This window comes from Bemisia tabaci, chromosome 7 (genome assembly GCF_918797505.1).
Source record: "Bemisia tabaci chromosome 7, PGI_BMITA_v3".
Lineage (NCBI taxonomy): Eukaryota > Metazoa > Arthropoda > Insecta > Hemiptera > Aleyrodidae > Bemisia > Bemisia tabaci.
In genome coordinates, this window is record NC_092799.1 from 39,752,148 (window position 1) to 40,034,562 (window position 282,415).

At 37.9% G+C, this 282,415-nt stretch overlaps 11 protein-coding genes and 1 long non-coding RNA gene across 27 annotated transcripts in view; 8 read left to right on the top strand and 4 right to left on the bottom strand.

The window, feature by feature from the left end:
* Nucleotides 1–103,580, top strand: part of LOC109032971 (small ribosomal subunit protein eS1) — a 248,432-nt gene extending 144,852 nt beyond the window's left edge. Inside the window, exons 2-7 of the mRNA XM_072302642.1 lie at nucleotides 95,056–95,131; nucleotides 96,695–96,798; nucleotides 97,563–97,759; nucleotides 98,228–98,353; nucleotides 100,242–100,403; nucleotides 103,387–103,580. Coding sequence (XP_072158743.1) covers nucleotides 95,070–95,131; nucleotides 96,695–96,798; nucleotides 97,563–97,759; nucleotides 98,228–98,353; nucleotides 100,242–100,403; nucleotides 103,387–103,533 — 798 coding nt within the window. The 5' untranslated portion in view covers nucleotides 95,056–95,069 and the 3' untranslated portion in view covers nucleotides 103,534–103,580. The remainder of the gene's footprint in view (nucleotides 1–95,055; nucleotides 95,132–96,694; nucleotides 96,799–97,562; nucleotides 97,760–98,227; nucleotides 98,354–100,241; nucleotides 100,404–103,386) is intronic.
* On the top strand, nucleotides 48,275–52,198 carry LOC109032309 (uncharacterized). Its single transcript, XM_019044379.2, has 2 exons — nucleotides 48,275–48,725; nucleotides 51,862–52,198. The coding sequence occupies exons 1-2, from the start codon at nucleotides 48,351–48,353 to the stop codon at nucleotides 52,096–52,098; spliced, it is 612 nt and encodes a 203-aa protein (XP_018899924.2). The 5' UTR covers nucleotides 48,275–48,350; the 3' UTR covers nucleotides 52,099–52,198.
* Nucleotides 55,123–94,084, top strand: GAPcenA (GTPase activating protein and centrosome-associated). 2 transcript variants are annotated; one of them, XM_019045331.2, is made up of 19 exons: nucleotides 55,123–55,303; nucleotides 56,915–57,008; nucleotides 57,760–58,009; nucleotides 58,709–58,910; nucleotides 59,897–60,080; nucleotides 60,516–60,689; nucleotides 62,042–62,239; nucleotides 63,913–64,179; nucleotides 65,333–65,495; nucleotides 66,181–66,422; nucleotides 67,394–67,582; nucleotides 68,797–68,922; nucleotides 69,652–69,837; nucleotides 72,086–72,260; nucleotides 86,499–86,605; nucleotides 87,501–87,584; nucleotides 88,424–88,483; nucleotides 89,099–89,299; nucleotides 90,007–94,084. In XM_019045331.2, exons 2-19 carry the CDS (start codon nucleotides 56,931–56,933, stop codon nucleotides 90,160–90,162), a joined length of 3,042 nt encoding a protein of 1,013 aa, XP_018900876.2. In that variant the 5' UTR covers nucleotides 55,123–55,303; nucleotides 56,915–56,930; the 3' UTR covers nucleotides 90,163–94,084. The 2 variants fall into 2 exon arrangements, with proteins under 2 accessions (XP_018900876.2, XP_018900877.2); XM_019045332.2 differs by lacking the exons at nucleotides 86,499–86,605; nucleotides 87,501–87,584; nucleotides 88,424–88,483; nucleotides 89,099–89,299; nucleotides 90,007–94,084 and adding an exon at nucleotides 77,481–82,653.
* LOC140225092 (uncharacterized) lies at nucleotides 80,205–86,482 on the bottom strand. 6 transcript variants are annotated; one of them, XR_011900262.1, is made up of 4 exons: nucleotides 86,293–86,482; nucleotides 84,887–84,918; nucleotides 82,820–82,946; nucleotides 80,205–81,479 (listed from the first exon to the last, which is right to left on the bottom strand). It is a non-coding gene; the product is annotated as an uncharacterized lncRNA (long non-coding RNA). The 6 variants fall into 6 exon arrangements; XR_011900259.1 differs by having other exon boundaries at nucleotides 84,887–84,972; XR_011900261.1 differs by lacking the exon at nucleotides 86,293–86,482 and adding an exon at nucleotides 85,884–86,286.
* Nucleotides 103,581–106,080: 2,500 nt separating the features above from the next.
* On the top strand, nucleotides 106,081–116,201 carry Hen1 (Hen1 methyltransferase). Its single transcript, XM_072302670.1, has 6 exons — nucleotides 106,081–106,631; nucleotides 107,981–108,228; nucleotides 109,005–109,187; nucleotides 109,992–110,145; nucleotides 110,561–110,772; nucleotides 112,348–116,201. The coding sequence occupies exons 1-6, from the start codon at nucleotides 106,371–106,373 to the stop codon at nucleotides 114,143–114,145; spliced, it is 2,856 nt and encodes a 951-aa protein (XP_072158771.1). The 5' UTR covers nucleotides 106,081–106,370; the 3' UTR covers nucleotides 114,146–116,201.
* A 1,600-nt stretch (nucleotides 116,202–117,801) lies between these two features.
* LOC109032993 (uncharacterized) lies at nucleotides 117,802–134,847 on the top strand. Its single transcript, XM_019045374.2, has 7 exons — nucleotides 117,802–117,952; nucleotides 120,378–120,496; nucleotides 122,896–123,335; nucleotides 124,156–124,240; nucleotides 126,090–127,175; nucleotides 128,856–128,937; nucleotides 130,264–134,847. Exons 2-7 carry the CDS (start codon nucleotides 120,394–120,396, stop codon nucleotides 130,277–130,279), a joined length of 1,812 nt encoding a protein of 603 aa, XP_018900919.2. The 5' UTR covers nucleotides 117,802–117,952; nucleotides 120,378–120,393; the 3' UTR covers nucleotides 130,280–134,847.
* A 1,040-nt stretch (nucleotides 134,848–135,887) lies between these two features.
* On the top strand, nucleotides 135,888–188,805 carry LOC109032968 (uncharacterized). Of its 5 annotated transcripts, none has more exons than XM_072302587.1 (29): nucleotides 135,888–136,063; nucleotides 139,095–139,590; nucleotides 140,492–140,911; nucleotides 142,196–142,443; nucleotides 144,620–144,794; nucleotides 146,019–146,174; nucleotides 147,878–148,274; nucleotides 148,846–149,221; nucleotides 150,004–150,124; nucleotides 151,113–151,447; nucleotides 153,070–153,337; nucleotides 153,954–154,173; nucleotides 158,392–158,824; nucleotides 160,210–160,613; nucleotides 164,339–164,612; nucleotides 165,201–165,634; nucleotides 166,463–166,634; nucleotides 167,093–167,334; nucleotides 167,968–168,100; nucleotides 171,293–171,386; nucleotides 172,511–172,664; nucleotides 173,121–173,392; nucleotides 175,128–175,343; nucleotides 177,465–177,560; nucleotides 179,037–179,150; nucleotides 179,820–179,990; nucleotides 181,286–182,020; nucleotides 185,727–185,961; nucleotides 187,480–188,805. In XM_072302587.1, the coding sequence occupies exons 2-29, from the start codon at nucleotides 139,150–139,152 to the stop codon at nucleotides 187,620–187,622; spliced, it is 7,479 nt and encodes a 2,492-aa protein (XP_072158688.1). In that variant the 5' UTR covers nucleotides 135,888–136,063; nucleotides 139,095–139,149; the 3' UTR covers nucleotides 187,623–188,805. The 5 variants fall into 5 exon arrangements, with proteins under 5 accessions (XP_072158688.1, XP_072158690.1, XP_072158692.1 ...); XM_072302589.1 differs by having other exon boundaries at nucleotides 177,480–177,560; XM_072302591.1 differs by lacking the exon at nucleotides 185,727–185,961.
* Nucleotides 188,806–191,373: 2,568 nt separating this feature from the next.
* Nucleotides 191,374–215,192, top strand: LOC109032986 (Mediator complex subunit 25). Of its 3 annotated transcripts, none has more exons than XM_019045366.2 (17): nucleotides 191,374–191,686; nucleotides 194,091–194,133; nucleotides 195,387–195,511; nucleotides 196,076–196,301; nucleotides 196,656–196,801; nucleotides 197,685–197,892; nucleotides 199,852–200,194; nucleotides 200,813–201,009; nucleotides 202,365–202,498; nucleotides 202,875–203,037; nucleotides 204,117–204,305; nucleotides 205,696–205,846; nucleotides 206,959–207,107; nucleotides 207,866–208,015; nucleotides 210,026–210,115; nucleotides 211,792–212,019; nucleotides 212,952–215,192. In XM_019045366.2, the coding sequence occupies exons 1-17, from the start codon at nucleotides 191,568–191,570 to the stop codon at nucleotides 213,117–213,119; spliced, it is 2,829 nt and encodes a 942-aa protein (XP_018900911.2). In that variant the 5' UTR covers nucleotides 191,374–191,567; the 3' UTR covers nucleotides 213,120–215,192. The 3 variants fall into 3 exon arrangements, with proteins under 3 accessions (XP_018900911.2, XP_018900910.2, XP_018900912.2); XM_019045365.2 differs by having other exon boundaries at nucleotides 191,375–191,686; nucleotides 212,949–215,192; XM_019045367.2 differs by lacking the exon at nucleotides 210,026–210,115 and having other exon boundaries at nucleotides 191,375–191,686; nucleotides 212,949–215,192.
* Nucleotides 215,193–216,311: 1,119 nt separating this feature from the next.
* Nucleotides 216,312–220,263, bottom strand: LOC109032988 (uncharacterized). The gene is made up of 2 exons (XM_019045369.2): nucleotides 219,870–220,263; nucleotides 216,312–219,064 (listed from the first exon to the last, which is right to left on the bottom strand). The coding sequence occupies exons 1-2, from the start codon at nucleotides 220,036–220,038 to the stop codon at nucleotides 218,607–218,609; spliced, it is 627 nt and encodes a 208-aa protein (XP_018900914.1). The 5' UTR covers nucleotides 220,039–220,263; the 3' UTR covers nucleotides 216,312–218,606.
* A 116-nt stretch (nucleotides 220,264–220,379) lies between these two features.
* caly (ubiquitin carboxyl-terminal hydrolase calypso) lies at nucleotides 220,380–226,474 on the top strand. Its single transcript, XM_019045368.2, has 3 exons — nucleotides 220,380–221,055; nucleotides 222,118–222,275; nucleotides 223,220–226,474. Exons 1-3 carry the CDS (start codon nucleotides 220,547–220,549, stop codon nucleotides 224,401–224,403), a joined length of 1,851 nt encoding a protein of 616 aa, XP_018900913.2. The 5' UTR covers nucleotides 220,380–220,546; the 3' UTR covers nucleotides 224,404–226,474.
* A 408-nt stretch (nucleotides 226,475–226,882) lies between these two features.
* Nucleotides 226,883–239,416, bottom strand: LOC109032998 (juvenile hormone esterase). Of its 4 annotated transcripts, none has more exons than XM_019045389.2 (11): nucleotides 239,154–239,416; nucleotides 236,254–236,424; nucleotides 235,726–235,863; nucleotides 234,652–234,808; nucleotides 233,333–233,524; nucleotides 232,231–232,439; nucleotides 231,086–231,251; nucleotides 229,943–230,127; nucleotides 228,910–229,069; nucleotides 228,494–228,629; nucleotides 226,883–228,060 (listed from the first exon to the last, which is right to left on the bottom strand). In XM_019045389.2, exons 1-11 carry the CDS (start codon nucleotides 239,181–239,183, stop codon nucleotides 227,877–227,879), a joined length of 1,728 nt encoding a protein of 575 aa, XP_018900934.2. In that variant the 5' UTR covers nucleotides 239,184–239,416; the 3' UTR covers nucleotides 226,883–227,876. The 4 variants fall into 4 exon arrangements, with proteins under 4 accessions (XP_018900934.2, XP_018900937.2, XP_018900935.2 ...); XM_019045392.2 differs by having other exon boundaries at nucleotides 239,045–239,415; XM_019045390.2 differs by having other exon boundaries at nucleotides 239,041–239,414.
* On the bottom strand, nucleotides 236,978–239,033 carry Idua (alpha-L-iduronidase). The gene has a single exon (XM_072302490.1). It carries the CDS (start codon nucleotides 238,871–238,873, stop codon nucleotides 236,978–236,980), a length of 1,896 nt encoding a protein of 631 aa, XP_072158591.1. The 5' UTR covers nucleotides 238,874–239,033.
* Nucleotides 239,417–282,415: the final 42,999 nt, after the last annotated feature.

The window sequence follows — 282,415 nt, forward strand, 5'->3', positions numbered from 1 at the left end:
CCGGAATTCATGGAAAATCACTCCTACGGAGCTTACTTGATTACGTTATTCATTTGTAAATCATTCATTCACGAGACGATGTTTTCCTCGACGTAGTGTCTCGCCGTCAACGTCACGCCGTTATTCATAACTAGCGAAATGCCCGTGACTGGAGTCACGGGTCTAGAGGCCGCTAATATATCTACAACCCCGAAAAAATGGTGGTAGGGGAGCAAGACATTCCATACAAAAAAAAAAAAAAAAAATGATAAAATCGATAGAAAAATGAGTTGTGGGGAGAGGGTGATGGAGCTAGAAAAATTAGCTGCGGGTGGGGGGGAGGTAGAATTAATGCTGGCAAAAAAATTAGAACTAACCTAGCAATGATTTATTAAAAAAAGAAAGAAAAAAAATGAAAAAAAAAAAGTTTAAATAAAACATCAGCTGATAGCAAACAAAGGTTACCAAGGAAACCAAGGAATGGAACTTTCATGAAAACAGTTTAGTGGAAAACAGCGTAAGTAGGGCACTTACGTTAAATACCGTTTATAAGTAAATGGTAAATGCGATTTAACCGAAAATTTATACAGTTCTTCATAAGACCAAAATGGACAAAATTGCAAAATTTGAAGAAGCTAACGTAAATCTAACGATAGTTATCGTGAACGAAAGAATTGCTGACATAGGTCGGGTAACTATTATAGGTGGGATCATCATTTCTACAAGAACCATGACCAAGATTGTTTTGTTCTAGATTTTTTACCAGGGGTTACGCCCCCTGACCGCTCAGCAGTCCAACCCTCAAGGCGCTGTGCACTTCACTCATGTGTACTAGTTTTCAACACCATTATGATCGTAGCGAGTAGAAGATGGAGCGCAAACTACGAAAAAGAACGCTGCCGTGCTAAGAAAAAACGCAGTATAAAACTCCAGACGTTGCCCAATTTCCTTTGATAAAACACGAAATTTCCCGGTATTAATTCCGAAATTTGGGACTTCTCAATTTTTCAAACGATCGAAACTTTGCCCGGAACCTTCAAAATTCCGTGAATTTTCAGCTATTTTCGGAATTTCGGGGTTTTCCGTCAGTTTGACCGAGTATTTGATTATTGTATATCAACTGAACACTCCTCGGAACTGAATGGACCACTAGACAAGGTACGAATTTAAGCATTCTGATATATCTTTCTAAACCAGAATTTCACGTGGAGCACGATTCGCACAACGAAAATTACTTAAACCGACTCCTAACGAAGATATTAACGTTTTTATTTCACATTGGTTACGAGGAATTTAAACTGCCCGCTCACAAGAAACTCAAAGCTCTACGTGAATCAAATCGCGCACTACAACGGTTTCAGCAAACTTCTCGGTCGAGCAATGTTCATGTCCCATTATGTGTTGTTCAAACTATGAGCAATTTGCTAAAGCTGAGCCGAAGTGTCAAGATCCAGGTTGCCAAATCTGTATATCGTAAAGCCTGTCATTATAACGTTTAGCGCGCGATGCGAATCACGTAGAGCATTGAGTTTTCATGAGCGGCTGGTTTGAATTCACGCATCAAAAATTATTAAATATCTTCGTAAGGAGTTAATTTTTGTAGTTTTCGTTGTGTGCATCGTGTTTTACATGAAATTTTGGTTAAGAAACATGTATTAGAATGCTGAAATTCGTACCGTATCCAGTGGTTCATTAGGGCGTATTTCGGAATTTTTTCTGGAATTTGTGGAAAATCGGTATTTCTCTCGAGACTTTGGCAATTAATTCCGAGATCCCCGGAATCTTTGGTAAAATAAAATGGCAGCAGTGCTATCGTGCTATGGAAAAACGCCGTATGAACCATCAGGCGTTGCCAAATTTCCTTGGTATAAATCGCGAATTTCCCGGTGAACTTATGAATATTTTCCCTCAACTTTTTAAGACAATTTTGTTCGTAATTTCGTCTAAAGTTCCTGAAAATTTCGAGGAAAAATGTTTATAAAATCACTCAGAAATAAATATTTAATCGGCGGAAATTTGGCAACTCTCGAATGTTCATACGGCGTTCTTCCTCAGCACGGCAGAATGTGTTACGATGGTCCTCTCAGGACGTCGACCGACGATGGTGCTTTGGAAACAAGCAGAGCCTCTCTCTACATTACAGCGAATATTTCTCAATTGGACGTATTTTTGTCAAACGGAACTATGTGCATTAAGAAATGAGCTCTGCGACCCATAAGAATATGTGCGTAACAGGGCTCACGTCAAAGTGCACATAGTTCCGTTTAATAGGAATACGTCCAATTATACTTGATTAATTGAAAATTGTCTAGGCACTGTCTATCTTGATAACAGCTACCGGGGTTTCAGTCGTACGTCCTCGCGTATTTCGATGACACCTAGCATTCACTTCGGGGAGCTCTGATTCCTTGCAGAAAGGGATTCCACCGCGGAATATTTAGGTGAGACGCGCCTCTGTTTGCACGTCAAGCGTGACTAAGTGATACCTGTCATGATTCTATCTCGTAAACAACTCCAAATTCATGGTTGCCGTTTAAGGGTTAATCCGGTGGTTTCAACATTCAGCTGTGAGGCTATGCAGACGGAGTTAATTGCGAAACCTCCATTTTTCATAACTTGGGAGACATGCAACTTATTTGCTCTCGTGAAGGAGGGCATCGCACGGTATTAAATGATTAATCGCTCAGCAGCGAGTTTAAAAGAGAAGGGCCGAGTTTTTAGTGTATTTTCCGAAGAAAATACGCTATCCTTGGTAAAAAATGGCTGTAGAATCTGAGTTCCAAAATACCATAGACCTACAGCCGGCTGTAAGATTTCCAATAGCTTCTATAGCCGGCTGTAAGATTTCCAATAGCTTCTATAGCTGGCTACACAAGTTCTCATAGCCTTTTATAGCCGATGGCGATTTAGTAACAGCCAGGCGATAAAGTGTATGCTAAACGTTACTAATTACGGATGCTAGGACTTAGTGAGTTTTTGGACTACTGCTCTCTTCTTGGGCCGTAGTATCTTGATTTATTTTCCAGGAAAGCTCTGTACTTTTGATGGATGCCTGCCATTCCTGATATATTAGAGCGCCTTCAGTTTCGTATGATACTTTGCAATACCTCTGGTGTGAAATAGTTGCTTCAAGCGCCGTGGCACGCTGCGGCGCGGCAGGCGGGCAGCCAGCGCGAAGCGTGCATTGGCGCCTACAAACCTAACAGGGATACTTCACGCGTTGCGCAATGCGTGAAGTATCCCTGTTAGGTTTGTAGGCGCCAGTGCGTCCCCGCTTCGCTTTGTGTTAGGCTCTAATATTTAATCTGGCGGAGTTAGCGTTCTTCAACTCATGATTTTGAAATGTTTGCACGCTCTGCATGGATTATTCTCATTTTAATTAATGAAAAAAAAAATATATATTAAAGGAAAATATAATTTGTGTTTTGTAAGTATTAAGGTGGTTCCGTATAAAACTTAATGATTCCCAAAGCACACGAATTTCTACACAATTTCTTATAGCCTTTTATAATCGATGGCGAAAAAGCAACAACCAGGCGATAAAGTGTAAAGCCCGGCGATAGGAACTATAGCCCGGCTTCATAATTTTTTATCGCTTTGAATAGCCCGGCCATATGATTTTCTCCGCATTCTACAGTCAGCTATATGATTTTCTGTAGTGTTCTTTAGCCGGCTATAAGAATTTCTATGTTATTTTGAAACACAGCTCTTATCGCCAATTTTTACCAGGGATTGCATTCTCCCTTGATGTCGGACCCAGACCTGAAACCTTGTGAAGAGCACCGATCATGGATCGTAGATCATAAAAATACATGACAGTCAAATTCATGTGTATATGTATATGTATGTATTTCCGCCTTTAAGATGTTTCGATTTTCGAGTAGGTACATTTTTCTTACGTTGCAAGATGTTTTGACCGTTTTTTTTTGTTTTTTTTTCTGGAAAGTAGAGGGTCTCGGTCTCCTCCTTATATAGAATCTTTTTTTTATTTTTCATGAAGTTTCAATTTAAATGAACTGCAGGAGCTCTTTTCGTTAATTTTTGACCAAAAAATGCAAATTTGCCACCAAAATTATTGCCTCTTTAAATTGTTAATAATTTTTTTCGCCACTTCTAAATGCAAAAACTTTTAAACGAAGAAAATAGGATGAAGAAAAGAGGAAGAAGGATAAGAATGACTAAGAAGAAGAAGAAGAATGAATGGAATGACTTGATTAATTATTAAAACTATAATTTATAATTAATAGCGAGGCATCTAGATCCGTTATACGTTACGGGCTTCTCGCTAATACAAATACATTTATTTCGCTGTCTTGATTTTTTTTTTTTTTTTATCTATCGTTTAGTCTTCATTTCAGACCGCTGACAATGCTCCAAATAGAGATATATTAGTTTTATCCATCTATGACTCTCGTAGTTCAAGTTCACAGACTTTTCTTGCCAATCGCGGTTTTCCTTTCCACTGTGACGTTTTAAAAATAAGAACATCATTTTTGAGTCAAGGTTTTCGATGAACGTAGCAAGGAAACGCTAGCACGACTTTTCAGACTGACCTCATGCTCGCCTAACTGTTGTTATATACTGCCGTGCTAAGCAAGAACGCCGTGAATCCATCAAAATTTTCCCTCGTTTTTAGGAACTTAACACTTTATGAAATAAAAACTGTTTTACCCACGAACCTCAAATTTTCAGGATAAGTTCTTGATAGTATTTGTGAAAGAATTCGCTAAAAACATTGTCCCAAGGTATACAAGTGTTTCTGCTACGGTATATTGTTTCCAAAAAATGTAAAATTGCGTTTACGGCGATTTTGCGTTGCACGGCAGTATATTGGGGGGGCATAGTTGACAAACGCGAGGGGAGGAGGACGGGGCGCCTACCGAGTCATTGGCGCGGAATAACCCACATTTGTTTCCGAGTGTAAGCTAAACATTGTATAATGCGGCATTACGGAATACCCTCCTGAAATAGCCGCGAGGGCTAACGAAGCCGGAAGCCTCCCGTCTCAAGCTCGGGGTGAGAGATGAAACATTTTTCCTCGGAGGTCATAAACTAAAGGAAATACATAGACGACTTATCAACCTGTTAAACGTGATGCGGTTTCGTCGATGCCGCTACCCTTTCGCCCCCTCCCCCGCGACCCGCGACCCGCCGCCCACCGCAGCGCCCCGGTCTTTTGTGTTTATAAATTCACTCAGAATCCGCGTCGGTCACGTAGCAAAGGCTGAAGGGAGACGCAGACGTATCTCCGGCCCGACGTTGCCACGCAAGGGCCATTCCGCGAGCTGGCAACACTGTTTTCTCTCCATTTAAATCATTTCAAAAATCGATCTCAGGCGAGGCAAGCCGCTTCATCAAGAATCGACGGTTTCACATACATTTAAAAAGAAGAAAAGCTGCGTTACCAACTTTGGAGAATCTGGATACGAAATCTGCAGGTGTCTTAAATTTTGTGAATTTCATTTTTAAATGATATTACTAGGAGGACTGAGTACCTACAAGTATATCTTTGGTCTTTAAATTGGACAATAGAGAATTTGCAGGTGTCTGTTTGATGAATTTCGTGTTCAGGTGGAAACTACTAAGTGAGCTGAACACGAGCATACCCTCGGTTCATGAATTGAACAATTATTCGAGAAGATATGACAAAATTATCTAATTTGCTAAAATACGTTTGTTTAAATGGGGAATGTCGCCAGATGACGTCACTAGGCGGTGCAATTTCTCATTTTTAAATCTATTTTTATACTTTTTCCCATATCAGAACAAAGTTATAAAAAATACTGTGTAATCAGCTCAGACGAAGCAATAAAAAAATATGTGCATGCAAATGCTCCATTATCGGAGAATATTTGTTTATAATATTTGTGCATACACATACACGGTGTATTGATATTAAGGGTGGTTTAATGAAACCCTTCATGTAGCATCATAGAGAAAACGATAATAATGGATCTCGAGTATTTAACAGAATAACTTCGTAGATTGCGTATTGCAAGGGGTGGCATTGATTTATCACTGCAAAAAATTAAAAACACAAAAGGGAGAATTCTGCAAATTATGAAAATTATAAGGAGGGTTTGTACTCATTTTTATTGTAGAATTTTAAAGATTCTGATTACTCTCAACAATCTAACAATTTTCAGATTGCACATTCGATAAGCCCTGGATAGACGATCAAATTCCGAACCAATTCCGATCAAAGTAGACATGCTGATGACTGGTGGTCACCATCTATCATCAAATTTTGACGGGCCGCATTTTATTGTTCAAAGTAAGATCAGAACGAAGTACCACCATTCATCATTTCCTGCCACAGGAAACATTTCTGCCAAGTTTTCATTTTAAAATGAAGCAAATTAATGAGTTTAAGACTGATGACTCCCGACACTTTGATGCTACTTTGATCGGAATTGGTTCGGGAATTTAATCGTCTATCCAGGGCTGTAAAGGCATCTCTTGATCACACCGTTGCAGCTACGCGTTGCGATGAAGAAAACCAAAGCGCCCGCAATTTTGTGTGTATGCAACACGGACAACCCTTGAGCCTGAATAGTCGCATCCACGCCTTGCAATGAAGATTATCGAAGCGCCTTCAATCTTTTCCTCCTCCAGCAACGAAATATTGATGGTAGATGAGACACGTATCTAAGTTTTGACAATGTTGACGCAGGCCCATACCGAAGTAACTGAAGTTTAATTATACAAAAAATTTCCTTTCCCCCATTTACTAGGAATTTTAAACTAACGCACATAGAAAACGATTATTGTGAGTTCCCTTATTTGAATATAATTTAAAAATGTTCAACATGTCTACCGTATTATACGTAAGTTTTGATCATGAATTTATATATAAAGGCACTTCTTCTATAATCTTGTCAATATTCTGACCTTAAGTTGTAACCCTTTGGAAAATATGTATAATTATGACAAACAAATTATCGAAGCCATTCTTTAAAAGTTAAATAAACGCGAAAAACATTGGACTGAGATCAACGCTTATTTTTCCTTTTTTATCTCATTTATTTGATTTTCTTTGACCTAATATTTAATTCAGTTTACCACTATTTTTCTGTCTTTTTGTAATCAGCCATTAACATTTGAGGTTATTTTTTTGTGTTTTATTCTATTTATTTTTCTGTTACTTTAGGACTATTCTTGTCTTCAAGCTGCAACATGCAGTCACTCCAAGTTCTGCGCATAAAGAGAGTTCCCTAATTTTCTTTCTTTGCATTCCACTCAACGCTGTGAATTAAATAAAAGAAGCAAGAATAAAAATGATTACCTCCTAATGAAGCACAATGACAACTTTCCCTGTGGTTTTCTCAGGGTTGAAGCTTCCGAACCATTTTTTCTAATTTGAAAGTAAAATGAAGGGCCAAGAGCCCAGACCTTTGCAAATCAGTAAATTAAATGGGTAGAAAGTGTTAGAAGAAATAATTACGGTATCTGAAGGATCTGTTAGTTTTTTATTTCTTATTTTCTTCGTTTTCAAAAGTAGAACATCGCATTAGGTTTCGCCCTCCGAACCCTTCTTTTAAGTTGAGTTAAAATATTTTCAGCTGCAGGACAGCTGAAAACGCCACCTCCCCCGGACGTTTCAGCACTGCCAGTGCAAAAGAATTAGGAATTAGCTTTTAATAAAAAATTTTGTTTGAAGTGGGTACCTACATTCTTTTGCTCTCCGAGTAATTTAGAGAATAACTTTTTCGCTTCCTCCTTATCTTGGCCCACCCATCATCTGCCCGCAACGTCGACTTTTTACGCCTCTGGCCCTATCTCTTTGATCTCGTATAGAATTTGTGGCTATGTCGGCGTAAAGGATATTTATGGGGGTTCAAGCATTATTTTAACGTGCGAGCCTGCAAGGCGGTAATAATTGAATGGTCCTTTCACTTACTCGCTATGGACCTGACACTTTCTCCGTCTTTAACTTCTGTTTTTCTTCATTTTGAAATATCTGGGAGTGGCCTATATCGACACGAAGACTTAAATTGACGGTAGAAGGTATAAATAACGCTCACAGCATCGTGTTTCTCACATTTTTTTGGTCAGTCCCTGATTATTTCGTCACCTCCCAGCTAAAGTATCACAAGCGCCATGCGGCATTTACAAATTTCCGACGCCTTTTTATTTCTTTACAGAGAATATGTTCAACGAAACTGTCCGAAAATCTCCCGGAATTTTCTTCCTGCTGCCGATTAAATTCAGTGAAATTTTCAAACAAATTAAACCAACAATTTCTCTGTAAAAAAATAAAACGGCGGCGGAAATTTTGAAACGTCGCATGGCGTTTGTGATACTGTGGCCGGAAGGTAACGATTTCCGGCCCCCCCCCCCCTCGATTTATTCAATCCATTACAACTTTTCGTTTCCGTACCTCCAAAGGAACAGAAAAATCTCTCTTGAAGAAATGGTCTCTCTCTTGAAAATAAGTCTACGTCAATGTAGGTAACGCAACTTTTAAGACTTCAAACCTTTTTATGATCAAGTGCCGTTGAGCATCGATCGTCACTTGCAGGAATGTCGTCCTAGTCTGTGGCATGAGCCTCACAAAAACAGTAAAACTAGATTTTATTTTTTATGCGCACTATCATGACCACCAGCTTCTCAGAGGTAAACAAGTTACCTTGTGAGAGGATTAAAGGATCTGATGCGCAGAAAAGTGAATAACGTCGTTAATTTTTACCGTAAAGTGCGTAATTTCGGCAAATCAGCGTTGCTTGAAGTCATGCTTGAAGCATGAATCAAAAACTCACTAGAAAAAAAAAAAAAAAAAAAAAAAAAAAAAAAAAAAAAAAAAAAAAAAAAAAAACACATTGGATCTAGAGTCCAGACTCTTGAAAACATTGACAAGAAAAAATACTCTTGATTCAATCGGATTTTTGCTTGAATCAAAACGAAACCCGCTTAAATTAAGAGGCTTGGTTCTTGATTTAAGCTAGATTCTGATTGAATCAAGAATATTTTTTCTTGTCGATGTTTTTAAGAGTCTGGACTCTAGATCCAATGTGTTTTTTTCCAGTGGCTTTAAAACTATTCTTGACCCTTGAGCAGATGATTTTTTCGATGGGATGGGGTAAAATATGGAGGCATTGATTCGCTGAATGCATCAATACTCTCGGATTCGGCAACGGTCCAGCAACCCTCGAAAGTGAGGGAGGGCGTAATTCTTTTAAAATTGGACCGCGTTAAACAGAAAGGAACTAAGCCACATCAGCTAATGCCAAATTTAATCGTGCAATTTAATGTTTTACAAGAAAACAGTCGTGCGGATATTCGTGCAAATCTCAGTGGATTTTCTCCATAGTGCGAAGCAAATTCCTCAAAATATTGAAAGGAATCCATACACACGGAAAAAATTGAAAGTAGATTTAGCATTAATCCTGTTAATAAAATGTGCGACAAGTATCAAATGCTGATTTTACATTTAAATAATTGCTAACTAAACATTAAATTTGTTCTTATAACCGTGGACGTGGTTAACGTAGCATTTTTTAAATTATAAAGTCAGCATTTATACTTGTCGCACATTTTTTTAACATTATAAATGCTAAAGCAACAGTCAATTTTTCTCCGTACACACTTCCTATCGTAAAAAATTAAATTGCCCAGTTAAATTTGGCAGTAACTGATGTGGCTTGGTTCCTTTCTGTTAAACGCGGTCCAATTGAGAACGTTTTCTTTCAATTCATGAATGACTCCAAATTGGCTTCAGTATATTGCCTCTAGGTATACTTAAATGTCATTCAAAGAAAAAGAAACCCCGCGCCGTCGATGCCATTCATTTATCAGTGTTTAACGTCTGCTCTGAAAGCATTTTTGTTATAATGATTTATGATGCGTGTGAGAGATATGCAGTATTGAAATTTCTGTTATTTCTCAATCGTATCGGAAATTTTTTTCTTACTTCACAGCTCTCAGTCTTGTACAATCACAATATTACTCACGCACATTGAATGGAGCGATTAACCCCCAGGGGCACATGCCATTATTGGCCAAATTTCCAGGAGATTATCAGCCCATATTTTGTGATCCTGTTAAGCCACTGGCTCTCGCTTTGACGCCAACTCACCGAAAGCCACGTCCATCCCCCGCCGAACAGTGGATCGAGTCAATAGAAGAGTTCGGACATAATTTGGAAACTTTAAACTCTTACAACTCCGTTTATACAAAACTTGGAAGTTCTGTGAGTGGTTCAATTGGTTCCCTCGTGAAATTTCCTGCTAGAAACTCCCCTCGAAATTTGAAGTTTGACGAAATAAACATCAAAATTTTTAGTTTTTGTCAAAAATTTCATGTCCGACCCAGGGCCGAATTTACCTTCTTGCCGCCCATGGGTCGCCTGTATTTTGCCGCCCCATCTCATTCGTTTTGAAATATCCATAGAAACCATCAGGTGAACGTGCCGGAGGAGGAGGGGTACGTAAGACGCGTTTACTCGCGTTTGGCACATTTTTTGTGAAAGCCCTGTCGACACTAGCAAAAGTTCACGGAACTTTGCTCGAAAATTAAGTTCCGTAAACCTATCTCTGTGTGGACGATGCCTTTCATTTATAAGAAAAGAACGAAAAAATTATGAATAAGAATAAACATGAATGTGGTCTAATGATCTTAATTTCCGCCACCGCGCCAATCGCACTGTGTTTGGCGCAATGCGTGAAGTATCCCTACAGTCTTGTAAGCCCCATGCATTTCACGCTGACCGCTGCTGACCAAGTGACCGCACTGTTTTTGACGCAATGCGTGAAGTATTCATGCAGTCTTGTAGGCACTATGAGTTTCACGCCAACCGTTGCTGACCGCACTACGTTTGACGCAATGCGTGAGGTATTCATGGAGCCTTGTATGCGCTAATATGTGTTTCATGCGGACCGGTGCGCCGATAGGGCTTTTCCTTTCCATCTCAAGTTCTCGCCATCATTGCTCTCTGCGCCGTGCCGCTCCAGGCCAAATTGCGTGTTTGGTTTCCCTCTAAACTAGGCTAATGAAAGGCGCTGTCTCTTGTATCACCGAAAGACGAACAAATTAGAAATTTATACTTTAACTCTCAGGATATGAGAGATTTTTTCGCCTTTCCTCATTTGTGATTTTCTTTCTGAATCAGCTTTTTTTTCTTGATACCTAGATTTGAAAAAATTACAACATTTGCCGCCCCCTAAATTTGCCGTCATGGGCCGCGGCCCAAGTGGCCACCCCCTTAATCCGGGCCTGGTCCGACCCCTCTGATTGGCTCTCTCCACTGAGTGCCGAGGCGAAAAGAAGACGCAGAGCTCTCGCTCGCAAATTTGGCAAAAGCATTCTCAGGTGGCAAATGGCGATTGCACTCATGTGGCCCAATTATCAAAAGCTCCCACAATAAATCACAACACCCTCAGCACGAACGTTGCCAGATTGGACGAAGCCTGGACGGATCCGCGGGAATGTCGGGGGTTTATTTTTGAAATCTGGCCCCGGGGGTCGACAAAGGGGAAAGTGGACCGATACTCGAGCCGTTTAAAAGTTTAGATTGATGAGACAACCTGATGAGCACCGTCTACAATTAAATTCAATTACAGCCGCTCAGCTGACGACCTCCGGGCCCACCCACCCTTCCGCTGCCTCGGCTCCAAAAATGGAGTCGTCACGGGGAGGCTGTGGTTTGGTTTCCCGGCAGACTAATATAGCCCACTCCTCAGTCCACACGTGGCTCTAATTGTCAGATTTTTCGTTACTTCTGGGGGCGGCGAATATCTAGCGCCCTCTCCGGCTCCATTAATTTAAGTACCGCAGGTCTTCTCGCGACAATTACATCCCTGCGAATAAAACCTGTATGTTACGGAGTTTGCCAAGCTGCTGAATGTCAGGGGTTTAATTTAATCAAGCGGGCAACAAGCAAGATGTACACGTACAAGGTATACACGTACATTCGAGAATTGCCAAACTCCACCTGATGAAAGGTGGGTATTCCGGAAACTTGAGTATATTTTTGTCGAATTTTTCAATGAATTTAATTCGATATTTTTTCCGTTGTGCCTATTTTTATGGTAAAATTTCTGTAGACATTCTGAAAAATAAATTTTTCATCGGAGAAAATTTGGCAACATTCGAATGCGCAAACTTGTTCTCCCTCAGCAAGGCAAAACACCTGTTTGCTAAAATTTGGAGAGGAAGAACATTAACTTCATTCCATATTTCCTCTTCGGATGGTTTGTGTATTTTTAAGAGTAGAACACCCTCCACTTTTAGAAATTCAAATGTCACGTTAGTACAAACCCTGCGTTTGTATGACATTTGAGTTCTAATATTAATGCAAACCCTATGATACCTATTTTTCTTTTGACAAATTGTGCGCGATCAACCCGGGCACATGACAACCAGTGGCGTGGCGTGCTTCGCGATATATCGATTACTATGCCATTTAAACCTATGGTAAAGAATCGATTATTAAGGTGTTTGCTGCGAACACCCTGTTTATCGATCCTTTTCCATAGGTTTAAATGGCATAGTAATCGATATATTGCAAAGCACGCCACGCCACTGATGACGACCAGCCAAAAAAAAACTGGCTCAATCCAACCTTGCCGGGCCGAGTGCAACTGGCCCGGGCTAAACGCAAAAATCGGTTCCGTGTTTTTGGATCCTAGCAGTATGCAGTTCAGCCCGATGCACGTGCCACACCACAGGTGAGACAGAGGGTTCCTGGAGAACCAAAACGCCTTCACATCCGTACGTATGTAACACGGACATCGTAAGAGCCCGAATAGTTGCATCAGGCGTTATAATGAAATTCGTTTAGCGCCGGCCAAAATCGGAATAAAACTGAAAGGGATTAGTCCCGGGTTCTTGGCGTGGTGGAACTTTCGAGTGATATATCGCATCGATTAATTCAAAACTCGGCAGATTTTGACTTTTTCAAGAAAAGGACGATAGCCCCTGCGCCTGTGTATGGGTACATTGAATCAGGAGTAAAACAAGGGGGAAAACGGGAAACGAGACTAAAATACAACAATAAAAAACCCGAGACGTTTCGTCTCAAAGTCATGAGTCATTTTCAGTGGGAAAATAAATAAAAAATTAAAAATTATCGAAGTAAAAACCCAAGACCTACATGTTCCTACATGACCTAACATGTAGGTCTCAGGTTTTCTCTCTGTTATATTTTAATTTTTTATTTATTTTCCCACTGAAAATGACTCAGTTTTGAGACGAAACGACTTGGTTTTATTGTTGCTGTATTTTAGCCTTGTTTCTTGTTTTCCTCCAGTTACCATAGCCTCGGACTGCTTCGAAAAATATGTACCTATTAAATCATTTGCTAGCCCAAAAAAATGCAAAGTTCAGAGAAATGAAAGTAGGATTCTTCTTGAGCAAAAACGATTCATATTTCGCGCGGGATCCATGCACTCAGAGTAACAGGTGGTCAAAATAGCAACTGAGTGAGCGTGAATTTCGCGCCGGGATTTTTAACAGTGTAAGTATGACTCGGTCGGAGAGGTAGGGCTGCTGAAAAATTCAATCGTTGCTTATGCTGCGACTTCACGCATACGTACATTTTGTGAGGTGAGGTGATTTAAAGTCTGAAATTTCATTTCGCATGACTGCGCGGCAAAGCGGAACCACTCAACGTAAATTATTGCCCCGCGTAGTCGACCTTTTTGCGCCCGGGCTTTTTGCAACCCTTCAGCCCAATTCAGGAACTCGAGGAAAACCTGTGCCATCCACAGATGTGTGTTTGAGGGGTGTGGGATGCTTATGCCATTCGCGAAGTTTCTAAATTAAAGCATCCCTCAACATCCAAAAATGAAACTTTAGCGCGATCATATCCATGAAAATACTTCCTGTACCCTAGGGTAGCGAGAAAGTAAAAGCAAGGTTACTTTTTTGCATTGTGCGTGCACTCTCGTAGGTTAAAAGTTTAGTCAAATCATAGCTAACCAGTATACACGGAAAAAATTAAATTTCTGATTTGACAATTCAATTGCTAAAAAAAGTGACTGGAACGTTTCAACGTAGATTTTACCAAAATATTTCTACTTCAACCACTATTGTAAGCTAATTTAACCACGGGGGTGGTTAAAGTAGCATTTTTGTGTTGTAAAAACTAAATTAAATCATTGCAGTCACCATTTTTAGAAATTGAATTGTTAAATCAGCAATTTACTTTTTTCTGTGATTTTTGTGAAGAATTTGTCGGAAACATTTTGAAGAGATGGACGAAATGAAAATTGAAGAAATGAAAAGAAAGGATGGTTGCATCCACGATCCAAAAAATTATTTCCAGTGAAGATTTTAGTAGTTTCTACATCTAAATTACTATTTGTTTAGCTTCATTGTTATCACACTGGTCATAGGTAAAGTTACTATAACGACTAACTCTACCGCGGACAAAAAAGGCCGATTTGACCGGCTGGGAGCAATTTTTTCCAAGGTTAGTGGATTAGCAGTAGGTCCAAATGCATTGAAAAAAATTGCAAAATTCCAAAAACGATGCCCCAGACGCCTGCATAAGCGGAAAGTTGTTTCTCTCAGGAATGCATCGTAAAATGCGCGATACCAGTATTTCAAATCTGCACCTCCTTCTCTCGCTTTTTTTCCCTGTAGATTAACGTGCATTGCGTTTTTGTTTTTAAACGTACGTACATTTCGACGGTGAAAGTCGGCAATCACATAACTCGTTTGCGGTGTCTGAAAATCTCCGCCTCTACATCATTTTTTTAAAGGAGAGCAAATTGACATTACTTCTTGAAGTTTTTGCAGAATTTTCTTCGCATTGAGAAGAAAAATCATGACAGTTTTAAAGAATTGCCGTTGAGTAGTTTTCCATTTAAAAAATAAAGTATGACAGGAAGTCTGCGACGTCGCAAACCGAGTTATGTGATTGCCGACTTGCACCGTCGATTTTAATTTTTGATCAGTATAATAGGAGCAATTAACTTATATAAGGTCCATTCCCGAAATACTGATTACGCTTCAATTTTCATGAAATTTTGTACTCGCTCATTGAGCATTTTCCATACTTTTCCAATTTTTCCAACCGATGAGAACCCTGTTACTTGATTATGCTATCCTTTTGATTACAGTGCCGACGAAGCATCAACGTTTACAAAATCAGTGGTTAACTCGGAGAGTTTCACCAATAAAATGCTTCGTACTCCACTTCAATCGCTTTGATACTTTACACATTAATAATACACATTATACATGTATCCAGTTTTGTTCGTTTCTTGGTTGAGATTGAGATGTTGAGGTTGAGATGTTGCTCATTAAGGGTTGCAAGTGGAGCAAATGACTGGAGCTGTGGGGCTCGCATCGCAGGTTTATTGGCAAAAAAGAGTGGAAAAATATGAGAATGACAATATGCCAATTGAAAAAAAATCGCTAGGTAACTCAAGGTCCCTCTGGAATTCATAATCAGGTATGCGTGAGTATCAAAGAATACACTTCATGAAACCACCTCCCACATGCAAAATAATGCATTAATTATACTCCGATTTGATGCGCTTTCACAGGAGAGCAATTCTGTTTTAAATGATAACTGTGAAATTTACCTTGAAAAAGCAAATTAGCAATCACTTTAGAAGCTAAAACAAATACTTAACAGCTTAATAGGTCAAATCCAAGTCAAAAAAAGATCAATCCCTGTTCACAAAGCCCCGAAATAGAGAATAGCTGTCACTATTTCATTCTAGAGATTTATGCGTTTCTCGCATGACAAAAACTTACCTTGAATAAATAATCCAGCCAATGAGTACAGTTCCTGGTTGAAGAAAACCTCCAAGATTTGGAATCACACTAGGAGCTGCAATTTTTCACAATTCTTTTTTTATGCTTTATTTTATTTTTTAAAAATTATCGAACTGCAAGCTAATGGATGCAGTGCAGAATTTTTAGATTTTCTACGCAACTGACCCAAAAAAGAATCCGTTTTACGACTGGTTTAAAATACGGTCACTTTTTTAATCGCTTGGAATTCGCACGGAAGGGAATTCACGCCATAATTGTTAGCACTGCAAAGTTTACCAAATATTTTCAAAATAAACTAGAGCATCACGATGCGCTAATTGTTGTAGTTCCAAAATTACTGAATGCAACCGAAGCCGATTTAAATTTTGAGAGATACCCAACGAGTCACACCGATTCAGGGGCCTAAGTCGAAAAGCGTCCGATGAAATTTCGCCGAGTGGAAAATTCCAAAGGCCGAAGAAGGATATTTTTGTCTCGAATCCCTGCGTATTTTCACCACCTGTTGTCAGCGAGGGGAGCCGTGCAGCGGAACTTATAAACAAGAGCAACAGAGGGCAAGCAACAGATATCTGTGCGACAGGGAGCGAGTCGGGAAATTCAGGAAGAGTCGTTTTTCGGAAGGATTCTCATGTTTGCGGCTGCGATCTCATGAGCTTAGACTTGGTAAGTTGACTGGGGGAACGCGGGAGCTTTGCGCCTCTCGGAAGTTTCCCACCGCTTGATTCCGCGCTAGGGGTGTTACCGTATGACCACGCATTTCCACCACCCACTGTCAAGGGTTGTCAGTAGATGCTTCCGACAGGCACTGGCCAGCCCCCTCCCCCGCTCCCACCCCCCCGCGCACCCCTCTACCTCCCTATTTTCGGAATTAATACCCCGTTTCTCGACTTTATTTGTAAATTCCCGTCTGTGCATGAATTAGTTATTTTTCAATCCTCAAAAAGCTCCAATGTTCTCGTCGTTGGAGGTGCTTCAAGGAAAGGCCAGTTGAGCAGGTCACTGAGGGCCGGTTCTGCCATGTCAGGCTAAACTAGATTGCATTTTGTGAAAAGGAACCAAGAGCATTTGGATTTCATTTTGCAAAAAGGAACCACTAGCATTGCAATGTTGCTAAGATTGTGCAACTTCTTTTGTCTTGGAGGAAAAACCCGATTATCCCTTAATAGTTTCTATTTTACTCGCTGAAAACTGTAAATTTAAGACAAATATTACCATCTAAATTTCATAGTTTTTCACAATTTCCGCAATTTTATTGCAAAGAATGAAGTTGCACAATCTTAGCATCATTGCAATGCTAGTAATTCCTTTTTGCGAAATGCAATCCATTTTAATGTCGCTAAGACTGTGCAACTCCTTTTACCTTGCAAATATATATATCGATCATCTAAAAAATTCGTATATTTTCTCTCAATCAACTGTAAAGTCAACACGAAAATTACCTTGGTCGATGCAATTTTTTCCACGATTGCAGTAATTTTATTGCAAATAATGTAAGTTGCACAATCCTAGCATCATTGGAATGCTCTTGGTTCCTTTTTGCAAAATGCAATCCAACCTATCCTCAAGTCTTGGAGGCAAAACTTTTAACGCTACTTTTTCATAGGCGGATGCAGAGACTTCGAACCGAGAGATCGGAAGGAAGGCCCGGGGTGGTTTGCGTCAGAAAATTTGCATAATTTTAAAGCATCTAATATGCATTTTGATTAATTTTCGTCATAAATGGTCACCAAGTGTAAGCGTCCTTCCTTCTTCTTTCCTCCGATTCATCATTTCCTTTTTTCCCTCCTTTTTTTAGTAGGCAAACGGGAGGGGGAGTGCGCCTTTTACGCCTCCCTTGCATCCGCCTATGCTTTTTTGAGGTTTATGAGGATCTTTGTGGTACACTATATCGATGGCGAAACTGCAGAAATGCGTATATCGGTTTGCAGCGTTGTAGACTTCCTGTCATACTTTATTTTTCATATGGAAAACCACTTAACGTCATTTATTGAGCACTTCGGATATTTTTCTTCTCTATGAGAATAATATTCTGTGAAAATTTCAAGCCACGATGTTGGTTCGGTTTCCTTTTAAAAAATAAAATAGAAGCGGAGATTTTCAAACACCTCAACCGATATACGCATTTTTGCAGTTTCACCACCGATATGGTCCGTATGATATTTTCGATTTTTAAGGGTCATTTTGGAACCAAGAGTATCAACCGTCATTTACCTGAATTGATTTCAGTGCTCGCGCAAGCGGGCCGCTTGGAATATACTGCTGATTTTAGTGTGAACTTTTAATAATGATTTCTTATTCACAAATTAATTCCAGACTTTTAAGACATATTCGATGCGGTTTCTGCAAGATTTTGATGATTAGGCAAATCTCTTGGTGCTGCGATTCTCCCCCTATCTCGTGGTCTATAATTGGACTGCATTTTGCAATTGGGACCTATAAATTCTGGCTCATCTGAAAAAAACACGTATGTGCATAGGTAAACTAATGGCACATACGTTGTTCTTAAACCGGGCTAGCATTTATAGTTCCAAATTACAAAATGCAGTCCAATTAATCGTCGAAATTCCGATTTTTCCCATTCGGAGAACAATATCCTTCGCACGAAAACTACCTCTAAGTTCATCAAGGCCCTTTGCTCAACGGTCACGAATATAGAAGAAAACCAAAAGTATGGATGAGTGATCTGGCAACTGGCAGGTCTGCTCTCTCAGAATCGGGAACGTGCGTTCTCATGCGTTCAAAGGCTTGTGCCAGGAGTCAAAGCATTCGCATAGGTTGAGGGGGAGTTGATAGGAGTCCCTGAAACTTAGGTGGATTGCTCGCTCTCATAAGTGTGTGAGATTCTTGGCGAAACCAGGTGGATGCGGTTCGGTATTAAGCACAATCGTTTGCCATATACTTGTAGTCACCCGCACTGAGAAAAAGCCATGACTTATAAACCAATTAGTGGTTCATATGGAACACCACCAATAGTAGTTAAGGCAACGTATAATAATAGCATATCGACGGCGTAAGTCGGCAATCACATAACTCGGTTTGCGACGTCGCAGACTTCCTGTCATACTTCATTTTTTAAACGGAAAACTATTCAACGGCAATTCTTTAAAACTGCCGTGATTTTTCCTCTCTGTGCGAAGAAAATTCTGTAAAAACTTCAAGGAATGGTGTCAATTTGTTCTCCTTTAAAAAAAAATAACATAGAGGCGGAGATTTTCAGACACCGCAAACGAGTTATGTGATTGGCGACTTACACCGTCGATATTGGTCTCAGGCTCTCAGGACATTTTGTCAACGATTTTTTGTCCGCGCACCTTTTTTGTCCAGTAGTTTACGCCCACACGTAAAATAAGTAACAGTGACTTGGTCCAAGCGTTATATTTTAGTCGGTATGTAAAATTATATTGACAATATGGAAATGAGAAATTGAGAGAGAAAGGGGTGTTGTTATGGTTGCTCATTTTCTAAATGAAATGCTATTACTCTCTCCTTTTGAATCATCTTTTTAAATTGTTATTGGTGAATATTTGATTTTATTTCTACCCTTAAAATATTCGATGTACAATATACCTTATATATGTATAGGTACTTTTTTTTATTTTTTTAATTTTTTCTTTACGAAATTATTACTTCATTTTGAAAACATTTATATTTTTGAAACGTGGCAAATATTTGTAAAACCTTTTCCAAGCGGCATTAATCTCAATGAGCCGCAGTTGTGCCGACAGAAACCGCAAAAATGAATAAAAGAGGGGAAAAAACCAAGAGGCACGCAATCTTTAGTTTTATCCCATTTATACATCGATATTTTAGAGTCAAATACGTCAAATTTTGAGCGTTTGGTTGCGCGTACACCTCGCTGCAGCACAATAAAAGCACAAAATGTAAAAGAAAAAATTAAAGTGCTTTGGAAATCATTAAATTTGACACGAAACCACCAATATTTAAAAAACACACATTATATTATTATTCTCCTTTGATAAATTGATACATATTTTTTCCCATCAATTTAAAGTAGATAATCAATGCAGAGTGTGCAAACATTTCAAAATCATGAGTTAAAAAACGCTGACTATGCGAGTATAAATATTGAAGCCTATAGAGCGGAGCGGCGTGCTGCCAGCGCGAGAGGCTCACTGGCGCCTACAAACCTAAGTGGATACTTCACGCATTGCACCATGCTTGAGGTATCCACTTAGGTTTGTAGGCGCCAATGCGCGTTCGCGCTGGCCGCCCGCCCGCCGTGCGGCGGCGCCTGAAGCAACTACATATATTTTTCACAACAGAGGTATTGCACAGTATTATACGAAATTGAACGTATTAAGAATGACAGGCATCCTTTAAAAGCACAGATATTTCCTCGCAAAATAAATCAAGATACTTATCGTACACAGGAAAAATCTAAGAGCCTTTAGCTGAGGCAAATATAGAGGTCCATCCGGTTCAGGAATAACAAGGTGGGAATTTCTTGAAAGATAAGTTTTAGTGAATTTTGTCTCATGGAATTGACGCTCCCCCATTTTTACCAAAACTCTCAACTATATACTACTCTCCGATGGACCAAACAGACAAAACAAAAAAACAAGCAAACCCCCAATCTTCCAAGACATTATACATTTTCATCCAAAAACGTCGTGAGCAATTGTCGTTTGTATTTACATGTGGACCAATTAACTTTGGGTCTCAACTGGCACGTGGACCAAAACTCCCCTGCCGAAATAAAACGCGTGGACGTAAATTACTGGAAAAAGCAGATGCGCGGACAAAAAGTCGTTGACGAAATGTCCTATAACCTCAATATTTACCTTAGTGATGGTATATATACTGCAGTGTGGTTCACAGACCGAGAATCATTAGTTTATTTACGACTATTAGTGTTCTATATGAACCACTAATTGGTTTATAAAGTCATAGATTTTTCTCCGTGTGCAACGTAAACTCAAGTGGCATTTCTCACAGACAAATTGCAATTTCTTAACTTATTGAAAAAATATTTTCATCACATTCTAATAATTTTAACTTTTAAAAAAAGATCAATCCGTCACAATTTTTCGTCATCATTCTGTCATCCTATTTGGGATGAGCAGAGAAAAATTGTATGTTTTATCCATATAGTTTTCCGACGGTTCAGCTTATTTTTCCCAATAGTTTCCACCGCTAATTGCGCAAGGACACTTGATATGCAACGATTCTGTAAATTCCAGTATGATTCTCTGCAGTATGGTTCATGCATTGTCTTCTTTCAGGATAAATAATGCGCATAATAGCAGAATAAGCTACAGCAGACTTGTATAATAGATCAAGTTCTTTCATGTTTTCTCGAAACTTGACTTTTGACGGTTATGTCCTTCAAATAATCCATTCAGGTATAGTCACACATCGTGGAAAGTTGTGATCATTCTCAAAAGTTTGCCTTCAATAAGCTGGTATGGAATAAAAGCGGCTCAGGAATAATAATAATTGCTTGCAGCAGTTAGAATATTTCAGCGGTTTCAGTTCTAGTAGCATCTTAGGTTACGTTGCGCTCATTTTCACTTGTTTACCTGCAATAAGCTAGGCAATAATGTGAGCTGCTCCAAAGCAATGATAGTTGCTGATAACGATTTGAGTTAGTTTTAGTTTCAGTCCAGTAGCGACTTAATTAATCCACGCACGCACGATGTTCTGCGCCCATTTTCACTCGTTCGCCTTCAAAATGCTGGTAGGCAATATGAGCGGCTCAGGAGAAGTAATAGTTGGTCGCAGCAGTTGGAGTACTTCATCGGTTTCTATCTGGCACTTTATGACCTCGGCGCGAAGAATTCACTTTTCCTCCAAAAGGCTAAAATCCACTTCTTGCCGAATATACACCAGACTGATTTGTCGTAATAGCATCAGCACATAGCTCCACTTCTGCAGCCTGATTGTTGAAATTTTGTGTTTCTTCGGGTAGACATAGATGACATAGGTTAAAAGGCGGACCGTGATTGGTCAGCTAATTTTTATCGCTGCTTCATCGTGCCTTCGTCAGGTGGAATGGCCGACATACTGTCGGAAGCTTAAGAGGTGCGCCGTAGCTTGTCGTGAGTTCCACTCGACATAGGCACGACAAAGCAGCAATAAGACATAACCGACCAGTCACGGTCCGCCTATTAACCTAAGTCATCTATGTCCACCCGACAAACACAAAATTTCAACAATCAGGCTGCAATACTATATGTATCAAACACTAAATCGAACTCATATATGGTATCTGCTTTTTTTGAAAAGGAAAGTACTCAGCGTAAAAAGCTCTCTCTCCTCAGAAATTTTCCTGTACCTTTTCACCTCTTTCGTCATGTAATGTTCAAGTGAAAGAAGTTTGCTTTACTGAAAAACCAGACGGTATTAAAATTAGGATTACGATTGATAGATAATATACGACAAATACATCGCAATTTTTAATGCGATAATATCTCGATATATTGCCATCGATGTGATCGCGATAGCCGACCGATAAAATCGCTATTTATCGCGATCACTGCTACTTGGGTTAGTGAGTTTTTGGACTACCGAGCTCTTTTTATGCCGTACTATCTTGATTCATTTTGAGAGGAGAGCTCCGTACTCTTGAAGGATGTATGCTATTCTTCATACGTTGGAGAGCCTTCAATTTCGTATGATACTGTGCAACACCTCTGTTGCGAAATAGTTGCTTGAAGCGCCGCGGGCGAGGGCGACCAGCGCGACACGCTCATTGGCGCCTACAAACCTAACAGGGATACTTCACGCATTGCGAAATGCGTGAAGTATCCCTGTTAGGTTTGTAGGCGCCAATGCGTGTGTCGCGCTGGCATCACGCCGAGCCGCTCCGCTCTAGGCTGTAACAAAGTAAGTTGAAGTTTACTGAAACGAAGCCAGGTTTGAGCCAGCGGCGTGGCATATTTTGCAATCCATCGATTGATCTGCCTTTTAAACTTATGGAAAAGAACCGATCAACGGGGTGTTTGCAACGATCACCTTAATAATAGATTCATTACCCTAGCTTCAATTGGGGAGGTATAGATAATCAATCATTCGCGCCTCACCACTGGTATGAGCGATAGTGATAGGAATATGGTAATTATCAACAGATTCTATGATAGCAAAAACCGTTATCCTAATCGTATTCGCCAAAAGTATGGCAAATGCTCCCAGATGTCTGTTTATCTTTACCCCGCAGTGACACTATGTCATAAAATCACGTTTAAAATGACAGAATTCACCATACTTTCAGCAAAATTTGCCACCCTTTTTTCTATCAGTATAATATGATGCAAAGCTTTAGTTGGGTTGAGTATGGTGAGGTCAAGACAAGCTGGGTTAGGCACAGCAACTCGGAAAAAGGAAATTTTAAATATTTTCCGAGGGATAATCCTCGCATCCAGTGGCTTGGCGTGCTTTGCGATATATCGATTGTTATGCCATTTAAACCTATGGAAAAAGATCGATAAATAGAGTGTTTGCAGCGAACACCCAAATAATCGATTATTTACCATAGGTTTAAATGGTATTACAATCGATACATCGCAATTCACGCCACGGCACTGCTCGCACCCCCTTTTGCAAAGGATGCCCCCTTCCCTTAGGTCGGAAAAATTCGGCACCCCCACGCATGAAGGTCTAGAACCGCCGAAGACAAGGTATGCGCTTGGGCGCGTTCTGAGAGCTCGAACTGCGTGAGTATATACTAGACTTTTAAATTTTTAATTTCTAATTTCATCCTGCTTACCATTATTTTTTAATTTTCCTCACTGCCTCCCCCCCCCCCCCCCGCAGCAACCGAAACGCGTCGTTGAGGAAGAAATCGTACATGACGAGAACGCGCCACGCAAGAATCAAGGAGAACGAACCTGGTTCCCTCGGGGTTGAATCTCTTATCCTACCCGCGAGTGGCCAGATTTGTCGGCGAATGCGTGAGCGCCGCCGGAAAATCCTCGGGAAAGTGAAAAATGTGTCATGAAATGGGGCAACACGGAGAGTGCGTGGGTAGAGGACAGTACCTACGTCCCTTTTTCACGCTTTCTTCGGCGCAATAATTACACAGTGTTTGACCCGATGCTCTATTTCTCTTTTATTGCAGTTATGAATAGATCTGCCCAGTCGCTTCCTACCCATAGCAACACCCTCACAAAATAGGATGCGTGACCCATATAATACATAATTAAGGCCTGGAAAGGACGAAACCTCAGTGTGTACAGACTCCCGGGAGAAAAACCAAATCATCCGTGTATGCGTGCGTATTTTGGTTTGCGGTGGTGCAGAGTTCTTGTCCTACTTTACATTCCTCTTGAAAAACTACTAAATGTCATTTGTTGGAAATGTCAGTGGTTTTTCTGCTCTCTATGAAGAATACTCTATGAAAACTTCAAGTCATAATGTTGGTTCGGTCTTTTTTTCAAAAATAAAATAGGAGCGGGGATTTCGAAACACCGAAACCAAGATACGCATTTTTGCAGTTTCACCGTCACTATGTGATCCAGCTTTGTAGAATAAGCATCGCCGGTCCATTAAATGCCTACTTCTGTGAAAATGTAAATGCTGCAATTTTCCCAAAATTGAACACCATAAAAAGGGTTACTGGAACCCCCCCCCCCCCCCCCCCTCCTGAGCGGGTTTACGACTCCCCATAGCGATTCTGAGTGATAACTGTTAAAGATAATAATTAAGAAACTTGTGATATCATTTAACTATCGTGGTCATTTCAAATACCTAACCACTGTTTCAAAGGAGGAGGATGGCGATTAAATGTTGCAGAGCGCCTAGGCGCGCTGTAAAAGTAACCTGTACGTATTGAGAAACTATCAAGTCGCAGAAGGGTTGCATTCTCGCCTTCTCAAGAAGATTTTTTTCACTTTTTACTTTTTCACCTCTTAGGAATTCCATCTTACTGTCTCCTTTCTTCTCCCTCCTCTCTTCGATTTTTCCTTCTCTTCTTTACATTCAAATTATTTTTGTGCCCATTAGACATTAATCGAGTGTTTTCTTTTTAAAGGACCTATACTTTGAAGGGAAAAATCTAGAGCATAAAAAACTTACTTAATTCCCCCAAAAATTTTCGGTATCGTTTGTCTTTGACGCACATTATCCAATTCCTCACTGGAAAAAAACCACATTGGATCCAGAGTCCAGACTCTTAAAAACATCGACAAGAAAAACTACTCTTGATTCAATCAGGTTCTAGCTTAAATCAAGAACCAAGCCTCTTACTTTAAGCGGATTTCGTTTCGATTCAAGCAAAAATCCGATTGGATCAAGAGTATTTTTTCTTGTCAATGTTTTCAAGAGTCTGGACTCTAGATCCAGTGTGTTTTTTTCCAGTGCTCAAAAGAACCCCCTTAGCCAAAGATGTGAAACTGCGGTCCTTAAATAGTTCAAACTGAACGATTTAAACCTCGAAGTCGGGCCTTTACAAACAAACCTCATTTCAACGTGAACCGAAAAGAAATCGGGGGGAAAACACTTTTTAGCGATGGAACTGAATTTTCATCTTCCCGAGTCGGATTTTCCTCGAAACAAAACAAACGATTCAATCTTGCTGACAGTCTATCGGATTCCTTCGGCTTTATTGTCGTATGTCTCAATCTTGTTTTGACGCCATGAGTTTTCAGTGCATATATGCAGACGGATCATTGGAATAGCGGCTTTGCGTTTGAACAAAGGGTGTTGAAGAATGAAAGAGGTCACGTGGATATACCATAGCAGAAGGAGGAGTAAGGAGTGACAGTTCTTGCAAAATATCGAGAAGGCGACGAAGCGACGACGTAGACATGACTCGCGACACGGTGTCAGCAAATATTATCAAATTTGCAGCGATCAATTAAGCAGTGCGTCAATTTATAGATGGACGTCAACACGGTTCTGCCAAACGGAACTATGTGCATTTCGACATGAGCCCTGAGACCCATAAGAATATATACATGTCAGGGCTCACCGATCCAACCGAGTTCGAAATTTTGTAATCAAGCTGAGTAAATTTTTACGCCCCTGATGTAGGCGTGACGAGGATTTGCTTCGTTTGACGTCATACGTGCTTTTTCATCAATGACGCGAAACTGGGTCCTCCGAACGTAAAAATTGTGGGTGGGCGGCAATCGATGTTGCAGCTCAAATTTTCTGCTGTCTCTTATGTTTGTATGTTTGAGTGGATTATCCCGCAATTGTTGACGCTCCTACCTCTCTGATTCCTATGCTAAAGGTCAAAATGGAACCTTTACACATCCTTATTGACCCTGTAATAAATGGAATTGATAAGTAATTACTTCATCTTCATGTCAGTCGTAAATCTTTACGAGCACCATGATTAATTCTCGAGTGTGTTCCGCATGTTCTTAAAAATTCTCAAGCAATCATCCTTTGTTTTAAATGACAGTTAACTAGTACATTAAAAGGAAAGACAGTAAATTAGACTAATTTTGTAAATATAAGCCATGGTAAGGTCATGCAAGATCCTGCACTAGGTTCCCCCTATTCTTATTTTTATTTTTATCTATGTATTTTTAAGTAGTATACATGTAGTTTGGGTGATGTGTGAGAATGGGTTATGTATAGAAAGGTAAACATGAAAATTAGACGTTAGCTAGTTTGTAAGTTTATTATATTTGTAAAACCAAGATAATTAACACCGCCATAGGTGGTTGTATCACTTTTGAAACTTAAAAAAAAAAAAAATTCATTCCTCGCCCTCACCTACAAACATTTAATTTTTCCCGCTTTTTCACGAATTTCCAAATTTTTCAGTTTTTTAATCCTCTTCATGCCTCTTCAGAATTCAGTCAAGCGCCTTTTTAAATCCTTTGGCGGATAGTCCAATTTTAAAAAGTAATACAATGGTACATTTTTGTAGCTGCACCAAACTTCGATGCAGCTATGGATTTCTAAATATCAACTACGTGAACCACACAGCCCCCCGCCCAAATTTTTGTCACGTCTTTTTATTCATTTTATTGAAAAATAAAAAAGAGGTATACACAATAGGCGATTGTAACTTTAAGAGAAGACGGAAGTGCTTTTATCATAGATATACCGACTTCATACCCAAATCTTCATATTTACAGATGCTCGCCTACATTTTACACGTACGTGCAGATATTAGCATGAAATAGGAAAAATTCTTACACAAAATATCCCAAGCTATCTCTCTCAAAATATATTTTAATAATACAAAATACCTACCTAAAATCCAAAAATATTAATCATAAAATATCTTTAAGGTTTTAGTCTCCTTTTAACGGCTGACGCGACACGAGCTTTTAATTGAACCACAACTACTCCAATCAATCTTTTCCCTGGACAGGATAATCATATCAAAACGTTTTGACCGAATCTGACGTCAAAACTTCCGAGGTTTAATTGTTTAAAAAATGAATATCTTTGATTGGCAATTTATTAGGCGTGTTTTTCGCGAAATTCATGAAGCTCTGCTCCCGATTTTTTGTTTTGTTGCAGTTTTGCAATCCCTTACTCCTATCGTCATATTGAGGTGACATAGGTGATTTTACCTCCCCCATCTCGCTCTAATGAGAGACATTGCTCTACACATTCACGAAATCCATTCGTGGCATTAGACCTTGCGTTTTGTATCATTCCTCCTACTCCTTTTTAATTCAAATCAAAGGTCATATCGTTGAAACGAGATTTCATCGTAATGTCCTCTATAACGAGCTTCTAGCCTGAGGCATGCGATAAGATGCACAAAAGTTTGAATGTTTAAAAACCGAGGAACAAAATGTAGAGATAAAAAAATATCCCCAATGCTTTAGTATTCGCGCCACATTCTCTCTTTGGGGGCATTCTACCCTCCAGTGAGGGTGGACCTGGACGCTCCGTAGGGTTCGTGAAAAATCACAGCAGCGTTGTCAAATTGCTCGAAGAAATCAACCCTCCTCATCACCTCGCTTCCCTTATAATCGGCAACTGGGCAACTAAGTCGGTACTCGACCCGCTTCCTGTACCGATGTCCGGTGAATACTAAAAAGAAATACCTTTGGCTTTCTAATTTTGTTTCCGAGCGGACAAGTGCTTATATTTAGTTCAGTCATGTTATTAAATCTACGGGCGGAAGGATTGGAAATTCAGATTACGTATAAAAATCAAAAATAAATAAAAGCTCCGCTCATCTCTTCGAAAAGTTCTCGTTCAATGGGCGGGATGCGGTTAAGTGACCATACAATGATTCGCAGATCCAAATATTGAAAGTGGCGAAATCGTACCGCCCACATCCAAGATGTCTCGCTGAGAACCTCATTGATGATATCCGAGTGCAGTGCACTCAATGCACTCGGCGCCCACGTGAGTCTATACTTTTTGAAACGGATAGTATGATAGGGTCGTATTCAGAGTCGCTCCCTGAAACAGCTCCTTCCCTCACAAATGCCCCATGTCGACGGTGAAACTTCCTGACCACGTATCTCAGTTTGCGGCATTGCTGATTTCCTGTCATACTTTTATTTTTTAATCGGAAAGTGGCGATGTTGCATGTGTGAGAAATTTGCGATTTGACTGTTAATTCTTATGTAAAAGTTCGTGAGAAACACAATGGTGCCACCGGTTTTCTCTGAAATCAACTCCGAAACTCAAAAAAAGCTCTCAAGTTGAGGCCAAAATGGAGGGGATATCCCACCCTACCCTGAGAGTCCACCTCTACATCAAGACAAACTCTCCATGCAAAGATAGGGAGCAAATACATTAGCTGAAAACACAAACTGAAAACACGGGAACCCTGCTAATGTATTTGCTCCCTATCTTTGCATGGAGAGTTTGTTTTGATGTAGAGGTGGACTCTCAGGGTAGGGTGGGATATCCCCTCCATTTTGGCCTCAACTTGAGAGCTTTGTTTGAGTTTCGGAGTTGATTTCAGAGAAAACCGGTGGCACCATCGTGTTTCTCACGAACTTTTACATAAGAATCAACAGTCAAATTGCAAATTTCTCACACATGCAACATCTCCATTACTCATGCACTGTCAATTTTTGAGAACTTACGAGATTTTTCTTCTCTCAGCGAACAAAACTCTGCGAAAACTATGAGGAATAATGATACTGATTCGTTCTCTTTCATAAAAATAAAATGGAACAAGCGGAGATTTCTATGTATGTATGTATGAGCCGCTTTTACGGCGCGCTTGGGCGCTCTGCGACGCCTATTCTCCACAGGAATCTGTCATGGTAGAGATCCTCCGGAAGCTGGCATCTTTCCATCTCTTCACGGATACCCTCTACCCACCGTTTGGCTGGACGCCCTCTCCGTCGCCTACCTGGAGGGACCCACTCCAACACCTTCTTCGGCAACCTGGTATCAGCCATTCTCTGCACATGCCCATACCATACCAACTGCTTGGTCATGATATCGTGCACAATCGTCCCCTCAACGCCCATTACACGGAAAAAAAAGTCCTGTCATTTTAATCGTCGCGACTGCTGAAGGAACAGCTCTTGGCTGTTAAAAAACGGCACAGCATCCTGGTTGTTAAAATAACATTACCTTTGTCTGTTATTACAACAGGCGCTTTGCTGTCACATTGACAGTAAATGAATGTAACAACGACAGCAAAATCTGCTCAACCTTCATCGAATAGTCTGTTACACTGGCAGCGCAGCTGCTGGGGTAAACGCCGGTTCCCCATCAGATTGACGTTCACGCTGCCTTCGATTTAACAGCGGCCGCTGCTGTCGAAATAGCAGCGTCGCTGTTCTCATGACAGCCAGTTCGTATTTGAATTTAAATCCACGCTGCTGTCGATGTAGCAGCGCTGCTGCTCATGTAAAAGCTAAATCGCTCTTGAATTTTCATTCACACTGCTGTTAATGTAGCAGATACAATGCCACGCAACTGTAAAAAATTATGGTCATACTTACATGTTTAGGTAAATAGCTGATAACTGCTTAACTGGTTTCAAGTAAATGATACAAAAACCGTAGATAATATTCCGGTCAAAGTAACATTTACAGACTAAATCAGTTTCACAATGAGTTAATTTCACAAAAATTTTAACAGTTTAGATGCACAGAAACACTACACAAAGTATACATCTTTGCAGTTCTCGGTGGGGCAGAATTGATCATGGCCTTGAGGTCGTCAACAAATTATGTGAGGCACATTTTAAACCCTTCCTCTCCATCCGTTATTTTCTTTTTTCAAATAACCGAACTTTTCACTCGCAGCCTGGTCAGATACCGCACAGACACTGTATTACACATTGAAACACTTTACGCCATTAAGACAATGTCACGTTGGCATCATGAATAAAAAACAACGTAAGAACCAAACAGCAGATCGTGCTTATGAGTTAAAAACACCGAAAATGTATTATAAAAGGTTTCAAAAAATTCTACCATGATTAAGATTTGCTAAATTATCACTTCATTTCATTTCAAAACAGCCTAAATTTCTTTGAACGAAAGAAAAGGAAAAAATCACACAATGGAATTGGGTCGGAAAGTATAGAGGACAGGGCTAATGGTATAATCTACAGGAAACGGAATCAAAAGAGTGCCTGCATATAAATATGTAAGGCACGCTAAAAATAATAATTTGATGCACTGGACGCAAACCTAATTGAGTTGAGAGTGCGTGTAATGTCAATGGTAAAGTTGAAACCAAAAAGCACAAATATACGGCAGCAGAAATTTCGAATTGAACGGATTCATGATGATGCCTCAAAAAATGGCGTCTGCCCGCAACTGATTACAGTGTGCCCAAATTTGCTTATATCGTAAGAGTTACTTTCCTATGGAGCTACTAATTTTGCAGATCGCGCACTGAGTATCAAAACTAATCACTTTCTTCGCCAAAATTCACTCGCAAACACAATTTGAGCACGATTTCGAAACGCAAGCGCAAGACTTCTCTGACTCAAAACCACTGACTGTTGAGCAAACGAAATCCCTTTAAACAATGACATGGCGGCCTCAGCGAACAGACTGGAATGCGGGAACAACGCCGAAGGAAGAAACAACCGAACGCCAGGCCCGGGCGGTTGGAGTTCTGAGAATTTCCCTGACCGGGCCCTTTGTCAGGAAGGCGCGCAACCCTCGAGAAGGAGGGTGGGCAGTATGGCGGGTAGGGTAGGAGAGGTTTTCTGCGTCACCGCTCGCAGCGGGGCGATCGAGAACTGTATACAACTGCGCATGCGCGCTGCGCCGATCGCGCGGGACTGGCCGGGATGGAATGCTCCGTGCAACGGACAGCATTTTACCGTCAACTCGCTGTTAAATGAGAGGCTGCTATTTCGACACCCTCGCTGTTGCTTTAGCAGATTATTTCTGCAAATTTAACGACCTTCAAAACATTAGACCAACACCTGCACGAGTGTAAATTTAAAATCCAAACGAATGTCAAAATAACGTGTGGACTGTAAAATCAAAAGTCAATGACAGTCATTCCAAAAGCTTCAGGAACTGTTGATTTAATGACTGCGCCTGACGTTAACTCAGCAGTCGTGTGATGATGGAATAACATACAGAATGTTATTTCAAAAGCATCAATAAGATGTTGAGCTAACAGAGTTGCACACTTTTGTTTCAACATACTTAAAATGTTAAACTATCAGTCGCGACAACTAAAAGTACAGAGAAACGTCAAACAAATTTAACATTCAATGCGACTGTTAAAATGACAGGTCTTTTTTTTCCGTGTATCTCTCGGACACGTTCATTCCTGACACGTTCTCTCCTCGAGATTCCAGCCGATCGTCGCCAGAAATCCATCTCGGTCGCCTTGAGCATTTCTTGGGTCCGCTTCTTCAACTGCCACACTTCACTGCCATAGGTGATAATAGGATTGACAACCGAGTTATAAATTCTCTTCTTGTCGTCTTTGGAAATCCTTTGGTCCCGAAGGATCCCATTAAGCATGGCGATGGCTCTCCCTCCTAGAAGATTACGGTCCCGAATGGCCTGATCCAGAGATTCCGGAGATTTCTAAACATCGCAAATTAGATACGTGGCCTAGTACAACTTTCACCGTCGATATGGTTTACGTCGTGATTAAGGGTCTTCTGAGGCGGCCTTTACCGTGGCATTATAAATGAATGTGACAATTTTCACGAATCTTAGGTAAAATCCAACGATATAGGTGTGCACTGGTCGGAAATTGTGTACACCGTGGGCGGTGTGTCTGATACTGAATTCAACTATTGAATCGCGCACCGTGGCGTACGCGCAATGCGTGAAGTATTTCTTCAGTCTTGTAGGCGCTAATGCGTGCCACGTCGACCGCACTCCGTAGTGCTGTGTTTGGCGCAATGCGTGAAGTATTCCCTCAATCTTGTAGGCGCTAATACGCGTTTCTAGCTGATAGCACTGTGCTTGGCGCGATTATTCAAACTCGCAGAATGGAGCATTTCTCAACTTGCTACTTTGGTTTTTTGTGTCGATGAACTGATCACAATAACGAGTCTCCGTGAGATATTGCTAAAACCCCGAATTACAGATTAGTTTGATCTAAGCTACGAATTTAAAGATTCTTCAGTACTAATTTCAATACATTCCCATAACAAATACTTAGTTTAAATTCTGAGCAATATAGCCTAGGACGGGAGGGAAAGGAACAATGTTCGATTGAGAAGCCTGCCAAAACCGTTGTAGTACGAGATTTGACTCACGTAGAGTATTGCATATCTGGTGACCGGGCAATTCAAATTTCCCGTAAACAATGTAAAATAAAAACTTTATTATCTCAGTTAGGAGTTGGTTTCAGTAATTTTCGATACGAGATTCGTGTTTCACGTGAAATTCTTGATAAGAAACATGAATCAGATTGCTTACATTCGTACCTTGTCTAGTGATCCATCATTTTCTTATAATATTTTCTCCTAAAAATAACAAATGGACGTATTTCTATCAAACAAAACTACGTGCATTATGACGTGAGCCCTGTTATACGCATATGCTTATGGGTCTCAGGGCTCATGTCTGAATGTACATAGTTCCGTTTGGCAGAAATACGTCCGAATATCGACGGTAAAACTCCCGAACCACGAGTCCCGATTTCTGGCGTTGCAGATTTCCTGTCATACTTTATCTTTTAAATGGAAAGTTACTTGATGTCAATTTTACAATACTTCCCTGATTTACCTTCTGTGCGAAGAAACTTATGTGAAAACTTCAAGGAATGATGTCAATTTATTCTCCTTGAAAATAAATAAAATGGGAGCGAAGATTTTAAAACACCGCGGACATGTTACGTGGTTTGGTAGTTTCATCAACGTCGATATTGTGTTGCGACTCTTCAACCTTTAAACTCTCTCTCTTATGTATTTCGAGATGAATATTAAAATAAAACCCATGAAATCCGTCGCTGAGAGTGACGTACAATTTTTTCTTATCTGATGCTTTTTTTTCTTTTTTTTTTTTTAAATTCGAGAGACTGGTTTGTCCCTCCTCCTCGTTTTGTGCGACTAGGCAGGTTGGAACGTGGGTTTTGACCCAGTTGGAGAAAACCTTTGGAGCGGTGTAGAGTGAAAAGTCCCCTTAAAGCTGCACGATGTTCGAGCTTTTCATTAGATCCCTCCGAAAGGTATTTTAATCAAAAAAATGTTGTAACCGGCTAAAATACGCGTAAACATGAACAAGCTCATGTCGCTTAGCTCCAGTCTCCTCAGAAAATGGGTATCATTTGCTTTAAAGCATGCTGAAATATCATAGCATGCGTGTATGAAGCATGCTTATATAATATGCCAATTTCTTTCAACCCTCTATGGGCATGGCGTTACAAATTCGTAACAACGTATTTTTGGGGGGTTTTAAAAATCGAATCTTGCCCCACTGGCATGATTTTGCAGAATTTCGTTAGTTTTTCTTTTTTTGAAAACTTGACTCCCTTGAATTTAAAATTTTGAAAACAAATTTGGCACTACATTTTTTATGCAAGCTGCAAAACATATTAGTGTCCCCTCGACTCTGAGATCCAAAATTAATTCATGCCAGGGTTAAAAACGTGATGAAAAGATCAGTAAAATTGCGCGTGTTGACCAATATCTGATCAAAGTCTCTTTGGAAGGAACATTACACCCAAGCTCCCCGTTATTGTGGGTAAGTATAAATTTCAAAATAATTTACTTGCATTTTCCGTTACTCTAATGCGTTCGCATAAGATTGTTTTGTTTTGCAGACAAATGTTTTCATTAAAATGCAGGATCAGGAGCTAGAGAAGAAATTCCTACTGAATAATAGAAATAGCGCTGGAACTTTCATCTTTGGAGTTTCGCGAACTTTTCTCGTTGTACGACACAATGCAGTGTCGACATGGTCTGCCAATATCTAAGTGAAACTTGATGTATAGAAATCTTCTGCGCTCGATCTAAAAACAAATGAGACGCATGTATAATTACGGTATCATTGATTCAACGATTTACAACATTGTAGCGCATCGATGGATAAAAATAAACAATCAGGAGACTCAAGTACCAACGAATTTGTAAACTTCCGTTTCAGCTCTATATTTAAAAAAAAAAAAAAAGTTGCCGATTTTCTTGTACAAAATTTTAAAGAATATTGTTTGATAAGCTAAGAAAAATGGTAAAGTAACTAAACACCACTTCGTTACTCTTAACATCCAGTTTCAATCGCACATACAGTTTTTCCAACTTCAATCGTGTACCTACGTGTTTTTCAAAATTATGAATATTTTTTCTGCGATACCCCTAAATTGAAATAAAGTAACATCACTCTCAAGAATACTCCTCTAAACTCCTTTAGCATTCGAAAGTCCGGTAGGAATGACTTTCCTCTGATTTTTTGGAGAAAGAAGTAGAGTAATTTTGCAGGTAACGTGTAAAAGCATTACTGTAAGCTCTCTGATCCACTAAATTTTCATTTTTTGTCACAGTTCGTTCTACCGTTTCAATGGGCCGATTTTCATGATTTTTGCAGCTATCGGCAGGAGATAATCTCTAGATAGAGATGAGCTCAAGTCTTATTAAGATGAGCCCGTCTTATTTCATTTAACATGAGGGGCCCATTATAGAGCGAGAAGCGCTCCCCTGGGGTTCGGGCCGCGTAACAAGCATGAAGCCGCTAAAACCGCTAAGGTAACTTGTTCCGAAAAGACAATATGACAACAACTGCGACCAAAAACTGAATCGTGTTTGCTTTATTTTTCGTCAATACCTCAAAAGCAATCCTATTGTTTACTCTTTCAAGCATCCTTACCAACTGTCAATGGTTTCTCAGTATTTATTCGATTGTATGAAAGGGCCCAATAAAAAACACTGTGTGTACTCTCGATATTGCAGTTTACAATTTTCAACAATGTTGAAAAATTTACTGTAAAACTCCTGCAGTTGGAGACCTTACGATTGAATGAAACCCATAATTTGTCAGAAAATTTCTCACGCAATATTAAAACAATTTGAGGATCTTAAATTAAGTTATTTTTGGGGAGGCTTTTATCAAAAAAGTGCAAGGTGATCCGAAAAATGTTCCGTCCAAGTTTAAAAAAGTTCACGATAGGATGAAAAAGAATATTTTATAGAATTATCACTCAACGCAGAAATTAGAACATCAAGGGGGTTGTCTACTAATATAACCTCCACAGATTAAGTACATTTCAGTATGTCAAATTCTGACTATTCGCGAGCAAAGGTACTACTGTCTGCGGAAAATAATCTTTAAAGAGAGCAAATTTCGTCAAATTGCATCGAAAAATCAGAATTTGAGTTTCTGGCAGAAAACACTCTCTAATATTCCAAAGAATAAGCTAAGAGTTTCAGTGTAATTTTTGCCATAAATAGACGATAGATATCGTTTAAAATTAAAACAAAGTGACTTGCTTCCTCTGCCAAAGCTGCATACATTGAAGTCGCCTCGGTTCTCTCCATATAACAACGCCTGCATGCAGCTATTCGTCCTTCTGGTTGCATGCTCAAGAATTTGCAGGCACTCTGACCTCCTTAAATTAAAAGCCTGGCCATACAAATTATTGTTATCAAGGGATGTATCTGTAAAATTAAAGTCACTATTGTTTTTCCAGAAAATCTTTCTCTCATTTGTCACATCTTTAAACAAGGAGACGGGATGGATCTAACTGCGTCACGCCCTTGCAGTAGTCTTAATGGCAAGAGTTTCCAAAATTCAAAGTCAAGGCTGTCATAGATGAAATCGGATTTACTGCAGCATTTCGAAAAGTGACCAACTCAGAAGGTCAAACGGTGCAAACAGAAGTTCTTCTCTAATTTTCAAGCGCGTCACAAATATCAAACTAGCATAGCTCCTGTTTACTCGATTTTTTATGATTTTTTAATGCCAAAATTTCAGAAAAATCCCTCTGCATTCGGTAGCACCAAAAATGACAGATTTTTTTGGAGCATTTTTAGTCAACATTCAAGTTTCAAAGAAATAGAGTAGATATAAGCCGTTTCTCCTGAGAGTGTTAAAGTTGAATTTTACTAATAGTGAATACTAAAAAACATACCCAAAAATGGTTTTTAAAGCATACATGTTAAACTTCTAGTATACGAAGTCGTCTTTTCAAAATTCACAAGATTTTCAGAAGTTTCTTAAACAGTCGTTGCTACTAAGGCTGGTTTTGAAAAATCGATACCAATCGCACAATCGATACCTTTCTGTGACGTAGGTGTGGAAAAGTCCATATTCTCGTATAACTCAACGATACTGTGAACGTGCCCTCGGTATGGCGCTCAGTGGCTCGAGTTGAGAAGAGAGGTCGAACAAGAAAGTTTTGATAAAAACGGCAAATTTTAATGTTTATTCCGTCACACTTTAAATTTTGAGGGGTACCTCTACACGGAGAAAAAAACTTCGTGCGTTTACGCGCCCCCGAAGTTTAGGACCCGAAGTTTAGGTCATATGGATCTCTGAAGTTCTCGGATTGATCATCTGAACACTTTAGGTCCAGCTGCTGAGGTTTGGATCACACATCTAAAACTTCAGTTCTTACATCTAAAGTACTTCGGTTCTCACATCCGAAAAACTTCGGTTCTCACATTTGACGTACTTCAGATGTAAGAACTGAAGTTTCAGATGTGTGATCCGATAACCTCGGCAGCTAGACCTAAAGTGTTCAGATGCTCAATCCGAAAACTTCAGCGATCCATATGACCTAAACTTCGGGTCCCACGCACGAGGTTTTTTTCTCTGTGTGGAAGAAAATTTTACAAGGAAACCAGGGGAACCACTTTTACACTGAGAAAAAAACTTCGTGCGTGGGACCCGAAGTTAAGGTCATATGGATCTCTGAAGTTTTCGGATCACGCATCTAAAAACTTGAGGTCCAGTTGCCGAAGTTCGGGTCAGACATCTGAAGTACTTCGATATACATACCGAAGGGTTCGAGTCACACATCTGAAATACTCCGGTGCATACCGAAGTGCCTCGATGTCTAACCCGAACTTCGGCAGCTGGACTTCAAGTTTTTAGATACGTGATCCGAAAACTTCAGAGATCCATATGACCTCAACTTCGGGTCCCACGCACGAAGTTTTTTTTCCCGTGTAAATCCTCCGAGTTTTGTATAAACGGAGCTAAAAGCTTTTAAAGTTTCCAAATTGTGTCCGACCTTCATCATTGACTCGATCCACTGTGTGGCGGGGCTGTGAAAGCGCATTGGTGAGAATAATAACGCTCTGCCCGTGATTAGCGATAACCCCTTGTTCGTGGCGAAATTCGCTTTAATTTGCCAAATTGGATGACAATGTCGGGCACCCTGTTGCGGGCCATTCATCTCTTCTTGACGCGCCCCCGCCCCCGCCCTCCCACAACTCCTTTCCTCCCCTGCTCGCGATGTGTTTACTCTCCAGCGCTTGGCGTGTCACTGTCTTCGCCGCTAGATAAATTCGGGGAGGTGCCCGACTTGACGCTGAGTTGGGCGCGCATGCAACTTGCACGGAGATAAAATCAGAGACGCAAAAATTAATTAGGAAATTTGGGAAATTCCTCGCAACCATTTGCCATCACGTACGTTCGGCGTTGTCGCTACCCACCACTTCGAGGATATTATTGTCCGATCTTCGTCGTGCCACAAGCTTGGCTGCGGGTTGTTTATTGGCGTTGATAGACAAAGCCATCGACCGAGAAGACGAGGGGAAAATGGACGCATCCTATTGGTGGAAATGGATGGTTGCGATGGAGAAAGGAGGTGAGCAACAGACTAACTACAGTGGCGTGGGGTGAATGGTCGATTATCGATATTCCTCGTTTGAAGCTATGGTAAAGTATCGACTATTAAGGCGTTCGCTGCGAACACCCTATTTATCGATCCTCTTCCATAGGTTTAAATGGTAGATCAATCGATATATCGCAAAGTACGCCGAATGATCGATTATCGATATTCCTCGTTTGAGGCTATGGTAAAGTATCGATTATTAAGGTGTTCGCTGCGAACACCCTATTTATCGATCCTCTTCCATAGGTTTAAATGATAGATCAATCGATGTATCGCAAAGCACGCCACGCTACTGACTAACTAACAGCAATCCTCGAGAGATCCTGGGATTCCCTGGTAAAAATTGGCGATAGGAGCTGCGTTTCAAAATACAATATGAGTTCTTATAGCCGACTAAAGAAGGCTATCGAAAATCATATAGCTGGCTGTAGAAAGCGGAGCAAATCATATAGCCGGCCTATACGAAGCTATAAAAAAGTATACAGTCGGGCTATAGTCCCTATCGCCGGGCTTTACACTTTATCGCCATTGACTATAAAAAGCTATAAGAAATTGTGTAGAAATTTGTGTGCTTTGGAAATCATTAAGTTTGATACGGAACTACCTTAATATTTACAAAACACACATTATATTTTCCTTCAAAACATTTTTTTTTTTTTTTTTTTTCATCAATTAGAATGAGAATAGCCCATACAGAGAGTGCAAACATTTCAAAATCATGAGTTGAAAAACGCTGACTCCGCGAGATTAAATATTAGAGCCTAACACAAAGCGGAGCGGCGACGCACTGGCCCCTACAAACCTAACAGGGATACTTCACGCATTGCGCAATGCGTGAAGTATCCCTGTTAGGTTTGTAGGCGCCAATGCGCGTTTCACGCTCTCTGCCCGCCCGCCGCGCCGCAGCGTGCCACGGCGTCTGAAATTCTGAATCAACTATTTCACACCAGAGGTATTGCACAGTATCATAAGAAATTGAAGACGCTCCGACATATTAAGAATGACAGGCATCCTTCAAAAGTACGGAGCTTTCCTCGCAAAATAAATCAAGATACTACGGCACAAAAAGAGAGCGGTAGTCCAAAAACTAACTAAGTCCTAGTATCCGTATTTAGTAACGTTTAGCATAAACTTTATCGTATGACTGTTGCTTAGTCGCCATCGGCTATAAAAAGCTATAAGAAATTGTACAGCCGGCTACAGAAGCTACTGAAAATCTTACAGCCGGCTTTAGGTCTATAGTATTTTGGAACACACATTCTACTGCCAATTTTTACCAGGGTTAGTCCATCATTTTTATTCTAAATCCATCCTATGCACCCAATAGGATCGCTTCATTTTCTCTTTGCCCTCCTCGCCGATCACTTTGATATACTCCTACTAATAAGTCGCTCTTATAGCGACTCTGTGCACTCTGCGACACCCAACCGCCACTGACAGCGATCTTGCCAGAGCTCCTCCGGCAAACCGCGTCTCCTCATTTCCTGCCGAGCCCAGGAAATTCCCTTCAAGGGCCGGAAGGAAGATTGCGAAAATTATAGATGTTTGCCGGTGACAGGAACGTTGAGTAAGATCTACGGGAAAAGTTTGAAAGCGAAGATCGAAGAAGAATGGAAGCTTTGTTTATGAATTTCAGTAATCAGGCCGCAGGTTTGGTCGCACCGATTTAATTCAAGAGTTTCAAAGGGTTTAGTACGAGTATTTGGTGGGGGGGGGGGATTTACAATGAAGGGACATTTCCTTCCTTCCTCCTGGATTTGAAATTTGACCTTTCTGAGCTCAATTTCTGTCCATTTTAGTTAATTTCTGGGCATTATTGGAGATTTTTAGCCCCCCCCCCTTGCAGATTTTGCTAAAAAGATGCCCCTAATTTCTTTTGATATACGGCGAACCGTGCATTTAACAATCAAAGGTTTTCTAAAAATATTTTTATCCGATACCTTTCCCGATGACTCTCTAACCAAATTAGTCATGAAAGGCCTTCGCGGTACTTAATAAAATTATCGCGGATGACGGCGGATGACGTCAACGATCCATTGGTTAGAGTCAGATTAGGTTTTCTCAAAGTCAGCTGATGACCGGAAAACCGTCTTCGTCCAAAATGGGTGAAAAGGAAAATTAGATGGGAAAACAGTCGACCTGCAGGATACAACTTTATCAGCTTAACGGATGTCCATGTTGCATAATAAACAATTGAAGGCGCTTTAGTTTCGTGTACTAATTTGCACGGTGCAGCGATGCAAGTCATCGGAAAAGTACCGTTTTCATGGGGAGGGAACTTTCACAAAGTAGAGAGTGAAATACCTCGTTCTTTTTTGAAGTTTAACTTGAATTTTAGATTGTAAAAATGTACGTGCTGCACATTGGAAAAAAGACGTTTCACGTTTTCGTTTCTCAGTACAAATATGTGATTTTATGAATGAGTCAGAAATATTAGTTCTTCATCACAAAATGTAGTTTAATTGTTGAGGGGTGGATTTTGGTGGATCCGAATGTGCTGAACGGGTTTCCGTGGGATTTTACTCGCAGGTAAAAAGTTTACTTAATTGTCTGTGTCTCTTGTATGCAGCAGATACATTTAAGAGGGTGGCAACAAGTTAGGTAAACTTTTTCATTTCCTTAAAATGACAAAAGACCCCGAGAAACTTCTCAGGAAGCTTACGACTGTCATCCCACGTCATCATACGGAGAACTTTGAACTCGTTTGCTAATTTGACAACTAATAATGAGCGCGGAAAAACTTCTTAACCCTAAATCGTCATACTTTAATTTGCTACGTGAAAATGCGTTGCCTGAGCTAACGAAACGCTGTCTGGTGTTCGTGAATGGAAGAAGTTTTAGACGTAGATGAATAGGTCGATGTTAAAAGCGAGCATGTCTGTCATCTGTTTGAGCCTCTCGATACAGGCTTTCTGATGGAGATCTGGGTTCATCGAGGAATGGACTTGATGGGTTTTAACATTCACCGATTCATATTTTAAGATGTCCTAAAATCGATCTTCTCGATGCAAATGCCTCTCGCAACTTTCCCCCAGTGTTATTTATTAGACGCAGAAGCGGAAAATTCGAATTCCGGAAAGTTTTCTATAAATGAAGGTGTGTGGTTGACTGCTGGAGAAAATATTTCTGATCTCGATGTTCTGCCAGCAGAGGAGACACCTTATTTTTTGCGGAACAATGGAAAACTCTTTTTTCAAAAGTTAACCAACGGAATCTGTGTCGTACGGTGGTGCTTGATTTAAAGTTATTTCTAATAATATTCGGGCCAAATAGTATTGTACATGCATTTTTTCTACGAAAAACCAGCCCACTAATACACCACTGAAAAATTCAATGTTTTCACGGTCATGTCAAATCTGTTATCTTAAAAATGTTCCTCAGTTTTCGCTCTCATGAATGTGCAGGATTTTTTTCTATTCTTGCGGAGGGGCCAGGTGCTCCGACAAGAATCGATTATTTAGCATACCTAGGTTTAAAAGGAGGAATCCGGTGTTGCCAAATTGCTGGATCCGCCTCTGCCAACTGAACCGTATATTAGGCAATTTAGAGTACGCAGTCCTGATGAACTCTATTTTGAGTCTTCATTTAGCCAACATTGGCAAAAAGTAGGTTTAAAATTGTGATCCTCAAACTTCGTATCTCAGAATTTGGTCATCAGCTCCGAGAACACGCATCTAGGTAATACGGTCATTCCTCCTGACAGATGGGAAAATCATTCAAAATGCCGATCGAGTCTTAAAACCAGGCCAGCCTTGATATTTTTCCCCTCTACCTCCAAATGAATCACTAAATACAAAAAGGGCACATGTCCAGAAAACCAAATTGTTCAGGAGACACAAAAAACTGTTTATTGTGTCTCCTGAACAATTTGGTTTTCTGGACATGTGCCCTTTTTGTATTTAGTGATTCAAATATAAGATATGTAGACGATATTTCCGCTCCTAAAAAATCGGGTTTTTCGAGATACGTAATTGGGGACTTTCTCCATCGCAATACTGCCGTGCTAAAGAAGGACGCTGTATGAACATTGTAGAATTGCCAAATTTTCTTCGATAAAATGTTTATTTTTGAGACGAGTTTTGAATATTTTTACTTGAAATTTTCAAAAACTTTAGGTGAAATTGCGAACAAAATTGTATGAAAAATTTAAAGAAAAATATTCATATGTTTACCAGGAACTTCGTGTTTTATCAAAGGATATTTGGCAACGCCTGAAGGTTCATACGGCGTTTTTCCTTAGCACGGCAGAATATATCTCATAGACACTAGTTGCAGCACACAGGCGTAGAATGTGAGTATCTTCCGTGCTTCACTTTTGATATTGCGATGTGCTAAGCGTGATTTGTCGAGGAACAACCATGACTAAAGTATGTCTTCGAATAGAGACGAAGCATTCAAAGCACTATATCTTTTTGGATCCTCGCATTCGGCATTACCACGCGCCGTCACCGGGGTGCGCACCGCAGTCGAAACTCGAAACGGTGTGATTGCCCGGTGAGTTAAAACGCCTTCAATTCCGTGCGTATGCAATAGAGACATCCCTGGAGCTTGAATAGTTGCATCAAGGCGTTTTAATGGAATTCGTTCAGTGTTCATCGCATGCGACAGGAAGGATGATTTGCTTGTTTCTCTGCACCTTGACTTATCTCCAGCGCTGCGCATTGTGGGAATAAAGTGAACTATACTACAAATTTTAATTGGAATTTTATCAATTTTCTGAAAAATGTATTGAGTTTTTAAATGTGTTACGACGTTGCCGGTCCGTTAATTCGCAAAAAATAGTGTTTGTAGAGTTTTGTTTAACTTATTTTGATGATTCATTCTTTGTTTGGATTTTTCTCACTCAGTGCCTCGTATAAAGTGCTTAAGTAAGATGCGTACCTTGTACTATAAGCGACCTAAGAAAGAGGAGGTATACAAATAAAATAATTTGGGTGGCCGATGAAAAAAGAGGAGAAGAGAATGGGGCTTTTTTGTTACCATTATGGAAAAGGGTTCACCCAGCGTTAGAATGCTGCTGAAAATTATTCATTATTCTCAGAAAGGTGACCTACACAGATACTTTTTATTACAAAAATGTAGGGCCCCCTCTTGTCTTTAAGTAAATCGGTGGTTAAACTTCAAAAAGACTATGCTAACGTTATTGCTTTTTTTATATTATTTCCTTATTTATCCATTTTTATTTTTATTTCACTTTACTTTAGTTTTCAAGAACAACATTGCGTAAAATTTTAAGAATACGGGTTTCCCTCACATAATGAATAAGTTAAATATCCAAGTCAAAAAAAAAAAAAAAAAAGGCTTCAACTTGTAGTTTCCTTTCAAGGAGTGTAATATGACGAGAAGTTAATCGAAGGCGTTTACTTTGTTCATCAATTCTTCAGAGCCCTTCAAAATGCCACGATCTTGGCATACATTTCGTGTCAGATGTCCATATTCACACGCTTCTATTTCAAACCCACCCAGTCTTTCTGTGAACCTTGAAAAGTTGCTTGACCTAGCGCAATGGTTGAGAGTTAAAGGAGCACGAGGCGCCATCTCTAGTCTCTCGGGAAGAAGACGTAGGACGCTTTCGGAAATTCTTTTGAATTTCTGGACCCGACGCTTCAGGCAACGGCGGTTCTTGCGAAAACAATGCGCTAAAGTGTTCGGAGACGCCGAAATGCATTAGGGTGTAAAAAAGCAGATGTTGCACCGGGAGGTAATAATTTCCTCGTTTACGCTCAAAGTTCACCAGCATTCTTCCTGCAGCTCCTTTCGTCTTTATTTCCTCTTCATTTGAGAAAGGTCTCGCCACTTTGTTCACGCGTCTGTTTTGTTTTGAAGCTTTTCTCACCTAAATTCTCCTTCCCCGTAAAATAATGAGTGCAAGTTCAAAAGTCAAGGATAACCGGCTAATAACTTGAGGAATGTTTCGTTTCCTCTTAAGTAGCAATGATCGCGATAAGTTGCGGTTGGATCGGAGAATGTATCGCGATTTTATAGACATCGATTTACCGATTTCAACACATGAATTTGCGATAAAATCGCGATTTTATCGACGGCTATCCATCACACTATTTTCGGGGGGAAAATCGTGATAAATTGAGATAAAATTTCGATTTTATCGAACGCGATTTTAAAGAGATAAAATTGCGACGAGATCGAGGATAATTTCTCAGAAGTTGATAATCTGAGCGATTATTTATCATCAAAAAATCGTTTTTGTAAGAACATCGCAACTTAAAATGCGACTGGGGCTTTGCTTAAACTCGTAGTTTTCGCGTGTCACTCCGTGTTAATTCCGCATCAACCTCCTCGCGACTCATCTAATCAGCAAGTGTAGTTAGGTTCAAGGCCTTATTAAGGGGATGACCACATGGGCCGTGGCCCATGGCAGCAAATGTAGGGGGCGGCAAATTTTGCAATTTTTTTAAATGTAGGTATAAAAAAATCGGATTCAGAAAAAAAATTATCAGTGAGAAAAGGGGACAAAATCTCTCTTTCCTGAGAGTATAGTAAATTCTAATTTTGTCGTTTCTCGGTGATACAAGAGACAGCATCTTTAATTAGTCGAGTTAAGAGAGGAACTAAACACGCAACTTGGCCTGGAGCTTAGCCCAGAGAGGAATGATGACGAGGACTTGAGATGAAAAGGACAAGCCCTCGGCGCGGCGGTCGGCATGTAACACATATTAGCGCCTACAAGCCTGCATGAATACTTCACACTTCACCCATTGCGCCAAACACAGTGCGGTCAAGAGCGGTTGGCGTAAAACGCATAGCGCCTACAAGACTGCAGGAATACTTCACGCATTGCGCCAAACACAGTGCGATCAGCGCGGCGCAGCGGCGGAAGTTAAAATTATTATAACACATTTATGTTTGTTCTTTCATAATTTTTTGGTTCATTTTCTTATTAATGGAGGACCTTTTCCACACAGAGATAGGTTTACGGAACTTAACTTTCGCGTAAAGTTCCGTGAAATTTTGCTAGTAGTATTGACAGGGCTTTCACAAAAAATGTATCCAACACGAGTAGGTAAACGCGTCCTATGTACCCCTCTCCCTCTGGCACGTTCACTTGATGGTTTATATTGATGTTTCAAAACGAATGAGAAGGGGGCGGCAAAATACAGGCGGCCCACGGGCGGCAAGTAGGTAAATCCGGCCCTGGTTAGGTTGAGAGGTTTGGGGACAACAAAATTGCAGTTTTTCCATTTCATGAAACACTTTTTTTAAAATTTCAAAATAAATTATATGTACGGTGGGAAGAAAGATCAAACTCACTTTTTAATGCTTAAAAATTGGACTTTATCAGTGAATCTTTCACAACATACGTTTACAGACTGTTTTTAGTTGAAATCATGAATATCTCAGTTTCTTCAAAAATTGCGCTCATGCGCATTGTCCCCACAGCCCATGCGTTCTTTAAGACTTCAATTTTGCTGTACAAAATTTCATAATGAAATGAAAAGGTAGAATTTTGCAAGTGTTTTGTAATGCACTCAAATTTCTCAAAAATTCGTTTGGTTTGTTTCAAAAATGGAGATTAAGGCTGATTTTTTGGTATATTTTGTGCTGAACCATTGCCGGATATGTCAAGACGCAAATGAGGAACATAGTGTTGTGCATAGACGAGTAAAGGAAACCTTTTTTAAAAGCTTCTCTGGAAATTGCATATTTTAAAACAAAAGTAATCTCAAGCAAGATTATAATCATTTAAGAAATAGGAAATAGCTAAAAAGATCTTACATTCAATGGTACAAGAATGAGCTAAGCAGTTGAGCGTTTTAACCAATTTCTATCCCTCGTTGTAAAATGAATTGTGTATTTTCGCAACTTGCAAACCTTGCTCCGTCCCTATCTCTATCTAAAATCTGTTGTCGAAAGCAACTTGATTGTGTCTTCTCTCTTTTAGAGTGCTTTCCAGCTAATACGCCACAAAGACCCACCCATTCTTTGCCATGAATAGCCGAGTTTCTTTTTACAAGGCAAATTCCCGAGACTGTTGATCATGGGTAGTAATGCCAGTTTTTCTTTTTTTTTCTCCACTCTGCAAATTCACTTCATTTTTTATTTGTCCTTTCTTCAATTTTTTGTACTTCTCTTTCAGGGCCGGATTTAGGGGGCGGCAAATTTTGCAATTTTTTTTTTAAATGTAGCCATATAAAGAAAAATTCGATTCAGAAAAAAAATTACAAACGAGAAAAGGTGACCAAATCTCTCATTTCCTGAGAGTATATTTCTAATTTTGTCGTCTTTCTGTGATACAATAGACAGGACCTTTAATTAGTCCAGTTAAGACTAAGAGAGAAACCGAACCTGGGACGGCGCGGCGCAGAGAGCAATGATGACAAGAACTTGAGATGAAAAGGAGAAACTCTCGGCGCGGATGTCGGTATGTAAGAAATATTAGCGCCTACAAGACTGCATGAATACTTCACCCATTGCGTCAAAGACAGCGCGGTCGCTGCGGTCAGAAGCGAGCTGCGTGAAACGCATAGCGCCTACAAGACTGCATGAATACTTCACGCATTGCGTCTTACACAATGCGTGCACACCGTGCAGCAGCGGTCGGCGTGAAATTCATGGCTCATACATGACTGTAGAATACTTCACTTATTGCGCTAAACACAGTGCAGTCAGCGCGGCGCGGCGGCGGAAGTTAAAATTACTAAACTATACATTTGTGTTTGTTCTTTCGTAATTTTTTCGTTTATTTCATACAAATGGAAGGCCTTGTCCGCATAGAGATAGGTTTACGGAACTTAACTTCCGCGCCAAGTTCCGTGAATTTTTGTCGGTAAGGTTGACAGGGCTTTCGCAAAAAATGTGTCCAACAAACGCGTCTTATGCACCCCTCTCCCTCCGGCACGTTCACTTGATGGTTTTTAGTGATGTTTCCAAATGAATGAGTGGGGGGCGGCAAAATACAGGCAGCCCATGGCGGCAAAATACAGGCAGCCCATGGCGGCAAGTAAGGAAATTCGGCCCTGTAGGTGTTAATGACCCAGCTTTGCTAAAATACCTAAAAAATGTATACAACAACAATAACAATTGGTTCAAAAAAAGAATTCTTGCGCGAAATTTTTCGTAGCAATTTATTTTTGAAAACGCACCCGGTAAGCTGCGCTTCTAATGGGCAAGAATCAAGCAACAGCAGAGCGCCTTCAAGTTTTCACATATGCAGCCCGGACATCCATCGAGCCTGAATAGTTGCATCCAAGCCTTGTTACCAGTAGCATTAGTTTCAACGCCCAAAAGAGCTCTGCACTGCTAAGGAAAAACGTCGTATGAGCCCTCTGGCGTTGCCAAACTTAAAACCCAAATTTACTAGGAAAATCCTGAATAATTTTCCTCAATTTTTCAGACGACTTTGTTCGTAATTTAATCTAATTTGTCTGAAAATTTCAAGGAAAAATTGAGAAAAGTTGATCCATGTTCAAGGAGAATTTCAAGGATTTTCTTAAAAAATGGATGTTTTATCTGGGGAAATTCGGTAACTCTTAAGTGTGCATAAGACATTCTTCCCTAGCACGGCAGAGCTCTTGCATGCCTCGAGAGATTTGCCATTTAAGTGCTTTTCCTGAGTAGAATTTTGCAACAAGCTCGGCGATGCCGCTAGTTTCATAAGATAAACTCATCCTGAGCTCCAAACAAGCTCTGAAAGTTGAGGCCACGATGAATGAGATCACCTGGTGTTACTCCCAATGTACAATAGACCCATTCTGCCCTGCTAAGGAAAAATTTCATGTGCACATCAGAGTTACCAAATTTCTCTGGATAAGACATGCATTTTTTATGAAAGTTATGCACATTTTCCCATAAAAATTTTCAGATCTTTTAAATTAAATTGCGGAAAAATTGTCCGAGAATTTTGAAGAAAAATATTTACAATTGGACCACGTTAAGTAGAAAGGAACCAAGCCACATCAGCTACTGCCAAATTTAACCGCAGGCAATTTAATTTTGTTCATGATTACGGTTGTGCATATTTTTGTGCAAATTTCAGTGAATTTTTTTGCATCGTACGTAGCAAATTCCTTAAAATTTTCAAAAAAATCCGCACAAACTTTCTCTCGTAAAAACTTAAACTGCCCAGTAAAAGGCAGTGGCTGATGTGGCTTGGTTCCGTTCTGCATAACGCGGTCCAATTCTCCCAGTGAATTTGGCTTTTATCGAAAGAAATTTGGCAACTCTCGAATGTTCATACGGTTTTTTTCCCAGGACGGCAGCATTCGTCTAAAATCTCCTGTAACTAGCAATCCGAGCGAATAATAAAGCCCGATATCACGAAGAAATCCGCTTGATTTGCAGTAAGAACTGTCCAAAAACATTTCTGAGCTTTGACTGCTAAAATCAAAACATCCAGACGCGAAGAAACATCCAGCGCTGACCCCAGCAAAATTCCGCGCCTCAACTCCAAACAATCTCCACAGAGGTGAAAAAGCTCTGAAAAGTAGCCCCGGTATAAATTAACGGCGACCTGGATCGCGGCTGCAATTTCCTTATCGTTCGACTGTGAGATCCGCGACGCTCCAGCAGAGATGTCTTACGCCGTGTTCGCTGTCTTGGCCTGCGTGGGCATGGCCCTCGCCGAAATCCCGTTGGACTACCCGGAGGCCGACTACAGGACCCCGTATACTTCTTCCTACTCGTACCCTATCAGCACATCGTACTCGTCGTACTCCTACCCGGTTTCGAGCTACTCCTCTTACTCGTCGTACCCTGCTTACAACGACGGACGGATCTACTCTACCAGCTACTACCCGGCCTCATCTTACTCCTACTCGTCCTACTCCATCGGGAAACACGCCGGATCCCACAGCCCTTGCGCCGCCCCGGTCCCGGAGATCAAGCCTGTCACCGTCCAGTCCCAGCACCCAGTCCCGTACACCTTCGGGCTCCCTCTCACCCCTAAGGTAAGACATTTTTATTTATGTGCAATACTCAAAGTTAAAAACACCTGACTCAATGCTGCCGTGCTAAGGAAGAACGCTGTATGAACATTCGAGAGTTGCCAAATTTCCTTCGATAAAATGTCTTTATTTATTTATTAAATTATTTTTGAAAAAAGTTATGAATATTTTTTCTTTAAATTTTCAGAATCTTTAGGTGAAATTGCAAACAATATTATCTGAAAAATTGAAAGGTAAATAGTCATAAGTTTACCAGGAAAGCGTTTTATGAAAGGGAATTTGGCAACGCCTGAAGGCTCATACGGCGTTTTTCCTTAGCACGGCAGAATGGGCCGGTTGCGCTGGTTACAGAATCGTGTTTTGATGCTTGATTCTTGTAGATTAGCTGAAAATAATAACATCCGTCCAAACAGCAACTTTCTACGTTCAATATTAACCGAGATATCGCGCCTTGAAAAACTCGATGTATGACGTCATCCACCGTGGTAATATATACCATGTTATGCACTACCGCGGTGGGTGACGTCAAAAACCCGACTTTTTGAAGGACGATATCTCGGTTAACATTGAACGTAGAAAGTTGCCGTTTGGACGGATCTTTTTATTTTTGGCTAATCTACAAGAATCAAGCAATAAAACATGATTCTGTGACCAGCGCAACTGGTCCATTGGACCGTGTTTAGCAGAGAGGAACCAAAAGCCACGCCAGCTATTGCCAAATTTAACTGGGTAATGTAATTTTTTTACAAAAGAACGCTTGTGCGAATTCCTGTGACAATTTTAAGAAATTTGCAGGATTTTTATAGGATTTTTTTGGACAAATTCATTGAAACTTACACAAAAATCCGCACAGCCGTTTTCATGTAAAAAATTAAATTGTTCAATCAAATTTGGCTATATTTGATGTGGCTCGGTTCCTCTTTGCTTAACTCGGTCCAATTGCTACGTTCTAAATTTTCCACTGTAGTTTCCTTTTTAACATAAATCACCTATTTTTTCCTCTATTTTTATAGTCATCATCTCTAGTGCCAACGCACTTTAAAACAATTTAAAAGAACAAAAATACTCGTGCAGCCAGAAACCCCGCATAATAATGTGTTATTTTTAATATACAATTTACAGAAGGTAAAATTTGAGTTAAAAAGTGTTGATAAGATTCTTAAAATATCTATTTTGGTTTTTAAAGCCCACTATGTTTGAAAAAAATGTTAAAAGACTCTTAAAAATGAATAGTAGCTTTCTTAACTTTTTTACGTAAATTTTACCAGACGCCTATTACCTATATTTTGAAAATATCCAAAAAGGGTCTCCTAAAGCATAATTTGTATCATATTTCTTAATATTTCTTGAAAAGTGATTTTTGAACATTTGATGTTATTGACGAAAACACTGTAATGACCACATGTGTATTGATAATAATCTAGAAAAACACGTAGTTTAATTATTTAAGTTTGAATAGTTCCGCTCCGATCTTACATTCCAAAAGAATTTGAAGTGAAATTTTTAATGGGATTTTCAGATTTGAAATTTAAAAAGGCACAGTTGAATTACATCAAACGTTTTAAAAGGTAAAATTCTGTGGAATAGAGAAAAAATCCGAAATTCTCTTCTTGCATTGCAAATGGGGTCATAAATGAATTTTTAATGAAAGCATTTTCACTTTTTTTTTTAATTTATTCTTTCGAGTACAGCCAGTCTCTAAGTATTACATTAAAAATGTGTAAAGTTACAAAACAGGTTTACTCTCACAGCGTCAGTTCAAACTGTTTAACGTCATGGAGCTCTGTGTCATTTTTCAACTATAAACCCGTTAAATTCAATGTTCCTAAAAATGTCACATAGCGCGTTCATACAATCTACCTTTTTTTCAAAGTGACTTTGTACTTAAAGAGAGCCTCAGAGCATGAACATTTTAAGTGCTATTTTTTTTAAATCACAGAAAAAAAATGTTTTGAGTTGAAAAATTACACGAGACCCTATGGCTTGTAAAAAATTAGAGCTGTTGTTGCGTTGCGAGACTGAAAATTGACAGAAACTTTCGATTTTTTACGAACAACACATAGAGGCTAACTCTACCATAAATAATCAGTAGCTCAATTTTTCATACTTGTCGAGCTCACTTTTGAAGCCGTGGACCATGAAAAGTGACATATGAAATGCTTTTATTAAGAACCTTTAGAAGAATTGTTAAAAATTATTTTTCAGGAAATCCTCTTTGCATAGTTTTTGAAATAACGACATGCGATATGCCACATTGATTGGTCCCATTTTTTCAGCCACTCGTCATTTCTCTCGAATTTTGAGATCGCAATTCTGTTGCCAGGAGGCTAAAGAATTCACTTACCAATTTTGACAACCAAATTCAATGTATTAAAGGCGTGGTTTTTTCAGAGGAAAAATATCGCATTCAAGTGCAGTTTCGATATCAGCGTCGAATGCGATATCTTTCCTCAAAAAAAAAAAAAAAAAAAAAAAAAAAAAAAAAACCACGGCATTAATACGTTGAATTTGTCAAAATTGGTACTTACGTGAATTCTTTGGTCTCCGGGCAATAAAATTGCGATCTCAAAATTCGAGAAGAATGACGAGTAGCTGAAAAAATGGAACGCATCGATGCGATATATCGCATGGCGTTCTGACACAAAATATGACGTTCATCGAATTACCTTAACGAAACTGAAAGCTTTCGCAGTTTCCACATAAAATTCGACCATAGAGTACATAGAGTCGTAATGTAAATGGGAGAGCTGGCGCCATGTTCTGCTCGACGAGACCCGAGCCCGGTGTGCGCCGAGTTCGGGTCACTTTTTCGATACATGTTCGATCCAAAATGGCGGTGTGGAATACGTGGTGATTCCTATCTTCTTTGTTTACATCGGATGGCCGGGTATCCGTGTATCGCAAACAATCGATTATGTACCTATCGAAAAAGTGACCCGGCGTCACACAGGAGTCTCGGAATTCGGGACCTGGAAAATGCTTAAAAGTGGCGCCAGCTCACCCACTTACATTACGACTCTATGTACTATATGAATTCGACTTCCTCCTCTGACTAACTCCGCTGCGAGTCGATGCTACCAGGGTTGATATGACTCTTTCTTATTTTTATCTGACATTTTCGTTTTCATTCACTTTCCAGGTGCTTGAACACCACTCAGCCCCGCAAATGATCAACTACTATGCCCAGCCGTACGTTGTGAAACACCACCAGAGCGCAGTCCTCCACGCCTACACTCAGAAACCTGTGATCGTCGACAACTACGAGCACCCTCAAGTTCATGAGCTTGAAGGGCCCCAAGCCGTCATCGTCGAAGAAGTCTGCCCCCCAGGACACGGCGCTGCCATCTCCCCCGTCTCCGCCCACCCTTGCAAATAATTTCAAATCCTCACCTTTGTGAGTAATTGACCACAAGTGTATAAAGTCGTTGTCTTGTTAATGTTCCTCAGATCTGAATACAACTGTTATTGTTTTCAATTCGACTTACGATTTTTACCTCTTAGAATTACCTCATCCAAACCACCCTCTTTACCCTAGTAGCAGCTATAATTAAACATTTTTTTTAACAACTTCGCAAGTTTTAAAAAGATATATCTTGAAGAAATGTAAAATTATCGATTTAGGAAAACCTTTTTTGAGTATTTTTAAAATAAAATTTACAAGAGCTAAAATTTTAGTACAAGAGTCAAGAAACACCTAAAATATCAATTGCAGTTTTTCAACACTTAAAATGTTTGAAAACAGGTTGAAAAACTCATTGAAAATAAAGGTGGTCATTTTTTAAAGACTTTTTTGAGTTTTCAGTAAGAGTTTTTTACTTTAAAATAGCCAAAAAAAAAAAAATTTAAAACGAAAATTTCGACGGGGTTTTTCAATGAGTCTTTGAAAAATGGTTTTTGAAGGTCATATTGCTACTAAAGGTAGATCCTTTCGTTGGTACGATTCATTCTGGTCTTGGTCGATATTTTTCAAATTTTATTAGATAAATTAGCTTATAAAAAACTCAATTTCAGTCTCCAGGTCAATCAATTTGAGACGTTCCAGGAGAGAAAAACATCCTCTAAAATCTTAAGATAAAGTAATCTCAAGAGATAAGTACTGTTCCCAACTTGCAATCAATTTTAATGAATCATTATCGATGGATATCCAAAAACAGTAATTTTTTGCTTTATCATAAGATTTTAGAAGATGATTTTTGGCACAAACATTATTTCATGATTGAATCCAGAGACTATCAAACTCAAATTTTTCAAACCCTTCTCATGGTTGAAATTTGAAATATATCGATCGGGCCTGCGAAATGCATTCGCGTCACAGATGAAAATCCAGCTTAATCTCAAAATTAAAAAAAAAAGAAAGAAAGAAAAAAACACGATGGTATGTTATATACGAACTTTCCCTATATATAACTCCAAATCTTTAAAAAAATCTTACTAAAGTTTACAATAGAGGGGCCGACATTCTGTGTAATAACTCTATTTCAATCACTCCGAGGTACAAAGATGGAGCTGACAATTAATAAATTTGCAGGATTGCTAGTTTTGAGGCAAATATCAAGTTCCGCAAGGTGATTGTTTTTAGTCAGCAGTCATCAAATTATGTCGATCTAATCAATCCTGGACTAAGTATACATGCAGCCCCGGTAAATTCCAGAAAATTACTCTAATATAATGAATTGAGCAAGTGCTTACGTAACAAACTCATACTATATACATGGCGAAGCATCTAGATCCGCCGTGATTCCATGCAGTCACGAAATTTTCACTAGTAGGTAGAAGTGTAACCGAAGCAGGTATAAAAATATAGCCTACATCAATGTTTATAGCGTTTCTTGTAAAATAATGTTAGCAGTTACGAAATCCGGCGCAGATATGCATGATTTGGAACTAGGGACTGACACCTGGATCGGAGGTACGTGTTTTTGGCATCAGCGATTTAAACTTGTTTCCTCTCCAGTTTAAACCATAATTGAATCAGTGAGTTCGAAAACACACCAACTCGGTAATTCAGAATTGCTCAATTTGCATGAGAGACGGTCAATTTTTATAAAAGTCATTGAAATTAGCGCATCTGTTCCAACTTATACCTTTAAAATGCCTTAAGTGCTTGTATTTCGGCACCAAAAATCTATTTCTTAGACTAATTTCTTTATTTATTGTTCGGTTTCGTGTGTGTCTTGATTCTTTTCATTTTTCCGAGTTGGTGTGTTTTCGTTCTCACTGATTCAATTACAGTCAACGGTGAATACAGCATGAAAAATCAATCGATTGAGTGTTTTAGGAGTTACAAGGTATGATGCGCCTTCACTTTAGCACGTATGCAATTTCTCGTGCCTCGACCGCTCTGGCGCTCTCACCTCGGTAATCAAAGGCAAGATATTCGTCATTTCCCTCCCGAAAGAACGTAACTCCATTTAAATATTGCCAATTTTTTTTCGTAAATTGCATTTTTATCTAAAGAATCTTAGGCATTTTTAACCGAAAATTTCATCGATTTTTTTTCCTTTGAAATCGTGCATAAATCAGATAAATTTTGGACAAAAATTGCGCAGGTACATTCTCATGGCCGGAAATACGGAGGGGTCCCGGCTTCTCCCAAAAAATGTCAAGGACCCATGCTACTGATTAATCTTGTGGTAAAAGGCTTAGGGAATGTAGTGAATATGAGCATAATCCTAATATAATCGATCAAAGATGTCAGAGGAAGAAAATTTCTCGCAAAGAAAGCAGCTTCCTCCCATTAAGGAAGTGAGGTAAAAATAAGTCAGCAAAATTTCTGTCATTTGTAATATTTAATTCCATTTTGTTTTTCATTGAGAATTGCTTAAAATTTCTCTCTGCAGCTAGGGGAGGCCCCCCAGGCCCCCCTTATCCCAAGATCTATATCTTCCTGTGCCCCCCCCCCCCCCACAGAAAATTCCTAGTTCCACCCATATACATTCTTGTAAAATATAGAATTGCTTGAATCGATTTTCAAAGAAACTAAGTAAAGCAAAATTTTCCCCTGATATCTCTACTACTCAACATAGTTGAGATGGAGTTAGGTCTGTGAACATGTTTGCACTGGAGAGGCACACTGATGTACCTTTGAAATTTAAATGCGTTTCTCTAATAACAGGTAAAAAACAATTTTAACGAATCGCTTCAGCAATTATCCGGTGGGAATAAGGTTCTTCCTCACGAAAAAGGTTCAAATCTCCTTTGACGCCGTTCTCTTTTTCTTTCCCATCGTCGTCAGGATATCAGTATCGAAGACTGAGATTAGAAACTGCTAATTTGCCTTCAATAGACAAGATAGGCAAAAGTGGATACTCAGGAGCCGCAATAGTTGTATTCAAATATTTACATCAACACGTGGATAGATACCCAGCATCCTCAGCGAACCATCCTACCAACAGCCAATCAACAAAACAGAAATATCAATCAGCTGTAACGTAATGGCGGACAGGTGGAGCGGTTAATCTAGTGATAAGTGACGTTAACTTTAGTTTGTGACATTTTTTTTAATTCATAAGTTTTAATGCTAACTTATCTTTTCGTTAAATGAGTAGTCCATGGCTATCTTAAAGAAATCACCGGGCTTTGTAAGTGACAATCTCTTGTTTGCTCTTGTTTATTTCAAAGAAGTTATGACTTGCTCTTGATCGCAAGTAACCATTTGCATAATACTAAATTAAATTTATGTTTGGAGCCTCTGCTTAAGTTCTCTTATCTCAGAATCGTTCATGATCCTGATTGAAGTTTACCTATTTTAATAATTCTCAGGCTTAGTCTGAATCAGCTTGAGTTCTTTTCAAGTTCCTAATGACATCTGATTTGTGATAGTCATCACCCAGTCCTATTACACACCCTCTTAACTTGCCTTCGTATCTATTTTTCTAGTCTTTGATTTCCATTTTGAGCATCCCCATGGCTCTAACATTTATGAGCCGTTATTTCTGATCTATGACGGATTGATACTAAGCTTCATCATCTTGTAACGCAATCCCTCCCATTGCAATCATGATAACATGAGTGAACTTAAGAATGTTCTGTCATTTATTTACTTTTGATGTCATTACCAAGGAGGGACTTAGAAAGCCCAGCAAGCTATATGCATTTGTATTACTTTTCCTTACTTTGTTTTATAATTGGAGTCTTAATATTATCACCTTTCCTGAGAACTGTCGGCTGCTAAATTCAATCATCCGTTTGCTTAACCTCCAAACGTAGTTTAAATTAGTTGACAAGTGCCAAGCATCTGCCTTAACGATAGTCTCTTTTGAAAATGGTGCTTTGCCAGTCATTTGAGACAAAGGTCATCGAAGCAGGATGGTTTGTACATAAGATAATGAATTAGGTTTATGTATCTCAGAGGCGTATTTTAGATAATGGTTGCAAATCTGAGAGCAGTTGACATCATCCAAGTGTTCACATATTTCTAGCAAGTCAAACGCCTGATATTCTGAAGTTACTCCAAGATTTCCCGTTATAGTCAGTCTACTAATTTATACAGTCATTCAGGAAGAAATTTTGGATGATGCCATCAGCGGGCTGGTTATCGAAATTTTGTGTTTGTCGGGCTGACATAGGTTAAGTGGCGGATCGTGATTGGTCGGCTATGTCTTATCTCTGCTTTGTCGTGCCTTTGTCAGGTGGAATTCACGACAAGCTGAAGGCACCTCTTTAGTTCCCGACAGTATGTCGTCTATTGCACCTGATAAAGGCATGACTAAGCAGCGATAAGACATAGCCGACCAATCACACTCTGCCGTTTAACCTATGTCCGCCAGACGAACACCAAATTTCAATAATCGGCCCGCAGCTGCGCTGGTGCATACATAATATCTCGCCGTGTGGTACATATTGTCAGTGATGCAATGTGAATAAACCATTTGAAATGGGAATTGCACCTGCTTTTTTTTGCAATGGATTTAATGCTGCTACCAATGAATATCAACTTGAAGTTCCCAATAAAATCAGATGAATTGTCAAAATTTAGAATCCTTTAATGAATGGTTAGGTCATCATTTCATTCAATCGGACATTTCATTCTTGTGACAGACAGAATGACTTAAATATTGACTTGTTTTAATACTGTCAGGCTATATCATTAGTTATTCTTCTCAAACATTGAATGAATTGTCATTCTCTGCCTTTAATTTAGCCTGAAAAAACTGTAACTAATGAACTTGCTCTTTTTTTTCATTATGAAGGCTTCGCAGCAGACTCATGGACGACACTGTTAGTGAATTATCTGGTGAATCAATTCCCTCGGATGATTATGAGTTCATCAATGACCCTCTTCAAGTATGTCACTTTTTGCTCTTTACACTCAACCAGCACTTTGAAGCTAAAATGTTGCATTAATATGTGAAATACCTAGGATATTTTTTCAACACTACCCACTGTAATTTTTTTTCAACATTCAATGCAGTTTTTTTCCTTGAAGAAATTGTAATGCTATTGGAAAGAGAATTTAAATTTTTTAGGGCTGCAGAATTTGGGAAATTCTCTTGAAAAGAGGGTTACAAATTTTGCTCCCCCACTCTCTGTGCCAAAAGAATTATAGGTACCTAGGACAAACAATTTTTGGCCCAAATTTTACTTTAATCCCAATTTCTGAAAAGTTCGGCCAAAATAAGAAAAAATAAGATTATTCGAGATAGGAACTGAAGTATTTTCCCCTCCAAAAAATTAAGAAAGTTAGAAATTAAAAAGAAGAAAAAGGAAAAAGCACTCTGCTTTAAAATGGCCTGCAATATGTGCTTAGCTACAGCAAAACTTATTCTTTGCTGTATTTTTCATGGTTTCCTCTTTCAGGAGATGCACCGTAAATCTTTGTAAGTCTATGAAAATATCTATATAAGGGTGTCAATTGTATTATTAACTGAAATTTAGGCCTTTTAAATTTTTCTTTTACCAATTTTTAATCAATCGTGCTGAAATTAATTTTTAGCAATACCGTGAAGTATCACTTAAATTTATTCATTAATTATAGGCTGCATTTTTACTCACAGCATTCTCAATTGATGTTATGTTCATTCTTTCTGTTTCACAGCGGCAAAATTTGCTGTATCCATTGCCATACTTGAAAATAGCAGACAATGGTGATCTCAACCAGTTAAAAACTTGTTTGAATGAAGTGCTAAATGAAAGTGAAACAATGAGTGACTCTGATCAAAAAGATTGCTCGGAGGGTAGTAAGCTCAAAGAAAATCCAATCTCTCCGAAAGATGATTATATGCCTTCTGATGTGGCGATCAGTGAAATAGCTGATGATGATTATTGGGCAACACTCGCAGAGAGCAGTATGTTTATTTTTTTGTTTTATAACCTTTACTGTATCAATTATGACAATTTGTTTTATTTATGAAAGATCTGAAACCACATAAAACCGAACATAAGGCAAAAGTAGTTTGGATAGATTAAGATAAATAAACTAGCCTAAAATGAAGATAATTGTCTTGCTAATCTGCAAAGGTCGTATTATTTTTTCTGAAACTTCTAGCGCTTTTGATCCAAACTGCATACATTTTTTTTTCAATATTCGAATCTGAAGTATTGGGTATTGAGAAATAAAGTCGCAAACATTAAAGGGTAGATGATATTTTATTTTCCAATCATAACACATTTTTTTTTTCAGAATCATCCAGAACTCAGCACAAATAGACAAAAAAAAAAAAAATCCAACTGTGTAAACTGTGACTTTTTGCCAATTAATCAACAGTGAATAAAGAGCTAGTTGCAAAATCTTTTCCTCTGATTTAAATCACAAGCAACCCAGTATAGCTTAGTTCTTTATGAGATTATAGAGAAATCTTGAAAATCAGTATGCACTGACAATGCAGCATAATAATATTTTGAGCCTTCAGGGACATTTTTTAAGTTATTCCAGGAAATTTTGACCCTGGTGTTGTAGTGATTGAGGTACCCACTGGGGAAAAAATACTTAGTGGTGAATGAGTCCCTTTGTTTTTAACTAACATTAAATATGTTTTTAATCCTAGGTTTTTCAGATAATGGCGGCGACATTATTCAAGACTGTACCATGTTCAATGGCATTACTTACCTGGGTGCAGCTGCAATTAATGCACCCAAAAGCGAGCCAGAAATCTTACGTAATATGGCAATTCTGAATAATGAACAATCAGCTGATACAGCAATTAAAGTGTCTCTGTCAATTCCCAGTTATTCAACTGGAACTGTAGTGTAAGTATCTTCAGTTGTTAGTTTGACCCAGAGTTTCAGAAAATTCCCAATCTTGGACAAAATCCCCAATCCTGGACTTTATCATGACAAACATTTGAGAGTCTTTAAATCAGTCTTAAATCTAAAGTGAAAAATGAAACTGTAAGGAAAATCGTGCTTTTTGAGGAAAGAAACTGAAAATTCGAAGGTTGTTCAATCATTTTTTCTGCGGGAGGACAAGTGTTCTGCCTTCTTCCTAAAATTTTACCCTGGCGGAATAGCCGGATTTTTAAGAGTCAAATTTACTTTTTGCGCACAATATGCTATTTCAACCTGTGTCTTCGGATCTGTTCTTGAATCTCCTTGTTCCGGATCTGTATCGCAAACGGTGTGTTGAAAGTGCTACCGCTGCTTCCTAGTTGCAAATTAGAAAAACTGACAAGGTGTGTCAACTTTTCTAGATGCCACAGAAGCCCAGCCTCTTTGGCCCTTTTCAGGCACATTTGGTGCATGGCTCCCAGCAAAGGCAGAACACAGAGGAGGACGTCATAAATACATGAAAGTTACCTAAAGTTGAGAGTTTGTTAGCAAAGACTGTTGGGAAGGAATATAACGCAACTAACCTAATAATAAAAAAAATTGTAAGCACATTATTTATCAGTGGTAATTTTGCTTTTAATGAAGTTTAAAATTTTTGTCTTACAATCACTCGATGCAATGGCACACTACGTATTGCCTGGCAGTTGTTTATAATTTTGTTAAAAATGCATGAACTTACACAAGAGCAGATTGCAGCCTATTGTTTGGGGGTGCTCAAAAACTGGCCTCTAGGTAGCAGAACCTAGCTATGGTCCGCTCATGTCTAAATTCATAAATTTTAATCTGAATTTAACCTGTCAATTTGGCTGTCAAGGAGTTTAGTGAATAATTCAATCCTTCCCCCCTCCCCCCTGTTATACTTTTAACTTGTTGACTTTATTAATATAATATTTTCTCTTTTTTTTCAGTATATATGATGCAGCAACTAATGTTGTAATGGGTAAATATGAAATCCCTCGGATTTCTTTTTATGCGCGTGGTACAAGCGATACCAAAGAGGCTGCCTGTTTCGCATTCACCTGGTCGCACGGTGATACGTTAGAATCAGCTATTTTCCAGTGCCATGTTTTCAAATGTGATATTCCTGAAGCTGTAAGTATCATGCCACAGTTATGAGGCAATTTCTTGATTAACCTGTCTTACAAAATGACTAAATGAAGTTGAGCAGAACTAATCAGTAGATTTGCTAAAAAAAATCTATTTTTTGTTCAGTAATTTTAACATTATATGCTTTGATAAATCAAATAAAATTCTTCATGAGAAGTTAGTATCTTCAAAATCTTGAGATGTGTGGGGACTGGTCACTAGAAAAGGTATGCGCTTGAATGAAAGGTATTTATAGTTACAAAACATAGGAAAAGAAATGTTTCATTGTGAAGCATGACTAAGGGTTATCAAAATTTGTCAAGACTTTCTTGAAATTTCATAAAAATTAATTCAGAGGTACCGGAAAGTCCTTGATTTTGGTTTGAGCTCTCCTCCAATTGATGCATGTTTTGCTGATGTCACTTTAATTTTCTGTCGTAGGTTGGACAAGTTTCATTATGTTTTGCCAAGGCTTTTGAGAAACCGAAATCTATGACACTATCTTTGAATGGTGATCTGAGTCAAAATGAGCAATATGAATTTGGAAGTAAAGCAAGTAATGTGAAAATGTTCGTTTTTGAAGTATTATTAGAAATCAAGGAAGATGATGGCAAGGTAAGTTCTTAACCATGGATATGATAATGACTGACAAAGAGCCTCAATCTCTGATTTTTGTGTTACGTAAATTACGTGAGTTAAACAGTGTTTTCCTCCAACTGACACTGTGACATCGCGCGCGGTGCATAACCAGTCTCCCATTTGAACCCATATATTGTTTTGGACGCGGCACAGTGCTGTGACCTACGGCCGCCACGCGGCACCGGCCGAATCTCGATATATTCCCTGCAATCAAATGGCAACTGGCGCCGCGCAATATCTCCTGAACCAGTTTGGAGGAAAATATGTCCTTATGGAATATCATGAAACAGAAGGAAAATTTGGCCATATGGAAAATCATGAAACAACTTTTTTGGCTTGTAGCGCCCATGTACTATTAGTCCACTTGTTTTAAGTATAATAGTGCCTCTGAATATCATTGAGCTCATGAAATTTCAATTTCTCTTTTATTTTTCCTAAAGTTGATAAAATACATGGAAACTCAAAATAACTTGTAACCAAATACAATTTGACTGTTAAAGATATGTATATTTATATTATTGAGTTTATTAAAGTGTTGCTTCAATGATTGAAATGAGCTAAATGCATCAAGATCCGTCCACATGTCAGTTTCATCCAATATTATGAAACACATTACAGCATGATGCACATGTTAAGGGGCTTTAAAAGTGTTCGGTGTATAATATCTTCCTGTGCAATCTTCAGAGAGAAATGTCTCCGTTACATTTCAGTATTTTAGAAGATTTTTTTTTTTTTTTGGCTAATCCACAAGATTCATTTATAATCCATTCGTTTACTCTGTGCCTTGCACATGAAGCCCATTGTGGTATCAGAGTAATGCAAGTGTCAAATTTATAATTCTAGCTAAATACTGCTCGGAATTTTTTGCCCATAATCGTAAAGCACCCTTTCAGCCGCTAATTTGTTGTTTTTGACCAAATACCCAATTTTGTGGCGTTTTTCTCTGTGAAAAAATTTGTCATTAGTCAATAATAGGGCACTTTACGAGGTATGAAATCACGCACTTTATTCCATATTTTTTATTCAAATTTTAATGTAGGAATTAAATTGCTCCTTGAAAAGTTCGGAAATCAACTCTTAAAGAAGATAATGTAAGTATTTGTTGGAAACATTAGGTGAATGACACAAAAATACAAATGCTGTCATTTGTGTGGTTATTGCGAAGTGAACATGTCAATTGATCTAGCTTTACCATTGATTTTCTAACTTTCCACGGTATGAAATGCTTCCTATGTAAAATTTTGAAGAGGACGTATACAATATGGTGCTTTCAATTCATAATTTATCCAACAGCAGCTGATCGTTTCCAATCATTTTGTGTATTTCAGGGAGGTTTTGCATTAGTGCCAAGAGAGAAAAGTTACCTAAAATTAAGGAGTAATGTAGCTAAACAAATTTGCCTGACGGTAAAGCAGGTCATGTCAAACGATGCTGATGCCCACTCTCTTCAAGTGGAGCGATGTTTCGGTGTCCTCGTTTCTCCTGGCCGCCATGTCCGTCATAGTGATATGCAGTTACTAGATATTGTGAGTTAATCTTTATTATTTCAATTCCAAATAAATATTGAACCTCTGTGATGGATCATAAGTAATTATGAAGATTTTATTTTATAAAAAATTGTTTTCACCGATTATTTTTTACATGATATAAAATCAGGCAGCTTTAAACCAGGTCAATTTAAATGTTTGACCCATAGTGATTTGAACATTAAAAAAAGAAAATAATAGTATCCGTTCTGCAATCATTTTTTTAACTTGTTAACTGCCATGCCATTCCCCAAGGACCAGCACTTGCAGAAGCCATTCTTAAATCATATTTACTCAGTGGAGAGAGCACTCCATCATTGCATACCTGAAACTCACATTACAGCCGCGTTTAAGTGTTGACGCTACTGCTGCCTCAGAGTGATATCTGTCATATTTGCTAGCTGAAAGGCACACTCTCAACTTGTTGTGAATCTTAAGGCAAATTTTTGCAGTTAAAGAGTTAAAGAATTTTGATTCCTTCATGCATAGAAAATTATGTGACTTAACACACAAGAACCTTGGTTTTTTCCCATTCAGAGGTGCTGATAGGTCTTGTAAACGAAAGTAAGTCACAATCTTAGCCTCCGAATTTCCTCTTTTTGGGAAAATGTCAAATTACAAATCAAGTACAAAAATTTCAAAATTCAGCAAGTTCTTTTCTTACTCTCATTCTTTGTTTAAAGAAAGAAAAAAAACCATATCATAGACAAATGTGCTCATAAACTCCCATATTTCCTCACACCTCATGCAAGGGGACTTGCTTACTTGAGCATTTTATGCACCCCGGGCTTTAAAGTGCTAAATTTGTCTCGGGCCTATATCAAGATTTAGTGTAACTTGATGAATTTTCACCAAAGTATTATTGAGGACCATTAGCCCAATGATCTGTTGCCGATTTTGTATGTTACAATTGTTTAATCATCCAAGTAAGTTAATGAGGGAGAATGGAAATGGAAATTTTTCACAAAAGATACATTTCCGATAGAGTGACATCTAGAGGATTGACTATTTTATGAACAGCTTGTTTCAATGTATGCAAAAATGTCACTGTATGAAACTTCATACCAGGCTCTTTCCTTTGAGAACTGAAGGACTCTCGTGCGTTTCAAACAAAATCTATGCGTAGAATGCCTTATCTGCACACGGCGTTTCCCCGCAATTTGAGCAAGTAGCCTTTACGAAGTCGCAATGAATGATCAATTCAATATTGATCGCTTTAACAAGCAAAGTCCTTGTAGAGCTTTAAGGCCGACTGAGAGAAAAAGAAGAAGTGAAAGCAAATTTTTTAATATTCTGTTGACTCAATTTTTCGTGATCATTTATTTCAGATAAGTGGATAAATTGTTAATTGTCTTCAGTTATTTTGTGCCTTAATTCTATTAACATACTCTATTTTTACTAATTTATCTCCCTGTGCAAACTTCTGGCAGAAACGTGAAAGGTTTGCTTTGTCAAAACGGTAACTGACAAATCACCAACATTTTTTTCTTGTGATTTGATCTTGCGACATTTCTCATGAACGCATTTCAAGGAGACAAAGCCCTTTATAGGAGCAATTTTCATGTTAATGCTCCTTGATATTCTTACCTTGATATTTGGTCTGTGATTCAAAGCTTCCCTTCCATATGACTAAACTTTTCCACTCATCTTTCATGAATTGTTTTGTGTTGCAGTTTTCTATGGGCCTAAGATCAGAAAATGGCTGCAGAAGCTATATTATTTCTGGACACTGGGATCCCACAAACCCTGTATTTGAGTCATTAAATGTTGAAAGTCAAAAAAATTATTTGACAATTGCTGTTGATCTAGTTATGGACTGTATTAGTGAGCCAGTTAGATTCTCGTTGGTTACTCCTGTGAAAATATTCCCACAGAATGAAAAATTCTGGTCTTTTATCTGGCGGCCTGTCATCCAACAGTTTTATTTACACTTACAACAGGTTTGTAATCTTAATTGACGGTCAGTGAATTGAAACAAGTAATTTTAAATTAGTGTTTATTAATAATTCAAGTGTAGATCAGCAACCCAAGAAAATATTTTGAAACCTATAAACCAGAGGTATAGAGGATTTATAGGTTTAATTCACTTTAAATGAAAATGAACATATTAATTGAGATTAGACTTGTAATTGGAAGCAAAATTTTTTTCATTGTCATTACTTGTGGCTTTCATTACCAAGATAGGAGAATTTCCTCAATAGACTTTTAAAGCGGACAAGAGTCCACGCCAAGTAAGTCTCCACAGTCCTAGACTGCGACAGAAGATCCGCCACCTTAATTCTTGTTAAACTGACATCCATCAATTTTCTGTTGCAGTCTAAAAGTGCATAAATATCTTTGGCGTGGACTCAATTTTATTCTAATAATTTTTTTGAAGAAGTTAAATCATTTTAATACCCCCCCCCCCCCACCTGTCAAATTAGACTTTTATTCATTCCTAGTTTGTAAAAAGATAAGAAGATCTTATCAAAATAGATGTAAATGAAACCTACCTCTACTTAGGCACACATAGACAGACCACACAGGAAAATCATAGTTTCCTTTAATATTTTATGGATTGCCAACATGTTTCGTGCAATTTTTACAGTTAGAGGCTAGAAACGATCCTCCATCAGAATGACAGTTTTTCAAATGAATGCTGTGGGAACTTCATACATGAAAAAATTTCATATATTCCTAGTGAAGTTGCGCAATCAACTTTTTTAATTGTAATCAAATTGAAAAATCGATTGCCTACCCTGCACCACAGTATATTGAAAGTATATTCTCCATTTGAATTTCCTGTAACATTGAAAGGGAAGTCGCATTCTTATATTCTTTTTGAAAAAAAGTATATTGGCAATGAGTGTACAGTTTGAGATTGTAGAGCCAGATAATGCTGATTTGAGGGTTATTGCATTATTATAAGACTAGCTCATGATGTCTCGTCGCACACAATTCAATGGAGTGTTTCTGGATTAAGTATTTTAAGTACGCTTTGGCAGTAAATTTCAGTGTTTTACGTTTAGTTTGTACTTTTGTCATTCAGTCTCCAGTATTTAAAACATTACTGCAAGTGAGTAAATTTGAAATATTATCAATTTTCTGTTTTAGGTTCCTAACACTGAAAATCTAGAATATAAGTTAGTATCTATCGAATGCTCTGGAGAGTTGGATAGAAATAGATTAAACTTAACGTTTAACAAGCTTGCTAACTTTATCAGATCACCCAGCCTAAGCTCTGTTGAAGCACTTTCTCCTCGAGATGACTCATCGGGTAAGAAAATTCGGAATTTCTCCTGCGTATAGGCATGTTAAATGCATCTCTACTTCTTTGATGCGTATATTAGAACAGATTTTAAAGATTTTTTGACAACAGAAGGACGCTGTTTAAACATTTGAGAGTTGCCAAATTTTCTCCAATGAAATATTTATTTTTAAGGACGGTTGTAATATTTTCTCTTGAAATTTTCAGTTAATTTAGATCTGGGTGCAAATCAAATTATCTGAAAAATTGACGGAAAATATTCCCAGAAATTCCCGACAATTTTCATTTTATCCAGGGGAAACCAACAACGTTTGAAGGTTCATAAACCTCTGTCATAATTTGAAAAGAAGGCAGGTGGCTTGTCAAGAGATTATCACCTTTGTGCTCTCCTGGCTTTGCCCTAGTAGACAACTACAACAAGAAGTGAAAATTTGCTCAGTGAGAGAACTTTTATCATAGATTACTCTGAAATTTTTACTTTCAAAAGTGAGAAATCTTGCATATATCTCTCTAAATCTTCATTTGGAAGTGAAGGATTGGTAAATCAGTCGTGAGATTTTACATACTAAAAGAATATTGCCCTATGTGTTTCATAAGTGTTTCTTTAGTTCGTTCAAATTATTTTCTCTTTCAATCCCTCTTATTTATTTTTTCCTCTTCTTCATCATCATTTTGTATTTTTATGATGAATCAGATGGAGATGAGCCTTTGTTGAGTGGCACAGGAGAGGTTTCGAAAGACTGCCCTGAAGACGAATTATCTTCTTGGGCTGATGTGTTGGCTAGATGGAGAGCAAACAATGCAAAACCACGACAATTGAACTCGCTAGTCAAACAAGGTATTCCGGAAGCCTTGAGAGGAGAGGTGTGGCAGAGATTAGCACAAAGTGAAAATGATGATGCAACCATGGATACCTACAGAATACTTATCACCCAAGTGAGTGTTTTTTTTTCTACAAAATTTTGAAACGATGATTTGCAGTGTCTTAATGCTTTGGTTGACCTATCAGTTGTCGATCAGTGATGCGGTATTTTCACTAGTGGATGCAGTTAAAACTGTTCAAGGAGTCAGCATCTACGCTATTTAGGGTGTTAACTTGTACAATTGCTGAAATTTTTCTGTCGGCAACAATATCATAATAGCTTCTCTAAACAAGCACTGCTCTTGTGGTGACCCAATTCATTGTGCCATACTTATTGGACTCAATTTTACAAGAGAATATCTGAACGAAAAAGAAAATATTCCTTCAAAATTTAAGGCACATTAATCAGTTGCTACAAAATGATACCAATGGCTTTATGTGGATTTGATTAAAAGAAGCTGGTGTCTATTATTTGAATTATAGTGCAAGTTCCTAGCTTGGCATATCAATTTCACTAAGAGCAGAACCCACACATTGTAAATATTGTCACCTTCCGGCCGAAGCATCACAAGCGTCATTCACGCCTCAATGCTGTATTCCTCGACACCTCAATGTTGTTTTGATGTTCTCTTTAAAATTTTTACAAATACTTCTATGAAAATTTCAGGGATTATTTGATGACGAAAAAAGTATCCAATGAAATTTTAAAGCAATTCTGTTCACTAGTTCTCTGTCAAAACTTTGACAAGTTTGAGAGGTCTGACAACATAGTGCCTGAGCACAAATGATATTTGTAATACTCTTGCGGAAAGGCAGCAATATATCTGAATCATTGCTCTTTTATTCCCCCTTCCTCCTTGGACCCACCTAAATATATCAGTGTCTTTTTACTTTTGTTGTACTTGAGGGTGAAACCTTATTTTACCTGCTCTGGGTAGCTGTAACCATTTCAGACTTAATTTTTCGTTTGATTATGTTTTAATCTAAGTATGCGTTTCCTATGTTAAGCAGTATTTATTTAACTTGTTTTTTTTTTCTTTTTCAGGAAAGCAGTTGCGAAAGTGTAATTCAAAGAGATATCAACCGTACTTTTCCTGCGAATGATTTTTTCAAGGAAGCAGGAGGAATGGGCCAAGACTCCCTGTATAGGATATCTAAAGCATACGCTGTTCATGACTCTGAAGTTGGATACTGCCAGGGACTCAGTTTTCTAGCAGCCACACTCCTTCTTCATGTATGTTTAGTTTCATCTCACGCAGTTTCTTATTTATCCTTCTCTAATCTCCAGTATTTATAATTTTATCAATTTAATATTAAATTCTATTTGAGTATTATTTCCATCTCCTTAAACGAGATGTCAGTCCAAAAAATGAAGCTGCACTATAATGATAGCTTAGAATGAGATACGAACAGAGGTTTAATAGCTGCATTCAGACTCTGCTTCGTCTACTTGCTATGCAGGGAAAGCAAAAACCTCGCGACACCACAGGTCCAGTGCTGGCCAACGGGATGCTGATCAGCACGGCACCAGCAACTGATTGTGAGCTCCTGGAAAAATGCTGAAACCTCTGATCCTAATTCTGTCCAATAAAACTTAAAAGTCCACAATAAATCTAAAATAAGTGTCTTATTAAGAACTTAATACCTTCATCTGAAAGAGCATCTGAGTTTTTCACCATCTTTTCATTTAGTCACTCTTGTATTTATCCCACCCCCCTTTGGACCTTTGAACCTATGATGTCACGTGCTTGACCTCAACATTTGCATTTTAACTCATACCTTGCATACTAATTAATATTTTTTAGTATGATTTGCAGCATTTGTCAAGGTTTTAGCTCCGATACCGATTTCCCTCATTATCTCAACATTATTTTTTGGGTAGAAATCCCCTCCAACTAAATTAGAGAAGCTTCCTGTCAAAGTTTCTAAGTATGCAGATAAAACAGATGTTTCCTATTTGTTAATCAAGTGCAAAAATTATGGAAAATAACTCTATGAAGACGCAATGATGTTTAGTTTTAAGGACCAATAGTTTTGATCAAGATTCATTGATGATTGTAATCAGGGAACCAGAGGCAGGGGCTACCAGCAAAACCGGTAAATGTCAGGAAATTTTAAAGAAACGGAGAAAACCTGAAAACGTTGGAGAAAAATTGTTGGGTCACATTTAATCGCTTTTCAGAATGGGTTTGACAAAATTATGTCTTTTTAACCATCTGGCATATTTTCAAATGTCAAAGAATTTTACAAAAATGTGTCAGGGAAATCAGGGAAATTCATTTTCTAAATTGCTTGAGGAAAAGAGTTACCTCAGTTGAGATGCCAATCAGGTCGAATGTTATTAAGTAACCAATTCCAACCAATAAATTAAGGCCTGGTGTCAATTATGGTGTCAAAATAGGTGTTAATTTTTACTGAAGTGTGTCCTTTCTTTTCTTTTGTTTGCAGATGCCAGAAGAGCAAGCCTTTTGTGTGTTGGTGAAACTTATGTATGATTATGGACTTAGAGACTTGTATAAAGATGGTTTTGAAAATTTGTATTTAAGACTTTACCAACTCAACCGGTTGATAGAAGTAAGTTCTTTTAAGCCTTATCCACTAGGTAGATACTAACGGACAACAATCGCGGGAATAGTTTAGCTGAAACTCGATGCATGTCTAAATATTCTATCAAAATTGTATGTGCAGAGCCCTCAGAAATATAACGCTGCTCAGAAAGCTCGACACGACCATTTTCGAGCACTTTTGCCTGCACTTCTTCCACGTGGCTAAAGTCAGTTGCCGTTAATGGTCGATTCCTGTGCTCCGCATCTTCGACGGACTCCTGACTAGTTTTAAACTGCTTAGACCACTCAAAACACCAAGAACAACTCATACAATGATCTTAGTAAACTTTACTTAGCACACTGAAAGTTTTGGTACAAGGTATACTGAGTTAGGAACAAAATTTAATTAAAATCCTTTGCTCTATCAGTGATCGCATGATTAAAATCACAGAACGCACTTGACTTTCTCGTATTCAAGGTGACATAGAATGAACACTGATCAAAATGAACAAAATCTGTGAATCTAGCGTTCTTCAGTATGTTATCAGCTATCAGGAGAGTCCAAAGAAACTTAATTTAGATGCAAAATGGGCTAGTTATCACCAAAATCCGGTTTCTTATCTAACAGACCTCGTATTATGCTTGAAAATGTTGGTTTTTGCAAGAGGCATTATTGAATATTTGTTTGATTCTAAGTTCAGATGATCTTCAGCGAATTTATTTAATCCTAATGATCTTCTCTTTATCTTCTTTACAGGAGCAGATTCCCGCCTTATGGTCTCATCTGAAAGAAAAAGGAGTGGAGACTCACATGTTTGCATCTCAATGGTTCTTGACATTATACACTGCTAGATTTCCCTTGTATTTTGTATTTAGAGTCATAGATCTTTTTCTCTTTCAAGGTCTCGACACATTATTTCAAATTGCCCTTGCTTTGCTCATGGTAAGTCATGTTCTTTTCTGCTATAGTTTTAAGGAGAACATTTTTTACATGGCTAAAAATTATTAGGTGAAAATGAACTAAAAAACTGAAATTCATTTGCTCTATTTTTCAAAACTTAACTTTACAGTCTCCTGGCTGCCTCTACAGTGGTATGTCAACCTTTATGCTACAGAAATCGATAAGTCACTGAAAACAACAACAACATCTGGAAAACTTAAGTGAGGGGGAAAAAATAAGTGAATTTCAGTGCTCAATCTTATTTTTACCTTTTTAATTTTTTGAAGATTAGCTACCCTTTAGCTTATCTTACTCATCCGTCGTGTATTTGTCAGTAAGAATATTTCTTTGTTCAGCTCCCTTCATTTTCTGCTGGAATTTTTCCAAAGCATTTGCAGCAAGTGCAGAAAATTTGTTGATACCTGCAGAATTCTTCAAACTATATGCCACAAAATACATTTAAAACCCGTGTCTTCAGAAATATGTGCAAACTGCCGGCTTTTCATCAAGATCTGCAATGTAGTCTGCAATCCCTAATAGTGTATTGTTATCGGTAGAACTGATTACCCAGGCTCTTGAGCCTAAAATCGGCGCTTCTTTAACGTCTGGGCATATTTCTATCTTCACATAAGCCCTGTAGAGCATAGAATTTCATAGGGAACAAGGTGCATTAGGGTGCGGCTTATTTCCGTCATGTCTGAAAATCGACGAGGTTCGGGTGGCAATCACTTCTATCTATGAAAATAATAGGCTGTATAAAATTTGAGCCAATTTGAAGCTTTTTTAGATGATGCTCAAAGGGATCAAAACTACGGGCAAAATTACATTGGTTTGAATGGGCGGAAAAACGCCTGATCTGCGAAAATGCGTTTTTTGGATCTAAAATGCGCTTAAATGGAGAAAACCTGACCAGCTCTAAGAGAGGCATCTAGGAGGCCATTCGAAATAAGAAAATCACGGTTTTTACCCATCAGTGGGGAGAGGGGGGTCACGGCGTTGCCGGTTTCAAGGTGCCGCGCCCGCAGCTAAGTGATTGCTTTTGAGACTTTCTGATCGAACTCAAAATAACTGTTTTGAAGTTGAAGAAGCAAATGCATCTCATAACTTGATGAGAAATAATGTATAATAGTTGTTTAAGCCCTTGAGAACTATTCTTGGCCCTTTACAATGTTGCCTTCCTTACTATTTCTCGGGCCTGGAACGAAATTGGTGTACATACATACTTTATCTTGCACTCAAGTGATCCCCCCTACTCTCACCCATGGGTCAAAAGTGTGATATTCTCATTTCGAATGGCCCCCTAGATGCCTCTCAAGAGCTGGACAGGTTTTCTTCATTTAAGCGCATTTTAGAAAGAAAAAACGCATTTTCGCAGATCAGGCGTTTTTCCGCCCATTGAAACCAATGTAATTTTGCCTGTAGTTTTGATCCCTTTGAGCATCATCTAAAAAAGCTTCAAATTGGCTCAAATTTAATACAGCCTATTATTTTCATAGATAGAACCGATTGTCACCGGGACCTTGTTGATTTTCAGACATGACGGAAACAAGCTGCACCCTAAGGGCTTATGTAGAAATAGAGACATGTCTTTACGTTAGAAGAGCGACAAAATGTATGCAAATGCACCAAAAATCTGCACTTTCCGAGAACCTCCACAGAAGACTCATTCATAAGAGTATTTTTCCTTTATAGAGTATCTGTAATTCTGGCCTGACTCTCAGAAGAAAAATTCAGTATATCCTGGTAGAAGTGAACTTGTCTATTGCCTAATCATATGCTATGAAACTTGATAATCTAGATCTCTGAATTTTTTCATCCTCAGTATGCAAATAGCTTTTCAAGAGTTCTGTTATATTTCATGAGATTTGCTGTGGGCACGAAATCAAGAAAATCTACTTTCCAACATATGTAATAAACTCTACCTGTTATGAGATAAATCACACAGCACCATATTAAGTTTTGAACAACTTCAAGTAATTTTCCAATCATTTCCATGCTAATAATGTAGAAATTGTGCGTATGAAAAAGTGAAGTATTGGTCCTATAGTTAACTTGTGTAGCTCACATTAAATTTAATTCATTGAAGCGCGTTTTCTCAGAAATGGTCCTTTTCTCTGCAGATTTAAATCCTCCTCTCCCAAGTAGATTTTTATTCTAACTGATGACTTAAAAACTTTCTTGTTAAAAGAAAGTCCTAAAAATTGTGATTTTGGATTTGATATGAGTTTGTGGACTTTTCTTCTGCTTACAGATGATCAAAAAAGATTTATTAGCTCTTGATTTTGAAAATATTTTGAAATATTTCCGAGTATCATTACCGAAAAAATGCCGAAATGAGGAAACAGCAGGACTTCTAATCAAATATGCCTGTAGCATCAAAGTGAAGAAACTGAAGAAGTATCAACAAGAATTCCTTGCGCTAAAAGGTAGATCTGTCATTTGGTATTGCTAGAATGTTTTGGGTGCTCGGTAGTTTCACTCTCTTTTCCTTCATTTCCCTCATCTCATCCTATAGGTTTTTCTGTTTTGTTGAATTGTAGCGACATATTGGCTATTTTATCTACTTTGTTTTGCTATCTTTTTTAATGTTTTTTATGATTCATTTCTAACCTCTGGTATGTGGTGTTGAACTTGCTAGGTTTTATTGTCTCCATTTCTCAAGGAGTTTTTTTTTTCTTTTGCCTGCATTTTTCTCCCCATAACAGCATAACTTTTTTCTCTCTTTTGGTTTTTTCTTCTAGTCACCGAGTAATCTTAACTTATCCTGTAGTCTTCATAGTCTTTTTGCCTCTACTTTAAGTCATGAAAAGTAGAATCTCAAGTACGGCGTATAAGAGTCATGATGCTTCTTGTAAAAGGGAAAAACATACTCTTCTGAGTTTAATTAAATTTCATTCGTTTAATTTATCATTCTTTGCCAGTGTGCATTCATTTCATAGCTACAGATCTTTAAAAATGTAAATTGTAACCATCTGGATTTATTGGAAAATTAGTTACCTCTCAAAATGACCTACATGGTTTTCCTTGTGATATTCTCTGCTTTCTCTGTCGCATTATATTTGGAAAACCTACTAAGGAAATTTAGTTATGTCTCAAATGATTTGAAAAGAAAATTATTTGACTTTTTACATGAACTGAAGGAGAGTGTGTGATTTATTCACATTAAAGACTTCAAGAAGAAAATCAAAACCAATAATACTAAAATTCTCTTTCCTAAACTATAACCTCATATGATATAATTAAATGTGTTTGAACCCCAAAAAATGATGAAATGATCGTTAAAGACCTTAAGAGCAGTTTTGCAAACTCGTTCTTTGCCTCAAGTTCTCAGAAATTACACTTTTGCTGTTTAAGCTGATCAATAGCTAGAAACAAGATAAAGTAACTTTTCACCGTAGTAAAACACACGAACACCATAGTAAGGTGTGGAAATAATGAATTTGCCACACTTCCCCCCCCTTCTCCTTGCTTCACTCACATTTGCATTGTTTAGCAAAACAGTCATATCTAAATTGCAGTGTTTCAAAATCTCATCATCGGTTATGATTTTTTGGAAGGAAACCAACCAACATTTTTATGGGAAGAACCCTCACAAAGGCAAGAAAAATTGCAGTGGGTTTATTTGTTGGTCTCCTTACAAAAAATTAAAATATGAGATGAAATTTTGGAACACAGCAATGTAGGTGTGACTGTTTTGCTTAACTTTTCCATTTGTAGTGCTTAAAGCCCATGAAACTGTCCTGCTACCGGAAAGCACAATACCTGCAAAGAATAGGCCTTTAGAGAAATTCAGCTTCACAGTAGGCTTCATTGCACGATGTCCTATAAAGTAGTTCCATGTTTACACTCATTTTTCGCACATTAATATTTTCTCAATTTTTGTCATCATTATTTTGTATAATCTTGTTCCCTCAAATGTGCCATGTGAGATTCTAAAATACAACGACAATCAATGGAACAATAGTTTATTTCCCTTGTGTGTCGTGTTCCTTCTTATCAAAGCAGAAAAGTCTAAGATCACTTCTTTTACCACATGAAGAACACCTCTCCTTCTCTACAGAGTAATAATCTAAGAAACAAATTTTTTTTGTCCTAATTTTTCGTTGGATCGGCTTTCGTTTGTTTTTTTGATTACTGTAAATGCTCCTAAATCTATTCACTAAGAGTATTGCAAATGGATCAAACTTAACAGGGAAGAAGTATTAATTATAAGCCTTCGCTAATAATAAGTCGACGGCGTAAGTCCGCAGTCACATTTCTTGTTTGCGATTACTGAAAATCTCTGCCTCTACGTTATTTTTTTAAAAGAGAACAAATTGGCATCATTCCTTGAAGGTGTTGCAGAATTTTCTTTGCACGGAGAAGAAAAATCACGGCAATTTTAAAGAATTGCTGTAAAGTAGTTTTTCGTTTAAAAAATAAAGTATGACAGGAAGTCTGCAACTTCACAAACCGAGTTATGTGATTGCCGACTTACACCGTCGAAGTGTATTTTCATTATCCATATATTTTTTAGGAAACCGAGTACACAATATTACATTGAATACTCCAATTACATGAAACACTGTATGATATTCTTGCACCCGATTTTCATAGGGTGCAGGAATTTTGTCAGATGATCATTCCTGTTGAAATCATTTAGTTAGTTATTTTCTTTTTAAAAAGTTTACAGTTGGTTTTGCGAAAAAAACTGGGTCAAGGTTTATGCAGATTATGGTTTTAGTGCCTACCGCTAATAGAGGTTTAGAAAGTTCTTCTCTGCCATATTTAAGCCATTTGTATCAGATCTGTAGTTGGACACATTTATTTACAACATATACGTCAGGAATGGGCCAGTATCCTCCACTTATTAATTCACTTTCCAAAAGTGTAGCATGAGCTGAGCCTCTAGGAATTTTTTCGGTTTTTTTTTAACCCTAAATGGCAAGGAAACCCCGTCCTGAAAATGCAAGAATGGGACCCCTGTGATACAATGTTTTGGTAGCTCTGATGACGTAGCCAGGTGGAGGAAACGGCATTTGCTGACTTGCTCAACTCAATTTCAAGCATCGTTTTGCTACTTCAACTTGACTGTTTACTTTTGATTGGCTGATTGATGTTGACAAGCTTTTTCACCCCATATGAATGATTTTTTGAACTTTTTGGTTTTTTCACAAAATTTTACGGAAAGAAAATTATCCTGAAACCCAGGAAAAATTCCTTCCACTACCCCATTAATCGTGTATGACAGAGTCCTATTAGAAACAAATCTCAGGTAACCCGTATTAAAGCCATCGAACTAAGCAAAATGTGAATTTGAAAGTTAAACCATTCGTTACCATGTATAAATGAAAACATACAGAAGAGTTACATTATGAGCTTGTCAAGTCAATAGGTTAAAAGAAAAAATGAGAAGTGCCTCGCTATACAAACAATGAGCCTTCTTTATTAAGTCCCAAAGCAAGAAATTCAAAGGCCATTTAGTTTTCTTATTCCAAGTCCAGGTCTTACAAATAATGATAGGTTGTGCAATAAGTCTCAGCATTTCTTTTGAAATCTTAATTGTATTTTACATGCTTGAACATACACTTATTGTGCTTCTTGCACATCTTGTGTGTCCTTAAAAGTTCATACTTGAACTTTTTTTTCATGAACATTTTATCGTTTTAAGATTTTGATCAATTACAATTGACCTACAATTTTCTAGTTTGAGTGTGCTTCTTTAACATAGAAAAATTATTAATAATCTTGTTTTCCATGTTGAAGAGCCTTCTTTATTAAGCCCCAAAGCAAGAAATTCAAAGGCCATTTAGTTTTCTTATTCTGAGTCTGGGTTTTAATGTAATGGATCTTTTTGTTTAAAGCTTCCTAATCGTTCAATGGCGAAGACGTGTATATTTCACTTTCTGTTTATGATGTTGTATTTTCACCTGCATTTTTTGTAATCGCACCCTTCCTATTTTAGACTATCATACCCCTTAATTATCAATGCTCTAAGAGAAACTTGCATGTTAGCTGGGTTCTTGGTGTTTACCTAATTTGTGAAAACAAGGTTTGATGTCAAGTTTATGAATGCTTGTTTTTCAAGATGGGAGGAACAAAAATAAAACAAGAGAAAGTTAATCTTCTGTATCTACTGTCAATTTTGTGTTAGTATTAATAATGTTCGGTAATACTTTTTGCTCCGAGAGACTGGAATTTTTGAGGAGTATAACAGAAAACGTATGAAATGTGACCCTTTTACTGCCCTCTTGAGGAAAGATGTGAAACGAAAGATTCCGATTTCGAAATACAGACCTGACATTGGTATCCAAATTTTTGTCATTTTAACATTATGATATTGAAACCATTTTTAACAGCATTTCGACGGCGTAAGTCTGTGACCACATATCTCGTTTGTGGTGTTTGAAAATCTCCGCCTCTTTATTATTTTTTTAAAGGAAAACAAATTGACATCATTCTCTGAAGTTTTTGCAGAATTTTCTTCGCTTAGAGAAGAAAAATCTTGGCAGTTTTAAAAAATTGCCGTCGAGTAGTTTTCCATCTAAAAAATGAAGTATGACAGGAAGTCTGCCACGTCGCAAACTGAGATGCGTGGTTGCGGACTCACAAAGTTGATTTGCTTTCCTCGTTGCCTCAGGAATTCGTTGAAAACTGCTGTGTTTTTTAAGATGCTACTTCTTCATATGATGGAAATACTCTGACACATCAAACTTTAATTTTTATTTAAAATACCTATGTTTTTATGATTTTTATTTTTTTTTTCCATAATTTGCTCCCTGGAGCAATGAACTCTCACATCCTCATGCAAACCCTAATCAAATTAACATGTTTGATGACACACAATTAACTATCTAAAACCACTGTTGGGACTTACCAATTTTTCAAAACCTTAGTATGTGTTATGTAGTTTCAGAATCTGGGCTGATTTTAAAAGTCTCTAACTTATTTTACTCGATTCTTTATTTTATTTATATCTCTTCTGGGGAGGACGGTAGGAGACTTCTCACCTTATGCTGATTGAGGTATCTAAGGAGAAAAAAAAATCAAGCACAAAACTGCCTCATTCAGATGTAACCAATTAAGTTAAAGCACCTACTGAACGAACAAATCATACTTTGAACTTTAGAAGTACGAAAATATTTTAATGACAAGCTCAAAGACAAATATTAGAAGTAGTTGTGTGCGCTAACTTTCTGTTAAATTTTAAACCTTTTTGATAGCTCCAAACTTTTCAATGTTCTCTATCCAATCTTCTCAAGGAATTGTATGATTTTCATTATAAGAGGTGTATTTTATGTTTAATATCAATGGTTTTTTGCAAGTATGAGTATCAATTCCAACGTTTGAAAACCTCCAATCATGATTTATTTTCCTCAAAGGAAGTTAATGTCAATTTTCCTTGCAATTTTTTGTGATTTTTCTAGGATGAAAGAAGACGATTTCAGTAGAAACTTTTGGCCAGTTTTCTTCTAGTAAAATTAATAATGCATTCAGAGATACACTTTTTTCGATTTTAGCCATCAATATTTTGATCTCATTCTTTCACTTGGAATTTAGAAAGTCATAGTGATTGAAAATGAGATGTCAGACTTTGCTCAAACCTTGTTTTCTCATTGTGTTCCTGTACTTATTTTTCAATTTGTATCGTTATGGTTTTTCTCCAGATGAACCGACAATTAAAAAGAAGCACTTTAAATCTTTTCGAAGGAATATGAGCCAGCTGATGGATAATATGGATGGAACTCTAAATTGGTTGAACATGTTATGAATGTAGCCAGAAGTATTTTTCATAGCTCACAAATACGTATTAAGCGCAACTGAATGTTTTAAAAGTTCAGGGCTTCAGACGTAGATGTCATCTAATTAACTCCCAAAGTATTTTGTACTGTCTCTCTTAATCTGTAGTTACCAGTCGAAAACCTTTAGTTTAACGAGTCACCATTACGTGTAAAATTTCTCTCCCCCCCCCCTCTCATTTTCCTCCTCGTGTGGCTCCCTCTCTCTTTCTTTATCTTCTTCTTTTCATCTCGGGCTGTAAAAATTTTCTCCAAAAGAGCTTTATTCAGAAACAGGAGAAGCTATTGTTCATAGATTTTTTTCAGGGGTGCATGCTTATTTTCTTTAAATTTAGTTGTATCCCTTGTATTGTTAATTCACCAGTGATCCCAATTCTGTAATGGGTCAGTTGTGCTATTTACATATTCATTTTTGACGATTTACACTGATAGATTAGCACAAAATACTAAGATCCGTCCAAATGCGGAGATTCTGCGCTCGGTATAAACGGAGATACCGTTCATCGAAAAACGTGGGGGATTTCGGGATTTCCACTGTGCTGGCGCGTATCATGGTTTCTTCCACCTTACTTTCATTCATGTTGCATGTCGAGCAACTAATGCAAATGTGTGTATCACTGATGAATCCAAGGTGGAAGAAACTGGTATGTAATACCACCATGGCTGATGTCATGTACCGTATTGTTTGAAGAGTGATATCTCCATTAATGTTGGTTGCAAGAAATTAGCGTTGGGACAGATCTTTCTATTTTTGGCTTTTTTATGAGTTTGAACCTTGAACCATTAAAAAACGATTCTATGACTAGCACAACTGACCCATTGAAAACAGAATTGTTCTAATGTTCATTTCAATTTTTTGTGAATTTTTTAAAAAATATTATAAACTGAAGAAAAATCTGAAGGCTAATTAATTAATTACTTAATTAATGCACCCTACATCTTTGATAATAATCAGAAAATTACAGAAAACTTCAACAGGCATTTTGCTTTACCTTTTATCTAAAAATTACGCTTCAAAACTTACTTCAACTTGAAGTAACTTCGAATGTTTTGCTGGATTATTTTTTCCTAATCAGTTGTGAAGCTCATTAGCTTGTTTAGCGGATGTATGGATCAATTAAACACTTGTGAAATATTTCTGAGAGTGACAGAACATACACTGCACATGTTTACTCACGAAATGCATGGTTCTCCGTTAGCACGAAGGAACTTTTTAATGATGAGTCCAGTCGTAATTTTATTTGTCTAAATTTTATCTTTAAGTCCCAGAATATAGAATTACTTTGAATTTGTCTCTAAAGTGATAACAAAATAGATCTTCAACAGACTCGATCTCAAGAACTAAACAAACATCTCAGTAAGCAAAACGCATAGGTCATGAAATTTTCATAGATACTGTCTATATGTCATGATCCTCATGACAATCTAAGTGAAGTTGCATTTCTCAGAGGTGTAAATGGCATGTTCTCAGTCTTATCCTCATTCAATGAAGGGTACACACAATAAAATGCTTGAAAATTTACTTTTAACCAAGTCGTAAATGCTGACAATAAACTTAGTAAAATCTATATCATTTGAATGGTGCCTTCCATCTTATCGATCTTAAGTGAGCGTGTGTAATTTTATATGAGTCAGAAGGTGGATTTCCAAACTTTTTATCATGTACAACTTATTTCTCTATATAAAGGATTTTTTTTCTATTCAAAGTGCAGAGGATCACGATGAACTGTATTATTTTTACTTTATTATCCCAATCCACTGTCGTGGTGCAGCCTGATCAATGCATTCCAGTGGGACGCATCGATCACTCTGCTGAGGTGGTCATTAAGCCGTTAGGTGCATCTTAACATCTAGCTGATCTGCTGAGAACCACATGTAACCCAATTCATGACGTTCCATGCATTTAAATTAGTTCCTTGATCCTGAGGAGAGAGTTCACATTCAACTTTTGTCAGTATTTGAGTTCATATCTTGTCCCCTCGTTCATTGCTCCGGTCATTTATTTTTTGCATGTTTCTTTAAGTTACTTGAGGTGAATTTTGGAAATAAAATCACAGCTCAAAAGAGCATTTCAAATTTAAGTCTATGCACCCACATAATTGACTGCCAAACACCACCACCTGAAATTTCGCTTTTACTGTAGCAGATCGCCCTCCATTTTTCTTGTTGTTAAGTTTTGTGGTGTTAAATTTGACAGAGGCTTCCATGTTGTATTGTTTTCACCCTTTTTCTCCCTTTATGATCTTCATAATATGTGTATTGTATATAATGGGCTAAACATAATTGCCAAAAAGTAAATAGTTATGTCCTTTTTTAAGTCTGAATATAATTACAATCCTGTCACAAAAATGTTTGAATCTAATATGTACGCTTGGGTAGAAAAGTTGTCATTTTGGCATCCTTGGAATTCCTTTATCAGTTTTAAAAATGATTTTCTTAGCACAGTGTAAGAGAAGAGTCAGTGAGTCAGTCAACTGCGTAAGTAATGTAGCAGATTTTCATGGTAATAGTGTCTGGTCTAGAAAGTCAGCATTATACTACAGGAAATTAAATTAAAAAAACATATGTTTCCTTTTACACAGTTCAAACACATTTCTGCTGGTACTATCATCATTTTTATTGCCAAAAAACATTCTTAAATTTGATACTCTCTCAATACTACGTAAAATACATAATTATCTTCGCTGTACTTTGCTTATCAAACTGCTCGGAAAAAAGTTACTTCAATAGAAACTTCAGTTTCTGTAGTTTCTCTCCCGAAAACCATCGCAACTGAAAAAAATCAGTAAAAAAAATGTCTGTAGCACTCTAGTTATCGGGCCATGATCTTGAATTTTCCAAGGGTGTCTAATTAAAGTTTAGCCAAAATATTTTCTTTCTGTTGCACAATTTAAGGGTAAGTCTTTTACACCCTCAATTCTTACACTGTTAACCTCTATGAGCACAGGCAGACAGACTCGAAATTTACGAGGGAGCAGTCACCTGGATTAGAGGGCCCAAGGGGCAACTCTCTGTTCTCAAGCTTTTCTTCAGAAAATGTTGAAAATCTTGCACCTCCTTAATTGTGTTCTAGGCTCTATTATGCCTCTCTTAAAGTTTCATAAGAGGCCCTGAAGAACTAAAAAGATCTCGTCTAGAGTTGCGCTGATATCCCTTCTTTTCGACAAAATTTGTAGGGCAATTTACCTCCTAAGCCAGTCTGTCCCACACTACGAGAACTCAACATTATATATGTATAGCAGATTTTCATCTCTTGCACGAAGGAATACTTATATCTCAATTGCGCTATCTCAGTATTTCTTCTCTACATTTATGTGTTTGTAGGGGAACAGTCACATGAATTTTCCTGAAATTTCCTGTGATTTTACCTTACCCTTGTGAGAGGAGACGTTCAATTTTTCCGACAAATTTATGCTGCATGGTTCTCCCAGGAAAAATTAAAATTTTCATAGGAATTCTAAAACAGCTCGGACGAGATACGTTCCTTCGTTCAAGACACAACGATATGATGACTTTTTGCCTCTGTCATTTCTTTCACTCGAATTTACCAACTTATCTTCATAACTTCTACCTCAAATTAATAAGCCTAAGTTTTTTAAAATTATTTAAGGGTACTTTTTCTTTCCTTTAGTCCATTATGTTTTTCCTAGTATCTTTATCAACTCACCCAGGTGTTAATGAATTCTTACCTCATGTGTAAATATCTATTATCAAGATTGATTTTTTCACATTTCTCCTCTATTATGTCACTAATAAACTGAAACTTCGACGTCTTTCTTTACCATTCACGATGGAACACCACTTCATGTATGCACAGATCTTTCTTTTTTCATAATTTCATGATTTTTTTTTCTTTGAGGATTAGATCTGTAAGAAAAGGTAGATAGGAAATCATGAGACTTTTTTCATGTTTATTATTTTCTTTTCTTAATTATTGTGATAACAATGAGCAATATTTTATTTTGTAAATACCTGTCGGTCCTTGAAACAAAGGACAGTGAATCTCATTTGATTTTTATTTGCATCGCTCAGTTTATGGCTGAGTTAATGTTAGCAGCAAGATGAATCATCTTTTTCAGGATTTTTTGGTTTATAATATCTATTTCGTAATACAGATTTTTAATTCATGAAGCTGCCATTTTCTTCTATAGTTCGTATAGTTGTCTCAAAGTTACTACACCTCTCCTCTCGTGCAATTGCTTTCTCAACCATCAATTACCGTACTTCTTGTATTGTCAGATATCAAATATCAATTAATTTATTGATGGTTGTCGCGTACTTTTGAAATTTTAACCCCTTTCTTACCTAGATTAGCAGAAATAAGTTAGAAAATCACATGCAAAACTGTTATTTTTTTCACTTTTTGTTTCAAAAATTTGTTTCATGAGTAAAATATTTCAATCAAGAACCTATTGAGTATGACTTAACAAGCAATAGTTATATACAGAGTGAGTCAATATTGGCAGCAAAGAGAAAATATTATAAAGAATCTCAATTCCTAACCACTCATCCATTTGATTTTTTTACTATCTTGAGGAAAATAATATCTTTGGAGGATCATTTTGATTTATTCAAGCAAGTAACTTCTCTGCCCAGTTATTCATTAGTTGATATTGTCTTGTAATACAATTTTCCTTTGCTTGTTTTGATAATTTTCTTCAAAATTTGAATAAATTTTATTTTTTGATCCTCATCAATCTCTTTGTTTTTAAATGCTACAAATAATACCCTCTTAAAATCTGTTGTATTCTTGCAAATCTTTGGAGTAATGTCTCTAATTATCTGATATTCATCTACATCATCTGCTCACTTCCAATACTTTTTGACAAAACCCTTACTCTTAACCATTTCATTCATTTGTTTTCCTTTAATTTGAAATTGTAATGAGGAGGGTAAATTATTCCTGTCTTGGTTTGAGAAGGAGAGGAGAAGAGGTGTATTTAAAGAAAACTGATCCACCTGGACGTTCTTTTTCTCTTTCCAAGTTTTTAAGAGCCACTTCATCCTGTATTTTGAAATACATTATTTTATTTCGTTTTCATTGCACAGCCGCATTCATTTCATTATTCAGTTTCTTTTTTTAAATATCTACTGCTGAAGAAAAGGCCTCTTATCTCTATCTAATTTTGTCTTAATTGCAACCTCAATCAATGCTTACATTTTAACTGAACTTTTTAAGAATATCCTGCGGCTTACCATGGGCTTACCTCTAGGTATATTTTTTCCTCCCTCTCCTTTACATCCTCCGGCAAAATAATAGAACTTTTAGTTGATGCCGGGTCACCCAGAGCTCTCCTCTATGTCCATTTAAGTTGAACACCAAAGCTACAATTCCTGAACATGTAACATATATCAGACATTTTGGCACTTAGGCAAACCTTTCAATTCCCACTTTGTTTGTTCTTTTGAGTTCGCTATTTGTAGTTTTGTAGGCTCTCTTTTTCTTTTTCTTCCTTTTTTTCTGAAAAAAGATCCTAGCCTCTATTCTACCAATATTTTCCTTTTCTTTGTTTTACATGATTAGTTTTATGTCATGAAATTTTATTTCCTGGCTAGATTTCTACTCATTGATCTTAACAGAAACATTAGAATGAAAAAACCGAAGAGTTCGAAAGGCATCAGATCGAGAACAGTGTCTGGGTGGTCAGTTCATCGTAATCTTTAATTGGACATATTTATGCTAAAAGGAACTATGTTGCACGCAAACCCTATGCGCATAGTTCCTTTTGGCATAAATACGTCCAATTGACTGTTAACAGAAACGCATCTAGTTATAGCAAGTTTCAATCAAGAAATGGAAGTTTGAAGTTTTATTCCTCTACAAAACCTAGTGTGAAGGACAAAGTTTATGAACTATATTCATGTTCAAAATGTTCTTCCTTGACTTTAAATTTTTGATGAGATAGAGTTTTCAACTAGTTGAATTCTAACTACTTCTGACTTGCTTTTTTCCAAAGTGCGACTCGGTGTGTCTCTTTTAAACATGGTCAAAGTTATGTCTTCATTTTGCCCGAAGAAAATTTCGCTATTACCCACAAACTTTTCATTAATAAAACCGTTATGAAAAATTAAGACGGAATTTTCCTCTGTTGTCTATAAATTTTAGTAGAACGATCCAAGTGTTCCATGACATCTTTCCGTCTCATTGCAGTGTAACTTGAAAATTCTGTGTGAATGGCAGTTTTTGTGACTAGGTAACACTCATTCATCTATGTACATTTTTTTGTATCACAAATTTAAATTTACATTTGAATGTAAGGGTAGATTTGCCATAATTAATGGGTGATCCTTTTCTGCTGCCTATGTCTTAAATAAACTTGCTCAGAGTAGGAAAGTTCAGTCATAGTCAACGAAAGGAGGAAGTATTTTCAGAGAGCACTTGCTGTGTGGATACGTTACACATCCAGTGTTAATAAAGCGTACTCCGAGTGTCTTATCTTAGCTGAAGAAGCAACCTTATGATTGCCAACTCTTATCTCCAATGTAGAAGGGGAGTGATGATAAAATTTTGATGGCTTGGTTATTGCATTACACTGGATGCCACCATTATTTCCTGTTTTAAATGTGCGATGGGTTACTATCAATTTTCTCTCATTTTAACATTTTTGTGCAATGTCCAAGCTTTATCATTGCTATGGTAACACAACTTTCAAACTTACAAATTAACTCTTTCGCTGGTAATGGTCTTCTATTTTTTTTTCTTCCTAAGCCTAAACTCCACCAGTCATTTTTGTTCTTATATCACCAATCCTGTTATCTTTGATGGTACAGATATTATCAGAGTAGTTATTGAAAGAGTAAAAAGCACCCATGCTGTTATTAGGCTGCAAGAGGGGTTGCTGTATTTTAGTTATACCTTTCTCTCTCACGTTAAGTTCAAATTTCCTGAGACATTGTAACCTTATGAGGGCAATATATTTCATCTGAAAATAATTCTCAGGTACTAATTCATGTACTAATTGTCATGTTTATATCCTTATCTCTATGCTGTCATCTTATTTCTTCTTCATCTGTCATTTTTTCCCCAAACTTCTTTCCGTTTTTTGACAGATTACATCCTCTTCTTTTAATCTCTAATGCTCAAGCATCCAATTTTCTGTTCTAACTGAATCATCATTCTGAAATTAATCAATTGATATAATACTCCTTTAATATTTATTTATTCATCTACTCAAGCTTTCCTAGTTCACATCAAGTCTTCTCAAAATCATGTATTTCAATGCTTTTCTGAGTTCAAGTTTTTGACTTTACAAACTGGAAATTAATTTACTTACCCGTCATACTTGGCACACGGCATGAATGTAACCTATAGAAATATTTATAGCAAAGTACTTAAGATTGACATGATACTCCTACTTTGCTGTAAAAACGAATCATTAAAACATGCTTAACCGAACCAAACTTCTCAAAACTATCAGCTAAAATTTGTAGTTGACGCTTTTCCCTAAGACATGAAACCATTGAAACCTCCTCAAGGCATTTCTCTCCTAAAAGTAGGACACGGCAGGAAATTTTGGTCGAGATGCTCTTTAAACCATTAAAAGCATTTTATTTATGACCGACTGTTTGTTTCTAAAGTCTGTCTTCTACAGGGGATCATAACTCAATTCTATTAAAAAATGTTTGCGAATAACTAGAGATCTCCACTACTTCAAACCTAAAACGTTCTTCACTCTCAGTTTGTAATATTAAATGGAGAAATTTTCCAAATTTCTGAGTTTTCAAAAATCCGATTCACCTCTATCTTATTTTTTCCTTTTCATATTCCTCTACTGTAAACGTCTCTTGCCATCCAACTGAATCAAGACAAAGGTCTAAAATTTAAGTTTTTTCAGCTTGTAGGCAGAGTATTGAAATTTTGACTTGAAATAATAATGTTTGAAAAGAATTTGGAGGAATAATGAGTGAAAATAATCGCTAACTAAAAATGATAAAACAGAAATAACGAATTAAAATTATTTTGTCTGCCTAATTCTTTGACATCTTCGGCATTAAATAATAGTATTTGTTACATAGTGAAGCAGCACTCGATTATGAACCCTGTCTGATCTAAAAAGCCATTACTACTAGGAAATAGTGAAACTAGAAAAATGAACCTAAAAGAAAAGTAATGCAGATTTCCCATTGTAGGTATGTATCTCACTTTTGTGGAGCAGGATAGTTACCTATCGTTTTTGCATAAAATTTCTTTGAATTTCTCTTATAGTATTTTCAAAAAGATTTTCTAAACAAATTAATGAATAAAATCGCTAGAAAATAATTCATAATTACTGAATTCTTTTGAAATACTCGAGTTTACCCATATGTTTTAAACAGCCACCATGATTTTCACCATCACAAGGTATTACCACTCTAGTAGATTTGATTGGAACCTATGAACTGGTGCTTTGCACCTTGAGACAAGTTTAGTTAAACACATTTTGAAGGAGTCAATATTATTGCAAACAGGTCTAACGCTTGAGTTATTTGAATCCTCCAATTTTAATCAGAGATTAATTTACAATATCAGAATTTGAAATTTTTAAAATTAGAACTTTTAAAATTATTATGACACAGCTAATCTTTTAACAAGGTGGAGAAATGGTGCTGGGTCCACACCATTTCGCGGGGAAACAAAGCCAAGAAATACCAAAATTTAAAATTAGAGTCAAAAATACATTTTTAGAACTCTAATACGCACCAATACAAAACTGAGGGGGGAGAGTGTTCAGCTCAGGCAGTTTGCAATGGAATATTAAGTTGGAGTCACTCCGAGAGATCTATACTGGTTTGGGCCTTATTAGACCTCATCAGCAGATCACTAATCTAATCTAATCTTTTAATGATGTGTACATTTCTTCTGGCAACTTTCAATAGTCCATTTTTTTTTTTTTTTTTTTTTTACAGAAGCCCAAGATTCGGCGGACAATTATGGAACAGAATTGGATCAACTTCGTTCAAGTCTCTTACGGACAGAAGAAGAGAAATCTCGCCTCGAGTATGAGTTAGTGCAGGTAATTTTTACAAACCCCAGTCTCCTCTTTACCATCCCCCATTCACTTAGTATTAATAATATTTTTGAAAAATATTTTATATTTTAATAATTTTTGTTGAATAAGTGTTGGAATCCAATGTTGTTCATTGTTTTACCCTGAACCCCAAGGTTCCAACCGCGTCATATTTGGATTACATTTCAGAAGAATCCGTACAAATTTGGCTCAGTTCTCAAACAACGTATGTGATACTTGTTTTTTCATACATATAAGTGTTTTTACGTATGAGCCAGAAATTTCAGTCCTTAACTACAAATGTAGTCTATTTCGAGGTCCTCAATTCTCTTTCACTATTTTTTCAAAAAAAATTCTGATGCATTTGTTAAACTAGAAGTAAACACATGTTTTCATGGGTCTCCAAAACTTGAGCACCAACTATTTATTTACAACTTTTGTCACTATGAATTAAAACTCTCGCTTATTTATAGAAACAGAAACAGATTAATAATTCCTTTATTGGTAGTCCAATTCACTTAGTCGTCAGTTAATGCAAAGTGCCTCTATAGTTGGAAATTTTGTGAAAAAGGAAAGTAAATTAAAAAAACCCGAGCACATAAAATAAATTAAAGTAAGTTTTGATGCATTTATTCAAATTTGTATTGTGAGTTTGAACTTTTTAATTTATGATTCTCTTTTCTTTCGTAAGAATTCAGCCTACAGTCAGTTAACTCCTTTTTCCAATTAGTTTCGGTTTTGTTTTTGTTTCTATCCGTTCCTTGGAAATTTTGAAGTACCTATAAAACACTCTGCAGTAATAAAAGCATAGGTAGAGAACTCATTTGCAATTGCTGCAACTCCAAAAGTCTTGATGGTTTACTGCAACCCTAATTTGTTTTTTTTTTTTAATTGATTTTAGATAAAACGAATGTTGCAAAAGGAAGTTGAAAAAGCTGAGAATGATAATAATCGGAATAAAACTATCATTGCAGAATATAAACAGGTAAGTTGCTGTCCACAATTTTGTTTTCTTGTTTCAAGATTTGGTGCTCTTAGTCTCAGAATGGCTCCACATCAATTGAACTATTTTGGTCGTGAAACTAAGAAACTATGCATCTTTGTTGCACTAGGTATCCTCAGGATTGACTAAAAATGACCAAAAAACTCAGAATGACTAGAGACAATCAAGCGCAGGCAGTGGGTAGATGGAGATAACTCTTGAAGCATCTGATTACAGTATGATAGGACACATATTAAAAATCGTAGCAAGTACTGCAGTTTAAACTTACCGGCACATATTTTTACCCCAAAGCGGTGGAAATCGCCCAACCACTCTGCAATCGAATGCTTCAAGGGTTAGCTCCGCCCAGCTGCTACTGCTGCCAAGTGCCTTGGTGGCTGAACCCTTCAAAGACCTGTCAGCAAATCTTTTGCGGGGTTTCTACAGGGGAGGCTCGCATTAGGTTGATGTCTTGGAGAGTGCTTCCATCTATGATTCAGGAAGGAATATCCAATGAGCCTAAACTAATCTTTCGGTTCCCTCCCTGAATCAGAAACCTGTCCCTATCTAGTTTACAATTTTTGAGAGTTAAAGCTGTAGCATAAGCTGGATTCTAACAGCTGTATGCTCTCTTTCCACCAGTTTGGCGTGAGGTTACATGGTGGCAAACTCGAAACTGAAGTATTTGCAGCGATGTTTCTCAGTTCTCCTTAGCGGACTCTAAATTTGCGACTGAAGTAATTTATTGAAGATATTACAGTCCTCTTCAACTTTTTACTTATAGACGGGTGCAGTTTAAAATTTAATGAAATATATTTTGAACCCTATCTTACTGTTCACAGATTTGTCAAAGACTGGATTTGGAGCAGTCAAATGCCAAACAATCATTAAACCAATTAAAGGTAATAAAGCGTCTTTTTCTCGGGATTATCTCAGTCATTGCTTTCCATCGTTGTGAAGGTTTTTTAATATTTTGAACTAAATTAAAGAATTTCTTATCCCTGATTTTTGCAAAACTTGCAATCGATTAAGCAACTTGGATTTTTAAACTATGGTGCATTGTTTAACTGGTTAATCTTTTATCGCCAGGCGCGAATTTGTCCCAACTCAAAGCAATACTGAAACCCTTTATTTCATCTGTTAACATTACTATTTTTTTTAACATTACTTATTTAGAACATATTTGTATTGAATTTCTTATTGATTTTTGAAATAATTAACTTTTTCATTTTATTATACAAGACAGAAATTAATTAGTACTGAAAAATAAAAAATCATCTGAATTAAAATATTAGATAGTGCAACATCAGAGCTAAGAGCATAGAAAATTCTATTTTGAAAAAATACTATGCATCTCCTTTCTTTAACGTTCCTTCAACGGTCAGAAGTTATAGAAGGAAGACAGGTAGATAACAAATTATATGTTACCTTTGTTAGACTCTTTAAATCTTGATTCTGCTCATTGTATTAAAGGTACCAGACAATTTCAAACACAGTTGCTTTTCTCTCGGTTTCAGAGTAAAATTGCCGATTGCACCAGTTGTAGGACCCATGTAAGTGATTCCATGAGTGTTCTCAATGGGTGTGAAAAGGTTGAAAGCATCGAAGTTGACACAACTGAAGCTGAAAAAAACCAACTAGCTCAAAGGATATCGGAACTAGAATTACAGTTAGCTCAAGCAAAACTTGCACAAGTGGAAGCAGAATGCAGAAATCAGGTACCCAAATTTTTGAACTGGCAACTTCAAATAGCCGTAAATCCAATTTGATATGACACTTATGATCCCTAAATGTCATAAGAAGGATTCTCTATGCTACAGTATCAATGTTCCAATTTTGATTTCATGTGGACTTAGGGTTTTCTCCCTGTGGCAGTGACATAAATAGAGTCCATTATTTTTGCACCCTTTCGTTTCCAAAGTAAATATGATTGTCCAATAGAAAACGGACCTTATTCAATATGTAAACATTTGTCAGAGGTGTGATCTCTTCATGTTCTGTGAAAAAATGTTAATTCGAATTTTTGAAAGTAATAACCCTTCAGTATTCTGAAGAATAAGTTGTGAGTGGTTTAATTCATTTCTGTGCCAATACAGGACGCAATGTTGCATTTTAATCCAACCTTCCCAAGCCTCAAAAATTATGAGTTAAAACTTACTTGATTACTTTTCCTCAAAATGATGTGTCATGAACTGCCAGCTGCTTTTGACCATCATAAATCTGGTTATTTAGACTTTTTCGGGTATTTATGGTGCTGAATAGTTCAGCCAAACAGCACCAAAGTCTCTGAAAGCCGAAATCAACATCTCATTTTTGGGTTTTTCAGGACTAATTCTAAGCTGTCCTCTTAGTGGACATTCAAAAATGGTTTCTCAAAAGATGATGAAGAGTTACATCTTATATGCCTTTATTTTTTGTTTCCCAGGATCTTACACATCAGTTAAATACAGCGCTAGCGGAACTTCAAACTGCACAAAACTCTTGGTTACATAAAACGTTTACCTCTATCAAGGAAGTTGCTGCAAATAAAACAGTAATACAAAAAAAAGAGCCAGTACAGTCGGATTCGCTCACCAAGTAATGTTTTTCAACACATGTAATTTAGTTATCTTATGAATCAATTTTCTAATTGTTTGGCTAATCGTATAAGTTTGTCACCTGTGTAATTTTTGCAACATTTTTCGTTTATTCATCCCTCCCCATTTTCCTCAAACTAATGGTCCAAAAGTGATTACAGGTCTATTAACGTTCAAGATCTGAGAGAAACGACTGTATCTTAAGTAACTGAATGTGCTCATCTATGCGGTTAGATTCTATCTTTTCTTCTTTTTATCATACTTGCAAAGTTTTTTAATGCCATACTTTTTACTTATCTCCTAAGTTAAGTGGTAGGTTAACGAGTAATTACTCACTGCAATATATATTTTAGTATAATCTTCATGTCAGTGTATTTTTATGAGAAAAGCCATTATCAAGAGCAGCTCACTCATCAGTTCAGCCTTGTATCCATCAACTTTCCCTGAACTAGATTATTATCCAAGTAATCAGTAGTTATGGAGTTCAACAAATACTTAACCCTTTGCTTTGTAAGTGACTCATAATCTGGATTGGAGCACTGCGCCGCTTTGCTCATACTACCAAAACTAGTAGTTTGGACAGATCTTTCACCTATCCGCAAGATTAGATCATCAAAATACATTTCTGTGACTTCCTGATTGATCTCTCATCAATCATTGATGATGCTCTCGGTCGTTACTATTTTTTGTATTTTATAAAATGATTGTTGTGACAGGTCTTCAATGGATACTTGTTTTTAGAGCTAAGTGTTGAAAGACTTCAAAGTTTCATGTTTCCAAGCTTTTGCTGAAAGTGAACCCTAGCATTTATTGATTCTACTTAACTAAAAGTGTGGCTTATTTCAAGCTGCACGTACTTTATTTAAGATCAAATTTTCAGTCTTTCATCAAGATTCAATTTATCATTCTTTTTTACCTTTGTATGAAAATTATTTTAGGGCCTATGTATTCTGTATAATTCCTCATTTATAATTCATACAGATGTCCAAATTTTATTCCAAATATTTTCTATTTCAAAGCGATCAAAAGTTAATCAGCTACTTTTTCACGGTGTCGAAGAGAAGATAGGAGGGTTTAAAAACATTGTCAACTGAACAAAAGTTAGGGTAAGATAGCCTATGTCAGCGTTGATACGTCATAACAGACAGTATCACTCCCTCCCGATCTCAAATTTTATAGTATTCTTCCTCCTGATTCCTCATTGGAATTATTGTTAGTTTTCTCTCTTTCTACGATGAGCAAAAATATCGATTTTTGGAATTTCTGAAATACTTTGGTCTAAGTTTTATGTGCAGTTGGAGAATGTACAGTTTAGTTCTAAAAATGTATTCCCTGAGGAATGAATGTGCCATTTGCAGCTCGCTGTTTCCTCAAAAATGATTCAACGCTGGAGCCTCACTTGAGATTGCTTTTCTTCAACCGGATTACCAATTTAAATATGAGTTTGTACTATATTCTGGAAACATAATACCTCCTCATACAAATACCGAGTTGCTGTAATGGCAATAGGGATAAAACTTTAATTTTTTTTTTTTTTTAAACTATATGAAGATACTAAATTTTGTATTCTCAAGTCCTTTTAACTCCCCCGTTTCGGAATGCACTAAAACGCGTGTGTCAGTTTTAGGTTTCAAATATTTTATCTCTGGGTTTTACGACAATTAACTGCAGACACTTGACTGCGGACATTTGAACATGCGATAGATAACGCCTGAGCATGTGTTTTCAAAATCCTAAAGACCAAAGTTAATAGACCAAATCATTTTCTTTCACACTTTGAATCTAGGCTTAGGACCGGCCGAAATTTTAACTTTTAATTTAAATTTTAATTGGTTTTCGAAAACTTATCATTTTTGGTGCAAGATCCTCCTCTGCAATAAGTAGGTCGATAGTTCATGCTCAGCCAAATGTCCACTTAAGTGTTATATTATTGGCAGTGCTCGCCCTATTTACAGGGTCAAGGTGTGTCCTTAAGTAGCCATCTGCATGCACTCTGATTGGTCGCCTTATGTATAAGCTGACACACATTCTGATTGGCTGACATGAGAACACATGCTCAGATGGTCATATCTGTTGCATGGTCGTCTGCAGTAAAGTGTCGCCTCTCTGGGTACCTCAATTTCCACATGAGCCCCAAAAGCATGGATTTGTTTACAAAATAGGGTTGTTCACGAGGTAATTGAGATACACCCTTATGTAGAAGGAGCAGCATTATGTTCAATTAGCATAGCCCCAATACACGGAAGTACTTTTTTTTCTGAATAGATACTGAATCCATGTCATGAAAGCAGTGAGTTTTGTAAAGAAATGTTTCATTTAATCTCCTTGTTAATCAAATTTTTTCTAATTTAGAATGAAAGGTCAAAATAGTTTACTAGTCTTTTTTTTTTTGTCTATATGTAGCGTATTTATTTTGGACAATATCCCAAAGTATTATTTAAGGCTACACTTTGTGTGAGATAATAGTATATTTGAATCTTACCCCCAAGCCTAAAATCTTTGAGGTATATCTTTTAAGACACTATATTGATAATTGTAATTATATTACATTGAACGTACCAGAATATCAAATTTGGTCGTTTAGTATCCTGTTGGCTAATTTTTCTCTTTACCAAAGTTGCAATTTTCACAATTTTTTTTTTCACTCTTTTTTTCTACCGTCAGCAGTATTAAATGTTGTATTTTTGAATATTTGACTGCTTGAAAATTGACTATTTCTAATGTTGTCTCTCAATGCAGAAAAAAGCAGAATCGTTTTAAGAGAGGTTGATCTGCACATATGACCTCTTTTGTCCTTCTCTTGAAGGCACAAACATTTTTAGGCCTTAGCAGAGTTCTATTAATGATCCTTGATCATTACAGTTGAATTCATTGTCTGCCCTTTCCGTTTTTTCGCAAGTGTAATTTTTCTAGTCACTAATTTTTGTTTTGTTCATTGTTTAAGGAAATTCAATTTGTTTTTCTTTTTGAGTTATTTTTAGTTGAGGAGATGTCCATTATTTTTTTGTTTTTTCCTCATTCTTTTTCTTCTCTCACAGATTTACTAAGATACTAAAAGAAAGTGCAATTATTATATTATGGGCTTTGGAAAAAAAAATATGTACATACCTTCCTAAGTTAATTTTTGTAGAGTATAACTAACAGTTAAAATAATTTTGGGCAAGAATTTTCTTCTTGCTTCACTTTTTGAACTTATAATATGGTATTCAAAAAAGTACAACTGTAAACTTTATTCTCAGTTTAACAGTTCTTCTTAAGCATTCCATTTTTCTCGGATGAAAAAACTGTGAGCAACCACTCCACCCTTTGCTTTTTGAAGCATCTTTTTTCAGAAGCAAAATTTCATCAGGTAAATGGCAGCACGTTTTTAGAGTTTTATTCTTACCTGTTTAATCTGTACCATTCATGTCTTCAAAATATAGTGGCTAATTGAGAAGTTCAGTCATTCATTTGTAAAATTAAGATAAAATTATTTAGTTCTCTGTGAAGGATCTGTGCTTCAAAATTTTAAATGAAATGGAATGGCCCAGCTGTATTCGGAGTTATTTGACTCCTTAATCGAATCATTCCAATCCCATTGAAATAAATAAATAACACTGGTCGCTACCCTCCCAATAAGTTGTTGTTTTAAGGTAAAGTGCTGAGATGCACACTAAACACAACTGCGCTGATCAGACCATTGATTGTCAACTTAAATTAACACTAGCTACTTAATAATGAACAAAAAGTTTTTTGCTTATACCATTATTCCTTCCTTATAATTAGAGAACCCCATTGTTATTTTTAAATTTCATCCACTCTAGCTTTTCTCTATCATCAACAACTTCTCCCCTGTAACTTCATTTTTCTATCAAATGAAAAGATTTTTGTACATCCTTCTTTTTTCATTATGTGCTAAAATGATAAAATATATATTTACGAACTACAGTGATTTCTTTGTCCTCTAGATCTAAACCTTTTTTTCCCTATTTGAGTCTAACAAAATGAAGCTTAAGGTGGAAACCCAAATCGCCCAGTATGTGCAACAAAAAAAAAAATGATTTGGGGTCAAAGAAATTGATTTTTTAGCTCTCTAACACTTATACTTTTTTTTCCTCCTGTCTACTTTCTTCATAGTTTTTAGCCAAAGTGAGGCAGCTCGCGGTGTAAGTAATGCAGCATAAGCGAAGCTAGTGTTGTAGGGTTTAGGCCATCGCAGGGGGCGGGAGCCCTTTGACTGGATGTGGAGGCCAGTGGAGGCTTGCTTTAGCAGGCTTAGAACAAGTAGTGAAAAAGTTACACTCCACTCAAAGTGCTCCTTTGGAACGGTAGTTTTTTAAGACCTGGGTTGCACTAATGAAATAAATAATATGAAAGATTGGAAATTTCTAAATATTTCATGAGATTTCATGAAGATGTGAAAAATGTGTAACATATTTTCAGGGACTGAGTATGCAACACGCACTTGAGGACAATTTAAAGCCAAAGCCACAATTTTTTTGCACTTTTCGAAAAGTGTTTTTCGTTATTATTTTTCATGATGCTCTGAAATTTCAAGATTTAATTTACCTATCATAAAAAAAATTTTAACCCTGCCTGGGACTAGTCTCACATAGCAGAGCTTCAAATCGCCATAATATTCATAAGGGGATATAATACGGTGTGGTATACCGTTCTTCTACGCTTGACCCTTCCTCGCGTTGAAAAGTTTTTCCTACATGCTCCTACTCAAGTCCATTTCGCGCCAAAACACGCTACTGGTCAACGACAGTCAACGATCTGAGATCCGAGACTTCTATTGGCTAGCTGGAAGAGTTCATTGGTCCTGGGCTTAAGAATGGGGTGCTAGTACCCACTTCAACAGCCTTTCTTTTACATGGAGGTTCGACGACGACGTGCGGTTGTTGTGTTTTTTTAGGAAATAGTAATCATCATGGCGGTCGGCAAAAATAAAGGATTAACAAAAAGTGGAAAGAAGGGTGCGAAGAAGAAGATGTAAGTAATTTAACTGTATCTGTTATTCAACCCGCACCTGATTAATCAACCTGGCTCGCCAAGTTTACATATTGCTTCTGACATCTACCGGGAGGAGATGATGATGGATAAATTTTACCAGCACGCCTATCTGATAGGCGAAGGGACATTCCAGCAGAACCTCCAAGACTCAAGGAAGTGACTGCGATTTCACTAGTTGTGATAAATCACTGTGACTCCTGAGTGGTAGTGCTGGATCGCTACGACTGAGAAGAAATATCTATCATTCTGCCCCTTTTCCTACTGTTTTCTTCGTAAGTTATGTGTGCAAGTAGACAAGACGCAGCCCCAAAGCTGCACTACTGCAATGTGTTGAATAAGTCCACCCATTGTCCTTTAATTACAGCAGTAGATGCACTGCAATTGCGATAAAACAGCAGGAAGTAGGACCATAGATAATGCGACGAGTATCAGAAGCAGAAAGATGTGCTGTTCTCCTGTTTCTTTTTGCCGTCCGGTCCTTACATTGTATGACATTCTTTATTTTCTAGATCACATAATTACAACAGTCTCCACTGTATCACTGCCCCTCAAGATGGTGATTTAGGGAATGTTTGGGAAAGGACGCTTTTAGGTTATGAGCCCTTGATACTTACAGCATTTGTCAGTCATTAAAGCTAAAGCTTCTTGTACCCGTTATCTAGTAAATAGTTGAAAATGACGTTGTATGAGGTCATGCTGCACTGAATCACTGTCGCTCACTTCAACTATAGTTTTCTAGTTGCAGTGAAAGAGCGGAAGCATCGTATAATGAGACAAAAGTCAAGTATTGTTTAGGTCACCACTTATCTGTGGTGCCATCTGACTGTATGTATTACAGTGTTACCGTTCTGCGTAATTGAGGGCTTTTTTTGCGTAATTGGAGGGTCGCTGCGTAGTGGCTGCGTAATGCGTAATGCTGCGTAATTGGAAAAATTCTGCGTAATTCGGCGTAATTCGTGCGTAATTGAAGTTTTTTAAAAATTTCAGTTTCTTATCGCGGTTTTTAGGTTAGGTACGTCATGCCGATCAAGGTAAACGGTCGTAGTAAAGATAGTTTTTTACCTAAAAAGCAATGCTGCAAACTTTGCTACTAAATTCCCACCGTACATAGGAAACAAAAATATTTCAGAATTTCAAAACAAGCGAAAGATTGTTAACAATTTGGCTTAAAATGCGTAATTGCTGCGTAATTTGAAAATTTTTGCGTAATTTATGCGTATTTTGACAATTTTTCCTGCGTAATGGCGTGCGTAATTGGGAAATTTTTCTGCGTAATGTTGCGTAATTTGCCGTCGGGTTGCGTACGCAGAACGGTAACACTGATGTATTAACCTGTTGAGTGGTGGTGGTGCTGATTCTGAGGTAATCAGCGATTGACATTTGTCTCAACACATTTCTGCTCTATTCATTACCATACAGGAATGCAGGTACCTCCTCATATTCTAGATTGCCTCCCAACAAGATCATATTTGCAATAGAATCCCCTTTGCAAATCCTGTCTTCTCTCAAACTATGATTTTCATATTCTCATTTCTTTTTCAGTGTTGATCCCTTCACCCGCAAAGATTGGTACGATGTCAAGGCACCCTCCATGTTCACTACACGCCAAATAGGCAAGACCTTAGTCAACAGGACTGTTGGAACAAGTAAGTGCTTTTCTGGAGGGTTCATTTTCCACCCAACTTTGATGAATCAGTACTGTAGGGTAACATTCCTAAATACCCCTTTTGAGAGATCGTTTTAACCATCTTGAAGCATATAAGGAACCCTGTTCATGAGCTTTTGGAGAACTTTGGCCCTCTGGCTTCTGTCAATAACTTCTGAACCTTTCGAAAATTCATTTTTTAGCTTTTTTAGAATGTTCAGATGTTCCAACTCACATGTCACAGGCTTTCAACAGAAATTTATCATAATTACTCATAAACACTGAAACTTTTCTTTAAGGGAAAAAGTTTAAATTTCAACCTATCCAAGTTTGGGGAAAAATTGAGTATTGAAGCAACTGTGTTCATGGTACTTCCGCAGGTTTGTGAAAAATGTCTTTTTTCCATTATCTCTAAGGTTTTTCAGCCTGTCCCCATTGTTGTCTCAGGCCCTTAGCATGAGGGCCTGAAAATATCAGTTGAAATACCCTGTAAATCTAGAGATGTCTCATAGAAATCTGATACTATTAACCTGTTCCCTGTGTAGCGTCAAATTCATTGAATCATCATACTGCTCATCTCAAATGCATTGACATCAATAGAAATTGAGCAACAGTACCTATACATTGGCATCATGCAATTTTTACTAAACCTCCTGAGATTTTTTTTTTACAGTCATCCCAGTGATACCCATTCAGAATGCTTGCTCTTTATCTCAATACCAAAAAAGGATTGTCAATAACTTTTTCCTTTCTTTGTTTATGTAGAATTGGCTGCTGATGGTCTTAAAGGGCGAGTATTTGAAGTCTCCCTTGCAGATTTACAAAATGACAATGATGCGGAAAGATCTTACAGAAAATTCAAGCTAATTGCAGAAGATGTTCAGGGTAGGAATGTATTAACAAATTTCCATGGGATGGATTTAACCACCGACAAATTGCGTAGCATGGTTAAGAAATGGCAGGTATGTATCAGTGAATCATTTTCCCATTCTCTTTTATAGTAGAAGTGGCTGCTGATGGTCCAAAAGGATGTGTATTTGAAGTTTCTAGCAGATTTGCTAAAAGATCTTGCAGGAAATTGAAGTTGATTGTAGAAAATATTGAGGCTAGGAAATCATTGATAAATTTCCATGGGATGGACTTAATCATTACTGATAGTACTAATCAGTGTCTGAACGTAATCACTATAAATCTGAAGATGTTTTGTGAGCGGTTGCTTTTTGTTCAAACAGACAAAAGCAATTCTTTAGTAAGTACCTTAGAAAAAGTAGTAAGTACTTCACTACTTCCCTTATTCTTGAAGACCTCAGATTGCTAGTTGTATTACAATAGAATATTTTGTTGTTTCTCGTGTAAAGTTTTCTTTGTGTTCCTACTCCCTTTCCCAAGAGAGGTACGTTTATTACAATATCTCTTATCTCTCTTAACAGACTCTCATTGAAGCCAACACAGATGTTAAGACTAAAGATGGATACACTCTTAGAGTTTTCTGTATTGGATTCACTCACAAAGACCAGCTATCCCAAAGGAAAACTTGCTATGCCAAACACACGCAGGTTTGTAGTAAATTATTTATACCTCCAGGTTTAAGAAAGAACAGCATAATCGTAAGCAGGAAGAATGAAAGAAGGCCAGATAATATGGACAACACTAAATCTTGATTTTCTAGAAAAGAGGGGTGAAGGGAAGAAGCTCAGCAAGGCCATTTTCTAACTTAACGCTATAAGTGATGTGTAAATCAACTATCATACTTTGAGCATCTTGAAAGAAAAAGACTTTTAGTTGGCCTGCATTATGAGCTCAATTCAAGATAGATTTAGAGTGATCTGGCTTACCACACTGATTCAGTAATTAATTGTGAAAAAAATTCCCGGCATCTACGAATGCAGTTTACGTAACTAGCTGGTACAAGAACGCCATCAATCAAGTCGATATCAGAGCAGGCAGCAAACAGAGTCCAGCTTGTACTACAGCTGCAGCTCTCAAAAATGAGAAACTAGATAGGCATTTGTCTCTAATTCTGAGAACTGAGAGAGTACCAAGTGGCTGTTACCCGGAGAGCTCTGTCGACAAATTTTCCGCTGGGTTTCTACAAAGGGAGGCTTGCGTCAGGTGTCTCCACCCATGATTAGGAGAGAAATTCTTTGAGATTGATGACGGCCAATGAGCCTGAGACTAGTGTTCTAGTGCTTTCTCTAAATCAGAAACCAGTGCCTATCTAATTTCTCATCCTAAGAGCTGCGTAGTAAAGGCTGGGTCCTGTCAGCTGCATACTTCATTGCCACCTAAATTGATGGCATTCACAGGCTGGCAAGTTTTTTACTTTATTTGCAGATACTGTGATTTTATCTTGTTCATTAGGATTGATTGTTACGCAGTTTGGCTCTCCTCAATTTTTTTAATACAGCTTCTAAATATCTATAGACAGAGCAGAATTGGACAAGTTTTGATGCTGAATCTCGTGTTTCTGGTGAGGAAAACGAGAGTTTGGATGAATAATTCTTTGAAAGTAAACATATCAGATGATTTAGTGTGTCAAGTGTCTTATGATTGCACTAATCATTTCTGAAGAGTGCGATAGTGGTGGCAACAAGTTTGGTCATGAGTGGACTACCTGCATGGCCAAATAAGGGCTGGCAGAGCAAGGAGTTGATTGAAGTTATTTTGGATTTTTTAATTCCATAAAAATCTGTTAGCAAAAAACTGAAGAAAACCAAAATTCAGGGTTGCCACAGTCAGGGAAAATATGGGAATATTAGGGAACATGATGAAAGTGTCAGGTAAAAATCGTCAAGTCACCTTTATTTGTGTTGGTATGCCAGATTGTAATTTTCTACTAAGTCTGCATAGGTTGGGGGTACTGGATTTTTGACTCTAATGAAAAGACGTCACTCTGGAGGCTCGAACCTACTTAATTGGTCGGTGCTTCTCTCATGTTCCCTCGTTTTTCTTTGTAAGTCAATTTAAGTAAGATCAAGATGGCAAAACTTCTTGTGGGTTTGGTGTTCATGTCTATTACATCGTAATAAACCCAGTGTAGATTCCCAGAATCAATGAGATGGTTTCCTTTTTGCTCCGCTAATAATTTTGCCTTCTTGAATGGGCTTGATGCTATAACAACAAATTTTACCATAATAATGTTTCAAATTATGCCTTTTTAACAATCTGGTATATCCTCAATTGTCAGGGAATTACAGCTAAATGCATCAGGGAAATTAATTTCATAAATCCCGTGGAAACCTTGAAAAGTTGATAAATTTTTTCAATTTTGTTGAAAGTAGCCCCCCACAGCTAGAAGGCAGCAAACTTCTGGTTCGGATTTCACAACTCATTATAAAAGAGAAAGCAGCTGTAATGATTTGTTTTTCTACTGAACGCTATCTTCTAGGTCTAAGATTCTTCTGCCTTGACTGTTAAATCTTCATGTCTTGAAATTGTTGACAGGTTTGCCAAATTAGGAAAAAAATGGTTGATCAGATAGCACAAGAAGTAACACCATTTGAATTAAAAGAAGTTGTCAACAAGCTCCTTCCTGATTCCATCGCTAAAGAAATCGAAAAGAAAGTCCAGAGCACTTATCCCCTGCATGATGTATACATCCGGAAGGTAAGTCAGGCACCATGTACACGTAGTAGATTTTCAGTAAGTCAATTTACTGATGAGTTAGAAATTCAGCTGATCACAAGAAGGATTTCTTCTCTAGTCCCATCAATTCCCTCATGTAAACAATGCGAATAACTTCAAGATAAGTTGGAATCCTAGATTTTGGGATATTTTTATTTTCAGATTATTTTTCAGTCCCATTGCATTTTTTTGGTTTTTACAACAAGTTCAATATAAGGATGAAGTTGCTAATAACTCAAATTCTTATGAGGCAGCCGTTTTTCCACTTTTTTTTCACTACTTGGTGAATTGGTCCTACTTAATTTATTAATAGAATATTCACTGAATGCTGAGGAGGAAAGTCGTTATCATCGATCAAATTTGTTCAACTGATGACGTTATCTCTCTTTCGTCTCACATGGTAAACCAGCAGTGGCTCTGTAACCCTCCTTCTCTGCACTGGCGAACATATCATTCATGGTGACATCTTCACTCTCCTTATCTTCTTTTCTTCTCATCCAGTTTTATAATTTGTCATTTCCTATTTTACTCCCAACCTCTTTTATTCCTGACCATGTTCCCTCTTATCCTTCTCAGATCAAATTGAATGATGGTGCAACCATTAAGTCTGCGAAATGTGCTTGTGTGCAAGGTTAAGTACAATGTCACCATATGGCAGCTGTTCTGATGCTCGCACATCACCATATCTCTGTCTTTGACAAAGTGTGTAGCTGAAAAAAACAGAAAGAAGCTTTGGAAGAGGAGGTCATCACCAGCGACGTAATGTTTACCAGCCCAGAAGAACAGTTAAGAGAGAGACTGTATCATCAACTGAAAAACGCCTTCAGTCATCATGTTGCTTGTTGATATTTGTCGCCTGAAGTAACTGCCTTATAGGAACTCCTTAATCTGGAGTTCATTTTGCATTCAGATGAATTTTTGAACTGCCGCAATAAAGTTAAGTTTTTGTAAGAGTGTGTGTAGAGCTAATGATCATTATTGTGAGAAATACAGTTGGTCAGTCAAAAAATCATCTATGGTTGATTGCTAGGCGTTTTCTGTTGACTACCAGTTGTTTTGGTGCAGTGTTACAAGCATTCAGGCCTGGCAGGTATCAGAAAAATTTGTTTAATAATATTTAGCTCCTATGATTTGGGTGGAGGGAGATCTGTTCAGAATAGTGTTGACAACAAAGATGAGGCACGACATTTGTCTGAGGGAGCGTAGAGTGTGGAAGTGACGTCTTGCGGCTTGTTGTTGTACCAAGTTGAAATTTTTGCAGAAGTTTCTTAGCACAGAGAAGGAAAATCAGTGAAGTTTCTGAAAAGTGACTTTGATTAGTTCACTATTTTAAAAACAAAGTACATATGCTAGGAAGTCTGCATTATTGCAAAGTGAGTTACGCAAGAATGATCATTTTACCAAGCAAGGCACCCAATTATTTTCATGTGATCCCCTCATTCCTATCTACTCATGAGGAACCAAGATTTTAAAACTACAGAACCTAAGGCGTTTTTCTCTGCAGCGTCAAGACGCCATGGAAAGCCGCCGATGATTTTGCGTGGGGACGGCACCTTAGCGGCAGAGAGACGCTGCGGGAAACACCGATGGAGCCTTTCAACGCTGCCCTTCCAACCGATTTTCGAATGTGTTTAGTGTTAGGTTCGATCGACAAAAGCCATGAGTCGATGGACAAATTAATGAAATGATCTATAAAATCCGAAGTCGATCGACAAAGCCGTGAGTCGATTGAATCACGTCTATACGTTTTGGTTTTTTGATCGATTCATGTCAATTGAATCGATATTGGTTTTTTTAAAATTAACTGTCGTCCGAATCGGTGTCAATCGTTTCACGTAGATTGATTCACCTTTTTTTTTCTGATCGATTCATATTCATTGAACCGACACTGGTTTTTTAATAATTTGTCCATCGAATCCGTGTTGATTGATTCCTGTTTTCATTTTTCGGTCAATTCTTGTTGATTGAATCCATACCCTTCTGAAAAAAGAGCGTCCGATCATTTTCACGTGGCTGAACATACTGGTCCGATCAACAAAAATTCGAGAAATGGACAGTGGACGCAGCGGAAAAAATCCATGAATTCTGCTCCTTAGGTGCCGTGTTCCTAAATGTACGCATCTTTCTCGCCCTCAACTTGGTAGCAGCGTTTTCTGTAGGCGTCCAGGCGCTCCTTAGGTTCCGTACCTTAAGAGTCATTGGTGTTTATGAATCATTGAATTTTGATTAGCTTGATAACAAGGTTTTTTTTTATTTCTTTTTTGTTTTTTTTTGTTGGGCCATAATATTATAAATTAATATCCATCTCTAATACAAGAGGCTTACCAGGGACTGGAACTGTTGTGCTGTCCTAGATTGGCCGTAAGAGAAGCCTCAGTTTTAATGCTGTACTCTATCTGTTCTATGTTGAGGTGATTCGATGGACGCCATATTTTGTGTCAGAACGGCATGTGATATATCGCATCAATTGGTTCCATTTTTTCAGCTATTCGTCATTTTTCTCCAATTTTGAGATCGCAATTCTGTTGTCAGGAGACTAAAGCTCTCACTCACCAATTTTAACAAAGAAATTCAATGCACGAAAGGCGTGGTTTTTTTTAGAGAGAAAACATCGCATTCGATACTGATGTCGAAACAGCACTCGAATGCGATATTTTCTCTCCAAAAAAACCACGCCTTTATTAAGTTGAATTTCTTTGTTAAAATTGGTAAGTGAGTGCTTTAGTCTCCTAACAACAGAATTGCGATCTCAAGATTGGAGAAAAATGATGAGTAGCTGCAAAAATAGAACCAATGGATGCGATACATCGCATGCCTTTCTGACGCAAAATATGGCGTCCATCGAATCATCTTAATGCCAGCACAGGAAGAATGATCAAAAACACAAGAAAACTGGAAAATACTCTGTGCCCTCATGATTTGATTGCATTCTATGAAAATGTTTAATCCCTCCCTTGTGTTTCAGGTGAAAGTGTTGAAGAAACCTCGTTTCGACTTGACAAAACTTCTTGAACTTCATGGAGAGGGCCAAGGCACTACCATTACGACCGAATCTGGTGAAAAAGTTGACCGACCTGATGACTATGAGCCGCCTGTTCAGGAATCTGTGTAATTTTATCATCTCCAATAATTATTAATAAATTGTTTTTATAATTTTAATTCATTCAGTATTTTCATTTCATTTTTTCAGCCTTAAATCTTCTATATTAATCACTTGTAACAAGCGTCCGTATCTGATATGATTTTAAATCATCAGAAGTTACCTCTTTCTCAGAGTCATTTTCTCGTTAAATTCTTGCGCAGATTTGATAATCAATCGACTAATTGGACGGATTTGTCCCTGAGTCAGCCCAATTATATCAGACGCCACCTGATGTCCTCTCTTGTCCTATTTTTTTACCAGAAAACTTAGAAGCATTCATTCTGACTTGAAAGTTTGATGATACATTCTTCATAATCTGAGGCAAATTCTGAGAACGTTTCAAGGCATTCTGCTGTTCAATTCTCTGTTATGAGGAGCAAAAACGTGAGAGGAAGTCAGGCAATGTGAAATAGACTGCACTTTGCAATCGGGACTTACAATTTCTGGCACAGTTTAGGAACAATGTATAGACCATTAGTTTCCCTATGCACATCAGTGTTTTTACAGATGTGCCAGAAATTGTAGTTCCCAATTGTAAAATTAAGTTCAAATGCTGTTGGGCTCATTCTAGTAAAACCCATTCAACTGATTGTCTCTGGATTTTTTTAAAATTTTCTTAAAAATACCCTGTTACCTACATTTCACTGTACGTACTATGTCAGGCATTCTCATGCAACTTGTGGCCGAAAAACCCTAGAATAATTCAAAAAGCACATCTCTAGCAAATAGTGCAATTAGGAGGACAAAATAATCCTTGATATTCATTGGAGGCATACTGTCAGAGTTATCTCAAAGTGTTTCTCAATCAAAGTCAGCGTACAAATACGTTAGGTATTGCAGTTAGATCTTGATATATATCAGGGCTTCAAATTGAGTCCTTGCATGTAATTTGGTTTTGCTATTTAAGTGCTTTTTCTTCTGTAAAATTTTGCAAGAAACAAGATGGTGCCACTGGCTTTCTCTGAAATCAATCCCTTGCTCAAGAAAAGCACTGTTCAAGCACAAGTTCAGGCCATGGTGGAGGGGACATCCCATGCTGCGTTGAGAGCTTGCCTCTACATACAGTCAAACTTTCCATGCACAGATAGGGCGAAAATTTAGTAGCAGGGTCGCCACCTCGTTTGGGGACTCCAAAGTTGGAACCGCAGCAATTTATCAATCCTGTTAATGTAATTAAAATAATAAAATTTTCTCACGAGCAACGTAATTAAGTGTTATCGGGCAAATGCATCTCAAGCAGGCGGCTCATCATCGGTGCAATTGCAAAGTATTTGCTCCCTATCTGTGCATGAAAAGTTTGACCAGATGTTTTTGATTAAGGAAAATACCCAAAATTTTAACCTCAGGTTCAGTTGGGTTCAAACTGTGATAAGAAAACTGGGGATTTGACAGGATCCCAATATAATTATTAGCACGAATTACAAAAAATACCTCAATTGTTTCACTACACCCACCCATTACCTGGGAAATGGAAATATCCATTTTCTATAAACAGGGTTGGGGGGAGGAACTGTTAAAAAGGATGCATGATAATGAGGAACGTTTTCTTTTCTTTTATTTAAACAAGTAAAAATACGTAAGTTTCTATTTTTTAATTTTAAATTTTATAGCTAAAAATACATGAAAAATTGCACATTCTGTACTCTGGGTCTCCATCATTTCCTGTCTTCTTCGCTCTATCAACTTCGAAAGAAATCACTACAACTGGTTTTTTGTCAAGTTTGAAACTGTTCTCATGGGTGAGAAAATCAAAATCGAGGCTTGAAAGTTTCGCCGATTTCCGTACATTTCATAGTCATTTGGTAAAATTTTAAGCACTTGGGTTGAATCGTTTTCCCTCTGCAAAATCAGGCATGCGCGAACGTAATAACTATACCAGTTAGCACGTAGCATGGGAACTCGAATTCAAATTATGCGCCACATTTTCTGTCAGCCAATGAGAAAAAATTATGATTTTTCTGGCCTAACCTAACTTATTGTTAGATACAGCATTGGAATAAAACACGGCCCCCTAGTCCCTGCAGCTCCAGGGTAGGCAACCTGTTTAGCGGTATGCCATACTTCGAGCTAACGAATATACTGTTTGCCGTGTGTTTGACGGTTTCGCCGTGCTGTGCTAAGTTTGGTTAAAGATTCACTGTATTAAATTTTCTTACGTCTTAAATCGTTAAAAAATGCCGAAAAAACCAAAAAAAAAAGAAAGAAAAAAAAATCAATGCAAATAACTCTGCTCAATTTTCTGAGTCCATTTCAGTCCACTAGTGACTAAAATGAACAATTTTCGCAATTTGCCGTTCATAATCTGCACATTCGAAGTGCAATTTCCCAATTTCCCATGCGCTTCCATTACAGGTGGGCTAAAGTATGGCATACCGCTACACAGGTTGCCTACCCTGGCGCTGCAGGCGACTGGGGGGCCGCTTTCTTTCCTACGGCAAGTATACGGCGTGCGGTATCTGGAGGAGTCCTTAGTAATCTTTGCCTAACTTTTCCAAGCTACCCTCCTTCCTGCTTCCTAGTCCTATCGCTTATCAAAAACGTGCATGTAGTTTGGTGTTATCTCTCGCACACAGTTTAATAAAGAGTACCTGCAGTTTAATATACACCATTCCAGAATATTCGGGACAGAAATATGTGAGGAATTTATTTTTCTTTATCGCTTTCGTTGGATTTTCACGCGACTGGCGACTCTCCTCGTTCGTTAGTAAATTAAAATGAAGTGACACATGCTTTTAGCATTCTCATAGCTCAGCCATTAGACAATTTATTTGAGCTCCTATGAGTGACTCTCGGATCGCCTTTTAAGTATGTTCAACATGTCACTTTACCTACTACACTGTATGCTAAATTTTGTCTTTAAATCTGCGACTGAGTTCATTTTTCGTGATAAGAGAAACCGCAAGAAACGTGGCCGCTATGAAATCGCCAGAAGTGACAAATTCAAAGCTGATTACAGACTAGATGACGACAACGGAATTGTATTCATCCCTCCAGTCTTCATCCAGCGTTATCATGTTGCTTCTGATGTTGTTCGGCAAGAGGTAGCCCTCAGTACCAAACCCTTGAAGGTTCGTATACCTAATCTTTTTTGACTCTGAAGTTCTGCAAGTGAGAAATTTCTCTCTATTCGGAAGAGCTTTACCCATTTCCTTATAAGTAGCATCATGCTTAAACAGGATAGAGAAAGAACGATTGAAAAACACAGAGTTATCATAGTCTGTAGCCCCGATAGATTTCATGTGGATCATCCTGGGAGAGATCAATCAAAAATACAGTTTTTTTAATCATTCGCTGGATGTAAGGAAAAAGGAAGAAGTAATATTGAGCAATGAATTTAGATCTGCTTATACTGCAATTTTTTGCACCATCCAGTCTCAATATTTTGAGAATTTTCCTGTCAATCCTCCTTAATTGCTCTAACTGTGTTTCAATCCTAACTTAGCTCATCTTCTCTAGTGAAAAAGGAATCATTCAAATTATTTATCAATTATTATTTTCTCTTCTGTATTTTTACACCTTTCTTTATCTACATTCCACACTGGTCATTAACCTCAAGAAGGAACAGCATCTCATTCCTCTGTTATCATAAGTTATCACCCGCAGAAAGTGTATCTTATCAGTTATCAAATTCTTTTAATGTCTTATCTTTCAATTAATATCGGCCATCTTTTGATGTTGGTATCGCTGCAGGCTACAGGTAGCAAATAATTGCATAGTGATTTTCCTTATCTGAAAAATCAACTGTCAGATTATTTTCTGATATACCTAGCTTTCACCTAGTTTTCAGCATTTCACTTACTATTTTCATGTGTCATGCATGATGTATGACAATTAGTTTTGCTCTGTATAATAAATTGTAAATCTTCTCAAGCAAATGTCTTAATTTGCCCATTCATCTCTAGATTTCAACTTTACCTTATATCTGACAAGAAGAGTCTACATATTTTTAGAGGTGCACAATAGTATTAATTGTCAAATTTCATGCTGCCTAATCTGAAAATGATCACAGTTTCTTTCCATCGTCTACTAGCTTTTCAAACTTAAGAGGACAGGATTTTTCAGTTTGGATTCTGCAAGGAGATTGAAAGTTTAGCAGGACTTCTAAATGTTAATCTAAAGCCGAAATATTCATTGAAACGTTTGTTAGCACATAATATAAAGCAAATTTACAGGAATCCTTGCAATTTATGAAATTCATCACCTGAATTTTCTCGTACAAGCAACTTCTGATTACGACCGGCACAAAAATGATAAATCAGTCTCGTATTTAAACTTATTTGGCCCATAGATCTCTTGACATAGTATCTGAGTTGCTCATGAGCGAACAAATAAGGTAGAGTGTTTTGCATTTCAATCAATTTTATTTCTTTAAGTGTTATCTAGGTATTTGTTCAATTATTGTATTTTTTTGGAGCAGGTGGTGGATTTTGGCTGTGCAGAGATCAGCTATTTTGAACATTTGAGAAGGATCGATGGTTTGGAGAAAGTCCTGTGTATTGATGTCGATGAAGAAATGCTGCAAAGATATCATAGGAGAGCAAAGCCCTTGAACTACAATCATCTATGTCCGCGTGAAGCTCCTTTTTCTGTAGATATACTCGCTGGTAGTATCGCTGAATGTGATCCAAATTTGTTGGACACGGATGTTGTCATCTGTATTGAGTTGTAAGTTTTTCTTTGATCAATCAGAATTGCAGCAGGCACATAGCCAGGGTAGGCAGGCCCGGCACATCCTATCTCGGGCCCTGGTACTACTTTTGAGGGCCAGGCCTAATGACTGCCACCAACCCCCCCCCCCCCCCCCCCCCCCTCTCACCGCCAGAAAAATCATTTGACTTAATGCCCAGACTAGAGTAGTGGCATGTAATTTGTACAGGGTTATACCTAATATACTTTTATCTAACCAAGTAGTTTACCAAAAAGTTCATAAGCAACACTCCCAAGGGGAGAAAAAAGCTGATCAAAATCCAACCAGTCAAAAGCCAATAGTTGATTTGACATAGCAAGGCCTGAAGCTGTGTTCAGCCAATTAGCAACTGCTTTTTCTCCTGCCTGGCTATGTCATCAGAGCCTGCCAAAAATACTGTTTCGAACTGATCCCATTTTTGGTACTTTCAAAACAAGATTTTTCTGTTACCTAGGGTTTAAAAAAATTCCTAGAAGCTCAGTCCACTCTTTACTTTAAAAAATGAATGCGAAAATGAGTGCCATCCGATTAAAATTTACTTCGAAGAAAGCTCCAAATTTTTAGCATCTTTGGCATGCTTAAAACATTTTAAAGATGTGACTTTTTCAATTATATAATTTTCTTTCTTTAAATAAAATATGAAAAAGGTATAAAATCAATAAAAATTTAGTCCCCGATTTAGCATGACTATTTTTCTTGTTTAATGCCTTATTTATCATTTAATATTCTAATTATGTGACGTTTTATGTTTCAGGATAGAGCATCTGTGGCCTCATGAGCTTAATGCTGTTCCATGGACTATTTTTGGTTACACTCAACCGAAAGTTGCTGTCTTTACAACTCCAAATGTTGAATTTAATGTCATGTTTAAAGGTTTAAAAGGTTTTCGACATGATGATCATAAGTTTGAGTGGACACGGGAGGAATTTGAAGACTGGTATGGCAATGTCCTCTTTTTTACATTGTTTTTGTCTTTGCCCTGCACATTTTTTTTTTTAAAAACCAAGTTCCGTGATCACACCACCATCTCAGTTCAAAAAAGGATGGGGAAAAAAAAAATCAGTCATGACTATCCTATTCCAAAAAAGGAAAGGAAAAAAGTAAATTAAAAAAAGAGGCGGTTGCATTTCAAGCATCTTGGATCTCATCCATGATTTAGGGGGGCACTGACACTTTTCATCAGATATTATCTTGAAAATGGTCTAGTTAATGGCAAAAAGTTATTCTATGTAAATTGTTTGAAATTATATTTCGAGTTGAATTAAGCAACCCAAAAAAAAAAAAAAAAAAACATGGATGTTATGGTCCATTTTACGCACCTTGAACTTCAAATTTTGCATGACTATCAACGCTACACTGTGCCCATCTACTGCAGGTAGTAAGCAAATCATAAATTGCAACCACCTCCTTTTTTTATTTATGTTCCCATTCAAGTTCATACTGTATGCAACGTTTCTGGACCATTCTCTGCATTTGTCAATTTATTTCTCTCGCACAGCTCTCCCTACAGACAAAATTCATTACTTGTGATTGCAACTGATTGTAACTTCCAGCTGCAGAGGTTATCTCTATCAGCAGACCATGAAAACTTTTAAATTATGGTGGAGGGAAAAGTACAACAGATTTTTTTGCACTAAGGAGATGTTTACAGAGGACTAACTAATGTATTATCAAAACCTTTAAATTATTGAGTCTCAAATTAGCAAAATTCCACCATAGCACTCAATGAATTTTGTTTCAGGGCCGAAAATATTGTCTTGAGATTTCCAAATTATGAAGTGCGCTTTAGCGGCATAGGTCCTGGTCCCGTAGGAACGGAACATCTAGGATGTGTTTCCCAAATGGCTGTTTTTACTCGAAAGGGATCAGTTAATGAAGAAACTGTTTCTTCCATCGTAAGTATTCATAATTTATCATGAATGAATTGTTCAAGATTTTATCTTCTGAATACATAAGTCACATTTGAAAATGAAGTTGAAATGAAATCGGTAGTTCTTTCCAGCCTCTTGTTTCTTGTTAAATATATGTTTTTAATCTTAACCACGTGTACATTTACCTGCTTGGGGAGTGGAGTTTGTTTTGGGTAATGAAATGCATGTCAAGTAATTTTAACCCATTGAAACACAGTCTAACGTCACTTCGGGATAATATCAAGAGAAAACTAGATACTTATACATTTTTGCTGGAATAACTGTACAAATGGGTGATGGAAACGCGCTATTCATTTGAAGCATTCCAGTTAGGAAGGATGCAGTCTCATATTATTTCTTTAGCTTCTGCCTGTAAATTGATTTTACTTTTTATTTCTAGGACACTAAAACCTGTTACAAGAAGATTGAATCTTATGAATATCCATTTTTTATCGACACTCGAACGGAAGCTGAGAAAATCCGTGATGAGGTGGCCCATCATAGAATAAGACTTGCATACTTGGAACCCTATGTAGATCAAGATATTCCAAAAATTGAACTGTCCACACTTCTAAAATTTGTTGATCGTTGTCAGAGCATTGAAGAGTTGAAGTAAGTATTCTCATTCTTTGTGTAAATTTTCAATTTCAATTTTGAACAGAAAGAAACAAGATTCATTGAGGGGGAAAACACACAATCTCTACTACTGGAGTAAATCTAGGTCTGTTATACAACTACTCAGTTTAGAAAAGTATCCAACAGTAAAACCATGCTAAGTCGTTTAGGATTGTAACCATGAAAGTTTTTCTGACTTCAATGGGTTCCTTCTTTTTCTTCTTTGCATTCTCAAATTCAGCACTCTGTTTTGGCAACATCACTGCTTCTAAGTACAATATGTTTTTGAAAAACCCCAATAGCTTCTGAAGTAAGAAAATAGCCATTGAATTCAATTCAGCATTTAAGAAGATGCCATTTCCAAAAATGGAGTGTCAGAAATAGTCATCGGAACTGCAACAGTGTGTGAGTTGATTGGGAGGTGCATGCATGTGAGTAACTGCTAAGACTACAAGAGAAAAGAGTAACTGGCATGTGCAGTCTGCATAGTATTCAAAGAGGAAGGGGCCGGTGCCAGCTAAGCCTAGCCCAGATAATTAAGCTTTTCATCGAAATGTTTCAAACTACACTATTTTGAACTGATTTAAGCTGAGCTAAATCTGATTCGTCAATTTAGTTTTACAACAGTTCAATCAATGCTCCAAGGTCTAAATTGGGCCGCAGGTATAGTTCTCTCCTTACACATGGCTTTCATGGCTTACTTGCCGACAGAGTGAGCCTGATACAAACTTTTCCTAGAGGAAAATTATGAGTTGTCTCTATCAGTGAATGTCTCAAAAATCAAGGTGAGCGCATTGGCAAAGTTTGAAATACACTCCTAACTTTACAATCTGCTTAAGAAATTTGCGTTTTTTTTAGCTTCCCGCTTCAAAAACGATACTATGGCACAGGTGAAAATTTCGTTAGAGGAGTCGTTCCATTCAACCCTTTCACAATAGCAATACCCAATATGACTGACGATTCCGCGCACACAAATCGCAATTGGGAGCACCAGGTCAACCGGAGCAGATTTTTATCAACGCGAAGAAATCAGGAATGTAAAAACGCTGGGTCGTTAACTAATGGTTAGAATCTCATCCAGGCACATTTGTTTTGGCGTATCGGTATCGGCCATGTTGAATATTGCGTAGTATCCTAGTGCACAGGGGTTGGATAGAACGACACCTCTAACGAAATATTCACCTGCGCCGTAGTATCGTTTTTGAAGTGGGAAGCTCAAAGAAACTGCAAATTTCCTACGCAGATTGTGAAGTTAGGAGTGCATTTCAAACTTTGCCAATGCGCTTATCATGATTTTTCAGACATTTACTGATAGAAACAACTATTATTTTTGCTCTAGCAAAAGTTTGCAACAGGCCCATTGGGGAGTGTCCTCTGAAGGTTCATGAGAAAATCTCATTTTCTCATGTAATATATCAGTCCATCCTTCAGTCATGGAAATGGAAAACAATGTTTTAAGAATCCTATTTTAATGCATCAGACTCTGCCTCTTTACTCCTCTTTTCATATTTCCTTTTTTATAAAAGCATATGCTTATCTGTAACTTTTTGTCTTTTTTATCTTTATTTCAAGAACCATCCTAGAATCTTTTGGAACTGTCATAGAGGAAAATGAAAATGGTGATCTTTGTGTCGTCGGGATGGATGATGATTCAAGTGAAGAGGAAGAAGGATACTTAACAGGTGATGCTGATACAGAGAATGCATATTCTGATTGGGGCACATTTAAGGCCAATGAGTGGCCTACATCCCCGGCCTGGGATGCAACGGCAGTCACCGATGCAGACTGGGATGCTTGGGATGAGCCAGCTCCTTCTCAAAATCGTCTTTCATCTCCAAATGAACACATATCGGAGGAACTAAAAGTTTCTGCTGTTCTAGAGACCAGTCACATGGAAATAGTAGAGACAAATTCTCAGACATTGACCAGACAAAATCGTGATCTTGAAGAATTTCACCATTTGAGTGATAAGTCTCTCACATCAGACCATGAAAAGGACTGCGCTGGAACAAAACTCAGTGAACTTGAAGTTTCTTCAGTTCCTCAGATTGACCACATTGAAAGAGAAGAGAGCAATCTTAATAATCTAACTGGAGAAAACTTGAGTCTCCAAATATCCCATCAAATAAATAATGCATCTGATACATTACAAAATGAAAGAAATCCTCCAGAAAAGAAATGTGATCAACTAGTGATTTCTCCAGTTTGTGAGCAGAACTGTACCAACAAGGGAGAAACCAAGACTCCTTTGTTGTCTCAAAATGAGTCTCAGTTTCAGAAAAACAATGAACTGCATGTGTCCAATACATTGCAACTTGAGGGGAATAGTACAAAAACAAAACCGCCCGTGCTATTGATTGATCTTGCTCATGGTGAAGTTGAATTGACATGTGATTTGGCCAATGGCAATCAAGCAAATTCTTCTACAGCAGGAAGTGATGAAAATATGAGTACTTCTGAAGGTGTATGGGTGATATCTGAGGAACTCAAAAACAGTAAACCCCACCGAAGAAAGTACAGAAAATATAAAAAAAGGAAAAGCTTTGAAGCCGGAGGATGTGAAAACACGGATTCAAACTTCTCTGATGCAAATTTTCAAAGAAAAAAAAATACTCGCTCCAAAAGAGGGTCCCTGCAAGGTAGGAGCTCACATGTGCCCAATGTGTCACAAGAGCAGTTGAAGTCGATAACTTCAGAGTTGAATGATAAAATTCCTTACGTTTCAACAGTCAATTCATTCTCAAGCAGGGAAGTGAAAAGTGTTGACTTAAAGAATGGAAACGAGAGGGATTGTAAAGGTGAAACAAGCTCTAAATCATCCCCTCCTGACCGTAGTGAAAAGAATTTGACCACAGCCATTGATGATAGTGTCAATAACAGACCTCTCAGGTCAAAGCCAGGAAGAGGAGGGAAGAGAGGTGGTAAAAGGAGGCCATTTAATACCTCGGAGATGACTTCGTTTGCCAGTTCAACTTGCCAACCGTCCATTGACGCTGTTAAGAATAATAAGACTCTTAATAACGATTCTAATCAAATGACTTACAATACAACTACCATTCCTGCACATGAAATACAGTCAACCGTTAACTACAATCAACCAGTAGCGTATCAGAATAAATTTTCTCGCATTAATTCAAATCGAGCCACTAAAAAAATGAGAAATAACACCGGCGTTCTCTTGCCAAAGAAATTGAATCAAGATTGTAATTTTTCCAAAATTGGTAACCAAAATGCATGTAAGAATCCGGCTAATGGAAATCCTTTCATGAGTACCTTTATGAAACTTTGTGATGAAACTAGTGATTCTCATGGCAGAAAAAGCCAAGATTGCTCGAAGTCTGAAAAAAATATTCATGTTGCCTCGTTGTAGTTGTCGCTATGTAAATGCTGAGAACGTTTGCTTCTAATTTTGGCAAAGCCTCAACCAAGTGTGACACCAGAGCATACTAGTTTTTGCACTATAAGCTATCTCTTAATTAAAACTCAATGGACTGTGATATGTATACAATTCATAGAAGTAGGGTGTTTTGTGAGAGTTTGAGTAGACCATAACAATATATTTTACTAATTTCGAGGCGAGGAACAATGCTCAACCATTTAAAGTAAATAAGGCTGCCTTTTTTGTATTTTAGATTAGTAATGTTTTCACTTTTAAGGGTTTACAGGGGTCTCTGTCCCTATTCTTGTGACTCAGTACAAAGTAGCCTAATACCTTAGTAGATAATGCTCTCCAGAGTTAACCATGTTTTTATATGTTGGTTTTTTTATGTTCTCGTAATCTATATGTCTCATTCTCATTAATGTGTTCCTTTTTTAAGTGGTAAAAAATTCTATGTATAAGTTAAAACCTTCTAATATTCTACTTTCTTAAAAATTAGTTCTAAATTATATAGCTTTCAGCAAGAAATATTTCTTGTGTGTGCCTAAATTTTAATTGTCTTTTTGTAGTTATTATTGATTTCATTATTATTTATTATTCATTATTTATTATTATTATTATCATCATAAATTATGCTTAGTTTTTGTATTTTTCTCTACAACATTCTCTATCAAATTTAATTACTATGTCAATCAGAGTTTTTAAGTCACCATTTCCTTCCAGTTTTAAGTGATAATAGTCTTACTTTTGTGCTCCTTTTCAGGAGGTGTAGGTCTATATCTAATTACCTTCCCCCCCCCCCCTCTTATTTTTTTTTCTTTTTAGCGTTAGTTTATTTTTAAGTAACAGTTTGTATTTCTGTCCATTTCTGTTTTTTTTTTTTTTTTGCACTTATTCCAATTTTCATCAGATTTCTCTCTTATTTAAAAGTCATCCTCTGTTGCATGTTCAGTTCTCATTTGTCTATCAGCATGTTATCTTTATCTGCCAACTGCAATGAATTTAAGATTCTGCAATCAGGATTAATGCTCATCTGTAACTGATAATTTTGTAACCGTGCTATTTATTTGTTATCTTATATTATGTGTTCTTTTTATTTTTAAAATTTACTCCGTTCCGATTGAAAAATTCACAGCTGAATCCATATCATACATCATTACTTTCATGGCAATCCCCTTTAGAAAACTGTGATTAATGGCACATAAATTACTGACAAATTTTCCGAAAATAATTCTAATTGTTCAGTCCACTCTTTCTGTTTCAACGCTCAGTTCACTGGTCAGAATCATCACAGCACCATATTTTCATTTTTGAATCATCAAAATTGATCTTTGGCCTTGTGGGCCTGTGACCGATCAGGGAAAGAGTTTTTCATACTAACTTGTTGAAACAGAAGTTTCCTCTTATTAGGTTCGTGTTATTCTTTTATGTTTATGGCGCACATCATTAGCTTAAGAGTTGTAAGCCATTTTTTTGGTAAAAAAATCCTTCTTATTATGAAGGGTTTTTTCTTGTCTTTCTTTTTAGTCAATAATTGTAAGCACCAGTATGTTTTTAAGTTAGTTATTTTTCTCTTCTACTAAAGTGGTGGTAGGATGAATTTTTTGATTGGTGCCTCTGTGAAATCGATTGTTATAGTTTTTTTTTCTTCTCATTGTCATTGTCACATTAATATTTCTGATGTGGATGATGTGTCCTGAAGTTTTGAAACTATAAATTTAGAAGAAAGGAGTCAATGCAAATTTTGGACTGTTGTTTTATATCACCTAGTAGTATGTACCTATCCTATTCACACACAAGAAGAAGAACAAATTATTGCAATATTTTTATTTTGTACCTCCGTACTTTCCTTTTAACACATTTGTGTCGTTAGTCATAGTTTGCCTTTGTTCATCAATTTTTCCACCCAATTGTGTCTTAGCTTCCCTAGTTTTTTCTCATTTGTTTCATTTCCATATTGTTTAGTGAGTCTTTTTCCTTTTTTGTTTAGTTTGTATTTCATTTCAAATTTTGTTTATCATTTCCAGTACAGTTTTTTTCACTAAAACCTATTGATTTCTTAAATTTTTCCCTCACATGTTCGAACTACATGCATTATGCCAGTCTTTAAACACATTTACTTTTGATGAGCTTAAAGTGGATCTGAAATTTTAAGAATACTTCAATCAAGAATCTCTAGATTTGTTGGTATGAGATCATTAATCCTCCATTGAACCACCATCACCATGTTGACCTCGCAAAGTAACTAAATTCTATAAAAATATTTTTTTTCGCAGTAATAATGACAAAATCTTGTATTACTTATATCCTTGGAAACAGCATCCCAGATAGGACTTGTATCCAGAGAATGTTCCATGAATATTTGTGGGAGAAAATATCCATTGAATATTTGTGGAAGAAAATATCCATTGAATATTCATGGAATATCCGCTGGTATTCTACGAGCATTCATGGAATATTTAATTAACCATATAACTTATGTATTGAATATTCGTTGAATGTTCAGTCAGAAATTCCACCTAAAATCTGGAGCTAATTTTCGGAGAAAGTACAAATGCCTATCTAAGTATCCCACCAAAGAGAAAAAAAAAGATGGAATGAAAAGAGAATGATGGCCCATTTAACTGTACTGCCCATTTCGTAAATCAAAAAATCTTCATTCGCTGGGAGCAACAGCCTTAAAAGGGCACTTTAGTGGTCTCAAGCAATTGATATTCTACAAGAAAAACAAAAGGAACTTTATAGGATTATAAAAAAATTGTCTGATAAGCCTTGAAACGAAAAGTAAAATGCTAGCAGTAATTAGGTACCTAGTATATCGACGGTGAAACTATCAGACAGCGTACATCTCGTTTGTGCCGGTTTTTAAAAATCTCCGCTCCTATTTCATTTTTTTTGTACGAGAATAAATCAATATCATCTCTTGAAATTTTCGCAGAGTTTTTTTCGCACAGAGAAGGGAAAGCACGGAAGTTTTCATGGATTGACTTGGAAAAGTTTTCCTTTTGAAAAAATAAAGTACCCATGACAGGAGGTCTGCAATGTTGCAAACCAAGAGACGTGGTCTAGTAATTTCACCGTCGGTATGCAGGCATTTAGTTACTCTCTATCTTTCTCAAATATATAAATTCCATATCACGACTTGCTACATGTGAAATACGTTTTCTGCATAAAAAACTGGACTTTCCTACTTACGCCCCTTTTGGTGGGCAGGAACACAATTTTGAAATTCGCGGCAACTTTTTCAAACCTCACATTGAGTGTTGCCTAGTGTTGTCCTGTAGCAGCTAATTTTTTCTAATTTTTTCTTTTTATTTCTTTCCTTCCAGCCTTTCAATTCCTTTCCTTAAATTAGTTAATAAATTTAGTTTTCTATATCTTTCTATAGTGGAAAATACAATGAGTATCGTTTTTTCGAGAGGGATGCGTAATTCAGGACAAAAATGTGTTATTTTGAAATTACCTACTCACCGGCAACCATGTTCAATATCGGTAACGTATTTTCGGCCCCGTGTTTACATTATTTGACAAATTGTCAGCAAGTTATGCTGGACGTGTTTTCCTTTTCATAATCAGCTAATCAGTAATCAGCCAATCAGCCTCAGCACCGCAGGTATGCATTTCCCTTATCATCTTTTAAACTTATTATCTCTGTACGTTGCGTTTACCACAGCTTACCGCGAATGTTAACAAAGCCCTGACTTGTTTTCAGAGTTCGAGCCGAGTGCCAGCTTACCTACCATCATAGTGCTCAGGCAGTTCATATGGGTACTTACTTCTCCTCCAGATTTTAGTTTGGTATGTATGAGCTTTAGCATCTCTCTTCCACAGTTGAAGGAAAATGATCAAAATCGAATTCCTTTTTTTGAGGGTATATATCATTGGCTGCTAGTATACATACATGAAGCCGCTTTTCTAGCGCAGCCTCTCGCTCTGCGACGCCCAATCGCCATTGCCCCTATCCTCCCAGAGATCATCAAGCAATTGATACCTTCTGATCTCCTCCTCCACCCCTTGTCGCCAACCTTTCGCAGGACGTCCTTGCTGTCGCCTTCCGGGAGGAACCCAATTGAAAACTTGCTCGTAATCGAAAGCAAGCTGCTGGTATTGCAAATTACGTTTTTGAACTTTCGAATAGGGACTTGGTCTGTAGCTGGCTCCATGCAGCCTACTTGTCCTTTATCAGAATTTGATACAGTTCACTCCAAACTGCATTGCCTATTCTTTTTTTTTAAGATTTGCAATTTTTGATGAAACATCTGATTTAGTTTAGTTTGTAAGCTAACTGACATCTTGTTTGAAGTGACCATTCACATCTCTTGGTTGCTGCTGCTGCAAGTGATGCAATCTCCTAAGACTACGAATACTCTAGGGTTTTTGATACTTAACCAATACTTCCAAAGTATCGATACTCGCAGATATTGATACCGTGTGGTATTGATCCTCAGGGTTCTCAAAATAATTACTTTTGTCATAAATGTTAAAAGCTCGGTTTGATAACAGTAATAAAGAGTTCATAATAGTTGACTAAGCACGCTGTAGTGTTCCTACCTGCACATAAAGTACGGTGCCATGACATGTTTCTTCTTTATATCTATCTCTATTCATTAGCCTAGTGCCTGGCTCACCATTTCATCTTCCATCTTTCCCTTTTAGCACCTTTTTACCTTTTCAATCCTGCGCCAGGCGGCACCCTTGTCTACGACACAGCGACCTTGCGAACAACGGTTAGCCGGGCACGGATTGTCTCTTACCTTCTTCTTCACATACTTTCCCTACCTTTTTCTGTGCCATATTTCACCTTATGATGATCATCATCCCCTTGGCCAGAGAGCAGCCAGGACACTCTGATTTCGGCCATCGCTTGGGCCACCACGCCGGGTTCGCGACGCCCTCACATAGCGGTTAGATTTAGTGTCACCTCACTGTACTTTTTATTGACCTATATACATTTGTTTGTTCACACAAGATCCGCTGTTTCTCATATCCTCCACGGACCACCAAACACTGGCGCGGTCCAGTACACAACAACGCAAGTAAAGGCGGTTTCGAGAGAAGCATAAATATCTCAAAATTAAACCATCGAACGGCTGATAGACTTATACTCACACTCCGAATTACGGCATAATTTAGAAATAGTATCGATGGTATCGGTACTTCAGCTCTATGCTTGATACTAGTATCAATGCTTAGTGTCAATATCAGTAGCAATACCAAGTATCGCTATTGATTCCGAGTATCGATACTTCCCATAGTATCGACATCCCTAATATACTTAGTCCTGCTCAAATGAAAGAGAAGACAAGAGCAGCAATTTGAATTGCAGGGCAAGTGGCACTTTTACAATATGTCTCTGATTGGCTGATGCGCCTAGGGCCCTTATGGAAAATAACATGGGGTTCATTTTTCGTCGAAAATATCTTGAAAACAAGAAAAACTTTATGCACCAGAGATTTCAGAAATCAATTTTCCAGATTTTTCTGAAGAGATTGATTGGTATTTATAATTTTCAGAGGTCCATGATTCTACCTATTATAGTTACTTAAAAAGTCCTTGGAAGTCCCTGATTTTGGTTTTGGAAACCTATTAGGAATTCTGATGGAGGGAATTAACATTCTTCTCGGCAAGATTGTTGTAGTGGCTTCCATTTACTTACTGTAACATGTATTTTCTGATAAATAAATAAATCTTAAAATTTAAAATGTAAATCTTATTTCAATAAGCCAATCAAGCCTAATTTTATAGTTACTTCGAGTTGCTGGCTCATGAAAAGTTCTAACTGATATTATTGAGCTAAAAATGGAGTTTAGGAGCTCAAAATTCATTTGAAACAAATTTTATTCAAATTCATCAATTTAAAAAAAAAAAAAAATTGCTCATCCTTTTCATTGATCAGAGATAATTGATGAACAATGATTCTGAGTGATTGAAACACATTTTGTTCGTTCAATCATTCATTTCCATGAATTAACTATAATATTAATTTTATGAAAATGGCAATGCTATTCCAATATATGCCAGCCTCATTTCAACTAAGCATGTTCAACGGAATAGAAGGGAAACAAATAAATTTTTCTTTTAAAAAAAAATACAAAATTAGACATGCTTTTCATTTTGTACTGCTAAGTATGACAGCACATGATTACTGAATACTCAATACTCTCCTCAATTTTTGCTTTGATTTTTTAGTAATTTTCTTTCTTTCAAATTTTTTTACCCCCAGTTTATCCGGCATCGAAATGTTTGCACCGAATCTTTACCACAAAAAATTGCAAAAGCGTATTTATAAATTGTTGAAGAAGAACCGCCGCATTTGTGTTGCCATCAAGCAAATAGTAAAAGGTAAGCCTAGGAACTCCATCTCCTTTTTTTCCATTGGCTGCAGGCCAATATGAAGTGATCACTAAATATCACAATGCTGAACTGCTGAAATTCTAATCTCCAAGGCAAATCATGTGAGGCACATAGAGGAGAGACACTATCACGACCCAATACCAGCAAATACGAGGGGCGTTCAATAAGTAAGTATCCCCCCTCTCTAAAATCAATAGGAATGGACCAATTTTAAAAAAAAACTTGGGCTCAAAATCTTCCTTAGGATATACTGAGTTCAACAAAACAAATCGCAACAAAATCGGACCATGTGCGGCCGAACGGGAGCCGTTTGAACGCGCCGAGGTGCACGCCGCTCCCGCCGAATCCGCGGAGATTTGAAGTCCGCAACAACAGAAGAGCTTTTCTGCCAACGCTTCAGTCGTTCATCACTGACGAAAAATCAAAGAAGTTTTTGTAGAATAAGGTGCTTAACTCACCTCTCCGCATGACCGACTCGATTCAAGCAGGCCTGAGACTGATTGTGAGACTAAGAGAACAGCTTTTGGATACCACACCTGTAGAAGTCTTTCAATTGGCTGGGGATGAAAGTGTTGACGGCTTGCTTGACCTCTTCCACTGATTCAAAATGAGCTCCCCCGAGTTCAGATTATAGAAAGGGGAATAAATGGTGGTCTTTTTTTGCCATTTATTACCGTATCTAGTATCTGAACGCGGGGGAGTTCATTTTGAATCAGTGGAAGAGGTCAAGCAAGCCGTCAACACTTTCATCCCCAGCCAGTTGAAAGACTTCTACAGGCACGGTATCCAAAAGCTGTTCTCTTAGTCTCACAATCAGTTTCAGGCCTGCTTGGATCGAGCTGGTTATGCGGAGAGGTGAGTTAAGCACCTTATTCTACAAAAACTTCTTTGATTTTTCGTCAGTGATGAACGACTGAAGCGTTGGCAGAGAAGCTCTTCTGTTGTTGCGGACTTCGGCGCGTTCAAACGGCTCGCGTTCGGCCGCACATGGTCCGATTTTGTTGCAATTTGTTTTGTTGAACTCAGTATATCCTAAGGAAGATTTTGAGCCCAAGTTTTTTTAAAATTGGTCCATTCCTATTGATTTTAGAGAGGGGGGATACTTACTTATTGAACGCCCCTCGTATCTTCCTATTAAATCACACAGAAAGGGTGTGTATGAGTGTGTGATATTGAGCTTTTTCCACTGGGCACGTTCAGTCTCATGATAGTCTCCAGTTGCTGTATGGATTGCCACCATTAGCACAGTCCCCAAAAAACTTTTGTCTAGTGAGTCACGACCACAAGGATGCCTTATGCTCCAAGTTGCATCATGAAATTCAAAGAATGTGGTGTGTTGCTCACAAATCTTGCAAATTCCTAGGAAGTGGATTGTGGAGAAGATATCTCGACAGGCAGGAATGGCGCGGAGCACAAGATATTTTGGATTGAGAAGAAGGGGAGTGCTGTGGTTAAAAGTTACCGCCCATTGGTGCCTTAGACCAGATTTTACAGAATTTCAGTCAAATTTTGTTACACTCGTGCAGATGGCTGTGTTATTCTGTTTTATAAAACTTTTTCCATGATTTATGTATCTTAGTTTGATTTCTACTTATTTTTTGTTTTTACATTATGTTCAAAACATTCAAATTTATATGATGGGTCAGTGGCACCCATTTTTTCAAATTCATTTTCTGGAAGTACGGAGTGAACTAAGCTGCCAAGAATTTTTTCAGATTTTTTTCACTCCCAAGTGGCAAAGAAACCCTGTTTTGAAAATGCCAAAAATAGGACCAGTTAAAACTGATATTTTTGGTGAGCTCTCATGATGTAATCTGGCGAGGGAAAGGGTGTTGCTGATTGGTTGAATTCAGCTGCAGGCATCACATTACCACATCAACTCGACTGTCCGCGTTGATTGGTCGGATTTCGATTAGCTCTTCCTGTTCTTATAAATAATTTTTTTAACTGCTTAATGAACCCTTTGGTTTTTACACCAAATACTACCCAAAGAAGCTTCTTTACAATCCTGCAAAAATTCCTTGCCACTGTTCCATTCCTAATGTATTTTATTTTTTAAATTTAATTTTGTCTCATTTAAATTTTTTTCCTTTTACTTTTTACCTTTTGTTTTATTTTATTTATTTAAATTCATTATAACATAAACGGTCTTTTCAATTTTATAACCCCGCCCAAGATGGCTCTACCTACCTAAATTTTTTCCCTTAGATTTAAGCTTGCTATTTGCTGAAAAAATGTATAATATTCTCAAACACTAAAGCAGAAGGTTACAGGAACTTACACTTTCGAAAGTGGCATGTATTAGAAAACTTCCATCAAATAAAGGCTTTTCCCAGACCTCACCACTATTTCAGCCTTGACTTAGAATCATTGTTTCCTTTTTTCAGAAGATCGTGATTTACACCAGAAAAATGAAAATCTTGTCAAAGAATTGCAAAAGGAGCGCCTTAGGAGCCAAACACTCCATGCTGATTTGACCTACTTGCAATTGGAGAATCTCCAATACATGAATACTGTTGGTGCCATTCGTGCAGCTCAGTCATCCCTCGGATCTGAAATTCCAAAATTAGAAAATCGAGTACGAGATTTGATCACTGATTTGATAAATGCAAGCAGTCATTTGGGCCCATTGCAAAATTCTGTTGGTATAATCAGACATCTAACTTTAGATCTTCAAGGTCAGGAAAACAGCAACAATTCCATCAGCTCACCTGCCCCTCCACGATACGTCAATGCAATGGGTCAAAAAAGAATGAATTTAGACATTTTTCCCAAAAATACGGGTGTAGCTCTTAACCCCATCGAAGAGGTTTCCCAAGAAATTTCGGTAAGTTCAAGTCAGCTCTTGTGGTAATTTTGTACACCAGCTTTTGACTTTCAACAAATCAACAAAGGGTGAAAAGATTTTTATAATGGGGAAGCCAAGTTTTCGCCATTTTTTTAAAATCTCACAACTTTCTAGCACAAACTCTTCGATGCCAAGTTGAAATTCGAATTTGCTGATAAGCAAATCCACAAATGATCGATTTTTTTTTATTTTATGGTCTTAATTTCAAAAGGCAGATTTGATGAAAAAATTTGGAAAGTATGATACTGAGATCAGAAAAAGGCAGGAACATTTTGGATCTTAATTGTTGGTAGGTAGAAGAAGATATTAAAACATGTCTGACTGAGAGGGGTACATTATAAGAGAGGCAAGTTGGAGGGGGACTTCTGTTGTCTGATATGCATGTATGTATGTATTGTACGCACGTATATATTTCAGACAACATTAGGTTTTTTCAGTTTTTAGAACTTGGTGCGTTAGTTAATTTTTGAGTTTCTTGAAGCAAAACTCATAAGGTTTGTAGTCCCCCCAAAATTGCTTTTAAATTGTAAAATAAAAATTGAAATAAGAATGTTCATTAGTTTTTGTACTGCAAAGGACCAAAGTGGGGGGAGGTTTAATTTTGTCCGCGAGACAACTCAAGAAATTCTCTGATGCGGAATGCTCTAACAGAAGATCAGACCCTTGATTTCCCCCAGATTGGTTACCTTTTTGCTGAATGCCTCCTGTATGATTGTATGTGATGTTATTAACATTTGTTGTACATAATTTTAAGTATTTTTTTATTTTTTTTAACATCATGTCATTACTCATTTTTCAGACCACTTCTCCGCAAGTGAGTGCTAAAAAGGCTCCTCGCTATGAAAGGAAATGCAAGAAAGGCCTCAGGCATCTTGTCAGTACAAGTATGTATTGTATTTTCTCTGTATTTTAATACTTTTCATGGACCTTTGGGCCCAAAGGAATGCATTGAAAGAAACTGTAGAACCAAGATCAAAAAATGTTCTAGCCCTTTCCATAAAATTGTCTTCAGTTGTATTATATAGGTACATCCTCTTATACTGAGATCAGTATTATTACACCATTATATGAATGACGCTAAGTAGAAAGAAACTGAGCCACATCAAATATTGCCAAATTTAATTAGTGTATTTTCTGAAGAAAATACACTGTTGCATTCTCCCATGGTGTCGGACCCAGACCTGAGACATTGTGAAAAGCACTGATCACAGGTCGTAGATCACGAAAATATATGCCATTCAAATTTATGTGTGTATATCTATATGGTTGGTTGGTAGATACGTTTATTTGGTGCTTTTAACATTTGAGCCATTAACACCTTAGAGGAGAGATCAAAATACAGAATTTAAAAAGTAGGGGTCACAGAAGGGTAGTACAAAATCAAAAGTTAGAACAAGGAAAGAGAACATTAAATTTGGAGATTAATTCGTTTGAAAAAGAGAGGGATTTCACGAAAATACTTTGAAAGGATGGTATGGAGATCAGAAAGTGGAGGGAAAATTTTGGATCTTATGTATGTATGTATGTATGTATGAATGTATGTGTGAATACCAAACTTCTGAAACTCTTTGCCTCTCTTAATTTGAAAATCTACACACATCTTTGAAAGGTATACACACCCATTTTCCAAATTTTTTGTAAAGACGTTAATAACCTATGACGCTGAATGTCTTTAAATAAATTAACTAACTAACTGACGAACTAGTAAGTAAGTAAGTAAAGTAAAAAAGACCGGGCTCATGGGCAAGGCGCCCTCAAGGGGCCAAGGCAACTGGGAGGAACCCTGCCGTTGTGCACCTCGAAGTTGGACCGTGCTCCTTAACCTCAAATCATTGACACATTGTGTATCCGCTATATTCCCGCGAGGCTCAGCGGCCGTCTGATAGCCAACGGTAGGTCTTATCAAAGACTGTGGCAGACCCTGCAGCTGAGATTTTCGGAGCACAGCCATGCCTCCACCGAGTAAGACTGTTTTGTTGCAATCTCCACTGATAGGTAGCGCTGGCAAAAAAAAAAATGAAATTTGAGGCAATAGATTTTGAGGGGTAGGGCTCGAAAGTAGGGGGAGGTCAAATCTTGTCCACTCAATAACTCAAGTTAAAACGAATATTTTCAGCTGAAATTTTTAAGGGTGATAGTTTGCCCCTAGGACCGGTTTGGTATTGAATATTTTTTTTTACATGAAAACGGTTGAGTGGATTTTTGTGCAAATTTCAGTAAGTTTTCTGCATGGTACGGAGCAAATTGCTTAACATTTTTTTTATAGGAATCTGCAGAAATGTTCTCTCATATAATATTAAATCGTCTGGTTAAATTTGGCAGTAGCTGATGTGACTTGGTTCTTTTCTGCTATACGTGGTCCACGTAGTCTTCAGTTTTGTGTTGATTTGCCAACATCAGTTTGCCAGTTTCTACCGCATGAGCTCAACATGGCGCTGCAGAAACATTGTGTTGTTGGGCTTTTTGAGCTTGAAGGGGTGCAAGACACTTAAACCTCAAGTATCCACTTGTCTTTCGAGCGTTTATAGATGTTAAAAGATAATTAAAAGCGGAGGCAAACCCACCGTCATCTAGAAGGGAAGTCCCTCATAAGCTTATTGCTATCATAGTGCTAATTTTTCTGAGAATTTACACCTCAGATAAAGAACGATGCGAATGGAACCATCTCAAATAAATGTGCATAGTTAAGTAGATCTCTGACTCATTTTAAGTATTTTTTATTTTTCTTTTCAGGAACAAGTTTTAGAAGGAGAAGTTCGGAAATATCCAAAGAGCCTAGTGATCAAAGCAATGTCTGTTTGTCAAACACCAACAACGATGAAGAAGGAGACAGAGTAGTGTCAAACACCAACAACGATGAAGAAGGAGACAGAGTAGAGAATTTTAAGTCTGTGCACTGCGAGGAAAATTCCCCCAAACGCTCTAACAAATCAGACTCCGGAAGTTCAATGGAGTTGACTCCAAAAGTTGGAAATGCAGGTGTCAGTGAAGATAGCACTACACCTCAAAGTGAAGAGAGTCCATTGAGGTCTTCCAGGAACTCATCATCAACCCTGAATCCCTCTTCGACTCCAAGGAAATATAGTGATGTTTTGAAAAGTGCTGAAAAACGCAATGATGGAATTTCCCCTGTTTCAAGAAGTAGCAATTTAGAATCAGAACCTCAACAGGAGCTTTCATTTTCATTACCATACAGTGATATTGAATCCACACTGCAGAGGATAACTGTCAGAAGAGGCGCTAGCCATCGTAAAGTCTTGAGAGCAGAACCCTCTTTCAGTGGCAGCTATATCCCTTACAGCTCAACAGAAACACCTGGAAATATTGTCTGCAAGACAGAACCTGTAGATGAGTTAGAAAATAGTGATGTCTCAAAGTCTGCCAAGTCTCATAGTGTTAAAGATACCTTCAGTTTCTATGTTTTCGAACCGTCTAGTACCTTAAAAGCAGTTGAAGATAATGACGAAAATTTTACGCCGATAGTCAACAAGGGGAAGAAGATGAAAAAGACCAGAAAACTGAAATCAACCTCAAGTAGTTGTTCTATGAATAGAACCTCCCTTATGTCTGCTAATGAAGTTAATATCGCAGCTAATTTGTATAATTCAACTCCAATTGAATCATCTAAACCTCAACATATAAAAAGAAAACCACTAGCAACACTAGCCTCATCCACGCGAATTGGATCAAATGATTCAGCTGTGTCTCAAGGATCCAACTTTATAAATTCTGATTCAGTATTGTCTCCCATCTTGAAGTCAAGCACTGACCAAAGCACCCACAATGTCACCCTTGTTCACAGTAGCTCAGAGAATAGTGGTAAGAGGACTTAATTTTTTTTATTAATATCTCCTTTATGATGTCATGTTTTTTTAAAAAGAGTGTACATATTTTAAAAAAATTTGAAATATTCTAAAAAATGGCATTATATTTTAACTCTATTCTGAGGGTTGAACTTTTTTTTTTTTAATCGGATGAATTAAAGGTCGCATGAACTTAAATGACGGCATATGATAAAAAACATTGTAGTCCAAAGATTTTAAAACAACAATTATGCCTGAAGTTTGAGATTTTTGGCTATTCTTAGCAATTTTAATTAGGTCATTGCTGTCGAAAATCTACCAATTGGAAAAAAGGTAATTAATATTTTGAAGAGTAACAAGATGTCTACCTGTGGCACTACCTGGAAAGTCCAGAAATGATACTGATTTTTTGAGGACGGTCCGATAGCACTGAAAAAGTACAAAAATTCCGCAAGAAGGTCCGTAATTTTTTGCTTCACACAACGCGTGGTTTTTAGAACAGTCTAGAAAGAATACAATCCCTTGCACATTGATTCTTGGAGCAGCATTTGCTTGCGAGATCGTGATTAGGCTATCAGTTGTACTTCAGACCACCATTGGAATTTTGTGGCCATATAATTTTCACCGAGATTCCAGCATGAACTATAGTAGGCAATCAGATGAAAGAGATCCAGGTACCTACTTAACTTTCCTTTTGCTGTTAGTCTCAAAGATAACGCTCAAAACTCAGTAAGGCATTTTTTTATTGCACTTAAGCTGGAGTTGACCCTTTGAAATTTTTGGGCTCCGGAAGCTGTCAATTTGTTAAATAAAATTTTGACATTCCAGAGCTCTTTTGCAGAATCGACAAAATAGAGGTCCAATAGTTTTGAAGAAAGAAACTCTTGGGCAATATCCAGGAGAGACACTACAAGACCTCCCTTAATAAACCTCCTCTTATAGATCTAATCTGAAGAAGATATCTTACCGCTTTCAAGATTGTTCAGTTTTGCGATATTTTGCAGTCTTATTTCTTGAAACATAACTCTAATCTTCTCTGATGATATTTTAATCTTTTATGTCAGAAAAAGGACAAATATTTTTTGGAATAGATGAAATGCTCGGTCATTAATTTTCAAAATTCATAGATTGTAAGTCCAGCCACCAGGATTTGGTCTCCATAAAAGTTTGGTTTCGAGAATTCCTGATACGTGCTTCCATTCAGGGATGAAAAAATAGCTGTTTCCACTGGGAATGTAATTCCTCATAAATGCTTAGTAGTCATTTGGCAGATTATGGAACATTTTTGTAATCTTATGATTTTATGATTTTACGAATTGTTTTCTCTCATTTTCATATATTAAAAATTAATTGTGAAAAATCATAAGTACTGAGAGTGGTGATTTTGCTTTGACATTGGCCCCAGTGTCCATTGAAACGATAGAAACGAACCAACCAGAAGTCAGCTTGAGGGCCTTTTATTAAATGTTAAGACTGAGACTGATTGTTGAAATGCAGAGAGTCACAAAGTACAGATAAGAATTCAGAAGCACACTTGTTCAGCTAAACCTAGGTTTTTTCTATGTACACTGTGGCTGTTTGTCAACAGTTGGTATTCTGTTCAGCTGTAATTCTTTCATTGTAATACTTTTTCATCTTTTTTTACCCTGGTTGGTATGTTTGGTAAACAGTTACAACTCCTTTAAAAATTTTTCAGGCTCCCAAAATGACTCCAGTCAAGGAAGGCCTAGGAGAAACGCTGCCAAAAATGCAAACTATAAGGAGCCATCTTTGAATGTGTAAGTAATTTTCTATCAATATGCATTGACTCTATATGTATAAGTTTAACAGGATTTTAACAGTATTGTTTTTTAACAGTATCTAAATCTGCAAGTTTGGAACCTTCATATTCGAAAGTTCGAATCTACAGTAAAATGCCTGAGAAAAACATCTTTAATGAAACAAAGATACTAGGCTAAAATTTTTGTTGTCCAAAAAGTTTTACATCGCTGAATTTTGTTCCAACATATTAACTATGAAATCATGAGCTCTATTGTATGCCTATTAATATTCTGTGAAGCTATTAATGTTCCAAAATTTCTTGAAAACCAAAATTTAAAAAGTCTTATGTTAGGTTAGGTTAGGTCCATATTTAGGAAGTTCATATGAAATACCAAGAAATTCGGTGCCGACTAAATTCGATGTTATTGATATAATGTTCTTTATGACTTCCTCAGTATGATGAGCTTTCAAAATCGAAATCTCTGTGTGCCAACCTTGTGAAAAGTAGGGCTGCAAAGTAAATTTTTCGGCCTTCTCAACAGCAATTTCTGTTTGAGATGTGAGACCTTTGCTATGTTTGCTTGGATGCTGCGCCGGACGCTGCTGTCATTTGGAGGATTTCGATTCTTTTTCTCTGTCTTATCTTCTTGGCTTGTGAGGGGACATAAGCTCTGCTTGACCGCCAATAACATGTGGCAACCATCGTGAGGTCCCCTTTTTTAATATGATGCTACATACATTTTATTTGCTGTGATGGATAGTAACGCTGTGAGAGCAATTTTCAATATTAGTTGCGCATGCACATCCTAAGATTGCACTGTGCATAAGGGCAGTTCTGTGGGACGCTGCCGCAGCCCTCATTAGGCACGTTGTGCAAACATGGAATCCCCTGTAACTCTGTTGTTTTTCATTCAACTTTTATTCCTTTCTCTCCAATTTTCAAAAGAATGCTCTGAACCAATGCCGTTACATTACAGCAACTAAAAATAAACTCGTGTTATTCATATTCATTCCTACTTGACCTGAGTTATCTTGGAAAGATAAGTCTGAACAAAACTGAAGGAATTTCAATTAATTGCAATATTTCAAGATAAGTTGTTGTTATTTGGAGTAAATGGTGATTCCCCCCCAAAAAAAAGTATTTCATCAATTTGAGTTTTACCCACTGTCAATTACGGTATTTGTTTTCGATTACCTATTTACATTTTTTCCTTTACAATAATATGGAAATGCCGCTGTTCAGAATCTATGAATTTGAAATTTTTTTCTAAGAAATGTAATTTTTGTTATTTTATCATTCTGTATTTGATTTAACTCAAGCAAATACCTTTTTTCTGTTTCAGGAAATTGCGCCGATAGCTTACTTAATTTATTTCTTTATATTTATATTTTATTTTTAATTCATATGTATATATTTTTAGTGTTAGGATAAGGATTTTAAAATTATAACCTACTTTCTATTGATCTGCTGACTCATGGCCTCCCATGAATCACCCAAGAAAAGCAGCACTAAGTCATCAGCAAATGATATGATTTTTAGATTAAATGTTTTTTGCTGCCCAACCTGTCCGCCGGCCCCACCGGAGACCCCCCTTCCCACCCCCCACCCCCCGGCCCGGGATGAGGACAGGGGAAGTGGTTTTTAGATTATCATGGCTCAATCTACGAAGTCCTCCAGTATACATATAAAAGAAACAATATTGGGCCAAGGACCGAGCCCTGCGGTACATCCCATTTTAGATCTAATTTCCTGCTAATTTTTTCTTACTTAACAAATTGAGTTCTTTGTGTTAGATAGCTTGCAAATAGTGTGTGTGCCACTCCCCATATGCCGATTTTTTCTAACTTTTTCGTGGGAGACCGAGTCAAAAGCTTTTGTTAAATCCAGGAAAATTGCTGCACATTTTTTCTTTTCTTCCAGTTTAGTTGTTGTGTTCCTTCTTAATTCGGCCATTGCTTGTGATGTATTTTTACCTTCTCGGAAATCATATTGATTATTTGATATTAAATTATGTTTATTGATGAAGGCCATAAGTCTATTTTTAGTGGCCGTTTCAACAATTTTTGAAATATTTGATAAGACTGAAATAGGTCTGTAATTTTCTGGTTCTAAGGAAATACACCGTACAAGAAGGACAAATTAATGATAAAAGCTATTGGGAGGGATAACCATTTGTCACACTTTTTTAGCACTTCCATGGAAATTTCGTCCTCTCCTTGTGCATAGATTTTTTTAGTCCCTTGATAATGTTCATGACTTCATAATGATCAATAGGGTTAAGGAAAAAAGAAGCAGATGGTCTACATTTATTCGACTCCTTCACTTTAGTTGTTTTTTTACCATCCCTAGCCCTGTGGGCTCTTTGAATTTTTTGTGCATTCATTTCCCCAACAGTAGCAAAATAATTATTCAAGGTCTCAGCTGATATAGCATCACTTTTTGGTGCGTCATTTTTTACTTTTCCACCTTGTTTGTTTATAATTTTCCAAAATTTTTTCGCATCCATTTCTGCTTCTTCCAATTTTTTTTTATAAAACTTGTCCTTTCCCAATCTCAGTAGCTTAACCACTAAGTTCCTGAAGTAAACATACTTATGTATTAGTTCAGGGTCCTCTTTTTGTTCGACCCAAATTTTATACAACTTATTTCTAGTCCTTAAACTATTTAAGATGCCTGGGGTCATCCACGGTTTGAGGCATATAGACTTGTTGGAGGTTTGAACCATGTGACTGCATTCACAAATGGTTGAATTTAGTGAAGAATATAATTCTTCCATTGCTTTTTCTATATTAGTTACAACATTCTGCCAATTCATATTACTCAGCCTTCTTTCCATTTGTAGCCAGTTGATTTTTAATTTGTTTTTAAGTGCTTTTGTCCTATCTCTTTTCTTTTTGTTTTTACTACCGGCTTCTATTTCACACGTTACAGGAAAATGATCAGAAATATCATGCCTCAGAACCTTAGCATTAATGGTCCACATCATCGAGTTTTTGACATGTATGTGATCCAAGCATGAGTCTTTTCCACTGATCAGATTTGGTCTAGTAACTTTATTTATCAAGGTACTGTAGTCATTATTAATGAGTACTTCACAATATTCTCTAACCCTATCGTTAGGGTGCAGTAGGTCAAGGTTGAAATCTCCAACAAGCACATGCATTGATGTTATAGTTGATAGATACTCCTCAAACCATTGGAGGAACAATTGGATTGCATTTTGCAAAAAGGAACCAAGAGCATTCCAATGTTGCTAAGATTGTGTATCTTATATTAATTCAATCAAATTACCGAAATCATGCAAAAAATTAAATTTACAAAGGTAATTTTCGTCTTCAAGTTATAATTTAATGGGAGTAAAGAAAATATTAGTTTAGATAATGTGTGTATATTTGCAAGGCAAACAAAGTTGCACAATCTTAGCAACATTGGAATGCTCTTGGTTCCTTTTAGTGTATTTTCCGAAGGAAAGATACACTATTTGCAAAATGCAATCCAATTCTTCTTCATCAATAGATGGTGACCTGTATATTCCTTTTACAATAAGATCATTTTGTTATCACATTTAATTTTTATGGCCAGGCCAGTGCAGCCAACAAATTTAGTTTGTATTAATTCATAGGACAATTCTTTTTTAACACACATAGTGACACCATCCGCTCTGTTTCAGAGCTCTGAAACAAGAACAGCCCTGTATCCCTCTAGGTTCAGTAGATTAGTTTTATCCTCATTAAACCAACATTCCATGCATACCACTAATTCATATTTTTTATCAATAGTAGCAAGATTTGCCTCTAGTTCCTCTAGCTTTTTGGTCGAGAGTGACCTAATATTACAATGGAATATATTCATAATAATATAAGGACCATTACAACAATGCGATTTCTGAAAATTAAATGATTTTTTAAACTGTTTTTGATAAGATTAAATTTGAACTGTACTCTGTATTTGCAGTAAGGCCATTTTACTTATTTTTCTTCTTAATGAAAGTAGAAACAGAACCGAATTTATGTAAAACAAAGGAATGAAACCTAGCTTTTATAAGTCTTCTTTCCCTTATTAGTTAATACTATGAGATCAATTACGACTTATATGAACTTTATTTTAACTTTTACTTGAGATTATACAAACTTTGAAAATGAAGATGAACGAGAAATGAGTCTCATAATAAACTCAAACTTTCAAATTACCTTGATATTTACACAAAAGGACAAATTTGTTTCGGGAGCCTAACTGCTCCCATCTTCAGCAGGTGACAACTGAGGCTCTTGCAGCGCACCCTTCTTCAGATTCCGAAACTAGGACAGAGAGTAGTAGATCGTCCAGCCCTTCAAGATCCTCATTCATCAATCTAGCTCTCCTCTTGAAAATGAAAATTTTCTCTTGCATTGGCAATTCAATTGGACGAATAACTTCTTTTAAAAGCACAGGTTCTTTCTTGATCCTATGAGACTCTTCACAACAATGTTTTGCGACTGATGACTTGTCAACTTCTTCATTATTTATATTTCTAAGATGTTCCTTGGCTCTAGTGGTGATATTTCTCCTTGTCAACCTAAAGTAAACTTTATCACAATCTTGACATCCCATTTGATAAATGCCTGATTTCTTCAAATTAGGATTTTTATCCTTAAGATCTCCATGGAAGAAAGATTTGATGTTAAACTTATTAACCGGTGCCACATCTAAATTGAATGTACATTGTAAATTTTCTTGAACTTCTGGAAAAGTTTTGAATGGAATGTCAATGGTACGAAAGGTTTAACTTCTTCAAGCCTCTCTAACGTTGTGATCTGCTTTTTGTAGTTAATGAGTTAGTGATGAAATAGTGACTATATCTTAAATAAGTAAATCACCATAGACCGCTACACCAAGCCTGAACTAGAAATAAAATAATGTCTCCTGTTTTAACCTCCTCCATCATGTTTCTCCATATGTATAACTAGGGGGAATATGCCAGTGATTGTTTTCCAGGAGAAAAATTCTGGAGAAACTGGGAGAAAACTGATGGGAAATCATCAGAGAATCACTGGGGAAACTGATGTAGGTATCTGCTGTGTTATAGGACGGATTTTGGGAGAAAACATATGTATTTACCAAGTTTAACCCCAGTTTTTCTCCCGTATAACATACGGAAAGCAGGAGTCTAACTTGTTTAAAACTGGGGTTGATGTTCAGCCCTAGTTTTTCCTCTGAATAACAGAGGAAAAACGTAAGTTAAACTTCTGTCAAACTGGGGGTGATGTTTAACCCTAGTCTTTCTTCTGTATGAATACATCAGTTTCCCCAGTGATTTTCCCATGTTTTCCCATCAGTTTTCCCCCACTTTCTCCAGAATTTTTCTCCTGGATAACGTCAGTCGTTGCTGGTTGTGGAAGAAAAACTAGGGTTAAACATCACCCCCAGTTTGACAGAAGTTTAACTCAAGTTTTTCCTCTGTTATTCAGAAGAAAAACTAGGGTTAAGCATCAACCCCAGTTTTAAACAAGTTAAACTCCTATTTTCCGACTGTTATAAGAGAGAAAAACCGGGGCTAAACTTTGATAATACATGTGTTTTTCCCCGAAAATCTGTCCCATAACAAATTTTTCTCCTGGGAAACGTCGTTCGTTGCAGGTTGGGTACCTGCTGACACCTGCTGCTGATGTCAGCGTTTTGAAAGAAGAAGCGAAGTTGATACAATTCCTTTGTATTAAATTTTACTACCCAGGCTCCTTTATACTGCATTTATCTAAGCCTTAGAAATCGAACTGTAAAATTTTTGTTAAGTACATTTTTATAAGTGTGTTTGTATTTTATGTAAAAATACTGTGTAAATTAGTGTATAATTGTGAGGTGTCTTGTCCAAAGTCAACTGAATACATATTTCTTGTAGATTGTTGTTAACATATGTACCAATAAAAAAAGAATATGTATAACTATTAAACATCCTTAAGTTGAGCTTTTGTCCTAATTCCACCTTACTCCTTACTAAAAAAGACTGTGAACAAAGAATAGAATAAATCTGCAACATTTACAACCTGAACACTTGGCTTATTGAATATTTAAAGTATAGAATTCCGATCCACGAAAGTTTACCCTTTCCATGTGCCCAGGCATTTAGACAGTAATATTTTTTTTACCAACACAAATAGATGTAGAGGGTAATCTTATCCATAACAGTAGGGCGAGCCGTTAGGACTAGTGCACCTATCACTCAATAAGGGGAAAGGGATCTAGAGATGCTTGCATAAGAGAAAAACAAAAATGGTGATGGTCACTAGACTATCTAGCTGTTAACATTCTCCTGGAAATCTAGTGGCTTGCATCAGATTCACGGCGAAGTAGGTAAACAGATCATGGTAGTTGGTGTATCTGGATCATAGATCTATCGGATGCCCGGTTCACTTTCCAACCAATTGAGGGGTGTTGAGGGGCTAAAATTATTTTTCTTTTATCTAGGGGTCGATTTACCAGATGTTAGCACCCTTAAATGCAATTACTTATTTTAAGCCATTCTAACGATAGTGTACTGGTCGTTTGGATCACCTTGTACATGGGCCATGGAGTTCAACAAAATGCCCTCTTTTCTCTCTCTTACAGATCTTACACCCCTCGAATTTCTACCGGACCGGTGTTTTTAGCCTTTTGGCTCATAGAATAATAATGGGAAACTTTGTTAGTTTGCCTGATCCCCTCACCCCCTTCCCCATTTCGCCGGGCACCCACCTCTGCTCTGATCTACCCCCCCCCCCCCTCCTTCCCTATTCGCCAAAATTGAACAAGCTTCTTTTAAAATTCTGTGAATTTCAAATGACTGGAATAAAAAAAAAAATATTTTTTCATCAACCGCATCATCAACGTCATCAAAAATGGAAAAATGCAGGTGAACGTGAAATAACTTTAGCTTAGAAAGTACGGGAACTCTTATCAGTGGCAGTTGGTAATGTTTGGTGGGTGCTTGGAAAGTTGGTAGCTCTTAATTTATGACGTCAGTTCATTGATCGCTCGTAGAGCACTCCGTTGTGTCGCCATCTTGTACTTTCAGTGGAAGTTAAAAATATCAATAAGTGTCGTTTTTTTATCCAAAGTCATCCGTCCTTACATTAATTTATCAAGTTTAATTCTTAGTTTTTCAAGTTTACCCATTCGAACGGACCAAGGTGAGTCCTTCCTTCACCTGGTCGTGTCAAATCTTTGACGTCCGCGGACGTTTTTCCTCCGCTGATAATCTACTTGAATCGGGCATTTACGCTTCGATTTGGTTTTATTTGATCAGTTTTCATAGTTTATTCATGTGTGGTTGTTTCTCTGTAGTGCGCGTTACTTGTATGTAGTCGTCCTTTAATATTTTTTCGTAGTTTGGCATTATCTCGTAATTGAAAGTGGTGAAGTTGCCCAAATCGTAGGCTGCCAAAACTGCTCTTGACCTAGGCCTTTGGGTGTCAAGAGAACATCCTAGACCCTTCGAAACGATTGAATTTTGGGAGAGTATACTCTCTTCTGTATTTTGAGACAACGAAGCTTTCCCTGCCGTAAGGGTTTGTAGGTTTCCAGTTCTTTTCTGAAGGGCTCAATGTTGACTTTCTACTGACAGGCATCCTAATGTCAGGAGAAAATCCCAAGCAATTGAGATTGATCCCTCTTACTATTATGAGTTTCTATTCTTCCTAGAAGTTAGTGTAGAATTCTTCAACTTCTTTCATTGAACGGTCCTATTGTGCTCCTTTTGTAACTGATGTAAGAACCAGGATTGATGATTTGATTTAGCTGTTGTTAGTTAGCCTATTCTCTCCGCAGCATTTGCATTAAATTGGCTCAAGTGTTCCCTACTCAGGTAAATGTCAGTTGACCTTTTTTTGTCTTCAAGGATTAAGAGTGTTTGCCTTGTTTATTCTGCAACTGTAAAACCCGCAGACTTCTGCTCTTGTTTGCGCTACTCCCAATAATTCTTTGAGATTGAAACCTCTTAGTAGTGGAGAAGTCCAAGAATTTTCTCCCGAACTTTTCATCCTCACATCAGTCTTTTTTGTACACTCTACTTATCAAGGCTCCTCTTGAATAATTTTGAGATGATGCACCATCATTTTCACTGATTCTTTTCCTTGGAGAGTACTTAAACTGAAATCAGGAGACATCATAAATTGCGCTTGAGAGATTATTGGGTCAAGTATTGCGCAGTGGACATAGTGCCTTCATGTCAGAAGCATCAACTGCTTTGGTGAAGAATAGTTCTGTAACTGACTGATCTTTGCATCTATGACATCTGGAAAGTTGTGCTGAAAGTTAAGTGAAGGCGTAGTATGAATGAAAGAAAGGTGTTATCATATTGCTCCAGCTTCTTAATGTAACAACCTCCTCATTCATTAGTCTGATAAGACTGTAAGAAGATGGAGTTGATATCGAGTTTCCCCAGGCTCTATTGCTGTATGGACTACCTGGCTTTACCTACCTACCGTTTATTCTATTCCTGGTTTGCTCTGCTGAGTTGACTTGAACATAGCTCTGTAATCCTTGGGCAAAGCCCACACAGAAGAGAAGTATTATAGCTTTCAAGAGTAAAAAAAGCACATGAATTGTGTACCAAGGCCTCCTGGGCTCCTAATTAATAGTCTGAAATTAAGCCTTCTAGTGTGGGTCATAACTTGCTTTCTGAATATGTCAGAGATTTCAAAGGTTTCTTGTGCTTGCTTTGGCAATTTGCTGCAATCTGAATGAATTGTATTTGGACCGTGTTCAACAGAAAGGAACCAAGCCACATCAGCTATTGTCAAATTTAATTGGGCAATTCAAGTTTTTCAAGAGAACGTTTGTGTGGATGCCTTTGAAAATTGGAAGTTGCTTCGTACTATGGAAAAATCCACTGAAATTTGCACGAAAATCGGAACAACCAATTTCATGTAAAAAATTTAATTAAATTTGGCAATAGCTGATGTGGCTAGGTTTCTATCCGTTTAACGCGGTCCATGTATCCAAAATCATGAAATAACCTTCAAGATTGTTCATTCTGCAAAATACATATGCACTTGGGTTTTTTATTTTTTTCTTCTTTTTTGTTATATAGTATCTATATTTTGAAATTTATATGGAGCAACAAGTACACCTAAATGAGATGGGATTGGTTTGAAATCAATGCCAATTCATGTCTCTGTGAGGGGAGGGATGTAGAAAGAAAAGGAAACTTTCTACCCATGGACAGGCCTAATTTTAACACAGAAAGGTTTAAAAGTTAAATAATGGATAAATATCGAATTATAGCAATTTTATTCAAGTGTCAAAATGATCTCTCAGTTGTCTCAGGTCAAACGTAATGTAGGAAGAAGAAACAATTTGGGGGGAGCAATTCAATCGAGCTTTTTTTTTTCCCTCCTCCTGATGTATGAGAAGTCAGCAAAGTCAAAACATTTTAGCCTTCTAGAATACGAATTTCATTCTCGGTGTGCAACCAAAACTGACCTACTCTGCCTTTTTGGCTATTTTAGTTCTAACACATGATAAAGTACCAAGCACAAATAGATTAACACTTTCTCTTGGAGAAAGCTCTGCCCATCAGCTAGTGATCCCCTTGTTTGCTGAGCTACCGTATTGGGGAAAACGCTATTTGAACATTTGGATACTGCCAATTTTCTGCTGATAAAAACCAAACCTTCTGGATGATTCACTCATTATTCTCTTAGGTGTTTTCATGAAAGTTTATTTACAGTGTACTCTTAATTTTCCGTAAAGGACTACGCACAAAACACCAAGAAATTTGGCCCCTGCTAAGTTTTTTTATTTTAAGTTCCTTACCGTGTCCTGAATGAGATCAGGTTTATAAGAAAAAAATTGCTTGTTCTCAAGGTATTGATACTTCATTGGAAGGAATTAGAAAATGTCTGAGTGGTCATTCGGCGTTTTTCTCTGGGTTGCCACAGTCAGGGAAACCAGAAAATGTCAGGGAATTTTCAAAGTGCTTTCTGCAAGAGGTTTGATGTTTCGAACAACAAATTTGCCTGAAAACTGTCTGTAATGATGTCTTTAGCACCAACTAGCATATCTTCAATTGTCAGGATATTTCACCCAAATGTGTCAGACAAATGTCAGGGAATTTCATCATCTAAATTCTGTGGCAACCCTGTTTTCTTCAGCGAGGCAGAATTATGCCTACTTGTAGAAAATTCTAATGTATGTATTTTTTTGTTTGTTCATTTACAGAATAGAGGTTCGTTCTAAGGGTACTGTCCAATCTAAATGGTGCCCTGCAGACAGCATGTCTACACTGTCGGGAATCTCGGCCAAGGGGGAGAAAGGAGGCAAGAAATTTCAAACATTAAATATAAATAGATTGCATCTTCCAGCAAAAGGTGATAACATCGAACAGTCGCAGACAAAGAACGTACTCAACCATCGAAATGGCATGCAAGTATTGGGCCGCCTGCCTCAAAAGCGCCGACCTGTGAATTTACCAAGCGAGAAATCCGATCCAACAGCCAGCAATAATTCTCTCAATCTAATCAATCGAAGTGGGTCAGGATGGGTCTCTGGGAAAACAGGCGAGAACTTGCCGAGCTCTCAAGTGCAGTTACAGCAACAGCAACTGCCACAACAACAACTGCAACAATCTGTTACTACATCAACAACAAACGTACCTTCTACCGTTACTCAAACTGCCACAGCTCCTCCCACTTTGACTTCGACACAGCCACGCCAGGTAATTCATTTTGAGATTTCTCTTTTGAGAATCACACCATTGCAGCAAAATTATAACATTTCATACTTTTAACTATTGCAAGTAAAAATATTTATTCATAGCACCTGAAAGTAGTACAGAATTATTCCTCTTTTTATTCCAAGGTTAATCCACAGTTAGCATTCTGTTTGCTATGGTGGGCAATGAACACACACCTCAAACAAATAAGATCAATCTTGTTGACCGCTTTGGTCTGGACAGTCAATGAAAGTGGCCCTCTCAATCTGTGTTTTGCAAAAGAATAGGTTAGAGATGGTATAATATCATTCTCAATGTCGATAATTTGTACTCGCAGGGCTATCCGGCAAAAGTGCACTCGTCTCTAATTCCTGTTTTTCAGGAGGGACAAACCACGGTGAAGTTCTTACCCTGGCACTGCTGCGACGTAGTAAAATTGTTTTAGATGTTCCATACAATCGCTGAGAAGGCTCACAAAAAATTTTTGAGGTATCTCAATGTAGATGCTAATTTAAGGAAAAAAAAGAAGTTATGCCCTTTTTCAAATGTTGCTGGTAGAATACCAACACATTGCACCTAACATTATGACTCTACTTTATTTAGTGTTGGTTGCTAAAAAGTATGACAAAATCTGTTCTTGAATCATATCAGAACATACTGAGTTGTTTGAATTTTGGAGAAATGAGTATTATTGTACATTGCGTAAACTCTTGCTGTTGAAGCTATAATATTGGGTGCAGGAGTATAGATATAACAGCCTCAAAAATTGACTTCATTGGCACACGGGTACATAGTGACTCTGATGCATTCAATTCTTTTGTACTAGCTGTAATTCCAAAAGAATGCTAGTAAGCCCCCTTTTCAGAGTTCCTCTCACGTTTTTGTTTTATTTTTGGTTTTGCAGGTTGGTGTCCTTGGAGAAAAGAAATGGAGTCCAATCGGGGGGAAAGAACCAAATTATCTCACTCAAAACCCAAATTTTCAGCAGGAATTCCCAAAGTTAACAACAGGTGGCGACACATCTGCCCTCTCCACCAAAGCGAACTCTGCAGCGGAGACACAATACGGAACAAGACCAGTTTTACGCCCTCAAACGGAGGGGAGCTGGAGCCAAGGTGGTGCTGGGGGCAGACTAACGGGAGCGGGTGGCAGCCAGAATACCCATGCTCCTGCCCAGGGCCCCCACCAATCACTCTCCGATATGCATGGCATGAGGAACAGCTCGGGCCCTACTGGGGGAACAGGGGCCCAGGTAGGCCAAGCTTCAAGTGTTGCTCCAACATTGGCTGGGCCAGAACCCTTCAAGGCCATGTACCCATCGTTTGTAAGTTCCTTTGTCCTTCCATCTGCTAGTTATGCTATCCCTACACTTTTTCAGAAACTAATTGTTCTCGCTTTAAATGGTTGATAGGTATGAACTGGAAAAAATGTAGTTTTTCTGAAAGAAGGTCAATGATCAAAGCAAAATTTATTTTCATTTTTTCAATTTAAACGAAATAGAGCACAAGCTAAATGTGAAAAATGCCTATTTCAATTGCAATGGTTAAAAAGCTTTGATTGTTTTATTTTCAACAAGGAAAGTTAATGGCATCATTCTTATGCAATTCTGCATAATTTTTCTGCCGATTTTTTTTTTTGGGGGGGGGGGGGGGGGCGTTTGTTTGACAAGACAACTTTGGTGAGAAAATACGTCTATTTCTTTAACTTAAAGGTTTCAGCTTTAACTACAGGGGCAAATACCTACAGCTCGGGTACAATGTCTTTTCTTAAAGGTGAGGTGAAAAAAATTCACTGACAAGTTCGATTGAAACTTCTGGGTAGTTTGCGCTCAACCTTAATAAAACTTGAGCGGAGACTTATAGCTCTAAAATCTAATGTATGAATTTTTTGATTTAAGCACTTGTTGCCTTTTATAATCATGATGTTGCCCAGCAGCACATTAGTAGGAAACTAGCACAGAACTACATAGTTTTGCCAATAGGCTACATCATGGTGTCCAGGACTTAGAAAATTGAGAGTAATCAGGGAATGAAAAGTTTTAGGGGAAATCAGAAAACAATAAAGGAATCTGCTCCAAAAACCAGTCATCCCTCTTTTCACCGTTCGGAAACCATTTTGTTTTCAAAGGCAATCCTCTCTGACTTGGCGCTCTTCTGCTTTATCCGGCGATTATCGTGCATGCTTAGTTATCAACTTGTTGACCCAAGTGAATGGCAAGCTTTCCCCTTGATTGCTTGAGCCGTGGCTGTGACTGCCTTTATTGACCTTAGAATGACTTATTTGAATCTGATACCTATATTTAGAACTCTGGATGAGTGTTGAACTCAACGATGATTATGTTGTTTTTCTCAAGAAAATCCTTGGAAAGTGAGATGAAATTTAGGTTTCTCATCAAGGAAGGAGCTTTTTGAAATCAGAAAATAAGCATGGCCAATTATTCTGGACAACTGGGCTACTAAACTCAAAGATATTATGGGTCAGTTGGCTCTATATAGTAATGCATCAACTTCAACCTTGTAACATCCTCATGTGCTTCTGGCTTTCTAAGACAATGAGGTGGGTTTAATGGTTTCTCCTCTAAACTATTTTTTTTCTTTTTCCGGTGCAGTGTTTTAAAAATGATAAGAACAGCAACTTTTCGGCGCCATTCCCTACATCATATCCCTCTTTGCACTATCCCACCCGCGATTCTCATCGATCAACTGAAGAGCGGTCGAACTCTGCCAGAGAACCTACCCGTGACAGGGATGAGCCGGTCATTGCTCCAAGGCCAGTCATCAGAGAAGAGGACTTACATCGCATGGATGACATTGGCCGCGATGCCAGTTGGGTGACTCAAGATGAACTTGATTACGAGTGAGTAACTTATCTCAGACCCTCAAGTAATTCCCATGTATACCCTTCTTGCTCTCCTTTTCCAGGTGACTTGCTCAAGTGACAGATCAATCCCCCACGGTACCTTATGTAGTCAAGAAAAAAATATTATATACTCTTAACTGGAGGATGAATGTATATTTCTCAGATTCACTTCTGCTGCTACACCAATAATCATCAAATCAAAAATTTTTCTGCAAATTGGATCAGCTTCTGTTTTTGAATGTTTATATGATGATTCATTGATCATGCGTGTCATTTGATTGACTTTTTGCAGTTGGAAATGCGTTCTGCATTTCAAAGACTGAGGAAGTTGAACATGATACAAATACATACTCTGATAAAAATCTTTCAATATTTAGCCATATAGGTCTAAGTTTCTCTTATTCAGTTGAGAGTCATTACACAGTGTCAGAATTACTCAAAGTTGTTTGTTAAATATACCCTAGAAAATGTACTACGAAATAATTTAGTGAGGCAGTGGCTAGGAATTTTTGCAGGGTTGTTGTCTAGTTAGTACTTCACATAGTGTGCCAATAAAAACAATAAAACTAATTAAAAAGTTCAGCAAAACATTTTTAAGGGAAGAAGAAGCTATTCAAAATCTGACAGTCCAGTTAACATCATCAGCGCTTGACAAAAATACTGTTTCATGGGTCTCCCTTTTTGCTGTTTTGAAGCAGATTTCTCTGCTATTAAGGGCTAAAAAAATTATCTGAAAAGTTTCTTAGAAGCCTAATTCACCCTGTACCTTGAACAAATTAATTGAAAGAAAAATAAAAAAAAATAGGTCTAACTGACCCACTACACAATTTGAAAGCATCTTCGATAGTATGTCCACCCTTTGAGAGCCTGGACTGATCCATAATTTTATTGTAATTTTTTTTTTTTTTTTTTTTTTTTTTTTTTTTTTTTTTTTTTTTTTAATTAGGCATCCATATTCAGAAAGGGGAGAATGAAATCAGTCTTAAATAGAGTGCCTGCAGTTTTGCTTTACATGTATTGCACCAGTTAATATATCAAGTGTGTTGCTCCACTTCAGTCCTAATTTTGAAATGATGATTCTCTTTTCATGCGTGTCATTTGATAAATTTTTTGCTGTTATGAATGCGTTTTGCATTTTAAAAACTCGAAAAATCTGTAATGATACATGTTTGGCCTCTGACTAAAATTTGGACTAAGTGTCTCAACCACCTAAATCTTAGATTACGTCATTCACTTCTCTTGGTTTTACTTTAGCTGCTTTTCATTACTACCACTCATTAAAACATCTTAATGCTTGAATTAAGAAGCTCATTTATTTCTTCCTCATGCATAAAATTAATTATTAATGAAAACTTAAGTTATGTCTGGTTTGTGCATTTGCACCTCTAAACACATTTGTTTCACTGGCATGAGTTCTACTGGAAACTTTGTGGACAGTGATGGTCTGTCAGCAGTGGACCACAAGACAAGGTACAAATTTAAGCATTCTCATACATGTCTCTTACTTAAATCATAAATTACTTAAATCAACTCCCAACTAAAGATATGAACGTTTTTATTTTACATTAGTTACGGGACTTTTAATTTGCCTGGTCACAAGAAACGCAATTCTCCACATGAGTCAAATCGCGCCTCACAACAGTTTTGCCAAGCTTTTCAATCAAGCATTGTTCTTCCAGTTTCCTTTTACTACAGTTAAGCGAAAACGTCAAGATTAAGGTTGCCAGATTTTCATATCGCAGAGTTTGCCATGGTAAAGTTTAGTTTGTGATCTGACGAACGTAGACCAATGTGTTTTCATGAGCGGGCGGTTTGAATTCATGCGTCAAGAAACATCAAATATCTCGGTCAGGAGTTAATATCAATAATTTTTGTTGCGTGTATTGCGTTGTACGTCAAATTTGGGTTAAGAAACATGTATCAGAATGCTTAATTCTGTACCTTGTCTAGTGGTCCATTATCATTACAATGAATGTTCCTGTCTCACCATTTTTCATTTCCTTCGTGGAGAGCAATCCCTGCCTCATTTTTATGCCTATCATTATCATTGGGTGACCCAACTTGAATGCGACAAAATGAAGGATCATTCTCAATGAAAAATTAAGCTCCTCTCCTCTGTAAACTCTTTTATGTAGTAGGTTGCTAACTATCATTATCTCTTATCCTTTTCTAGGCAAAAATTGGCTTTTAGCGATGAAGAAGAGGAACCAAAGTTGATCACTAAAAGTTCTAGTTTATCGAATTCGCAGTCTAATTTACAGTCCGACTCTCATAACCGTAATGCCTGGCAAAACCGTTCTTCGACTGAATTCAGCAGAATTTCTTTGCAGCCGAAACCTCAGTCTCAGGTATGGATTTTATTCCTTAAAGTTTGAACAGGTTCTCTTGATGCCAGAATCAGCTCATATGGGATAGGAACAATCAAGAGGCTAGTGATATGGCTTAAGAAACCACTTAGATTGCTGCAACTGAACAATGTTTCTTGTTCCAGAACCCAGTAACACAGAGTTTATAACAATATCATTCCTTAGAATTAACCCGTGTGCCTACTACAGTAAGACCTCTAATCATCGGATCGCGATCTAACAGATTCCACGATTTAACGGATCGATCCCCCGGCCGCTTCAGCAGGACCGACTAGCGCGATTTAACGGATTCAGCCTCCGGTGAAATCCGATAAATCGAGTGCTTACCGTAGCTTTTTTTGCCCGCCCAATATATGAACAATGAGGGGGGCAACAGAATACAGATAAGTGATCTTTAGAACAATATCCTTAGAGCCATCTATTGATCAAGCAGATGAACACAACCAAAACAATAGCCCAACAACCGTGTTGAGCTACCTTGACTATTCACAGTTGTCCTGGAACAGTGCTGATGAGTATAATCATCTTAGTACGTGACTGAGCTAGACTGTCTTTACTTGTTCTGTTCATCTGTTCATTAATACTCAATAAAGGAAAAACGAAATTTTTATTCTTTGAAAGTTTGGGATAAAAGGTTTGCCTGCATTAAAATCGGAATGATTTTAGTATGCTGTTTTTTGGATCTTATTCTCCGCTTGATTTCCTGTTAGCTCCCGAAAGTGTTGGTTTTCGTGTTTAATATCATAGGTAGCAATTAAGCTATTTGAAAAAGTCTAGATTACATGTTGACTGGGGAGTGTTGGTGAATGTTGTGATGATACAGGATTTTTTTGTGATTAAGTTAAGCAAATTTTTTTGTTACATATACCTGAAAGAGGAATGCTCCAAATCTAAATTACAATTAAATAAAATCAATTCTAGAATCTCAAGTTTACAGCCATATTGCAACATTTTATGTGGCAAATACTTGATGAACAGCGAAGTCAGGTTTTGCTTGCCATCATGTAGAAAATACGCTTGTTGATCAAGCCGCAAAGTAAATAGCCTTTTTTTGGCCATCAGGATGGTTAAGTTCAGCATATGAAGTTCGAGGAAAACTATCCATTGGTTAATAGAAAGTCAAGGAGTGAAAAAAGTAATGTGGCTGCTAACCCTATTTATAATCAGTTTAAGTCAAAATAATTAAATTGTAATATTCATTTTCAGGTTGGGCGCGAAAATAATGAAGATGATAGTTATCGCCGCAGACAACATAATGAAATAGACAGCATCGTTGAAAGAGCTAATAAACGTAAGGAAGAAGAGGAACGTGCATATGAAGAAAGGAGGCGCTCTAAACTTTCAGATAAATCTAGCCTCAGTGTAAGTAAACTAGGATGTTAAGTTTGTTTTGCCTCTTCATGTGGTAGGGTGTCTAGCGATGGGAAAAGTCAGTAAAATTGAGGGAAACATCAAGAAATCCGCTAAAATTTGGCATGCCAGGGAATGAGTCAATTAAGTCATTTTTTTTATTGTTATTCAAAAGTGGTAAGTGGCAGAAGCTTACAGTTTTTTTTCCTCATTTTTTTGATGACAGCAAACAGGAGAAAAGTTTATTTGAAAGTGCCAAAAATTACGGTGGCCTAAAACAGCGTTTGAACCGCACACTCGTAGGTTTTGAATGTAAACGTCACAATCAATATTGCGGCAGAATGCGTAGTGGAAGAATACTCGGCGGCGACGTTGTCCCAGCAGCTGATGGTCTAATTTAACAGCTGGGCACAAAACAACGACTAAGCTTACATTTCACTCTTTCATGCATCCTAGCGAGAGCATTAATTAGTTATTAATGTCTTTGCACAAAGTAATTTCAACTCACGTTATCACAATACAATAACAGAGCACAGAGTTCTCTTAACCTCAAATGCAAAATCGAGATGTCAACAATGATAGTGTGCTGGTAGTAAGCAGGTTGGCTTTGCCGCCATCTGCTATCTATGTCGCAAAGATTCACGGCGGTCGGTTCAAACATGTTTCCGAGGACCCCTAAAAGGAAGTATTATGTCTCTGCACAGACAATTTTTCGTGAAATTTTAACGTGTGCTTCGTTCTTCTTGTACCAAAAACAGTAAGATTCAACTATTTGCAGGCAAATTCCTCCCAAGCTTAACTGACTACCTTTTTTTTGCAAGCTGTTTTCGTGACAAGGAAATTGAAAAACATGGATTTTTCGTAAAAATTTTTTTGTTAAAAATTGATGATGAATAATGGTTACCAAAATTTCCGCTGATGAAACAAGTTTAGGCACCATATATTTTTCTTTATTTATTACACAGTTGAAAAATTTGGAATATTCTCCCCTTTTGACAGGGAATTATAAATGTTTTTCCGGTTTTTGGCTATTTTTGTAAGGGATGTGTCAGGGAATTTTATTTTTAAAAATTGCTAGACACTGTGTGTAGACCTGTGTGAGTCTTCCATGTTTGCATCATTCATGAGCGGAGTCTCTAACCTCCCCTTAAATAGTCCAATTTTTTAAAACTAAGTACATTTCAGAAGCCTAGTATCTATATCTGACAAGTCAGTGTGAAATGCAACTTTTTTCAAAACTGATATGTGCTCAAGTGCAGGGTACTTATTTTTTACACAGGAGCTTTCCTGCCGAAAATGAACAACATTTATCACGTGTCATTGAAAGGAGGGCGCATGCATTTTTTTCTTCAATATAAGCTGGGTCTTGCCATCCTATGTTTTTTTGTGTGCACCACACCCCTCCAGTTCAAATCATGAGTTTTCATGTGAAATTGCGGCAAATATATTACATTTAGAGCTGAATCTCCCAGACATTGCCGCAGTTACAGTTTTTAAAATGAGAATGCCAAGATTTCTCTGCATCAGTTTTGGCTTTGGTAGTCTTTTAACTGCCAAATTACAAAATTACTGGAGAAAGAAGATTCATTTAAGCTTCACTGTAAGTGTAATTTATTCCTCTATCCACAGAAGCTTTTTCCGTATTACTCTGATCACTGTGAAAGAGCTGTATTCATTTGTATTTAATTCAGTCATCCTGTTTTCTCTTATTTTAGTCCAATGAGGGAAAGGAGAATGTCCCCAACGATGTTAACAGCATGTCCAGCTCACGCCAGGTTATCGACCACAAAGATGACGCAGTTGCTACCTCCGGAAAGATGTCGACTAATCAAACTGTAACGGTTGGAAATCAACCAGTCGTCAAGGATGGCAATGATTTTAGGCAACTGACTCAGCTGGGTGACAAGGCCAGTTTCATCCATAAGGATCGTGATCTTCGCAATGATCGTGGGCCTGATGGTCAATCTCATGCTCGCAACTTCACAAGGAATAATGAGCTCCCTCCGCGCTTCCAACAGAAACAAGGCAGCAGCGTTTCTCAAAAACCAAGCAGCAATTCGTACTATCAAAGATCCGAGCAGCGCTGGCAACCTCCTCAACATAATTTCCAAAGTAAGTGACTGTTCTTTCCTGCAGAATTTTACATGTTTGAAAGGAACAATGGGCCTGGTTAAGAGTTAAGTGCCACAAATTATTTGTTTGAGGAAAACATGTCAAAAGTTAAAAAATTACTGGTCAGCCCTTGATAGGAATGAACTTTAAACCCGTTTACAATCTTGTCACAAATGCAGGGGTGCCAAATTTTCCAAGCTTCCTTGTTTTCATGTCTCCGCCTGTTGGCTTTCCACAATTTCTCATTGGTTTTTCACAAAATTCCCCACCAATTTCAAAGAGAGGACCTTTTTCCTCTTCTTTCCTTCGATTATTGACTTCTGACCCTTAAAAATTTTTCCACATTTTCACACGCCCAAGCAGCTGTGTAAAGCTGAACACAATCCTAGCAACATGCGGATACTCTATGTTTCTTTTTTCCAAATGTAATCCAATTATATGGTCCATTTTCCTGCGGATGGTCCCAATTTAGATGGAGTTTGAAAATATTGGTACCTTTTTAAGCTTCCTACATTATTTTCTGATATGCCGAAGAGCAGCTGTAAATGGAATATTATCTGTCTTGTTTCAGACAAACCAGGTAGCATCAACATGAGCCTGAACCGTAGGCATAGAAATGACAGTGATCTATCAGACCGTTCGCGTGATGATGACCGCCGAGATCTGAAAGATCGTGAGAGTAGATTTCGCAACGGTCCTTCGCGGGATGGCAGGTTTGTGGATGATTTCAGAGGAGGCTTTAGTCGTGACATCGGTCGCGACATTCGCGATAGTCGTGATTTGCGCGACAGAGACAGAGATCCACGTGACAACCGTGATCTGAGAGATTTGCGGGACAGAGATCTCCGTGACATTCGCGATAGGGACTTGCGGGAGAGTCGAGACAGCCGTGAGAGCCGCGATAGCCGTGACGGTCGCGACCATGACTACGACTACGATCATAAAATGTAAGTTTTAGTTCATTGTGGATTTCCTAATTATCTATTATTTTTCTCCATTTTTGTTGGTATCAGAGATCTCTCATTTGAATTTCCTCTCATCAGATATTACCACAGTATTTCACCTTATTATGTTGTCCTAACAGAACTGGTGTTCATAGTTTAGACGTATACTTAAAATGCACAAGAAAGCTTTTTTCTTTCCAACCAATTTTTACACTTATAAATACTTGATTAATAAGGAATTGGAACACTATACATGAGTTTATTAAAGGCACTAGAGTACATTATGAAGGATAACAAACTCATAAAGGGTTCAAGCACCTACTCTGACGCAGTGACAACAAACCGCAGGGCATTTGCTTCCATTGAGTTTGATTTGTGAAGAAAATGTGTTGATAATCAGAAAATTTTTTGTAATGCCTGGTTTTTTCATATGCATGTACAAAAGCTTAGTAGGAGTATCCTCTTGGACATGTTTCTAAATTTTCCATTGTAACCAGTGGCATTTTGCACCCTTATCATTAAATTTTCCAGGCTTGTTCAAGAACAACAAGAACTTGAAAGCTAGTTTTTAATGTAGTGAAGAAGTCACAAAGTCAACAGAGATAATGATTTACAGTTTGAGTAAGTTTTGTTGCTCAGCTTATTATTCCCCAATAATATGGAATAGGAGTTGAACACAGAGTTACAAAAGATGCATTATCTTAAATATGCAGCCATAAAAACAACATCCTCCCTCTCCGCAAGAAAAATCATCTCTGTAATAAAGCTTTCAAATTTATTTCCAGGAATCGTGATGTTGATTATGACTCCTATGACCGTCCCCTAGAGCGAGATCGTGATGTTTCCAGAGAATTTGACTCTCTTAATAAGTACGCTGATGACCGCAAAGAGTACCCCAGGCAATACGTGAGTTCTTATTTTTTTCATTCCTTTGTCATTATTAACAATTCCTAATCTTCTTGCGATTCCTCTTCTTGCATTCACTCTCCTTTTTTTTCTCTTTGGTTTCTTCTCACACCTTTTGTGTCGGAAGAAATTCCACCAATTAAATAAGTGTAATTACAATATCTATTATTTTATACACATTGAAATGGTCTTAGCTGAATTTTTTTCATGCTGTGTTTCACTAATTAAATTTATGAGGTTTTTGATTTTTTAAGTGGTTCTTGAAAGTTTACCAACTCATAAATAATTTTTTGATAGAAGGGTAAATGAAAAATGCATTCCAAAGTTCAAAACACCAATCTATGAAACTTTCAACTTTCAACCTATTTCTTGAAAAATATGTAGGGTTTTAGATATTTCTGTCAAACATTATTCGCCAATCCACAAGTATCTTATCGACAAATTGCTGTTAAACTGCCTGCATAAAATAAGGTGCCACATATCTCTTCAAAATCTTATCCTCCCAATATTTTCGAAGTCTCCTTTTTCTTCTTTTTTCACTATTACATCTATAATCTAAGATAAAATATTGTAAAGACTAAATTGAAACATTATCAGAAATCATTTGCTAGATTTATTATTTTGATTCTGTCTGCACAAATTTGCAACTCAGTTTGAACATAGTTTAATAATTATTAAAAGATTATTCATCCTATACTTCAATTGTCAGATGGAATCGTGAAAGAAAAGTATGTAATGGTCAGAAATTATCAGAGAAACTGGCAAATGGGAACAGACCATTGATCAAAAGGGAGGTGGCACAGATTGAACTTCATTAAGCAGGGGGACTAGTGGAAGGCACTCTTCAGGAGAAAATGAGGTGGGGGGGGGGATCTCAACCCCCTCTCTCCTGAGTGGTTGTAAGGCTCACAATTGCCTGAGCCAATTCAGACTAGAGGGATCAATTTCTAAATCAGTGTCCGCAGCTTAGAAGGATTTTATGTTCCAGGATCGGTATGATGACAGAGAAAACAGTCGGAGCAGTAACTGTGATTGGAGAGAAAGGAGCCATAGCCCTGATCGTGACGAAAAGTGGAACGAAAGGGGCGAGAGAGATCGTGATCGAGAGCGGGAGAATGAGCGAGAAAGAGAAAGAGAGCGAGAACGTGAAAGGGAGCGGGAACGTGAAAGAGAGCGTGAACGCTACCGTGAGAGAGAGCGGGAACGAGAAAAGGAAAAAGAAAGAGACATTGATGATAAAAGAGAAGAATGTCCGCCTCCTTCTAGACCCGACTCAAGGGACAGTCGGATGTCTCGCGACTCAAGGGGCTCCCACGATGAAAAGTAAGTTCCCGAATTATAATTTTGTGTCCAAAAATTCCCAAGGTTTTTCACCTGTGAGTAATCAAAGCTTTAAATGGTGCTCAAAGATCATCTATTTTGCCACAGCCCAAAGCAACAACTTGCACATCGGCAATACTCGCTAATATGTACCAAAGTCATGTTTCAAGATATGATTTTGGTTTTCAGTCAGCATTTAATCTGAAAATTAATTCATCCTGTGAGAGCTCAATTAAAGCTCCCACTGAAACCATTTCATTTGAGTCATCCTCTTTCACTAAAAATTGCCATTATTTTATTCTATTATGATCTTAAAACAAAATACTTCTGGGTAAATGCAACTAGCATAGAAGTTGACAAAGGTAGATCTCAATACTAACTTGTGACTTCATAACCTTAAACCAGATTCACCGAATAACAAGTATTACAGTGTTGTAAGTGAGGGCTGAGAAGCTTGGAGAGAAAATTAAGGAATTATTTGAGAATTACAGAATTTCCATTAAAAGTTTCAGACCTTCTCTGTAAATCCTATTAGATAGAGTTCTTAATTGAATGGGGACGTGCGAAAATCGCTAATGTCCGATTTTCCAGTTTGCAGTTTTTTTGAGTTGATAATACTTTTCGGACTTGGATGCAACCATGAAAGTGACATTAATACTCGTCCCCGAGTTACCTCAATCCCAAAACGAGTCCTTTCATCACTTTTATGGTTGTATCAACTCTTTTAAAGGGTTGTCAACTCCAAGAAACTGGAGACTGGAAAAATGGACCTTAGTGGTCTTCGCACATCCCGATTCACTTAACTGCAGTATAACCTTAATATTATGAAGATTACCATTAGTCCTGTCAAAATTCCTCTTGTATTTTTCTTTCAACTTTATGTTGCGACATTCCTTAATTCAATATAACAGTGAGCTTGTTGTCTAGCAACAGAAGAAAAAGCCTTGTTTTGTGTAAAACTTCAGGATTTTTCCAGATCCTATCTCCTGTTTGTGATGTTGGGATTTGGATGCGGTACTGTCACTTGTATTAAATTGCATGTGTTAGGCGTCAGGGAGATACTGACCTATAACCATGAATCGCAACAAACAAACGGTTGTTTTGCTTGGAACACAGCAAAAATTTGTAATGCCGAGAGATGAAAGTATCATCCTCTGAAAGTTTCCAGCAGTCCTCCTGTGCTCATCAACCGAGAAAAACTCTTGGTTGTTAAAATGATGCTATTTCAGAATTAAAAGGAAGAAATGTAAGGCTTGATTCTTGAAACATGGTTGTGCACAAACAGCTAGCTCCATAAGTTTTCTGGGAAATAAGTCATAGGGTTGATTCAAAAGTCTCTCAAAGGGAAAAAAGGTTCCAAGAGATTTGTTTAAATAGATAATGTAAATTTTCAAAAGTTATGTATGACACATGAGTGATGAAAGTGTATGGCTGGCATAGTTGTAACTCCTTAACAATGGCCAGCGGAAGGTGGTAACCTGCTATCCCATATTTTCCTCACAAATGTCACTACCTTCTGCCTTCTTCATATTAGCACAAGGTGCCCTGGAGGTTGTTTTCACAGGAATTGACTTAATCTGTCTCTGTCATGAAGTAACTAAAATTTTGAATGTGTTTTATTGCAGATTGAGCTTTGAACCTGTTCTGAACCGTGATCGTGACTATTCAGAGATGGGTTTTGATCAAGAAGATCATCAAAGGGAACGTAAGGTGTCTTACCCGATGAGAGATCGAGAGTTTCAGCGGGAAGAAAAACATTACGGCCAATCATGGCACTTGCCAGGCCCAATCACCAAGGATCGACTTGCCTCCTCAGAAATGAAAGCTGACACAAAGCGAAATTTAACGCAACTTGGAAGCCGATCCGACAAAAAGATGCCATTGAGCATGCAGGTAAGAACTCCTCTTACTCTCAAAAAAGCAACATGAGTTCTATTGCTGGAGGGCTCCTCCTAAAATGTCTTACTCTTTTGGCAGAATAGTACAGAGGCACATAATTTTGTGACACGCAGTTCGAAAGAGAAGAGAGTCGGAAGAACTAATTCTTATCAGATCAGTAATTGAATGTCCCTTACAAAATTGCCCATCTTTTTGTGTAAAAGCACAAAGAAAACGAATAAAGGCTCTCACTTGAATTTTGATAATCTGGGATAATAATGAGTCTTTTAAAATGAGGAGACTAGCACTGGTATGAGGTAATTGACAGAACTTTATTTCATCTATTGAATTTTTCTGCAAGAAACAAAGTCAGCAATTTAGTGAATAGCTTTACAGGCATTGTAAGATTGAGAGGACTGCTGCATGGGGCCGGGGCCTGCGCTGCCATTATGTTTTTATTGTTTAACTGCCTATTTAGTATGCTCCAAGAAGTCTGACTCATTTTGGCGGAAAATTGTTGGTCACTCGGTATTTTTTTCTGTTTCAATTGCCCATATTTCAATAATTTGTTTGATATCTGGACTCTTGGCGCTGAACTCTTTAACTACCCTGTTGTTACTTTCACCAACAGTCGCACCAGGAACGTAAAATTTCGAACAAATCTGAGGCGTGGAACCGTGATGCAGCTAATGATGGTCACAATGATAGTGCTTCTTTGATAATGAACACCAAGTCTGAGGAAATGATCTTCTCTGCTTCCTCACCTCCTGATGCCTCGAAGGATCATGGTGAATCTTGGGCTGATGCAGAGGAAGAAATCCGAAAGGAGACTGACAGCAAAAACAAGCAAGGTAGGTGTCATTAAAAGCTAATTTTTCTAGTTTTCTTTTTTCCATGATGAAAGGGTTAATCCCTACGGTTTTCATACTATTTTTCCCCTCTCATCAAGCTGTTCCGTCGTATTTTAGCATTCGTTAACTGAAAAAAAGGTGAGTAGCTGAGGGCTTATGGCGGTCTGGAAAACCGGGAAAGTCAGGGAATTTGTGACGACTGGAAAAAGTCGGAGAATTCGTGCGGAAAGTCAGAATCACTAGAACACGTCACTGATCCTCCAGCTATTCACTCTTTCTAGTCATTTTTAAGGTTTGCCATATTTCAACCAGCTACTCAAAGCCTTTTTCCATAATTTCATCTCTGAACAAAGAAATTTTGTCCTAAGTTCAGCGAAAGCCAGCATTTTTTTTTTTTTTTTTTTTTTTTTTTTTTTTTTAACAAAAAGTGGCAGGTTTGTTCAAAGGTCAGGGAAAGTCAGGGAATTAGAAAATTTTTGAGTCTTGAAAAAGCTGAACAGTCAAGGAAAGTCAAAGAATTTGAAGATGAAAAATCTTGGCAACCCTGTTAGCTCCATTTTTGCATCAATTCTTCCACAGCAAGGAGAGGCATGAGCAGTGTAGCCCATCTCGAAATATAGTTAACAATTCGCGTTACCAGCACTAATTCAGGTAAACATGGGTTGTCAAGTATGAGCCAGCAGCTAGTAAAAGGTACTTCTCCTCTCTAATTCTTAATTCCCCAATGTTTGAAATTATTTGCGGTCATTCCAAGCTTACAAGTTCTTAATTCTAGTATTAGTTGGAGGTTAACAGCACCTCTCTATCCCCTTGTCACCCTGTCCACGGACTCGTATCCTTCTTAATTGAAGGTTTAAAAGTTTATTTGTTCCTTGATGTTGTATCTGCGGTCAACTCATGAATATTATGAATTACTGTTCGTGTTCTCTCATAGTTGTAAATAGGCTGAAATATTTACTTGGAATTATTTGAATCACCCTTTTTCCTCTTCAGTCCTCATGTTCCCAGCCCTTCCTTTTTACAATTCGTTAATGGTGCTTGGATACTGTAGCTATTTATAATTCACTAATTTGCATTTGCTTCCTCATTATATGTAATGTTATGAGAAGGAACTCTGCGTTTGCGCAAGGACGAATCGTTGTCCTTTCCCCCCCTCACTTATTGAATCTGCCATGTAAATCAAAAAAAGTTTAAAGAAAAAAAATCAAGATCTGCATAAATACCTAGTTTTTCCAACCATCATCAGTGGTCTTTACGCCTCGGGAAAACATGGTGGATGTCAGTTGCCTGTATCGATGAATACTATGTCGCTTTCACCTTAGCCTCATCCAACAATAATGAATATAATGTGTACTGCTTGCTTTCTGTGCATTTTCGATGAGATGAAAGTCAAAAAGATGTATTCAGTTGCAGTGGTGTTCCAGGGCTGACTCTTGCGCAAATGCAGTTGGTGGAAGGTTATAGCTTTAATTGTTTGTTTTATTAATACTAGTGTGACTTTAAAATCATTCTATTCAATGTTATGTGGAGTGAAATACTGCTTGAAGACTTACCAGAAACTGCCTCTATCATTCAAATCTGATACACGTGATTCATTCTTGGTTTATCATGTGTATCTTAGAAATACAGCGATAACAGAACTACCAACAACTAAGTTCAAACAGTTTGTAGTTAGATGGGATTTCTAAGATTTGGTTTATACTGTGGAATTTAGAATTTTAATAATAAGGAATGTGCCTCATAAAGTACCAACTTGAAAAGTTCTCATTGATTTGATTCATTTAACTGTGCATCATGAGCCTCTCAAGTTGGCTTCTTATTATATTTTGCTGCTCATTTGTGATTAGAGTGAAAGTACTTTCAAATCTATCCATTTTAAAGTCAATTTTGGCATTGATCTAGGAAAACATCACCTTGCTGTAATTTTATTAAATCTCGATTTAAGTTCAAAAACTGCTGTGAATTGATTTTGAAAACCAAGGTCAATTATAACCAACTTGTATCTGAATCAATCCATCTGATCTACTCAATTGATCAGTCAAGTAGAATTTGTTGGTTTGTCATGCCAAAGTGCTCTGCTTTCAGAATAAATGGAAATTTGTTTATGTTAGCTCAAATCATAAGTCATCAACACAAGCAGAATGAATAATAAGAATGACACATTCTTGTCATAACAGTAGTAGGGTGGCCCTTAATTTTGAGTTATCGGAAATTTAAATTGGGGAACCCTGCAAATGGAACCATTTGAAGAGAAAATATCAGAAAAATAGTATACATGAGGGAAAAAAGATTTTTAAACGCACCTCAAAGAGCCTTAAGTTGCGAGCATGGCAAGCGAAGATGCGTTTTCCCGTCATTTTGCGAATTTATTTCCCCCCTTTAAAATGTTGCTACAGCTCTGAAATTTTTGGAGGTAACTTACTTTTCAGAGTCAACAAAAAAAATTACCTAATTCACCTCACCCATTTTAAAACGCCTCTTTCCCCCCTTCTAATTGGCCACATCGTGCGATTTTGTCGTTCATTTGAAACACTCTCCCGGCACGGCTTGCCTGAACGAGTTTAAAGTTTTTGAAAAGTCAACAAACTCTTCAGATTCTAGAAGTAGAGTATCTACTGAGTCATCTAAGCCAAAAATACAACAATTCTGTTCAGCTGCTGGAGAACAGTGGGTTTAATGGTATTTCAGGACTAAAATAGGCAAATTACCTGTATAAAGTTCCATTATATCATTGACAAGCAATTTCCTTGATAGTTATAATGCCTAAGTTTCTTAGATATGGTTGTTTAAAGTATTTGAACACTATTCCCACCAATCATAGGCAAACGGTAAATTTTGGAGGCCTAGAACTATCCCTCAGAGTGGAAAATTGCCACTAAGCTCTCCAAAAAATTTCCGGCTTTTCAGGCAGCCGATTTGGCCGTCGAAAGGAGTTTGAAATGGAAGCTGATAATGACCTAAAGCTCAGAGAAAAATTTCAAGATAAGCCTAGGAACGGTTTCCGAGTTACCGAGGGGGGGAGGGTAGCAATGGAACCAAAATCCCATCTAATATTTGCCATTGTCTTGTTGAATTAATGTTGCCATGGGCTTTTAGTCTTTGTACAAATATGTTCAGCATATTGATACCTCACTGTTTTTACACGCAGAATTGAAATTTTACGTCAAGGAGTCGATGTATTGATTTTTCCGATCCTTTACATTTTAATATCTCTAACATAAATCGATAATAGCGATTTTCAATCACAAAAAACCACCAATGTTCAGTGTAAAATTGATACAATGAATGGTTGCATCAACTCCTCAATGTAAAATTTCAATTCTACGTTTAAAAATAGCAAAGTATTGGCATGCCTAACATATTCGTACAACGACTAGAAGCCCATGGCAACATTAATTCACCAAGAAATTGGCAAATATTAGATGGGATTTTGGTTCCATTGCCGCCTCCCCCCCTTCCCCTCACGGTAACTCAGAAACCGTTCCTCCGCTCATCTTGAAATTTTTCTCTGAGCTGTAGGTCATTATAAGCTTCTATTTCAAACGCATTGACTGACCAAGCTGTAACTTTTCTTAATAAAACCTGTGCTAGGGTGAAGAGGAAGAAACTAATTGCTGAGGATCAATTACAACAAGTGAACGGAAAGTGGAAGAATTTCAAGTTCTCATACTGAACTGTCCGCTATTTAGGTGTTTCTGGGCAAGGACTAAACCAGTGGCCGATCATAAATTGAAATAGGGGAAGAAATCCTGAAAGAATTTACACTTTTTATCGCGTTTAAACATTGTGTGTAACTAAATCGGGCTGTTTTTTGTGATGTCTCATTTCTGTTACTCTGTCAGATCTTTTCCTGGGGTTTTTAATTTCAGTAATAAGAAAATTTGATTTTATGTTCTCTGGAAAACTCATCAATAGTGGTAGTTCTTCCTTGATTGCACTTTTAAAAAAAAGAAAAATAGATCAGATCCTTTAAATGTGTGCGTAGCAACATTTTAGGTGGGTGAAGCATAATGCCAAATCAACGGAAGTGGAGAGTTTGATAAAATCCACAAGTTTTGTCGATTTCAGAACCATCCTCCGCCCCCCCCCTTTTTTTTAAATTATAGATACATTGGCTCCCCTTTATTCTTTGTTTAATAATTCTATGAATTTTGAAAAATTGACATTGCGGCAAAGTTTTCCTCTCTATTTTTCTCTTTCCTCTTCTCTTTGTTTTAGATTTGAAGAATGAAAAAACAGGCTTTGAATCTAAAATGGTGAAAGATGAGCTTTTGCAAGAGAAGACGGATGAGAAGAAACATAAAGAATCAGAAAACGAAGAAAGGCATGATGGTAGGCTTGATAATGAGCATGAAAAGCACGATAGAGCTAATGACAGACATGATGAGAAACAAGATGATAGGAGAAATAGAGATGGGTCTCGACAAGCTTGGGGTGGCAGTGGTTACTCGGCTTACCGCGGCAGTTGGGGTAGCGGAATGCGAGGTGAACGATCGCTTCCGAGAGGTAGTAGAGGTGGCCAGTCAGGCCGACACCAAGTGTCCAGAACCCGCAACAACCAAGACTGGGGCCGCTACGACTCTGGTGTATCGAATGAAGATATTTCTGCCTCATCTGAGTCCATCAAAGAAGATCGACGAAGTGAAAAGAGGTAAGTTAATGGCCTATTAAAGTATTATGTATTCCAAAGATTCTCTTATTATCTGTCCAATAAAAATTTAGGGCTGGGCGAACATTTGAAAATCTTGAACTTTCGAATTTCAAACTTATGAACTTTTTCAAACAAATGGTTGTAAGTTGGAAAAATTCGCAAAATATCTCATGGGAATGCTTTACCACCAGATCTCTTATAACCTCAACGGTGCAAGAGGCACTGTGATGACAGGAACCTAACTCGAGGAAGGGCCGGAAATTTGAGCAATATAGTTGCAGTTCAATAATTGTATTCATTAGACACTAATTTAAACATCATAAAAAATTTTTGCTTTCAGTTGAATAACGAAGATGTGGTTCTGAACAAAAATAGGAAAAACTATTTTCTATTCTATTCAAATTTTGAATCTTTCTGTTAGGCGCTTCAAGGCCAAAAAATATTTGCCCAGCCCTATCCAAATTGCAATAAAAGTTTATCTTACAAGAACACAAAAGCGCATGTCCCCTCAGCAAAAAATAAACAAAAAAAGTGAAATCAAAAACCTTCTCAGCTCATCAGCTCAGCTCAGAATTTATTGTCTAGATTTCAATTGCTCTAATTTTGGACTCCTACGCTTTAGAATAAAGGGGGTGTGATGATAGTATGTAACTTCCCATTTTTTTCTCGTTTTGTTTTATGCATGCTGAGGGTTGCTGTTTTGATTGGCTGGCCGTTTACTTTTTAGGTACTGTTGCATTAGCACTGTACCCGCAGCATTCAGCGCTCATGACTAATTGATTAAATGTGCGGTTTTGTGAAAAAACCTTAAGAGCTTGTTATATATCCTGAATCATTATTGCAACACTAATTACGAACTAAACTGAATCCAAACTAATATTTTAAAGACCCACTAAAGACTTAAAAAAAAACTCACACTTGTAATCATTATTGATAGTGTCAAAGTTTCATTAATTTGTCTAGATATGAGTGGTCTGTTATTAAATTGAGATTTTCTGTAGGCAGGAGATTTTTTAGTTATGCACTAAAATATGAAATTAGAAAAAAATGTATCAAGGTTATCCCTTTTTCTCTAACCCAAATAACAGTCAATGTTAAAAGTTGACTCAATGCAATTGTATTGCAGCTTTTTTAATTCTCGATTCAAAAATATTTATAGGTATACTGTGCCAAAAAGCCTCAGTGCTTCCATCAGCGCAAGTTTGAAAACTAATACATTTTGATCTGCAGTAAGATAGGGCATGGAAGCAGGCTTATAGGATTCCCTCACAATTGTTTCCCCAATAGCCCTAAATTCTAAAAACCCTAAATTCTCATAATGATATCTGGTTTTGAGTAAGTGTTTATAGGCTCATCTTAAATTTCTTAATTCTTTGTTTTGATAGGCCTACAAAATCTGCTCCCAGAAAAAGTGAAAAAGAAGAAAGGAATCGTGATACTCGTCGATCAGATGAAAAAGGAAATTATCCTCCATCAGAAGTTCGTCGGCATGATAACCGCGATAGGATGGGTTTTCGAAATGATAACTTCCTTGGACGTGACATGCCAAGGAGAGGTCGTGGAGGAAGTTTCCGCCAGTCGAGTGGCACCGGCAGTCGAAGAATAGACAGTTACGGTCCCGTGCAAGGAAAAAGCTCCTTTGGAAGCCAACAGTCTCAATCAAATGAGGAAACTGATAGAAAGTCGCATGGTGACGAGAAAGAAGCTCTTAAAGATTCACCAAAGAATCAAGAAGTTGCAAATGATGACAAATCTAAACAAAAACAAGTACTGTCAGCTTCTAATTCAGGTAGGAACTAATTAATTTTAATGACACCATTAGCATGATTTTCTTTTAGCTCTTTTAGCTTGCCAAATTCTGCATGATTAATAATGTGTTACCCTTATACTTTTCTATTTTCCTTTATCTTGCTAGCACCAAATTATTATTGAACCTGTTTTTGTTATTTTTTGATATTTTGTTACTCATTTTTTTGGAAATACACTTTTGTCAGAACCGTTGATTTTTGTGTAATTTATTTAACTCCTGTATCAATATTATTTTTTATCCAGTTTGAAACCTCACAGTAGAAATCCAGTTTTACAAGTTGAGCAAATATTGGTTGTTATTATCATGTATCATCCCTTTGAGATAATCAATACCATCAATAATTAGATTTTCAATTGAGCAGAAGTATGTCAATAAAGCCAGAAGGTATGATCAGGAGTATAAAAACCTGATGAAACAGTTCATTAATCCAACTGTTTCGCAAATTTGACTTAATTTTTCTTGAAGTTGGTTTTGATAGTTAATTGTGTTTATATCATCTATGAGTTTTTTTTGCCTAACTTCACCAACCATTTTTTACTCTCTCATAACTGTTGTCGCTAGGAACCATTTATTTTAATTAGTTTTTTATTTATTTTCTGTACCGATTTTTTCTCTGTGTCTTACTTTCTCGCCAATGCTTTGCTCCTCCCTTTGTAACTTCTTAGAAATTAAGCGTATGTAAAGAAAAAATTGTAAGGCCTAGAATACCTCAACTGTTAATTTTCCTCTTAACCTCCCTACTCCTTAAATTTCTGTTACAAGTTTGCTCACCTATGCTGCTTAGCTTATCCTGTTTGTTTGGTTTTTCTTCTGTTTAAATGCTTTTTTTTTCTCTCCTCCTCCTCCTCCTCCTCCTCCTCCTCCTCCTCCTCCCCCCCCCCCCAAAAAAAAATCCACCACCGTTTACTCCTTTTTACATGAAATTTTCTTATGGTTTTCCTTACATGTCAAATAGATTGTACAAATGATAAGTGAATAGCAACTAAATTAATTTTTTTGCAACTTAGTTAATATCCCTCCCTGAATCCATCCTTTGACCTCTTCCTCCTCATTATTTCAGATGATGATTATTGTAAAAGCAATTCTTCAAAAGGTTAATCAATGAGTTTTCTGGGTACAAAGCTCCATTAAACTTGAGCGAGTTAGTTTTCCTGAACTGCCTTACTTAGCGAAGTAGGTGGTAGCAGCTATCTTAGATACACAGTTTCACATCTAGTAGTTGCTTCTAAGAGAAACTAGCACACCTGAACTACTGTAAACCCCTTTTTTGCAACTTATTATGCAATACTTTTTTTATGTGCATTTTATTTTCATGCATTTTTTTTTTTTTTGCATTTTTTTTGCAATTATTGCTTCGTCCAATTCTCTTGTTCAATTATTTGATGAGTGTATTTGCCTGATTTATGAATCATAGTGTCAAAATTTGCCCCGCGCATACTCACAATTCTCAACCAAAATTCTCAGCCTCTAGTAAAAAGCTTGAGACTTGCCAAGTTCCTCCACCAGAAACTGCTTCAAATTTCTTGCTGGACGTGAAATTCATGTTTGAAAACATTCTTCCGTGTTCCACTCCTTAACCTGTTGAAGAAGGTGCAGTTGAAGTTTGCAAAGCCTAATTAATAGCTCAGAAGTAGACCTTGGTTCTTTGGAAACGTTCTCACCTCTCATCTTTTGATGTTATATGGACTTCTGCCCAGATATGTAAATGTCTTAAAATTCTATGAGAGCAATGAATTTTAAGTAGAGGCAAAATTCCCTCTGTTGAAATGCTGGCTATGGAAGAGAGGGCAAAGAGTTGTAAGCTAGGTCTTGCCGGATTATTCTTCATTAATGAGAGTTCTGTATCCTAAGAAGCTGAGATTAATCTCATCTGACCAATTTTCCCAGCGCAGTGGTCTGCCTCCGTGTTTCTTGATAGTTAGACACTCAGTCTTCCCCTTCAACCCTTTTTTTTCTTTCCTCTAATCATAATTGAATTGAATACCTAAAATTCTACGAAAGAGAATTTTATCTTGTTTTTCGAACACTTGGACTAGAGAAGTATGTCCTCTGGGCTCTTTAATTTTTGGTTGCATATTTTTAACCTCAATTCATTGGAACTATTCACTCCACAGGCTTTGATCCTTTGATATGTCGACAGTATTAGCGATAGAATTCCTATAACTCTAAATTATAATATTACAGTCATATTCTCAATTGTTTACTCCTAGCATTCTAATTGATCTGCCATTTTGATGTGTCCTTCAAAATTGGAGGCCAAAGTAAAATGAAGACACCTCTGAAAACTGAAATACCTAAATGATGTTAGGTTAACTGGTTACGAGACTTCCTGACCGGAAGTCTTTGCTTTACAGCGTCCTCAATTCTGTTCGGTGTTCTTGAACAGGCTTCATCCACACGAGCACGGTTTATGGAAGTTCATGCGGACTTGTTCCCGGAACTTAGTATAACTCTGTCTTAACTTATTCAGCTGAACTCCAGTTTGTTGAACTGATACGCAGAAAGTTCCGCAAGCTGCGCCTGTGTGAACAAGACGCTATAGCTATAAAATTTTTAATTTCTCTGAACACATTGTTTAAGTACATAATTTTTCAAAAATTTTCTGAATAATTTCTTGCACCAAATCCATCAATAATAACTTATTCTGGAATCCTCATGATTCCAACTTTGACAAGTACCTTTTTTTGAGACCAAATTAAACAGGTGACCATCCTTCTTCACGCTTTCTCTCTGTGAAGTTACATTGCCCCATCTAAAATTGTAATGGTAATTCTGGAATATTTTCACTGAAATTTCCTCTATAGTGACCTCGTTAGTTTATTAGGTAACTGAGATTCATTCTATACCTGTTGAGTGGATTTTATGTTATATATTGCGAGCCAGTGTGATTCCAGTGTAAAAACATACATTTTGAATGTAAGGAAAAAGAGAAGGTGATGGCGGTTTCAGTTTGCTATTCCCTGACGTAGGTGGGTACAATATAGGATCAATACTCCTGCGAAAGCCGAAATTTGAAGTATGGAAAATGAACTGTAGTGTCTATTTTTTCTCAGTAATTTTTCACACTTTTCGCCACACTTTATGACTTTTCCGTAAGCTTTACCATTCTTAAAAAAACTTATGACAAAAATATTTATACCCACTTCGCCATCAACCTCTCCAAGATGCCGGCAATTTGAACTCATTTTTTTTCTCTCTACATATTGTGAATTTCCCTTTCCTGTCTTCGAAAACATCTTAATTGCAGTTTTTTTATTATTATCATTATATGAAACCATGCCAATATTGTTTATGGTCTGTTTACTAGTCTTTGTCCTTGCCTCTTTTTTTAAAACTTGGACATTTTCTCCTCTTCTTTCAGTTTATTGAAAGAATTCGAATCTAATTAAAGAAAAATAATCAATCTGTCCTAATGATAAATTGCAAGCAGTGAGTTTCAACTGAAGAACCTTATTTTTACTCTGCAAATTGATTAAAGGTTACATATGCAATTTTGGGTGCTTTCTTTCATTTTGAACCTTATTTGTGGTACAGTGCTTGTTGTAATTTCGGAACAAGTCTAATCATATGAACCAAGGTATTTGCGAATCGGATCTTTTCCCTTGCATTCTGTCCTTGAAAAACTAAAGTCCATCAACAAATGCCCTCTTTGTGTTTTATGATACATAAAACATCTAACCCCTTTTATTTTCTCTCTGTTTCAGGTGATAAAGCTGCTTCAAGATGGCGAGACGAAGAGCAGAAAAGAAGTCAGAATGAGCGCAGACGAAAGAGGTCTAAAACTAACAGCAGCAAAAACAAACCGTCTGGGCCTTCGCAGTCCAGCAATGATGTTGGGAGTGAAGAGGTATGGGAATCAGCTAGTGAGACTAGCGATCCAGAGGCCAGAGAAAAGAATAGGGAAAATCAGAACAAGAGGAACTCTGAATATAGGTCTTCGCAAAAAGAAGGGAGACAGCAGTACTCAGGTTTTTCCAGGTAAGATCTGCTATCTTTACCTATCTAAGGGTCTTAAGTCCATAATTCAATAATCAATAGTTCAGATATTACCTTGAATTGGATGGAACGGATTTTTCAGGTATCTGGAATACAAGAATAAATTCAATGATAGTCCAAGAGATTACGGAGACTGGGGAAAGTCAGGGAAAGGGAAGGAATTCAGGGGACACGTTCGGGAATTTTGCCAGCAGTGCACCTACTTGGTACCTCCAAGTGTTGCTGCTCGAGAAAGCATGAACAACACTCATTAGTTTTTCTTAATTTCAATTTCTGGACGTCGGAAGCTGAGGTAGCACTTGCCCTTTTTTCAAGAGTCACGCGCAGTTCAGCTAGTCTCTTTTCATCCATCTGCTCACTCTATGACTCTTCTAATCGCTCGTCTAGGTTTTTTTTTTTCAATCATTGATCAAGGAGATGGAGGAAAAATTGATGTACTTTATGCCTTTCTATCCAGTTGAAATTGAAAATCTAGAAAAAAGTGCTGTATTTAAGATGACCTAACACTTTATTCCCCTTCATTACATTAGTGTCCATTTGAAATCCGATTTATTTGCTCTTTTTCTCTAGGAATGAAAAGAGAGGTGGTGAACGTGACGGAGATCGTGAGCAGCGTGAACCGCGCGATCAGGGAGAACCTCGTGAGCAACGAGGACCTCGCGAGCAACGAGGACCTCGTGAGCAGCGTCCACCTCGTGAGCAGCGAGAACCTCGTGAGCAACGAGAACCTCGTGAGCAGCGAGAACCTCGTGAACAGGGAGAACCCCGTGAGCAACGAGGACCTCGCGAGCAGAGAGAACCTCGTGATCGGCGGGAGCCTCGAGGTGATCGCATTGGAGGTAGCAGCTATGATAATCGCAACTCCAGAGCAGGTGGTCGAGGAGGGCCAGCTGCCAACAAACAGGCAACAGATTCTGGCAAAGAGAAGGGTGACGAATCTAAAATAGACGATTCTAAAAAGCCTAGTGGAGCCTCCAACCATTCATCTGCTCCGAAAGATAAAGGTCTGTTTTGTCCCATTTATTATTACTTCTAATAGAATTACTTTCATTTGAAGTATGAATCTACATGCTCTTTGGTGATCCTGAGATTTGATCCTTGCCGAGAGTTCGAAAGCGAGATGCTGTGTAGTCAACTGCGTTGTTCAGAATGAAGTCATTAGTGATTTGATGGTATATTAATATGCCATAGAGGCGAGAATTGTCCCGCAAACTTGGTACAATCTTCGATGCGAAAACTGCCCAACTGCAAAGCTTACAAACGTTCATATTGTGCCACTTAAGGACCAAAAAGTCTAATTTCTTGGCTACAGATCTCTCTTCAAAAAATGAATTTTATGCACCTTAAACAACAATCATTCCATTCACCAAACATCTTTGGCTATACGAACCGAAAGAGTCGAAAACAAACGAAACTAACGGAAAAAAAAAAAAAAACCGAGGTAACAAACTGTGAGCTAATTAAATGAGAAAACAGAGAAGAATCGGAAAATTAAAAAACTCAAACTCACAAAAAGAATCGGAAAATTAAAAAACTCAAACTCACAAAATAAAATTAAAAAGCCTTTTAAAAAGGCTTTTTAATTTTATTTTGTGAGTTTGAGTTTTTTAATTTTCCGATTCTTCTCTGTTTTCTCATCTTTGGCTATATTCAGTTACTATTTTGCCAGAATTTTTTTATCACATGTATATATTCAGAGTTGGGCACTGTTTCAAGCAGGCTACTCATTTAAACTCATCAGGAGTTCTCATTGAACCTCATAGTGAGTCTAAACAGTTGTTAAATGCGCGTGTGTCGTGTCTTCTTATTGTGACATGATATAATTTTCACAGGTGGAAAACCATCACGGTGGCAGGATGAAGAAAAGAGGCCTCGAGGTGAAAGAGGAGGAGAACGTGGAGAAAGAGGCGGAGAACGAGGAGAAAGAGGTGGAGAACGAGGGGAAAGAGGGGAGCGAGGAGAAGGTGCTGGAAGGAAGCAGCGTCTCAAAGCAAATGCACCCAAGTAAGTTTTCAATATTTACTTCGGTCAAGTAGTTAAATGAATCAAAATACTGATCAAGATTTCTTATGTGTTGAACCACAATTTGAATATTTTCTCCCTCTTCTGTTTGAATAAGTTGTCCAAAGATTTTGTTGAAGTTCAAATCCTTGCTCACATCTCAGAAGAAGTCCCTGTACAGAATTTCAAAATATTAGACAAACAACACTTCTGTCGTTTGTGATTAGCATCTGCGTGTTGTCTGGTATTAGTATCCCTGATGTCCGAAAATCACTTAATTCTAGCATCAGCTAATCTATGAGTTTACATGATTGGCGAAAATTTTTTTGCATGTCATCAGACCTTTTTCACATGTTTATGCTTTGTGCATTAAGTGTCACTGAACACATCCAGGATCAAGATTTTTCATAGATTTTGTTCAATTTTCCTCCCCACCCTTGAATCATTGTTATTTTTTTCAGGGGCGAAAGGAATGACAGGAGTGATCGAAATGATAGGAATGATAAAGGCGACAGGCATGACAAACGTGTCGGTGGTGGCTCTGGTGGTTTCGGAGACCGGTCCTCAAGAGAGAATGGCAGATCGGGTGCACCTCGCAACAAGCAAGGAGATGGAGGAAAAGATAAACATGACGATAACAAGGCGGATGAATCTAAGAAGTCTGGCCTTGGGTCGAACCAATCATCAGTATTAAAAGAAAAAAGTAAGCTCATTCATTAAATCTTGAAGTAGTCTTCTTCTTCTACTAACGACTAGGGCATGGCCCTGTTTGTCAAGCCTTCGGGTGCCGAGCACAAAATATTAAAAATATAATAATTATCTGTAAAGATTCGTCAAGTCAATAAAACAAATAGCAACAGGAACATTCAATCATAAGTAGTGTTTCCTCAAATTATTTGACACTAGCAGCAGATTTGAACAATCGTTTGTAATGAAAGTCATTCTTCATGAAATCGGTACCTTAGAGTCCCTGCTGCTGAAATCTTATCATCCGTCCACCTGGTTGTTTTCTTTAGTGCTGGCACTAATTGCATGATAGTTGTTGTACAAGAGTGGATCTGTCTTATGTTTTTGTGTTGAAGCTAAATGTAGACATAAAAATGGCTGACCGTCCAAATTACCTCTGAAGTCGGCTAACTTATTTGGCATGAATGCAAGTAGAATTTCATGTTGTCCTATCAATCATTTGTACTTGACTCATCCAAAAATCTTTGTGTAGAAGCATTCAGTAGCAAATAAAAACTTCAGATCTAGAATAAGGAACATAAATTTTATGAGAATTGCATGAAATGAAGAAAATATAACTTAACTGTACTTTTACGATTTGGTTTTGCAGAAGCAGTCCCGCAGGGTCCACCTGCAGTCAATGCATGGGATAAGCCCATCACAGCTTCCCTTCGTGCATCTCCTCCTACAAACCCAGCTGTTGTTTCCGCTCAGCAGAAACTGATTGCACCGCTTGAAGCCAGGTAAGCTATGATCTAGGATTTCTAGCATTCGACTGCACTATTAGTGTTTATGTGAGATTCAAGGTGGTTGAAATAATTTATTATCATTACACACAACATCACCGGTAACTCACTTATGGAAACTCTTTACTAGGACTCTAATTTTGGATCTTTCTTCCACTTGAGAAAGTATTTAAATATTTTTTTTTAAAGCTCAGAAATGGTTTCCTAGCTGAAAGTTACTGTAAAAACAGCTATTTTCTAGGTATCACTGTATCATTAGGGTGGCCCTTATTTTCGACTTTTCGGAAATTTAAAGTGCGGAACCCTGCAAATGGTTCCTTTTGGTGAGGAAATAACGGGGAAAAAATGAAAATGAAGAAAAAAAATTTTTAAATGGCGCCTCAAAGAGCCTAAAGTTGCGAGCGTGGCGTGCGAAGTCGCGTTTTTCCGTCATTTCGCGAATTTTTTTCTCCCCAATTAAATGTTGCTACGGCTTTAAAATTTTCTTAAATGGCACATTATTTAGTGTACTTTACGAGAAAAATCACAAAATTTACCGCGCCACTTTTAAAATGCCCCCTTTCCCCCTCCAAAGTTGCCACATCGTGCGATTTCGTCGATTGTTCGTAACATTCTCCCAGCACGGTTTGCCGGAACGAGTTTAAATTTTTTGAAGAGTCAATAGCAAAAATTCTTCAGATTCTAGAAGTAGAGTGTCTACCGAGTCATCTAAGCCAAAAGAAAACGATTCTGTTCAGCTGCTGGAAAACAAAGTCGATTTAAAGGTATATCGGGGCTGACATAGGCAAATTACCGGTGTAAAGTTCCGTTCTATTATTGAAAAGAAACGTCCTTCATACTTAAAATGCCTGAAGGTTTCTCAGATATTGTTGTTTAAAGTACTCGAACACTAATACCACCAACTTCAGGCATATCGTAAATGTTGGTGGCCTAAAACTACCCCCCAGAGCTGAAGATTGCTTAAATTTTAATTCCATGAAGCTCTCCAAAAAATGACCGGTTTTTTGGGCAGTCAATAATCAGGCCGCCGAACGGAGTTTAAAATGGAAGCTTAAAATGACCTAAAGCTCACAGAAAAATTTCAAGATAAGGTAAGGACGGAGACAAGGAACAGTTTTCGAGTTATCGGGTTACTTGGGGGGGGGGGGGGGGGCAGGGGGGCCAATGGGACAAAAATCCAATCTAATATTTGCTGTTATCTTGTTAAAATGATGTTGCCATGGGCTTCTCATCGTTTTGCAAATGTGTTCAACATATCGATACTTCATTATTTTAACACGTATAATTGAAATTCTATGTCAAGGAGTCTATGTTTTGATTCGTTATATCAATTTTACACCAAAAATCGGTGGTTTTCCGGGATTCAAATTCGCTATCATCGATTTACGTAAGAGATAGTAATCCGTATGAGATCAGAAAAATCGTAACCCGGTAACTCGGAAACCGTTCCTTCGCTCATCTTGAAATTTTTCTGTGAGCTTAAGGTCATTTTAAGCTTCCATTTCAAACTCCGTTCGGCGGCCTAATTGACTGCCCAAAAAACCGGTCATTTTTTGGAGAGCTTCATGGAATTAAAATTTAAGCACTCTTCAGCTCTGAGGGGTAGTTTTAGGCCACCAAAATTTACGATATGCCTGAAGTTGGTGGTATTAGTATTCGAGTACTTTAAACAACAATATCTGAGAAACCTTCAGGCATTTTAAGTATGAAGGACGTTTCTTTTCAATAATAGAACGGAACTTTACACCGGTAATTTTCCTATGTCAGCCCCGATATACCTTTAAATCGACTTTAACTGGTGAAAAAAAAACCTCTTGAACCAATGCCGCATTGCATTGACTTAAGAGTGCAGTTTCTTGTCGCCGGATTTAAGAGTCTTGAATTCTTGTTTCAAGCGGATATTGCATTGATTCATGCGGATTTTGCATTGAAACAAGAGTCCAGACTCTTAAATCCGGCGACAAGAAACGGTGCAGTTTCTTGTCGCCGGATTGTCTTGAACCAAGAGGTATTTTTTTCACCAGTTTTGTTTTCCAGCAGCTGAACAGAATCGTTTTCTTTTTGGCTTAGATGACTCGGTAGACACTCTACTTCTAGAATCTGAAGAATTTTTGCTATTGACTCTTCAAAAAATTTAAACTCGTTCCGGCAAACCGTGCTGGGAGAATGTTACGAACAATCGACGAAATCGCACGATGAGGCAACTTTGGAGGGGGAAAGGGGGCATTTTAAAAGTGGCGCGGTAAATTTTGTTATTTTTCTCGTAAAGAACTCTAAAGAATGTGCTACTTCAGAAAATTTCAAAGCCGTGGGAACAATTCAAAGGTAGAAAAAAGACACACCGTGCGGGGAGATTGTTAGGGAAAATCGCACGATGGGGCCACTTTGGAGGGAGAGAGGGGGCATTTTAAAAGTGGCGTGGTAAATTTTGTGATTTTTCTCGTAAAGTACACTAAATAATGTGCCATTTTAGAAAATTTCAAAGCCGTAGCAACATTTAAAAGGGGAGAAAAAAATTCGCGAAATGACGGAAAAACGCGACTTCGCACGCCACGCTCGCAACTTTAGGCTCTTTGAGGCGCCATTTAAAAATTTTTTTTCTTCATTTTCATTTTTTCCCCGTTATTTCCTCACCAAAGGGAACCATTTGCAGGGTTCCGCACTTTAAATTTCCGAAAAGTCGAAAATAAGGGCCACCCTACTGTATCATTCAAGAATCTCATTCATTTTTTAGCTTTGTGCTAATGTTCTTTTCATTAAATTTCGTATTTAAAATAGTTTCTGTCAATTTTATCATATTTTTAGTTTTTTTTTTTGGAAATCGAGCTAAAAATTGAGGCAAGAGAGTTTTGTTGCGAAAATAGTGTATCTTGATTTAAGGAAAATCAAGATTCGTAAGGAGGAGGGGGGGTCCCTGCATATCATGGAAATGGTCAAATGTTCTGTCTAGCCAAGAAACTCACAATGACTGCTATCATGAGTGTCACACTAAGGTGTTATCAGAATAAAGGATGAGAATAGTGGCTGTGACATATTTTGGAAGAGCAGATCAGGTGAGAGTAGCAGAGAGAAAAATTCACCAGCCATTGAGTGGAATTTCACATTTTTGCAAATAAACAAAATTATTATTTTTGATGTGGATAGTGTTTGAAATTTTTCTCATCGAATTAAACTTTCTCTTCCCTGCAGCGCTAATGATGCTGGCCTGCATGAGCATTCGCAACACAATCAGTCAAGTAATAGTCCTAGAAGTAGCCCAGGTGGTGAAAAGGTGCTTAACAAGGTAACTTATTTTATCTAATCTTCTCCAATGCCTAATTATCTCAATCAGTAGTAGTTACTAAAAATATGCGCTCAGTAACTACAGTAAAAAAATTTTCTTCAACGTTTCCCTCGCAAACTGTTGCAATTTCTTTGAAATTATAATTTCAGGGTAAGGAAAGTCTTGAAATCTTTTCTCTTATTTCAGGCATTGTCTCCATGGGCAGTTGGGGGGGATTTATCGTAGTGCTAGATTGTACAAAAGAAACTTAAGTGATTTTTTGCCCTTACGGTCACCACTAGGCGATTCTAGCTACATGAAAACAATTACCAAGCAGTGAACAAACAATTTAAAATGGAGGTAGGAGAAGATAGGGTATCATTGAATGATACGTAGAAGTGACCGAATGGGAATAAAAATTAACAATTGAGTGAACAACATAATTACATGAAATTTGCTTTCGCTTCTTCTATCAGCTGCTCTTGGAAAAGTGATGAATATTGAGTAGGTCCGTATTTGTTGCTTCTTCGTTGGTGCATCTTTTTGCGGTGACAAATTGCCGAAGTATGTCCTGTCAAGACGAGACTGAACATGGTCTTATGTAAAACACAGTTTCGGTATAAGAACAACCTCTGTTGACAATACGGTCTCAGACGTTGTGGAACGCCATGAAAAAGTGTAATAGTATTGCTTGCTCTAACAATAAGCAGTGAACAAGTGCTTCATTACCTGAAAGGCACTATCATCACTCTCATGAATTCAAGGAAAGCAAAAACATAAAGTAAGAATCATCCGATCTGCTGGAAATCTTGAAATTTTAATTTTATAACAAATCTAGGAATCAGGACCCAGCTTAGAATTTTAAAATTTGAGATTTCTGGCCAATTTAAGAGACTGATGTAGACATTAAGAATCAATTAACTTAAAAAATTGGTCCTATCAGTTCTACCGTTTCTCATTGATGGAGGCAAATTTTTAAAATAAGGCCTGCTGCATATTATACAGTGAAACCTCAATTTGATAATTTTTCTGCATAATGACAATTTTTGTCGGTCTTGTGTCCAAATATCTGTATGAATAACGTATTTTATTTGGTTTTTGGAGCACTGATTATCTTTATCTTCAATTTTTATATTATTCTCCAGGTGGTTGAGAACTCTGATCTCGATGGTGCCTCTCCACCAGTCCAAACGGTCATTTTCGAAAATACGAATTATAAGTCTGCTCCAACAGACATTGCTATGAAAGCGAAGTACAATAACCACCTTAAAAATCAGAAAATTGAAGCTAAAGGAAGAGGTAAGTGTTTTTTTCACTCCTTTCATCTCTGTGTGTACTTCTCTGCTGTACATTTTAATGCTGGAATTGTTCCCTTTGAAGGAAAGAACCATTCGATTGAGTTTAAGTCAAAGCTTTTCAGAATATGTGTTCTTGTTAATATTTTGTTCAAAAGATGTTTAACATTAAAAAAAAAAATTGATTTGTAATCAGCGAGTAAGGAATTAGTGTGAATAGTTTACATGAAAATCAGAGAATCACCATTCCACTCCCTAGAAAACATAAATTAACGTAGGTCAAATTGTCTACTAAAAACTGTTCAACAAATGAGGAATTTTGTACTTCCTAAAATGATTTTTCCTACACTCCGAAACATATTCAATGTGGCATCAGAGAAAATTGGGAATTGTCTAGAGAATTTTGAACGCCTGGGAAAAGATCTACCATTCATTTCTAATGGGTTGCTTCATTTTTCAGAGCGTAAAGTTGGCGATGAAAGTATGGGAGACTCGATCGGTCTTAGTTTTAAATCAGGTTCTGAACTTGGTAAACCAACAGAATCCATTCAAATGCCCATGTACCAGGCAAAGGAAGATAACTCTGACATGAGATTAGATTTTAATTTCGAGTCAGACTTGGGTCAAAGCATCCTCACAGACAAATCCAAGAGCATGAGTCTTCCTCCTTCGATGCACATGGTCCAATCATCCACTGCCGAACTTAATCTGAAAATTGCATCCGTCAAGAAGGTAAGTTATTTTTACCCTCAAAGGACCCTGCACACTCCTTATGGGAAAGTGCACTACGATGGATTTTTAATTTTTTTATTGCTTTCAATTCATCTCAAGATGCTGATCAAAAGTCAGCATTGCGCCAACTTTCTACGATGCACCTTGCACAATAACGCTTCAAATATTCCGCTATCAAGAGTCAAAAAGATTCCTCATTTCAGTAATTGAGTGAACGGTTGGCTGTGTGTTAACAAGGAAATCAGGGAAACTCCAGCACCGAGTGGCAGTCCTATCTCGGATTCTGCTTCTTGCTTGACCATCTAAATCACATTCGTGAGGAACATAAGAACAGGAAAGTCCAAGAGAAACAGTGGACGTCAAACGAACGAGAGCGGGAAGGAGATAGCCCCAAAGTAGGCAGGAATCGATAAGAAGACAGACTGCCTCTACGTTTTTCCTTATTCACATCAGACCTGTTCTTGAATGCCTTGTTCTTTTTAACTCTTTATCGCCGAATACTTGAAGCGTTCCGGGCTTATTGTGCGAAAACGGTGCATCATAGAAAGTTGGCGCAATGATCACTTTGATCAGCATCTTGAGATGAATTGAATGCAGTATAAAAATTAAAAATTTATTGTGGTGCACTTTCCCATAATCAGTGTGCAGGGTCTCTTTCACTGGCTTCATTCAGTCTTAAATCTATTGGACGGAAGATACTTGCGTTTATTCACGTTGATGGTAGCCGCTGTTCAGAAGCGAGTTTTCTTGGATGTAGAGCTGCTATCATGAGGTCTATCATCAACCTTATTTTGAAGCACTTGTCTCAAGCATAACTAAAAGATACGGTCATGAGTCAAGAATCCAATGGGGTTTCCATCAATTTAAGTTTAAAGGTATTCTTGGAGTATTGATAGAAGGGTTCACAATAATTGCTTGACAGCAAACTTAATAGAGATAAAGTAATCCAAAACTCAGCCTTGAAGCAAACAAAATTTTAAGCAAGTTACACCAGGATCGTAAAATTCTATACATATGTTGGTATATCTTATCTGTCCAAAATTCTTTAACTGTGCAACATAGTAAGTACATTCTAGGGACAACTTTCTTTCTCCCAGGGATGTTGCCAGGAATTCCCTAGAAATCTGTTTTCATTGGACAATTAGACAGAAAAACACTCACATCAGAGTGTCGACCAAGCAGGAATTTCCGGGAATAGTACTGATTTTTTAAGAGAGGTCCGGAAGTCCTGAAAAAGTGCGGAAACTCGTCAAGGAGGCTCGGAATTTGTTTTTCATACTATGCGTCTTTTTTAACAAGGATGACATAACCCTAAAAATTCATATGTTGAAATCGTAATAAAATGTAGAAAGAATGCAATCCCCTGTGCGTTAATTCTTAGAGTAGTATTTGCCTGCAAGATTGCGATGGTGCTGTCAGTTAATTTTCTTGGCAATTTTCGAATTTCGTAAAATGGAGGCACTGAAAAAGCACTGAATTTTTCTGTTGAGGAGGCACTGAATTTCTTAAACATTTAATGAAAAAGTACCGTAAAAGCACTGATTTTTGGCCAGCCTGTTTTAGTAAACGCTCAGCTCATGCATGTGAACACAGTAATCATTCACATTCAGAAGAGTCTCCGGAGACTTTTCCTGGAAACTTGTATCTCTAAGCATATGAGCTTCTCTCTTTGTTTGTATCACATTCGTGAACTCTGAAATGATCGTAATGGATATTATTTGTTTTTTTAATTAAGGTGTGGGAGGATTCTGCTGGAACGGTGATGGAGCATCATGGCGGTGAAGATGGCTCATTCACCCCAACTTACAATACAAACAGCGAAGATAATTCCTCTGTTGCTAGTCATGTCACCAATGATCATGATCATGTAGAAGTTGTGTACAGTCCTGCCACAGGATATTCTCCCGCTCAACAGCAAAACCTCAATGCTGCCAACAGCAATGTCTGCAAAGTGAGTTCATTTCTTACACTCTATTCTCTATTCCTATCCCCTCACTTCTTTCAGGGTTTGTGACGCCTTACCTAGAATTCTCTTAAAATTTTTAAGTCTGTAAGTATCCTTCAGTCTTCATGAATCACTGAAGTGTGCTTGGAAGTCCTTGAATAATCTGATTTATTTTTTTTTTTTTATCAAAACTATTTTAAATATAAGGTTTTAATTTGCAACTGGAGTCTTCTGAAATGTTGAAGAAAGCATTGCCCATGTACGACGCTGCTCCTTCATAAATAATTATCAGTTATTGAAGGTAAAAGGAGATAAAGTTTCCATATGTCAGTTAATATTTCTAATTGCCGTTAAAAAATATTTTCATGCATCCTTGAATTTTTTTGGTAATTTTGCCGCTCCTAAGTTTCGCCAAAAGTGACCCCTCCAAAGTCTTGGATTCTGGGAGGCTGTCATGAATCCTGCCATTTTCTTGGATTGTTTTTCTGGTTGACAGGTTTTCTAAACTCACTGATTGAAACTATTGTTAATTTTTTCATCAAAAATCTTCAGGAAAAAGTTCTGAGTTTCTTGTAGACTTTAAATAAAATGTATGTAGCTATAATATTAGACCTACAAAGGTCTCCTAATTAGTAAGTTCTGCTATTTTTTTCTCTGCGCATAACATAGCTAGGGCAAAACAACAAAAAGTATTTTTTTGACCACTCTCTCAGCTTTAAAACGAGCTATAGTTTTTTTAATTTTGACCCTCAATTTTTTCCGAACTCATCCTCTCTTGCTGCGGGTTGAATTTCTCCATTGCTGAGGCATTGCAAAGGTGGCATTATTGGGTAGCAAAATTATGGCGACCTTCAAAGTGGCTTACTAAGTGGGTGTTACCGGTCGATCATTGACCACATGATTGGACCATAAACACAAAAAAAAATACTGCACAGTCCTTGAAAAACTCAGAACTTGGATCACAAGGAATCAGCTTGGACGTCCAAGCCAAAAAAATTGGCTTCTGCATGGCAAATCTTGCCCTCTCTCAGCTAGAGTCCCTCAAGATTTGTTGGAAACTTTCAATTACCAAATTTTTCTACATCCACTTTATTCTCTGGACTTAGTTCCTGGTAATTTTTACTTTTTCCCTTGACTGAAATCGAATATCGTTGGAACACCGCAGGGTGGCAATGAGGAGGTGATGAAACGCATCAACAGTCAGCTCCAAAATCAGACAATAGAGTTCTTTGCTGACCGGATTAAACAACTAGTACCGTGTGATCAGGAGTGTGAAAAAGAAGGATATTATGTTGAAAAATAAAACCAGGTTCCCTTCCAATAAATTTCGTTTTTCTGAGAGAAGTGAAAGCGTGTATGTGCAAAACGCGCCTAGAAATAGGACCTGCGGCAAAAGGAGATGAATGCAGAAAAATTAACTATCTTAGTGACCTGTGGGTCAAAATTAAATAAACTGTAGCTAATTTTAAAGCTGATAGTGAACATTAAAAGACTTCTTACAGTGACTTGGTACATTTCAATTCTTAATGAATAGGCTAGTTTGAGTATTTGTGCTTTCGACGTTTTTATAGACCAAGACCATGAATGAGGGAATTGGGGGAAAAATTTCCTCGAAGTACGTATGCAGCTTTAACTGTACAAAATTCACTGTTGTTAGTTTTTTTTTAAAAAAAATTATTAATGTTAAGAGGAAAAAACATTCTAGAAAAGTACAACTAGAATAGTGCTCTATTTCTGACAAATTTTGTTACCTTTGAAGAAAAATTAGAAATGAGTAAGTGAAATAATTATTGATGAGGAACACCCCCCCCCCCCCCCCCACTGATATTAACAACTGAAAACCCTGTGGATGGACTCCTTGCGTCGTGTAGCAGAACTTCTCGCTGGAAATTAAAATAATCAGCCTGCTACTCACTGATATTTTAATGTCCTAAGGATTTCAAGCAACTTCTCTAACTACACCGGGGGGGGGGGGGGGGGGGGGGGTTAAATCTTGATACCATTTTGCTGCTGAGTCTTTATTTTTTTCGTCTTTATTGTTTCTTCTTTCTGACAGTCATGAATTTATTTTTTTTCTTTTACACTGAACAAGTTGTGATTTTTTTCCCATGTTGTTCTGATGTGCAGCTCATTGCTCCGCAGGTGAAGCCGCAGCCAGCCCCTGGAGGCCCCCTCTCCCCACCTCCTCACAATCAGTCTGCTGCAGCTCACATTAATTATCAGGTTAGCAGCTAAAAGTTTTACCATCCCTTGGCCCAGCCTTGGCTCAGGAGACTGACCCTTTGAAAATTAACCGTGGCCGCTTCTGAGTGATTCTTGAATTTGAATGGTCTAACAAGGGTTGTATGATTAAGTATCATTCGGTAAACTCCCCACCCATCAACCATTTTGTTTTGGCATAAATTATCCTTTTTTCTTTAATTCAGTCAGCGTTCTTGATGCCCGGTAATTTTAATTAAATTTTCGTCCCTAAATTAGTTGTAGCAATGACAGTGTCTTAATGCTGACAATTAATCTGTCTATTTTTCTTTCATGTCAGAAGGCTGTTTCTGCTATGAGACAGTAAATATCTGCCTCCAATATGAGCAAATCCAAAATAATCAGGATTTAAAGTACTGATCTTGCAGTCCAAAATGAAAACCTATGGCACTTGAGTGGAGATGCGAAGTACGTCAGTCTATGACAATAGATCCTCAAAGTTACAAGTCCCCAATCAGTCAATTTATAGTTTCGCAATCATCAGGTATCAAACCTATTAAAATATTCTAGCAACGTACATTAATAACACTGCTTTACTTCATGCTGCCTTGTACGTTTCTTTAATTCTCTCGCCCCAACTTCACCTCTCTTTTAATGTTCCGGTGAGCTGATGGTCAGTGGAAACAAACGATGAGTAAAATGTCAAAAGACATCTTCTAAGAAACGTTTCTCCTTTTAGTCCTGGCTAATCCTCTTTATCGTTTCCCCTCCAATTTCAGAATCTTCGGATCTGAGATCATTTGCTAAAATGAAAAATTTTAATCTCTTATCCGGGTAAAGTTGGCATTTTCTCAGAAATCACAACCTTTGGGTTCTTCAAAATTTATATTTTCTTCGTCCTGTTACATTTGAAGGGAGCTCCTTCATTCAAGGGTTACCTTTGGAAAGCAGAAACATTAAAATGAGAGAATTTTGTGCCGTAAATTCTCAAGTTTGATGATACAGCCCTGTCAACTCTTCTATAGTGTTAGGCAGCTTATAATGGGTAATTTTTTTTAGTTCAGGTGGTCCCGGTCTGCACCCCCAATCCAGTCAAAATATTTGAATCTTGCTAGTGGCAATTACTGTGTTTCTAAAAGTCTATAGAATAAACAATTTTGGCCTTAATTATCTTCCATCATCCATGAGGGACTCAGGTTTAATTTGTCATTTTCACCATTTCCAATAGAGGGTAACAAAGGTGAATTTCAGAGTAATAGTATCTGGGCATATGTTGTGGATACCAACCTGCGGAGCAAGTGTATATGTGAGCACAGAAATTAACAGATGAACTCTTGAACTGGTAATTGCTAATTCTTACATGTACTTATAAAAGAACTGACTCAATAATGAACTTTTTATGTTTATCATTTAACGTAGCAACTCTCCTTGACTGTTCAACGCCTTTTTATGCCTCTCATTCTACATGTTGCTAAACTGTTTTTCTTCCCTTTTGAACAGTATGGAAGCATGTCCACCATTCCTTCTCCGCCTGCTGCTATGTTAACTTTCAATTCCTCACAAACATTGCCGGCTCAGAGCGGTCACTATCCGCCTTTCCTAGAAAGCACGCAGGTGAGTCGATTTAAATGTGCAATCTTTATTTCCTTTAGTTTTTATGCTCAGCCCAAAGGATCACTTTAACTTAACTCTTTGAAACTAAGTAGCTTTTGACTTTTTCTGTAAAACCTATGTTTTGTGGGTAACTTTAGTATATGAATGAAAAGAGGGGACATCCTCCCAAGAACGAATTTTTAAAGAAGCATATCAAAGTTCAGTAAACTAGAAGCATTCTCTTAATACCTCATTTATTTTTATTTATTTATTTATTTATTTATTTTTTTTTGTACGTCAGTATTTATGTGTAATTAGGTATGTTGGATAGATTGAATTTTGTATCAATTCTTTACACATCATGAAAGGCACAAAATAGCAGTTAAATGTACACAGCCCCAATAAAACTCTAATGGAAGATGATTTTAGAATTGGAACCCAACTTAGCATCCCACAATGGATACTCAATTGTGCGAACTTTATCTTATGAGTTAATTGACAATTCTATTTTTGCCCTCAAATGGTGATTGCCAATTTTCATTACTTCAAGGTGATTTTTAGGGACTTGGTGGAACTTGTCTCTGATGAGCTTTGGCACCCCATAATTATTAAACTCATACTGCTGCTATGTTGTGTCTGCACAGCTAAAAACAAAACCCTCCAATATATTTCTTTATTCTTTCTTTATAGTTACAAAGCAGCCAAGCCAGATCTCTGTATGGTCAGTTTGCATCCTACCCTGCTCTCGGGCAAGGCCTCGGCCAAATAAATCAGCAGTCGATGTACCTGCCAACTGCCCCACAATTGCAGCCTACTACGCCTGAACTCTTCCAATCGTCACTATCTCAATACAGACTTCAGGTAAATACCTTATAGCATAAGGAAGAATTGGTAAAGTGAAGGAGGCGTAAACTCTTTCTGTTGTATTATGGAAACTTGGAAAACAGCCATGGCATTATTCCTCTCAGCTAATAACAAACTCTTGAACTCTCAAATATTCTAGCATTTTTCCTGATGAAACATGATTTTTTTGGAAAATGCGTAGATTACTTTACATTGAAAGTTTTTGTGATAATTTTGCTCTCTAGCGTAGCACATCTGATGATTTAAAAAAAAAAAAACACCCAAGTTTTTTCAAAAGGAAGAATTTCATCGAGTAAAATGCAGCAACATTCTAATGCTCCAAGAGGGATGCAGAAACTTTTTTGTGATCTCAGCCCTAAACTGTTTTGTTCTTGCATTTATTCCCCTGAAAAAGTCAGGCATATGTATCTAGCCATCAAATTTGGTAAATCAGAATGTTTTTCTGTTTATCTCCATTTTTCTTGAAGAAAGGAATTAAAGATACTCCAACTCTCAAATAATTTAAAGTAAACGCCGATGTATTTTGGGAGTACCGGGTGCTTTCTTTAAGGCTGAATTTCAGCTTTGAAAATGGGACTACGGAGTCCGGAAATGCGTCTATGCTTACGTTAATTTCATTTGTGAGTCAGAGTCTCCTAATTTTCTTATAATCTTTGTTTCATTTATTAGCTCAAAGTCTGTTACGACGTTTGCCCGTTTTTTTCGTGTCCTTTTCCTTACTTTCGTTCTCGTAAGTTTCTAATCACTTGATTACCAACAGGTACCAAGCATTAGAATTCTAAATCATTAGGCAGCAGCCAGATTGTTGAAATGTTTTGTTTGTCGGGACGACATGGATGACGTAGGTTGAAAGGCGGAGCGTGATTGGTCGGCTATGTCTTATCGCTGCTTTGCCGTGCCTTTGTGAGGTGGAATGGACGACATACTGTCGGAAACTTAAGAGGTGCCGTTAGCTTGTCGTGAGTTCAACCCGACATAGGCACGACAAAGCAGCGATAAGACATAGCCGACCAATCACGCTCTGCCTTTTAACCTATGTCATCTGTGTCGTCTATGTTGTCCTGACAAACAAAAAATTTCAACAATCAGGCTGCTGAAGTTTTTCATTCGAACTTAAACTATGCAGCATCCATGTGATATTTCTTCCAGCAATGAAAGCATGTATTTCATATATTAGGTATTTTCGTTTTCTTTTTTTCTGAGCAATGAAGCTCCTGATTCAATCTTGTATTTAAATAAAAAGAGAAAGCATTTGAATTGAAATTAACTTGTATCTGGTGTTGATGTTTTAGGCTTCGCAGTACAATCAATCTCCTCAGTTGAGCTCTAATCCAAGCACGGTTATCATATCAAGCACATCTAATTCACAAATGTCTGCTGGTGTGAAACCATCATCGCAACAGATTGGTGCAATCGGAACAAAGGCTGGCTATCAGACGTCAGCGCCACAACCGTCACAAATTTATGTTCCCTATGAACCCACTTTGAATCAAAGTTTCTTGCAAAATCCGTCACTGGTTCAAAGACCTGCTAGTAACGTTGCAGCCATGCTGCCGTCCTCAAGTTACTACTCTGGATCGACTGGTCAAACCAGCTTCTACCAAACAGGTAGCACTCCGATCCAAGCTCCGCCAACGGCTCCGTTGCATCAGACTGCTACCCCGTATAACATTACGGGCTACAGCACGCAGACGCCATCGGCGAATCAAGCTCTCGGTGCGATTCAGAACTATACTTCGCAGATGTTTCAACAGTACTCCGTATCAAGAGGACCTGTTCAAAACTCGCTGAAATCGCCTCCAAATATGGCAGATCCTGGGAAGCAATCGTCTGTCACGCAACAGGATTTGATGAACTCAGTATTCTCGCCTGTGCAACAGATGTCCCCCAAGTTCCCGCGTAACCCGTCAGGAAAAGTTACTAACACTCAACAAACGTTGCAACAGCAACAACAACAGCAGCAAACCCAGTCTCAGCCTTCTATGCAAAAGTATGCATATCAAAGCGTGACTCAAGCGAATCAACTGGTAAGTCAAACCTTTACATATCCCTTCTCGAGAAGTTAATTGTCAGAATGACTATCAAGACGTATGCCTTCGACTACAATCTTCAGACATGAAAGTACCCGCTTCTCAGAAAAATGTCTTCAGGGATAAATTGGAGAGCACAATTCTGTTGATCTTTCCTTCTCCGGTTTTTATAAAATCATTCCCCTTGCAGTTCAAGGTTTGAAACCCCTTGAAAATTATTTTCAGCATGACCTCTGAAAGATCAGCCCATGAATTTTCACTTTTCAGCATTTATACACAAACGCTTTCATTACTTGTACAATTGTTCCTAGTTGCCAAGGCAAGCATCAATGATTATTTTCAGAAATATTCTGAGGGTTAAATTTATTAGTGATACTGTTCGCACTGAAAAAATTCTGTAGCAAATGATACCAAACCGTGCTTTTCTGCTCAGAAGACATAATCATTTTTATTATTATAATTTTTTTACCTCATATTTCTGCAATATTTTAATTTTATAATCACTTGACTCAGCTCACCTGCCAAATTACAATCTGTATTTGTTTTACAACCTCCAGTGGGAAAAAGTTCCTTGAAAAACCAAAAATTATCAGGATATATGTTCATTTCTTTTCCTTTTCCTGTTTTGGATAAGAGATTAGATTTAAAGTAAATTAGAGGGTTTTTTTTCATTTTCTTTCTTTCTTTTATTTTTATTTATTTTTTTTCATTTTCTCTTTTTGTAATTCTACGAGCAAACCGAGAGAGCCAACATGAAACTATCTCAAATATTTTTTCCTCCGGCAGATTCAGTGACCTGATATTCAGTATATTCGATGGTTCTGTCCAGAACATAACAACTTTTCTTGTTTAGTTGAATACTTTCAAAAGTTTTGATGTGCCAAATGTAAAACGACTACCATGCCTGGTTGTAACTTGGCGTCAAAATTTGTTCCATCACTTACTATTATCTGCTCTATCTAATTTTTAAACAACTCAAGTTAAATTTCTTAAAATCTCTCAAGCTTTCAATTTTTTTCCATCATTTTTATCAGCATAAACCTTAATTTAATATCATCAATAACATATTGTGAAGGAATTTGTAAAATTTTGTTTTATCTCTAATTTTTAAGCATGATAACAAGTTTTAGAATAAAATTTTAATTTTCTCAATTATTTTTTTTTCTTTGTTCGGATTCTTCATAGTAATGAAATGGATTGAAATTTCTTAGATGAGCACATATTATGAAGTAAAATCAATTCATAAGAATGTCAGTTAAAACATTTAATAGTATGAATTTTTAGACCGATCTAGATTTTTCAGAAAATTTTACTACCACATAGGTACAAAAATTGTATTCCTGAGAACCAGGCAAGCAAATTTTTCTTACTCAAGCATCTCCCTTTTTGACCTGACCAGTTTTCTGTGAACAGATTCTACCTAGTAGAGATATTGCATAATTATCTAAATATTACATTGTATTTAAAAGAGAAAAATCCCAAAATTTATTTTTAAGTACTTGACACATACTTAAATGACTTTTGCGTAACTTTCTGACCAAGAGTAGTCTCATTTTAATTTATTTTTTTAAGTTACATCATGAAATGTTCCTCACGTTGAGTGGATTATTTTTGAAATAACCTGAGAGTTCACACTTGCAATAAGAATAAAATCTACCGGGCGACTATTTTCTTTTGGTTGTAGCGGAAGTGCTGAAAGAATTCTGGAAGGACGAATGTCATTAATGAGGAAGTTTTGTATCAGACTAAGTATACAAAAACAAAGCAAAAAGAAAAACAAAACCAAAAAAAGAAAAAAAAGAAAGGATAAGAGGCTGAAGGATGAAAATTAAAATGGTGTCTCAAAATGAGCAAAAATGAATATGTACTGGCAAGCCTAGAGTAATTACCATTTGTTTGTTTTGAGTAATCCTTGGTAAATAGCCTGAACTTGATTTTGCAGATATTTTATCATTTCAAGTCCTTCATATGCAGTAGTTGTTATTCCCTCGCTTGATAGGTTTTGTCTGTTGTTACATGCTGTGGCAGTAGTACATTTTTCATACCATCTTTTTATTTTGAAAGATTAAGATGTAGGATAGAGTTTTTCTGGAAAGTCTTTCAACTGAATTGCATGAAGGCAGAATAAAGGGTGATACATAGTGACTATACCATTAAATGTGTTGTTTTAATTCCAATAATTATAAATACATAAAAAACAAAAAATGGAAAAAAAACAAGCAAGTCTTGTTGAAGTATGATACCTATTTCTTCGGATTCTTTCCTCGCAGGCCCTTATTTTTTTCTTCATTCTCAAAAATAGTAAACAATGTTTTGCGCAAGTACAAATTGTCTTCGGCTAAAGCACCATATTTCAGTGTTTGTCAGAGGACCCACAATCACTTCCTATTTTGCCCTATTCCAAATTGGATCAAATATTGTCTCATTTACTTCTTTAGAATTTAACCTTATGTTGATTGACTTACTGCGGAAAATGCTTCTCCTTCTTTAAGATGTCTATGGCATCCTATTTTCTGATACTGTTTTCTGAATTAGATTCTGGGGTTAGCTTCCGAAAGAACTTCTTCAGGAGCAAAAATTCATACACATAGGCACAGTATCAAAGTGATCATATCCATCGACTCAGTATAACAGTGACAACTTATAACTGAAAGGAGTGACCAATGAATTCTAATATGATGCAATGCTAGTCAGAGAACATACCTCAAATCCAAGAAGGCTTTTATGACAGGATCTTGTCTCTAAATTGTTCTGTCTCATGATGGAAGACCTTGAATTACATCAAACTTTTTCCGTTTTTGATTACGTATGGCACTTGAAATATTTTTAAACTGTTCTTGAATGTATGGGTTGGTCTATCTTCAATAACTGCTCATCCTCATTCTTATCGTACTTTTTGTGCGTTAAGATGATATTTTCTTCCTATGAAGAATTTACTTAATTATCTAGGTCAAAACTTTGCAATGCTGATTTCAAGGAAACCTCCAGACATTTCCAGTGTTCCATTGTAGCACTTTAAATGCATATTTGTGAATTAATCTCTTGAGCCTCATTGGGGTTGAACGAGCAGGTCTCGATTGATATTTAAGATTAATTTTAGGCCCTTTCCAATTTATCTTAAAACCATAGTCACTTTCTATCAGGGAAGAGGGTGTCTTAATTTGAATCTCATGTTGCTGTAATTGTCAATGGCAGAATTTCCTGTTCGTTTAATTTCTAATTGTTGCAACAATTTTGTTTTTATTAAATCATCAAGTTTTCAAGAAACTTTCCAGATGAAATATCCTCACATCCATGTGATTCCCCAACTCAAGTGTTCTTAAATGCTATTGCTGTTTGCGGGTTGGTACATGACCTCTCTGGGCATTAGGATATCTCTACTCTTTCAGTGATTTGTATGCCAGAGCTCTTCAAATCACCAATTCAGGCCAAATATTTGATACTGAAATGATGGTAGGTGCTCATCAGGCTCATTGCTTCTTCCTCAGAGTTGGGTAGAGGTTATACTGTTTTGCTAAATTTTGGAATTTTATTTTGGCTTAAAGGCCATTCATATTATTGCAAAGGTTTCATGATGGAGTTGCTCTATGAATGAAATTTTTGGAACATACATAGTGAAAAACTTTTTCCCCTTGTCATGAATCAATGTTGAAACTTGTGATTTGAATCGTATTAATGATTTGAAACCTTATGTTGTTTCTAGCAAATGATTCAACAACAGCAACAAGCTGCTGTTGTGAATCAGCGAAATAGCTCTCAGATGAGTGGTAGCTTGCGGAATATGAGTGGAAACTCAACCCCGCAGCAATACCCTACTCCTATTGCGCGTCCTGTTCCGTACCAACAGTCACGCTCTTCTCCACGCCCTCCTCCCGTATCCATGATGAATAAAATTCAGTCTTCTTCAGCTCAGTATTACACAGTTCACTCGTCTCAAGGTAATTATTTCTCTACATAAATTAGGACCTCAGAAATTTGCTCCTCTTTTGCTGCCTTTCGAGGAAGTTAACTCTTCTCTTTCTCTCTCTATTTGCCTTTACTCTCCTCCTGTCTTTTAACTCGTATCGAACTCGTATCTTACACCTCAGTAAATGAATGGCAGCCCTGAAGTCTGTAACTGTCCAATGAATGCCATTACACTTTTGACTTCTCAAAGATTCCCTGGGCCTAGTTCTCAAACTCGGATGAATGTCCCTTGAGAAAGACCATTAAAGAATTCTCGGAGGAATCCACAGAAAATTTTATTCTAAAACCGTTAAATGAGCTTTAGGCAGTAAGTTTCAGCACAATGCCTCTCAGGTTGTGAATATTTTAATTTCAAAGGGTGCTGAATTAGCGTACTCTTATCTTAATCAATCATAGCGCGATGTTTATGTATACCTCTTCGATGCTGTTTTGTATGAAAACAAAGCCTTCAAGTTCACTCTTGTAAGCTGCTGCCTACCCACCATAAAATGGAATAATTCTTTGAATGCTCATAAATGGTAAACCGTCGGACATGTCCGATAAAAAGCATATTCCTGTTCTAAAGACATCAATGTAGTGATGGAATCCCGTAATCTAAATGTGCAATATTTCATAAAAAATTGTGACAGCTTACGAAAGCAACCTGACTTTCACTTGGAGTTTTATTTAGGGCCTCCCCCTTGCCCAGAAACACTTAACTTCCAGTATTTATTTTTTCCACTTCACTCATTTTTGAGCCAATCTTTTCCAGTACCACTGTTAGTAGTTGTTCTTTTCCTCAGCAGTATCTTTTTTGTAGTATTTGATGGTTTCATCTTTCAGTTTTTCTGGCTCCTTATTTCAAACGCTTGTCTCTTTTTATTTGATCTTGATACTCTCTCAGTGGAACAAGTTGGCTGTTGATTGTCTTGTATATATTCCGCGTGGTCCTTTGTGACGGAAGCTTTCTTTTAATTAGTCTCAGATTTTGAATGTTTTATGGAACTGTAACAATCAAAGACTGTTTTAAAAAGCTTTTTGCCTTTTCCTAGATTTTTTTTTTAATATTGGCTTTCTAGTGAACCCAAAAATCTAAGGAATTCGTTGATAGGAATAGCTATGAAATAAACAGGGTATCAGAAGAGAAATGCAGATTACTGAGAATTTTGTCTCTCTTTCAAGATGACTGCCAAAAATTCGAAGTTCTGGCTGGCCCAATGGCTCTACCGCCAAGTTCAATTCTTATTTCTGTGTGGAAAATTCCAGACAAATTCAGGAAATCTGAAATTTGACAGAATTTTATGAACTCTATGAGTTAGTAACGATCAGCATATAATACCGTCAAGTTAAGTATCATCAGCCGTGCACATGGATTTTTGAATTTCAAAACTCCAGAAATGTCACCAACTTCTTGTGAATGACCATTCCATAGTGTCAGTATTTTTTCATTCTTAACTAAGTTTTCGTTTAGAGTTTACTAAGTATGTATCTTCTCTGTTTCTTTGTTAAAGGAGGTAGTGGAGTAAAAATGGAAAATTCTGGCTTGGAGAATAAATCAGATGGATCATCGAATGAGATGAAAATGACGGAAAGCTCGCAGCAAGCAGCTTCCGATGGGCCAAAAGAAGAAAGTGTTGTAGCTGCCAATGAGTAGTGGAATCAGTTTTAATTATGATGCTGATCTTCCTGCTTGCTTCAAGTATTATTGTCTCTTGAGTTTTCTGGAGTAATCCAAACGTGGCTATTTTTACTCCCGATTAAATTTCAATGAGAGTTACTTTGAAAGTGAATTTATAGCTGCAGAACATTTTATTAAAATTGTCTATGGATGAATTTTAATTATTATTTAAATTAGATTTGGGAGTGCATAGTTAGTTTGAAATATTTTACACACAAAATTCAAACTTATTTATTAGGCAAAAATTATTGAATATTCTTATTGTTTCAAGTATGTTTTTAATGGGCTTGTTCTGATAGAAGCACCCGTTGAATGATTTTTCGTATCCTCACTGAAAGAAGTGACGAACGACTTCAGAACACAACCTACTATTTACTGGTCCTAATAGTTGGCATCAACCATCAAAATTGGGAAGAAAAAGAGGTTGATAAACTTGATTATGTTCCGATCTGAAACTTTAAACCTGTAAATCGATATATATAGTGGTTATGAACATTGAAACAGTTAGTTTGTATAAAAAATTTGTAACACTGCTGTTTTTTCTAATTTTTTAATTCATCTTTTCTAAATGTATTATTTCTATTATTTATTATTTTATTTATTTTTTTGTTATTTTTCCGCTCTTTGTTTTTTATCCCTTCGCAAAGTTCGAAATCAATTATTTATCTCTCAGTGTCTATCAAGTCGTAGTTTTCTCGCATTTACTTTGTTATCGATTTATTACTAATACAACATAATGAAGCACTTGATTTTAATGAGACTGATCCTGCTTCCTTTTTTTCACCGAAATGAAATCTATCCAATATTTTGTTCCATTTATTATTTCATTTTTCTCTCCTCTTATCTCCCTTTTCCAGTTGTCTCCACTTTTATATCTATGAAATTTTTATTAATTTTGGACCACAACCTAGTAAGAAAAATAAAAGGGGGATAAATACTAAGTTGTAACATTTGTTGAATCCTTTTTTAAATTAAATATAATTTTTAGGAAGTCTACTTGAATGTTGTGTGTGATAAAATTGTAGGTATATTTATTTATTTCTTTTATTTATTCAGAATTTTTTCTCCTTCAATGTTTACTTGTAGGTATCTGTGCAAATCTTTTTATCCTGAAGAGAAACTTGACAATTTTTAGGAATAAATATAAATATACACACTATCTTGTTGCTATTTTTTTCCCTTTGATTCTCTCTATCTTAGTCAAATCGCACTTGCTGCTCCGAAGCACATGATAGGCTCTATTTTCTCCCTTCTGCCGTATCCCTTTTGTGTGCAATTTATTCTTACTGTTTCATGGCCCTTTTTTTCTTCTTTTTTTATTTATTTATTTGCTCAGCAAGTTATGCGTTCTATCAGTCTACTATACTAGAATACTAGACCATATGTCTCCCCAATATTTAATCATCTATCCCTTGAAATAATTTCTTAGTCCAGGCGGTCAGGACTTCTCTTCTTTTGGTGTATTTTCACTCTTGCTCACTTCTCGCTGTTCCGTGTAACGTTTTGATGTAGAAGTTGTTGTCTTGGTACCGTTTTTGAATTGACCATTATCACCCTTTTAATCTTCACCCCATATTAAGTATCAATATGAATCAAAGTTGAAATTGAATTGAGCCAAAAATGTCTTCATCGGTTGAATGCATTTAATGCTTTGTTTTCAGCGCATATCATTGAGTTTTATATTTCTGTCATTGAGACAAGCAACTAATATTTTAAATGCATAAATCTAACCAAATGATATTGCAATTCCTGTTTTGTATTTTTCTTAAAAAATGGCTCAAAGAGAATGTACCACCTAATTTAGTATTGTAAATTGGTGATTTTAGGCTTTATTTTAAACTCTCACTGTGATTTTCAGTTTATTAAATTATACTGATCAGTTGATACAAACTAAAATGGAAGTCTTGTCACTGACTGAACAAATGATTTAAAATCCTCTCGTTAATATTCTGAAGTTTTGTCAATTTTTATTAGTATTTTGTTTACAGATTAGTATTGTTAATATCAATTTAGGCATTAAAACAGTTTTATCTGATAGTTGGCTCTGGCGTTTTTTTTTATTTATTTATTTCAAGTGCCGTTTTTTCAACAGCACAAATAATTTTAAATATTTCTGTTAATGATCTAATTTAAAGTTATCATTCAGCTTAAGATGTCTGCAAGTGAGCAACATTTATCATCTAGCTCTAGACCTTCACTCACTGATTATTAATTTATTTCAAATCAGTGAGTTGAACTATTGAATCATTCAATTGGCCTTAGATCCACTACGATGGCTGAAGTCGAAAAAGTGGATCTTCACGGCAACGTTTTTTCAATTTTTCTAAAGGAAACTGACTGAACTAGTTCTGTTAAATTCTGTACAAATTTTTGAATGAGATGGGGAAGTTGAAAAACAAATTTAAGAAGGATATTTAAATAGATCTCCTCAATTAAAATGAAAGTTAAATAGATCTCCTTAATAAAAAAGAAACGAAAATTTGCAACATTGCAATCGGAGGTAGCCTCTTAGACTTCAGCCATTTATTAGCTGTTTCGCAGTAATGGTTAAATGATCATTTTCAACTTCAAATAGCATTATTATGCTGCATTGATAATCTACAAAACAATAATAGCTAACAATGAGCAATTAATTAATTTTCTTAACTTGTGCGATGCTTAAATTCAATTGGCATTTCTATACATTTTCCTGTGAGCCTTGAACGGTCAGAGGTAGGCCAATATATTATGGGATTCATTTTGGGCTTTCAGTTTTCTGTAGTAATTTGCATATGCATTGGAAGGGTTGTCCTAAATTTGATCAAGAAATCTTAAAATTCTGAGACTAGGGTCCACACCAGAAACCGCAGATGTTCCTTAATTAATTTAATTGGATTCCTTTGAGATCAATTAATCCTCGGGCCTCCAACTACCTACTTGTTACGAAGAATAATTCAAAATATTTATTTCGGAAAGTACACTTCTTTTTTTACGTTATTCGAAGGGCTCTGAGGACAAGGCTCATAAGTGCAGTTTCTGCTATTTCGAGAAATATGTGTTTGAAGTTTCAGATCTACACAGATCCTTATGGTGGGAAGAAAGTTTAAACTGACTTTTTGATGCTTATAAAGATTGTAATTATGGATTGAATTTCTCACAGAATATAGATCAAGAACAGTTCTACTTGAAATCATTAATATCTCCTCTTTCTCAAAAACTGCACTCATACGCCTTGTCCTCTAAGCCCCTTATTTCAGGATTATTATCCCATTTTGGGTACTGCGACTTCGTATGAGCGCCGTTACTTAGAGGGGTAAGAACAAGAAATAAGAAAAATATGGAGGGAGGCTAGTGAAGGTCAAGGAAGGTATGTAGGGGAAAATACTCTTTCAAACAGTGAAAGGGAAAATACTCTCTCAAAGGAATGAAGGGGAAAATATTCCTTCGAAGGGATGCAAGGTAGAAATGGTTCTTAGTTTTAAACTCCCGCCAGCAGGCCCGTCTTGGCCAGACCCAATCAGATATGTCTACCGCTACCAACCGTTAAAAAAAACCCTAAAGTAGCACTGTACATTTCTGTTTTAGTGGGATCGTATTGGATTACAAACCATTATGATAAATTAGTTTTAATCATTTTTAAGCTTACTGATGAGATTTAAAAGAAAATTACTCTCTTATGACTCAGCAATTGCTGCTAATGATAGTGACTTCAATTTTCTATAGTTGTCAAACTTTAAGCTGAGGGCTAGCATTTGGAGGTTATGAAAAGTTTTCAGTCTAGTTTGTTTACCGATTAGTTGCTAATACCAGTGGAATTGATTATTCTTGAAACAGAAGTGGTTTAATACTTTATAAAAGGAGAATTAATTGTCTTAAAGAAATGTAAAAGCTTTTCCGTTTCAGTGGCTCGCCTAGGTGTCTTATTACTTACAGCATCAGAAGATGGGTTCTTCAATGCAAGACTGCAGCCAAGCAGACATAGTATTCCTCATAGAGGCCACTGCAATGAATGGGGCATATATAAATGATTTAAAATCAAATTATGTCGTTCCAACTTTAGAGTAAGTTTTGATGCTTTGCATTTTTACCTTAAGGTGAATCCTCAGCTGTAGTTAAAAAAAAAATCTACCTCGCCGTGCCGCTAAAATCCGGCTCCGAAATCAGTGATTATTTAAATATCACAGTAAATACAATAAATTCTAAGACTCATAAGTTCTAGCAGCATACGTCTGGAATGCCTAGAAACGAACGCGAGCTTTGAAACTTTAATAATAAAAGCTGTAACTTGATCCTAGTCTCTCTTATGGGACATCGGTAAGTGCGAGAGAGAAAGCTCACGGTGGGAGAGAGATATCTGAAACTGCTGAAAGCGATCACTCACGATTGGTTGCATCAAGGTCATTACTTAACCCTACTTTTTTCTGGAATCAAGTTTCAGAGCTTCAGAAATAGCTTTTCACGTCTTTTTTAGTGTCAACAGGTAGAAGAATGTTATAGCTAGAACTTATGACTCTTCGATTTTAACTGAAATTCCTGTAACTTTCATCAAAGCTCAAGGACTCTCATGGAGCTGTATGGACTCTATTAGTGTGGACCAAAAATTCAAAACACAGCGGTGCCGCTCTCTGCTCAGAATAATTTCTCACCATGCACGGCTGTAGATTCACCTCAATAAGCAAGAATAACTGTCCAGAACTTTGGAAGGTTAATTCTTACTTTAGGAGATGGCTCCTGTGCAGAATCCATCGCAAACTGGAATTTTGTAAAAGATAGAAATATATTGTCAAAGTGAACCTAGCCTAAACTGTTCAGTACGTAGGTTTTCTTACTCAATGGCTTTAAGGACCTCCAAAGATTGACAAGCCTCAGGAAAAAAGGACAGTGTATAACTGCAGCAAAATCTGTCCATATAGGTCATTCATTTCCAGAACCAAAATGAGAATCTTCTGCGCATGACGTCAGTGTTACTGCGGCGAAAGCTAGGAAACTTGGAATTAATACTTTTCTTATGGGAAGAGGCTAATTTTTTATTGATGACTCATTTAAATTTCTTACTTTTAAACCGTTTGAAGCTTTTCGAGAGTAAAAAGAACGTTTAGACACCAGCTTTTGGAGTTTTGATTTGGTCGAATTTACATTTCTAAATTTTCAAATTATTTTGGAAGTCAGCACTGTACCAGCCATTTTGTTGTATAGATCCGGCGTCTAAAAATGGCTGATGCACTGTAAAAATGGAAAAGCACGAATTCGGCAAAATCGAAACCCTGAATGCTACTTAATGTCTAAATGTTCCTTTCAACACTCAGAAAGTTCCAAAGCATTTAAATGTAAGAAATTTAAATGATTCATTAATAAAAATTAGTATTCTCTCATAAGAAAATCTTTGTTTCTGACATTTCTGGTTTTCGCAGCAGTAATACTGACTTTACAATCCAATGGACAGGGGCGACTCCGAGTGGGGAAATCTGCGCAATGACTGACCTACATGGATAGATCTTGAACTGCAGGAACATGTGTCTCATCTGCAGCGTTCCAAAATCTCTGCTCCCACTTTTGTTTATTCAAGGAGAACAAACAAAAACCATTGCTTGAAATTCACGTTAATCATTCTTCGCACCAAGAAGAAAAAACAGGGAAGTTTTCAAAAAATGTGGTTGAGTACTTTTCTATTTTAAAAAAGTGGCTATCGCTATTCGTCTATACATATACTGTACTTACCGATGAATGAAATGCAATTTGTTGTACCATACCGACAAATAATATGTCATTCCTTGCTAGAAAAAATCTCTATTTGAAAGTAGTGTCTTTTTATAGTATACCTGAGGATTGTAGTGATTAATAAGTTGCAATAGAGATACATATTTGCGGATTTCAGCCATCGATATGTTCTGCTTTGGCAACTGGGCACTTGTTTCCTAGTTGTAGAACTCAATGCCCTTTTGATGCAATTCACAATTGAAACTGTTTAAAATTTCTCTTGATTTGTTTTTAGCTTAAAATGAGAATATCACAATTAATTGAATAAATAACTTTTCAACTTAATTTTAAGAAAATCATAAACCACAATTTATTGTGTTCAAAGTGCATTAAATTTTGACTATCACAACCTTCTTCTTATTGTTAGTATCTATTAGAGCATCTTAGATGCACTGGGTGCATTTAAGTGTCTGTTGAGACCTTAGCTAAAATCTGGAGAAGTACCAATTTATCATGATGACAAGCCTCACAAGTTCAGTTTGCGGTCATGGTAGAAAAAAAAAATGCATCCTTACTCAGTGCTGTTCAAGCTAAAGCTTTCTGTAAAAGACAAATTATGAGAATTCAGCTCATTGTATGCTCATTGTATACTCATTGTATTGCTAATTGTATAAGTAAGATTTTTTTTTTAACAAAAAACCATTGCATGATAATTTGGTGAGTTTTTTCCATTCTCATCTAATTTAACTTTGATTATTTTTTGCGCAGGTATTTCAGTCAAGGTCCCATAGAAGACAAAGAGTACTTTGAGGTAAAGTAATTTTATAAAATTCTGTGCATGTCAATATTCATTTTTCTTAATTATTTTACAACCAAAACCTAAAAATCTACTCAGCCCTGCAAAATAATTTATTCCCTTCTTAACCTTTACAAGGAAACTGTGATCTTTTATTCCTTTCATGGATACTATTTCTCATATTTTTTTTCATTTTGAATTTTATTTCAAGCTATTCAGCTATCAAAATTACTAAATATTTAATTATATGAATGATAATACTTTCTATAAACAAATTTTTTTTGGATACTATGTCAGTAGATGTATCTGTAAATAGATGTTCGTCTTGGTTTCAGTGGCACCTAGGTCTAATAATTTTGGTTTTTATGGGGGTGTAGAAAGATCATAGCTCGCCCATCTTTCAAACTGCATTCCCAAATTTGATAACCTCTTTCTATCCAAAATTTTCAATTTTGTGACCCTCTGTTTTCTTTTATTTACAAATGGCTGCAATTTTGAGAAAAACTCATGAATGTCATCGCATTCTTTGACGAAATACTCGATTTAAAGGCTTACCCAATTTTTGCAGTCTTCTCAATTATTCATGAGAGTGGCGTGCGATCATAAAGTTTCTGCACCCCTGCAGGGCGATTATTGAAATGATGTCGACTCTATGTCGCCGCTTTGTCGTGTTGCGCCATCGACTGAGTTGGACTCAGTTGATGGCGCGACACGACAAAGCGGCGACATAGAGTCGATATCATTTCAATAATTGCCCCGCAGGCCTGATTATTTCAAGCTAAGAGTTTTTGTAATTGGGTACCTATAACCTATCACCATCGACAAAATAGGCATCATTCATAAAGGTGAAAATGTTCCTTGCAGATCAAATGAAATGCAAGAAATTTTTTCCTCCCAAATTTTTTCAGTATATGAGGGGGAGCTTTCAATGTCATCTTTTTTTTAGTATTCTCGAATATTGATTCTCATGGGGGTGAATTTCTGTAAATTACTAAACATAGGAATAAATGACTAAAAATCTGAAGTAAAACTCAATAATTAAAAGCTGCTATTTTCCAAATTTTTTGAAGTCTCTTTAAAGACAATCAGTGACCAGCATTCCTGAAGATGAGATTGGATTTGTCAGGAATTTACATGGATTATCCACTGCTAATTCTGCTGTGAGATAATTCAAGTATCAATTCAAGGGAAAAGATTTCAGATCAAGATGGTCTCTTTTACTCTTTTTTGAAGTGACTCCCTGAAAGTTTGTCTCTATCCTCTTTCAGAGCACAAATGCCCTTTACGGATTGGTGACCTACAGATCATCAGATTGTCTATTACAGCCAAGTAGTAAATGCTATGGACCGTATACCAATCCTCACCGTTTCCTCCATATGTTTGAAAATGTTTCGTAAGTAAATGTTTCAATCCAAAGTTCTTACTTATCATTTCATTTCGATGGAAAAAAAACTTATCATAGTACTTAGATTTGCATCTTGTAGAGTGGTTCATTTTCTCCAGCTTTCTTTAGATAAAAATTGGTTGGTTCAGTCTCTTTTTCATGATTTTCACATGAGCTGTCCAGGCGAGTTTTTCGTTGACATTTCCACGGTCTGGAAATACTGGGGAAACCAGGAAATGTCAGGGAAAATGATGAAAGAGTCGGAGAAAAATTGTCAAGTCACCTTTATTTGCTTTCTAGAATGGGTTTGACGTTTCAAAATATAAGAATTTGCCTGATAACTATTTTTGCAATCTTATTTGTCATGCACCATTTTATAAAAAAGTTTGGAAGTACAAAATAGTTTTTCCAGTATATTGTGTTCTTTTATTATGAAGTTTTGAATATCAAGAAAGATAATGAGCGAAGGACTGCTCCCTGCAGAGTTTTGCATATGGTTTGTTAAGTTTGGTTGTTTGTTTTTTTGTAACCAAAGTACAACGCTCAGTTTTAACTAATATTCTGATCTTCCAGTCAAAAAATGTCAGGTGGTCGGGGAGAATCACATGCTCATATTGCTGAAGGATTCGCAACTGCACTTCAATATTTTGAGGATTTAGTACAAAAAAGGGAAACTGGCGCAACTCCTCAAAAACACTGTATTCTCATCTGCAATTCTCCACCTTATTCGATGCCTGTCATGGAATCTCACACTTATTCTGGACACACTGCTGAAAACCTAGCCTCAGAATTAGTCCAAGTAAGTTTGCATACGTTTGCTTGTCCTATGCATCAGTTTATTCATTTGCTAACCAAGCGACTTATGTTTTAATAGTAATTAAGAGACCCACATAGTTTCAGCTCACCAACTACAGGATGAAAAATATGCAGGATAAGCATTGAATTCATTCCAAACAGGGTGTTAAAAAAGTTCTGATGATCATGTTCTTTGCATGAATGAGCATGCAGTTCAAGTCTTCAACTAGAAGGGCCTGGTCTGGATAAAAGTTCCCTCTGATTAACCAATCCCTCCTTTTTGATTAATTTTTCCCTGTCAGAAACAAACATCTAACCGCCTCAGCAATGTAAAATTAATTTGCTTCTTTTTTTACAGAGAGGAATACATCTATCTGTTGTCTCTCCACGCAAAATACCTGCCCTCTTTAAATTGTATGAAAAAGCTGGTGGCGATTTGCAAACATCACAAACAAAGAATTATGCCAAAGATCCTCGTCATTTAGTTCTTCTCAAAGGTTTTAGGTAAGCTAGGAAATTACTTTGTGATTTTTACCACTCTTTTCCTCACGAAATGTATTTAATCCTGTTTTATGTTTTTATTTATTTATTTTTTCATGCAATGATTTAAAGTATTTTTATTATTTTCAAATAATTCATTGGGTGAGGAAGTCCTGCCCGCGTGTTTTTGGCAAAACCAGCTTTTCCTATGAAAGTGCTGAAAAATCAGCCTCTACTTTGGTGTGTATTTTGTATGTGGGTGTACTCAGAGGACTTTATTAGGAACCGAGGTCTTTCCTAAAGTGCTACTCATAATAACTCATTCAATCTTGTTCTTTCATCAAGGTTTTTGGCAGTCTAGAAAATCTGGAATGTCAGGGAATGTACAGTGACCTGGAAAAGCCCAAATCTCAGTCTAGTTCAGTGGCGTGCTTTGCGATATATCAATTGATCTTCCATTTAAAGCTATGGAAAAGGATCGATAAACAGGGTGCTTGTAACAAACATCTGAATGAACGATTCTTTACCATGGCCTCTTAAGGGGACTTATCGATAATCAATCAGTCACGCTTCGCCACTGGTTTAGTTTTCACGATCTCGTCGATCTTGGAAGCAAAACAGTCAGGTGGCTGCGCTGCACTGATAACGGGTCCAATTAGACCCAAAACGCATCTGCAGTTGTCCATTTGACTGTTAGCGACCAGTTTTGCACCAAACAGCAGTTTTGAGTGGCATTCCAAAGAATTACAATACTTGACGTTCGGTTTTTCAAATCAAAGATACTTTAATATCCTTGCATGGTTTGTCCTAAAATTCTCCCATTGCCTATATTATACAGTTGAAACTGTAAAATGATTTTTACTATTAATACATCATTTTTACTATCAATGCATTTTTTCTTTTGCAGTTTGAAGGAGCGACCTGTAAGTCCTTGCGGAGGAGCAGGAGTCAGCACTTTGGGAACTCCACATGCTGCATTACCATTACAGTCCATGCCAAGTCCATCGACAGCTAACATTGGGTCTCCAATGACTCCAAGCTCCACACAACAAAATGTAGTTCCCCCACAAACCGCTGTTGTGCCTCCGTTCAGAGCTAGTCAACAGAATCCTCAGGTGAATGTTACTGCTGCTTTCAGTGTAATGTTTTCTCTCCTGTAATGTTAAATTTTTTTGTGACTTCTCATAATAGAAAAGTAGCATGGATTGAATTTCGCAAAAAGCGACTAACTTTTTTTTTCTTATTTTAAAAACTTTATAGATGCCATTAATTTCCTATATGGATACATTTTTTACTGATAAGTTACAAAAAGTGGCCCTTCTTTGCATAATGCAGTCCATTTATGAGTCTTAGAAAAAAATTCATCCAAAACCATGGTAACTAAGAGTACAGTGAAACCTCGCTAAGTCGGTTTCCGGATAAGCCGGTAACCCGCTTTAGTCGGTAGAATCGCCCGGTCCCGTTTATCACCCATATAACACAATGCTAAATAAGTCTCGGTATCTCGGTTTGGTCAGATTCTGAACCCGCTTAACTCGGTGAAATTTTTCCATCTCGACCTGTTTTTCTTCGATCGTCACCCGTGATCAAGCGTAGGTAGTGTTTCCGTGCGCGGTGCGGGTCGGGTCAAGTTACGCCACGAAGGGTGAGCGAATCTCCGAGAAAGCGCAGCGCAGTGCGAGAAACGACATCGGAAATAGAGAGATAAGGAATCAAAAACACTCGATAACGACACGAAAGATGAGAATAGTAGAGAGTAGGATATCTGATACCGCGTGTTATCTTATCGCGCGTGTGAAAACACGCATGCATAATTAAGCAATTTCACGCATCGATGAGTTGACAGGTCAAGTCGGCACCGGCCCCTCTCCCCCTACCATCTTGCATTGCCCTTCCCCGCTCCCCCCAGGAATCTTCCGCAGAGTTTTTCGGAGATTTTAGCGAGTATTGATACGTTGCATTTTCAGTTCAACGACCCGCCATAGCGGGTGGCCGCGGCGCATCACCGCGCGGCATGCCGCGGGGGGTGATACGCAATGGGGTGCCGCGGCACCCCAACATACGATTAACCCGATGACTTCATGATGCCCTGACACTTACAACACGCAATTTCAAGTGCATCTCATGAAATTTTACTCTTTAGTACCATTTTCTTCGATCAAATGGCTCTCCTAAACACTCCTACAAGTCACTCTACACGCACGTTTGCGTTTGTCCAATTTAGGGCGCGAAATTTGAAAAAGCGCGGCAGGAAAAGTGGCAGTCCGCGTAAGTCGGTAACCCGCTTAACTCGGTAAATTTCCTCGGTCCCGATGAAAACCGACTTAGCGAGGTTTCACTGTATGTGCTTTAAGGATGTACACTTGATTTTTTACTGGGTGTGATATTTTGCGATTTGGGTCTCTACAGATGAGAGGAGGGGAGAAGAATTTGTTCCAAATTCGATGGAATTGAGGAGGGAGGGGGGGGGGGCAAAAATGTTCGCAGGAGACCCAGGAAGACTCAAAACATTCCAAAAGAAAGACAACAGTAATGCAGGAGCTCTTTTGTTCAACTTCTCCCATCAATTTATCAAATTATTTCTGCTTCACCATCGCTGTCACTTTTGGATATCTAGGTTTCAAAATATGACTTTCCTGTGAAATCTTGATAAGCCGGACGGTTTTTTCTCACTTGAGTGAATTTCTGACGAATGACATTCACAGCAGAGGTCCAATCATTGCAGGGAAAAATCTTATTCAAGCCAAAATGGTTAGTAATTCATCTCAAGAAAGACAAATTTAAGTGGTGACCTTGACTGATGGTAGTCAATCAACCACAAAAGCTATGAAATATTATGGGTAGGGTGTGGTTTTTTTTTCGCTAGGCTCTCAGCTTTGTGATAGTCATTTTATTTTCTATGTGCAACAACATGTGCATTGTGGTACATTCTGAGCATGATTTTGGGAGGATTTTTATAAAGTCTCAGTTGTTTTATGTTGAACTTAAAAAGATATTGATCACTGCTTTCAGCACCTAGAATCCACTTTAATATTCCTTCAATGTAAAATTCAATGAAATGATGTTAATTTTAGGCGATATCAATGAATCAGTCTCCGCTTCCCAACCAAGCGCAGATACCACAGTCTCAACCCCAGCAGCAGGTGCCACAACAGGCTCCTCAAATGGTACCTGGAATGGGTGGCCCACGGCCAGTGGGTATGATGCAGAACTTCAATCCTCCCTACATTCAACAAGGGGCTCGTCCAATGGGCCGATGGCCACCCATGATGGGCCCAGGGCCTCAACAGCGACCTCCAATGGTTTTCAACCCTCAGCAGTCTTCTCAGCAACAGCAGCAGCAACAAGGATCGGCGCTTATTGCACAGCTCACACAACCACCCTCTTCTATGGCACCTCAGTTCCCGAGGATGGATAGTAAGTTTTTCTACTTTCATTTCTTAAAATTTAAATTATTTAAATATTGTATAGTCAATCAGAGGATGGAATATTTGTCTTCATGCAGCACATAACAAGATTTGTTAAAAGCGAGCAAACAGCAGACCATCCTAAACACTGCCCTTTTAATTGTTTTATTAACTTAACAGAACTAAGGAATAGCAATGTCTAAAACAGAGTGCACTAAGACTTCCTTTTCTTTTGAGTTTCAAAACTACAATATCAACTTGAAAACAAAATAGTGCCCACAAGTCATGTAGTCCATATTTGCACTCACAGATTTTCCAGACATATTTAGTTGTCAAACTTTTTCACAGTTTATTAATACTCCCGGTATGCGACAGCAATTTTGACAAACAGAGTGAATCTGTAAGGCAGTCTCAAATTCCCTCTCTAAAAGTATTTAGTTTTTCTTGTAAGCATTATGTTACATGATTATCAAGATTTACGCAAGTTTCATGCAGGGGATGGTCTCTCAGAATTTAAGAAGTTTTTGATTTATCAATGCTTGAATCATAAATAGTGGAATGTCATTGACTTGATGCAGAATGGTTAATGTCACTAACAATGTTCTAACTTTCTCACTCAACCTTTTAGATTCATCCATGATGAGTGGGAACATGAACCAAGGTGTGAACCAGCAACCAACCTTAAGAATGATGGTGCCGCAGCAAGCTGGGCCTGGCCCAGTGCCTGGCATTGGCCCCGGTCCAGGTCCTCTTGTGGGTCCTGGCCCTCCAACTGGCATTGTCCAGCCACAGATTCAGCAAGGAATGCCTCCTAATCCTCAGCAGGTTAGCTTTGAAAGTAGACATATCTCAAAAGAGGCTCCCATCAATATGTCTTTAACTCATTAACTTCCATGCCAGCGCATAAAACCACCACTTACGTTCGGCTGGTTTTGTAGACATTGATTTCTGCGATGCATTATTTGTAGTCTCCTGCCTGAACAAGAAGTTACTCCAATCATCCTAGAAAGTGCGCCTTTCGCTGTGGGTGGGAGATATCTTTAATATTTATTGTTTCCGAATGCAAAGTTGCCTTGATTTTTTGTAAATCCAAGACATTGAACACACTAAGCATGAAATGTTTATGAAGTCAGCAGGAACGGTGGTGCTAGCAATTAAGAAGGGAATTGCCTCTGAAACAATGTTGTGTATGGATGCTTTTATTCTTCAGAAATGGAACAGATTTTTTCACTGATCGCAGGAACAAGAATCTGATATTGATATCCCTGTGCGAGCTGATGTTTTTTGAAATGGACATCGTATGCGCTGTGATTCTTTGTTGATAAACATTGTGCAATGTCCCTCTTAGTGCTCTATCCCAATCCCTTCATTTTAGAAGTCATTTGGCCAACAACTTCTACAAATCATGAAGTTGTTTGATGCAAGGAGTGAGCATTAACAGAAATAATGACAGCTCTTATTTTGTAAACAAGACGTGTTATCAGTACCCCTTATTATGTGCTGTAATTTTATTTTTCAGGGAATTTCCTCCATATTTTCTGAAAAAATTGGAAGCTCTAGTCTCTCGGCTTTACATCAGACTTTTTCAATGAGAGCAACAGTAATAAACTGTCCCTTTGGCAGCACATCTCTTTACATGTAGTAATCATGTTTTATTTAATTGGAGGCCTCTGCTTCCTGTAAGATTATGAAACTATTGTATGTTAGTATTTCGGGCTCTTCTCATCAATGAGTTACCGACGATTTTCGCTTGTAAACAACACTATTTTTCTACTATTCGAAGCCTTGATAGAACTCGCGTCAGATAAGTTGGCAGTTGTTTACTCTCTGTTCGCCAGCAACTCCATTGCAGCCGTCCAATAGCTATCGAGGATTGACCGAATGCAACTACGATGCTGTGCTACCATTGTGTGCTTATACCAAAAACCAATATCTTCCCTCAAGGAGATATTGCTTAATTTTTCTATCGCAGTTACAATCAGAAGTAAACAACTGCCGACTTATCTGATGCAAGCTCCAAATAATCAATTCTTGGTGGGCACTGAGCTGTTTTGAATGTTCCACGTGGGTTTGAATGAGCAAAGCTGGTAACAAGTTAAAGAGGTATGTTATATCAGAAGTTGTAACATTTTAGACTCACCTCAGCTGTATCTAAGCTGTCTTTCTGGTATTTGTTTCAGAGTGGACGAGAAAGGCATACAATTTGGCATGGAGTAGTTGAGTGGATAGAAAAACCGAAGATAGAACCTCAGAAAATAACTCGCAATGTGCCATGTACTGTATCAGCTAATAGCAAAGACGGTGAACCTGAATTGTAAGTGCCCTACTTCCTTTTTATTTTAATTTTTACAGTTTGATAAAAAAAACAAAAATCAGGCTCGCACAGCCGTAGAAGAAACCAAAAATTTACTCAAAGTTTATAAGTCAGTAGAGATACACACCCTCAAAAAACCAAAAGTTTAACAATCAGATAAATCCTTACTCAATATGAAACTCAAATTTTGTTGGAGAGGAAACTTTTTAAACAGAACTATGCAAAACCAGTGACAGATTAAAAATGGCGTTTAATTTGAAGCACAAAAAAAATTTTTCAAGATTTAAAATGCAAAATCTTAATGAAAACTTTAAAAAATTTCCAAGCCTCTTTTTCCAAGCTTTCTTTCTGATTGCGTTTGGTTTATTTTTTCAAGGAAAGCGGACTCGTGGCCGCAGAAACTTGTTATGCAGCTTATGCCAAAACAGTTGATCGGAAATATCGGTGGATCTTGTTTGAAGAACTCTAAATCTGTATTATTTCACCCTCAACCATGCGAGGCTTTAGACTCCTTGACTAAAGTTATGAGCGGTGGATATGTAAGTAATTTTGTCTATTATCTAAACAGTTTAAATTCCATTATTTTATCCAGTCGCTTACAATTTGCACTGAAATTGAAAAGTTATCATGAATTTAAGAAAAGAATATCGATGGCTAAGGAACAATTCCACCTATCTGCAAAAATTACGATTTTGCTGGATGAAGAAAAAACTTTGCCATCTTTGAAACTAGAGCTAAAGCCAATAAACCACCTGAAAAAGAAGAAGAATTATTAGGGCAGATGTGCAATTTTTTCTAAACATTACAGCATCGTTAAAGTGCTCCCATGCAGAATTGGGAAAATCTAAAAACATCAGCTTGCATATTTTATACAAAAGAATATGTGGCAAAGTTGCTAACTCATTTTCGCCAAAATTGTCAGTTAAGTGATATTGTTCCTTAGTCCTTGATGTACAATTCAAAGTGGGTCAATTCACAAAGTGGAGATATCTTTAGAAATAACTTTAATCATCTGTCCATAGGATTACTGTAAATTCTGATCATGACTCATAAAGCTTTCAACTCATCAAACATTGTAAGTCATTCCTAATTATAATATTAACGTTTTTCTATGCATAAATTCAAACTCTCTGCTCATAATTAAAACCATTTTCCATTTGAGTTGAATCATATACTAAACGTCATAGAAACAGTCTTTGCAGTTTGAAAGTAGGGCAGCCTTAATCTTGGCTCTTCGGGTTAGCTGTTACTCATTGATTACTTCTTGGATACAACAAAGGGCAATGGAGGAGCAAGTAATGGGGTTTAGAAGCTTGCCAAAATCGTTGTAGTATGGGCTTTGATTCACACAGACACTTTTTTTTCTCATGAGCAGGAAATTCAAATTTTTTCATAACCAGTACCAAATAAAAATGTTAATACATTAGGAGTTAATTTCAATGATTTTCACTGCACAAATTGTGTTGTACGCCAAATTTTAAAATGGAAGCATTTATCAAAATGCTTAAATTAGTACCTTATCAAGTGGTCCAGAAACCTTAAAAAAGAACAACTTTTCTTTTATAAAGCTGCGTACCTTACATCTGTACTAGTTCATCACATTACATTTATATTTCAGGCTGGTTGTGTTCATTTCACAAGTGTTCCCTCTCCCGCTGCTTGTGACATCAAAGTTCTCATTTTACTGTACACAACAGAGAAGAGAGCATATCTTGGTTTCATCCCCAATGATCAAGCTGCTTTTGTGGACAGACTGAGGAAGGTTATTCAACAGCAGAAGACAGGTCAAGCCATAATGAGGGCTCAGGTAAACAGTTACTCTTCTAAAAAAATCCCCTTGTAAACAAATGCTATCATCATCATCCTTCAATAAATTATGTGTATGGCTAGATTTGATATATTTCCACCTCTGCAAAATGTTGCTCATAGCTCATGAGGATAATTTCAGTAAACTGGTGTGAAACACGGTTGTTAACTGTTAACAACTACATCCAAATTATGGGTTGTAAAATTTGTTTGAACCAGGCTTAAGAGTTTTCTTAGTTGCTCATTAAAATTTCCCTTTAGCGCATGTTTGTTGAATGACTCAGGAACAAGAAAAATTCATTAGCATGAAACAAATTTACTTTTTGCGTTTCAATTATTTTTCAAAATCAATCTTCCTATCCTCATATTTAAATACTCGCACGTAACCAGTAAAGCAACTCTGCTGAGTGGGAGTTTGCACATATGCGCAAAGGATTAATAGCTACTGTCAGAGAAATATCAAGGGAGGTTTACAGCACCCTTCCGGAGGAGCCTTTTATCTCTAGAAAGCACATCCCCATGGTATTTCACAGAGGAATTCCCATCAGACATGATGGATAGGTAACTTATCTTTGGCAGACTGAACATGTAGGGTAGACAAGGCTCTAAACTGTAGTGAAAGCAGCCTGTCTGGCACTCTGAAATCAAACGCTGGTCCTCCATGTTGGGGGTTGAGCCACAGAGCTAATTTTTGGACTCTCAATAAAAATTTACTATCGATAGACTTACCACAAGCTTGAACCAGATGATTCTACATAAACTATGCTCACAGATGATGGTATTTGGTACGGGGAATGTAAAAAGTGAATAAACAGGATGACAAGCGACTGAGTAAACCTGGGAAACCAGGAAATGTCAGGGAAGTCAGGGAAAACGCCAGGGAATCCGCAAGAATTCGGCATGTCAGGAAAACTTATTTTGTAAGTGATTTTCGTGTCAGGGAAATCGAAAAACACAAATTTTTCGGAAAATGTTTCGCAAATTTTACCCTTGCGGAGATTTCTTCAAAAATTTCTACCTAAACTTCTATGGATGTCCTTTAAATTTTAAAAATAAGGCAAAAATATCTCTCATAAGTTCAGGCAACATATATTTTGCTCTATTCATTACATTTTATTCGTAACATGAACAAATTCTCACTTACATCCAATCAGTTCAACCGTGTCAAAAAATTAGGAATGTTTTCCTTTTTGTCAGGGAATTCTAAATTTTTTCCCAGTTTTTTACCGCTTTTATCAGGAAAATCAGGGAAATATCAGGGAATTTTTTTTTGAAAATTGTCAGACACCCTGATAAACCACTCCTCCCTGCAAATTCTTATTTACTTAAATTATGGACCAAGGATTGTCTTATCGTTTGATGACTCTTGCCCTCTCTTTTTTGCGATTTAGGGTGGGCAACCAGGGCCTGGTCCTTCACCAGGAAGCTTGGAACCTATGCCAGGTCAACAACCAGGAATGATGGGTCCGGGAATGATGAGACCTGGTCTCCCGGGACCAATGCAGCCTGGAATGATGGGCCCTCAGCAACCCCCCAACATGGGTATGTTCATATAGATTCCATGTATTTTTTAAATTTCTTGTACCTTGATGCCAAGCGTATAAACATGAGCATTTTATGCAAGGAATATGCAACATTCCAAAAACAAGTTTCTAGTTTTACATTGCCTTTATTCACTGACTTTCAAAATTGTTTAATTTAAAATGCAAGCTGACTTGATTCCCTCTATCCATTAGTTTTTGTTTAAATTTGCTGTTTTACCATTAAAATGAATGCTCCTCATTTTCCTTGAAGTTTAATTAAAGGTGATTCGATGGACACCATATTTTTTGTCAGAACGGCATGTGACATATCGCATCACTTGGTTCCATTTTTTCAGGTACTGGTCATTTTTCTCCAATTTTGAGATCGCAATTCTGTTGTCAGGAGACTTAAGCACTCACTTACCAATTTTAACAAAGAAATTCAATGTAATAAATGCGTGGTTTTTTTAGAGAGAAAATATCGCATTCGAGTGCAGTTTCAATATCAGTATCGAATGCGATGTTTTCTCTCTAAAAAAACCACGCCTTTATTACGTTGAATTTCTTTGTTAAAATTGGGAAGTGAGTGCTTTAGTCTCCTGGCAACAGAATTGCGATCTCAAAATTGGAGAAAAATGACGAGTTGCTGAAAAAATGGAACCAATTGATGCGATATATCGCATGCCGTTTTGACACAAAATAAGGCGTCCATCGAATCACCTTAAGTGTTAGGCATAGGTTCTCCCTATTACCAGTGGAATCACCTTTGACTCTGCGATATCTACTTTTGAGGAACCACAAAACATACTTCAACTTATCTGAATTGCACAGTTATCAAAAGTAAACTATTGAAGCAAATTAAATCTCTAACACGTGTATTAGGTTCTCAGCGATCAGAGGACACCATCCAAACATCAATCAGGGCATCTGTTGGCCTGAACTGGCCGAAGTTTGATTTCGAATTTAAAATTTGTCGCACACGCTGTGGAAAACCAAGATAAACGGATTAAACGGAAAATATTGACAGTTACTTTTTTAAGTTTTTACCAACCAATCTCTTGCTTCCATTTTACAAATGATAAGTTCCCCTGCTGAAATCATTTCTGAAATCATTTTGGTCATGAAATTCAGGAGATCCAATTGTAAGCCAAGCAGGAGGTATGATGAATCCTATCGGTGGTAACCAACAGTCTAATTCAAATTCTGTGATGTCAGCTGCGCCACCTCTATCCACAACTGCAACTAGCCAACAGCCTCCAACTAACACCATCTCCATGCAGGTAAGTTTAATTCGACACTTTCCTCATGATCTTCGTCCTTTGTTCAATGACAATAAATTTCTCTGCATTCCTGTTCACTCGTATAAAAAGTTCTAGTAAGAATAAAAGGAAGAAAGTAGTTGTAACTAAGGATGTGCGAATATTTGGAAATCACGAATATTCTCTTCGACTGACTCGCGCACTAACCGATATTTGCGAATATTTGCACTGTTAAGAATAACGAATTTTCGAGTGGCAATTGTTGCCCTTTTTCATCAGAGTGCCTAACTTTTTATATCCATGAATGCTATTTTTGATGATCTGACAATTACTAAATATTCCCCCAGACTCATTGTCAGATACAATGTGATCTAAACGTTTGAATGTTGCCAAAATTCCTCTGATAGGCTATTTATTTTTCGAAAAATAAATGACTTTTCTCTGAAGTTTTCAGATATTCTAGATTAAATTGCAAGTTCAATTTTCCAAAAATATTCAAACATTTTCTAGAAAATTTATATTTTATGTAAAGAAATTTGGCAAAGTTTGAATGTTCAAACTGCATTTTTTCTCAGCGTGGCGGTATAGTTTATTTGTCTAGTGCGAGAAGAGAAGCATCCGGACCATAAAATTTCTCGCTAGGCTGTAGTTTTGTCAGTATCATATCTGGATCAGTGCCTATAAAGAGAGGACTCCATTCTTTATCTTCAAGTAATTGTTGTTGAGCTTTACAGAGCTCAAATAATTAAATATTTTCTGCATTGCCTCTACTCTCTCAGGGAGCTGGACCCCGTGGACCAGGCATGATGGGACAAAGACCTCCTTTTGGCAACCAAATGGAGGCAGCCAGGCAACAAAATTTGGCCAAGATTGAGCAGCTGAGACAAACACTAGAAGCTGCCCAGAGACAAGAGTTGCAATATGTAGAGGTAAAAGAAATCCAGCCATCCTCTATTTCAGCAGTTGTAGTTTTAAGCAGATAGTCTTCGCTACCAAAACCCCTCTTTTACTAGTTGTCCATGCATGTGTGCAAAGCATCGAAGTTATGCAAGTTTTAATTAAGAGTTGCATAGTGTGCTTCACAACCCAAGTATGTCCGTGATTTGCGTTTATCACTTATCTATTTCCTTAGAGAATCTCGTTTTTTGGAGGAAAATCTTGATTTACCGGAACATTGATGAGTTAAAGGAAAAAATTCAGTTCATTTTTGGAGTCAGAGTTGAAATTGCACATGTTTCAATCATCATATCCTCAGTGTTAGTTTTCTTTTCCAGATTTGTGTTATTGTTTACCAGGGATGTTTATGCAAGATAGTTGTGTGAATGGTATTTTTTTTTGTATGTATCTCTGTGCCTCAACTACAGCCTTGTATGTCAGCCTCAGTGGTGTTGTGATCAAGGCAGTTCGTTGCCAACACTGATGTCCCGGGTTCAATCCCCGGAAATGACTGATATTTGAGGACACTCAAATGTCAGTCATAGTGATCATGGATAACCATGCCACTCCAATACCCTGACCCTTCGAGGTAACAGGGTGCGGGAGGGAATAGTCACCCAGTAAGTAATCCGTCTGCATTGTTCGACTGGGTTGTGGAAAAATCGGTGATCACTCATAGTGCACGCGACTGCCAGCGCTACCTATCTGTGGAGTTTGCAACAACACAGTCCAACTCGGTGGAAGCATGGCCGTGCTCCAAAAATCCGTGCTCTGCAGTATCTGCCACAGTCTTTGATAAGACCTACTGTTGGCTATCAGACGACCGCTGAGTCTTGCAGGAATATAGAGAATACACAATGTGTCAATAGTACGAAGTTAAGGAGCACGGCCCAACTTCAGGGTGCACAACAGCAGGGTTCCTGCCCGTTGCCTTGGCCCCTTGAGGGCGCCTCGCCTGTCTGCCCGGCCCTTACTTACTTACTTACTTGCTTACTTACTTAACTACAGCTTTGTATGCAGTATTTCATTTTAGCCGAACCTTTTAGCTTCTCTACAGATTGTGATTGTCCTCTGACTCTAGCTCATGAAGATATTTTCCAAGAAGACTGTTTTCTTTTTACCTGCAGTTTTTGTGAGTGTTAGAGTTTGTGCAATTTTCTCTGCCAATGTGTTCTGGAAGAATTAGAGCTATCAAGCCAGGAAGGTCACTGTTAACTCCCGCTAGAAAAGTTACAGAAGTGATTGCATATACAGTAAAGCACTGATCATCCGGTGCAATGCGGTGGAGGTCGGCACTGGATAACAAATGTAACGGATATTCGAGACCACCAAAAAAGACCAAAAAAATGTCATTCAAGCTCGTTACCAAAAAGTACAACCCTGGCCAATTCTCTGTTGTATTTGTAAAACTGAGTTATTTAATTGAAAAATAAATTACAAAAAACCACTCATATCCTCAAGTTTTTCGCTAAACACGGGTTTCCATCGTGTCATATCTGGATATGCCACATTTTAATCGTGAAAAAGCCGTGCCAGATAACCGAAGCACGGATAATCAGTGCTTTACTGTGCTAACTCTGTTGCTTTACCCAGCTGCAAACAGAGCCACTTTGTTCGGGGCTAAATGAAACAATTTTGGTGTTGAGGCTCTTCTTCAGTGGAAGGTACCACAGATCTACCTGTCAATGAACTTGTCAGTCATACATTAAGACAAGCACAAGAAGCAGTTAACAAGTTTGAACTTTTTTAGGTTTTAAGTTTTTTTAAGTGTCCAAGCTATTTATGCCCTCCTAGTTCACCTATCTTCTTATTGTCAGTAATGTGAAAAGCACCATTTGCTTAAATTTCTATTAATACCTATTTGTCATAGGAGATTTTTGAACGTGTAATATTATCAAGACAACGTCTATTTTTGTTCGTGTATAATCATCCTCTATTCATCAGCAACTCCTGTCCGTTTTCTCCTTATTCCTGGTATTTTTATTCACTTATTAATTTTTCAGATTATGAGTCACATGCCTCCTGTAAAACAAATTGAACAAAATTTGGAGCACGCTCAGTTGCAAGAAATGCAGTATAAAAGTCAACTTGAGGTATGCTGCATATTGCAATAAAAAAATTTCGTTAAGCGCTCCATTTCTTTTGGTGCAGCGGTGGTTTTTTTGCTCCCCAAGAAGGATTCTCTCAAATGACATTGCTTTTTTAAGTGTAACTTTAAAACATGTAAAGTACAAAGTGATTGGTAAAGGTTTGGTTAGGCGCCTCTATGTCTTTTCTCTTGGAATGAGCCTTCTTCATACAAGGAAAATGAGGTTCTTGATGTAGATGATTCGTTCAACTGTGAACTGTTCGTAATTAAACAAAATACTCTAGTCGGTTGTGTTGGGATGTGGATTCGGGATTCCGTGTAAAAATACTTGAACCTGAATCCGAATCAGCGAATCCTCCGAAATTTCAAAATTCGCATCATGAATCCCAAAGATTCCCGAAGGTTCTCGAATCGGGTCGAATATGGATATCGTCTTTCGATCTCAGGTGGGACTAAATTAGGTGTTAATAAATCTGACTTGAGATGAATATTCTTTCTTTGCTTCTTAAGTCATCATTCCTTTTGTCCTTCTCATTATGAGAAAAAATAAAATTGAAAAAAAAATTCAAAAAAAGTAGAGTTTCTGGAAACTGAAGAATTTGCGATGGATTTGAATTCAGATTTGAGGATTCGAAAGTTAAAATCTATAGATAAATTCGAATTCGGGTGACTTTAGGATTCAACCCAACACTACTAGTCAGAAGGATATTATGGATAGCTTTGACTACTAAGAACATACTCCTGGCAAGGTAAATCGGGAAATGAGTGAAATAAGTAATTTTGAACTGTCAAGTCTCGTATTGAATTTCTATTTTGAAACCTCCTTTCCACTGTATGAAGACGGTTTAAGGTGTGGTATCAATTGTTTTATTTAATACAGTGTTGTTTTGCAAAGAAGTTGGAATGAAGAACCAGAAGTATAGATAATGATTTTAATTCCCAATAGTTCTACAAGTAATATACATACATTTCCAAGAATTCGGAATCAGATTAAATAATTTATCTGTTCAGTGATGATTTCTCATGAAATTATAATTGTATATTTTGAAATTACTTGTTTACCTAGGATTGTTCATCTTTTGGTCTCTTGAGGTCTCTAATTTCTCAAAAAGCAATAAAATATCTTCATCTCGTCAACCCTCTTTTAATTTGATAAAGAATTTCTCAGATGAGCAGTGTATAGAAAGCATTTGTAGACTGCAGTGTTGCAGAGTTAAAGTTTCTTGAATACCTTGCTGTAAAATCTTGCGATTCTGCATCACTTCATATCAGTGCTACTCGAGGTGCCAATCAAGTATCTAATCCAGGACAGTTCTGCTAATTTTCGGCTGTTGGGCAAAATTTTGCGGCATGGTATGAAAGGAGTGATGACTCTCATACAGTAGTGGTATTATTATTTTGTCCTATATTCTGGTTCTGATTACAGCCTCTTTGTTTCGCGGAGATCAGGAAACAGAATAATAGGCAATCATTGATTATAGTACGAATTTGACAACAGCATCAATGTAGCTCAAATGATGCACAAAATTTTAATTTCCAATCAGGCAAATCCGATTTTCGAATCAGAGACTGAGATTGCTCTCTCTGAAAATTGTCCGATTCTCTTTCCTGAGCTCTTCGAAGGTGACTTAACCTTTTCTTAGATTCAACCATTGGCATGGAGTCTTTCGAATTTTTTAGGAGCAGCACAAACAGCAATTGCGGGTCCAACTTCAGCAGCAGATGCAACAGCAACAGGTCGGTATGGGTCCGCGCCCGCCACAGCAGCAAGGAGGCGGCCCTCAGCCTCCTCAACAGCAGCCTGGACCTGGTGGAGTACCACAGCAACCTGGACCAGTGAACCAGCAACGAATGATGCGTCCTCTACTATCAAACAACAGTCCTGGCTTACGACATCTATTGCAGCAAGTAAGGGAACGTCTATGATTTGTTCGATAATTTTGTTTTTTCAGTTCTGTATAATAGTCCATCAAATCAAGATTAGTGGTAGATACCCTCTGATTATAGGTAAGCATAGAGCAGTAGCAAGCCTTGCCCCGTTTTAAATTGTCCATGTTTCGAGGTGTACGCATTGAAATACAGACCAACTCTCCAAGGAGACTTGTCATGAATTTCCAAACAACTTTGAATGTTTGATGCAAATTTTTTAAATTTCTAGTTAATTCTTGAGTTTCATTAATTGTTTATGGTAAATCCAAGAAATTTCAGACTTTAAAGAAACTAGGATGGCACCTTAAAGTTGACCCGTTGAGCATAATCAACACCATTTGTTCTGCATGTTGCAATTTGGAACTATAAATTCGAGCCCGGTTTAAAAACAATGTATTTCCCATTAGTTTCCCTATGCACACAAGTGTTTTTCCAGAAGAGCCCGATTTTATAGTTCCAAATTGCAAAATGCAGTCCATTTTATCTTGATTATCCAATGAATTGTGGCAGACACCTGAGCTAAAAATAAAACACGCCGGTAAATCAGAAATGCATAAAAATACATAGAGCCACTTAAAATATGTTTGAAAAAATAAAGAAAACGGAAAAAGATTAAGTAAAACAAGAAAAATAATGCGTAAATGTGTCTCATTGTTGCCTTAGGCAAGTGATGAGCAGCTAATCCAAGCATTCCTGTATGAAGTGTTAATTAAATAACAAGATACTCAAATTCAAGCTAAAAATACTTGTTATATAACAGCATAATGTACTTTCTTCCAGTATTGATTCTGCTTCATGATTATGATTTTAAGCAATGCTCTCTCGATGTTTCATTTCTTTGTTTTTCTTGTCACTTGCCACAAAGAAGTTTTTGCTAAATAAAATCTTATTTTTTCCGTTCATTTCAGCAGCAGCAACCTCAGTATCGCCAGCAAGTTATGGGGATGCAACCACCCATACAGCAAGGTATGGCACAGCAAAGACCACAGCAAATGCTACAGAACCCAGGACCTGGAGGACAGCAGCAACCTGGCGGTCAGCAATTTGATGAAGTCCCTAATTTTGATTTTCTTTCCTAATTTTATTGAAACATCCTGTATCTCTAACTCCCACCTGTTTACATCAGCAACATATTTTTCTGTGAAGAGTTTTGGGCTTCACCCAGTCTGGAAACGTTGGGATAGTGATGTTCTTCTCTGTTAACATTATTCTTTCAGCCATTGTTTAATCTCCATGTGAAAGATACGTGACGAGGTCTTTTGGCTATACAGATGAAATGAAAGTGGACTAGAAAAATAGAGGAATCGTGTTTTTATGTACAAATGACAATTTTGAAGTTGAATAACTTCGTCAATCGTGGAGACTGTAAAAACAGAACATAGAATCCCCCAGGTAGACAAGAGCTCATTTTCCCTCCCTTTTAAAATGATGAAAGTATGTATTAGTAATGGGGGATTAATTAGAGATCTTAGTGTGTAGATGCACTCGATAAACAAACTTGGTAATGATTGCTGAATCTTGATTTTGATCCAACTCTCACCTGTAGTTAAGAAACTTGAAGCCCTGCTAACATTTGGAAAATTTTGTTGTTTTTTTGCAAGACTTAAGTTTACAACAAAGCTATAGTTTTAAATCCACTTATGGATGCCTGCACCGCATTTGCATTAGGACTTTTCTGTTACTGGATATCTCTTTCTGTGCTCGATGTGTTTTTGGTAAATAGTAATGGTGGAATAGATTTTCCATGAAACTTTTAAAAGGGAAAGAAGAATTATTTGGCTTTGAATGAGAAAAAGAAACAATTATTTTGACCCAGAAGTCCCTGAGATCAGTATAATTCTTTTTTACTGAGGTTTCTGATCCAGGATTTTTATTTACATCTGTAAGAGTTTTAATACATTTTTCAAAGTTATTTATAATTTATACATTTTTTAATTTTCTGTAGCCCACAGGGGCTGGATATGGAACATGAATTATCATGGAGAATTAGTTTATTATTTTAGTTTAAAAAAGCATGTATCTTGGATGGATGAAAAATTCTACTTTTAAAATTGCTAGGTGTGATATATTGTTAGAAAATGAAAAGGCCCCTTTCTTAGACAGTGGTAGGCTGTAAAATCTTATTATTGTGGGCGACTTTGGTTTCAGAAGAACTCAAAAACAGTTTAAATGGCTAGACATTACTCATAGCTCCATCCAGCTGCAAATTTTTGAAAGAAAATTGCTGCTGATAATCAATTCTTAACAGTATATTTTCGCCAGAGAAACAATGCCTGTGTGCAATTAGAAAAATTTTACGGTAAAGTGGCAGAATGTCTTCTCTGGCATTCTCAATGATGAGGAAATGTCACTTTACACTTGGCCTAGGATCTCATGAGGGCTGAAAAGATATTCTTTTGTTATTTTTCCTTATTGGCTATTCTGAATTCTTATTCTGAAAACTGTAATGTTTGGTGAAAATTAATAAACACAATATAGTGGAACCCTGCGCTATCTGAACCTGTCAACTTTTTGAAATGCTGAAAAATCGTATATTCTTTGAGTTATCAGAGACAAATTTTCTGCGCAACATGCAGAATCAGATCACTCTATCTACCCCCCATACAGAAAATGAGTGAGGATTTTTCTTTGAAATTTTTCCCAAAAGATTAGTTTTGATAGTTAAAAAGAACTATAAATGAATTTCATCTTGAACATGTCCAGTATTTTTGTAAGAAACAAAAATATTCAATCGAAAGTATGTATAACTAATTTACGTATTCTTTCACTTGTTTCTTGACTATTTCCATGTACTGGCAATTTTAGAGCACACATTGTTCACCTTTATAATGTTGAATGTTGGAGGTATTTTTTTTTTCATTCGTTTTCAACTATTGTGTCAGCTATCTTGCAATTTCTTCTCTTACGAGCAGCATGTCATTTTTCTTCTAATGAAAAGTCCTTCAATCTAACTGAAGTTTGTAAATAAAAATTTTAAATTTCAGTAAATTTCAGCAATTTATCATTAACTTATTTTATCATTTTACTTTTACCTATATTGAATTAAACATGTTCTAAAGTCTCTTCTATTGTATTAATACTGTCTGTTTCCTTTCTGTAGATCAATTTTTGTTTTCTTTATCTGTGATAAATATATTTTGTACTTATTCTAAGTAGTTCATTTTTGTAATCATTCAGCTTTTCAAGCTGACGGCACACTCTTTCCTATTTTCCCGAAATTTGACTCCAATTTTAAGAAGTAGTTCATTTTTGTAATCATTCAGCTTTTCAAGCTGACGGCACACTCTTTCCTATTTTCCCGAAATTTGACTCCAATTTTAAGAGGTTCACTTGTACCTAACAATGAGATTTCTTAAAATAGCCACCGAAGGGATACATTACGGTGAATCCTCATTTATGGAGATAAGTAGATCCAAAGTGAAAGGAGAAGAACGCATATTGATGTTGAAAGTACCCAATCTCTATCTTAGTTAGTTGCATTGCAAATCTCCTGTCACATTTTACTTCTGCAAAACTGGCTTGATGATCGTTTTTGCACATAATTTTATTTGATTAGAAAAAAATTGATTGAACTTCATTCATCTGTTCCTCATTGAATCGCTAAAAATTTCCTAAAAACAGGCGGGTAGTAAATATTCTCTGAAGAAATATGAGTGGAAATTATCATTGGTAGTTTAACAATCAAAATCTCCATTTCTGTGGTTCAAAATTTTTGCTCTCACTTAATTCCCCCCCCCCCCCCCTTAAAAAAAGAAAGACTATAATACTTTTACATGAAAATTTCAGAAAATATTTCCTGATAGTTTAATTTTAGAGAAAATGACACAAAATTTCACAAATAAGGTATCATCGCTTGGCTCGACACCTGCTTAGATGAAACTTCAAAAGAAGTTTACAATATTGTAAACTGAGATAAAGGAATGTGTATGCTTTTTTCAATTTTATGACCTGTAGGTAAATAATGATGCCACCATGAAATTTGCCAATCATTTAAAAGTGTTCAAGGGAGGCTGGCCTACTACCTGTCTCCGTTGAAATTCAAAATAGAATCATTTAGTACATTAACATTATCTTTTCATACAATGCTGCAAAAACCGAATACATGCTTACAGATGCATGAAACATCCAGGACAGAAAATTTATGTGCCAAATACCATCATTATTGTGCCCGCAAATATTATTTGGTATTTTCTTGGTTCACTCGCAAGAATAGAATAATCTAGATAGAAGTAGTTGGAAAGAAATTTTTTCTAAAAATTTTAAACAATTCATGAAAGCACTAAATTTCAGTATATTTGTAACAATCTCAAATAAGTCCAAAAACGAAAAAAGAAAAACAGACGGATAAAAAAGCCATTAATTACTTTTGACAATATTAAAAATAAGTTAATAAACATGACAGTGCATAGAAAAATAAATCAGGTAATACCTTATGATTAAATTAATAAATGTTTTAAAAGGTAGGTACTTTCTTCACATTTAAGTAAAATGATGTGATTATAGATTGGTCAGCTCATCATTTTTACTTGCAGCTTCAATAAATAGTCAATTGTTTTACCTTCAGGTGAGTTTTTACTGACAAATTTTATAAATATTCTCACGGCAGTTTAAAAACCATCAACACAGATCTGAGGGTCTTCATAAAATTAACACTTTGGTACCTAAGTAACTCAATAGTGGGTACACAATTACACATCAATGAACTTTGTAATAATGTAAAAACACCGCATAAAAAGAAATTTTAATTCCTAACTTTAATTCTGAAAAACATGCCGTCAGAAACAATCAGTGCACTAAGACAATGGCGAATGGCGAGAAATCTCTTCCTCTTTCTCGCATTGAGAGCAAAATTTAATGCAGGCATTACCGAAACATGTCAAATAAAGTCAATCATCAAAAAGACAGATTTCAATACACATATCTTAAAAAAAAGGAAGATGATTCAATATCATGCTAGCCAAAACCATGTGGTCTGCAAAATTTTATACCACACATGGTGATTTCTGCTAATCACCGGGCACAGGACACAATGAAAATCAAACGCAGAGTGAAATTAATTTAAACACATTTCTACAATGAAAGACAAAACTATGTGTCATTTCTTCAAGAAATTGGGAACATTCATGCCTGTTTTTGCCGAAGAAAATACTTAAATATTGAAAAAAGGAAAAAATATTACTTAGCTACTTCAGAAGGTAGAATGAAATCTGTAAAACCCTCTCTTAGTGGCTAAAGCATTCTATGCAAGCCCTGCTCCGATTGGCTAATGTAACAACTATCCAATACTTTGATAAAGAAGCCGGTGCTATCGGTTCTTGGGAGAATTAAGGCGAATTTTCGCTAGTGGATTTGGTCAACTTTTTCAACCAGATTGGCAGGATTGCAAAACAATAGGAGAAAAACGTGCTGCTGCAGTCAAAACCTACACTCAGCTATTTGATTAATTTTGGCCAATGTTTGTATCCATCCACTTGTCAACCCATCTCGGGACGCGGGTCAGGAATTTTGGATGTGGTCATCTTTGCTGCCGGCATGAAAACCAAATGTTGTAAACACACCATCGCCCAAAGGCAATTTTGTTTTAATGTGACAGAGGTTCGTAGTAAGTTAAAGACTTCGACCAAATCCACTTGTGAAAATTTGTCTTCAAACTGTGTTGAAATTAAAATAAATCTACTGAAATCCTTTATTAAATTAAGTAAGTCCAACTAATATTACAATGGGTGTTCAAAAATTATTGTGACCGGACCCTCAAATGAGTGAAAAAAGAAATACAAGAAAGATAATGTGAGCTGTACAAGCTTAAAGAGTGCTTCATTAGCTATCTAACACAACTTTGCTGTGCTTATTCAATCAAAAATTTGCTGAGTTCAGTGTAGTGATTTTTGGGCAACAAATTTGCGTGGGTAACCCCTGAGGTTTTTTCAGAATTTTTGTGTAGACCATGACACTGGCCCATTGACATTTCACTTCGGTAGAACTTATTGCTGGTGAACTTTGAATTTCCTCTCTTAAAAAAGGTGTAAAATTTTCCCGAGAAGTACTTAAACAAATTGTCTAAAAATTACTGGAGCTCAGTGAATATTTGATTTCATGAGCTCAAGGAGGACGCCTTGAAAAGTTAGCAAATGATTTTCAATCTTGTACAACCTGTAATTTGCTACCTTCATTTGTTCGCTTATATGAGGGTCAAAGACAAGACTTTTGGGACTTTTGATATCAAAAAATTTTCCTCCTCTCTATTTTTTTTTTTTCACATAAAGCAAAATCGATGAAAATTTTTTTTTGATAGAAGCCAAACTTTCAATGAAAATTTCTCAACGTGTAAAATCATTTGAATGGTAATTTTTACTGAAGAAAAATAATATTTAATTTATTTATTTTTTTTTTTTGAAAAAAAAAGAACAAAACATAAGGCAATTACCAAAAACACCTGTTGTCACAACTTGATTCATTGGATTCTTTGCAGATAAAAATCAAGCAGGTTCAAAATACTTGACAGTTTGACACACGACAACTCAGAGGCTTCATAATCGGGAGCTTTCAGTGGCTTTAAACAATGATTTTTAGTAAAAATATCTGTAGTAAAATGGTAAACTAGAGTGTAAAGTTTTGTACGAGAAAAATACAAAAAATGACAGAGCGTAAACAAATAAGTCTCTGCGAGAAAACTCATCAGTCATTCGGTGGATAAGTACTGCAGCAAAACAGCTGAATAAGAGCGCATACCCGTAGTCATTGCCCTCTGAATAGCTCAAGTAGCCAAGAGCTCCCAAACAAAGGGTTTGCGAAAAGATTTCCAACTCAGGTACAGAGTATGGTTTATGAACCCAGTATCTCAAAACGTGAAGACTAGGTATGGCAAGCAGAAACAGTATGAAAGACTGCCATGCTGGCTTCAACAGTAATGCTACTTGAACTGTCATTAGGGGTAGCGCCAAATTTGAGTTGACAAGTCTGATTCGGAGGTACACTGCCCGTATCATTTGCAGAAACCTGTAGTTGCTTTTATGCTGAGGGATAGCTGAAACAAAACCAAAAAAACACTGTTTTTAATTCACCTATTTTTATTCTTTATTATTAAGGGGCCTTGGAGGACAAGACCCTTAGTTACAGTTTTTGCTATTTTGAGAAATACCTAAATGGGAAATGCCGCCAAATGACGTAACTAAGCGGTGCATTTTCTCACTTGTAGGTAAATCTATTTTTAAACTATTTCCCACGTCAGAGAAAAATTATGAAAACTACTCCGAAATCAGCTCTTTAAGCACTCTCAAATGAAGCAATAAAGAAATGTCGTGCATATTCTCCATTGCATAGATCCTTATGGCGGACAGAAAGTTTAAACTGACTTTTCGATGCTTAAAAATTGGAATTTGGAAGCTAATTTTTCGCAGTATATGCATTGAGCCTAGTTTCACTAGAAATTATTAATATCTAATTTTTTCAAAAACGCACTTATGCACCTTGTCCTCCAAGCCCCTCTATTGTGGTATTCAGAGAGTTTTAATGAACTGCAGTAAAAATCATGCCTAGCTGCAGTTAATGCATAGGTATGTAAGGAATCGTAACTTGATGGCCAAATTGCGAAACCACATATTTCCATTGCGGTGTCTCAGAACTTCTGTTTATATTATTTCAGAGAGAAACAAGCCGACTTTACTTAAAGCTAATCTCGGCATTTGGTGGCAACTGTCACTCTTGTTACTGTTAGTATACTACTCCGTCGGCATATCAAATAGCTGCTAAGCTTTGCAAAATGTAAACTTAGGATAATATGATTATCTAATACTAACTGATGACAGTTGATCACACCATATCACACTTACCATATCGGAACAATCCTATGACACCATGAGCTAGATGCAAGCAGTATGCACCTAGTGCATACTTGCCATGAACTCCGCTGTTTATTTTACTGAGGGCCCAACAAGAGGATCCTGTTAATACTAAATGTGCAAGTGCTGAGGCATATGAGTGTCCTGATAAGGTAGTCATGTCTGCTAAAGGAAAGTCACTTCAGACGATGAACTAGTGTGCGCAATAACACAACGTTAACTCCTTAGAGTGCTAATGTAAAGGTAAAGGTCATGAAAACCTTTAAAAAAATAGCACTAAACATTTCACATGGTTAGCTTGCGCTTTTAACTTAGACAATAAAACTTCAATAAACAGATAACTCTTAACTTAAAAAATTAGTTGTGCGCGTTGTTTATTTACATTTATTGTCAATTATAACCTCACTTTCTCTGAAACTGAAACGGTTATTGGTGAGGCTCGAGAGTTTACTCTGGTTTAATGGTGTGTTTTCGTTACTAGCTTTGTGGTTTGTTGACAAACTGAAATGACTGAAATAATAATGAAAGCGTTATCGTTATCGAAAATCAGAACATTTTTCGCAATTTTGTGAATTTCATTTAAAATTTCTTGTGTGAAATGTAAGCTAATTGTTAAAAAACGTAATTCTTTATTTAGAAAGTTAATAGTGCCGTATGTATTTGTGAAAATGCCTGTCGATATTAACAGATTGACGGAAGGATGGCTCGAACTTGAGAGTGATCCTGGGTTGTTTACCTTGCTTTTAGAGGATTTTGGAGTGAAAGGAGTGCAAGTGGAAGAAATTTATGATCTCCAAAAACCTATTGATGGCCCCGTCTATGGATTCATTTTCCTGTTCCGGTGGATAGAGGAGCGGCGATCCCGTCGCAAGGTTATCGACCAAAGCGATCTTTTTGTCAAGGACGAAGAAGTTGTCAACAACATTTTTTTCGCTCAACAAATGGTTCCAAACAGTTGTGCTACCCACTCTCTCTTGTCAGTATTGTTGAATTGCCCAAATATTCATTTAGGTGAAACCCTTAGTCGGCTAAAAGCTCACACATCTGGAATGTGCCCGGAAAATAAAGGATGGGCTATCGGTAACACTCCAGAACTTGCGAAAGCACACAACTCTCATGCCATGCCTCAAGCAAAGCGACGGTTAGACAAATCTAGCAACACAGTCAGCACTGGAAGGTAACATAATTCATTTAGTTTTCTGCCACGTAACTGAAATATTTTATATCAAGCCATTCAAGTAGACTTGTAACTTATCCTGAACTTGAATCAAAGGTATATCTGATCAATCTAGAGGTTTTTCAAATTGATTTGCGAGTTTCATTATAAAAGACCTATACCTGGAAAGGGCATGGATGATGCTTGGAAGTATGCGATTAAGTAGTTCAGCAATCATTTGATCAGCTGTTGCTACTGTGTACTTACCATAAATTACGAATCGCTAATTCTAACTTTTCGACACCCGTCCACCCCTTACATTGCGTTCATAACACTTATTCAGATACTTCTTAAGTAAGATTTTAACATTTGCCTCAACAACCCCTCTCCCTTGCCGGAAAAACTCACAACAAGCCTACGTGAGTGTACGGTCTGCTCAATATTACAAACATATACTCTTAAAAAGGGTGGTTTCAACTGTATTTTTTTGTACTATGTGCCTGGCAATTGCTTTATAAAGTGCCACTCTTCAGTCAACATTTAGTCAGATTATTGAATTAGGGGAGTTCCATATTTTTTTCATTTTTCTTTCCAAAATAGGAGGAGAAGATGCCCTCTGTTTATTTGAAAGACCTGATTCAAGAATCTACAGAGAACAAGAAAAAAACAATGTTTAAAATCTAAGAAAGAAGTTGAAATCCAGCTCTTATTGTTATGCAACGCTGAGCTTGACACCCTCTCACCCCTTGTCTTGCTTGGTGTCAAAATATTGAAGACCCACCAGCCTCTCACAACGTTACATGATTTCAGACAGTGCCCGAACGAGTGTTCAAAGACTCAAATGTTTGAAATAGTTATAATTTCAATTACCGCCCACCAGTTCTGAATTGCCCAATGGACATACCTTGTAATTGCCTATGGAAGGATGTCAAATAGTTTTTAAGAATCTACCTGTTATGAAAAATAAATCCCCTAAAACTGTTACCCATCAGTTCCCAGACTACAAGTGTATTGATTAACTCCCCATTGCTAGAAATCATTAGACCTTTTCTAATAAGTCTCTTGAAATGTTTATTTTTCCAGGTACACAGGTGAGGCATTCCATTTTGTGAGCTATGTTGCCATTAATGGTAGACTCTTTGAACTTGATGGTTTGAAACCTTATCCCATGGACCATGGACCGTGGTGTGAAAATGAAGACTGGACCGATAAGTTTCGTAACATCATCGGAGATCGATTAGGTAAGTTCCCGTTTAGCTCTACTTTTTAATCTTTGTCAATGTAAAAAGTTTGCCATTTTCAACTCCAATATTACGCTGCATTAACTGCAGACAAGCTTTACATGCAAATTAAACAAAATGTTTCTTGCCATTACTTCCTTTTTTTGGGCTCCTTTAGTTTTCCTGTAGAAATAGGGAGTTGTTCTAAATGTGGAAGATAACTTCTGAAAATAGAGATCTTGCTTTTCAAAGTTAATCACGCTCAGACAGCCTGGAAGAACTCATTTTCTGTGAGAATAAAGAAAAAAAAATCAACCAATGCTAGATTCCGTTAGAAAGGAGGTGGCCAGATTGTGGAATAAAGAGTAAATATTTTAAAGTGTCCAAATGGAAAGCTTATACTCTTGGTCAAAGAGTAAGCGAGTGGTCTTAGCGAAGTGAAGTTTCTGAAATAAATTGATCAAAAATCAAAGGAAATTGGTATCAAAAATTGAACATTAGAGTGAATTTTCCTATATTTGCTTCATGGAGAGCTCCAATTTTTTTTTTTTAAAAAAAACAAAAAATTATTGCTAGTCCACAGATTTGAGGTTACTCCCGAAATTGCGTTCTTCCATTCCATTAATTTCAGTTACAAGGTAAGGCCAAAAAGTATTGAGACTGATATTCTAATCTCATACTTAAAGAAGGGACGGACCCGATCTTACTTCTTGCTTGGTCTTGTGAATCGGCAACGCTGTTTTTCTCCAAAACCCAATGTTTCCGACTTCTGAGGATTGCTACCAGTATCAAGTATATTAAATACAGTGTGGTGGCTTATGAACCCATAACCCATCTGCAGAATTGCAGAGTCGAATCATGAATTTAAGTACCTAGTTTGATTTTTCTAAGTGATCAATATTTATCATTCTGTATAAGTAATTGAATTTCAGGAATATTGATCATTCTATATAATTTAATTTCAGGAATAACAGATGGCTCTCAGATGACAGACATTCGATTCAACCTGATGGCAGTAGTTCCTGACCGAAGGCTAGCCCTCACTTACAAATTAAACATGTTGAAAACTAACAGACAAATAGTGCTGGAAGCTCTTCAACAGCTTGTTAAGAGCAACAGATCCACATCACCTGAAGATGCGAATCGACCCAACAGTAGTGCTTCTGAAACAAGTAAGAAGGATTCCTCCTGCGAAGAAAAAGAACAGTACAACCTAGACAGTAGTGCTTCAATCGAAGATGTATTAGATTTGGCCACACCAAACAAAATACAAGCAAACTACATGACGCCGTCAAAAAATCTGAACTCATCAGACCCAAGCGGTGAAAAATCCTTGGATAAAGATACGTCGATTGCCAGCGATAATCAGAATAATCTATCTAAAATATCTCTAGTTATTACTCCTCCTGAGAATCAAACAGATTATTCTTTGCCATTAACAATTCAAACATCACCAGCTCCTAGCACCTCCAGTACAGATACTTCCTCTGAAGTTGGATCTGCTTTCAACTCACCGGGTCAAAGCAGTCCAACATGCTCAAAAGACTTCAAAAAATTTGTTGTCATACGGGTTGCATTAGGTGGCATGCATGAGGATAAGTCAAAAAAAGACTCAGGTATCAAAAAAGTTTGTTTGGAGGCAGGCGCCTTGCCTCAAGGCTGGGAAAAACCTCCTTCATCAAAAATAGGCCTAAACTTCAAAACGTCTCCAACAATATCAAACACTAACCTGTCCCCTAAATGTGATAAAATAAATGAGAGTGATAGCCCCTGTAAAAAAACTCCTGAAGCCCCTAGTCATACGTTTGCGCCTAAAGACTTGCTAGCCCTGGTGAAAAGCCTTGAAGGTGAGATTTCTATTTGCGAAGGTAATCTTAGGGATGAGAATGAAAAAAGGAAAAAGTATAAAATTGATGACTGTAGGCGAACTCACAATTATGATGAGTTTATTTGTACGTTTTTGTCCATGTTAGCTCATGAAGGTACGCTTGCAGATTTGGTTCTCCAGCAACAACAGTGTTTTATTCGAAAACAGCACTCGGGTGCAGCTCATTCAAACAATTCTTTAAGCAACAACAGAATAAGGATTAGACATAAAAACATCAATAAAAAGAAAAAAGCAGGGACGAAATATAGGAAAAGGAAGTGAATATTCCTACTCCTGGAATAATCGTAGGTTTTCTCCTGAGTTTCAAGATGCCAAAGATATCTTTCATTCGCCATCGAAGGATACAAAATTAGCATTAGCTCATACAAATCTATAATTTCAATGTTTTAGCATTCATATTCATCAGGATAAAAACAAAGAACTTCAAAACAAGAGTTAATTCAAATCTGGTAAATTGAAAGTTATTGTATGTGCATGGTGAATTCATTCATCATGTGAAAATAACAAGTCCAATTGACTTAGCACCAAATTTTTTTTTTTGGTTAGGCATTCTTCAAAGGATAACTTTTGCAAACCTTAAAAAAAATTCTGTGATGAAACTCTGGAAATGAATCCATACGAGAGATTAAAATTGTCTGCCATTACTAGAAGAATAAAATGAGACAGAAAATATACTGCAGGTTTTGTATATTTTTTGCATCCACCTTAAAGTCGGCCTCCTATGGTGTAGTGGCTGTAGCGCTAGCTCTATGATCGGGAGATCCTGGGTTCAATTCCCGCCCAAGCAACCCGAGGTTTGATGGTCTCAAACAATGGTTGCCTGGGACTGGTTGTAGGGACGGAGGAGGACGGGACTAAAGTGCAAGGATTAGCCCTCGTGGGCTATTTGAAGTTGGTAAAAAAAAAGTTTGTCAAAATTAAACAATTTTTTCTTCCGTATTTTGTACTTTTTTCTGTGCTAATCAACGTAGTCTTATGTATGCATCCATTTCCAGAGTTTCATCACCGAATTTTACTCTAAGTTTGACGTATTTGTCCTTTTTTTTAACGCTATATTTAGTATCTCCTCAGTATCCTTTGGTATTCTATTCCTCATTATTTTCTCGATCATTCTACCTACCTCATTTTGCACTGTGATGAGATTGGCATCAATGACGACTTCATTACACTAAAATTGATTTTGTCTCGATGGTTGTAAGCAAAACATTTTCTGTAGTCGAGGGATTGCATAAAAATGCAACTAGCACTTTATCATTTGTCTCTGTTAAAACTAAGTTATCCACCAAGAAACATGCTCATCCACAATGCAGTTAGATCCTCAATCAAGTAAATTGTATCTCAAGAAAATAATGCTCTAGATTAGGTTGTATTTTCTGTTTTTCAGTAGTACTTAAACAGTTTTGAGTAAAATGATCTTTTAAAATAGAAACTGAGAATAAATGGAAACTATGTGCCAATCTCGAGGACTTCAGGTCTAAAAACTGTATCCTCTGGCAATTTAACTCAAGTTTTTGAATGGAGAAATGTCACCATTGCCGCAACTAAGTTAACGTGCCATCCTATCTCCTTGGGCACGCAAGATGACAAAAGAGGAGCTCCCTCTTCAATCACCTACATTTTTCCACTTAATTATGCAAGTAAAACTGCCAAATAAAGACTTTCCAAACTCAATTTTTTCAAGATTGGTATATGGAAAGTTCAATTTTGAAAGTTCATCTCATTGTGCACTGGAGGCTGTAAGGAAAGTCGCATGAAACATTATCAAAATTTAGCTGTTACCGAATTTATTGGTATTCTGTGTGTAGTCCTTTCTACAGCTACCCTGTGGTGCGGATCATATTTCTGAAGCGTTCTGTTGAGCATATTTTAATTCATGAGAGATTTAAGTTTGCATTTTGGGTGGGTCATAAAGGGGGGGGGGGTTAAGAACCCCAAACTGTGCATCACCTAATATATGAGTGCCCTCATAGCCACGCTTACAATCCACATAAAGTGTGTGTAATCACTTTGTACCATGCATAAGTTGCTTTTGGAGGCTTCAACCTTTGTCTTAACGTACAATGGGTGTACTTCAGCAGGTACTATTTTCCTTTTGTGATGACAAGTTTTTAATTTATTTATTTTTGTTGTGAACAGATCCGATTTTGTTATGCTCTATACTTTTATCTTGCTCTCTGTATTCCGCAATAAGACTGAAGCAGTCAGTTGCTGAGGTTGTATTAGTTTAAGTAGTGATCCTTGAGATTATTTGTTTTCATAATGTGTTAATGTACATTTGTAATTTGTTTGTGATTTAAATTTTATCCTTGTGAATAGATATCTTGTTCCAAAATTTAGTTGTTTTTCTGTTTGATTGGCCCACTCATATAATAAACAAGGTGGAGAAATGGTGCTGGGTCCACACCATTTTGTCACCATTTTCGCTTGTTACATACAGTATTCGGGCCACTTCTTAATGTTTTTTACTCATATAATAAAGTGAGTTGCAATGAATGATGTAACACAAATACATTGATGGACAAATTGCAAAACCTTGTACATCCATTACGATGTTTTAAAATTTCTGCTCCTATTTTACAGGAGCCTAAACGAAGAGGAAAAATCAAGAAAGTTTTCGAGACTTGACTTCAACTAGTTTTTCAAAGAAAAAATAAAACATGACAGGAAGTTTGCAAGGTTGCGTGGTTTCACTTTTTAACCATCAATATGAGGATTATGTGACTCGAGCTTGAAAAAATAATCTGGTTGATGTTATAATATATTGTACAAAATTGAAAAAAAAAATATTTAACATACATATTAAATTAAACATATGTAAATTATGACTTTAATTACAACAGCGATCAGTACACATATTCTTGGCTCTTGCGATGTACAAATCTGAAGCTGATGGGTAGCACAGTCAGAACAACTAAAAGGATATGAATTCTCCAGTACACATTAGTTTTGGTTTTCCTGATATGATAATCTGTCCAAAAGTTTGTGTAAGCTGAAAATACTTCGATTCAAAAGAACGATGATCCGGCCTCAAAACACAAAATCAACATAAGTGCATTTCAATGCTCTAACATTTCTTTCCCACGTTTTTTGCGTGATAAAGAATGATGAAATCAAAAGTTATTTGTGGTGAAAAATGAGAACAGCTTCATCAGAACTGGTAGACTCAGCGTGAAAGAATTCTTGCCCTAGAAGTTGTTTATCCAGTTGTTTGGCCCATGAAACTGATACGCATGGTAACAGTTTCGCCAGCTTTTAAAACTCTGACAGCTTTTATGCTTCATTTTGTAGTAAGCGTTAACAGAACTGTTAGATAAGTTTAGCCAAGTTTTGAAGAAATGCTTAAATTCGAATTAAGTTTGTATCGAGGGAGAGGTTAAAGGTTTAATTCTTTCATACGATTTAATCTTTCAGATGAAATTTAGCAACAATTTTTACATTCAAAATATTTTTCTTGACTTCGCATTGATGGCATGAGAGAATTTACGACCAGTTCAATAAAATCCAAAGCTTCTCAGAACTCATTTTCATTGAGCACACTGAATGGCACATTAAGACATACTTCATGCCTAACTAATAATAAAATTGTTTCACAAAGCAGCATTCAATAAAATTTAACAAAAACGGATAAAATCTTAAATTTTTAAAAATGGATAACAGAACTTATAATAATATAAAATCTTATCACTTACAAAAAAAATTTAGATAGCTTTCATTAGATACTTGAGCTAAGCAAATTACTTCTTTTGGATGCAACAGGCAGGTTTAGCGGTGACCGATGAATATACTTCGTTGATGAACTTCATCCGTTCCTCAAAAATTATCCCTGGTTTTATGGTAAGCTCCTCATTAATATCAAGGTAGGATTTGTTGCTTGTTGTTACTGGCTTGAAATCAATGGGCAAATTTTTACCAGGATCACTGGCGGACAAAAATAAACAAAAGGAAATGAATATGCATACCTACAGACCGGTTGAATTTTTTTGGAGAAATAGGCGGCAAATAAAATCTTTAGTTAAAAAACTCTAAGTTCTGTTTGATTCAAGATTCAATGGGTCTTTTTTGTTGAATCCGGTATAGACGGCACAGTCTGAATTATATTGCACAGTTCCAAAACACGCCATCTCTCTTTTTAAAAACTAACTTCTTTGATTGCTCTTGTTTAATGCCTATCATTGATTGTCTCTAATTTCAACAGTATAGATGCGCATGGGGCTAGATTCACTTCTCTGTAATAGAAACGTAATTGAAAAAGTCAAGCTTAATCAGAAAGAGTGGAAAATACTTAAGATACTGACAAGAATATTGCTGGTGTGACTATGGCTTAGAGAGCTAGAGAGAAACTTATCATTACCTAAATTTTGCAAAATTTGACCAAATGGTTGACATGTGACTGATGACTTTCCGGTCTGTCTCAGATTCGAGGGGGTTTTTGTCTTTTTTGAGAACCTGATATAAAAGGTAACCCAGTTCATCAGTGTGACCAGCTCCTGAAGTTTGAAAAAAGAGGAAATCAAACACAAAATATTCCAAAGAAAAATTAACAAGGAGAACATGTTTTAGATTATTTTAATTCTAGTGAATTAAGAACATTATACTTGAAAATAGAGAGGAAAAAACAAGATAGAGTGATTAAGTTTGAACTACTGAAAAAGAGCTCTAACAACAAGAAGAGATGATATAGCTAGAAGAGCTACGTAGACTACAGGCAAAGAGACTTGTGGCGATCAAGGAGATCCTTTCTAGAATTTGCAAAAAAAAACATGATACCTTTGAGGAAAGAGGGCCGCTGATAATTGAACATATGCTCCAAAAAACCAATAGTTCCGCGGTAGGTGAAAAGATAAGAATACGTTGGTTGAGAGGAGTATTTCAAGTTTGCGAAGATATAATCATAGAGACCTTTGTTATACATGATGTCACTGTAGAGCTGGAAAAATCACATGAATTATTGGCATGGTTTAAGTTGCAACCTAATATATTAAGGCAATCGCAATTCATTAGGCAATAACTGCCTTGATTCTATTTCATTTCAAAATTTTAAGAAATATATCTTGCAGCTAATGGCTGTTATCAGTTAATTTCAACTCTGGCTAATGGCAACATTGGGTAATGCCTTTTAGTTGCTGTCGAAAAGCAACATTTGAAGCATCTGAAGAAAAAACACTTAAAAATATTTTTGCATGTAGAACACGAAACAATTCAACGGTTGAGATGTAGTATTAGACTGACGCCTGTTCTGCTTGCGCATGCTTGGTTAATTTCTGAATATTGCAAATCAGTAGTGCATGAAACCTCAATAACTTCCTAAAATGGCCTTCTTTAAATCTTCTTTTAATTTGTCTTCAAAAACTTAATTTTATCAGTTAGGTAGTTGCTAACATCCTTGAATTGATATGCAAAGATCATTTTCTTGACGCTCCAAGAGTACTGTCTTCCCCAACTTTCCTGAAAAGTATGTAACCCCTTTCATTCAATGGAATTGAGGATTGCGAGTAAAAATGGGAAACTTCCTTTTCTGGAGAAATGGGACTGCTCAGAGCTGTTCAGGAGAAATTTTCTTTCTATGAAAAATTTAACTGAACAGCATGCTAAGAGGCAATCTTCTTACAATTGAGGAGCAATCAAATACATTTTCAGGAATTTTAGTGCTCCAATCATGGCACTTAACTTTCCCAAGAAAATTATGATCCCTTAACGGACTTTATTCTGAGACTGGGAAATCTAATGGTGGGATGTACTGCAGCGTTACAATCACAAAACAAACCTGTGGACTTGAGGAGGACTACTTTGACATACTCACATCTATGGAAGCAATAATAATATCTTCATATGTTGATTTCCCTTCGAAATAAAACTGGTGAAATTTGTTCACTATGTCTTTCTTAGTCTCTTCATCTAACGGTATTCCTTTGAATAAGATTGGAATGATAACAGATTCTGCCCTGCTTATGAACTGCTCTCCTGGTGCTTTTTCAGTAATAAGCTCTGAAATTAGAGACAAAAAACATCACATACACTGAGAAAATTGAAGAGAACTTGAAATATGCAAATTGAGCTTCCTAATTTGAGGTGAGCTTATGAATAAGAGCGTAGCAAAACCATGCAACAGATTCGATAACCGAATCACTTTGCCACATCACATTTGAATAAAAGCAACTGGATTTTGGTACCAATTTTGGTATGTTAGAAGCTTTCCTAGTATATTCTGATAAGAGAGATATCAAAGGAAGCAGGACTCCACTTCTCTCTCTGTCTCAGCACATCTAGGTCTATACACTTCATTCCCATTGTTCTAATTCTGACTTCCCCTCCACCCTTCGTAAGGCCAAGCTGTCCCTATGCCTTTTCACAACCTTGTATAAATGCTTGGCTGCGCTTAAACTGCGCAGCATGATTCATTTTATGATATGCGACCCCAACTCCCTCTCCCATTCCTTAGCCCTAGACTATTCTCCTTGTGCACAATTAGTCCTGCAAGCAGAAAATATGAATAGAAAGACTGCTAACTCGTAAAAATGTAAAATTACCTAGCTTACAAATTTAAAAAAATAAATGGCATCAAAAAAAATTGGCTGCAATCTAAAATTTTTACATCATGAGGCGCTTAGCTGAGAGTTAGCTGCAAATGTTTATAATGGAGTGGCTGAGAGCTTTAATAAGACCTGTGAAAGTTTCTGCAATTGTGCTCCTGCAACTAACCTACAGTTTTATTACATGTAACTGGTCATATGATTCCAACCTCATGTAAATTCCGATGCAAAAATCTTGCTCCATAAAGGCTTGTCTCAATCCATCTGATAATATTGAGAATCTCGGTACGTTAACTCACAGCTAGATGCCTTATCATTTGCTCCAGAGATGTAGATATCATCACTTATTGTCAAACTGGCTGGCTCCAAGTCAGTCTTTGTTGGACCGTTATTGTATTACGTTCAATTCTTACGTTTTAATGAAATAATGGCTTCTTGATCACAAAGACCAACCATGACTGGTACTTGAGGGTCCTGCTGCGTGATTTCAGAGCCTCTTGCTGTGATCATGCGTTCATTTGCCTCGCCAACGACATCAACGGTAGGAGTAAAAGGAAACAAGTCTCCGTCTTCTCTTTCCTGAAAGAAGTAAAGTCCATAGAATTTTGGAGAATATGGATTTTTAGACAGCTGCTTCTGCAATCCTATTGGTGGAAACAGGTGGTTGCAATGGACAAAGGACTCAAATAATAGACTGACTAACGGCAAACCATGAATGACACTGTAGTTGGTCCATCAATTTCCTCCCTGGTCTGTGATAACCACCCATTGTTTGATTCTCTCTGTATTTCCTTGGTCTATCGATTTCAATAATCAACCTACATGGCCAACAAGATGTAGAGTTCTCATGACTGTATACATCATAGACAACATCAGTAGCCATCAGGGAAAGACATTCATCCAATTCACCTGAAGCCAGTTTCAAAATACATTTGCCCGAGAAATAATTTCATGATTTGACAAAGTATCATATTTTTATGTCAACAATTGGATGTACATTACAATGATGAGGCATAATGATTGAAAGCTAACATGAGTGGCATATGAACACTCATGAAAACTCACTTTTTAGAAGAGGAGAGAGGCTCATAAGTGACCGTCTTCAATTTCGTTTTGCTCTTTGATGGGCTACTGGAGAGCAGATTGCCTACGCCACAGTGAGAGTCCACATCTATATCCAGCCAGACTCCTAGAGGTTCAAACTCAAACGAATAGGGAGTAGAAGCAGGGCAGCCATGGTTCAAACCTTGCATTTCCTAAACATAATGCAACACTGATAATGTATTTGCTCCCTATCAGTGGATAAAGAGTTTGACTGGATATAGAGGTGGACTCTCACGGTAACAAGGGCGATCCCTTCACAACTGCCTCACTAGTGAGAGATTTTTTTAAGCTAGGGAGTTTCTAAGAGAAAAAATTAGGGCATCATTGGCATCATTATGCGTCTTGCAAACTTTTGCCGGTGAAAAAGTACTAAAATCACAAATCCCTGACGCCCCTGATGCATGCAGGAGCTCCATTGCCCTCGAGAGCCTGGGACTTGTGATATTCAACTTACTTTTTGAGTGAGGATCCCTATTGTATTAAGTGTTAAGTCACGGGCAGGTGCACTCATGAGGAACTTATGCAGCTCACGGGGATCTTCTGATTCAAAGCCAAGCTTCTTCGCTACTCGAGTAGCTCGCTTTGTAGATGAGTCAACAGTGCCGAAGCTTCTGTTATGCAACATAATGCTCCCACTCTGAGCGATAGCTTTATGAAATAGTCCTGAAAATAAGAATAACTGTTGTTAGCTTGAAAACACTGGCCAGAAAAGTTTATAAGTATTTACAGATAATCCAAATGAAAATCCTCAGAAATATCACTAAAGCACAATGGTACGTGAGAAATGCGGATATAAGAGCAGATCTCGACATTGACTCTGTAGAGGATTACATTACAAAAATGTATATCTCCTACGAAAATCGTTTACACAACCATCCGAATCCAGAAGCGCTTGCACTGCTGTTCAAGGATGATGGCGTGAGGAGATTAAAACGCAGGAAAACACATGAGCTTGGAATCCATGGTTTTTCAAAATTAGTTCCATAATAATTAAAATCTTTGAGCGCCTCCTATTGCTCTAAGGACTTGTCAGGAGACACTTGGTTTTTGGACGGGTCAGCCCGTCGTAATCCAGTTAAAATGAAAAGACATTTTTATTTCAAAATATAGTTTTAGGCAGTACACTTTAAGTTTAACCTTAATCAATAGCTAGTTTAAGATAAGCTAAGTTAAGATTAAGCATTTCAAAGACATTTAATATGTCTAAATGTAATCTTGTACAATGTTAAATATTTTGTGCGAATAAAAAAAAAAAAAAAAAAAAAAATTATTTACATTTTGGGATGGACGCTGACCAAAAATAATTTATTGTTAGGAGTTACTCAAGTCTTCCTCAAAAGGAGATATCAGTGCGATAAAACTGTCCAGCAAGGCAAAGATCGTTCGGTTTTCTGCCAGTCCTCGCTTGTACCTACTTCTAAAATGGGTGAAATTCATGAATTCTAATAAGAATGAGGATAAATTTTGAGAATAAGATTGATGCCCCAAGTAAATTGGGATATATTAAAGTTTTCCAAAATATTAACTTCTTGGATTCTTATGGATCGTGTGCGTACCTTTTCCTTTTAGAAGGGGTGAGTATAAGAGAAACTGAACTGAGCAAGCACCAGCGCTTTCACCAAAAATTGTTATATTGTTCGGATCGCCTCCAAATTTGCTAATATTTGCCTTGGTCCACTTCAGGGCAGCAAGTTGGTCTTTGAGACCTTGATTCCCTGAACATTCAGGGATGCCCAAGTTGAGGAAACCTGAAAACAGTTTGGTAAAAAGAATCAAAATTTCAAAATGCTTAAAAGACTGGTTCTTCTTCTTCTTCTTCACTAGTGCTACAGCCAGATGTGAGCCTTGGCCTCCACAACAAATCCCCGCCAATGCACTCTGTCAAGTATTCTGGTTCTCCATCGTCTTACTCTCATTGCTCTAATGTTCTTTTCTACATCCTCGATCCATCTCAGCCGTGGCCTCCCTCTTTTTCACAACAACAACTTCTTTCCTTTTTTTTTAACTTTTCAACTTTTCTTCTTTTTTTCTTAAAACAATGGTATTGCAGTAAAAATGTTGGTAGATGATGTTAGCATGATTTTTGGAGGCAAGGTTTCGAACTTTATAGAACAAATAGAATAATTACCACTTTCGATAGTTTTTTGTGAACAGGTGCAGCCGTTGGGATCGTTGAAAAAGTGGAGGTAATTCTGAATGATCTAGCAATGAGATCTGCTACTACATTATGCTTCTACACAGTCTGTGTCTTCAAGAAGCAATATTTATAGTATTGCGTGAATAAATACAAAGAGCTGATTCGTAACGTGTAGCAGTATTAACCCTTTCATCACCACAAACGCAGCATCATACAGAATCATACCCTTCCTGCAGCATTTCCGCCGTTGCTCAGTAACCTTCACTTAGAGGTATTCACATTTGTACCTCTATCCATCGAGGTGAATCTGAATTACAACTTTAGACACTTCCCAACAGAGCATACTTCGATTTGCTTGCATAAAAAACCAATTTCTAATGTGAGGCGTGGGCACACAAAATCTTACCTGGTAATGAAAGGGTTAATACTGAATGGTATAACATCACATTGGTATAAATAAATTCACTGAAAATTATATTGGAAACTTCTATAAAGAGCTCTGCTCATTGACTCAATGTATAGAAGATAAGAAATTATAAAGCTATCAAAATTTTGTTTGAGTGAGTGGGAAATACCAAAGAATTGTGTGTACATTTGACCTTCTTTTAGATTTTTAGTAATTATCCTAATTTTTTAGCCTTAACTCTAGTTTACAAGAGAAAGGAATTTGATTTTCTTGAATTTAAAATTATCGACTCTCATGCTGCCGCCTCTAGATGACACGGATGAGAAATTTACCGAAAATATGCAGCCTGTAATTGGGTATTACAAGAACAACATCTTTTGCGACTAAAAAATCAGGTCCATATAAAAAAGCATCTTTCTGTCCTTCTGTGTAGCCTCCACCAAACAAATAGAACATCACAGGTTTTAAGGCATCTCCCTTTTCAGGTAACTGTAACAAAATTAAGTATGTATATTTTAGGTTTTCAAAGTCATCAAACAATGTAGAGAAGGTACCTAAGCACCTCCTTTTTTGAAGCTTCCTCAATTTCAGCAATTTATTTACAGCACTGAGCCAGTTACAAATTTGTTTGATACATTTTCGAAAAATACCTATTTAAAAGATGAGAATTCCGGCAACTTTCTGTTTTTCATTGAATAATATTTTAGTTGAACAAAAGATTTCCAAGATCGCCGAAAATTCAACACCATTTCAAACAGTAAAATATCATGTAAACAGATTTTGAGACAGCACCAGATGAATTGATCACTGTGTATCCTTAATCCTTTCACCAGAATTGTTTACTTATTTTCAGGTGACAATTGTAACAAGAAGGTACATATCTTGACTTTACTCACAATATCAAAGTTGTCTGAAGTTAATGTTTATGTAATTTGTTTCAAATGAAACCGTTTGCTTGTGATTTGAATTGTACGATGGTCATATTGCATTGAGTTCAAGGTGTTTAAAACTGTGGATTTTCACCTCATTTGATGACATAGGCTTCGGGCAAATGGGACCAGTTCTTTTTGTAGCTTCAACTTTAAGCTTCTCTGTTATGTCTAAAAAGCAGTTTGAACTTTTTAAAACTCTGAATAGTGTTTCTAGCTTTACCTTGGAAACAGGTAAAAGGCTTTCTTAATTTACCTTGGAAATACCGTTTTCAAAGCAATTCCTGGTTCACGCAGCAGCCATGACACCATGTTAGGATTTTTTCCTAGTTGAGAAAATCCTTCATGATTTATATTCTGATAAACAAAGGGTTGATGAAGCCTTGGACTTTATATTTAAAAAATGAATTATTGGAGCCGTTATAATTTCTTTGAGGGTCCCTTAAGTAACAATCAAAATAAACTAAAAGTATTTACCTTTGGTGAATAAACGTTTAAATACAAGCAATCTTCATCACCGCCAATACCAGAGTAAGCAAAACTTTTTTGAATGCATGGTAACCTTTCTTGGGTTGCATCCCACACATCATTGTACTTTTCTGGAGGTTCCGGATCCTGTAAATTGCATAGCATTGTTAAAATCTCTGAAACTAGGACGAATAATTTGACAAAAAGTGAATACAAATAAGACCTAAGACCTATGAACTGTCACACAAATTAGTCTGAAAATGCCAAAGTAAAAAAACACCACGAGAAATCTCCGGAAAATGCATGAGATGATTCACCGATAAACAAATAAAATGTAAGTAAGAAATACTGAAACAGCGCAATCGAGATATGTTCCTTCACGCCCATAACAATGTTAGGTATTTCATGAATATATTACTGCAGTGGTGCTACGATATTACTATATCTTTGCAAAGTAGATTTCTGGTTCATTCTTAAAATTCTGTTATCAAAAATCCTTCAGGAGATGGTGATTTTAAGGGTGATGTAGTACCTTACCTTAAATCTCAGAGGTCCCACGGGAGGCTTTGCAAAAGGAATCCCTTTGAAACTATAGTATTCCTCTGAAGTTAAAATGTTCTTCAGCCTCTCTCCTTTCAGCTTGCCTTCAGTGACTTCAACCAACATTTTGAAAAAACGAAAATTTGGAAAAGTCTTTGAGGGGGATAGCTGGAAGAAAATAAATACAAGGTCAAGTTCTCAAAAAGAAATTGAGAGGAGCACCATCAACATGGATGATTAAGAAATGTTGTAGATATTTTCCTGCACGGAAGAACTGCTATTTTCTTCATACTCAATCACTAGAATATAAATATGTGCTCCTTATTAAAAAATCCTTTCGTATTTGCCAGTATGCTTCTATTGTGAAACAAGAAAAATAAATGCCTGTTTGAAATGTTGTATATTTCCTGACTTTTTTTAAGGAATACCTTTGCCTCGGAAAATAATTTAATCAGAAATCACTTCAAAAAGTACTGGTCTGTATTCTGATAAGAAACCGGAAAGCAGCAAAATTTAAATCGCTGGTGAAGATTGAAAAGTTTACCAAGTTTTGAGATATAAAAGATCTTGATTTCAGCTTTCTTGACCTACATTACTTAACTAGTTATCACTTAAAATTTTGCTTCAGTGTATAAGCTTGGAGTTCTCAAGCTTCCATGGACTTACAAAAAACGAATATCCATTCAGATGCCCGTTCACATTGCAGACTTAGACGAATAATTTAGTATTCCTTCATGTCAGAGAAAAATCCTCGCCTATCCCAATAATCAATGGCTCTCACTTTGTAGCAACCTCGCACTGATTCTGAAGAGGAACTGGAAATCGATGGGGCAAACTGGTAAGACAAAAATAATGAGTCTTCCACATTGATCTGTGTGAAGTTTGCATACTCCGAACAACCATTCTTCTTGAAATGAACTTCAAATGTTTTTAGACATCTGGAGGCAACTTCTTCATCACTCCAAAAAATCATTACTTCGTTAAATGTTATATTAAAAAATCGAAGATTAGTTACTTTACCAGGGACATTGAGAGGTAAAGAACAAATGTGAATTAACGTGACACTAGGCAGAGAAACATGCAAAGAGATGTTCATGGTGATTTCTGGAGCAAATACTGGTTTTGTTTGATATAGCTCCTGCTTGCTTCTCATTTCATTCCTCAAAGTTTCATCTGGAAAAGGAGGAGATCCAGCGTTTCTCCAAATGGAACTGGGGCTCGGAAGCGAATTGTCGAGCATGAGGAGGCGATATTTTGCTTCCTTCATACGAGGGAGAGTCAGAGAGATTTGAATGTTTCTTTTCGGGCCAATGTGCATTGCATCATTCAAAACAATCAATACGGATATTCTAGAGGCAAACAATTTAGAATCTGTGGAGCGGGTTACAATGATTTTATATCTTTGGTCATCTGGCTGTTTAACGGTTATTTTCTCAGCTTCAAGAAGAGCCAGCAGTATTAAGACGTTCAACGCAGGCTTTCGAAAGAACTGACTATAATGTTGCCTGTTGGTGTAATTCATTTGGAATCTTGCAAGCAGCGTGCGTTGCGTAAAAAAATGTGGACTAAAATTCAGGAAAGCGTTGTCGTGACTAAGAAAAGATAATTGAAATCCAGCTTTGTTGAATACTTTTGGGTGAGTGATTATTGATTCTGCAATGGCCGCTGCATAACGAACATCTGCACGCCAAGCCTCATTACGCCACCAACCACTAAGAAAGTCAGACTCAGAATTTGCAAATGGAATACTTTTTAGCTCTGAATAATTGGCTGAAACTTCTTTGAAAAGAATCTTTGTGCCTTTAATGATTCCTTTGACATCAGAATTTCCTTTCTTGTGGAATGAGATAAAAGCTAAGCTACAGAGATTTTCATCTCTGTGGCAATGATCTAAGAAATTCCAACAGAGTTTATGGTTACTTTTGTTTTTGAATAAACCTGCAGGACCACCGATTGACAGGTTGAACTGCCTCATTGCTTCGGAGACTCCTCTGAAATAGTCCAGATAATCAATGGAGGTAAAATTTAAGATGTTATACATTTTTAGATCAGGCTCATTCCAGGTCTCCATTCGCCATCTTCTTACATTGTTCAGTCCGAATTTATGAATGTACCTCTCCAAAATTTTAGAAATAAGACCATTCCAGAACTTGGCAGAAGATTTTGCGGAGATATGTTGTGGAAAGCCCATAATTTCAAAACCAGGTGATAGCTTAGCTTCATTCAGAGTAGAAAGAACTTCGTCAAGTGAAGTGAAATCAAATTCCATGTTTGAGACAAGCTTTTCTTTTGGATTAGTTAACTTGACCAAATCAAGCAGCCAGTGGATTCGGATATGAGATACACCATTGAAAGGAACACTGCCAATCAAAAATAAATTCATTTTTACATCTGATGATGTTAGGAAACTACGGGCTGTATCACCCGATCCTGGTGGACTAAATCCTGTGTTGGTCCAAAACTTCTCTAATTTTTCAGTATTATGGTGTTTGCAATTCAAATGAATATCATAACTTTGGGAAGAACAACAGTTACTGCAAAGTAACAGGGCAGCAGTAAAGTAAATAGCTGGGATCGCCATAAAATCCCTCTTTAGGGCACCTAAAAACATCCACATTGATGTTTGTTGCAGGATGGAAGCTATGTAAATAAGCTACCTTTGTTTCAGAGATTGCATTAAAGAAACCAACGATAAAATATGTTGAAAAGCCACGGTTTCATGGCAATCAAATTTTTACTAATGTTCCAAAGAATGCCTGCGGCAAAATCAAAAGAAGTAGCTACCTGCCTTCGATGGTTACTTGAACAAGGATCAAAATCAACGCTAACACACTACTTTGATAGACAGAACTGTCCGTTTTTTAGCTACTTTAAAAAGCTTAAATTTGGATAGTTACGAAGTGGCTGCTGAAGGATCGAAGAATCATGGAGCTTGTTTATCTGAGATAATGGGTCGTTCAGCGTTTGCTCTGGTGATATGTAACTCCGGGAGAGATAAGAGGAGCTGACTGAGTGTGAGTTGAGTGTTGCAAAATGGCAATTGAAGCATGCACTGGTGACCATGGATAAATGATTATTTGGCGATGCGCCACGGCACTTAATCCTCGGAGCAAGATTACGTATTTAAAAATTAAAACGCTTGCAGATAACAGGATAACACTGGTTTATCGTTCAGTTGTGCATGGACGAGCTTAGGTTATGTCACTATATTTGCATTCGAAGTTCAGCAATCCTCCGCAAAGAGCAGTCCGAGCGCCGGAGCGGTCATTGGTCAGCGCACTCAGGAAAAGCGCGCCATAAATTACCCGGGAAAATTCGAAAAAGCGCTCTTGCAAAAGCGGAGCGTCGAATTCGAGAACGGCCTCGTCTCTTTTTCGACTTCCCCCTAACTTTCCCCTCGCAACTTGGACATGTAATGTAATATTTTCTTTAAACATTTATACGAAGTGAGAGACTTTACTCTTCAACCGAAGAATTTTCAGATGAGTCATTTTAAAGAAGTGTTAAAGGTAAAAAATGGCGTGTTATTATATTTTTTGCTAAAGACAATGAGTACGCAAGTTTGTTTCTTAGCCCTTAAAAAAACTTAAATGAGCTATATTAAGTTTTTATGGTCAGAAATTAGTAAGGGGGCTTTAACCAGGTTGGGCTGTAAGACGATTTGTTCACTCTTTTTCGACCAATGTTAAAATTGGTCCATAGTTAATTTGGCCGATGAAATTCGTCTACATTTGCTGGTCCAAACAAATATCTCAATTTTTTAGCCGCATAGTTGAATTTGGTCCAATGGACGAGTTGTGCCCAAAATTGGTAGACAAATTTACATTGTTTCTTGAAATTTTTATGACATTTTGTGGACGATGGTTCACAAATTTCAAAAATTTATGAAATTTTACATCTCTGATTGTGACGTACGTTCCATGATGGAATCGATTTGTATACATCCGATTTTAATGCAGGTAACACATAAAAGAACGCCATTGTATATGCAATATTGTAATATATAATCATTATTGCCCTGGACGAATTACTATAATGAGCAACTGCTAATTGGACAAGGTTTTGCATCTGGATCAACAAATTTACTACAAAAAATTGTGACCGATGAATCAGTAGGTGGACGAATTGTCCTGAAACCTCTCTGCCCCTCCTCCTTCTCCAACCAAAAATGCCTAGCTCTGCTCTTGAACCACACAAAAATTTTCCTCTTCTTTCACTTCCCACTGAAAAAATATCTGTCAAAGTAAAAGATGCAAATAAAAAATAAAAAAATAGCAAAAAATAAGCATAATTACATGAGAAATTTGGAAGATGAGCAACGAACTTTCCTATTTCAATATGAGCTTTAAATATGTTCACATTCTGTATTACTTCTTTCGTTGACTCGCTCTACTGAGCGACGCCGGTACTGGTGAGGCAGTTAGTGTCTGAAATCAAAACCCCTTCTTTTTCGTGCATATGCAACATGCGTATCCATGGAGCCCGAATAGTTGCGCATCCAGGCATTATAATAAAAATAGTTTTCAATTTGTCGCATGCGTCCCTAACTGAAGCCCTGGCTGTTCCTCTCACACCTCAACTTAATTTCAGCGTTGCCTATTGTGCCGATAAAGTGACCAATCACTAATTTTGCATAATTTAAATGCATTTTAACGTTGCGGCCCCCCCCCCCCCCCCCCCCCCCGAAATCGCAAAAAAGATAGGTATCTGAGCATAAGATATAGAGTTTCCTTTAACCTACTTTGATGAGTCATCCCTTATTAAAATTTTCCCTCTTTAGGAAAACTAATTTTGACGTTTAAGTGCGAAATTCTCAATGAACAATCCTTAGCGCGGTCCATTTATCTATACACTTGCTGTCGAACAGGAACAAGAAGTAGAAAGAAAAGAGGAGGACGGAGAAAAAAAATAAGAAATAGAAAAAGGGAAGAATGAGAGGAAGAAAAAATGGGAAGAACAAAAAGGGAAAGAAAAATAGGGAAAGAATAAAATTAATTATAGGACGAATGAGAGGAAGGAGAGGAAAAAGAAACTGAAGAAAATGATGGAGAAAAATTGTATTTCCTCGTCTTTTACTTACTCTTTATCTATTCCTCTCCTCTTTTCTTCTTCCTTATTATATAGCCTCTCGATTTAGAAAACGAGGATTCAGGTCCTACAGACCCGAGTGTCAGACTTTAGGGTTCAATTTTCCATGGGAACAAACCCACCTTCGAAGATTAAATTTTCAAAAATATTCGCGGAAATTTTGATTGGTTATAGCTTGAGAAATAAATCCCGAGGAGAGGCTCCGAGAAAATGTGAAGTATAAGCACGCCGCATTTTACCCGTTAACGGATGGTGCGACGCACAGTGGATCGAGTCAATACGAGAGGTCGGACAAAATTTTGAAACTTTAAACCCTCATAACTCCGTTTATACAAAAATTTGAGGTTTCAAAAGTGTTCCAGTGGTTACCTCGTAACATTTCCCTCTAAATGCACCCCTTGAAATTTAAAATGCGACGAAATAAACATCAAAATTCGCAATTTTAGTCAAAAATTGTATGTCCGACCTCTCTAAACGACTCAATCCACTGTGCGTCCGGGCGGAATGTAAAACGGAAAACATAGGAGCATCAGACGAAGGAGTTTGTGCGGGAGCCTCATTTATCCACTTGTTATCGAAAACACTTAGCGCATACATAATGTATGTAAATTGGAGACCGTGCATTTGGGCCCGATCTGATTGAATATATTTACGGGCGCTCAAAAAGTTGATCGATCGCTTGTATCCGTCGGCCTACGCAAGCTTGTCCTAGGTTCCGCAAATACAAGCATCGTAGACGGTGGGTAACTGACCCACCCTCATACTCTATTAATATAGTTATTCCACGTACCTCTAAGTTCTAGCTTTTTTCCGCGATTATGCGGATTATGTCCCTGCTCTTGCCTTCAAAGAGACAAAAAAGAGACTCGTCGGATTATTTTCAAACCTTTGATTCTACATCCCTCAATTAGAGGCTCGGCTTTACTTCCACGAAAAATGTACGCGAGCATTGAAGAAAGAAGGGCAAGTGACTTTGATTAAGTAGAAGAGCCTGTGTGGTCGTGAAATGAAACTATTGGAAGGTCGAGTAAAGGTATTTTGCGGGAAAAAATTCGATTTTACAAATTTCCAGTCATTTTTAACTGTCAGAAATCCCTATGGCAGATTTTTTATTCTGTAGGCTATGATTTTATCGCCCAAGAACGAGTGTGTGTTCCTACGAATTGAGCATTGCAACAATGAGTTTATTAAACTATTATGACTGGTATGTCAAACGTATTGCTCAACTGGTTGCTAAAACGGAAATAAGTAGGTGAATGATAACTAATTACTTATTAGCAACAATCTTAAAGGAGTCTTTTCATTAGAGCAACTATTTGTGCTCTGCTACCGTGCTTGTTGCCTACATTGAAATTGTAGGCGTTTTATAAGGGGAAGATTATATGATGATATTTACGAACGTAAACGAAGATTAAAAGTAACAGGAATAACGTGATATAATAAAGTGATTGACTAATTTGCAATAATCTTAAAGGAATCTTTTCATTAGAGCAACTATTTGTGCTCCGCTACCGTGATTGTTGCCTACATCAAAATTGTAGGCATTTACACGGGAAAGATTATATGATGATATTTACGTACGTAAACGAAGATTAAAAGTAACAGGTGCGTGCCCTTGCGAGAGCAAGCGAGCGGCGCAGACGTCATTGCGGACAGCCGGCATATTCGAATTAAGATTTAAGACGTAGTGATTATTCAAAGTAGCAGTTGTGTTGTGCGGGTTGTCGTCAAATATTTGCACGGCTAGAAGCTGATCCGCCGGGGAGGGCGGCGCTCCCAATGCGTTTGCTTGTCTTTTCGCGTCAAATCTGTTTGCCGAGCCTAAAATACTGCTGTCTTCAAGACTCCGGACCGGGAAATTGTATCGTTAACATATTTGCGCAACGGATACGGTTTTGCAGCCTTGCCAGTGTGGCGGCGCGGCGTGGCCGGTAGACCGTTTTTGTCGGCTTCTCGTAGCTCGAAATTCGATAAATTCGATAGTGATATCCTTTACAAATGCGCGATAGGCGAATCTGAGCGTTGATCTCCTTAATTAAGTTTTTACACTGCACACCGAAAAAAAAAAGGATGTTGACTTAACATTCTGGATGTACAAAAGCGCACCACAACTCACAAAACGCTGAGTTGACCACCACAGATGTTAGCTCTACATCTTGACATTGCTATAGTAACGGCTCTGTGGCGGTTAATTCAGCGTTTTGCGAGATGCCGCACAATTTTTTACATTCAGTATGTTAAGTTACCATCCTTTGTTTTCGGTGCAGGAAAGGAGGCAGTGCGGAGCCTTTTGCATACATTGTCTCTATGCCTAAAATACCTGCTCTGATATTTTTAGTTTTCTCGTTCTTTTCCGCCCGGCTTCGATATATCGAATAACACCATCTCTGAATAGATCGTATTCGACACATCAAACAGGTGAGATTGTTCTGATATAGATTGGTGCAATATATATACACAACCTCAAAAGTTAATCTAGAAATCTAAGGTAACGGGCCTTTTGTGATCGAATTTTCATTCTTTCCAACACACTGGAAAAAAACACATTGGATCTAGAGTCCAGACTCTCAAAAACATCGGCAAGAAAAAATACTCTTGATTCAATCGGATTTTTGCTTAAATCAAGAACCAAGCCTCCTAATTTGAGCGGATTTCCTTTTGATTTAAGCAAAAATCTTATTGAATCAAGAGTATTTTTTCTTGTTAATGTTTTCAAGAGTCTAGACTCTAGATCCAATGTTTTTTTTTTTTTTTTTTTTTTTTTTTTTTTTTTTTTTTTCCAGTGTATCAAACGGCGATGAGATGTGAAATTGTTGGGAATTTTCTCATTTTATATTTTCCAAATTAAATCCTAAAATTTTTGTTTGAGATTATGTCCTAATGTTTTGGAACAAATGGTACATCGAGCCACTATCGAATACGATCCATCGGCCTTTTCCGACCTGAGAATTCTGCGGTTCGCAGTCGGCTTGGCAGCCTGGGGGGCGCTTTGAGATTTTCCGCCAACAATTCCTGTTTGCATTGTTCCGGTGTGTCGCTGTGCTGGTGTGGCCGGGCTGGTGTGGGTTGTGTGCTCTGTTCACAGTCCTCAACGATGAACAAACTCCGAATAAACTCGCGAACAGGAAGGCTTTCCTTTAGCTTTTGCTGAGTTGCCTCGCGCGCGCGGAATTGTGTCATTTTCGAGAGGGGGTCATTTAGAATGCTCGGGGGGTGTGGCAACAATGTTCCATGGTCCTAAGTCGTGGTTTTGGCGGTATCGAGGCCTCTAAGATACTGTTGCCATACTTCATACGAAACTCAGTAGAATGGCATCAAACTGGCGATGTGCCGCTTATTTCATAAATGAAGGTTACATCCTGGGTGAAAGAGTAAGACGATCTGCCGTGATGGCGAAGAGAGCCGTGAGCGCAAAATGGAGTTTTGAGAAAATGAGCCCACTAGCGTCTGAGCGGAGAATTTTATTAAAATAAGCCTCTGACCTGTGTCAAATTGCCACCAATCATCCGAGAGACTCTTGGAAATAGTTTGATGATTAAAAATCACTGGTAAAAAACAAAATAGTTTGGATCTAGAGTCCAGACTCTTAAAAACATTGACAAGAAAAACTACTCTTAATTCAAATGGAAATCCGTTTAAATCAAGAGGCTTGGCTCTTCGATTCAAGGAGAAATCCGATTGAATCAAGATTATTTTTTCTTGTCGATGTTTCACTTAAGAGTCTGAACTCTTGATCCAAGCTACTTTTTTTTATCAGTGATGGACCAATTTTATTTCTATTATATATAAAGGGTATTGTTAATTTTCACATTAGACCAATGTTCGACAAGACAGCCGGAAGCTCTATCCTCGGCATGCTTTCGTGGTTGCGTTTTGGACACAGAACAAAAACATTTTCAGGATAGAAATTGGCAGGAAAGGGCGGCATTTTACTTGAAAGCACCGTTTTCATTGGCTCTGTGGAGGGCTTGCCTCAACATGTTCACCAGAAAGCTAACTTATATTACAGAGTAAAAGAGTGGTAGACAATTAACGATTTTACTTGTCTTGTATGAACTATTTTTATACGTTAGAAATGTACTCGGTGCAAGCTGCCAGGCTATATTCACCACGCCACGTTGAAATTTTTAGCCGGGGAAAATGGAAAAAAAAAGATAATACTGAAAATTCTAGAGCTGCGTGGCTCAAGATGTGGTGAAATATGTAGGGTTCACCAGGTTCTTTCGTTTAAATTCATTACTTACCCACATCCTTTATTTAATAAAAGGCTAATCCGGGCAAACCACGAGGCAAATTTGATCCGCGCCGGGCGTGTGGCCCGGCGAAGTTTTGAAGGCGCAAGACGCACGATTAATAAATAGTTCGTAACAGGGATCAGATTGCCCGTGAAAACGCGGTTAATTAAGTTGGCCGAAACACTGCCGGGCAGGATTGCCTTTGTTTGGGGGGATTGCGTTCTTGTGTGCTTGGCGTAAACTTGTGGCCACGAAGCTCAGCCACCACGTCTTGCCGTTCCCGCCATCATTGAACGAGTAAAAAATCTCGTGAAATATTCATTTTCATATCCGGCCCTGACACAAATAAGGGCTTTTGTCAGGAGGAGCTTTCAGGATGAGGAAAATTTTACGCATGGCTGGAGCTTTGCAGTTGGAACGTTCGAACGTTCTTACGTAAATTACGTTACGCGGTTACGTGCACCGTTGCGTTGTTACTTTCGCCTTCGCGGTTGTTTTAAACTCAGTAGTTTTAATAATTCCAAATCCCTTTCGAGCCCTCAAAGAGATTTCAAACGGCAACCGATCGTCGATGACTTTGTAATTTAATGGCGACGCGATGGGAGAAGTTACATCAATGTCTGTGGCTTTTTCTCCTGGCTTCGGGCTTTAGTTGAGCAGTATGGGTGGTTTTAGCGAATGCTCCTCGCATTAGCGGACCCAGCAATTTGGCAACACCGGATTTCCTCCATTTAAACCTATGGAAATGTATCGATTCTTGGAGGGGTCAGGTGCTCCGCCAAGAATCGATTATTTAGCATAGGTTCAAATGGAGGAATCCGGTGTTGCCAAATTGCTGGATCCGCCTCTGGCTCCTCGTTTTTGGCTCCCGTGTCCCCTTCCTATCCCGTGTATGTTCCTATTACACATCGACGGTTAAACTGCAGAAACACGTAACTCATTTGAATAAGTGTTTTAAGACTCCCCCCCCCCCCATTTTATTTTATCAAAAACTAACGAAACGTCAAACTTAAACGTTAAACGTTTTCTTAAACACGAACGAAGGCTATCGTTCGAAATTTTCGCAGAGTATTCTTCCTACAGCAGAGGAGAAAAAAGTTCTCTGAGAATGACGTAAAGAATTTACCTTTTTAAAAAATATAGTTATGACCGCAAATCTGCAGCATCGAAAACTGAGAGACGCGTTTTTGCAACTTAACCGTCGAAATATGTAAGCAGCCTTAACGCACTCGGAGCTTTTATCCAAATCGTGTATTTATATACGACCAGTTTGTTTTAACGCTTCTCAAATCTGTGAGTAAAAAATATGTATCATATATAATAGCTATAAGAATATGGTAAGGTTGAGGGTTGACATCGTAGGAATCCTGGACTCTTTAAAGAAACGGGGATTCAGGGTTAATCCCGAGGGACCTATAGTCCCGGAGGGTAGGTAGGAGGAGGGAATCCGGCACTGGACGAATTGCATCGGGCATAATAAAAATCGATCGATAATTTTATTTCATTCGAGTTGCCCTGTTATTCTTGCCTGCTCCGAAAATGAGCCAGCGTATTTTTATACCCATTTTTATGGCTATTGAATTTTTATACGGCAATGTTACGCCGAGGGCGGCGATTGTCACAAGTTGTCTCCTCCACCACCTCTCTCCTCCTCCACCATTCCGCCTCCCCCAGCCCCCCTCTCTCCCCGCCCGCGCCTGGTTGCCGCTTTGGAAAAGGAGGGCACCTCAAACTCGACTTCAAACCGAGAGCTATACTGCCGTGCTAAGGAAGAACGCCGTATGAACCTCCTGGCGTTGCCAAATTTCCTTTAATAAAACACGAATTTCCTGGGAAACTTATGAATATTTTCTTTCCAATTTTTCAGAAACTTTGGCTCGCAGTTTCACCTAAAGTTCCTGAAAATTTCAAGGAAAAATATTCAAACCTTTCCTCAAAAATGAACATTTTATCAAAGGAAATTTGGCAACTCTCGAAGGCTCATATGGTGTTCTTCCTTAGCACGGCAGTATAAGCCCCGGGCTACGTATTCAGGAGTCAAATCCTTTGGCCCCCAGACGGAAGAAGCTAAATCCATTTCCATGTTGCACAATTTTCAGGCGAAATTCTATTTTGACCTGGTGACTGTTCGCCTTTCTTACGTGAAAATTCTATTGATTTTTATTCCGATTGAGCGCAAAATTCAGTGAAATTTTCGACAGAGAATGCACTGCTACAATCCTGGGAAAAATTAAATGGATTGGGTCAATTTGGCAACTTTGGGATGAAGTTACGTTCCTCCTCTTGTGGGGCCACGAATTCGTTTATTTCGAGTCTCCAGGAACGTAAGAGTATCGGCCGCGCATTTATGTTTATGAGAGCTAAGTTGATCGGCTCAAGTTCGTTTCGTTTATCGGAAGTCGTAAATTAAGAGGCCTCGGGGTGGAAACGGTTTCTGGATGAAAATTTTTAATAGAGATACGTGGTGGGTCTCGTCATACTTTGCCGAAAAAATACGTCCATCGTCTCAATTTTCTGGGGGTATATTCGTCGTTTCCTGGTCGAGGGAACGTAATGCCGTTCCAAAGTTGCAAAATTGACTCATACAATTTAAATTTTTACAAAAATGCAACCGTGCAATTTTTGTCTAAAATTTGTCTGATTCTTGCAGGAGATCAGAAGGAAAGTCAGTGAAATTTTCAGTCACAAATTTCCAAGATTCTCCTGGTAAAAATGAAATTCGCGAGGGGAAATTTGGCAACGTTGAATTGCACTTGCGTTCTTTCGTCAGGGAAACGACGTTTTGATCAACTTTGGGCGGTCAGACCGTTAGAATTAAGGGGCTTGGAGGGCAAAGCGTATGTAAGTACGTTTATGCTATTTCGAGAAATTGTTTGCATTATAATATAAAACGTTTTCGTTTACAGAAAATAATTTCCTTTGTGTATTTTGGACATTCTGGAGGATTTTTTTAACGTCATCTAAAAATACAGTAAAGAAGCGAATTTTTTATTAAATGAGCTCAATTACGAGATCTCCTTTATAAGCTTATAATATAAGTCAATAGCCATTATACCGTCTTCTAGTCTTCCTGTATCATTAATTGATCTCAAAGAGAGCCAGTTCTCAACTTTTGGGGAGAGCCTTTGTAGAATGAATTGAATCTGCCCCATTCTGCCGTTTTAAGGAAGAGCGCCGTATGAGTCTTCAGACGTTGCCAAATTTCCTTTGAAAAATTATAAATTTTTGTGAAAATGTGTAAATATTTTTCTTCCAAATACTCGGAGAATTTTCCTTGTAATTTTATCTACAGTTTCCAAAAACTTCAAGGAAAAATATTCAAAACTTGCTTGATGATTAAAAATTTTCTGAGAGGAAATGTGGCAACATTCGAATGCTCATACGCTGTCCAGCATTACAGTTAGTTAGTTAGTATAATTTTAAGACATTCAGCGTCTCAGGCTATAAACGTAGAATCTAGACTCTTGAAAACATTGACAAGAAAAAATACTCTTGATTCAATCGGATTTTTGCTTGAATCAAAACGAAATCCGCTTAAATTAAGAGGCTTGGTTTTTGATTTAAGCTAGATTCTGATTGAATCAAGAGTCCTTTTTCTTGTCGATGCTTTTAAAAGTCTGGACTCTAGTAGATCCAATTTGTTTTTTTTTTTTCCAGTGGGGGATTTGAAGAGTTTGTAGCAACGATGATGTCAGATCGAGGCACTATTTCCGTAATTTTCTCAATTCTTCCGTCCATTTGACAGCGTCGGGATGGCGGAGAAAAGCACGTTGAAGTTTCGCCGGGAATAAAATGAAACATCGCCGTAGTCAATAATAAGAGCAAATAAAAAAGCAATTTATACGGGGAGGCGAGTCGAGATTCCGGCGGGGGCGGGGGGCTGGTGGGGGAGGGAGGGGGGGGTGAATAATGAGAGCATGTGAGGAGCGCTGAGGAAAAAGTTGACGGGAACTTATCCGGATGTAAAAAGTTCGCAAGAAGCTAAACAGGGAGGATGATGACAAACGATAGCTTTGCCCGACTTAATGTGAGCAACGATCATGCACCTCCTTCCTCTTCCCTCCTTCCGCGCGCAACTTTCAACTTTTCCCGCCGTTTCCGCGCGGGGCGGAAACAGAGACAAATTCATATCGCCGGCAATAAGATTATGAACGGATCGAGGAAGAGGACGCGGCGTGGACTTATAAACCGGAGAGTGTACTAGTCGAAAATAACATCATTGGTCTGCACACCGGATTCCTCTTTTGCGAATGGAGCACCAGTAATAGAAGGACGCAGGGCCGGATTAAGAGGGTGGCCATATGAGCCGCGACCCATGGCGGCAAATCTAAGGGGCGGCAAAAATTTGCAATTTTTAAAAAGTGTGGGTATAAAAAAACCGGATTTCTAAAAACAAAATTAAAAACGAGAAAAGGCGACAAAATTTCTCATTTCCCGAGAGTACAGTAATTTCTAATTTTGTCGTCTCTTTATAGTGATAGACAGCACCTTCAATAAGTCGAGTTAAGAGAGAGACCAAACACGCAATTTGGCGTGGGACGGTGCGACTCAGAGAGAAATGATAGCGAGGACTTGAGATGAAAAGGAGAAGCCCTCGGCGCGGCGATCGGCATGTAACACATATTAGCGCCTACAAGACTGCACGAATACTTCACGCATTGCATCAAACACACTGCGGTCACTGCGGTCATCGTGAAACGCATAGCGCCTACAAGACTGCGTGAATACTTCACGCGTTGCGTCCAACACAGTGCGTTCAGCAGCGGTCGGCGTGAAACGCATAGCGCCTACAGGACTGTCGGAATACTTCACGCATTACGCCAAACACGGTACGGTCTGCGCGGCGCGGCGGCGGAAGTTAAAATCATTGATCCACATTTGGACCGAGTTTAACAGAAAGGAACCAAGCCACATCAGCGATTGCCAAGTTTAACTGAGCAATTAAATTTTTTACGAGAGAACGGATGTTCGGATTTCTTTGAAAATTTTAAGAAATTTGCTTCACACCACGGAGAATTTTCACTGAAATTTGCACGAAAATCCACACAACCGTTTTCATGTAAAAAAATAAATTGCCCAATTAAATTTGGCAATAGCTGATGTGGCTTGGTTCCTTTCTGTTTAACGCGGTCCATTTATGTTTGTTCTTTCATAATTTTTTCGTTCATTTCTTATGAATGGAAGGTCTTGTCCACTCAGAGATAGGTTTTCGGAACTTAACTTTCGCGCAAAGTTCCGTGAACTTTTGCTAGTAGTGTTGACAGGGCTTTCCCAAAAAATGTGTTCAACACGAGTAAATGCGTCTTATGCACCCCTCCCCCGCTGACACGTTCATTTGATGGTTTTTATCGAGTTTCAAAACGAATGAGAAGAGGGCGGCAAAATACAGGCAGCCCATGGGCGGCAAGTAGGTGAATCCGGCCATGGACAGGTATATTAGGAAGGGAGGGGACAGTTGCGGATCCAGAGTGAGTCGGAGGGGGGGACATTTGTTAATGTCGAGTGGGGGTCTGTGGGACACCCCCCCCCCCCCCAGAGGTAGGGATCCGGGAAGTCTCCCCCGGAAAATTTTTAAAAAAACAGGCCCTTCCCAGATTGAATACAGTATTCTCTAAATAGTGAGGACACACATCCCTAATATTTATCATTTTTATGGCACATAAAAAGCTCATATATTAAAAAATGATATTGCACTGTTGAGTTCCTCTCGCTTTTAATGGCCTCCCATTTCCACAGTGTCGCTGATTCTCACTGAGAACAGTCGAGGAATTGTATTCTGTGATGTTGGTCTACAGGAATTTAGTAGTTCACTTAGGGATTTTGAAAATCAATCATGATCCTATCATTCTACTGCACAGTTAACATCACAAATCATTATTATTTTGCTGACATTTTCACATCGAACCACGGAATTTATCATAAAAAGCTATGGACTGGGGATTGAAAACTCCGCTGACAAATCTTTTCCCAGATGCTGTGGTTTTAGTGGCCGTGGCGAATCGGTCGAACGGATCATTTTGGAGTTTTTGATGAATGAATGAGATAGGAAAACTAAGCTGATTTTTGATGAGAGGTCTCACTCCACTCGCATTCGAAACCCTGATTGCTGTGTTAGATATGAGCACTAACGAGAATCAAAGAGGTGGAAGGCATCCCGGTCAGGTTCTGTTCCGAGATTTTTTAACCATGTTTAGCCTGGATCTCGATTCATGTCACTGCTGTTGCTCCCTAAGATGCACTGATAATCTTAAGCTCAAGACTCAAATTAAAAGGGTAATTGAACCTCAATTTTTTATATTTCAATTTTTTCAAACGAATTTATTCCATTGTTCTCGATTTGTCGAGGAAAAATCTAACGTGCAACTTGTAAATATCACGTGTAAGCAGACTGATGAAAATACTGCGGATTACATAAATTTGTCATCCTTCATGTTAACATTCCACATGTATCCTATCTGTGGGCGTAGGACTTGAAACACCGTAACAAAGGTTGAAACAATGCAACGTCATTACGGAAAATTAGACGTTTGGCACTTACGATCGACCTTTTTCAAGAGTGTACGTGCCAAAACTGGGAATAAAAAGGGAAATTACGATAGTTTCACCAAATTACTACAGCCGGAACAGAAAATTTGAGCTCCAGTTACCAACCTTTTCCGAGCACTGTTACATACATAAAAGTCGCTCACTACAACATGCTCTGGCGCTCTGCGACACCCAAACGCCACATGTACCTACAGAGCCGGAATTACCTTCTTGCCGCCCATGGGCCGCCTGTATTTTGCCGCCCCTTCTCATTCGTTTTGAAACATCAATAAAAACCATCAAGTGAACGTGCCGGCGGGGTTGGGGTGCATGAGACGCGTTTACTCGTGTTGGACAAATTTTTTGGGAAAGCCCTGTCAACACTACTGACAAAAATTCACCGAACTTTGTGTGAAAGTTAAGTTTCGTAAACCTATCTCTGTGTGAAAAAGGCCTTTTATTCATAAGAAATGAACGAAAAAATTATGAAAGAACAAACATAAATGTGGTTTAATGATTTTAGCTTCCGCCGCCGCGCCGCGCAGACTGCACCGTGTCGTAATGCGTGAAGTATTCCGACAGTTTTGTAGGCGCTCTGAGTTTCACGCCGACTGCTGCTGAACGCACTGTGTTTGACGCAATGCGTGAAGTATTCACGCAGTCTTGTAGGCGCTATGCGTTTCACGCTGACCGCACTGTGTTTGATGCAATGCGTGAAGTATTCGTGCAGTCTTGTAGGCGCCAATATGTGATACATGCCGATCGCCGCACCGAGGGCTTCTCCTTTTCATCTCAAGTCCTCGTCATCATTTCTCTCTAAGTCGCGCCGTTCCAGGCCAAATTGCGTGTTTGGTCTCTCTCTTAACTCGACTTATTGAAGGTGCTGTCTCCTTTATCACTAAGAGACGACAAAATTAGAATTTACTATACTCTCAGGAAATGAGAGATTTTTTCGCGTTTTCTCGTTTGTAATTTTTTTCTAATTATACTGTAATTACTTACATTTAAGATTATTGAAGTGTATTGCTAATTTCTGATTTTTGAGTACCATTTATAATAATCGTGTAATAACTATTTTCTTTGAATGAAAAAAAAAAAAAAAAAAAAAAAAAAAAATTTCTAAGTCCAAAGGTTATCCGGCAACAGCTCTTCGTCAACGGCCTGCCATCATCCCTTCATGGGACGTCCCGGTCGCCCTTTCCCAGGTGATATCCAATCCAAAACTTGTTTAGGCAACCTTACCTTCCTCCGGCAACTTTGACATTGTCCATTTGCACATGTCCATACCACACTACATAACTGCGTGGACATGACGTCATGTAAGTACATAATCATCATAAAAAGATCAAATAAAATTTATCCTCATTCGGTTCGCACTTTCATTCATCCGCGTTGTGTGTCGGATGATATTTGCGGCTGGAAAATCAGCGGGATTCACAACTACACTCGGCGCGTCCCACCCAACATTATCAAAAGCATATCTGCCGTGCAAGAACGCCGTATGAGCCTTTAAATGTTGCCAAATCTCCTTTGATAAAAACCAAATTAACTGGGCAAACTGTGAATGTTTTTTTTCCAAAATTTGCAGACAATTTTGTACGCAGTTTAATCTAAAATATCTGAAAATTTCAAGGAGAAATATGCACGAATGTCGTCAAAAATGCATGTTGTACTGAGGAAAATTTGGCAACTCCTGAGTGTTCATACGGTGTTCTTTCTCAGCACGGTGGATAGCTTCCTACTCTGCCACACTCTTGTATTCTAATGCGAGATGCGCACATGAGACGGACCGCAATGGCACCTTTTATCCTCCTTGGAACAATGACGTGGGGCAGAGGAGAGCGAGGGAAGAGGGTGGTTTTCGGCCGCGAGGGAATAATTAATTCGAGCACTATGATGCCCGATACAATTTATACCGCAAAACGGGAGCGTTTAAATGTATCCATCAATATTTAATCAATGGTCTCGCAATACCTGCCGCGACCGACCGCCAAGGAGGGACAAGGGACCGCACCCGCAGGAGGATCGGTGGGGGGCGCTCGCGCCCTTTGTCAAGCGGCCCAGGCAAATAGATTGAAAGACTATCAGAGCGAGTCTGTTCTCTGCTCGAGCTTTTGCATCTCATTTTCGAGCTTTCCAGCCGGGTCCGTTTCATCGGTGCTGCGCCGTTCACTATCGTGCTAAGGAAGAACGCCGTATGACCCTTCAGGCGTTGTCATATGTCCTTCAATATAAAACGAATTTATTGGGGAAATTGTGAATAATTTTCTTCAAAAATTTCAGGCAATTTCGTTCGCAATTTGATCTAAAATATCTGAAAATTTCAAAGAAAAATATGCGTAACTTACCTTAAAAATACATGCTGTATCCGGGGAAATTCGGCAACTCTCGAAAGTTCATACAGCGGTTTTCCTTAGCACGTCAGTTCACGCCAATAGCTCCCATTCTGTCGTCGCAAGTAAAAACGCCGAATAAGCATTCGAATGTTGCCAATTTCCCTCTCAGATAATATTTATTTTCGAAAAAAGTTGTGAATATATTTTCTTGAAATTATGGGACTTTTTAGATGAAATAACGGACGAAATCCTCGGAAAAATCAGAAGAGAGATATCCACAGGTTTTCTTGAAAATGTGTGGTTTGTCGAAGGAAATTTGGCAACGTCTGATGAATCGTGCGGTGTTCTTCCTTAGCGTGGCAGCATTGCGGTCCGAGGATTTCTAGTTTGGAGATTTTATTCGCCATGAAGCCAGCCAGAGAAATGTTATAGCACTCAGTAGTATCAAGGCGCCGTAGCGAACGCGTCCCATTGTTTATCGTTACAGACGAATCTAAGTTGAGAGAGGAAAGTCATAATGCCTTCAATTATATACTTACATATTTTTGGGCAAAATGAGAGACGACGTTACTCCATTTGCGACGTTGCAGACTTCCTTAGAAATTTTATTGTTTTTTTTTCGAGAAGCCGGTCAACATAAAACTTAAATTCACCATGATTTTTCGGATTCGATAGCAGAAGATTTGGTTCAAAAATTAAAGTCGTAAATTTGGATTGTTTCTCTTGGAACAGATGAAATAAGAACGGAAATTTTGAAACACCGCAATGGAGATACGTGGTTTCGCACTTCGGTCGGTGCGATACGGACATCCATCAAGTTTAAATAGTTGCATCAAGTCCCCGTCACCGCCGACCAACGCGTCTGTCGATCGAATCAACTACAGGTAGTGTGAGCAGGGAGTCAAAACGCCTTCAATTTTTTGAACGCAATACGGACATCCGTCGAGGTTGTATAGTTGTATCAAGGCGCCGTAGCGAACGCGTCCCATTGTTTATCGTTACAGACGAATCTAAGTTGAGAGAGGAAAGTCATAATGCCTTCAATTTTATGCATACATATTTTTGGGCAAAATGAGAGACGACGTTTCTCCATTTGCGACGTTGCAGACTTCCTTAGAAATTTTATTGTTTTTACAATTTTTAGTTCGACGCGGCAGGAAAGTCTGCGCCGGGCCTCCGCCTTGCGCGCCGATGCGGCTCCGTTATGATGGTCCCTCAAACCTCAGCTGCTCAGTAGCACAGGAGGGTTCTACAACCAAAAAGGTTTTCATGAGGACAGGCGTCTGGAGATAAAAACTTCCTGGGAATCGAAAAAAAGGATGTTCTTTGGCGAAAGTTTCCAGTGGAGGAAGGGGGTCCTGATCTCCTGTGCTGCCCCCAGGGCCGGATTTAGGGGGTGGGCACATGGGCGCGGCCCATGGCGGCAAATTTTGACATTTTTTTTAGATGTAGGTATAAAAAAACTTGGATGCCGAAAACGGAATTACAAACGAGAAAAGGCGACAAAATCTCTCATTTCCTGAGAGTATACTAATTTCTAATTTTGTAATCTTTCGGTGATACAAGAGGCAGCACCTTTAATTAGTCGGGTTAAGAGAGAAACCAAACACCAAATGTGGCCTGGAACGGCGCGGCGCGGCGCAGAGAGCAATGATGACGAGGATTTGAGATGAAAAAGGAAAGCCCTCGGCGCGGCGGTCGGCGTGATACACATATTAGCGCCTGCAAGACTGAATGAATACTTCACGCATTGGGACAAACACAGTGCGGTCAGCAGTGGTCTGCGGGAAACGCATAGCGCCTACAAGATTACATAAATACTTCACGCATTGCGCCAAATACAGTGCGATCAGCGCGGCGTGGCGGCGGAAGTTACAATTTTTAAACTACATTTATGTTTTGCACATTTTTTTGCAAAAAATGTGTCCAATACGAGTAAAAGTGTCTTATACACCTCTCCCCCTCCGGCGCGTTCACATGATGGTTTTTATTAAGGTTTCAGAACGAATGAGAAGGGGGCGGCAAAATACAGGCGGCCCATGGGCGGCAAGTATAGGCAAAGCCGGCCCTGGCTGCCCCTTCCCCCACGCCACTTCAATGATGACCATCATTTTATGACTTCTGACCTTGCAAATGGCAACGGTTCTTCTCTTCTGATGATTTTTATTCGTGTCTCCATTCTCCTTCAACTTTGGTTTTGCCTTCAATGTCTCCTAATGAAAGGAGAAACGCAACAAGTACTTTGAGAAAAACCGACAAAAATTTCACGTGAACTGTGAAGGAGAAAACCGCTAGGCAGCAACTGCAGCGCAAAACGGATTTACTTCCGATGTTTTATCAGATTTGTGCATAACCGATGAAGATGAGTCTTTCGTTGAGGCTTGGAGGCTGTAAATCCTGGAGTAATAAATTCCAATCGATACTTTTGAGCCTGTCGACCACTCGTCGCAAAATAATTGCTCCGTCGACGCATAATATTAACATCATTTAAGCACCTTTTCAATAAAAAATAAAAAAATTCACCATTTTGTAAATATTAAGCAACAGCTCATCCTGAAAACTCGCCCTTCGGCGAAATCCTCACTTGACTTTCGTAGGTAATAACTTTAATCAATTGCCAACATTACTCTCGCATCTTCCAGGCTCGTTCCTTTTTTAAACGTTTAGAGCGCTTCACAGGAGGAAAGATTGGAAACTGAACGTACATTTTTCCGGTCTTCGAGAACGGGATCTTTGAGCAACTAATAAAATACGTAACGCTGAAAATTGGATCTTTTCAATCCCTCTCCCCACTTCGCTGTTCATCCGTAACAAGGTTAAATTTGTATCCCCCCCCCCCCCCCCAAAAAAAAAACAAATTGGGCAACATGCTCTTTAGAAACCCCCCCCCCCTCCCTCACTTGGTTTCAAATGAGAAACTGGTTCGGGTATATTTCATCTTAAATTTTCTAAAAATCAGCCATGTTTTGTGGGACACAGTTCTTCCCTTCAAATGTTGGTATTTAATGAACCGCATCTTTTCGGTGAATTTGTTTGAAGTTTTTTCCGTTTATGAAATTTTCAAAGGGCGAAGTTGCCATGCGCTACAGAAGTGCAGACGCACAGTGACTTTGCGGGACAATCTAAGACCACTCGGGGAATGTATACCGACTCACAGTGGATCGAGTCAATGGGAAACGTCGGACAAGATTTTTTTGACTAAAACTGCATATTTAGATGTTTATCTCATGTTTTAGAGTTTAAGCGGTGCTTTCTACAGTAAATTTTACGAAAACAGGACCAATTTTAGGACCTCCACGTTTTGCAATTTTAGAGTTAGAGCTTATAAAGTTTCCAAATTTTGTCAAATTTCTCCAATCAACTTGTCCCACTGTGCGGCACCTCTGCGGGAAGGGTCCATCTCAGTCCCGCGTACTCGCACTCGCACTCGCACACGTAGAAAAAAACTTCGTGCATTGGACCCGAAGTTGAGGGCAAATGGATCTCTGAAGTTTTCGGATCATGCATCCGAAAACTTGAGGTCCAACTGCCGAAGTTCGGGTAAGACATCTGAAGCTCTCGGTATGCACCTGAGTACTTCAGATGTGGGACCTGAACCCTTCGGTGGAGACCGAAGTACTTCAGAAGTCTGACCCGAACTTCGGCAGTTGGACCTCGAGTTTTCAGATGCGTGATCCGAAAACTTCAGAGATCCATATGACCTCAACTTCGGGTCCCACGCACGAAGTTTTTTTCTCCGCGCAGCATCCCTGGGAAACTTCTATCCCTGAACCCCGGATGTTCTCCGTAACCGCGGCTAGAGAAGAAATTTTAAGGACCGAGAGTTCGTTAATCACAGACCATCATTTCTGATCGATATTTTTAACGGACGTCGTATTAAGCTCATCCGTTTTCTTGGCTAAACACGGTTGCCTTCCGCCTGCTCGCAAAATAATCGCTGCACCAACGCGATCGTCACTCCCTCTCGCGATGAACACGGCACTTACCGCACTAATTATAAGTCGCGAACGGACGCAAGATTTGTGCAGTTGAACCTCGATACCTCGAAGTTGTTGGAGTAATCTTGAGCTGAGAGCTTTATTTTAATCTTTAAGAAGGAATTTCAAAATTTTAGGCAATTTTAGAAAGCAAATTGGGCATTCTAAGTTCTGGAAAACCTTACCGTAAGGTCAAAGAAAATTCTTTTGGTTTTAACAATACAAAATAAAGATATTTCGATGTCAACTTGAAAACCCCATTTTTTAAAACAATTTCAAAATGCAGCTGTTTTATATTACGGTAATTATTGGTAGACACACTGAAAACAAAGTTAGACATACCGTTCGTTCCGTATTCAGAGGCCGAAGGTTCCGGGTGCTGAAGCTGTGGCTTCGATTGCTCTGGGTGCTACGCCCGGAACTTTCGGCCTGTGAGCCCGGAACGCGGACGGTATGTCTATATAGCCTGTAAGTACGGCTTCCAAGCCGGAGTTTGTTTTTCAGTGCACATTTTAAAAATATGCCTGTCCATTTTTTTCAAAAATTCCTTTAAAATGATTTTTAAAACCCTTAAAAATCACTAGAATCAATCCCTATAAACGTCCACTGGAAAAAAAAACACATTGGATCTAGAGTCCAGACTCTTGAAATCATTGACAAGAAAAAGGACTCTTGATTCAATCAGATTTAAGCTTAAATCAAAAGGAAGTCCACTCAAATTAAGAGGCTTGGTTCTTGATTTAAGCAAAAATCTGATTGAATCAAGAGTCCTTTTTCTTTTCGATGTTTTTAAGAGTTTGGACTCTAGATCCAATGTGTTTTTTTTTCCAGCGGGTCTGGTCAATTCTGCGGAGGGGAACGGGGATTTTCTTCGATTTCACGATATTTTCGAGTGATCGGGATTCGACTTATCGAAGTTCGACCGTGCTGCAGTCGCGAGGTCCTCGCGTTCTTGTTGGGTGCATCCTCGGTGCATCCGGCAGAGCGGTCTAATCAAGCGGGCGATTGGGCAGCGGGCACCGGGCAGAGGCCTCGGATGTTGTAACTGAAGGGTAGAGGATCGGGTTAATTACGTCGTCATTTATCCCGGGAGGAGGGGGCCGGGCGCGTAAAGGCTCCTCGATTCCAGAATCCAGCGGAATTGAGATCGAATCCAGTCGGCGTAGCTCCGAGCCAGAGACGCACGCCGTATACGCGCGTCCCTGCCGAACCGGTTCAGTCGGCGGCGTAGGCAGGTCTATCCTAAAATGATAGGAGAAAAACCAGGGGGAAAACGGGGGAAAAGGATAAAATACACCGATATAAATCCCGAGACGTTTCGACTCAAAACTGAGTTATTTCCAGTCGGAAAATAAATTAAGATTAAAAAATATCGGAGGAAAAACCCCACGAGACCTACATGTTAAAAAATAACATTCATAAAATAATGTTTGAGGCTCGTAAACGAAGAAACTTGTTGAAATTGTACAAAAAAGACAATGAAATTAAAAACAAAGTCAACGACTTTGATCCAACCTTCGGACTGATTATTGAAATTGATAGACAAAGCGAGAGACAATGAAGACATGGGGAGAATGGAGCGATCCTATTGGTTGAAATTGGCGGCTCCTACAGACTAAGGGAGAAAACGATGGACTAAATATCGGGTCTCTACTGGGTTAACGTCCGTTGGTCTATTGCCGTTAATCTATGGCCTTTGTTCATTGCAACCCTCCCGTTTCCACAAAAAGGATCACTCCATATCTCTTTTGTCCTCTTCGTCTAAAGCCTTGTCTATCAATTTCAATGATCGGCTTCCTGAGTTCCAATAATTGCAGAGGTCCGGTAAAAAGTTTTGGTAAATCACACAAGAATTGATTTTCCTTCTCCCTTCTTTTCGTGAAGCTCACGGATACTCTAATCAGAAAAATGAAGACATACTTGGGAAACTCAGCTCCAGTTACTTGAGGAACAAGAAATTCACTTTCAACGGCAGATTTCACTTACGCTTTCAGTGTTTCCGAATTTCAAATCGAGTAATTTTAATGTTGATAGATTAAACGTTAATCTTTTAATCGCTAAAAGTTGATTGGTAAAATACTTAGGAGAATGGCTCTCTGCTGAGAGCGAGAACCAAACACAGTTGCTTGATGAATTTTGGCCAACGTTTGAGGCCTGGATACACGCTCAAATTTTCATCAATTTCCGATCAAATGGTGAATGGTGCGCACCATCTACCATCATTTTTTTACGGCCTGCAAAAATTTGATGGTAGATGATGGAACTTTGGGTCTCATTCGTCATCTGATTTCCACACAACCGTGCATTATTTCAATCAACACGCTGTTTTAATTAATTTTAGATAACAATTTAGATCAGGGCCGGATTAAGGGGGTGGCAAGGGGCGGCAAAAATTTGCAATTTTTTAAAGTGTGGGTATACAAAAATTGGATTTATAAAAACAAAATTACAAACGAGAAGAGGCGACAAAATCTCTCATTCCCTGAGAGTATTCTAATTTCTAATTTTGTCGTCTCTTAGTGATACAAGAGACAGCACCTTCAATAAGTCGAGTTAAGAGAGAGACGAAACACACAATTTGACCTAGAACGGCGCGATTTAGAGAGAGATGATGACGAGGACTTGAGATGAAAAGGAGAAGCTCTCGGCGCGGCGATCGGCATGTAACACATATTAGCGCCTACAGAACTGCACGAATACTTCACGCATTGCATCAAACACAGTGCGGTCATTGCGGTGAGCTTGAAACGCATAACGCCTACAAGACTGCGTGAAGACTTCACCCGTTGCGTCCAACACAGTGCGTTCAGCAGCGGTCGGCGTGAAACGCATAGCGCCTACAAGACTGTCAGAATACTTCACGCATTGCGCCAAACACGGTGCGGTCTGCGCGGCGCATCGGCGGAAGTTAAAATCATTGATCCACATTAATTATGTTTGTTCTTTCATAATTTTTTCGTTCACCCCATATAAATTGAAGGCCTTGTCCACACAGAGATAGGTTTACGGAACTTAATTTTTGCGCAAAGTTCCGTGAACTTTTGCTAGTAGTGTTGACAGGGCTTTCCCAAAAAATGAAGTTCAACACGAGTAAATGCGTCCTATGCACCCCTCCCCAGCTGACACGTTCATTTGATGGTTTTTATCGAGTTTCAAAACGAATGAGAAGGGGGCGGCAAAATATAGGCGGCTCAAGGGGAGCAAGTAGGTGAATCCGGCTATGATTTAGATTACTCTCGATCGCCGTTTTTGTCATCATTTTGATCGAGAATTGACGGAAATTTGAGTGTGTATCCAGGCCTTTCCACCCATCCACTTTTCAACCTACCGCGGGAGGTGGGTCGAGAATTTTGGATGTGGTGGTCATTGCAGCCAAACCAAATGTTGTAGGTCGGTCGCCTGGAGAGAATTTTGTTTTGTTGTAACGAAGGTTGACAGTAACTTAAAAACCTCAACCAAATCCATTCGCGGAAATTCGTCTCATGCGTGAAAGAGCCGACAAAATTCGGCTCCTGAATCCTGAAAATCCTGATTTTCCGGGTGAGTCTGGAGGCAAGGAGCGAGAAGATGAGAAGACCGAAGCACACGGGCAAATATTTACGATCGGGCGCGAACACGATCGTAAATGATACGTTTCCGTCGCGCGGATCGCCGCGCCGGCTCGGAGACGGCGAAAGCGCAACACTCAACATTGTCAGCGGATGTTCGATGTTCGGTGCGCTGATTGCGCCGCCGCGATGGCGCGGGGATGTTGAACATGCGTCGGAAAAAAGTCGTCTTGTCTCCCGCACCGGAGGCGGCCCTGCCCGGCGCTCCGACGACACAGCTCACCCGCGTCGCGTCGCTATTATCACCGCGTCCATCCTCAGGAGCATCCATCGACCGATTTTTGCCTGCAGGAATCAAGGTTTGCAACCAAGAAAGTATTTTCGCGTTGGATTGGATGGATCGTCTGAATCCGATCCAAAGAATGCGTACTTTTGTGTGAACCCGATCCTCGTTTCCGGGGCTCACCGAACGGATGGTTGGTATTGGTTGGTGCTCTCCGGGGTCATCGTTGAGATTGAGTGCGTGACATTGCATCCACCTGCGATGCATCAACTTCTATGTAACTTCCTAATCTAAACTAATCTAACCTAACCTGACCTAACCTGACCTAACCTAACGGCTGAGTGGATGCATCGCAGGTAGATGCAACGTCCTGAGTCCGTTGAGAGTCAACCAGTAGCTCGTAAAGAAGCGAATAATTGCGTCAAATCGGGTAAAGCGTGTTAATCCGATCTAGTAAATCCGTATTTTCTCGTGAACCCAATTCTCGTTTTCACTTTCAGAGCTCACCACCCTAGTAAAAGTGAGTCAGCCTGGCGTCAGATTATGTTTCATAAACTACCCTGAGTCTGACTGATTCAGGCTGACATCAGTCTGAATCAGTCTGACTCAAGGTAGTTTATGAAACATAGCCTGACGTCAGGCTGACTCACTTATTACTACTCACGCTGGACGGTGCCCGTAGGGGTACACGTTGAGATCCAAACTGAATCTCGCAGAACACTGGGGGTTTGGTGAATCTGGGGGGAAGCTTTGTGATTGATCCAAACTGCAGCCCGATTGTTAAAATTTATGTCGGCACGACAAGAATCGAAAATCGATATATTACACGGCGCAGATAGGGCTATGTCTTGTCTTATCGTGCCGACATAGCCAGTTAAAGTTTCAATAATCCAGCTGCAGGTGGGTGGGTCTCATGGGTCTGTCGTCCTACTAATGACACTGATGTCAGTAATTTCATCGGATTCAAGACGAATCGATCGCATTGACGCGAAAATTCGCTTGAACACTGTTTGGTGAATCTAGCGGGGAATCATTTTTTCAATATCTTTTAAATTTTTATTTGGAGGAAAAAGTACATAGTGAAACAGTGCTTAAATTTTATGCATTTAATTTTTTTCGTTCAGTCTACCGGGTGTATATGCTGGATAAATATCTCTGTGTAATATGATTTGCTGAGCAAAATTTTGCACTGCTCAAAAGAATACGATTCGTACAATTGAGGAAGACTTCGATTTCCGGCGTCGATTTACCTGATTCGGATCAATCTACAGGTTAAGAGGTGCTCTTATTTTGCTGGACGCTGAAGTGCATGGCAAGTTCATCTAAACTGTTCGATTGCTGCCTCAGTGGCTCAGTAGTGTGGTGAACGGCCTTCGAAAATATCCGAGGCAACCAGTGAAGAGGGTTCAAGTGTCGGAAAAGAAAAATAAAATGACAAGATTAAAAATGAAGAGAGGCACCAGGTATGAGGAGTGGAGTGATTATCAATAATAGGACTCCGCACAGTGACTCGAAATCAGAACTACACTGGAAAAAAAACACATCGGATCTGGAGCTCGGACTCTTAAAAACATGGACACGAAAAAATACTCTTGATTCAATCGGATTTTAGTTAAATCAAGAACCAAGCCTCTTAATTTGAGCGGATTTCCTTTTGATTTAAGCAAAAATCTGATTGAATCAAGAGTCCTTTTTTTTGTCAATGTTTTCAAGAGTCTAGACTCTAGATCCGATGTGTTTTTTTCCAGTGTAAGCGGGCAAAGATAAAAAATAACTGCGGAAGGAGGTTTCTTCAAGTTTTTTGAAAATGCAACAGATTACAGAATACTTTACTGAATCAAAACGCCTGAAGTTGAAATGTATTGATCTAATGTGCGATGAGTGAACGATTTTGACGAATCGGAGTATGTTTTAGTTCGATCCAAACTAGGTATTATACGTCGCTCCTGAGTGTCAACTAACTTAAGATTCAATTTTTTCCAATTCTGTCGGCGGTCGATTGCCTAAAGAGAGGATGTCAAGACTCACCTCAAAAGCGCAAACGCCGAAATAAAGGAAAACGTAAAAAGAAATACAAGGAATGATTTTTGCCAACGCCTTACTTAGAATTTTATCCCAGGAACTTTAGGCAGACTTTCTTCAAATATTGAGTCATTTATTTGATTTTCAAGAACCCGGTCTGCTAGAGCTCCAATTTGATGACTCGGAGAATCGATGGTGTAAGAAATTGTTTGTGTCTCACCGGACTCTAAACTGACTGAAGGTTGATGTACAATATGTACATTTCTTACTTTCTTTTTAGCTCTGTTGCAAACATGAATATGTTGGTACGCTTGCTCAAAAAACTTCTCCTGAGAAGTCCATGATACGAATCTGATGCATTCGTCGTTCCTGAAACGTCAAAAGTATTTTTCCAAAAGAAAGAAGAGAAAAATCCGAACAATTCATCTTACGGAAAATTAACAATGTTGCGGTAAACATCGGTGACAGACTACATCATTATTATGTTAGGTTAAAGTTCAAATTAGGTTAAGGTTTAACAGCAAAAAACGAAGCGCCCTCATTTAGTATCGCATGCGACGAACACTGATAGCACCTGGATGCAACTATTCGAACTCTACGGATGTCCATGTTGCATACACACGGGACTGAAGGCGTTTTAATTGACCACCTCACCCGCCTTGCGTCGGCGGGCAGCACATCAATCAATTTTCGTTTATACTACATAGACATCACTTAGACACGAATAGTTGCTCACAGGTACAGGATACGAGTATTTTTTGAGCTTCAGTTTCGATATCGCGATGTGATCAGCATGATTTGCGCAGCAACTATCTGTATCTGAAGCGCCAGTCCCTTGCGCAAACGGGGGCCTTCCAACTGGCACCAATTCGTTGATTTTTTAGTCATTGCTGCACGAAATTCCTTGAAAACCTCAAAATCTGATCTATGTTTGTGTGATCTATGTGATCTATTTTGTGTTTGTCGGGCAGGCATAGATGACATAGGTTAAAAGGCGGAGCGTGATTGGTCGGCTATGCCTAATCGCCGCTTTATCATGCCTTTGTCAGGTGGAATGGACGACATACTGTCGGAAACTGAAGAGTTGCCTTTAACTCATCGTGAGTTCCACCCGACATAGGCATGGCAAAGCAGTGATAAGATACAGCCGACCAATCACGCTTCGCCCTTTAACCTATGTCATCTATATGTAACCGACAAACACAAAATTTCAATTATCAGGCTGCTGTACACTACACAATGGAAAAAAAAAACACATTGGATCTAGAGTCAAGACTCTTGAAAACATTGACAAGAAAAAATACTCTTAATTCAATAGGATTTTTGCTTGAATCAAAACGAAATCCGCTTAAATTAAGAGGCTTGGTACTTGATTTAAGCTAGATTCTGATTGAATCAAGAGTACTTTTTCTTGTCGATGTTTTTAAGAGTCTGGACTCTTGATCCAACGTGTTTTTCTTCCAGTGTATACTACAGGGAAGATAGCAGAGTGTATGGGGTCTCTGAAACATATTGTCTTTGGTCTGTGAGGTATCCCGCGAACTTGAATGCGTTCCCACTGTGCCGGACTACCGGGAACGTCCGATGCTGGGATGAGAGCATCACACCTGGAGGAACCTGATTCACGGGCGCGCACTTATTGAAACGTTGATGTTTTAATAGAGGCTAACTGAAATGTTTTCCCCGCGCGTAGCGGAGCGAAAGCCGAGCCGAGTGTTTTAAAAACACGTGAAAAATATGCCGATTCACGGCCTTTTCTACTCGATTACACGACGCGACGCCAGCGCCGCCGCGGCCGCGCCCGCAATTACGTCTTGGGAACCGTCGTCGCCTCGGCCGCGCCGCGGCTCGGGTAATTCAATTCAATCTACTCCATGCTCACAGTCCCTTAATTTTATTCACCTCTTCGAGTGCGAATCCATTCGTGCAGTGACGGTGGTCTCTTTCATCCGTGCCAGGCCGACCCGGAGCCGCCCGGTAGCAGAGCAGCGCGAATACTATGCTGCCGTGCTAAGGAAGAACACCGTATGAACATTCGAGAGTTGCCAAATTTCCTTCGATAAAATGTTCAGTTTTGAGGAAAATGATGCATATTTTTCCTTGAAGTTTTTAGAGGTTTTTGATCAAATTACGAACAAAATTATCTGAGAAATTGGTAGACAAATATATTAAAAAATATTCCTGAAAATTAGTGATTTGCCAGTAGAAATTTGGCAACGCCTGAAGGCTCATACTGCGTTTTTCCTTAGCACGGTAGTATACAACAACGCCATATGAGCATCTCAATGTTGTCAAATTTCCTCCAGTGTAATGTTCATATTTCGAACAAAAGTTACACATTTTCCTCCTGGACCATTAGATACGAAAATTATGAGAGTAGATAGAATTTTTTGAAAATTGCCAAGCAAAATATTCACCTGCTTGCGAGGAAATTCACGGTTTATCAGAAGAGATTTGAAAACGTTCGAACGCTCATGTATCGTTTTTTCTGAGCACGACAGAGATGAAAACTGAACATAGGATCGAAACCTGTAAAATCCATTGAAACCTCTCAGTATCATCTCATGCAGCTCTTTATTCCTTCGGAAAACCGTTTGCGGGCGGAGGAAAATCAATTCCAAGGTCAAAGAAATGGCCTATGCACGGAGAAAAAAACTTCGTGCGTTGGACCCGAAGTTGAGGTCATATGGATCTCTGAAGTTTTCGGATCACATATCTAAAAACTTGAGGTCCAGCTGCCGAAGTTCGGGTTAGACATCGAGGCACTTCGGTATGTACCGGAGTACTTCAGATGTGTGACCCCGAACCCTTAGGAGTGTATCGGAGTACTTCGGATGTCTGACCCGAACTTCGGCGGCTGGACCTCAAGTTTTTAGATACAAGATCCGAAAACTTCAGAGGTCCATATGACCTCAACTTCGGGTCCCACGCACGAAGTTTTTTTCTCCGTGTGGTGGTGAATGGATTATATTATTGCTGCATTGTGCCCGAAAAAAGAGATGGTGCATCAGACCTAGTTTTTGGATGAAATGACTGGTCCAAATAAATTTCGGTTGCATCTCAATTTATTGGCATTCAGCCACAGCAAATTGGGGCCCAACCAAAACTAGTCACTGGTGCCATCCAGGTAAAGTGAGTTGCAGTCTGGCCACGACTAAATCCCACCAAAAATACATTAGGAATAGCTACATTTAATCATTCGCTAAACTGTGGTTGGATTCTAAGAATTTAGACTAAGACACAACTACCCGAGAAAGAGAGATGTAAGTTCTAATTGGAGTCCCAGGTGTAGGTCATTTGTGTCGTAAAGCAATAATTGCATGACGTAAACACTGAAAATTGTCATGCTAGATACTTGGATGTGTAACATGTAATTCTAGTCAAGTTTCCTTAAAATTGTTAGGCATCTAGAACTTCCTAAATTAATCATAAATAGGTATGCAAGGAGGCGTATTAGTGGGAAGTCCACTCTATTTAAAGGGAACTCTAGGCAGGGCCGGATTTACCTACTTGCCGCCCATGGGCCGCCTGTATTTTGCCGCCCCCTTCTCATTCGTTTCGAAACATCAATAAAAACCATCAAATGAACGTGCCAGCCGGGGAGGGGTGCATAAGACGCGTTTACTCGTGTTGAACACATTTTTTGGGAAAGCCCTGTCAACATTACTAGCAAAAGTTCACGGAGCTTTGCGCGAAAGTTAAGTTTTGTAAACCTATCTCTGTGTGGACAAGGCCTTCCATTCATAAGAAATGAACGAAAAAATTATGAAAGAACAAACATAAATGTGGATGAATGATTTTAACTTCCACCGCCGCGCCACCGTGCCTCGCAGACCGCACTGTGTTTGACGCAATGCGTGAAGTATTCACGCAGTCTTGTAGGCGCTAAGCGTTTCACGCTGACCGCACTGTCTTTGGCGCAATGCGCGAAGTATTCATGCATTCTTGTAGGCGCTATCCTTTTCACGCTGACTGCAATGACCGCATACTGTGTTTGATGCAATGCGTAAGGTATTTGTGCTGTCTTGTAGGCGCTAATATGTATTACATGCCAATCGCCGCGCCGAGGGCTTCTCCTTTTCATCTCAAGTCCTCGTCATCATTTCGCTTTAAGTCGCGCCGTTCCAGGACAAATAATTGCGTGTTTGGTTTCTCTCTTAAGTCGACTTACTGAAGGTGTTGTCTCTTTTATGACTAAGAGACGACAAAATTAGAAATTACTATGCTCTCAGGAAATGAGACATTTTGTCGCCTTTTCTCGTTTGTAATTTTGTTTTTATAAATCCGATTTTTTTTCATACCTACATTTAAAAAAATTGCAACATTTGCCGCCCCCTATAGATTTGCCGCCATGAGCAGCGGCCCATGTGGCCACCTCCTTAATGCGGCCCTGACTCTAGGCCAAAATTTTCAAATATTTCAATTAGAACAAAACAATTTGAGCTCTAATGAGTATCTGCACAAGACTGAGGGGGAGTGTAGTGTGTCAGCTCTGCGGGGCGATTATTGAAATGATATCGACTGTATGTCAGCGCTTTGTCGTGTCGCGCCATCGACTAAGCCATTGCTTAGTCGATGGCGCGACACGACAAAGCGCTGACATACAGTCGATATCATTTCAATAATCGCCCCGCTGGTGGATGTATTGGAACACTATCCTGATGTCACGCCGAGAGACCCTATCAGAAGATCACACTTGTCAGTGAGCCCACACAGTCTTACATACTGTTCGGGCAACGTTTCTTATTGTTTTTTTCTTGTTTGTAAGGTACGAGTCCATATGACTCGGACAATGTCAGGGATCTTTAGGAACCATTACCATTCTTTTCCCCAACAGCTATTGAATTCCTTTTTTCTTTTTTCCTTTGAAATAATCACGGGAACTGAATCAGTGAGAACGAAAACACACCCACTCGGTGACTCAAAAATACTCACTTTTCACTAAGAACAGACAATTTTCAGCAAGGTCATTGAAGTTACCGTATCTGTTCCAACTCAGACATTTACTGTGTCCTTAAGTACTTGCTTTTAGGCACCAAAAATCTTCTTCTTACACTGGAAAAAAAACTTTGGATCTAGAGTCCAGACTCTTAAAAACATCGACAGGAAAAAATACTCTTGATTTAATCAGATTTAAGCTTAAATCAAGAACCCAGCCTCTTAATTTGAGCGGATTTCCTTTTGATTTAAGCTTAAATCTGATTGAATCAAGAGTCCTTTTTCTTGTCAATTTTTTCAAGAGTCTGGACTCTAGATCCAATGCGTTTTTTTTTTTTTTTTTTCCAGTGTAGTCTAACTTCTTCACCTAATATGCAGTTTTGTGTGTCTTGATTATTCTCATTTTTTCGAGTTGGTGTGTTCCATTCTCACTGATTCAATTCTCGAATTAAAAATTTGAATACGAAAGGAAATTTTGACACAACCACTCTAACTTCCATGACGTGGCGTGTTGCATACCGAGGGAAATGAGGGCGAAACATTAGTATTCGTGCATGTCCCGGCCGTGACTTCCTAGCAACGTGCGTTCTGAAAATCCGGCAACACAGGGCGAGAGAAGTTCTCAGCGTTCGTGTGTGATCCTTTGATTGCGCGGTTCGGCAAACAGTGCTGTGTGTCTTTTCGGCGAAAAGCGTGTTGTTCGTCTAATTTGCTTTGCTGCCGCCCTTTGTCAGCGCGGATTGGAGTCAAGCGGGGACAAATTGACTTAATTAGAGCCGTGACGAATGAACCGAACTCGCCCGGGCCCATCTGGACATTTGTTTGCACTTTTCCGCGCTTTTCCGGCCGACGGACCCTCCCGCTCGCTGGAGAACCTCCAAGAGGAAACTAATTTCAGGGCGGGCGTCGGAGCGCCTCGCACTGACCTCCATGACGCCGTTTGACCAACAAAACGCAACCTTGAGTTACTGAAAATTTAGTTGTAGGTTCGTTGCTGTGCTTCCAAACTGGACCGAGTCTATCAAAAAGGAACCAACCCAAATTTTCGACAAAATTGAGTTGAGAATGTTTTTGAGTTCCAGTAGTCGTATATTCTCTCCTACTAAACAGGGCAGGATTAAGGGGGTGGCCCCATGGGCCGCGGCCTATGGCGGCAAATCTATAGGGGGTGGCAAATTTTGCAATCTTTTTCAATGTAGATATTAAAAAAAAATCGGATTTAGAGAAAAAAAAAATACAAACGAGAAAAGGTGACCAAATTTCTCATTTCCTGAGAGTATAGTAATTTCTAATTGTGTCGTCTTTCAGTGATAGAAGAGACAGCACCTTTAATTAGTTGAGTTAAGAAAGAAACCAAACTCGCAATTTGGCTTGGAACGGCGGCGCGACTTAGGGAGAAATGATGACGAGGACTCTGATGAAAAGGAGAAGCCCTCGGTGCGCCGATCGGCATGTAACACATATTAGCGCCTACAAGACTGCACGAATACTTCACGCATTGCATCAAACACAGTGCGGTCATTGCAGTCAGCGTGAAACGGAGAGCGCCTACAAGAATGCATGAATACTTCACGCATTGCGGCAAACACAATGTGATCAGCGTGAAACGCATAACGCCTACAAGACTGCGTGAATACTTCACGCATTGCGCCAAACACGTTGCGGTCTGCGCGGCGCGGGGGCGGAAGTTAAAATAATTAATCCAAATTTATGTTTGTTAAGCCGTTTGTTGTGCTTGTGCCGTTAAGTTTTATATAACCTTGAACATCAAAAGTTTCCCACCCTCCTCCGTGTGAGGTTTGCCACTTACGGGATAGTCTCAATAAAATCCCATCCATTTATAAAAAGATGCAAGTATACACATACTTAAGAGCCAGGATGAGAAGCGGGTCAAGATGTGGGACGATATTACTGGTTTCAGAATTCCCGGGGATTTTAATTTTCATCGCCTGCAATAACTTGTCAACACAATCCGTCTGCTCGAAACAGACCGGGGACATCCCCTGAGGACCCAAAGCTTGCCCGTGAGTCTAGAGTAATTTTTTACCCCCGCACCAAGGTAAATTATTCGCGAAGCTTATGTAAACACATAAATAATTTCAGCCCCAACAGACTTAAAACTAATTTGTTCTCAGCGATTAAACTTAATATATTCCATCCGTGCTATCGTGGCACAGCCTTTGCAGCGTCTTCATTCCGGTGCATTATCATAAACGGTTCCTTACCTAGATCCTTCAGTTTTTCTCTCTACCCTCCCCTCATTTTCCTCCGTTTTCCTCCAAGACAGAGCTTTATAAAGGATGTTACTCGATTTAATTGTGCTGGCCTCAAGTTGCCAAGTGTCAAAAAAATAAATGGGCGAAACACTGGATGCCAGCATCGCACAAAGTTCAACCCGAAGTTGCCAGTTTCCATGGTAAATTTGATTTTCATAGGTCAGGATGGTGACCGAGGGAAGATCTTCCTTTTTTAGTTTTTAACTATTTCAGGCTTCCAAGGCCGCAGTATCCCCCGGATATAAAGCCTACAACAACATATGTTGCCTATAAAAAAAAAAAAAAAAAAAAAAAAAAAAACCTATCTCAGGTCATGAGTTTGAGATTTTCCAGAGCCCTCACTCCCTTGGCTACGCCACTATCCTCAGTAATTTTGACGCAAAGTTTTTTTGAGCAACGAAGAACCAAGTATCAAGGGAAACACTGTTTAAGTATTCTTAGTAGACACATATTTTGTATCTAGTATTAGCTATGATCGTAGAATGATTTTTCCACGCACAAAATTTACATCGATGTGTCAAACTCATACTCGTCTCCTATGAAATGGTATTTTTATAACTATGCGATAAAATCACCAATATAATGATGAAAAGGACTTAATGGTAGAAATACCCCTATGTTTTGTTACATGGCTTTCTTGCCTAAGAACTCATATGGAGCAGACAATTTTGATATGCCTTTTCTCAGTATATTTTCCGCGGAGAGTTGTCATGTGAACAAATCGTATTACTCTTTTTTTATACAGGAAATTCATTTTTCAAAGAAAGATCCAATCGACCCACATACTTACTTTAGAAGTTCCTCAAGAAGCAAAAATTGAATTTCGAGATTCTTTATAACTCAGGGTAGAGCTTAGCGCTCACCGCAGCGACTTGGCAACCGGGTGGAGCCACAACTTAAGCCGGCTAATCTGGCCGTCGGAAAAGTGGATATCTGAAATGGCGGGACTGAGTTACTCTCCAGGTAAAAAAACAATTACGTTGTCCCACATTTCCCCCGCTTCCTTGAATTTTCCTCCGCCAAGAACTTTTTCTAATTATTTTTTCTTTGCTCCTTTTTCCTCTTTAATTAGCGTTTAGTGTCTCAGGCTGGTAATCTCTACACGGAATCTTGGAGCATAATGTGATAAACCTTGCGCCCGGCCGGAGCAAGTCACTGTGCGTTAGCAATGAAGAACTATACGGGCTGTCTTCATTAGTAGTTTATGATAGTCAATGAATTGTTCCCCAAATTATCGTGTGGGCGGTGAGATATACCACCATCTATTTATTGTTCCAATGTTCGGCATAAAAGCGCTGTGAAGTTTACTTCGCAGCGCTTTCATGCGGTTTCGGTTGGTATAAGTAAGAATTCAGTCGATCAACCAAGTCCTTTCGGTTGATTCGACCGAAAAAAATTAACTCAAATTAAAAGTTACCAAAAACACAATAATTTTTAGCTGTGTGAGTCTTCTTTCTAAACTTTTTCAAGGAGCTAGCCATATCCCGTCGTCTCGACAACCAAGTCCTTTTAGTAAACATGGCTGGAAAAAAAAAGATACTTAAAGTAATCTCAAACACTAAAATTTTATACTCTATCGTATCAGAAACACACTGCTCCCATTCCGTGTCCGTTAAAAGTTCCGGGTTTCGGAACTTTTTGTTCCAATTTTTCCCACTCCATGACCGTCAAAAGTTCCGAAATTCTTTAGATTTTTCCATAAGTTCCGAGAAAGTTCCAGAAAATGCAAAAGATCCGGAATATTTTGGGAATGTCAAAAAAATCCACGAGAAATTCAGGAAAAATTCAAAAGTTCCGGAATTCGGTACTAGTTCCGGGTAGAGTCCCTTTATACTGAGAGTCAAGACCATGTGAATCCATTTCTGATTGGTTGTCGTATTTTAGGCCTCCACAGTTTCACAAACGGGAATAAAGATTACATTTTCCCAAATTGCAAAGATTATAATATGGAATGGACCGAGTAATTACGGGTTCGACAAGGAACAAACGGAATGATAGAAGGAACGAAGAAAGGAATTTGAGAATGGGCCGATCAAAGATTACGAAAAACGTTCAATTTGTGTAATCTTTATTCCCGTGTGTGACTCCATGAGGGGGTGTTGTCTTGACTCTCAGTATAAAGGGACTCTAACTGCAGAGACAGCCCTTTAAGAGCGCGAAGTACAAAAAGGTGAAAAATTCCAGCACTCGACGAATATTTTTCCTATATATTTTGCTCGGCCGCGGCATGATCGACGTGAGGAATGTAAATGAGACAAAGACACAGATTAATTTGCGCTGAATTATTGAGTGCGACGGGATGAATGCGAGGCATGCAACGCGTGACGACAGCCGCGGATGTTTCACTTTGTCACGAGGCCAAACAAACACGGGCAAACGCGCGGACGAGGGGGGAGCAAAGGCTTAATTGGGAGTTTTAATTTCCACGCAGAATCAATCCCGCAGCGGTAAAACCTTGTTTTTACGAGAGAGGCTCCGGGCTAACAACCTTTGAGAACGAGTTTGCGACTTGGATTAATTTTGCCTGCGCAGAGACACGCTGTGTTGATGTCACCCCGGCCGGTTTCCCTCAGGAAAAGCGGTGCTCTGATCGGCCCTGCGAACTCCTTTAGTACTGCCGTGATAAGGAGAAACGCCGTATGAGCCTTCAGGCGATGCCATATTTTTTTCAATAAAAAGCGAATTTGGTAGGAAAATTGTAAATATTTTTCCTTAAAGTTTTCAGATAATTTTTCCCTAATTGGAGAGTACCTGAAAATTTCAAGGACAAAAGCTCGTGACTTTTCTCAAAAAAACGTTTTTTTCCAGGGAAATTTGGCAACTTTCGAATGAGCGTACGGCGTTTTTCCTTAGCACGGCAGTTTAGTAGTGTCGTTTTGTATTTGCCGGCATTACTTTCGATGACTCCTCACACCAAGGAAAAACTACAAGGAAAAAGGAAAAACTACACAAAAGAAGTCGACCGAGAGTTTTTTATTTTGTTATCTATTTCCCGCGTTAACAGAAAATTTTAGTTCTTTTTCTCTGTGTATGGTTAAAGCAAGGAAACTTTTTTCTCTCACTCTCATTTCTTCGCTCTTCTGACGTAAGGGCGCATCTTAATTTACACATGAGCCCTGGAATGCATTTAGTCACACGGAAAACAGAGCTCACGTTGAAATTGAGATACGCCCTTACGCTAGAGGAGCGACGATTTGACCCTGATCTGTTGGCATCTTGCCCTATAATCCACAAACTGTAAACTCACCAATAGTTTTCAAATTTCATTGATATCAATGATTCAAAATAACCTCTAAAATTGGATGTTAAAAAGTAAAAGTCATGAGCAAAGGATCAAAATCCAAAACCTGTCAAGCTTCAAATCGTTTAAACTCTGGTTTAATTCAATTTTTTTTTTATACTTTTGACACTAAAATGCTTGTAAAACAGTCCTTCATGCCAACAATGCAGGCAGTAACCTCACTCGATCTCGGTCGGTGTAACCAAAAAGCTCAGTTCTACAAAATGAGAAAAAGCTATGGCTCATAAACCAATTAGTGGCTCATATGAAACACTACTAATAGTAGTAAAGGTAGCATATAATAATAGCACATATACCTTAGTGATGGTTTATATACCTTAGTATGGTACCCCTGGTAAAAATTGGCGATACGAGCTGCGTTTCAAAATACCATAGGAGTTCTTATAGCCGACTAAAGAAGGCTATTGAAAATCATATAGCTGGCTGTAGAAAGCGGAGCAAATCATATAGCCGGGCTACACGAAGCTATAAAAAAGTATACAGTCGGGCTATAGTTCCTATCGCCGGGCTTTACACTTTATCGCCATTGGCTATAAAAGGCTATAAGAAATTGTGTAGAAATTCGTGTGCTTTGGAAATCATTAAGTTTGATACGGAACTACCTTAATATTTACAAAACATATTTTCCTTTAAAACATATTTTTTTTTCATCAATTAAAATGAGATGGCCCATACAGAGTGTGCAAACATTTCAAAATCATGAGTTGAAAAACGCTGACTCCGCGAGATTAAATAATAGAGCCTAACACAAAGCGGAGCGGCGACGCGTTGGCGCCTACAAACCTAACAGGGATACTTCACGCATTGCGCGGTGACGCACTGGCGCCTACAAACCTAACAGGGATACTTCACGCATTGCGGAACGCGTGAAGTATCCCTGTTAGGTTTGTAGGCGCCAATGCGCGTTTCGCGCTCTCTGCCCGCCCGCCGCGCCGCAGCGTGCCACGGCGTCTGGAGCAACTATTTCACACCAGAGGTATTGCACAGTATCATAAGAAATTGAAAGCGTTCCAACATAATAAGAATGACAATCATCCTTCAAAAGTACGGAGCTTTCCTCGCGAAATAAATCAAGATACTACGGCACAAAAAGAGAGCGGTAGTCCAAAAACTAACTAAGTCCTAGTATCCGTATTTAGTAACGATTAGCATAAACTTTATTGTCTGGCTGTTGCTTAATCGCCATCGGCTATAAAAGGCTATAAGAAATTGTACAGCCGGCTACAGAAGCTATTGGAAATCTTACAGCCAGCTTTAGGTCTATAGTATTTTGGAACACACATTCTACTGCCAATTTTTACCAGGGACGAGATACCTTCGTATGGTACGAGATACCTTAGTATGGTTCACAGACCGAGAATCATTAGTTTATTCACGACTATTAGTGGTGTTCCATATGAACCACTAATTGGTTCATGAATCAATGGATTTTTCTCCGCGTAGTAGATGTGTCTTTCATAGTTTGAGTATATTCGCATTTCTAAAATTTTTTGCTTCTGGAATATTTTCCTTAATTCAAAAGAAGGTGGCTAATTCAAAACTTATTGGGACAGCCAGAGTTATTACTTTGAAAATTACTTTTTGTTTTTATGAGCGAGCTCATGCTATTGCGCCGGTGGTTCGAGGCTGCTACTGCTGACAGAATACTACATTGAAGCTGGATCAAAGGGATACTGAAGTAACATTCGCCCGTTTTGAAGAAAAATAAAATAAAACGATGGGAGGAGCTCTGCCGATCATCCATAAAAATGCAGATTACTGGAGGTTAATGGCGCTAATAAAGAGGGATGCATGGGCCACACAGCTGGACGAGACCAAATGCTCATCCGGACCTCTCCATTTGCACTAAATCGCTGAAGTTATTGTCGCACTCTCGACGCCCTGTCATTGTTGCTCAGTTACATTAACTCTATCGTCACTTCAATAACTGTCGCTGCGTTCTGGTAATTGGTAATTTATTCCCGTTGTCTGTGTCATTTTTTTCATGCCAGAGTCATATGACTCAGCAAAGCATGATCTCGGAGTGAATAACAAATATTTGCATTTTTTAGTGATCAAAGCCAAATAATTTAACTAGTTTTTCTGTGAAAGCAAAATATTTTAAAATGTAGGAATTGGAAGAAAAATATACATGAACGTCATACAATTTTCAAAGAATGGTCACTCGTTACAAATGGAAAGAAAAGAAGAAGTAAACTAACAAAACGTGAACAAAAACTAAAAGAAAATATTAACAGGTAATAAGAGAATTGCAGAGTGGTAGGTTCTTCGTCGTGTCCTGAGCGGGCCGCCGGCGTGGCGTGAAGTGACGATGTATCGATATTATGTCATTTGAAGCTATGGTAAAGAATCGATTATTAAGGCGTTCGCTGCGAAGACCCTTTTCATAGATTCTTTTTCCATAGTTTTGAATGGCATAACAATCGATATATCGCAATGCACGCCACGCCACTGCGTTCCGGGGCCGCAACAATGATTTTATGTTTACCTGAAATTAAATTGTTCTTTTCGTAAGGCGGCCCCTAACTATTAACAAGTGAGAACAAAACAATATTTCGGCAGCGGAAAGTTTCCTTTCCAGGGCAAGAACTGTTTTCTCCGGGGATAAGAGTGAGAGAAATGTGTTCTCTCCTGAACAATACTAGGGTAACGTCGAATAGTGCGGTCGATAATAATATCGTACCCAGGTTCATCTTACGGAATTTTTTTCTTGGAGTACCTCCCGCGTTTTCTCGTGTGCACTGAAAAAAAATTTTCTTGAGATATTATTTTGACCAGAAGCGTCGTTTCTTGTCGACAAAATTTGTTTTTTTCTGGTTAAATGTGTGCGGATTTAAATCAGTCAGTTTTTTTTAGTTAACAAAGCGTCGTTTTGCTATCGTCAAGTTTAAGTTTTAAAAACGAGATAACAAACAACGACTCAAAAAAAACTGACCTTAAGTTATATCCGCGAGAAAAATCAAATTTCGTCCACAGAGAACAATGCTTTAAGTCAAAATAATACCTCAAGAAAAAAATATTTCACACTGGAAAAAAAAACACATTGGATCTAGAGTCCAGACTCTTAAAAACACCGACAAGAAAAAATACTCTTGATTCAATCAGATCAGATTTAAGCTTTAATCAAGAACCCAGTCTCATAACTTGAGCGGATTTCCTTTGATTTGAGCTTAAATCTGATTGAATCAAGGTATTTTTTCTTGTCAATGTTTTCAAGAGTCCGGACTCTAGATCCAATGTGTCCCCCCCACCCCCCCCCCAGTGAACGCTTAAGTCAAAATAATACCTCAAGAAAAAAATATTTCAGTGTGCATGCAGACTCATTCACGTCGATGGACATAAATTCGCTTGTTCCACGTGACGACATGGCGAAAACCATCGATTTTCCAACGTAAACTATAAGGACACATGCGGCTCACAATGAGCGGACGCGAGCTCAGGGATCTCCAAGGGAGCGCCCGCGGGAGCCAAAACGCGGCGCCTGGTGATATATCGCCCCGGAGACGGAACCGGTTTATTCCATTTCAAATTTCCGACCATAAATTTTGGCCCGCGCAATTTAAATTAAAGCAAGGCTGTTATTTCCTCGAGATTTATGGAAAATCCGACGAGGAACGGTACAGGACCAGTGGCGAGGCGCGAATGATCGATAATTATCGATATTTCCCCATTTGAGCTATGATAAAGAATCGATTATTGAGGTGCTCGTTATGAAAACCCTGTTCATCGATCCTTTTCCATTGGTTTAAATGGTAGATCAATCGATGTATCGCAAAGCACGCCGCCGCTGTGAAGGACTCGGATTAATCGCGCGAAAAAGTGCTATATTTTGCTCTGCTGAAACCTCGTCAGATTGTGCCAACGTATTGACGTCATCTTCCAAGGGTTCGAGGATTCCACAAAGAATGAAAATGCAAAACCTAATAAGCGCCATGAGGTATTGCTGAGACACGGTTAAACCGCAGTTAAAAATCCGAGTTGAAGTGACATTTATGAGCGTTTTTTTTGGGCCAAAATTGGAGTACCTATGTTAAGCGAGGAGGAGGACATGCAGGTTGGTGTTAAAGTTCGAAAATCCATCAGGCTTTCACAGGTCACGTAAATACATCACATAACTTTTCTTTCTTTTTTATCAAAAGTTTTAAATAAGAATTTACAAGTTGTGTAAATTTTACTCATATTTTTAGTATCTTGGGCGTGCGTGTTGCATATTCGAAAGTTGGAGACATTTCCGCTTTACAAAGAATAGACCGAGTTGACTGTAGCGCCTTGATGCAACTATTCGTGTTCCGCTGATGTGCGTGTTGCATGTTAAAATTGAAGGCACTTTCGCTTTTCTCACTTCTTGAGAGATGCACTGGACTCGTCAGTTGTACACTCTTATAACCGAGTACCAATATAGACAGAGTTTTATCAGGTTACATTCTCGATTAATTTTACTTTCCAGAATAGGATCATATTTGGAGGAAGGAGCACGCAAATTACTCGCTTTTCTATCTGAATTTGAAGTTTTTCGGGTTCATCAATTTTGGGGAATTTTTCAAAAAAATTTAAAGGTTCGCAAAAAAGTATCTAATCTCCTCCTGTGTGGTTCTACAGTCACTCACCCTAAGATTCGGCTGTAACGTCACAGTTTTCAAATGAGGGCACTGCAGCAGGTCTTAAGGGAGCATTAAACCAAGGAGTAGGATTAACTATAGATAGACACAGATCCTAATCAGAAGAAAAGTTTCCGATAAAATTCTCCCCGCAGAGCGCGGGTAAAGAGCCTCCACTCAGTGCAAACCGCAACTTTTTTGACCGGAAACTTTAGACCTAGAAAGTTTTGGTTTTTTTCCTAGAAAAAAACTAATACTCTGCCGTGACTCTCCGGCGGCAACTTTTGGAGTTGGGGAGGGGGGGGTTGAAGTAAAGAGAGTGAAGGGGGCGGAGGGCGCTAAGAATGATCCAAGCGTTTCGCAAGCAACCTCACCGGTGGAGCACCTAAGTTGGGAGTTTAGGATCATACAAAACTCATTAGATCTCGTTACGGGGCGACGGGCAAAATTAGCCCAGTCTTCCAGTGATTTACATGCAGTTTCGAGCTGCCGGCTTAAATGGCTTCGCTGCTTTAGTTTCAGGCAAAGACGTTGCCAGATTTGGGAAGCAAGGGTGAGGTTCTCCAATTTAATATTGCACATCCTTTTTTTAAAATCCGCAGCTTCACTGGAAAAAAACCACATTGGATCTAGACTCCAGACTCTTAAAAACATCGACAAGAAAAAGTACTCTTGATTCAATCAGAATCTAGCTTAAATCAAGAGCCAAGCTTCTTAATTTAAGCGGATTTCGTTTTGATTCAAGCAAAAATCCGATTGAATCAAGAGTATTTTTTCTTGTCAATGTTTTCAAGAGTCTGGACTCTAGATCCAATGTGTTTTTTTTCCAGTGCACATCCTTTTTTTAAAATCCGCAGCTTTACTAGTATAGTCATGTACAAAAGGTACCTGTGGGGTTGCCTAAAAAGTTTTTGGACTTAGCCGCCTCGGCGCACAATAAATCGAGTTAATAGGGAGGTCGGACAAAATTTGGAAACCTCAAACGCTCATAACTCTGTTTATACAAAACTTTGAAGTTCTGAAAGTGATTTAATTGGTTTCCTCGTAAAATTTTCTTCTGGAAGCACCCCTTCAAGTTTAAAATTTAACGAAATGAACATCAAAATTTGTAGTTTTAGTAAAAAATTTCATGTCCGACCTCTCCAATTGACTCGATCCACTATGCGTCGCAGAAAACTTAAAGGAAGTCCTGCAAAGTCCTATGGATTGATGGTTTGCAACAGGACATGAGGAGCTGCGATTTGCCACAGAAACCCGAGCAAGATCACTTTTGGATGTCGCAGTGCAGACAGAAGTGCTATAAAGGCTACAAATACATCCAACGGTTTCTTTTTTTAGTATTCAGGTTTACACTGGAAAAAAACACATTGGATCTAGAGTCCAGACTCTTAAAAACATCGACAAGAAAAAGTACTCTTGATCGAATCAGAATCTAGCTTAAATCAAGAATCAAGCCACTTAATTTAAGCGGATTTCGTTTTGATTCAAGCAAAAATCCGATTAATCAAGAATATTTTTTCTTGTCAATGTTTTCAAGAGTCTGGACTCTAGATCCAATGTGTTTTTTTTCCAGTGTTGGCTGGTATAGTCATGTACAAAATTTTGCCTAAAAAGTTTTTGGACTAAGCCACCTCGACGCACAATAAATCGAGTTAATAAGGGAGGTCGGACAAAATTTGGAAATCTCGAACGCTCATAACTCTGTTTATATAAAACTTTGAAGTTCTAAAAGTGATTTCATTGGTTTCCTCGTGAAATTTTCTTTCGGATGCACCGGCCCTTCAAGTTTAAAATGTGACGAAATGAACATCAAACTTTGTAGTTTTAGTAAAAAAAATTCGTGTCCGATCTCTCCAATTGACTCGATCCACTGTGCCGCGCAGAAAGTTTAGGTCATATGGATCTCTGAAGTTTTCGGATTGAGCATCTGAACACTTTAGATCTAGCTGTCGAGGTTCGGATCACACATCTGAAACTTCAGTTCTTACATCTGAAGTACTTCGGTTTTCACATCCGAAAAACTTCGGTTCTCACATCCGAAAAACTTCGGTTCTCATATCTGAAGTACTTCAGATGTAAGAACTGGAGTTTCAGATGTGTGATCCGAACCTCGACAGCTAGATCTAAAGTGTTCAGATGCTCAATCTGAAAACTTCAGATATCCATATGACCTAAACTTCGGGTCCCACGTACGAGGTTTTTTTCTCCGTGTAAAGGAAATTTGGCAACTCCCGAATGCTCATACGACGTTTTCACTTAGCATGGCAGTATTCAGGTTCACTCTACCAGATTCAGGACACCCTGTATTGTCTCAAGTGTTGGTACGTTCGGCAACGGATGGCCAAGATGCTTTCGGAGTGTGGCGCTGCAACCACGTCTTTACGCCACCGTTCATACATCCAACCACCTTACGGCCGTAAGGAGCCCTTCGGCGCCCCTCAACTTCAACCCGTGCGCGAGCGGGGAGGGGCGCCGACACTGCCATGCCGCATTACCGAGCCCGCTTTCGCCCGCCGTCGTCGCGTCGGCGTTTTCCGCAACCTCGTCCCATTTTCGAGCGGCTTTTAATGCGGAGCTGCGGCTTTCGCGCCGCGCCGCGTGCGTAAATAACCGTTTAATTAAACTTTCCCATTACGGAAGTTCTGTTTGCGAGTGGTTCAGCCGCGCCGGAGAGCTTTTAAAAATGTATTTTTTCGCTCCGGGATAGTGGGAACCGCGGCGGATAAACTACCGGGACGGCACCCCCTCCCCTCCCAAGGAAACGTATGGTTGGGATCAATGAGGTTAGTCGAGAAAGCATTACGCCATGGAGGAGTTGAGGGGGGGGGGGGGTCGACCCCGTCTCCCAATATGTAGATATTTGCCTACCATTTTATTTATTTATTTTGGTGACCTTTAAAAGAAAAGGGTTAAAATTTAAAAACAAACTCGACTGTATACCTCAATAACTTCAATTTTGTGCTAGGATCACTTTGATGCTGTCACAGTGACGCAGCCTCTTTCGCAGTAGCACTCATTGGTGCTAGTTTTGA

Bases quoted from the DNA above. Each gene is read 5' to 3' on its own strand.
- LOC109032309 (XM_019044379.2), top strand. From the start codon at position 48,351: ATGTCTTACGCCGTGTTCGCTGTCTTGGCCTGCGTGGGCATGGCCCTC. The intron at 48,726-51,861 runs GTAAGACATTTT...TTCACTTTCCAG, and splicing joins GGCTCCCTCTCACCCCTAAG to GTGCTTGAACACCACTCAGC.
- GAPcenA (XM_019045331.2), top strand. From the start codon at position 56,931: ATGGACGACACTGTTAGTGAATTATCTGGTGAATCAATTCCCTCGGAT. The intron at 58,010-58,708 runs GTATGTTTATTT...TTTTAATCCTAG, and splicing joins GGCAACACTCGCAGAGAGCA to GTTTTTCAGATAATGGCGGC. The intron at 58,911-59,896 runs GTAAGTATCTTC...CTTTTTTTTCAG, and splicing joins TATTCAACTGGAACTGTAGT to TATATATGATGCAGCAACTA.
- Hen1 (XM_072302670.1), top strand. From the start codon at position 106,371: ATGTTCAACATGTCACTTTACCTACTACACTGTATGCTAAATTTTGTC. The intron at 109,188-109,991 runs GTATGGCAATGT...ATTTTGTTTCAG, and splicing joins CGGGAGGAATTTGAAGACTG to GGCCGAAAATATTGTCTTGA. The intron at 110,773-112,347 runs GTAAGTATTCTC...CTTTATTTCAAG, and splicing joins CAGAGCATTGAAGAGTTGAA to AACCATCCTAGAATCTTTTG.
- LOC109032993 (XM_019045374.2), top strand. From the start codon at position 120,394: ATGTTTGCACCGAATCTTTACCACAAAAAATTGCAAAAGCGTATTTAT. The intron at 120,497-122,895 runs GTAAGCCTAGGA...TCCTTTTTTCAG, and splicing joins CATCAAGCAAATAGTAAAAG to AAGATCGTGATTTACACCAG. The intron at 127,176-128,855 runs GTAAGAGGACTT...AAAATTTTTCAG, and splicing joins CAGTAGCTCAGAGAATAGTG to GCTCCCAAAATGACTCCAGT.
- LOC109032968 (XM_072302587.1), top strand. From the start codon at position 139,150: ATGTCTACACTGTCGGGAATCTCGGCCAAGGGGGAGAAAGGAGGCAAG. The intron at 173,393-175,127 runs GTAAGTTATTTT...TTTTTAATTAAG, and splicing joins AAATTGCATCCGTCAAGAAG to GTGTGGGAGGATTCTGCTGG. The intron at 182,021-185,726 runs GTAAGTCAAACC...TGTTGTTTCTAG, and splicing joins TGACTCAAGCGAATCAACTG to CAAATGATTCAACAACAGCA.
- LOC109032986 (XM_019045365.2), top strand. From the start codon at position 191,568: ATGGGTTCTTCAATGCAAGACTGCAGCCAAGCAGACATAGTATTCCTC. The intron at 194,134-195,386 runs GTAAAGTAATTT...ATCCTCTTTCAG, and splicing joins AAGACAAAGAGTACTTTGAG to AGCACAAATGCCCTTTACGG. The intron at 201,010-202,364 runs GTTAGCTTTGAA...TATTTGTTTCAG, and splicing joins TGCCTCCTAATCCTCAGCAG to AGTGGACGAGAAAGGCATAC.
- LOC109032988 (XM_019045369.2), bottom strand. From the start codon at position 220,038: ATGACTACCTTATCAGGACACTCATATGCCTCAGCACTTGCACATTTA. The intron at 219,065-219,869 runs GTAAGTGTGATA...GTTTTGTTTCAG, and splicing joins CATAGGATTGTTCCGATATG to CTATCCCTCAGCATAAAAGC.
- caly (XM_019045368.2), top strand. From the start codon at position 220,547: ATGCCTGTCGATATTAACAGATTGACGGAAGGATGGCTCGAACTTGAG. The intron at 221,056-222,117 runs GTAACATAATTC...TTATTTTTCCAG, and splicing joins AACACAGTCAGCACTGGAAG to GTACACAGGTGAGGCATTCC. The intron at 222,276-223,219 runs GTAAGTTCCCGT...ATTTAATTTCAG, and splicing joins CATCATCGGAGATCGATTAG to GAATAACAGATGGCTCTCAG.
- Idua (XM_072302490.1), bottom strand. From the start codon at position 238,873: ATGTGGATGTTTTTAGGTGCCCTAAAGAGGGATTTTATGGCGATCCCA.
- LOC109032998 (XM_019045389.2), bottom strand. From the start codon at position 239,183: ATGATTCTTCGATCCTTCAGCAGCCACTTC. The intron at 232,440-233,332 runs GTACGCACACGA...TCTTATTTTCAG, and splicing joins ACCCCTTCTAAAAGGAAAAG to GACTATTTCATAAAGCTATC. The intron at 230,128-231,085 runs GTAAGAATTGAA...CTCTAATTTCAG, and splicing joins AGCCATTATTTCATTAAAAC to AGCTTATTACTGAAAAAGCA.